This window comes from Puma concolor, chromosome F2 (assembly GCF_028749965.1).
Source record: "Puma concolor isolate L17-30 chromosome F2, mPumCon1.1.hap2, whole genome shotgun sequence".
NCBI classification, from domain to species: Eukaryota; Metazoa; Chordata; class Mammalia; order Carnivora; family Felidae; genus Puma; species Puma concolor.
Window position 1 is genome coordinate 75760040 of NC_141684.1, and position 215564 is coordinate 75975603.

General features: G+C 46.1%; 1 protein-coding gene and 4 long non-coding RNA genes across 13 annotated transcripts; 1 reads left to right on the plus strand and 4 right to left on the minus strand.

Annotated features, from left to right (window-relative positions):
* Nucleotides 1-19823: 19823 nt before the first annotated feature.
* Nucleotides 19824-27030, minus strand: LOC147572119 (uncharacterized). The gene is made up of 2 exons (XR_015246500.1): nt 21488-27030; nt 19824-20083 (listed from the first exon to the last, which is right to left on the minus strand). It is a non-coding gene; the product is annotated as an uncharacterized LOC147572119 (long non-coding RNA).
* Nucleotides 27031-33043: 6013 nt separating this feature from the next.
* LYN (LYN proto-oncogene, Src family tyrosine kinase) lies at nt 33044-161338 on the minus strand. Of its 9 annotated transcripts, none has more exons than XM_086695153.1 (13): nt 161098-161338; nt 102145-102281; nt 98662-98707; nt 96824-96929; nt 94849-94947; nt 94367-94470; nt 93681-93830; nt 92685-92837; nt 78929-79111; nt 76304-76380; nt 47822-47975; nt 44820-44951; nt 33044-34537 (listed from the first exon to the last, which is right to left on the minus strand). In XM_086695153.1, the coding sequence occupies exons 2-13, from the start codon at nt 102274-102276 to the stop codon at nt 34335-34337; spliced, it is 1539 nt and encodes a 512-aa protein (XP_086551279.1). In that variant the 5' UTR covers nt 102277-102281; nt 161098-161338; the 3' UTR covers nt 33044-34334. The 9 variants fall into 9 exon arrangements, with proteins under 9 accessions (XP_086551279.1, XP_086551280.1, XP_086551285.1 ...); XM_086695154.1 differs by having other exon boundaries at nt 102208-102281; nt 161098-161337; XM_086695159.1 differs by lacking the exon at nt 161098-161338 and adding an exon at nt 141628-141819.
* A 441-nt stretch (nt 161339-161779) lies between these two features.
* On the plus strand, nt 161780-166636 carry LOC147572120 (uncharacterized). The gene is made up of 2 exons (XR_015246606.1): nt 161780-163277; nt 163519-166636. It is a non-coding gene; the product is annotated as an uncharacterized LOC147572120 (long non-coding RNA).
* Nucleotides 166637-181612: 14976 nt separating this feature from the next.
* LOC147572121 (uncharacterized) lies at nt 181613-183628 on the minus strand. The gene is made up of 2 exons (XR_015246593.1): nt 183371-183628; nt 181613-182690 (listed from the first exon to the last, which is right to left on the minus strand). It is a non-coding gene; the product is annotated as an uncharacterized LOC147572121 (long non-coding RNA).
* Nucleotides 183629-183785: 157 nt separating this feature from the next.
* LOC147572122 (uncharacterized) lies at nt 183786-188297 on the minus strand. The gene is made up of 3 exons (XR_015246621.1): nt 187477-188297; nt 185269-185413; nt 183786-184088 (listed from the first exon to the last, which is right to left on the minus strand). It is a non-coding gene; the product is annotated as an uncharacterized LOC147572122 (long non-coding RNA).
* Nucleotides 188298-215564: the final 27267 nt, after the last annotated feature.

Below are 215564 nucleotides of genomic sequence, written 5' to 3' on the forward strand. Positions count from 1 at the left end.
GGTTTTTTCCATATGTGCTAAAATTATCCTTCAGATATTTAAATCGGGTCACGTAATTTTTTCTGTGTAAACTGCTCCAATAGAGACATCGAGTTCCTGCTTGAGATGTACAGAACTAGGAAAAGAGCCACTCCCAAACTTAGAGCAGTAAGAAAGAAAAAAACCCCTCAAATGCGTGACTTTTACTGAACTCATCAGGCTGCTGAGGTCTTAAGGCAACCAGATGGTGATCTAAGGCGACACAGGCGTTTTCTGGGAGAGGCCAGAGGCAAACATCTGTTTGTCTGGGGCAGATGCAGCTGCTAAGAGGAACCAGACACTTTTCATCCTAATTTCTACGTTTCCGAAATCTCTGCATGAGGGAATTACATTCTGAACAGTAATTTTACAGACAACTAAAGTAGAGTCCTTTAACTTCGAAATATTTTCTTCTACCCATTTGCAATGAAAGGTTTCTAAAATGTGCTGTACTTCGCCCCGCTTTATTGGACCGAGTACATATACCAGATACTGGGCTTTGGTAGGCTACACGATCTAGAACAGGTGCTGTACCGCGCTAGAAGGCTATCCTGTCCTCCAGGACGTCGTACCGTGAGAGGCCCTTGAGTGCATTTAAAGAGATCATCCTCCGGGCGCCAGAGTGGCTCAGTTAAGCGTCCAACTCTTGAGTTTGGCTCAGGTCATGAGCTCATGGTTCGTGGAGCCCCGCATCGGGCTCCATGCTGACAGTGAAGAGACTGCTTGGGACTCTCTCTCCTCCCTCTCTGCCCCTACCCTGCTCTCTCTCCCTCTCTCAAGGTCAATAAACTAAACTAAATAAATACATATAGACATACATTAATAAATAATCCTCTAGCTGTTCTTCTGTTCCTTCAGGAAAGCCCTTCAAGGCTGTCCTTCCCAGTGGCACAACACCTAGAGGAAAACCTTCTAGAGCAAGACAGAAGTCCCATTACCTTAGCTCTCAGATGAAAGGTACCAGTAGACCAAGTAGGAGTGGACTGGACTGGAAGCCGTCTAGGTCCCTGGTCAGACTTGTACCCTTATGACTGTGCTCACCCGCCCTCCAGGGTTTTGAGAGCATATCTGAGGAGCAATACACCCACTAAACTCAAGAGGGTGTGCGAGCTTATCCAAATCTGGTGATGATGCTTTCCTAGAATTCTGTGTGGTGTGGTACCACGAGTTCTTTCTTAACAAAGAGCTCTTTGCTTCGGATCTTTGGATCACCAGAAATCTGTGAATGGTCTCCGGTGAATTCACCTTGAAATCATAGATGAAATTCTGTATAGGCTTATGCCTGACTTGTCTGGGAAGGAGTTCCAATATTTTCATCAGATTCTCAGAGGCAATGAAATAGGCTGAGATGTTACCCCTCTAACTCTGAAGAAAAAGAAGCGATGAAGTGAGTTACGTTGGTCTTTTACACAGGCTCAGTCTGGGCTGAGCATCAGGTGTAAATACAAGGGCAAGGTTATCTCTATTGGATCAGCGTCTGACGCATATGTAAGTGTATATCACACTCGAGTTACAATGCTTCCCACAAGGGGCCCCCGGATGGCTCAGTCGGTTAAGTGTCTGACTTTAGTTCAGGTCAAGATCTCACAGCTTGTGAGGTCGAGCACCGTGTCGGGCTCTGTGCTGACAGCTCGGAGCCTGGAGCCTGATTTGGATTCTGTGTCTCCCTCTCTCTCTGCCCCTCCCCTGCTCACACTCTGTCTCTTTCTCTCTCTCAAGAATAAATAAACATTAAAAGAAATTTAAAAAGATACTGTTCCCCACACAATGTCCTACACCTTTCCTTTCTTCACTAATATATCAGGACATCATTTTAGGCATCTTATTTTTGTTTATGGAACCGTGCTAATCTTTTTCATGATCACGTGGGATTCTTATGTATGGCTACACCACAATTTATTTATCTAGCACCCCACTGATAGATACCTAGATTTTTTTTATTGTAGTTTTGTTGTTGTTGTAAACCAATGAAACACTGCATATCTTTGTACATATGGCTTTGCACAATGTATGGCGGTGCCTTTTTGCTCGTGCCCTTCAGACACAGGGCATTATTAATATCTTTTGGGCATTTTCCAGAATGATAGGTGAAACTAGGTGTTGTACTTTGCTTTTTATGTATTCCCTTAAAGATTTCCATATATTCATGGAGCATTTGTATTTATTTTTCCATAAAGTGTGTGTTTACATTTGCCCCAATAAATATATCTTTACGGTGTTACCTGTTATAAAAGTGAGAAGCCCAGAGTGACATGGGCTACAGCCCCCATTTCTCAGTGGATACGAAATTTGATCCTACTCTAGAACAAATTACTCATGCATCTATTTTCTTTTTTTCAATTTGTTTTTGCAGGATCTGTTATGGTAGCTAGAAATCTGCTAGAAAAGTCAATTGCCAAAAAAGTAATGATACACTGATGCACTGAGTGAAGATATATTAATATCCAAAGTAATATTTCAGGAAATACCAGGAACAGAACAAATTAGTAATAAAAACTTCTTTTTTGTAATATTCATTTATTCTTGAGAGAGAGCGAGCACTCAAGCCTGAGCAAGGGAGGGGCAGAGAGAGAGAGAAGGGGACACAGAATCCGAAGCAGGCTCCAGGCCTGACTCGGGGCTCGAACTCCCGAACTGTGAGATCATGACCTGAGCCAAAGTCAGGCGCTTAACCACCCGGGTGCCCCAGGAATACAAATTTCTATAACATGACTTCAACTTAAGTATGAACTGACTTAAGGAAATGTTCATAGTAATTACCATATTTCTGTGGGGTTTTTAAAAGGTAAATAATGCTTTTCTTAATGTCTATTTATTTATTTTGAGAGAGAGTGTGTGAGCAGGGAAGGGGCAGAGAGAGAGAGAGAGAGAGAGAGAGAGAGAGAGAGAATCCCAAGCAGGCTCCACACTGTCAGTCCAGAGCCCAACTCGGGGCTTGATCTCACAAACGTGAGATCGTGACTTGAGCCCAAGTCAAGCGTCAGAGGCTTAACTGAGCCTCCCAGGCGCCCCTAAGGTAAAGAATGCTTGGCTGCAACTACAGCTCTCACTATTACCCACAGAAGAATAATTTTATGTCCTATAGGGAAAAGTTGTAAAACTTTAAAAGGGTTGTGATTTCTAAACGCAAACTTTGAAGTTTTCTTCTTGAAGTCATCTCCCTGCAAGTTTTTGGCAGTTGCACAACTTTTAATATTTTACTGGATTCTTTGAGTGTATATTAAGAATGCGGTTCCATATGAAGAAGAAAGCTGAGCTCTGTGATGAAGGCAATGCTTAGTAGATCAGATGTTTTTCTGTAAATTTCAATATGGTTTTGATAAAATCATGGTTCCAAGTCAGTGAGTATTTGTTTTATTATTTGCACAGCTGAGAGCTAAATGTTTTGCCCAACTCACTTGGATTTGCCAAGGACCCATTAGCAATGTGAAATATAAGTAAGAATGTATTATATTGAGGGCCCGGAGGTGGGGTCTGGAGGTACTAAGGAGGAGGCAGAAAACAGGTGAAGGAGTGTTCTAGGCAGAAGGTCCAGCTCATAAGTGAGAAAGAGCATGGCATGTGAAAGGGGCTGGGAGAAATTGGGTGTGGATGAAATATCTAGCCTGGGATTCACGTGAGGAGACGGAGAGTGCTGGAGAGGTAAGACAGATCAGGTCATGCAGAGGATTTATTCTATGCTAAGGACTGTAGACTTTATCCTCAGAGAAAGAAGAGGACATTAGAGGGTTCTGGTCAGAAGAGTAAGATGATGAGATACAGTACTAAAAAAGGATTGGAGGGGAGGGAGAAGCCTGAAGGCTGGAAGACCAATTCAAGAGCCCAGACAAGACACAACTGCAATGTTAACTAAAATAGCGGGAATTGGAATGGAGAGATGCTATCACTGTGAGAAGTTTTCAGAAGGTAGAATCCACCATATTTGTAAACAGGTTGAATAGGAGGAAGAAGGTGTCTTGAGCACCTGATGCGGTGTCCTGAACATTGGAGAGCTGAGAGAGCATTTACAAAGAACACTAGGGAAGGTTTGGAGGGCTGGATTGACCTATTAGAAGTGACCATGTGACATCCACGTGCAGATACTTGATAGATAGCTGGGTAAAATGGATCAGAAGACCTCTTTCTCAGGATAGAACTCTGGAGTGGAGATCAGATATGGGAACCTCAGCACGAAGATAATTGCAGTCAGAGAGATTGAGGAGATCGCCCAGGGAGCATGTGTCTAGTGAGACAAGGTGGGCTGGATGGAACCTGAAGAATACAAATCCTGGTCAAGAAAACCAAGGGACTGTGGAATGAGGGAAGCCAAGGAAAACATTGCAAGAATGAGAGCGATGTCAACTGGGTCAAACAAGATGAGTCCATTAGATTTAGTAAAAACTTCCACAACTATCACTTCAAACAGCTGGTGGAGATGTGAGGGAGATTGTGAGAGGCTGGGGAGTGAGAGGAGGGTGAGAGAATGGAGGCAGTGAGCACAGATGAATCTTCTGGAGAGTTGGGCTGTAACAGAGATAAGAGAGACAGGGCTAGAGGCCAGCTGTGTGTGGTTGAGTGGACGTGGTGTTCTTCAGATGAACTTAAGGTGAGTTTAAAGGCTGATGGGAAGAGAAGCAAGAGTTGAACCCATGGGAGAAGGGGGTGGCAAGAGAAAGAGAAAGTGGTGAAGGATGACATCATGGGAGAAGGAGATGGGAGGGTGAGGTTCATGAGAAGGTTGGGGGGATGGAGTCCAGAGACAGGTAGAGGGATTAACTTGAAGAGGAGGAGGGACACCTTATGCTTTTCCGTTTTATATAGAAGGAAAACGGTAAGGACAAGACCTATTGGGAGGTAAGTTTGTTTAGTGCCTGAAGTTCAATCATTGCTCATCCATCGATTCCTAGTGTCTCTGTGAATGGAAGAGTCATGAGCACATGAGTAAGGAGTGAACTGTGGAGTCCAAGACTTGAAGAGAATGAGCAAAGTGTGAAAAAGCTTAAGGGAGACCAGGAGAGAGATAGAGCCAACCAGAAAACAGGAGGATTTGGGGGTGGTAAGACTGATTTTATAATGGCACCAATCCAAGCCATTTTATTACTTTTTCTGTAGTTCGTGATCAAGATTTAGAAATGGGGAAAGCAAATGGCTGTGTTGATCTGGGACTGGGCTTTTCCGGATCACGACAATGGTGGTAGTGGAGAATATAAAAAATATTCCCAATAGCAAAAACACCCCAATAACTCCATTAAAAGGTAACCTAAGAACTTGAATAGATGTTTTTCCAAAGAATACATATAAATACTGAGCAGGTATATGAAAAGATGCTCAACATCACTAGTCATCTGGGAAATGCAAATTAAAACAACAATAAGATACCATCTCACATCTGTTAGGATGGCCGTGATCCAAAAAATCAAACAGTGTTCATGAGGATGTGCACTGTTGGTGGGAATGTATGCAGGCACCCCCACCCTGGAAAACTGTATGGAAGTCTTGCAAAAAATTAAAAGTAGAGCTACCATCTAATCCAAAAATCCCACTCCGGATATTTATCCAAAAGAATTGAAGTCAGGATCTCAAACAGATATTGGCACTTACATGTTCATTGTAGCACTATTTATAATAGCCAAAATGTGGAAACATCCTGAGTTTTCTTGATGACAGACAAATGGATTTTTTAAAATACAGTATATACACACACCGGAATGTTATTCAGCCTTTAAGAAGGAAACCCTGGGGCACCTGGGTGGCTCAGTCAGTTAAGCACCATTCAGCTCAGGTCATGATCTCACGGTTCATGAGTTCGAGCCCCACATCGGGTTCTGTGCTGACAGCTCAGAGCCTGGAGCCTGCTTCGGATTCTGTGTCTCCCTCTCTCTCTGCCCCTCCCCTACTCGCACTCTGTCTGTCTCTCATTCAAAGATAAACATTAAAAAAAAAAAAAGAAAGAAATCCTGGAGTATGTGACGACATAGATGAATCTCGAGGGTATTGCGCTCAGTGAAGTAAACCAGTCACAGAAGGACAAATACTGCATGATTTCACTTATCTTACACACACTTGCTAACAGATACATGAAAAAGCGGCCAACCGTATTAATCATCAGGTAAACGTAAATCAAAACTACAACGAGACATCACCTCACACCTGTCAGAATGGCTAACATCAAAACCACAAGAAACAACAGGTGCTGGCGAGGATGTGGAGAAAAAGGAACCCTCGTGCACTGTGGGTGCGAATGCAAACTGGGGCTGTCACCGTGGAAACAGTGGGGACGTTCTTCAAAAAGTTAAAAAGAGAACTACTTTATGATCCAGCTCTTCCACTACGGTGTATTTACCCCCCAAAATACAAGAACGCGAATCCACAGGGAAACATGTTACCCCTATGTTTATAGAAGTATTATTTACAATAGCCAAGATATGGAAACAGCCCACTGACGAATGGACGAAGAAGATGGGGTGTGTATATATACACACACACAAGGGAATATTATTCAGACATAAAAAAGAATGAAATCTTGTCATTTGCAAGGACATGGATGGAGCTAGAGAGTATAATGCTAAGCGAAGTAAGTCTGTCAGAGGAAGACAAAATACCATATGATTTCACTCAGATGTGGAATTTAAGGAACAAAACAAACAAGCAAAGGAAAAAAGAGAGAAAGAGAGAAACCCAGAAACAGACTCTTAACTGTAGAGAATAATCTCATGGTTACCAGAGGGGAGGGGGTAGGGCATGCGTGAAACAGGTGATGGGGATTAAGGGGGGGGCACTTGCTGTGATGAGCGCCAGGTGATATATGGAAATATTGAATCATTATGTTATACACCTGCAACTAATATAATACTGTATGCTAACTGGAATTAAAATAAAACTTAGGGAAATGCAAATCAAAACCACATAAGTTATCACCTCACATCTGTTAGAATCCAGGCTGTTATAAAAAAGGCAAGAAATAAGCAAGTGAAACCAAAAACCAAACCCACAGATACAGAGAACAGATTGGTGGTTACCAGACGTGGGGGTGGGGGATGGGCAAAGTGGATGAAGGTGGTCAAAAGGCACAGACGTCCAGTTATAAACTAAATAAACCCTGTGGATGTAATGTACAGTATTGTGACTGTAGTTAAAATACTGTATTGTATATCTGAAAGTTGCTAAGAGGGTAGATCTCGAAAGTTCTCATCACAAGAAAAAAAATTCATAACTATGTATAATGATGGATGTTAACTAAACTTGCTGTGATTGGTTTGCATGCAATCGATACGTATATTGAATAATTGTACACCTGAAACTAATATAACATTATATGTTAATTATATCTCAATTAAAAAAATACTTTCGGAATAAGATCAACAAATTCAATGAAACCTTACACTTCATCTATAGAAAGACTTTTAAAACCTGCCTTCATAAATCATATAATTCTTTTTTACATATGAAAAGGTACCTATAAAGCCACAAACATCCCATGTGGAGAAATAATGAAAATTCTGGGGCGCCTGTGCGGCTCAGTCAAACTTCGACTCAGGTCATGATCTCACCAGTCCCGAATTTGAGCCCCACATCCAGCTCTGTGCTGACAGCTCAGAGCCCAGAGCCTGTTTCGGATTCTGTGTCTCTCTCTCACCCTCTGCCCCTCCTCCATTCGTGCTCTCTCTCAAAAATAAATAAACATTAAAAAAAAAAGAAAAATTATGTTAGAAGGATAAATGGACTTTCGTATTTATAGAGGTGACAAAGGAAATAAAATCTGAGGAATAAAATGGTTTAAAATGGAAAAGCTATTGACTCCACTTAGCAAAGAAAATAGTCCTCTGACCCTTCTTCCTCCCCTGAGACCCTGGCCAGTTCTCCCTAAACACCAGTCCCTCACCACCACCCACCCCATCAGTCTCGGCGGCCAGACACACAAACATACCCACTTCTCCTCTGTGGGATGCAAGGTCTCAACTAGAATTCAACTAGGAATGAGAAGGGTAGCCCCTCTAGAATTTACTTTCATCCATGACTAAGATGTACCACTAAGGGGAAACGAGAACTCCATAAATTTCATCCAAAGCCAAAGAGCTGATGCCAGAGAAAAATGATTTTGATTTTGATGTTTTTAAATGTTTATTCGTTTTTTGAGGGAGAGAGAGAGAGAGAGAGAGCACCTTGCTTGTACCTTTCCTCTAGCAACGAGGACTTATAAAGCATGTCCTCTGTGCCAGGCAAGGATGGATAGGCATGACCATGAGGACCTTGTATGTAGGAAAGGAGATAGACACCGCATCACGGGAAAGGCGTGACAGCCTGGTAACTGATGCATCAGAAATGAAACATACTTTTACTGACACTTGATAACACTCCTAGGCCAATGGCAAATTCAGTCTGGTCCTGAGTTCTTTGTGTATCTCCCACACCTCCTACCACCGATTGACTTCAGTTGATTGTAGCTTCCCTGAGAAGGTGTCTTACTTCGTCTAGAGTCTAGATCCATGGCAGTAATTGATACACCATCTTTTTCATTCAGATGAATTTCAATTTGAATAGAAGGGACAGAAAGTCCTGTTCGTCTCTAATCCACATCCCTCTGTCATCTCCAATGGCCTGGAAGACATTCACCTTCTCCTAGCGGGAGAATCAGTAGAAGTTGGCCATTTGCAGGGGTCCTGAGTAGTCTCAACCCCCAACTATTTCCCTATCTAAATTTGAAAAGCCAGTATCAAAATCTATACCGGAAACTGTTTTCCCCAGGCCCCCAAATCTTCAAGGTCCTTAAAGTAGGAACAAGAAGCAAAACATAAAACAGAGCAAACAAACTGGATAATTACACTAGAGACAGGACATAACCTATTTAAATTCCATAGTGTTGACATTAACCAAAATAAGAGGATTATAAAAAAGAGCTAAAATAGCCAAACTCATGGGAGCAAAGAATTGTGGTTGCTAGGGACTGGGGGCGGGGGGGGGGGGGGGAGGTGGTGGGAAAATAAGGAGTTGCTTTCAATGCGTATAAAATTTCAGTTATGCAAGGTAAATAAGTTCTAAATATCTACCGTACAACATTGAGCCTATTGATAACAATACTGGGTTGAGCACTTTACTTTTTAAATTTTATTTATTTTTGAGGAAGGGAGAGAGAGTGAACAGGGCAAGAGTAGAGAGAGAAGGAGAGAGAAAAAGAGAGAGAGAGAGAGAGAGAATCTCAAAGAGGCTCCACGCTGATCCCACAAACCATGAGATCACGACCTGAGCCGAAACCAAGAGTCGGATGCTCAACCAACGCTCAAGCGACTGAGCCACCAAGGTGCCCTTGTTGTACATTTTAAAATCTGTTAAGAGGGGCGCCTGGGTGGCGCAGTCGGTTAAGCGTTCGACTTCAGCCAGGTCACGATCTCCCGGTCCGGGAGTTCGAGCCCCGCGTCAGGCTCTGGGCTGATGGCTCAGAGCCTGGAGCCTGTTTCCGATTCTGTGTCTCCCTCTCTCTCTGCCCCTCCCCCGTTCATGCTCTGTCTCTCTCTGTCCCAAAAATAAATAAACGTTGAAAAAAAAATTTCATAAAATCTGTTAAGAAGGAAGATCTCAATGTTAAGTGCTTTCACTATAATTAAAAAAAAAAAAAATGCCAAGTGCTAGAAGATGAAATCCATGAATGATAGGGAAGATGTGCAACAGAAGATTCTGATAATTACATTCTGGCAGAATGAAGGAAAGTCAAAGTATACGTTGGCAATCTCACAGCAGCATTCAAGTTACACACACACACACACACACACACACACACACAATATGGAGCTGGAAAGAGCACAGGACTTGGTATCAGAAGATGTTCGTTCCAATTCTTCCCTCTTGTTTGGCCTTGAACAAGCAATATGACCTCTCTGGGGTTCAGATGCCTTCTGTATAAAGCCTTAGACTAAATGATCTCAGAAGTCCCCTTCAGCTTTGAAATTCTAGAATTCTGGGATTATATTGAAGGAAAATAGTTTTTCTATGATTCTACATGGATGTGATGCTAATTTCCAGCTGTGGTTATAAACCATAACTAATAGGAATGATACACTCCATAATCACAAGAGGACTTTCTGTTGTTTTAATTCAGACTAGTGATCTGAGAATATTGGCATAACAAGTTTGGAGAAATGTTAGGATTTTTATTTTAAAGTGGCTACAGCAAAGGGTCTAGTAACATTCAATGAAACAAACTTTTTGTTAGAAAGGAGTTCTAGTAAATAATAGATGCTAACTTATTTTTTGCTGAGCAAATGTCCTCAGCACTGAAAATCCAAGGAGATACCAAACTATGGACATAATGAAGAGTCACAGTGAAGAGAAAAAAGGAGTTACTTTAGTTTAATCACCTGGCCTTTACTGTCTTTTATGATAGGACTTTGGCTATTCATAAGATTGCCCTTATATAACATGGTTTGTCTGGGACACTCCTGGTTTAGGTCTTTGCTTTCCATGTAATTAATGACATTTCTCCCTTTTACCTCAGTTCTTATTACCAGATAAAACATATCTAACTTCTAAATAACACCCAAAAACTGTTTTTGACGTGTGCCAAAAGATGAGGCAAAGCAAGCATCAGAACCAGACTCAGAAATGACGAAGATATTGGAATTATCGGAAAGGTAATTAAAAAGAACTATGATGAATATGTTAAATGTTGTAACGGAAAAAGTAGATAAGGTGCATGAACAGACGGGTAATGTACACAGAGAGAAACGCTAAAGAAAAGTCAAGAGAAAGGCCAGAAGTCAAAAGCACAGTCACATAAATAATGTCTTTGATGGGCTCATCAGGGGACCAGACAGAGCTGAGGGGAGAATCAGTGACCTTGCAGGTAAGTCAATAGAAATTTCTCAAACTGAAATTCAAAGAGGAAAGAAAAAAAGGGAATGAAAAAAAAAAAAAAAGTGGAACATCTAAGAGCTATGGGGAAATTATAAACAGTATAACATACGCATAATTGGAACGTCAGAGATAAAACAGAAGGGAGAATGGAACGTCTGATGCATAGACACCAAACCACAAATCCAAGAATTTCATAAGATGCCATGTCAGTTAAACACCAAGAAATCTACAGCGAGGCTTATCATATTCACACTGCAAAAAACCAAAAACAAAGAGAAACCTGAAAGACATCAGAGTGAGGATAAACATTTTGCCTCTAGAAGAATCAGGGTAAGAATTACAGCCGACTTCTCCTCAGAAACCTTGCAAGCAAGAAGAGAGTAGAGGGAAATCTTGAGCGTGTTGAAGACTGAAGATGAAATTGCCAAAATTCTAGATAGAGCAAAATTAGCCTTCGGACATGAAGGAGAGATACAGACTTTCAAAGGCAAACAAAAACTGAGTGAACTCATTGCCCACAGACCCACCCCGGAAGGTTAGAGGAAAGTCTTCAGGCAGAAGGAAAATGATGTAAGTCAGAAACTCAGATCTACAGGGGCGCCTGGGTGGCGCAGTCAGTTAAGCGTCCGACTTCAGCCAGGTCACGATCTCACGGTCCGTGAGTTCGAGCCCCGCGTCAGCCTCTGGGCTGATGGCTCAGAGCCTGGAGCCTGTTTCCGATTCTGTGTCTCCCTCTCTCTCTGCCCCTCCCCCATTCATGCTCTGTCTCTCTCTGTCCCAAAAAAAAATAAATAAACGTTGAAAAAAAAAAATTTAAAAAAAAAAATAAAAAAAAAAAAAGAAACTCAGATCTACAAAAGAAAGGAAGAAAATTAGAAAAGGTATAAATAAAGGTAAATAAGTTCTTTACTTTTTCTTATATTTTAAATGTTTATTTATTATTTACTTTGAAAGGGGGGGAGTGCAAGCAAGAAAGGGGCAGAGAGAGAGAGAGAGAGAGAGAGAGAGGATCCCAAGCAGGTTTCACACACCATCAGCACAGAGCCCTACATGCTACTCAGTCTCACAAACTGTGAGGTCATGACCTGAGCCAAAATCCAGAGTTGGATGCTTAACAAATGGAGCCATCCAGGCTCCCCTATTTTTTCTTATTTTAACTGCTCTAAAGGAGAACTGTTTAAAGGAATTAGAACAGCAATGTGACAGTTGTTGCATATGGACAAGCAAGCTGCATGCCAGCAATGTCACAGGGATGGACGACGGACTTGGAATATTCTAGTCTAAGGTATCTGCACTCTACATGAGGCAGTATAGTATTATTTGAAGGTGGGCTTAGGGTATTTATAAGGTATGTGCAAACTCTAGGGCAACCACTTAATTTTTTTTAAAGAGGTATAAATGATAGGAGAGAGATAACATGGGATCAAATAAAATGCTGAATTAAAACTAGAGAAGGTGGAAAGGGGGGTGGGGAGAGAAACAAAGTACAAATGCAGCAAACAGAAAATATTTCCAAAAATGGGAGATTTTTTTTTATCCAGCGCTATTGACAGTCAGTTTAAATGGGACTGGTCTAAACATGCCAGTTAAAAAAACCAGAGATTGTCAGATTGAATTTTTAAAAAAGATCCAGGGGTGCCTGGGTGGGTTCAAGCCCTGCGTCGGGCTCTGTGCTGACAGCTCAGAGCCTGGAGCCTGCTTCAGATTCTGTGTCTCCTTCTCTCCCTCCACCCCTCCCCAGCTTGTTCTCTCTCTCTCTCTCAAAAATAAATAAACATTAAAAAAAAAAAAAGAGGGGCGTCTGGGTGGCTCAGTTTGTTAAGCGTCTGACTTCAGCCCAGGTCATGATCTCACAGCTTGTGAGTTCGAGCCCCGCATTGGGCTCTGTGCTGACAGCTCAGAGCCTGGAGCCTCTTCAGATTCTGTGTCTTTCTCTCTCTCTGCCCCTCCCTCACTCATACTCTGTCTCTCTCTCTCTGTCTCTCTCAAATATAAATAAACATTAAATAAAAGAAAGGATCCAACTCAGTTTAAAAATTAAGATGCAGGGTATTAACCATGTTTCTAGCTTCAGTAAACTCTGTGTTTTAACATCTGCTCTACACATATGGGCTTGACATGTCTTTTTCTAGGCAACCCAATAATACACCTTAGTCACCTTTCCTTGCCTTCCTGCCTCCCTCATTGCTCTCCCCCAAGTGGGGTATGCTTTTTAAATGTTTTAACGTTTATTTATTTTTGAGACAGAATGCAAGTGGGGGAGAGGCGGAGAGAGAGGGAGACAGAGAATCCCAAGCAGGCTCCAGGCTCCGAGGTGTCAGCACAGGGCCCGACGCGGGGCTCGAACTCACCTGGACCCGTAAGATCATGACCCGAGCCAAAGTTGGATGTTCAACCGACTGAGCCACCCAGGTGCCCCAGAGTGTACTTTTTAAATGCAAGCTAATCAATCCAGAGTCCACACTCCCAACCACCTCTTTCATCTGACTCACACTGAGTTGTTATCCCCTTGCTCTAACTGCCCCTGTGCCCCAGAGCTCAGTGAAATAATTCAAACTAGCCAATCGTAAGCCCGCTTGTCCTTTCTTGCCATTTCCGCCCTGAAGAAAGCGCAACAAAGGCCCTGGCCAACAGTTTCCCTGTCTCTCTGCCTCTTGACTGACCAGGGTGCTTCCCCGTGTGGCCCCCTGTGGTATGGCGTGTCCCCTCCTCTGAGGAACTGTGAGTAATAAACTATCTTTTTAATGGGAACCGCCTTCTCCTGATTATTGGCCTTACCATATCTCAGGTTTTCTACCAATACATCCTACTTTGAAACACTCAGACACATGAAAAGTAAAAAGATCAAGAAAAACATATCACGCTGACACTAATTTTTGAAAAAAAAACCTGGAGTGACCGTATCAACTTTAGACAAATCGGAGCTACCTTGAGATAACGATGACGTTTCCCTCGGCCTCAGCACAAGTACCACGGTCGTGGTGAGATCTCTGTAATCCCTCGTAATTAAAATAAAGCCCTTTGTAAGTTAAGGTTCCCGTCCACCAGCAAAAGGCATGAGGCTGAAAAAGATAATGTTCTGCACTTGGGTCTGATGTATGTGCCGCACATAGAAGCATTAAAGGCGGATCCGCTTCAGATTCTGTGTCTCCCTCTCTTTCTGCCCCTCCCCTGCTCACGCCCTGTCTCTCTTTCTCAAAAATAAATAAACATTTTTTAAAAAATTTAAGATCCCTTTTCTTTTCATTCCCACATCAGCTTCTTCCTTCTCAAAAAAATGTTTCGAATTTGTTTTTTTCTTTTACATGAGAACATGAATCCGAAGCACTTAACATGGAACCTGATATATATCCAGTGGGTGGGCAGGGAGCGTTGACTCGCATTGCCCTTCCCTAGGGGAGATTCAAACAGACAGACAGACAGACAAACACACACCTCTTTGCTTCCTGGCTTTATTGATGCCTTCTTGGAAGAAGGTGCATCTGTAAGAATCTGCAAAATCTGATTTTACCAAGGGGCCCTTCTGTCTCCTTTTTAGGCCTTCGTGTAGTTTCTCACCCCCGCCCACCAGGTTGAAGCCATCTCAGCTCAGGGGTGTTTTGCTCTTTTTTGAGGACGCGGACAGGAGCCCTGAGTATGGAGTCTGTCACTGGCCGAGTCTGACAACGTGTTCTCCTTCAGGTGAGGTCACTTGCTTCTCCTCAGTTCCCAATGACCCCCTCATAGGCTTAGTCCTAAGGAAAAATTTTCCTCCCCCTCTCTTGGCCCAGGATAAGTCTTTTAAAAAGTGCACTATTTGAAGAAAATGTAAGTTCATATGGGATTTGGGGGAAAACCAACAAACCAAATTTGTGGGATGGGATTTTATTCCCTACCCACCCCACCCCCCACACCAGGATCTAACCTTATCATGGCTTTCAGTTCCTCTTCCCACCACTGAGAGACACTTGTGTGAGGATTCTTCTTTCTCTCCTCATGGCTGGCTAGAAAGGGAGACCTCTGAAAGGCAGAGTGAAGAGTCGTCCATGTTATGCTATGATAGTCCTGGAAAAATCTTCTAGTTGCTTCCTTCTGAAGAATATGTAAGACCCCCATCTACTGTCTGGTGCCCGGTAAGGGTCCACTACTGACTTTGCAAGATGGTCAGCAAGATGCAATGCATTTATTGCAAGATGGCTGCAAAAGCCACACAGGTGGAATTGCCAGAACCCCGGTGACTACTGAGGGCAACAGGGACCCAGGAAGGGACAGGTTAGCCCACACGGTAATTCATCTTCTAAAAACAAAGCAAAAAGTCTTTATGCCATATGATTCCATTTATATGAGTCTTTAGAAAAGGAGAAATCATGGTGACAGAAGGTGGACCAGCAGTTGCCTGGGGCAGGGGTGGGCACAGAGGTGCAAAGGAACACGAGGGAACTTTCTGAGATGCTAGAAATATTCCACATCTTGACTGTGGTAGTGGTTAGATGACAGGATAGGCATGCCAAAGCTCATTGAGTTGTACATTTAAAATTACACTGCGAGGGGCGCCTGGGTGGCTCAGTCGGTTAAGCATCCAACTTCGGCTCAGGTCATGATCTTGCGGTCCGTGAGTTCGAGCCCCGCGTCGGGCTCTGTGCTGACCGCTCAGAGCCTGGAGCCTGTTTCAGATTCCGTGTCTCCCTCTCTCTTTGACCCTCCCCCGTTCATGGTCTGTCTCTCTGTCTCAAAAATAAATAAATGTTAAAACAAATTAAAAAATAAATAAATAAAATAAAATTACACTGCAACAAGGAGCTAATTAAAAAAACAGTGTAAGACACCCTCACTTAAAATGAGTGGGAGAGCCAAGGGTGCAAACTAAACCAGCGCCCCCCCTCCCCCGCCCATTCCTTTCCTCCCCACATCTCCTGCAGATCTCCATTGGAGGTCCACGGTCTGGAGGTCCTGGTCATTGACCAAAGAGAAGGAGCCCCACTGAGTAGTACAGATTGCCTTGCTTATTTCCTCTCTTTCTCACTTTCCTTGAACCTCCAGGGGTGCTGTGGAGGATGACACCAGAACCTTGTAATAAAGAAATAAATCCGGAATCATATTCAAATCTCTTCTCCTCCTAACTGGGCCTTCTGAGAACCAAGGGGAATCATACCAAACCCCCAGATTCCATTTCCTCATGTCCATCTCAACTGAGGTGCTATGGCATACCTTGTTCTTTGCCATTTTGCTGGGACTGGACCACATGGTGTCTTACCCTGTCACTTCCTGGCCTGTTGTAGGGAGTGGTGCCATTAGACCGGCCCACAGGACCCTCTTCCCCCTCTATGCCCACCTTGTTTCTTTAAGAATGTCTCTTCAGTTCTTCAGGAGGTTCCAGAACTCACAGCATAATATATGTCTACGTGTTTTTATTAATCCCAGGGACTCAGGATTGGGCTGAAATTTGTTAGAGACAATTTAAATCTTTGCACATTTTAATTGCAACTTTGAAGAGATTCCTGAGGGAGATTTTTTTTTTTTTTTTTTTTTTTTTTTTACTTTTACTCAAAAATTTAATGAAATAACCCCTTGGTCATTAATCTGCCCGGGCAGTTGGTGGGGAATGTGTTCACACCTGCAGTGACGTATCCACCAGCCTTCATCCGATTATAAATCTCTGTGACCTCAGCCCCCCTGGGAATGTCACTAAACGTCATTAAAATGTTTTAAATCCACTCAACCCTTAAGGGATATCTTTATAATTACAGTTATGCATAAAATTTTGCTAAGGCTTTTCTGAAGTCGCTATACAACACACGCCAAAATGGCGAGGAGATTCATTGAAACTGAAACCCTACTGCATTCAATCGACAAGGAAATGCATTTATTGCCTACAACTTTTATCTAGTTTTAAACCAACTTATAACCGTTATGAAAAGATTTTTCTCAAAGAAAATTCGACTAGATCCACCAGCCCTTTTGATACTGGGGGAGAGGGGAGGTGGTTATCCATTGAAACCTCACTCTCTCAGGAGAACTTGAAGGGAGGGCAGGAGCTTATTGGGGATTCGATCTGTTGAGTCAGCTTATGGACACTAGAGGACCAGGGACCACCATGGGTGGACTTTGTGACTTCTTATTTCATAGTGTCTATTTCTCTGGGATAAAATCTTAAAGTGGGAAGGGCTTATATTCATCTTTCGAGAGAGCAAGAAAGTGAGAGCTGAAGAGAATCCTGTTTCGGAGGACAAAAAACTCCAAAGGATAGGTCCGGTGGTGACCACCATTCCAGAGGAAAGGATCCTTGGGACTCCCGGCAAAGAAGAAAGGAGAGTATAGGGAGCTGTCATGGCTCTGCTCCAACAGGAGTAGAAAGTGTCATGGCCTTCAGGCTACTGGTTGCTCCATGGGAGAGAAGGGAAGTCATATTTCACTTGGAATATGCCTAGTGGAGTCCCAGCATTTAGTTAGTTTGTTAGTTAGCTCTTCCTTATTCATCCTTCTGAAATGGTTTGCTGCCATTCTCCAAAAGTCATTATTATTTAGCACTTACTATATAGAGAACTTCCCACCAAAGATGTTTTTCTTAATCACATTCCGTGAGAGCCATGTTAGCTTAGCAGGGAATAGGGCCCCGGATGATACGAGAAAGAAACAAAGATTTGGGGACATCAGCATTAACGGCAAGTATGCCACACAAGTAAATGACTTAATTCTGAAGGGGAAGAGCCTAATGTCATTTCGATCCTGAGTCATGAATATGATACCATCCGTTGAACACTTCGGCCATTACAACCATCGAACTATCTCACATCAGATAGCATTAAATCTTTTTTTTTTTTTTTTTTAAGTCAAGTTAGCTAACATACAGTGCAGTCTTGGCTTCGGGAATAGATTCCCATGATTCATCACTTACATACAACACCCAGTGCTCATCCCAGCAAGTGCCCTCCTCAATGCCCATCATCCATTTTCCCCACCCCCATCCACCCTTAACTACAGTTTGTTCTCCGTATTTAAGAGTCTCTATGGTTTGCCTCCCCCTCTGTATCTTATTTTTTCCTTCCCTTCCCCTATGGTTATTTGTTAAGTTTCTCAAATTCCACGTATGAGTGAAATCATATATCTGTCTTTCTCTGACTGACTTATTTCGCTTAGCATAATACTCTCCAGTTCCATCCATGTTGTTGCAAATGGCAAGATTTCGTTTTTTTTTTCATTTCCAAGTAATATTCCATTGTGTATATATACCATATCTTCTTTATCTATTCATCAGTTGATGGACATTGGGCTCTTTCCATACTTCAGCTACTTTCGATAATGCTGCTATAAACATTGGGGTGCATGTGACCCTTCAAATCAGCACTCCTGTATCCTTTGGATAAATCCCTAGTAGTGCCATTGCTGGGTTGTAGGGTAATTCTATTTTTAATTTTTTGAGGAACCTCCACACTGTTTTCCAGAGCAGCTGCACCAGTTTGCATTCCCACCAACAGTGCAAGAGGGTTCTCCTTTCTCCACATCCTCGCCAATATCTGTCTGAGTTGTTAATTTTAGCCACTCTGACCAGTGTGAGGTGGTATCTCAGTGTGGTTTTGGTTTATATTTTCCTGACGATGATCGATGTTGAGCATCTTTTCATGTGTCTGTTGGCTATCTGGATGTCTTCTTTGGAAAAGTATCTGTTCATGTCTTCTGCCCATTTCTTCAAGGGATTGTTTGTTTTTCGGGTGTTGGGTTTGGTAAGTTCTTTATAGATTTTTGATACTAACTCTTTATCCAATATGTCATTTGCAAATACCTTCTCCCATTCTGTTGGTTGTCTTTTAGTTTTGTTGATTGTTTCCTTTGCAGTGCAGAAGCTTTTTATCTTGATGTGGTCCCAATAGTTCATTTTTGCTTTTATTTCCTTGCCTTTGGAGACATATCGAGTAAGAAGTTGCTGTGGCTGAGGTCAAAGAGGTTGCTGCCTGTTTTCTCCTCTAGGATTTTGATGGTTTTCTCTCACATTTAGGTCCGTCATCCATTTTGAGTTTATTTTTGTGTCTGGTGTAAGAGAGTGGTCCAGGTTCATTCTTCTGCATGTTGCTGTCCAGTTTTCCCAGCACCATTTGCTAAAGAGACTGTCTTTATTCCATTGGATACTCTCTCCTGCTTTGTTGAAGATTAATTGGCCACATATTTGTGGCTCCTAATTTTTTTTAAGATTTTCTTTTTAAGGAATCTCTACACCCAACGTGGGGCTCGAACTCACAACCCGGAGATCAAGAGTCACACACTCCACTGACTGAGCCAGCCAGGCGCCCCATGCCCAGCATTTATTACCTGTAAGAATCCTTAATGTCATTTTCTGAGATATAAAGAATAAAATCCTTTTCTAGTGCTTGTTCTGTGTCAGACACTGTGGTAAACGTCTCCACACATATTAGCTCATTTACTCCTGAATCTAGAAGCAGATAGCATTATCCTCAGTTTACAGATGATGTTTAAGTAATGAAATCCAGTAACAACAACTGTCACATTTGCCTTCCGTGGACAACAGTGGAGAGTCCACAGAGGCTGCGGTCTCTGCAGGTGAGCCCTCTACCTCTACTGCGCACGCCCCACGGGCTTGCTCCCACGACCCATCCTGATGGGGCAGCTCTCCTGGCTCTTTAATGGCGCCCCTCTGCTGAATATCTGTCTTCCTCACCCAAGGACCCACTAATTTTCATGAGACGTATCAGCACAGCAAAGGCTCTTCCTTCCCAGCACCACTAGATTCCAACCCTCTCCTCATAAAGTCCTGGCCAGTGTTTTGTTTTGTTTTCTATTTTTGTTGGAGTTGGTGGCGGACAATGGTTCCTCCCCATGGTGCTTTGTCCCTGGGAAAGCTTTCTCTCTTGCCTCCCTGCCTCCTTGCCTCATTGCCCCATCTCTCCAAGGACCAGTGCGAAGAGACCTTAAGATGCTTGAAAGCCCTAAATCTGCGAAAGCCATCCCAGGACAGAACATTTATGATACAGACTTAGAAAGAAATGTACCACGTCCCAAGATTTTATTAGACTGAAAGCAGTAATCCCAATATTTTCTTTGTAATGTCCTAGATTTTGAGAAGGAGAAAGCAAAACCTTCAGAATCAGTGCCATAAAATGCAAGTCTGTCTGTCTTTGGTCATCAAAAACCCAGGCTCTTCTTCTTCTGGATCCTGGAGGTTCACGAAGGTGTTTTCTTGTAACACAGGCTAGTTTTTGTCCGTGCTGAACATTTGCTGAAGCTCATCTTTGGTCTGCTTCTTCAGCTCAGGAAGGAAAGACATGATAGTTCTGGTAAGTTCAAGTGAAAAGGAAAATCTTTCCAATGGACTTGACGTAATTATGCCCAGTACATGTTGGGAGGAGGAAGACCCTAGCCCATTGTCCTGGGGACCTCTCCAGCCTTGCGCCTGACCGCTCTGTGCAGGTCACCTGTTTCTTGTGCGCACACCTTCTACAGAAGTTCCCCCATTGTTTAGAGCCTCTGTCTAGAGCCTCATGGGCAGAGGATTACAAATTGCTGCTTCCTGTTTCTGAAGATCTCTAGCATGGATCAGCGCCATTGTTGGATCACTGTGGACTCTGTCCCAAACTCTAATTTTCTGCTCCAGTGTCATCACTTCCTTGGACACCTCCACTTTCTGTTTGTTTCTATCACTAGAAGAAGTATTTGGCTTTCTCTGTCTGTAATGGGAAAAGCCAACTCTGTTTTATTTCATAAATATCCCTATTGATAAGAGGTGACCCGAGGGAACAACAAAGCAAGGCTGAGCTGGAAATGCTAGACAGTGGAAAGGCACCAGGCTTGCGCCTCTTTGCAGCTATGATTCCGGGTTAGAGATGCACAGGGCGGGCGTTTCATGACTATGGGAAGAGAGACACCTGTTTCCAGGTAAGAAGGGGTGACCATATCCATGCTTATTGTCAGAGTCAGTTTTGTCCAAATTCTTTCCCTGTGGTTTATTACCACCCAGGTCTCTTGGGACTAAACCCTTTAGGAGAAAACACTCTCTACTTCTTTGTTATGTGTTTTACATGTCATACATTTTCTGTTTTTCTTGATGTCATTGGTTGGTTGGTTGGTTTTGTTGCTGGATAATTTTATTTATTTATTTATTTATTTATTTATTTATTTATTTTTTTAAGTTTTATTTATTTTTGAGACAGAGAGAGACAGAGCATGAATGGGGGAGGGTCAGAGAGAGGGAGACACAGAATCTGAAACAGGCTCCAGGCTCCGAGCTCTCAGCACAGAGCCGGACGCGGGGCTCGAACTCACGGACCGCGAGATCGTGACCTGAGCCGAAGTCGGCCGCTCAACCGACTGAGCCACCCAGGCGCCCCAATAGCTGGATAATTTTAATATGGCCAGGGAAAATACATCAACCAATAAAATGGGGCAAATTGTCTGTAGTCACATCATAACTCAGATCATCATCATTTAAGTGGGACAACAATTTGTTTGCTTTCAGGAAAACGTCTAAGCCCCAAATCTAAGAGAAGTTTTACAGTGTTTTGAAAAAACAAAGCAAAACACTGGAATAAATTACAACCTGGCTAAGTCGTTATCAGTGCCATTAAGCTCTACTAACTGAATGTTAATAAAATCTGAAAAACAAAGCCCCAAACCCATCTTACCTGAGAGGTGACTTCTTAATACACGGACATACCTCTTAAATCAAGGCATCATGGGAATGATTCCTTTCAGGGCCTATCTTAATATGTCTGTGTGGTCAAAAAAGAATAAGAAGTGTCATTCAAATTAATAACGGGAGTGTTTCTCCCCCCACTATTCTGTATGCCAAGCACCGAAGAAATTGGGGGTGGGGAGTCAATTTTTGCCATTTATATTCTAGGCAAACTACCTCTTTGGTTATTTGCAATTGGAAGGTGCTGGTTTTTCAGCCATGTTTCTTTTTGTGACACATTTTGAAAAATCATTCAGGTTCAAGAGCAATATATATTAACTAATCATTTGAGTTTTTTCACTTGAGATATTTAAGACTTTAATTAAAGGAGTCCATTCTCCCCCCCTTTTACCGTTTCTTCTTAATAAAGATATAACTTTATGAACAACAATCTCATATTAAAATAGGCATGAACTCATTAAGCAAGGGCACTTTATGTATGTGCTGGACTGAAGTTAACACAATAGTAACTTGTCACAGCTTTGCAGTTTTCTGGAACGGACAGCTGGAATTCAGATCTGCTGTTTTATAAGGAGTAAGTTATTTTATACGTTTTGAACAGTGACCACATTATTACAAATTTTCACGAGTTTGTATTTCTGACAAAATCTCTTTCATACACATTATTTTTGGACTGAATTTTTGAAAACAGACACAGGCATTTTACAAACAGATTCAAGGCTGAAGTTGTAAATGCAGCCAGGTTATTTCAACTTGATGACTCTGGTTGTTTGAGATTATGAGCGCTTTCTGGGGATGTAGGGTGGAGATACATGTCCATTTCATTGTTCTTTTCAGCTTTGAAAGAGGACTTAAGGTAATGTACAGCAGCCCATAGAGAGGGAACCAGAACCACCACTGGGTCATTTATGTGACTGAACACAAGATGGCGCTGTCCCCTGAAGGAATTGACTGGAATGCTAAGGTTTTTGTTTTTGTTTTTTTTTTTTTTTTTTTTTAAGCCTATTGTCAAGGGTTGGTTTGTTATTTTCCAAAAGTCAGATAAAAATATTCCCTTTACTTTTTGTTCTTAATGAGGTTTTAACTTTATGAATAAGCATCTACACTTGAAACAAACGTGGACTTCTTGAAGAATGTAACTCTAAGTAAGATGTTAGGTAAAGGTAGATGACTGGATGGTAACTCTTTCCGGCTTCATGGTACCCAGAGCAGACTCATGGAACTTGTTTACCTTTCCGTGACTGTTGTTAACAAACTTTATTTTTAGAACAGTTTTAGATCTACAGAAAAATTCCACAGATCGTACAGCAAGTTCCCATATACCTTGCATCCAGTTTTGCCTATTATGGTACAATTGTCACAACTAATGAATCGATGTTGATACGTTATTATTAATAATAATGTATCATTATTAATGATACATTATGATTAACTAAAGTCCACACTTTATCCAGATTTCCTTAGTTTTTACCTAATGTCCCTTTTCTGTTCCAGGATCCCATCTAGGACACCACATTAGATTTAGTCCTCATGTCTCCTTTGGCTCCCCTTGGCTGTGACAGTTTCTTCATTTTTGATGACCTTGAAGGTCTTGAATGTTGCTGATTGGCTGTCTTATAAGATGCCGCTGCATTAGAATGTGTCTGATGTTTCCTAATGATTAGACTGGGGTTATAGATTTGGGAGAGGAAGATTACAGACGTAAAAGTGCCATTTTATCACATCAAGGGTACATATTGTCAATGTGACCAATCACTGTTGGTAATGTAGACTTTTATCACCTAGCTGGGGCAATGTTTGTCAGGTTTCTTCACTCACATTACCTTATCCCTCCCTTCCCATGCCGTCCTCTTTGGAAGGAAGTCTCTATGCACAGCGGACATTTAAGGGTTGGGCTGTTATGCTTTACCTCGTTGAAGGCAAAATATCTACATAAATTATTTGGAATTCCTCTGCATGGAAACATTTTCTCTTCTCCTCCACTTACTTATTTGTTGAATTATTTATTTATACCCGTGTGGACTCATGAATTTTTATTTTACACTCTGAGTCATAATCCAATACTACTTTACTTATTTGGTTACTCAAATCCTTCCAGCTTTGGCCCTTGGGAGCTCTTTCAAATGGCTCTTGTGTCCCTCTGACATATCACCATCGCTGTGGGTTGTTTCTTTTAAGCAACTTGTTTGCTTTCTAATAGATTTTGTTTGATCTACAAATAGTATTTAGCTCCATTATTCTGTGGGCATTTCTCCTTTCCATTACTAAAATAATAGACAATAATGAAAATTGGAAGATAGATAAAAGTAGGGGAAAAAAGCACAATTCAGTCTTTATGACTTGAGTGTGTACTCTTGAAGTGCCTTCTTTTTTCTTTTTCCTTGCTTTGCAAACTTTTCAACGTTTCTTTTTTAAAAAAATGGGTCTAGTCATTCTTTGTAAGTAATTTGATATGTGGGTTATTTCTATTTAACTATACATTATAAACATTTTCCTGTCTCATTTATATATATAGAATATATATTTAATTTTATATAAATGTATATATAAATAAAATATATATTAGATATAAAATATTAAATATATTAGTTATAATATATATTACATATAAAATATTAATTATTTTATATATATATATATCACTTAAAATGTTTTACATAAGGAGCACCTGGGTGGCTCAGTCGGTTGAGGGTCCAACTCTTGATTTCTGCTCAGGTCATGATCTCCCCGTTCACAAGTTCAAGCCCCAAATCGGGCTCTGTGCGGACAGTGTAGACCCTGCTTGAGATTCTCTCTCTGCCTCTGCCCCGCTCACGCGTACTCTCTCTCTCTCCTTCTCTCTCTGCCTCTGCCCTGCTGATGCGTGCTCTCTCTTTCTCTCTCCTCTCAAAATAAATAATACAAAAAACTTTAAAGAGAATGTTTTACATAATCAATTAACCTTTCCTGTTTTAATTTGATTAAAATTAGCCCATAAATATCCTCAGTGTATTGCATAATTCTGGATGCATAGCAGGTCTTTAACACATAAGGACTGAATAAATTAGCTATTTAGAAAGTTTCAATATTTTGGAATTATAAATAGTGATGAAATGAATGTGTTTGAATCTACAAGTTACTTAAGTATTTTTACATATCTAAGATTTCTAGAAGTTGAGCTGAGTCCAACAATAGCATGGATGTTTTTGAAGCTCTTTTTTTTTTTTTTTTTTAATTTTTAATGTTTATTTATTCTTGAGAGGGAGAGAGACACAGAGCATGAGTCGGGGAGGGGCAGAGAGAGAAGGAGACTCAGAATCAGAAGCAGGCTCCAGGCTCCGAGCTGTCAGCACAGAGCCCGACGCAGGGCTCGAACTCATGGACCGTGAGATCATGACCTGAGCTGAAGTCGGACGCTCGACTGACTGAGCCACCCAGGCGCCCTGATGTTTTTGAAGCTCTTAATTCATGATCAGATTTTATGAAATTGGGCAAATCGTATGAGGCTAACCCACTGAAAGAAAGGGAAAAATATTGTCCAGACTGTGCGAGGAGGCAAGAAGTCAATGGTTGAGCCTCTCAACAAAATGTGTGCTGACTGATGAGACACAAGACTTATTGGAGACATGCTGTCTAGTTCAGAGCCTGGGGGCTGCCCTTACAAGCACACATTCTTACTGCTTTGCTGAAACTCGGGGAAGTTGTGTGACCCGTTCGATTCTGTTCAAGAAAAGACAGGAGGAGAAGAATACACATCCTGGGCAGCACTGGCCACATAACCCTCTCAAGCGCTCTCATAAGTGGGCAGAACAGTGAGAATTCACATCTCTCCCTAAGATCTCCGCTTAATTACACTCCTGTACTATCCACAAGGTTCGTTAAAAAGGTAGCACAGTAGCGCGAAAACCCCAGAAAACCCCAGAAGCCAGACTCCTGCATTTGATAGGAGGTAATATATTGAGGATTGAAAAGAGATTTCCTGCTGCCAGTTTTAAAAAGGTTTTAAACTATTTTTCTCTCGCAGGAGAAGAGTTCAGTCCTTGTTTTTTTTGCATTACTTGGTCTAGCAGCACAGGGCTTTTTTTTGTGGGGTTGCATCTTCCGAACATTCAGGCTTTAAACCTCACACACGTTGTTGAATGTTGGTTTGGGGAGGTGTGTCCAGTGGGGACTCCCCATTTTCAAAATCCGCCCTGTGAGGAGTGTGACACATTCTCACCTCTTCCTCTGCCTCAGGTTTACGTCTTCTCCTCTCAGAGAACCCTATTTTCCACTCCAGAGCATTCTCCTAGATGCTGGTGCATAGCTGAATTCACTCCTGAAAGGGATTCTCTGTCACACTCCGGCTAGGTCAAGGAGGAAAGTCCTTATCTCTTTTATCTACTCTCTGGAGTTGAAGGTTTTAATCTGATTCTTAACGTTTTTCGTTCTCTCTTTCTCTTCATTTCCTACCACAGCCCGAGCAGTTATCTGCAATATGGTTTGGGTATTTTTAAAGCTGTTGACCGATGGGAAGCGGCTGTTGAGAGAACTAATGATCACAGAAATGACTAGGGGTGTGTGTGTGTGTGCACGTGTGTGTGTGTGCACGGTCGTGATGGTGTGCGTGTCTAGGTATCTTTTTTTTAACGTTCATTCATTTTTGAGAGAGAAATGGGGGGGGGTGGGCAGACGATCCGAAGCGGGACTCAGGCTCATCACGACCTGAGCCAAAGTCAGATGCTTCACCCACTGAGCCACCCAGGAGCCCTCTAGGTCTCCTTCAATATGAAATACACCCCAGCGAGGGCAATACCCACGACCACGCCTAGCACACGGCAGGCAATCGATAAATATTAGTTGATTGATAAACAGCTGGTAGTTTACTGTTATACATCCCCCCCACCCCAGTCGAGATCAATTCACTTCTCTTTCTCATCCACGAGTTCTGGTTTCTTTGGGGATCAAAGTCCTTTTAAACATCGTTAACAACGAAACACCCCAATCTCTGAGGATTCTGGCAAGAGAGAATAGGAAAGCATTCTGTCTCTGAAATACTTTGATGTCTAAAAAAAAAAAAAAAGGCTCGGCACACTTCCCTATCCCTTGGAATAATGATGCGGCGGAAGACGTTGGCGACTGATGATAACCACGCCTGCGTGTGTGCACGTGCCTGTGCCCAGGATGGTGGCCGCAAACACGCCACCATCGTGTCTCTCTGTCTCTCTCTTAGGATGTTTCGCCATCCTAAGAGTCAGAGATCGCTCTGGTCTGCGTCTGGGTCAGAACTCTCCATCCAGTCGTGATTCTCCCTCTGGCGCTCTTAGGAAGCCGAAGGGGGGGGGGGGGCTCATTGGGCAGGTTCAGCAAGGTCTGACTGTCCCCCCCCCTCCCCAGGGTCAATCAATTCCTAGAGACAGCGAATGACCCCCCTGGGAGCATGCATTTCACATGGGACCCAAAGCCCACACCCCACCACCTAACCTTTGCTCCCACACTGGGACCACTATCCCCCAGGCCCAGGTAACTGTCAGCTAGATCGCCCCAGGCCCCAGAGCCGGCTGATGTCATCCTGACATTATCCCAGAGCCAGTCCTAAACCTGCTGGCCCCGCCTTGCCTGCAGAAACCACCAGAAAGCTGTGGCCCTGTTTTCCCCTCCCACCCCCCCACCCCCAGCACTTCCTGGCATGGCCTGGAGCTCTCTCTTCTCGGGGGAACTTCTTGTTTTCAATGGCTGTTGTCTCCTCCTCTGTTGGCCTCGCTCCACTTGAGTACGCTGAGTTCAAAACCCACACTTGGAAACATACTGCTGAGGCCTCCGGAGCCTGGATGGCACCCCACGTTAGCTCTCCCAACTTCCTGCCTCAGCACACACTTTGTCTTGTTGGCCGGCCTCGCTTTCCTCTCCCTCCCTATCCCTGCTTTCCACGAATTTCTCTTTTATTGGCCACTCCTGTAATTTCCCTAGGCTGCTGCATTAATGGGCCAGGGCCGAGGTAACAAAGAGCCACAACCGGGGTGGTTTCGACAGCAGAAATTTAATCGCGCGCAGTTCTGGAGGCCCAGAAGTCGGAGATCAAGTTGTTGGCGGGTTTGTTGTTGTTCCAAGAGCTTGAGGGAAGGATCTGCTCCAGGCCTCTCTCCTGGGCTTGCCCACAGTCTTCTTCTCCCTGGGGCTCCTGACATAGTCTTCGGTCTATGCGCGTTCTCTCTCTTCCCAGGATGTTCTTTCTATAAGGGCACCCGTTATATAGGGTTAGGGACCTGCTGGTGCAGTCCCTCTTGGCTTAACCAATTATATCTGTAACAACCCCATTTCCAAATAAGGTCACATGCTGAGGTCCCCGAGGTTAGCATTTCAGCATACCATTTTAGGAGAACACAATTCCTTTTTCTTTTTTTTTTTTTTTTTTTTTTAATTTTTTAACGTTTATTTATTTTTGAGACAGAGACAGAGCATGAACAGGGGAGGGTCAGAGAGAGGGAGACACAGAATCCGAAACAGGCTCCAGGCTCCGAGCTGTCAGCACAGAGCCCGACGCGGGGCTCGAACTCACGGACCGCGAGATCGTGACCTGAGCCGAAGTCGGATGCTTAACCGACTGAGCCACCCAGGCGCCCCGAGAACACAATTCCACCCTAACAGTTCCCAACGCCAAAATCCAGTTCCCTAGTTGCATTTATCAGGGTTATAATTTGAATACTGAAAGCAGATCTCACCGATGGGGGAGGATGTTAAAAAAAAAAAAAAAGGCCACACAAACAGATCTCTGCACCCCATTCCACATCTGGAGAAAGCCAGTCTCAGGGTGTCAGGCAAGGCCCTGAGATGGTCTGCATCCACAGTGTCTCCCAAAGCATGCCAGTCACAGTTTGGGCGCTTATTTTCCCCCCGCTGGGGCTGCCCTAACAGCCTCCTCATCGGTTTTCCTGTCCATCCGTCCCTCACACTGCTCACTGGTTGGATTTCATCATGTGATTTTCTGACATTGTGTTTTAATTTCTTTTTCATATTTATTTATTTTTAATTTTTAAAAAATTTTTAATGTTTTATTTATTTTTGACAGAGAGACAGCATGAGCGGGGGAGGGTCAGAGAGAGAGGGAGACACAGACTCCGAAGCAGGCTCCAGGCTCCGAGCTGGCAGCACAGAGCCCGACGCGGGGCTCGAACCCACAAACCGCGAGATCAGGACCTGAGCCGAAGTCGGACACCCAACCGACCGAGCCACCCAGGCATCCCTTGATTTCACGCTTTCATTTCACAAACTCATTGGCTCAACTGTGTGCCTGGTTCCTAATGAACTATTACATGATTTATTCCTCATAACAACCCAGGGAGGGGAGGACCACTCTTACCCCTATTTTGTAGCTGAGCACGGTAAGTAGAGCCGGGGTAGAAAGCCAGGCAACAGCGTGGCTCCTCTGTCCAAGGGCCACCACCTCTATGCTGAACCGCCTCGCCTGAGGCCCCCTCGAATGTGTAGGGCCACCACCCGCGTGCTCTAAGAAAGTTCCTTCTCCTCATCCAGGAGCCCATATTTTCTCTACGAGGTGGCTCATCCTAGTTGACTGGGTTCCCCAGCTGCTGAGCACCTGTACGTCCAGTGGGTCTCAAAGGGTGGTCCAGACTCAGGAATATCGGCTGCTGTTCTTGGGTCCCTCCCCAGACCCCCACCCCAGAACTAGGAACTCAGGGTCGGGGGCAGTGATCTGTTATAATGAATCTTTTCTTTTGTCTTTAAATTTATTCATTTATTATTTTTTTTAAATTATTTTTAATGTTTATTTTTAAGAGGGAGAGACAGGGCACAAGCGGGGGGAGGGGGGCAGAGAGAGAGACACACACAGAATCTGAAACAGGCTCCAGGCTCTGAGCTGTCAGCACAGAGCCCGACGCGGGGCTTGAACTCACAGACCGCGAGATCATGCCCTGAGCCAAAGTCGGACGCTTAACCAACAGAGCCACCCCGGCGCCCTAAATTTATTTTTGAGAGAGACAGAGACAGTGGTGAAGTGGAGGAGGGGCAGAGAGAGAGAGAGAGGGAGAGGGAGACAGAGAATCCCAAGCAGGCTCCACGCTGCCAGCGCACAGCCCGACGCAGGACTCGAACCCACAACGCCACGAGATCATGACCTGAGATGAAGCCAGGAGTCAGATGCTTCACCAACGGAGCCACCCAGGCGCCCCAGTTTTAAAAAAATTCCGGGTGATTTGGACGCAATCTCGAGTTTGAGTAGCAGGGCCCTCCTTCTACCGGGCTGGGGGGCTCTGCCCTTTGGTGTTTCCCACGCTACTCTGCCCCTGCCTCTTGCCTGCTGCGTCCTTTCTCGGAAGCTTCTCTCTGCAGAGTCTCCCGTCCGCCTGCCAGCGCCCCCGTCTCCCTGCAAAGCCAGTCCCGGATGCCACTTTTTTTTTTTTTATTTTTTTTTTATTTTTAAATTTTTTTTTTTTCAACGTTTATTTATTTTTGGGACAGAGAGAGACAGAGCATGAACGGGGGAGGAGCAGAGAGAGAGGGAGACACAGAATCGGAAACAGGCTCCAGGCTCTGAGCCATCAGCCCAGAGCCTGATGCGGGGCTCGAACTCCCGGACCGCGAGATCGTGACCTGAGCCGAAGTCGGACGCTCAACCGACTGCGCCACCCAGGCGCCCCCCGGATGCCACTTCTTTACGAAGACTTTTGTCTTCATCTCCACGCCTGTTCCTGTAACCAGCTTCGCCATCTCTCCTCGGAATGATCTTCACATTTTCCACCTCTTTTTTCCCACATGATAGGTTTCTGGCATTACCTGTAGCATCCCTGTACTTGGCTCCTTAAAGCAAGGAATTTGAGACTCACCGTCCATGTCCCTAAGGCGTCTGCTCCATTTCCTGTCCTCAGGGAAGTGTTCGGTAAAGCACCGCATTGAATGACTACTGTTAGCCCACCAAGCACCCTATTTAAAGCGAAGTGCAAGGCCAAAAAAGAGATTAGGAGTGTGCTGAGCCACTTATAAAACGTCTTACAAAGTAGGATTCAAAATGAATTCTCTGACAGAGCAGACGTTTTTTAAATGATTCCATTTATCTCCTTTACGTCAAAACGTCTGTGGTGTGGCTCTCCCCGACTGCCCAAAGACTTCCACACTTGACATGCTCCCAATTCTTTCTCACGTACCCCATAGCCCACATCCAAATGACTTTTCCAGAGCCGTTCAGATTTGAGAATTCACCATCGAGCGTTCAGAATTGAATGTAGTGCTTCCACATGGTCTGAATTGCACGTTAGGAAAGAACGTCTTTGTTTTTTTTTATCATCTTTTTTTTTTTTTTAATGTGTACTTATTTTTGAGAGACAGAGAAACAGAGCATGAGTGGGGGAGGAGCAGAGAGAGAGGGAGACACAGAATTCAAAGCAGGATCCGGGCTCCGAGCTGTCAGCACAGTGCCTGACACGGGTCTCGAACTCATGAACCATGAGATCATGGCCTGAGCTGAAGTCAGATGCTTAATTGACTGAGCCACCCAGGCACCCCTCAACTGTCTTTTTAAAAAGGTGTGAGTAGTGAGTTGAGCTCTCGTCTGACCTCTCTTCTCAAGTTAAAATTACTCAGAAATTTTCCCTCATACCTGCGCAGACTCCAATGAAGCAATTTGTAAGTGATTCCTTTGCGCGCCTGGAATGCTCAAATGAGTCCTGCTGTAAAAGCCTTTCACTTATCTCACAAGGAAACAACATGATGTGAAGCCAGTCTATTCCTCCGGTGGCCTTCAATGCACCTGAGTTTTCAGCCGTTAAATAGCGATAGCACGGGCCATACCTTCAAGGGTTGCGGCGTGAGTTACAGGTAATTTTTGCAACGTGCCCAAGTACAAAAGAGAGCGCCGAGCCACTGGCGGGTGTATAGTTATCTCTGTAGGTTTATAACCGCCGTTTCCATCAGGAAGAATGGCAAGGCTCATGGTCACTTAATCTGCTAAGAAAACAAAGATCCTGGGAGGAAAGATGGGTGGTGAGATCTCATCTGAGAATACAAGGAACTAATGGGCTGTGGAGGTGGCAATAACATTCATAGAGGCCAGGGAGCTCAGCTATGGGATGAACAATTGTTTTAATTCAATCAAGCGTACCCCGATGCTGGTGTTTCAGTACTGCGCGCCTTTCAGCAGCTACTGCCCCAATGTAGTTTGTATTTGAGCAAAGGAAAAGATACAAGGAAAGCCATCACCAGAGGCTAAATTGGAAATGTGTTTGTATTTACATTTCAGTGCCCTTGAGCTATCCCACTGCCTGAGTAAATAAATATGGTGCTTCCTTTTGTTGGCCTCTTTTACACACTCTTGGGACAGGAATCCAGGCTTCCGCAGTATATTATCTTCCCTAGGAGGCCTGGGCAGTATGCTTTTCCAGGGAGGTTCCGACAGAATCCCGGGAGGCATCTTGGAGGGGCTATAGAGTGTCCCTTCTACTGAGGACACCAGGGTCAAGCCTATGAGTTTTACTCTGGATTCAGTGAGCTTCGTGGCCATAAAAGAGGAAAAAGGCACATTTTCCCTCTTCCTTCCTCCTGTATTCCTCTGTCGTCCCTGGGGGCATCTGAGGAAAGTGCAGGCTGGCCTTCCTTTGAGCAATTAACTTTGCCTTATGGACCAAAGCAAGGGAGGGACTCTCAAGCCTGGGTAAACCAGATATCTACCGGGGAAGCCTCTCAAGCACAGTGACTTACAGCCCTCCTGCGGAACAACAATGGCGGGACCTGAGGCCATGCTCCTTTTCAAGTCCCCAGTAATGAGCTGGGATGTGATGATGTAAGGCATTCTGGTCCACGCCCCCGCCCCCCCCCCAAGATGATACAAAGATGCCCAGGCCCTCATTTTGCCTGCCGGTCATGAGGCAGCTGGAATCCTACTGACAAGGGGAGAGACCCATGCTGTCCACGGGGTATGATGTGACGGGAGCACATCCTGCAACTGAGTGACGAGGCCCCAGGTGATGGAGGAAAAGATCACATGCTTGATTGGGAGGGACAAGTGGACCGTAAAATGGCGAAAGGAAGCAGAATTGAGAAAAGAAAAACTGGGCGAAGATAAACTTACTAATTTTCTAGACGTTTCTTTCTGCTTTAGGGGTTCTTTACACTTGCTCTCCATAGAACATGCTGGGTCATACGTGTGATTTCTGAAATGAAATGTGAACAGGTGGGTGAATCAAGTGATCAGCTGTGCAGACGTTCTATGGTGATAATACTCTCCCTCCGTGAGTATGGCATTTGTGAATCAAGAACTTTAGAATATTTTAAAAAGGACGTTTAAAAACGATTGCACAGGAAAGGAGAATATTTTATCCCTTCCCCTAGGTACCCAACACCTAGGCGACACACACAAAATGAAATTCTAATGGTGCCTGCTAAGCCTATTTGAAAACAAATCCTATTTGGCCCCCATAAAGGGAGGGCCAGACTGTCACGTCCCAGTTCTCCAATCTGGAGACGCTCAAAGGAATGGAGGTAGACCTTGTCCAAGCTTTTTAAACGATGTAACTGTATGGAATCGCCTCTCATTTTCCCCCAACTGGTACTCATTTCTACGTTGATGATAGCTGGAAATGTTGGACACAAGGAAAAAGCTTGAGATGTTACTGGGCCAGGTGTATTCAAATAGAATCAAGAAAACAGCAATATTAGGTATATACACAACAGCATAAGTGAAACACGATGTGATGTAGCATTTTCTATTCGAAGCTCACAGTAGAACAACTTAGTAAACAAGACCTCTCGTCTCCCTTGCTGCAGGAGCTCATTTGAGCCCTTCAGTCACTTCCGTTCCTTTCGTATCCTCGTATAAATAGTCCCACCCACACCTTACACAATTTAGAAAAGATGGATGAATCACAAAAATAGACCCAAATATGGCGTTTTTACTTTCTCGAGTACAACGAAAATGAACATTCCATCGTTAAAATAACGTTCAAATCATTGGAAGCAATAAAGAGAATTCTTATGTCTTAGAAGGCCTTTTATAAGGCTCTGCAGAGATTAGAATCTTATTGTTTGACCCAAAGTACATGGTCAAAAAAGTCTCTCAGATAGGAAACTGGGGAATTGAAAAGCTGGGCCGTTCAAAATATTCCTTCTGAGGGTACAGCAGTTCCTTTGGTTCTTCTCTCTTTCCTGGGAGGTCTGGGCCAGCCCTGGCCGTCGGTGGGGTCTGTGTGGCGACACACGACATCTGTGCACACTCACAAACCACACACACTCCTATAGGAAACAGAACAGGAGAGCACGCTTCGTGTCTGGGAGTTCCCAGCCGTCTCCGTGGAAGGAAAATCTTTAACAGCCTCAGACTTTAAGGGCAGGGGAAATCACTGCAATCTGGGAGAGACCATTTTAACCTTCTGACTTCAGCTGCAAAATGTAACAATCGGATTAGTAATTTTTTTTTTCTTTTTTTTCTTTTTTTTCTTTTTAACAGATAAGCCAAGGCAGAGAGAAAATGCAAACGAGGGTCGTGATCTGCGTCTGGTTACTTCGCTTTTTAGGAATGAGTTTCACTCTGCTACTGTTTGAGATTCACTGAGAGGGCCTCTGCGCCCATGAGTCCCACATCGAGTTGTAAACAAGAGGCCGAGGTGGGTGCCCGTTGGACGGAACAGGTGGCTTCTTCTCCGAAGGCAGACGTCGGTCTAGCGAAGCAAGGTTGCCGGCTGGGTGCGGTCCGCGCGGCTGCCGGTGGGCATCAGCCGATGAGAAAGAGAATACTTGCCCATGTCGAGAGTGTTCTTCCTGAGTAACTTGGCCTCGCTTTCAGGAAGCAGGGCCGGTAGATGATCCTAGCATATGAAAGACTAGCACAACCAGCGACGGTCATGTTTTCCTCTCGAATGAGGCAGCCGTCCCAGCCGATGGCCACGAGCCTCCCTGGGCGTCAAGGCTGCTGCTGATACTGCCCTTCCGTGGCCGTGTAGAAATCATCCAGGACACTCTGTAAGTAATCAAACGTCGGCCTCTCTTCTGCCTTTTCTTTCCAGCACATTTTCATGATGTCATAGAGCTCGTCGGGGCAGTTCTCCATGCGGGGCATCCGGTAGCCCTGCGACAGGGCGGTCATCACGTCGGCATTAGTTCGCCCTAAAGCAAAAGAAATGTACCATTTAGCAACCTGACCGAGGGTCGAGCACTGGAGTGGTCTTTCCGCTCCCGGCATCCTACATCCACTCTTGAAGCGAACTGTAGACGCTGTCATGGACTGAACTGTGTCCCCCACCCCGGCCCCCAAATAAATTCACACGTTAAAGTCCTAGCCCTCCATCTCAGAACGTGACCATGGGGCAGAGATACGGCTTTGAGAGAGGTAATCAAGTTAAAATGAAGCCTTGAGGGTATGCTCTCACCCAATCTGACTGATGTTCCTTATAAGAGGAGATTAGGACCCAGAGACACGAGGGACGTGTGGGCACCGAGGAAATGCCACGCGAAGACACAGCGAGAACATGGCCCTCTCCAGGCCAACGAGGAGCCTCAGGAAAAGCCCAGCCTGGCAGCATCTTGTCGCAGACTTCCGGCCACCAAAACCGTGAGAAAATTCCTTTCTGTGGTTTGAGCTATTTAGGCTGCGGTACTTCGTTACAGCAGCCCTTGCAAATGGATAGGGAGGCTAAGGAGGGTTCGGTAAGCAACTAAATAACGCATAACTTTTACTACGAAGGGGATCAAGACGGCATTCGGTTTGCCAGAGTGAAAACGGGCAAACGAGAGAAGCAGAAGACAGAGCAGGTTCTTTGAATGGCAAAAGGATAATGGACTTGACTGGCCTTAAATGATCTAGCCAAACCCAATTCTAACCCTCAATCTCCATTTCTTTTGCGGTATTTTTTCCAACTTCTACCTGTAATACACATACCAAAAAAAATCATCCTCGTGTACGTTATCTCGTACCAACGTAGTTTTTTCAAATCAGCTTTTCAACATAGGTTTACTAAAGGAAGTCAAAATCCTTAAATCAGCCAGTCCAGTGGATTATGTCCCAATCATGAAATTGTCCCCTAAAAAGACTTCAGTGCAGAGCTCACACTGACTCTAGAATGTGTATGTTCTTAACGTCCAGTGAGGGGAGTGTTCGTCGTGTGAAGGGTGGCCTTTCATGTGGGCAACTGTCCATCTTTGACCCTGAGAACAGCTTTAAGGAAGAAAAAAGAACATTTCCCTCCGTGTTTGAAATGGGGTATCTACATCTGTATGTTTTGCCGACTGTGTGGATACCTTACCGTGTAGGGAAAAAGCTGAGTCATGCAGAATGTTTCCACGTAGCATCTGATACCCGGCATACGAGGAGTTCCATTCATTACAACAATTTCCTTTCCATTAGCCATAGGTCTTACCAGGGGCGGTCACTGAGAAGGTTCTAAGAGATAGCTAGAAGTGAAAGGTCTTTGACCAGATTTGAAACAGAGCGTTCTTGTGAATTTATTCTCTGATCAGTGTTTCTCAAATTGTGGGTCACTACATACATTTGATTTGAGATCAACAAATTGACCTTTTTTTTTTTTTTTTTTTAGGGAGCTACCAGTTTTTAAAAATACATTATAACAGAATAAAATAGAAAAGATCAGAATGCCCGGCACGTAGTAAAAGTTAGTGCGATTTTGTGAAAACTTTTGTTTTGTTTGTGGAGCGGACTTTCTGTTTATTTCTTACCGTGGGGCATGATCGGCGACCTTTGAACTCCTCTGCCCTGAACTAACCTTTCTTTTTCTAAGGACACAATGGCTGAAGGCCCTGCATGGATTTTAAACCCTTGAAAGAAGACATCATTATTTCAGTCTTGGAAAAGTCCTTGTCTTTGAAATGGAAAGATCCAAGCCAACCTTATAATAGTTAGGATCTCCTGAAAGTTGTTTATTTACACGGTGAATTAATTTTGCTCAAGTCTTTTGAAACACTAGCTTCAGATATTTGTGTAACAGGAATGTTCTAATGGAAAGACTTCAACTTATTCTCATTGCTTGAAGCCAAGGGACCGATGTGCAACACTCTATTCATTTGGGGTTCCAGTCTCCATAAATTATGTGACTTCAGCATTGCTCTGGCTCTTGTAACTAGCCAAGCTCACTTGGATAAATTTCAGTTGAAATCTCTGTATTTGCTTCTACTTGGGCATTGGGTGAGGCTCTGCGATCCTGGCAGGAGGATTACACCCAGGATGATAGAAAACGGCAGCTGGACCAGCAAACTTCTTAGGAATACGTTTTTCACTTTTTTTAAAGTTTATTTATTAAAAACATTTTTTTAACATTTATTTTTGAGAGACAAAGTGAGACAGAGCATAAGTGGGGGAGGGGCAGAGAGAGAAGGAGACACGGAATCTGAAGCAGGCTCCAGGCTCTGAGATGTCAGCACAGAGCCACTCACGGACCACAAGATCAAGACCTGAGCGGAAGTCGGACGCTTAACCGACTGAGCCACCCAGGCGCCCCTTATTTATTTATTTTGAGAGAGGGAGAAAGTGCAAGTCAGGGAGGGGCAGAGAGACAGAATCCTAAGCAGGCTCCATGCTGTCAGCACAGAGCCCGATGCGGGTCTCAAACCCACGAACCATGAGATCAAGACTTGAGCCAAAGTCGGACACTTAACCGACTGGCCACCCAGGCGTCCCCTCTCTTCTGCTTTCCGCCTGGAGAAACCCTAGCTGAATAAACGGTCAGAACGTGCCCACAGAAGAGATGATTTTCTAGCCCGCGCCCGCTTGGCTCACTGCAGAGTTTTCTTTCCTCATTCTCCTCTGTTTTCCTAAACTCTGAAGAACTCTCCATGATGCACATAAAGGCCAGGTGTGCTCCATCCTGCCTGAGGGAACTTGACTTGATAAGAGGACCAGAGAGAAATCTGAGTGCCCACGTAAATCAAGAAGCACAACGAGGCTATCGAATGACGAGTCTTAGGGAAGAAAGGGAGGGGGGGCAGGGAGACTTCAACCAGACCGCAAGGTTAAACCTGATACTTGGTCCTTGCTCTGTTGTGTGAGGTTAAAGAAAGCAAACACCCATTGGCTGGTGACGGAAAAGCTAGCACTAGGCTCTGAGAGACGCAGAGATGATTAAGACAGAGTCTGGTCCTCAAAGGGCACGCAGCCCAGCGGGGAGGATGCCCTCAAGGAGAGGGAGGTGGGTGGGGAGCAGGAAGTGAAATCCGGAGTGGGTAGGAATTAGCAGAGACTGAAAGTTGGTGAAGGAGCACAGGGAGGAGAAAAACGCAGCGCAGCCGAGAACAGAAAAGGAATGGAGAGTTAGCAACTCTCTCCCCTCTGAATGGGAGTCCAGCAGGCCCCAGAGACCATGAGTCTTTTTTTTTTTTTTAATTTTTTTTTTCAACGTTTTTTATTTATTTTTGGGACAGAGAGAGACAGAGCATGAACAGGGGAGGGGCAGAGAGAGAGGGAGACACAGAATCGGAAACAGGCTCCAGGCTCCGAGCCATCAGCCCAGAGCCTGACGCGGGGCTTGAACTCACGGACCGCGAGATCGTGACCTGGCTGAAGTCGGACGCTTAACCGACTGCGCCACCCAGGCGCCCCGAGACCATGAGTCTTTAGAGACAAGGGGCCCTCTGTGCGTGTGAGCGAGGGAGTAGCAGCTGCTATGGGACCACAGCCTCCCACCCCCTAATACTTCCAAAAGGGCAGGTTTTTTTCTCTTTCTTTTGAGCACCGTCTGTGACCAAGGTGAGTATTCACAGCAGATGAATTCCCTGAATCCAATTCACACGCTGGACGTGTCTGGTAAGAAACAGCCAGGAAAGCGCCTGGGTGGGGCCGTCGGTTAATCATCCGACATCAGCTCGGGTCACGATCTCACGGTTTGTGAGTTCGATTCCCCGCGCTGGGCTCCGTGCAGGCAGCTCGGAGCCTGGAGCCTGCTTCAGGTTCTGTGTCTCCCTCTGCCCTTCCCCCCCCCCCCCCCCACTCACACTGTCTCTCTCTCTCTCACCAAAATAAACAAACATTCAAAAAAGAAACAGCCAGGAAAGACATGATGCTTCAGGAAACTTTGTCATTTTCAAACTTCCTTTTTCTTTGTAAGAGCAAAGCAAAACAAAACCCCAACCACAAAGATCCCCTCTATTTTCTTCAGAAAATTCATATATGAATATGACTGCAGTTTGCTTTTAGGATAGGGAAGTAAGGATCTTTTGCCCCACCTCCTCCCCCTCCCCCGTTTAATGTATCCTAAAACACAAGGAGAACAAGAAATAGAGACTTGAGCTCTGCATTTGGTGAAACCGGGAGACACTTGTCACCCGGAGGCAGATGTGGTCTGAGCCAGGAGCAGGCACGTGGAACAGAAGCACCTGGGCGAGAGGATCACCACCAACAGGCAGGATGTGTCCTCCCGGCACACCCTGGGGACTCCCACACGGAGTCACCGCACACTCAACAGAAGGGTGACGTTGGTGGCCGCAGACAGACTGCACCCGGAGCCTGCCTGGCAGGTGGCCCACGTTGGCGCTGGAGAGACTGAAGGCGACAAGCCCACGCTCGGGAACGCCAGCCCCCGTGGAGGTGGGGGTAAAGTGCAGGCTGAAGGACTCAGGAGGAAGGCTGAGGGTGGGAAGACGGGACCCTCCCGACATACACCACAACCGGAACGGACCCTGAGGACACAAGCCAGACGCAAAAGGGCAAATGCCGTATGATTCCATTTATCGGAGGTACCTGGACTTGCCAAATTCAGAGACGGAAAGTAAAACAGAGGCTGCCCGGGGCTGGAGGGCAGGGGGCTGGGGACTTACTACAGCTTAGGTCCGGGGTGATGAAAAAGTTGTGGAAATGCAGGGTAGTGATGGACACACGACAAGGTGAGCGTACTCACTGCTACCGAACTGTGCACTTGAACATGGTTACCGTGGCAACCATGGTTACCGTGGTTACTCTGTGTATATCTCACGACAATAACAAAAAAATACAACCACAAACAACCACAGAAGACGCTGAGGCCCCCTCCCCAGAGCACCTCCAGAGTGCTGACAGCCAGGCTGGTCCCCCACAGGCAGGACCTGGAGATTCTCTTCTGAAGAAACTAAATGTTCCCAGAGAACACACCTGAGGACACTGTCCCGGAAGGGTGCTGACTGGTGAGCCTGGACCACCGCAGACCTTCGTTCCCGTAAGACTCCTCATCAAAGGAAGGGTGGGCAGATAAAGCCTTCGAGCAGTACCAAAGGGCAGGATGACAGAAGCCACGAACAGACATGAGCCTCAACCTCCCCGTACGTGATCCAGCAAGAGAACAGAAAGTGGGGAGGAGGAGTTTCGAGGAAGCTACCTATGAAGATTTCCCAGAATTTACGGCCGCAAGTTTCCAAGTAGAAAGGACAGACAGTTACTCAGAGTAACATGATGACCAATGACATTTCAGGGAGATAGAAAGATCCTGAGTTCTCCCATGGAAAAAGAAGGGGATTCGGGACACGGGATGGGATTCGGAAGCCATCTGCTGTGGCTAAGCCACTTAGGAAGGCAGATTCGGCGGAGGAATCTGTTTAACATTCTAGGTGAAAGGTTTGCTGTACAAGCATTTACAACATAAGCAAATTCGATAACGGTACTTACTTAGTGGTTTAATTTTATTTAGGTCGCGAGTCTCTCAAGAAAAAGCCCCATTCGGGAAGAGTCCTAAGTATGAAGTACAAGCAGAGTATCACCTCTGAAGCCTCAAATTTTCATGACCGTGATAAGCTGTCTTTAGTCATTCAGTGCTCACGCATCAATGGGAACAAGAGAATGCTTGACAAAAACCATTTCTCGCCGCTCTGAGCCCAGGGGGGCTAAGAACTTTAAAACACAGCAGAAAATTGTTGAAATGGACTCACAGTAATTGAAAACAAAGGATTTGGGGGATCTGCCCAAAATAGGATTAACAGGTACAAAAGCCTGTTTGTAAAAGGCGTGTTAAGAAAAAGACCTTTCCAGAAGTTCGTGCCTCCTCAATGTATCTATTTCAACACAGAGAACTGAAATGGGAAATGACACTCCTACCATCTACCCTATACTTAGTATGTGACTACTAGCATTTTGATTTTACTGATCAAAATGGATTTGTACCTTTTATTCTCTTATTCCCAGAAGTTTGTTCTATGTGGGTGATAACCAGTTTTGGAACCCAGTCAACATGTGTTTTGGTACACCTTTAATTGTATCTGCGTGAATATTTCTAGAATGTCTCTGTTCAGTTCAGCAGAGATTGATAACAATGGTTCCTATGGGGGCAAGGGGGCAAGGGGGGTTGTACGGCTGGAGGTTAGGGATGAAAGGCACACAGAACTGCCACCATATACTTCCCCGTAGGTCTTGAATTTAGAACCATGTGACCATATTCCTACTTAATGGTAAGTAAAATGGGGAACATTGTTACTTAAGAAAGACTAGTATGAGTATAGTATTTTGAATTCTGAGCAACAAATATTAAAAAAAAAAATTTATGTTTATTTATTTTTGAGACACAGAGAGAGAGAGAGAGAGAGAGAGACAGACAGAGACAAGCAGGGGAGGGGAAGAGACAGAGAAGGAGACACAGAATCCGAAGCAGGCTCCAGGCTCCGAGCTGTCAGCACAGAGCCTGACGCGGGGCTCGAACTTACAAACCATGAGATCGTGACCTGAGCCGAAGTCGGATGCTCAACCCACTGAGCCACCCGGGTGCCCCTCTGAGCAACAAATATTACAATGACTAAAATTCGTGAAAGTAAATGTCTTTGAGGAGCATGAGGCCAGGGAGGCAATTTTTCATTAGAAGTCTCTCCATACCACCTGGTTCTTTGATGAACATATATTACTTGAGCGAGAATTGAAATATTTAATAAAGACGTAATTTTTTAAAAATTAGAAACATCAGAAGTTTATCAAGAAGAAAATTAATATAACCTATCATTTTACTGCCCAAGGATAGTAACATTTTGGTATATTTCACCTTCTGGTCTTTTATTTATTATTATTTTGTTTATTAATGTTTATTTTCGAGGGACAGAGTGTGAGTCGGGGAGGGGCAGAAAGTGAGGGAGACAGAATCTGAATCAGCCTCCAGGCTCCGAGCTGTCAGCACAGAGCCCGACACGGGGCTTGAACTCACGAACCGCGAGATCATGACCTGAGCCAAAGTTGGACGCTTAACTGACTGAGCCGCCCAGGCGCCCTGTCTTTGATTTCTTTTAAAATACATGTTCAGGGGCGCCTGGGTGGCGCAGTCGGTTAAGCGTCCGACTTCAGCCAGGTCACCATCTCGCGGTCCGTGGGTTCCAGCCCCGCGTCGGGCTCTGGGCTGATGGCTCAGAGCCTGGAGCCTGTTTCCGATTCTGTGTCTCCCTCTCTCTCTGCCCCTCCCCCGTTCATGCTCTGTATCTCTCTGTCCCAAAAATAAATAAATGTTGAAAAAAAAATAAATAAAAAAAAATAAAATAGATGTTCACTTTATATCTGACTTCCTTATCTCCTTTTTGTTCCCTCCCTTTCTCTTATTCCCATTAATTTTACAAACCACTTTTAAAAAAGTGGTTTCTAAACCACTAAAAAAAAAAAAAGCATCTCCAGCACTCTTCCAGGTAGAGAAAATATGCCCAGATAACTCAATTATCAGTGGGGTCTCTCTCCCACAAGAAGTTTTATAGCAGTGATGGATATGGCCTGTGTTGGCAATATTCACCAATTTCCATGTTACCTGTGAATCAAGTCCTCTGATATTTAAGTAAATAGGATTGTTCAATTCTGCTCACATGTCCTAATGCTGGAAGCTCTCATCTTCTACAACCCTCACGACTGGAACACCTCACCAATCCAGAGTTCCTGACAGTATCTCACATCCCCCGTCTTTACAGGGGACAAGCTATCTGGGGGACAAGCTATCTGGGGAACAGAGCAATCAGTGCTTTCTGGTTGGTCTTACTGTATCCCCCCCCCCCCACCATTTTTCTACTGCTTTACTTTTCTTTTCCTTTTTTTTTTTTTTAACATTTTTAATGACTTTCTTCCCCTAAATATTTTTAAATCCTGGGCATTGAGCACAGTGAATGAGAACAAGGTATTCTTGGGGTTCAGGCCTGGGGTTCAGAAGCAGCTCTGCAAGGGGCTAGTGATTCAGTTCTGGGCCCGAGTCTCCTCTGAGCCTCACAGGCATCGCCTGTATGTCGCTGTGGAGCATATCCTACGTATCACATATCATTTTATGAAGTCAAATGTTTATCTGATCAGATTCAGATTATACACGTAATTTACAGTCTCTCTGTATAGATACAGATCCAGATGATAGATACAGATATGTAATGTCAGATATCAGGATTGATCCAGAAATATTTTCCTTGGGCACCTAGGTGGCTCAGTTGGTCAAGCAAAAGACTCTTGGTTTCAGCTCAGGTCACGACCTCGCGGTTTCATGAGTTCGAGCCCCACGTTGGGCTCTGCACTGGCATCATGCAGCCCGCTTGGGATTCTCTCTCCCTCTCTGCTCCTCCACACTCACACTGTCTCTCTCAAAATAAATAAATAAAAAAAAACATTTTCCCCATTTTATAGTAGTGTTTTCATTCACTTCGGCATCTAGAGCGGGGTTGGCAGTCAGAATATGAAACGTTGGTACAAGCAGGATTTCATGGGACGGTCAGCCCACCGCCTGAGGCTCTCCCCTCCCTGGTCCCCTGGTCCCTGATTCTCCATGGCTCATCCCAAAACCGCACTGAGGGTGGTCAGGAGCACGAAGGCCACGTTGCTACTCTGTCCACAAGTTTTTCTCATCCATAGCACGGTGTCTGTCTAGACGTTAAATGGCACGTCATTCGTTCATTCATTCATCCGGCAAGCACTCACTGAGACCCAAACCACGGGGCCTCAGGAAGTCATACAATGGCTGTTTCCCCTGTGGGTCACCGGGCCCTCCAGACAGCCCTGTGGCTCCCTCCTCAAATTGCTGAGTCCCTGCTGCCACCAGGATCACAGTAGACAACCAGCTACCCTCCTCCCCTACTCACTGATCTTTAAGCTACTCCATAGTCCACTGCGCCCTCTGACAGTCCGTCGCCCAGTTGACTGTTACCAGTCCCTTCCTGCTAGGATATCAGCTCTCAAAGGCACAGGAGCTGTGACTGCGGCGTCCAGGCACCTCGAGGTGCCCGGCGCCCTCAGGTATTTTTTTGAATGAGGGAACGATTGAAACATTAAAGATTTAACTGTAATTTCATCGTATCATCGATTTTGCAAAAAGCCGAACATTAACAAAAATGCGGAGGCTTTGGGAGAAATCCTTCTTCCTGCACATTCAGGCATGGATCCTGGGAAAAAAGGGCGGGCCAGCACAGTCTGGCTCCAAGGGCTTCGGGTGTTAGGAATCTAGAGACACTGAATGGATGGCCTCACATTCAGTAAGTTACAGACTGGGAAGATCTTTCACCGAGAAGCAGAGGTGGTCCCTTCCTGAAGAGGCAGAGACTCCAAAGTACTTTATACAATATAATCTGTTTCAAAACTAGCCAAAAAGCATTGTAAATCCTCACTGTTGTGTCTGTTTCCTCCTCTGACAGGTGCACTGCCAAGGAAGGGCACCTGTGTCCAAAACGTCCTCGTAACAGCAACGCCTATGAGGGTGCCAGGCGCCTTCCAGGCATTAAGTGGTGGAATTAATTAGAAAAACAAAGGGAAGGGGCGCCTGGGGTTAAGCGTCAGTTAAGTGTCAGGCTCAGATCATGATCTTGTGCGCATCGGGCTCTGTGCTGACAGCTCAGAGTTCAGAGCCTGCTTCGGATTCTGTGTCTCCTTCTCTCTCTGCCCCTCCCCTGCTCCCACTCCGTCTCTGTCTCTTAAAAAATGAAATAAAATGTTAAAAAAAATTTTTTTTTAAAAGGGAATACAGGGGCGCCTGGGTGGCGCAGTCGGTTAAGCGTCCGACTTCAGCCAGGTCACGATCTCGCGGTCCGCGAGTTCGAGCCCCGCGTCGGGCTCTGGGCTGATGGCTCGGAGCCTGGAGCCTGTTTCCGATTCTGTGTCTCCCTCTCTCTCTGCCCCTCCCCCGTTCATGCTCTGTCTCTCTCTGTCCCAAAAATAAATAAACGTTGGGAAAAAAAAAATAAAAAAAAATAAAAATAAAAGGGAATACACATTCAATCAAAAAATGAAATAAAATGTTAAAAAATTTTTTTGAAAAAGGGAATACACATTCAATCAATACACATTCAATACACATCAACCAATAAGAAGGCAGGAAAGTGTCTAAGCCTATTTTAGAGCACTTTCCACTAAAGATAGTCACAGTCAAGTTCTAGCACAAAGGGCTTATTCTTAACTTTTGGGATGGGCTTGTTTTTTTATGCCTCCTGCCCTTTGGCTTTTTTTTCTTCATGGGTACTACTCGAATGAAAATAGGTAAGCAGACGATACCTGGGTAGGGAATTTTCCCGTAGGTGACGATTTCGTACAGGAGAATTCCAAAGGACCACACATCAGACTTAATCGTGAAACATCCAAAGTTGATCGCTTCTGGAGCCGTCCACTTGATGGGGAATTTGGCACCTAAGGGAGAAGACATGTGTCACTTGGGCCTCTGAGCTGACACGAAAAAAGTCCTGGGCATGTGGCCTTCATACTTTCCTTCTCTGGGGGAAGATTTTAATCATTTCTTTTGAATGGAGAGTGCCTCCATACAGTACAAAACAGAGACAGTAGAAAACATCATACTGAAAATAGTCGCCTCCCTCCCCTGTGTCCCTTTTGGGCATTCCCCTTGTGAGAAACAAAGTTCCTTGTGTGCCCTCCCAGGGACATCATGACGGGCCCACCTGAAACAAAAGAACATGACACGGAATGTATAGGCATTTATTCTTCGCTCACATATTCGTCCCTCGACACCGGTCTCCAAAGCATACATCCTCAGTGTTCAGATGGTCACCGGACCCATTCTATGTTTGTATGGAATATAAATAATCCCTTGACGCGCACATTCTGGAGGGCAATCTCTGTAAACCCACACCAGCGGGAATTTTAGATACGACTCCAAATGTTCAGGTCTCCTGCCTTCATTTGCTCGGAGCAAACATTACTACTTGCGGGAACTGAGTAGCATAATGATCTGCCCAGAGGGAAGCAGTAAGGACACCAGGATTCGGGAATTTCTTGAAGTATCAGACCCAAGTTGGAAATCCGAACTAGAACAGTAAGGACAGGAGACGGCCCTGTAGAACAGCTAGGTCCTGCACGCAGGGTACTCACTCTAGCATGTTCTGGCGATTAACCCCACAGGGCTGGGCAGCAGCAGGGGGGGGTCGGGGGGGTGGGTGGGGGAGGGGCAGGGTGTCTTGAGGTGGGTGGGGGGAGGTCAGTCCTGCCCAGCGCGCCCTGCTTTGAATCCCAGGTCTGCTGTTTCCAACTTGGTGTGACCCTGGCAAGTCACTTAACTGTCTTTAGGCCTTCTGGGCACCTGTATCTCTCCGTCTCGACCCTGAGGAGACGGAACCTCCCCAAGGTTGGTGCCAGAGTCAACTGGGTTGATCTGCGTGCTTGGCACAGGCTAAACATTCCCGTTGCCCTGAAATGGCCACTATTTAATTCTAGAACCCAAGCTCTCTGAGCTAAGCCACCTGTCTCACACGAGAACAGTTAGTTATTTTTGTGAGACACCAGTCTCGTCATATCCAACAAAACCAGTGGAATATATTCCGGCTGGTGTAGGTCGAGGCTACCCCTCCTGGGTTCGATTCTTGGCTCTCCCACTTACTATGAGGCCTTAGCAGCTGCCGAATGTCCCCGTGGCCTGACCTAGAAGGTGGGAAGGGTGATGATAGGACAACAACGTGGCCTATTCGCCTTTTCGCTGCCTTTTCGCTGAGGACAAGTTATTACCCAACCTCAGGGGGGAGCCGCCTGAACCATGATGGGCACAAGAGACGCTAAACAGATCAAAGCGGTGTTTCCAATGCACCTTTTTTTTTTTTTTTTTTTAACATTTTTTAACATTTATTCATTTTTGAGAGACAGAGAGCACAAGTAAAGGAGGGGCAGAGAGAAAGGGAGACACAGACTCTTAGCTGGCAGCACAGAGCCCGGTGCGGGGCTCGAACTCACAAACCGGGGAGACCACGACCCGAGCTGAAGTCGGACACTTAACCGACTGAGCCCCCCAGGCGCCCCTCAATGCGCCTTTATAAATCCAGTAGACGTCTTCCAGAAACGGCACGCGTGTGTTTCCAGGAAAATAAGCCTTGTTTAATCATTTTTGGGAATGTCAAGAGAGTGCTTGGCTCTACAAAGATATGCACGCAACTTTCGTGAGTGAGACCTTCAGGATCCTCAGACCTTAAGCAACACGGAAAGGCGAGCACAGCCCCAGACAGAGAGAGCCATGAGCCAGCTTACTCTGTGCGTTTTAGTATGTGTAGAAGAACATGGAACGTGGTTAAATAAAAGGGGTGTGTTTTTGTAGCATTACATTTACTTCTCCGTGTGCCATACTTGCCAAGTTTTGATTCGCAATCGAAAGGCCAGAATAGAGGATACAGAATTATCGTTACAAATGTTTTCTCCACAGTTAGGAACAGTGTGCTTCGTTGTTTGGGCAAAAAGCTTTAACATACAATTAGCAACAAAGTCTAATCTTTGTTTGCCAAGTCTCTCTTTGTTTTCCTTTGCTTAATTGAAATACAGATGACGGGGCGCCTGGGTGGCGCAGTCGGTTAAGCGTCTGACTTCAGCCAGGTCACGATCTCGCGGTCCGTGGGTTCGAGCCCCGCGTCGGGCTCTGGGCTGATGGCTCGGAGCCTGGAGCCTGTTTCCGATTCTGTGTCTCCCTCTCTCTCTGCCCCTCCCCCGTTCATGCTCTGTCTCTCTCTGTCCCAAAAATAAATAAACGTTGAAAAAAAAATTAAAAAAAAAAATGGAATACAGATGACAACATTTATAAACTTTACACACAGTGTGTGGAGTTAATCAGGAGAGTAATTTTTTAAAAACGATTATTAGAATAGACCCACAAACAGCAACTACGGTACATTGTGAACATTTTACCAAAGGAGTTCTTTTCTTCTTTTTAAAATTTTTTTTAAGGTTTATTCATTTTTGGGGGGAGAGAGAGAGAGACAGACAGACACAGAGGGCGAGTGGGGGGAGGGGCAGAGAGACACACACAGAATCCGAAGCAGCTCCAGGCTCTGAGCTGTCAGCACAGAGCCCGACGTGGGGCTTGAACCCACAGATCGCGAGATCATGACCTGAGCCAAAGTCGGACGCTTAACCAACTGAGCCATCCAGGAGCCCCAGGAGTTCTTTTTTTAAAATGATGACTATTGTAATTGCTTTGTAAAAGAAAAAAGAGAGAGAGAGAAAGGGAGAGAGAGAGAAACGAAATAAAACGAAACAGCAAGACAGCTGAAGCGGTGAGGACAACATACCTTCCCTTGCTGTGTACTCATTGTCCTCGATCACGCGAGCGAGCCCAAAATCCGCAATTTTGCACATGAGTGACTCAGAGACCAGAACGTTCGCTGCTCGTAGATCTCGGTGAATGTAGTTCTTCCTCTCGATGTATGCCATTCCCTCTGCAATCTGCAAACAGAAAAGGGCTCTCATTTTCCGTTGAGGGTAACCTATCACAGAGGACCATCAGGAAAACCAAAAAGACTTACGAGTTCCTGAAACCCTTTCCCGTCTATTATTCTGAGCTTTCAAAAATTTGAAAACAGTGGGTAGGCGGGCGCCTGAGAGGCTCAGTCAGTTAAGAGTCCGACTCCTGGTTTCGACTCGGGCCATGATCTCACTGCGTTGGGCTCTGTGCTGACAGGACAGAGCCTGCTTGGGATTCTCTCTGTCTCTCTCTCTGCCCCTCCCCTGCTCACTCTCTTTGTCTCTCAAATAAACAAATAAATACAGTGGATAAATTACAACTGCTATTTTGAGTCCTTTCTAAAAGAGCTGCCCCCACCCCAAATCTCCAATGAGAGTTGAAAAGGGCCATAAGGCAAGCTGAGGGCCAAGCACAAGCTAGCACAACCCCTCCACCCGACCACCACCCCCCCACCCCCACACACACTCCGGTGGGACGCGTGTGATATTTCTCAGGCACTCCTGGCTGCCCAAGAACAAAGGAAAGGACAGAAAACAAATGGTTAAACTGATCACGTCTCCATCAGTTTATAGATATCTCATCAACAGCCTAATCTCCAGGAAATGATTATGCTTTGCTAAATGGAGAAACAACCTTAGCTGACAACAGCTAGGCCTCCAGTCACCTGTCAATCCTCTTTAGCATACGGAAATCACTTTGAGAAGCCTTGACTTTACCTCCCCCAACCCCACAGTATATAAGCAGTCATTCCACGCAACCCCAGGGTTGAGGTTCTGTCCTCACGCTTTAATAAAATCACCTTTTTGCACCAAAGGTGTCTTCAAGAATTCTTTCTTGGCCATAAGCTCCAAACCCCGCCATCACCCCAAAACCCCATCAACAGTGATCACATCTCAACCAGATTTTTGTCATAGCTATGTGTGTTGACGTTCCCTAATGTGTGGGGAATCTTTTTTAAGACCCCCACTAAATTGCACGGAGCTACACGGATGTCATGAGCCCCGTGCTTCAAATGAGAAAACAGAGCTGGAGAAAGGGCCATGCTCACACAAGGAAATTATCAGGGTATTAAGAACAGGATGTCCTTGGTCAGCAAGATCCTTGCTGTCAGGTTCATCAGCAGCCCACAGGGCCGGTTCTCCAAGCTCTCCCCGCACTGTCGATGACCACAGAGCTTCACCCTGACAATAAAGCACGCTAGCAGGAAAGAAGCAAAGATTTAAACAAAACTGTAGTAAAGCCAGGGAGGTGAAACTACTACTCGCGGAACTCAGTTTTTAAGGAAATCCAAATGAGATGTTTAGGGAAAAACATTACCAAATTATGAAGATAAGGATCTGGAAGGAAGGAGGGAAGGAAGGAAGGAGGGAAGGAAGGAAGGGAGGAAGGAAGGAAGGAGGGAGGGAGGGAGGGAAGGAGGGAACTGTATCTGGTGAGCAGTTAGAGAGAAAGTTCTAATTAGGATCGCGTCACATAGGAATGAATGTATTCTTCTGGATTCTATCTTGAAATCCAAGAGTCTCAGCTCGGAGGGCCTGACTTTCACCCCTCATCCACTCGGTTCAAACCCCCTTTCAGCAAGGCCAAGCCGCTTTGCCAAGGTGTTGTTCCTTGTTACCGGCTGTGCTTCTCCTGGACCCTCTCCTGGAATGCCTTTCCTCCCCTTCCCTCAACTCCTCTGCGATGCGTTCTCGTCACTCTCTGCCCACCGTCAAGGGTCACCTTGTACAAAACCACGTGCTGGTACCGATTAGAGCTCGGTCTTTATTTTTACGCTGTTTAATGTGTTTATCGTGTCAGGCCCGCCAGACAGTAAACACCTCCAGGGCCGAAGCCACACCCTGTACCTTTTCTGCTTTCACTTCTATCTCCTGGAACCTTCCTTCACCAAACCTCTTCTCAGAGCTTTTTACAAGCAAGAGCGGTGCGTGTGGCCCTTGACTAGGCAGGTGGCGTGAAAGACCCAGCCTACGTGAACCCCTACCTGGTGAAGTTGGAGTCAGGTCCCTGCTTGGCCAGCCCTCACTTCCGTGAGGGCCCAGGTGACCTCATCCCTCGACAGAAACGCTTTAGTCCTCTGTGTGAGTCCGGCCGGGTCACTCCCTGCTCAAAGCCAGCCTCAGGCCAATGTCTGAACTCTGTAACCCCGCCACTGAGGCCCCGTGTGACCGGCCCCTGCTCGGCCCTCCGGCCTCCTCACCACGAGCAGCTCCTGTCCCGTATCCTGGTTCCCCAGCTGCCTCTGCTGGGCACATTCACTCTGGTCTCTTTGGCCTGGCCAACTCATTCTGAGGGCCTCAGTGGGGAAGTCACTGCCTCTAAGAAGCCTTACCCAGCTCTCCTCGGGGAATGCTGTGGATCCAGGGCTCTCTGCTCCTCACCTGTTTACCTACGAGCCCTGCGGGAATATAAATCAGGGCAGGCGTAGGGTGTGCCCGTTTCTGTTCCTGGGCCCTTATGTAACATTCCAGTAACTATACGTAAACCGGTCAGGAAGCCCAGCAGCCAAAGTTGGCTACAATCTCAACCTGGGCCTGCACCGCAGTTGGCCAGAGCACTCAGGAAGCAGATGACCCACACAGATGTGCACTGGTGGCGTGGACAGAGCTTCTAGAACATGGCACCAAGTATCCACACCTCTCTGGCTCTTGGGGACAGATTTTGATGACCCATATGTTATTAAAAAAAAAAAAAAAAAAGGCAATAATTATCCTTGCCCTTGGAACTTTAACGAGGCTGAAAGGAAATTTCTTTCCCAGAATCATACCACAGGTTAATGTGATGGTCTGGAAGTCAATTTAATTTCCCTTGTGTACGTTTAGCGGTTAAAATGAAAGCTTAACCCCTATGCTAGTATTTCTTTTTTTTTTTTTTTAAATTTTTTTTTCAACGTTTATTTATTTTGGGGACAGAGAGAGACAGAGCATGAACGGGGAAGGGGCAGAGAAAGGGAGACACAGAATGGGAAGCAGGCTCCAGGCTCTGAGCCATCAGCCCAGAGCCCGACGCGGGGCTCGAACTCACGGAGCGCGAGATCGTGACCTGGCTGAGGTCGGACGCTTAACCGACTGCGCCACCCAGGCGCCCCGCTAGTATTTCTTTAAAAATGGTTTTCTTAATATTTATTTATGTTTGAGAGAGAGAGAGAACATGCATGAGTAGGGGAGGGGCAGAGAGAGGGGGGACAGAAGATCTGAAGCAGGCTCTGAGCGGACAGCAGTGAGCCCGACGTGGGGCTCGATCCCACGAACTGGGGGATCATGACGTGAGCCGAAACCAAGAGTCGGGCGCTTAAGCGACTGAGCCACCCAGGCACCCTTGACTTGACCTTTATGTTTTAAATCAGATGAAGAGATTCTCTCATCATCCCGGACCACGGCAGTTTCACAACGCCAGGCCCAGGGATGTACAAACACGAGAGGACCTCAATTCTGCAAACCACCTGCTGAGGCTAAAGCAGCAATTAAATAGGTCTCTTCTGTCCGTGTGCCAATTCCTGACTCTGTATTAGAGAGTCTGGGTGTGAAGCTACTGGGGAAATTTGAACTACAAAGCACCTCCATCATCTAAAATGAGAACAGTCAGTAAAAAGTAACGTTGGCCATGTTTTCGTGCTCCTGGTTTTAAGCGAACTGATTTAGGTTTGGGTGTGTTTTGCATTTCTCATGCTCTTCAGCTCAAATAGCATGACAAACGTACATTTCTTGGTTCCTCTTTCTGTACCTTCAGTGGAAATATATGAGGGTGACATTTCTGCCTTTGGGGTGTGTGTGTGTGCACACGCGTGTTGTTCACTGCTGTCCTGAGAGGGCAGTGAGGAATTATTAACTAAGATGGTGACCCCCTGGGATCCCAGCCTGGGCCAGTAGCCCAAATGGGCTCTGGTGAAATTCCAGGCATCTAGTACCTGGTGAAAGTTCTAGGCACGGGGGCGACATTAAACATGCTGTTTCCTGAGTTAAAGGGCAGGTGTTAAATAAGCAGGCTTTAGGTCTCATGCAATGCAAGTTTTTCCGAGAGGCCATTTGAATGTGCTGTTAGAAGAAAAGACATTGGTCATCAGGGGTCTGCCAATCAGCTTTCAAACATGGGGGAAGTCAAGGGGCTAAAAATAGGTGTGCAACCAGAGAAAGAAGGGGTTATCAAATGTTCTAACCCCAAACACACTGGCCTATTTTTGCTGCTGGTGTGAAATAGAAAGTGTCCTCCCTCCCAACCCGTGTACCCTCCCTGGCCCACGACAAATCAGAAGGCGCCATGTCTTCCAAGGGCAGGTGACCTGGTGGGTGGGTGAGCTGGATTGGGGGGGTGGGTTTCCGATCCTCACCCAGCATCTCAGAGGGTCCTCTCGGGCACACTCGATGGGGCGTTGCGGTCCGTGGGTGTCTACGTTCTGGTACATCCACGTCTACAGATGTGGTTTTACAGACACACACACGTACACACACAAATACAACACAAGCGCAGGGCGAGTGTTCAGAACTCTTAACAGCCTCTGCTCCCTCTGCCCATCATTTTCTACTGCAAACAAACACATACACACTCACGTATGCAAAGTGGGGACGGAACACAAAATCTAGAGTCCTATTTACTTTGCAAATACATTTTTCCCCCCCAGGGTACAAGGTCGGAAATCACACCAAACTTTTCAGAAGCATTTGAGCTGAGTTCACTCGTTTTTAAATTCCTGCTCCAACAGTAACATTTAGGTAGAGAAAGTCTGTGTGTTCCTCTTCCCCAAAGGAAGCGTAAACATGGCAGGCAGCTCAGCAGACCCTCTCCACACACCCCTGCCTGGGCCGCTCTGAGGAAGGCCACACGGGTCCTGCCCTTTTCAGTGACCCGTGGCTTCCATCATCAAATACATTTATGGAGACGCGAGTTGCCAGTGACCGACTCGCGGCTCTCAGTACAGTTCCGCTTGGGGCAGAAAATACCTAATGACTACAGGCTTTGGGTCAGTATCAGAGGCTTATCTCATGTGGACTACAACTCTGGAGGGGGAAAAAAAAAATCTCAATTATGTTCTTACATACCAAAGCAGAGCTCAAATAAACCTTGCAAGTGACCTTCCTTGCTAGCAACTGACTACAGAGGTCACGCATCTTTTCCTGTTTTTCTTAGAAGCCCCATCAGCAACCAGCGTCCCAGCATCCCACACAGGACTCACGCCCCCCTCTCCCCCGCCCGCCTTCCAGTAGGCTCCCTCCGGTTCACAGGCTCTGAGCCTTCAGTAGCCTTCCCAGGCCTGTGCTCTGTGGATGGTCTGCTGGGCACACACACTGGGCTGCTTTCACCAGAGAATCGGAGTGATGCTTTGGACAGATAACAAAAGGCTCGTGTGGATGGCCTTGCTCTGAAGTCTTGCTCCGGTGTTCTGTTGGTCCTAATTACTATCACTTTCCTGAGAAATTGGCAAGGAACAAGCTATCTGGCTTAGTGAGTCATTTTTTATTTTAATGAGGAAGAAGCCTGCATTTGAATCGGATGACGGAGGGAACAAAGGAATGGAAGGAGCCTAATTGAGGGACTCAGCGTGATCTCTCAAGCAAAGCTAAAATCTGCCCCAGGAAGTTCCAGCCTAAATGAGAAACTGGAACTGAAAATACAACCTGTCTCAGAATTGGCTGGTTGGAAAACATTTGTCATCTAGACCAGCAACGAGAGAAATTAAACAAGCAAAGTGCCAAAAGGCAGGAGAGAATAAAAAAATCTGGTTTCCTTATGCTTTACCTGTCCTATTAGGCATCGGTAACTTCATTCTTTAGATAGGCATTTCCTTCCTACACTTGGGAAAAAGAGGATTCCAATCACTAATTACTTTCAAATGCCCTAGGGGGCTCGTGAAATAATGATGGGGATAGGATTAATAGGCTGGAATGGAACAAATGAGGAACAACTGAGTAAAACCTAGGGTCTGTGTGAAGGGTCCTTGTAACAGGAAGCCTCTAGAGTCCATCCCAACTGACCTAAAGACCATTTAATGACATAAAGACAACAGGGAGCTTTCAAACAGAAAGCTTAAGTGAGAACACATCCCCTCTGTAGTCCAAATGTGGCAGCACGTGTCTTACAGCACTGGATGGTTTTATAGAAACACTCCTCTATAAATATTCATTGATCTTTCTACACTGGATTCCTACAGTCTTTAATGTGTAGTTTGGATGGAGGGAGCACGGAGCTCACCCCCCGCTGGGTTTTGGGTCAAAACTTCCTAGAAATTTTGTTTTAGCTTTATTTGGTTATTATAACGTTCTTCTTTATTCTTCCCTGTCAAGCAAAACTGCTAAGAAATAGTGAAGTCTTTTCCTTTGATAATGATGGTGGGGACGGTGACGATTATAGCTACACGCTGCTTACTCTGCCCAGGCATCTGGCGAAGCATTTATTATACTCCTTAAAACAAGCCCACGAGGCGGGCGATATTCGTGGTAAGGATGAGGAAGCGGAGTCTTGGAGAAGGTCATTTTTTCCTGGATAAACTTGGGTTTTAATCCAAGTCTGGCTGGTCCCACCACCTGCGCTCTGAACCCTTCATCCAGACTGGCATCTTCCTTTACCAAGAGGTACACGTAGTGGAATGCTCACAAGCAGGTAAAAGGAGGGAAAAGAGAGAGAGAGAGAGGAAAAAAACCCAAAACTAGATAACTTAAAAAGTGGCCAAGTTAAAGTTTTCAGTCTGTCCGACTACCGTCAGAGCTCTCAGATGAGGGCAGTTTGGCACATGCGAACTTGGGGCTCATAAGTTTCCTGTGACCGGTCAAAATTTAATCAAACCGACATCAAACTTTCCATGGAGACAGTTTCGTTGAATAATCATACTCAAATCAGCAAGTTTCCATGAAGGAGACTCACCTTCTTTAGCGAAAAAGGAAGACAAATCTGTCAACTAATTCCCATAGAGGTTTTCTTGAGAGAACTTTAATTAGACTACTTCACGCCCATCAGGATGGCTATTGTAAAGACCAACAAAGAGACACCAAAGAAAAACAGAAAGTAACAAGTGTCGGTGAGGATATGGAGACATCTGGAACCCTTGTGCACTGCTGGTGGGAATGCAGAATGCTACAACCATATAAGGAAGACAGAACAGGTATTCCTAAAAACATTACCACACAAAATGGAATTATCCTGGGATCCATCGATTCCGCTTCTGGGTACATACGCCCCAAATTAAAAGCAGATATTTATACAATATCTGACGGATATCTGTACACCCCTATTCACAGCGGCATTATTCACGACAGTCAAATGGTGGAAGCAACCTAAGAGTCCACTGATGAGTGAATGGATAAGCAGAACGTGATCTATACATACGACAGAATATTTAGCCTTAAAGAGGAGTGAAATTTTGACACCTGCTACAACATGGATGAGCCTCGAGGACATTAGGTGAAGTGAACTAAGCCAGGCACGAAAGGGCAAATGCTGTATGGTTCCACTCATGTCACGGACTTCACGTAGTCAAATTCGTAGACACAAAGGAAAATGGTGGTTGCAAGAGGCCAGTGGGAGGGGGAACGGGGAGTTGTTTGATGGGTATAGTGTTTTATTTTTGCAAGGTGAGGGGCGCCTGGGTGGCTCAGTCGGTGAAGTGACCGATTTCAGCTCAGGTCATGATCTCGCACTTTGTGAGTTCGAGCCCCGTGTCGGGTTCTGGGCTGCCGGCTCAGAGCCTGGAGCCTGCTTCGGATTCTGCGTCTCCTTCTCTCTCTGCCCCTCCCCCACTTGTGCTCTGTCTCTATCAAAAATAAATAAACCTAAAAAAAAATTTTTTTTTCTTTTTTTTTAATTTTTGCAAGGTGAAAAAAGTTCTGGAGATGGACGGTGGTAATGATTGCACGGCCCTGCCACTGAGCTGCGCACTTAAAAATGGTAGATTTTCTGTTCTGTTTATTTCACACGCCCCTCCCCCACAGCTATAGTGGAAGCCTCGCACCGTCGGGAAGCAGGACCTGAGCCCAGCAAAGGCTTTCTGCCGCAGGGAGCCCAGCACAGCACTTGTCACCCACCCACCTGTGGGTGCAGCTTGCTGATCAAGGTGCAGCTTCCCGGTGGCTCACCAGGCAGGACCGAACCAAACTGGGAAGCAGGGAAAGCTCCTCCCGAATCACTTCTTCGCCTGGGGCAGCTCCTCCATCCGGCCTCTCATAAACCCTGGCGACGACCCACCTAGGGCCTGGCGGGAAAGAGATTACCGACGCTGCCTCGGGACACAGTTGGGACCCTTGCGACTCTGCGTCCCAAACTTTAGAAGGGCTCAGCTGGAGTTTAGACAAGATGGGGCTGGGATTCTCCTCAAAGCCTCCAGTTTCCCACTTGGCAAAATGGGGCTAAAATCAGTAACAACCTGGTAAAGTCCAGAGGAGATTAAGAGAACAGAAGGACGTTCAGCTCAAGATGACGACTCTCGTCACTGCTACGCTCCTCCTCCTGCTGCTGCTGTTAATAACAGAAAAGACCAAAATCCAGATGTGGCTCCTAACGGTGACATGACAGACAGCGGAGCGGATTCCGTGGAGCCCAGGGACAGTGGCAGGAAGCTGCGGCACAGGGCGGAGTGTGGTCCCCGGCACGCCGGCTGGCAGCTCGCAGCTCTCGGCTTTGGCCGACTGGACGCGAGCGGCCTTGGCAGGGGCTAAACTTGAAGACGCTGCCTCTGCTCGCGGTGGGCAGCGAGCTCCCTCCCACCAGCTGCCCGAGACGGTAAAGGGATGGTCCGCCAACGACGCCCCCACCCCTGCCGCGAAAGAGACTGGCCAGTTCTGCACACTCAGGACAAGGTGGTGAATCAATGACACTGGGGATCAGAAAGCTCCTTTGCTTACCGTCCCCTCTTCCGTCGTCATCAGTTTCGTCGGTACTACTGTGCCGTAAACGAGCTACCCCCTGATCTGTGGCTAATGAGCCCTGCTCCTGCTTATCGCTTTGAAAAGCAAGCAGATTTTGAGAAGGAAGCAAATGGTTCACAACTTATCCCGCCGCAGTGGGAGGAAGTGAGAAAAGAACCCGATGGGTCTTGTTTCTGAGCTCGAATACCGATTTCCTCCGAGGTGGGATGTGAACCAACCCAGACGGTCCCCCCGCCCTGACACCTCAAACTGAGAAACAATTCACTCTATTCATTGCCACTGGGTCTTACGTGTAAGTGAGGAATCAATAAATTCTATTCCTGAAGCCAATATTACACTCTACGGTAACTAACTAGTATTTAGATTTTTTTTTTTTTTTTAATGTTTATTTAGTTTTGAGAGAGAGAGAGAGAGAGACAGAGTGCAAGCCGGGAAGGGGTAGAGAGAGAGGACACAGAATCCGAAGCAGGCTCCAGGCTCTGAGACGTCAGCACAAAGCCCAACATGGGGCTCGAACCCACGGACTGCGAGATCATGACCGGAGCCGAAGTCGGATGCTCAAAAGACTGAGCCACCCGGGCGCCCCAACTAGAATTTAAATAAAAACTTGACACAAACCAAAAAAGCCAAATTTTGCTCAGTGAAAACAAGCTGAGTGTCAAGAGACATAAAAAACATTTATATTCTGATCTTGTTATCTGGCTAGTGGGCAGGCGATGGGCAGGGGTTCCGTGGTAAGGAAACAAAATGAGTAAAGGTTTGTCCCCAGAAATGTTTTGTATTGTTATTTATATTAGGGAAGAATTGGAGGTTCTTCATATCAGAATGTTAAGGAAATCATCGTATAATCATAGGAACAGAATATTATGTTGTAAAGGCACATACATGTTTTTTTTTTAATTTTTTTCAACGTTTATTTATTTTTGGGACAGAGAGAGACAGAGCATGAACGGGGGAGGGGCAGAGAGAGAGGGAGACACCGAATCGGAAGCAGGCTCCAGGCTCCGAGCCATCAGCTCAGAGCCTGATGCGGGGCTCGAAATCACTGACCGTGAGATCGTGACCTGAGCTGAAGTCGGACATTCAACCAACTGAGCCACCCAGGCGCCCCAGCACATACATGTTTATAACGTGATATTTATTTTTAATAAAAGGAAAAATTATTGGAAAATATATTGGAAAAATATTGAAAAAATATTCAGTCCAATACATACAAAACACAGAATTTATAGTACAAATCTAATGCATAATTAGAAATAATTAAAATGGATGGTGAGGAGCTAATAGAAAAAATGAGCAGAAGGTTTAAAGAGTTCGCAGAAAAATATACTGCAAAGAATAAATATGAAAAAGGTGCTTGACCTCATCTATGTTAAATAAACATAAATTACAATAATGAATGCTAAATCTGATCTATCCGACTGGATTGGAGAATGCTAACAATACCAAGTTTGGGCAAGGAGATGAGACAAAAGATACTCTCATTTTTCGGAAAGACTTTCAGGAGTAACTATCAAAATTTTAAATGTACACACACTTTTGGTAGATCTACAACCTACAATTAATTTCATTTTTTTAAATGTTTTATTTATTTTTGAGAGAGAGAGAGATGCAGAGAGAGATCGAGAGAGAGAGAGAGAGAGAGAGAGAGAGAGGGAGAGAGAGGGAGGGAGGGAGAGAGGGGGAGAGAGAGGGAGAGAGAGAGGATTAGAAGGTGGGTTCTGTGCTGACAGCCTGCTTGGGATTCTCCCTCTCCCTCTCTTTCTGCCTCTCCCCTACTCACGCTCTCTCTCAGAATAAATAAGCTTAAACAAAGAATGAGGGGGATCATTCTACACTGATACAAAAATAGCCAAGATACATCAAGCTACGGAGTTGCAGCATATTGTACATATCATGCATTTCCGTGGGGACCGGGAGGAATGACCATAACCAATGCTGGTAACTGGAATGATGCATTAGAATTGCTAAAATTGGGACCGAGGAATCGGGGTATAAGGTTTTTAGTTTCTAAGCTAGAGTATACTTTACTTTGACTTTTCTTCTTTTTAAACCCATTATCAATGCAATGCTTAAAAAAATATCATTAAACAAATAAAACTGAAATGTAGCATAAGAACACACGAGAAAGCTTATAACAGGAAAATGGCATCTGAATGCTATGTTTTCATTTGTTTTCAATATTTCTATCAGAAACGTGCACTGACTTTTTCTTAATGATTATTTATTTTGAGACAGAGAGAACAGGGGAGGAAGAGAGAGAGAGAATCCCAAGCAGACTCCAAGCTGTCAGCACAGACCCTGACGTGGGGCTCAAACTCATGAACCGTGAGATCATGACCTGAGTTGAAATCAAGAGCCGAGGGGCGCCTGGGTGGCGCAGTCGGTTAAGCGTCCGACTTCAGCCAGGTCACGATCTCGCGGTCCGTGAGTTCGAGCCCCGCGTCAGGCTCTGGGCTGATGGCTCGGAGCCTGGAGCCTGTTTCCGATTCTGTGTCTCCCTCTCTCTCTGCCCCTCCCCTGTTCATGCTCTGTCTCTCTCTGTCCCAAAAATAAATAAACGTTGAAAAAAAAAATTAAAAAAAAAAAAAAGAAATCAAGAGCCGAAAGCTTAACCGACTGAGCCGCCCAGGTGCTCCTGCACTGACTTCTACTAAGCAAAACAACCTCTGTTAAAAAAAAAAAAAAAAAAAAAAGATCTGATATGGATCACATTTTCCAAGAATTTCCCAGAGCATGAATACCTGTTTTGTGCTACGTCCGCTTTGAAAGACTTCTAGGATTACTCACTAGGTACGTATTCACACTTACACAATCATATCAATACGTAGGTATGCCCCAAGTTAACAGAAAGCAGCTAGGAATGTACTGGGGGGTCCGGTCACTTGTAGCTTCACGAGGATGCCACCCCCAGAGGACACTCTTCGTCCACTACAAGAATGGAGATCACTGTCATTCTGAGGCGGGGTTTCCCACTTACAGGCCAGTCTGCCCGCTAGGAGCCTGGTCCTGTTCTGGGCGGGTGGCAACGAAACAGCGTCCCTGCCCTGTGGGATTTACTTCCTAATGGGGCAGACAGAAAAGAGCACATCGGCAAACAGACGTCCCCTGTTGTGGGACAGCTAAGCACGGAAGAAAACACAGAGGCGCGCGTGCTGTGTTTCAACTCCAACGCCGCACTTTAAAGAACTTGAGTTTGGCTGGGTTGGCAAAGCCTGGGCTGTGGCTCCGGAACTAATCCCCGACTTCTCTTTCCTGGGACCAACTGAAAGCAGCCTGTGATGAGATCTGATAAACTCCAAATATACCTGAGACAGAGGCGCTGTAATCATTGTATTTACATTTCTCTTTTTATTTCTTTTTTATTTTTATTATTTATTTTTCTTTTTTCAATATATGAAATTTATTGTCAAATTGGTTTCCATGCAACACCCAGTGCTCATCCCAAAAGGTGCCCTCCTCAATACCCATCACCCGCCCTCCCCTCCCTCCCACCCCTTATCAACCCTCAGTTTGTTCTCAGTTTTTAAGAGTCTCTTACACTTTGGCTCTCTCCCACTCTAACCTCTTTTTTTTTTTTTTGCCTTCCCCTCCCCCATGGGTTTCTGTTAAGTTTCTCAGGATCCACATAAGAGTGAAACCATATGGTATCTGTCTTTCTCTGTATGGCTTATTTCACTTAGCATCACACTCTCCAGTTCCATCCACGTTGCTACATTTCAACCCTTTTGAAATAAGCTTCCAAAGTGGCCTGTGTTTATTAACGGAGCCAGTGAAGGTCTGCTCTCCGCGATGGCTTCTGTCTCTTTTCCTTTTCCTAAGGATATGGGAGGAGTGGGGAACCGGAAAGGCGGAATCTTAGGAGAAAGCTGTCAAGTATTTGGTTAACGGGGGGGGGGGGGGGGGGGGGGGGGGGGGGGGAATCTTCTGTGCCTCACAACTGGAGAAAATAGTTACTGGTCTTCACAAACGTAAAATGGGAAGAGAAATAAAATCCTCCCTGTTGGCCACAGCTTTGCAACGAGGAAAAGAAACAGTGCACTTGACCCTTGAACACAGACTCAGACTGCATGGGTCACTTTTACGTGGGTTGTTTTGTTTTTTTGTCAATAAATACAGTATACTACTGTCAATGTATTCTTATGATTCTTAAATTTTTTTGTTTATTTTTGAGACAGGGTGTGAGTGGGGGAGGGGCAGAGAGAGAGGGAGACACAGAATCCGAAGCAGGCTCCAGGCTCTGAGCCATGAGCACAGAGCCCGACGCGGGGCTCGAACCCACCAACCATGAGATCATGCCCTGAGCCGAAGTCAGACGCTCAACCGACCGGGCCACCCAGGCGCCCCGCTCCTTATGATTTTAATAACTGGTTTCTCTTTAGCTTATTTTACTGTCATACAGGGTGTAATATGTGTAATATACAAAATACGTATTAATTGACTTTATGTTATCAGGAAGTCTTCCATACAGTAGTTACCTCCAGGGGGGAGTCAAAAGTTATATACAGATTTTCAAGTGCGTGTGGGGTCAGGGCCCCTAACTCCTGTGTTGTCCAAGGGGCAACTGTACTTTAGAAGGCGTAAGACCTAGAAAAATGATCACTCACTCAGTTCAGCAAATTCTCCGTGGCAGTGCTTTCCAGAACTCATCAGAGCCCCCAAGACACCTGCTGATCGTCCTGAGCTCTGCTCCTTAATTACTGATATCCAAGAGAAGGACCCAAAAATCTACAGATTTTAAACAAGGGCTCAAGGTGAGTCTTAATGATAAGGCAAGTGCATGAAACCCTGTAACATACCCTGACTTCCATACAAATAAAAGAATCAAACAGTTAGGAAAAGATGAAACTTCTCAAAGATAACCCACAACAAGACTAGCACTGCAGGCAGATAAATAGCCACTCTGGGGCCTTTTGCTCTTATTCTGAGTGAGGCAAAGCGTAACCAGAGGTCAAGGGGAGGAGGGCGTTGGTCTGATTCATGTTTCCAAAGCAGCGCTCGGGCTACGGTGTTACAAACAAGCGCTGAAGGCAGACAAGCCTAATTAGGCAGCTACTGAGTAATTTGGTTGGAGAGAGAGCGTTGGACTTGGGTTAGAGTGACGGCGGTGGGGGAGTGAGGAACGGGAGTCTGTTTTAGAGGCAGAATCACCCGATTTGCGGAAGGACTGGACACACGGTGTAAGAGAAGGAGGGTCAATAACGACTTCAGGGGTTGGGGCCTGACCACTAGAAGGATGGAGATCCCACCACCCGAAGGGGAGGAAGCTATGGGTGGGTGGGCAGGCTCTGGAGGGGGAAGGACAGGAGCTCAGTTCGGGAATTGTTGAGTTTGACATACCCGATGCACAGCCACGGGGAGATGCTGAGTAAGCCGTTAGCTCAGGGAGGCAGATCAAGCTAGGGACATACACTTCAGAGGGGTCACAGTACAGACAGCTGTGCTGGGTCAGATAGCGTCCCCCCCTCAGAGACATGACCACCTGGACCCTCGGGATGTGACTTATTTGGAAATGGAGTCCTTGCAGTTTTAATTAGTTGAGGATCTCGCTAGGGAGGCATATCCTGAATCCAACGACCAGTGTCTTTATAAGGGGGGTGGCAGAGGGGATTTGAGACACAGATGCGGAGGAGAAGGCCTGTGAAGGAGGAGACAGAGTGGAGCACTGTGGCCACAAACTAGGGAGCACTAGGAGGTGGGACAGGCAAGGAAGTGTTCTCCCCTAGAGCCTACAGAGGGGACACAGCCAGGCCGACATCTTTGTGCAGGACTTCTGGCCCCCGGAACTGTGAGAGAATAAATCCCTGTTGTTTTAGGCCACCCAGGGGGTAGGAATTTGTTATGGCACCTCTAGGAAAGTAATACCACACTTTCAATGGAACCACTTGGGAGGTCAATATGGGGAAAGAAAGAGGAGGTCCAAGGACTGAGCTCTGGGCCCCTCCGATGTTTACATTTTGGGAGATGAGGAAGAAATGGCCAGTGAGAATGGCATCCCAGCATGTCTGGGAGCAGCGAGGGACCGGCTGCTCCAACCACTGCTGCTGGGCCACCAGAGAAGGGGCAGAGGGACGACGCCCTTGGACTCAGTGTGGTGGGGACCATCCAAGGCTTGCCAGGACACGTGTTTGGTCGAATGGTGCCGAGTTCGAGAGCAAGAGGAAAGGAGCTGGGAAAAATGAGGCTAGTCCTGCCAGGGCTTTTGATCTTACAAAACAAGAGAGGAGAAACATGGAGGTGGGGGTAGCTGGAGAGAGACATGGAAGAAAGGGAGACCTTTATTCTAATTCCTTTGAGAATGGCAGAGAAATGAGGGGAAAACGCCAAGGCCGAATTTCTAGAACAATGTCTTGAAAAAGCAAGAGGGGATGGGACCTGGGGAATGATGCAGGAGGGATGGAGTAGAATGGGGGGCTTTCTGCGATGGCGAAAGAGACAGCAAGGAAATCCACTGAGAGACAGAAGGGGAAGGAGGAGTTAGGTTCGGGGGCAGAGGAGAAGGTGAGAGTCAGCTGTCTGGGAGCGTGAGGAGAAGTTCTAGGCAGCTCCGTACTGGCCTTGAATTGCAAGTGGGAAGAGCCACCGTGTTGACTTACTTGGATGTAAATTAAAAATTAAAAAAAGAGGGGCGCCTGGGTGGCGCAGTCGGTTAAGCGTCCGATTCAGCCAGGTCACGATCTCGCGGTCCGCGAGTTCGAGCCCCGCGTCAGGCTCTGGGCTGATGGCTCAGAGCCTGGAGCCTGTTTCCGATTCTGTGTCTCCCTCTCTCTCTGCCCCTCCTCCCCCCCCCGTTCATGCTCTGTCTCTCTCTGTCCCAAAAATAAAAAAAAAATAAAAAACGTCGAAAATAAATAAATTAAAAAATTTTTTTTAGAAATATAAGCAACAGGTTGGGGCGCCTGGGTGGCGCAGTCGGTTAAGCGTCCGACTTCAGCCAGGTCACGATCTCGCGGTCCGTGAGTTCGATCCCCGCGTCGGGCTCTGGGCTGATGGCTTGGAGCCTGGAGCCTATTTCCGATTCTGTGTCTCCCTCTCTCTCTGCCCCTCCCCCGTTCATGCTCTGTCTCTCTCTGTCCCAAAAATAAATAAACGTTGAAAAAAAAATTAAAAAAAAAAAAAATTAAAAAAAGAAAACAGTGCCAAGAGCCAGTGTGTCACATCCGTGCCGGTGGCAGCAGGAGGAGACGGGGGGGGCAAAACAAGTAAAGAGTTGGACTTAAGGCACGTGTGACCAACGGAGAGGCACAAGGGAGTCTTGCAGAGGCCTGGTGGGGACAGAAGAGACACACGAGGTGGGGGCGAGGGAGGCGTGGCAACAGGCAGCGGGTTCCATGGGCGGGAAGTGGCGGGAAGGGGTACAGTTGTTGGAGGCGGGAGTGGGCCAGGCACATGGGGGGCCAGAGGGCCGGATGGGACTTGCGCAGGGGTGGAGCCATGGGTCATCCCCAGGGAATGTGGGGCAGTGGAGAAGAGAGGACAGAGTCCTAGAAGAGGAAAACTCAAGAGGCAGGGAGGCCTGAGTCTGAAGGTCTACCTGCTTGGGTCCCTACGAACAAGGGCAGGGTCTCCTGGGGCTGGAGGGAGAAAGTGTGAACCCGAGCCGAAGTGTGGCAGTGACAAGCGTCCAGGGATCCGGGGACGACTACACGGAGGGCGGTGGACCTCAAAGCTGGAGGTCCTGGCGGGGGAGGTGGGGGGGGTGGGGCGGTCAGGGAGAAGGAAGGTATGGATCTTCTGTGGGTAAAAGGTAGGAATATCATCTTCGTAGTCAGTTCTGTAACCTCGTGCGTTGCCCAATTATGTTCTACACATGAGAGGAGATGTGGATAAAATAATTAACAAGACCTGGAAATCCTGACGTTTAAAAAAATTTCTTTTAATTTATTTTTGAGAAAGAGAGAGAGAGAGAGAGGGAATGGGAGAGGGTCAGAGAGAGGGAGACACAGAATCTGAAGCAGGCTCTAGGCTCCGAGCTGTCAGCACAGAGCCCGACACGGGGCTCGAACTCACGGAGTGTGAGATCATGACCTAAGCAGAAGTCAGATGTTTATTAACCCACTTAGCCACCCGGGTGCCCCATTTTTAAGTTTATTTATTTTTGACAGACAGAGAGCGTGAGCAGGGGAGGGGCAGAGAGAGAGAGGGAGAGAGAGAATCCCAAGCAGGCTCTGCACTGTCAGCATGGAGCCTGATGCCGGGATTGAACTCACAAACCAGGAGGCTGTGACCTGAGCTGAAACCAAGAGTCTGACGCTTAACTGACTGAGCCACCCAGGCGCCCCGGAAATCCCGACATTCGAAGAAGAATCAGCCAGCCACACGGCCACTTGAATTCCAGCATCCCTTGCCCCTGCCTGCTGGTGCAGGTGAGGCTACAGGGCTCTCCCAGAATCAGAAAAAGGCCATGCAAGGATCTGAATGACACAGTGGGAGGAAAAACTTGCTTGTATTCCCCTCTCCCCAAATTAAATGCATCCACCACTGGCTTCGGTGTTAAACGTTTCACTTAGAATTTCTCGTTCCTCCTGGTGTTCTTGATTCCACAGAGAATGAGAAACAAAGCAGCTCTTTGTCTTTGCATAAAGGCCCAGATACTTGTATCTACTTCCTCCTTCTTCTCTCCCTTGTGTTTAGTTCAACAAAGTAAGTTTTGTGCAGGAAAGTAAACACACTTGGAGGAAGAGGAAGAATAAATGTATCAGGAAAATACTTTATGGCTAAATACACCTGAATAGTGACCCAGCACACATTAAAAGACACATTCTTCTAAACATTCTTTCAGAGCTGCGTGAAGCAGAGAACAAAGAATTTATTGTTTAAAAATTTTTAATGTTTATTTTTGAGAGAGAGAGAGAGAGAGAGAGAGAGGGAGGGAGAGAACGCGTGAGCAGGGAAGGGGCAGAGAGGGAGAGGGAGACACAGAATCCGAAGCAGGCTCCAGGCTCCGAGCTGTCAGCACAGAGCCTGACGCGGGGCTAGAACTGTGATCTCACGAGCTGTGAGATCGTGACCCAAGCCTAAGTCAGCTGCTTAATGGACTGAGCCCCCCAGGTGCCCCCGAAATTTATTGTTTTAAACTGACTATAGACAGTCCCCACTTTGGTCAGTAGAGTCATTCAACAAATATTATTGAGCACATCCTATTTACGTGGCATTGTGCTGAGAGCCGGGGATAAAAGGTAGACAAGAATTTACCAAAACGTTCAAACTGCAGTAAATGTTATGAAAGAAAGGAACAGGAGGCCAAGACAGAGAAGAATGGAGTGAGTGGGGGCTTGGGGTGGGATTGTTTTAGGAGGGATGCTTGGGGAAGGTGTCCTTGAGCAGGAGGTGGGGTAAGGCACGGTGCAGAAGGGGTGGGTTCCAGGAGTGGGCTTGGGAGAGGCACTAAGATAGGAAGGAGCCGGTGGGGGGGGGGGGGAGGGGCGGCAGATTTTACAAATGTGGTGGGAATGCACTGAAGGAGCTAAGCGGGGATGCGCAATCATCCTATTGGTGAGATAACCTCGAGCGGTCAACTTCACCGAGGCAGAGAATCAGAAGGTGGTTGCCAGGGGCTGGGGAGAGAAGGCAGTGAGGGGTTAGTGTTCAATGGGTGGGCACTTTCAGCGTGAGAAGATGAGAAGGTTCTGGAGATGGACGCCGGGAACAGTCGCATAACAGCGCGAAGGTACGTCAGGCATGAACTGCACACTTAAAAAGGATTCAGAAGGCGGGCGCCTGGGTGGCTCAGTCGGTTAAGCATCCGACTTCGGCTCAGGTCATGATCACGCGGTTCATGAGTTCGAGCCCCACGTCGGGCTCTGTGCTGACAGTGCGGAGCCTGCTTTGGATCCTCGGTCTCCCTCTCTCTCTGCCCCTCCCCGCCTCGCTCACATGCATGCTCTCTCTCTTTCAAAAATAAATAAGCATTAAAAAAAATTTCTAATGGCAAAAATTTTATGATTCGTATATTTGACCACAATAAAAAAAAAATGTACAAACACATTTATCCAATTGGCTCTGCCTACTCTGTGCAGCTTGGGAAGAGGAAGCCAAAGAAATAGGAGAGAGAGAGACCTTGAGAACAGGATTGCCAGGTAAAACACAAAGAGAATGCTGCTGCTAAAACATTATTCCTCGTTGGGGCGCCTGGGTGGCCCAGTCGGTTAAGCCTCCGACTTCGGCTCAGGTCCTGATCTCGCGGTTTGTGGGTTCGAGCCCCGCGTCGGGCTCTGTGCTGCCAGCTCAGAGCCTGGAGCCTGCTTCGGATTCTGTGTCTCCCTCTCTCTCTGCCCCTCCCCTGCTTGTGCTCTGTCTCTCTCAAAAATAAGTAAACATTTACAAAAATAAAAATGGTATTTTATAGAAAAAAACCAATATGAACTTGCTTTTGAAAATGAGGACCATGGGGCGCCTGGGTGGCGCAGTCGGTTAAGCGTCCGACTTCAGCCAGGTCACGATCTCGCGGTCCGGGAGTTCGAGCCCCGCGTCAGGCTCTGGGCTGATGGCTCAGAGCCTGGAGCCTGTTTCCGATTCTGTGTCTCCCTCTCTCTCTGCCCCTCCCCCGTTCATGCTCTGTCCCTTCTGTCCCAAAAATAAATAAACGTTGAAAAAAAAAATTTTAAAAAAGAAAATGAGGACCAAATAATTGCATTTAAGTTATGATAGGAATAAGCTGTTTCCAGGGTGTGGGCTGGGGAACGGCGGGGGAGGACCGACAGGGAAGACGAGGTGGTGAAGACAAGCCAGCCGGGTTTAGAGACTTAGCTGTGCCAACGGAGGAAAGGATCCGAGGAGCTGGGAACAGGGGAGGTGAGCCAGGGACAGAGAGGGGCAACGAGGCCAGGCATGTGGCTTCTGCCTAAACCACCACGCTGACAGGGTCTAGCCGAGTTCTCCGAGGACTTCCTTGTTTAAAAATCCCAATGGCCAAATCCCCCCTCCTCCTTACAGGGCTGTCTCCCAGATGGGTGCTCCTGGTGTCCCCAGGCTGGCCTCCATCCTTGTCCCTCTCAGCCCTTTCCCTGGGGCTCTGCCCCGGGCTGTCCTCCGCGCCCCCGCACAGGTGCTCTCTGGGAAGTCAATCAAAGTCCCATTGAAAGTCATCAGATCGGCCAGCCTCCCAGGACACTTCTTGAGCTCCCCTGGCTGCGGGGACAGCAAGCGCCTCGAGGGCACGCGTGGGTGCGTGTGCAGGCACAAATACTACTGTAGTAAATACAAACGGCACCCACTGACACCCAAGGGCCAAGCAAAACGGAAAGGGTAGACCTGTACCTCCTGCGCGAACTTTTGCTGAGTATAAACGTTTTTTGTCTTTCTCAAATACGTCTTTTCAGTCACCCACCAAACAGTTACCTGTCCCTTCTCTATAACTCGAGAGTGGGCGATACTCCTAGGCAGGCTCTCTCAGCTCTGTGTCCCCGTCCCATTCTTTCCACACATCCTATGTGCACCCCCCCACCCCCCCCCCCCCCCCCCCCCCCCCGCCGCCGTGTCCTTATGCACCAAATTCTCTCAAAGACTCCTTCCTAGATCCGGCCCCTTTCAGGCTAGCAGGGCTAACCCTGGCTCTTCGGGTCACCTCCTCCAGGCAGCCTACCTTTTCCTGAGACCTCGCCCACTGGTCTGACAGCAGCCTGCGGCGCCCGTCCCAGAACGGCCTCGCCATATTCCTATTTGCACCCCTGCTGTGCGGTGCCCTCCACTGCTGTTACTTCTCTGCCAGGCTGCTCTCTGTACATGTTTGTGGCCGAAGAAGAGGGAGGTTTCCCAAGGGGGTGGCGGGAACACGGGGAGCCTAAGCCAAGGGCATCAGACAAAGACCGACTGGAATGCGCACTCTGCTGCTCCCTTCCCCACTTCTTGTTTTTTTTGTTTTTTAATTTTTTTTTCAACGTTTATTTATTTTTGGGACAGAGAGAGACAGAGCATGAACGGGGGAGGGGCAGAGAGAGAGGGAGACACAGAATCGGAAGCAGGCTTCAGTCTCCGAGCCATCAGCCCAGAGCCCGACGCGGGGCTTGAACTCCCGGACCGCGAGATCGTGACCTGGTTGAAGTCGGACGCTTAACCGACTGCGCCACCCAGGTGCCCCTCCCGTCTCCACTTCTGAATTGTGGGCAGCCGCTCACAAACTGTGTCCACCTCTAAACGGCTTCAATTTAATGCTGGCCTTGCACTCCATGAGGAGTCCCTAGACAGGGAATTATCCCGTGGCTTACACTAGCACTGACCAGAAATTGCCGCCCCTGGACAAAATAATACCGAGATACGAGGCAGATCTGGCAGGCAGACCAGAGGCGCAGCTTCCTCCCCTTTACATGAGCTTAAAGCCTCTTCCTGCTGCTACAAAGTTTTCCCATCAAAATTAAAACAAGAGTAACAGCTAGTTCATGGCCCCTCTGCTTCAATATGCTAAACATCCCTGCCCGCCCCCCACCAAAGCGGGGAAAAAGAGTTCCCATTTGACACCATTTTTAAATGACAGTTTCCCATTCTTCAGACGGAAGAACTTTTTCAGACGGAAACTGCGTAGGGTCCAGTTTTGCAATTCTGACAGTCACTCTGGTTTCACATGTCCATTCTGTAAGTTTTCACAGCCAAAGTTCAAGTCTCGGGCCCAAAGCTCACTATGCAAAACAGATACGTTCATATTCCTTTCTTTAGAGCAAGGTCAAACTCCTGTATCAGTGTCCTCCGAATACGCGCAAAATCATTACTTAGGCTTTCAGGTGATGATTCACATAGATATTCTCGGTAGATTTTCTTAGTCAGTCGTGGAATTTTAGCGCTGGGGCATCAGGATGCAGGAAACCTAATCTGTGCCTCTCACCGCAGATGAGGGCCCGGCCTGTGAAAGGATTTTCCCCAGGCAGGGCCAGGTTTCCCAGCCCTCGGCTCCATGCCTTCTCTGTTGGCATCACCAAGAGTGCCATCTGCAAAATGAGTGATGTTTCTCGTATTCTGGACAAAGAGTTAACCACCACCTCTAGATTTTATGCTGGGATTTACAGTCCAAACCCTGGCTCCTTAGTTTTTCATTTGGAGAGAAAGGGTGGGTGGGGGGGAGCAAATGAGGGGCAGAGAGAGAGTGAGAGGGAGAGAGAGACCAGGGCTACTTAGTAATAATGCACACTGAGTCACTACCACGCCCCATCAGCCAGCACAGCCTGCGGCACGGAATCAAGGATTGGCAACACGGGGCCTCGATCTAGAATTGTGCGTGAGAAGTGAGACCAAATGTGGGGTGGAGAGGGGATCTGGCCTCAGGGATGCAGTGCAAACCACGTCTGTGACCCGCGGTCTCCCCTTGCCGCTGAATCTGATTCAACACGTCCACTGGAATCCTTCCTCCAGTCTGAGTAAATGAAACGTGATGACACTATCCATCGAGGGTTGATTAATGACGGTTTGGAAAACAGAGGAGTTGTTTCATTCCCTTGCGCTGGGGGAAGGGGAGGGAAGGCTGGCCGTGAGTGGCGGAATGAGAGCCTAACTTATCTTGCAGGCTCTTTACGAAGAGGTAGAGCGAGGAGACACGTTACCTGACGGTATAGACAGACACGGTAGAAACTTCAGAAACTCCCCTCCAGGCACCGCAGACCTCATTTACCACCAAGAGACTGGTGGGTCCCGGGTGATTGCTACGGATTCCCAGTCTATGCCTTGTTTTCTCAGGCAGCAGATCCTATGATGAGGGGGAACTCAAAAAAGCTCTGATGGCAAAAGGCCTTCCCACTCAAAAAGGTTGAGAAGGACACGGACAGATTGCCTGCCTTCCTTAGTCTACCAATTTCCAATATAAAACGCAGCTTAAGCGTAACATAGAGGGCAAAATATATTTAAGCACAATCACTATGTGATAAAACTGTAATCTCTGATAATAGAGATTGCGGGGGCGGGGAAAGAAAGCCAGGTATCATTAATTCTGATAAGCAATACCCATCCAGTGGGTAGAGTATTGGCACAGTGTGGGGTACAAAACAATCCTAGGGCAACTCTGATCTTGGCGTCCGAGCGTGAGATGGTGCAGAGGAAAGAGCAAGTTATCTAGAGTCAGAAGACCCAGGACGGAGTCCAGCATTTCCAGCCACTGGCTCTGTAACCTTAGACAAAGCCAAGGTCACCTCCGCATTTGTGACATGTGGTAACTACCGATAAAAATGCCTTCAAGATAGCTGGGCTCAAATCAGATAATGGACATAGAGGTGCTTTATCAAATGGAAGGCAGTTAAAGAAATGTTACTTGTGGCCATTATTGGAGTCCAAGCCTTGACTTTTCTATTTTTATTGCACAACTGTCCATTTCAGTTTTCCTAACTTCTGTACTTCAGTGATGTTGCCACCAAAGAACTAGGAATGCTTTGGTTCACCTGACCTGAATTACAAGATGATCTCTGACCTCCATCTTGCAACTGTGAATCTCCTGCTTCTCCCCCCTCCCCACTCCTTTGTACAAGTCTTCGATTCCATTTCCGCCTCCGTTGCAGGGAATCCCCACAGATTTCAACCCCCTGGCTTTTCAAGTTCATTTTTCTTCTCTTCCAGCAGGCAAAAGGCTGGAAGGGAATTATGCAGTCTCTCTGCCCTGAAAGTATCCAGCTTCCTCTGCAAAGGGGGGATTTTCTGATTTTAGCACAGAGCGTACAACATCGCTTCCTTTCCTACAAGAAAAACACTGCTGCAGCTGCCTTCGTTGAGATTTCTTCCTCTCCACTAAATGCAGAGGAAGGCCAGTGAGCTAAGAGATGGGTTGCACAAGGTGAATTACACTTGGGCTCGCAAGAGCTTTTTAGGACTCATCCTGAGACAGGAAGTGATGACATCAGCTCTCACATGAACCGAGAGGATATCATGTGCACTCACCCACTTCCTGTCTCGACTGGCCGAAGGGGAGGTTGCCTAGGGGAAAGTAGAGCTTGGGGAAGTAGGTCGCGGGGAGAGGGAAGAAGAGGCTGAGAAGAGGCTGTGAGAAAAGTCCCAGTGTTGCCCCTTACCCCCGCTCCCTCTTCCCTCTGGGGCTGAGATGAAGCAACTGCTTTATTTCTACTCTCAGTCCCTCACTGCGAAAACCAGCTGAATTTTACTGCGTCCTCTTGTGCTCTTTGATGCTATGATAATGCTAATATGAGAAAGTACAAACTACAGCCTGCTAGTTGTTGAGAGTCCACATGCCAAATGGACTTCCATGATTCTCCTAAAGGCAAGTGGAGGAAGGCACGGAAAGGATCGATTATTAGGTACGGGCACCAAGTGTCCTCTGTCACCTTGGGCCATCGTATTTATTACTCTCATCCATTATGGAGAGGCAGCAGAGTTAACTGGTTGCACACGATGGAGAGGAAAAGGAGGAAAACTTCAGAGATGACTTCTTGTATAAAGAGATCACTTCAGACCGGTCACAAAGGGAATTGACGGTGGTCAATTGGTGCATTGACCAATTGGATGGGAAAAGGTTGGATGGTGATTGGGCGGGGGCTCAACAGAGAGCCGATTTCAGACTGAGACCGAGGTGTGCAGGCCCCCACTGCTTGTTGCCAAGGTTCAGGCCCTTTTCTCACGTTATTGATATCATAACAAGAAAAGTCACAAGCAAACGAAGCCGATAATAATCAAAGGTGGGGCAACATATGGTCTGGGAGGTCCACCTTGAGAGAAGGACTGGGGAAGAGTGTGGGTGAGGTATGCACCATGAACAAAGATGAACTTGAACTACTGGCACCTCATGAAGATAAAAAGCTCCTGCGCTGCAAAGGAAACAATCAACAAAACTCAAAGGCAACCGACGGAATGGGAAAAGATACTTGCAGATGACATATCAGACAAAGGGCTAGTATCCAAAATCTATAAAGAACTCACCAAACTCCACACCCGAAAAACAAATAATCCAGTGAAGAAATGGGCAGAAGACATGAATAGGCACTTCTCTAAAGAAGGCATCCGGATGGCCAACAGGCACATGAAAAGATGCTCAATGTCACTCCTCATCAGGGAAATACAAATCCACTCAGATATCACCTCACGCCAGTCAGAGTGGCCAAAATGAACAAATCAGGAGACTACAGATGCTGGCGAGGATGTGGAGAAACGGGAACCCACTTGCACTGTTGGTGAGAATGCAAACTGGTGCAGTCACTCTGGAAAACAGTGTGGAGGTTCCTCAAAAAATTAAAAATAGATCTACCCTATGACCCAGCAATAGCACTGCTAGGAATTTATCCAAGGGATCCAGGAGTGCTGATGCATAGGGGCACTTGTACCCCAATGTTTATAGCAGCACTCTCAACAATAGCCAAATCATGGAAAGAGCCTAAATGTCCATCAACTGACGAATGGATAAAGAAGTCGCGGTTTATATGCACAATGGAATACTACGTGGCAATGAGAAAGAATGAAATATGGCTCTTTGTAGCAACATGGATGGAACTGGAGAGTGTTATGCTAAGTGAAATAAGCCATACAGAGAAAGACAGATACCATATGTTTTCCTTATGTGGACCCTGAGAAACTTAACAGAAGTCCATGGGGGAGGGGAAGGGGAAAAAAAAAAAGTTAGAGAGGGAGGGAGCCAAACCATAAGAAACTCTTAAAAACTGAGAACAAACTGAGGGTTGATGAGGGGTGGGGGGAGGGGAAAGTGGGTGATGGGCATCGAGGAGGGCATCTGTTGGGATGAGCACTGGGTGTTGTATGGAAACCAGTTTGACAATAAATTTCATATTAAAAATAAATAAATAGAATAAAATAAAGTAAAATAAAACTCAGAGAACTTAAAAAAAAAAAAGATGAACTCAAAATGAAATTGTATTTGGTGAATGAATTTTGTGCTGAACCACATGCTTTGCGACAACCCCAGGCGCTGCTGACCCGCTGACTCTCCCACTGACACTTAACTCCCCAGGCACTTAAATTAGATGTCCCACCAGTTCTACCCAGTGGTCACGGCTGGGAAAGAAACTCTGGGCTGGGGAACAAGAGCTCATCCAGCAGGAGCTGGATTTGCAAAACTCCTTTGGTGGTGGCTTCGATTATCCCAGGCCCCTCCTCTCATGGGGGGTGGGGTGAGGGGCAGGGGGAAGGGCTCAGCCCTATCCCAGTTGACCGAGGAGTCAACTGAAGCCACCTGGAACCTACGATTTGAAAGTCATGGTCAGTGCCAGGCTCTGAGATAATCTTCCTTGCAAACTTCAAAGCTTTAGAAAGTACCTTTCTCCCCCAACTCATTTGTAAGCTAGAAAAACATACCTTTTTTAGTAATAGTAGTAATTTACCAAGTTAAAGAATAGGTACAGAGACCCTGAGTCTCTTAAAGCTTTAACTACGTCAAGATAAAGTTTTATAAGGTAAGCCAAGTAAAATCAAATAAAAAATACTCATGTGATGGGGCGCCTGGGTGGCTCCGTTGGCTAGGTGTCCGACTTCAGCTCAGGTCATGATCTCACAGTTCGTGAGTTCGTGCCCCTCATCAGGCTCTGTGTTGACAGCTCAGAGCCGGGAGCCTGCTTCGGATTCTGTGTCTCCCTCTCTCTCTGCCCCTCCCCTGCTCACGCTTTGTCTCTCAAAAATAAATAAACATAAAAAAAATACTCATGTGACAAAATAAAGTCCTTCTCCAGGTACAGTACACACCCTGACGTGCGTAATTTCTCTATAACTGTAGACCCTATATTACCCCATAGAACTGTAGGCACAGATCAGACCCTCAGTTGCACTTGAACTATAACCGCTCAGGCCTCCAGGCCAAATGTCCCACTTCTCCATATCCCTGTCAGCAACCTTCCCCCTCTGAGAAGCAGGTGCAACAAACCTTCACTACACTCAAGTGTCTCTCATCCACTGGGGATGCCTAAATCACTGCCTCCTTTATCTACGTCAAGTATGACACAAGTACATCAACTTCTGCTTTCTCATTTTCTGCCTCCCTATCTACCTAGCATCTAGAGCCGCGTCCATCCAAGTGATCTTTCCTCTTACTGCAGAACAGTGGTTTTCAAACTGTGATCCTGGAACCCTTGCAGTCCCACCGAGCCTCTCACAGGGCCCAGCGTGCAGAGCTTGAGCGAAGGGTTAAAAAGTCAGGGCTGCTGGACTCTTTCCCTCCCCCAGCTCTACCACAGCGATCTTGCTTCTTTCCACCTTAGACACTGGGGTTCCAGATCACCTTTGAATGTCCTACTCAGGTAAGAAATCTACTAAGGCTGTCAAGTTCAGGGAGAGGAGATGGGGCCCGAGCATGAGGACTTCGTCACGCACCTCTACTGGAATGATGGGGACTGTCATCCCCAAGGTGACCTCAGCTTCCCCCAACAGGCTGCGATGTGCCTGTATCCACGCCAGTCTGTGGTGAGATTAGACCCCCAACAACATCACCTTAAAGTAGGAATTAGCATTCCCATTTGACGGGCCGATACACCAACCCAAAGAGGCAAAGGACTTCCTGGGTGGTTATGGCTATTGAGTCCCGACACACACGAGCCTTCGGATGTTGAACCCCAGCTCTGCCCACAATCTTCTACTGCAGAATACGTATTCTGACGCTCTCTTACTTGGAGTACTTCACCTGCACACTCATTCCTTTGATATCATCCTCCCCAGAAGGCCTTATATCAACTTCCCGACTTAAAGAGGGTCGGAGGGAAGAAACCGGAGTGAGAAACGAAGATCAAGAAGGCCACCCTTACCTGAAACTTCTAGAAACCTCCTGTGCTACTTCAGGCTTTATGGCACGTGGCCTTCCCAACATGAACTACCCACGGCCAGGATTTAGAAACAAAACAAGCCAAGTATGTAACGTGCCGACCAGACACAATCAAACTATTAAAAGTCAGCAGCTGGCATCATCCGGACGTGCGTTTCCTGGACACATCGGGCATACTGCTGGGTTTCGGGTGACGTCCCTCTGCCCTTAAATGCCCTTCAGGAAACGTGTGCTTCCAAACTAAACATATTTGCCACTTCTAGGCTAGTACTAGAAATATTACGAATGAGTATTTCTTAGAATCCTAAAGACACAGCCAACAAGAAGGACGAGACGGGGGGGAGATAAGGAGCTCCCTCTGCACGAATACTAAGGACTTCGAAGTTTCCGTACCTTAGGTTAGTACCTGAAATACCACCATGCATCACTTAGAATGCGCTGTGCTTATGTCGCGTGGGACTGCATTTCCAAAACGCAGAACAAAGTGACCACTTCAGCTGTGTTTTTCTATAGCTGGTGCAGAAGTGAACAGAAGTATAAGGGGCTGACTTGTTTTAGGGCACACGACACCCCAGCCAGAGCTCGACACACGCACAAATGCCTTCAGTGTGAAACACGCATTACTGTCTTCAGGGAAGCGTGCCCTGGAAGGTCTTTTTCTCAGAACTGCTCCTGGGAAGCATTCAAGGAAAATGCCTTCTCCCGGGAACATCGCGACTCTGATGCAAGGCGGTCTGCGTGAATTTACAGACACCCTGGGTTTTTAATACCTCACCTGAGCAGAGAAGTCAATGAGCTTTGGAAGCAGGACTTTGCCCCCTTCGTCACTCTTCAGGAAATCCAGCAGACTGCCTGTTGATAGAGAGGAACAAGTCGGGGTAGTTCAAACACACAAGACCAACATCCGAACACAAGTCAAACAATCATTCCTATTAGCGGGGGAACCCATGGAATGACGGCCTTGACAATGCTGTATGGCCACTGTGCCTTTTTCTTGAAGTTGGTCATACCCAGTCCCCTCTAAGCTGCTCCCTTTGACCTGATGGGAAATGTAGTGTGTGGTCCAGGTAAGAAAGGCCGATGGGGGACATGGTTTTTCTGGCTCCGGGTGACCGAGAGCACGCATCTCAGAGCACTTTGCACCTGGCACCACGATACACTTAGTGCAGCTGCCGAATCCTCAGAGCTTCTCGGGGACGGGCGTCAGCAAGTCCTCATGGCCGACCTGCCTGCGGCAGGCACTGGCTGGGCTCACTCCTATCTGTGTCCAGCAAAAGCACAGAGCTCAGCACAAGCTACAGATGCTCACGAGTGTCTGATGAACATACCGTGCTCTGTACCTAAAAGAAAGTTTGTCGATAACCTCCCCCCCAACCCCCGCCCGGCTTCCTATGGCATCATCTCTAAAACAAGACCTGCGTTCTCCCCTAGAACTTGAAGTGTCAGCCTCAGGCAAGTTGCTTACCTGTAACGTCTTAGTCCCTGTACAGCGGGCACAGCCTACCAGCTATTATCAGGGTCCTCGTAAGGACAGATTTAAAGCACGTGCCATGGTGCCTGGTGGGTAGTAAGCGCTCAATAAATGTTCTGCTGCCTCATCCACAGCATAGAACAATGGTACTTAGCCCTCAGATTGCTAAGAAGACCAGGCGAGATCACCCGGGGAAGGCAGCAAGGACAATCTGGTATACAGTAAGTACTCAATAAAGGCTAAGCATCGCTATGTGGATAAACTCCTGTTTACAGTTACGATCCCAGATGCTACCGGCTGATTAATTCATTTTTTTTTATTTTTTATTTTTTTATTTTTGGGACAGAGAGAGACAGAGCATGAACGGGGGAGGGGCAGAGAGAGAGGGAGACACAGAATCGGAAACAGGCTCCAGGCTCTGAGCCATCAGCCCAGAGCCCGATGCGGGGCTCGAACTCACGGACCGTGAGATCGTGACCTGGCTGAAGTCGGACGCTTAACCGACTGCGCCACCCAGGCGCCCCAGTTCAACACGTATTTACTGAACTCCTACAAAGTGTCTGATCCTGAGCCTGGTTTCTGGGTGACAGCAACCTAAGCCATAGGGACAAGGTATTTGGTTTTCGTTTCTAAACAATATCCTTTTTTGGAAGGACTCAGAGTGAGTAATATTCTTTTTTAACATTTTTTTTTTTAATTTTTGGGAGAGCAAGATGGAGCACGAGAGTGGGGGAGGGGCAGAGAGAGAGTGGGGGACACAGAACTCAAAGCAGGCTCCAGGCTCTGAGCTGTCAACACAGAGCCCGACACGGTGCTCGAACTCATGGACTGTGAGATCATGACCTGAGCCAAAGTCGGACACTTAACCGACTGAGTCACCCGGGTGCCCCAGACTGACTAATATTCTGAAATATTTATATATATTAAATAAGCAAATATAACGTTCATCTTTCTATTCAGCTACGACATTACACTATAGTCTCCATCAAGCATGAGATGATTGTTAATTCTCTATTATGTATGTTTCTTTCTTTTCTTCCTTCGTTCCTTCTGAAGATTTTTAAAGAACCATTTGGCAGTTTGTTAGTATCTCTAACTGAACAGAGGAAGGATGATAACTCAAACCCTGTTATCTGAAGGTAACATCAGTGGGAGAAAACGTGGTTGCTGGAAACCTCTTCGTTCAGTGATTCTGATACATAGGAATTTAACTTCCAACAGTTTAAAAAATGTTAACATTTTTGAAACTTAAAAAAATTTATTTCAATGTTTATTTATTTTTGAGAGACAGACAGATAGAGTACGAGTAGGGGAGGGGCAGAGAGAGAGAGAGAGAGAGAGAGAGAGAGAGACAGACAGACAGACACAGAAGCCGAAGCAGGCTCCAGGCTCTGAGTTGTCAGCACAGAGCCCAGTGTGCGGCTCGAACTCACGAACTGTTGAGATCGTGACCTGAACAAAAGTCTGACACTTAACCAACTAAGCCACCCAGGTGCCCCAAAATGTGAGCATTTTAAAGTGACACCCTGAACATTAAAAAATGCTAAAGAGGAAAATGACTCGTTTTAGCATTTTAAGAATTCCCGTTTTAAATATATAACAAAAATACTCCTATTTGAAATAGATTTTTTTTTTGACAAATATTTATTAGGGGCCTACGACGTATTGCGTGCTATTCTTGTGGCTAATATGTATATGAAGACAAATGCAGAGAAGATAGACTATGTATTATTTCTATAATTCAGGTAATATTTATAACATGTCTCATGAGGTGGTTTGTGAACATGCTCTGCTTTCCCACATTTTCTCATTTTTCCGTGGTGAGCCTGCTGTCTTAGAATTAAAACTGAACATTCTTTGAGCATTTAAGCGTTTTGCTTTGGGAGCGTCAAGCCTCTTAAAAGCACGGGGTCGGGGGGACGTGCTCACCCTTGGCCATGTATTCAGTGATGATGTAGATAGGCTCCTCTCTGGTGACCACGGCATACAGCCTCACCAGCTTGTCATGCTGAAGGGTCTTCATGAGGTTGGCCTCCTCCAGGAATGCTTGCACAGACATGGTGCCTGGTTTCAGGGTTTTTACAGCCACTTTGGTACTGTTGTTATAGTAACCTAGAAAGCAAGCAGAAGGGAGGGCAAGCTTTGTGACTTCAGCTTTATAGATCAAACTGAAAACCAAAAACTTTATGCAGAGTTCAAAGGAAATTTCGTCCTAGGTCGAAAAAACTTACACAAAACTCTCTACAGGGTTCACACGAGGGAAGGTTGAGTCAAGGGTGTGTGAGAATGTGACACTTCTGTCTACCATCTTTACCAAAGAAATCTAAAATCGTCCCCAAAACCAAAAAGTTTTCATAAAGCATTATTTAAAAAAACAACAAAAAAAACCCCTCTATATGCGGGGCACCTGGGTGGCTCAGTTGGCTAAGTGTCCAACTTTTGATTTAGGCTCGGGTCACGATCTCACAGTTTTTCTTGCAGGATCGAGCCCCGCATGGGGCTCCGTGCTGAGCATGGTTATTCACCCATAAACAAGAATGAAATCTTCCCATTTGCAAGGACATGGGTGAAGCCAGGAGAGTATACAACTAAGTGGAATAAGCCAGAAAAAGACAAATGCCATATGATCTCACTCATATGTGGAATTTAAGAAACAAAACAAATGAGCACGGGAGAAAACAGAGAAAGAGACAAACCAAGAAATAGACTCTTTACTATAGAGAATAAACTGGTAGTTACCAAAGGGGAAGGGATTGCGGGATGGGTGACATAGGCAGTAGGGATTAAAGAGCACACTTACCATGGTAAAACAATTGTTTTGATTAAAATGTTAAAAAATTTAATATGGAGATCGTTACAAATTTGTTTCAAGGTTTATACATAGGTTTTCAGTGACACAAATGTATTTAATGAATGCAGAAAAGTCGTAGGATACAAAGTTGATATACATAAATCTGTTGTATTTCTATACACTAATCATGAAGTAGCAGAAAGAGAAATTAGGAAAACAATCCCATTTACGATTGTATCAAAAAGAATAAATATCTGGAATAAATTTAACCAAGGAGGCAAAAGATCTGTACCCTGAAAACTATGAAACGCTGATGGAAGAAACTGAAGACGACACGAACGAATGGAAAGATACACCAGGGTCATGGATTAGAAGAATTAATGTTGTTAAAATGTTCCCACTGTGCAAAGGAATCCACAGATTCAACGCAATCCCAATCAAATGCCAACAGCATTTTTTACAGAACTAGAACAAATAATCCTAAAATCCATATGGAACCACAAAAGACCCTGAATAGCCAAAGCAATTTTGAGAAAGAACAAAGCTGAAGGCATCGCAATCCCAGATTTCAAGGTACAGTACAAGGTTACAGTAATCAAAACCGTATGATGTTGGCACAAAAACAGACACACAGATCAATAGAATAGAAGAGAAAGCCCATAAATAAACGCATACTTACATGGTCAATTAATCTATGATAAAGTAGGCAAGAATATACGATGGGGACAAGATAGTTTTTACGATAAATGGGGTTAAGAACATTGGACAGTTACATGCAAAAGAATGAAACTGGACCACTTTCTTATACCATTAACAAAAAAAAGCCCTTCAAATAGATTGAAGACTTAAATATAAGACCTGAAACTATAAAATTCCTAAAAGAAAACAGAGGCAGTCATCTCGTGGACATCAGTCTTCACAACATCTTTATGAATAGGTCTCCTCAGGCAAGGAAAACAAAAGCAAAACTAAACTACGGGGGCCACACGAAAATAAACCGCTTGCGCACAGCAAAGGACACCAACAAAATGAGAAAACAGCCTACCGAATGGGAGGGGAGATTGACAAATGACACATCTCATAAGGGGTTAGTACCCAAATATATAAGGAACTTCTACAACTCAACACCAGAAAAACCAAATAATCTGATTAAAAATGGGCAGGGGACCTGAACAGACACTTTTCCAAAAAAGACTTACAGATGGTCAACAAATGTATGAAAAGATGTTCAACATCACTAATCATCGGGGAAATGCAAATCAAAGCCCCCAATGAGACCTCACCTCACACCTGTCAGAATGGATGGTACCAAGAAGACATGAAATAACGAGCATTGGTAACGACGAGGAGGAAAAGGAGCCCTCATGCACTGTTGGTAGGAATGCAAACTGGTACAGCCCCTGTGGAAAACAGTATGGAGTTTCCTAAAACAAACTGAAAATTGAAACACCATGTGATTCAGTCATTCCGCTTTTGGGTATTTACCCAGTGAAAATGAAAACGTTAATTCTAAAAGATATATGCAACCCTATGTTTATTGCAGCATTACTTACAACAGCTAAGACATGGAAGCAACCTGAGTGCCCATCAGTAGATGAGTGGATAAAGAAGTGATACACACACACCCGATGCAATTTACTCAGCCATAAAAAAGAATGAGATCTTGCCGTTGGTAATAACACAGATGGGCCTAGAGGGCATTGTGCTAAGGAAGTCAGACAGAGAAAGATAAATACCATAGGATTTCACTTATCTGTGGAATCTAAAAAAAACAAAAAACAAAACAAAAAAACAAAAAACAAAATCAAAAACCAACGTAAAATAAATGAACAAACAAAAAAAAAACCAAAAACAGACTCAACAGAGAACAAACTGGTGGTTGCCGGAGGGGAAGGGGTGCGGGGATGGGTGTTAATAGGTGAAGGGGATGAAGAAGTACAAACTTTCTGTTACAAAGTGAATAAGTCACAGACATGAGAAGTACAGCATAGGGACTCTCGTCAATAATACTGCAATTATGTTACTGTGGTGAACAGTGAGTGATGTACAGAATGGTCAGATCACTATGTTGTACCTCCGAGAGTAGTGTAACATTGTGTGCCAAACTTCAATAATAAATGCAAAAAACAAACTAGATAAAATGCAAAAAAGGTTTCTATATAGATCCTCAGTGACATGACTGTATCAGTGGCAAAACAGAGCAAGAAAATACACTCTCTTTGACACCGACAAAGGACTGGTGTCCAGAATATACAAAGAATTCCTACAAATCAATAAGAAAAATAGAAAAATAGCCAGAGGCTTGAATGGGCATTTTGAAAAGAAGTCGTCCAAATGGCTGCCAAACGTGTAAAAAAGAACTCAGTCTTATTAGTAATCAGAGAAATGCAAATAAAGCTATAGGAAGAAGCCACCACCCAGCTTGACAAAAATCACAAAGCCTGACAACTTGAGTGTTGGTGAGCACATGACCATGATAGAGAGATTGGGGCAGCTCCCCAAGGCCTTCTGTGCTCTTTTCTGAGCATCAGTGAAATCGAGCCGTGAAGCTTGTCTTTAATAATATTCCCAGGGGCCCATGAAGGATGTTGACAGACCAGCCTCCTTTCAAGTGCAATCATTTGAGTGTCGGCCACACCCCTCACCTCCCCACAGGCTGTGCTGACCTGTGGCCCACCTCCTTCTAGATACAATTCTGTTGATCAGGAAATGGCGTACTGAGAACTCTTGTATATATGACTGGGACAAGCACTTTGGAAACAAAGTTGGCAGTGTTTGGTAGAGTTGAAGATCCATACTCCCGTGATGCAGCAAAGTGACTCCTGGCCACCCTAGAAAAACTCATGGACCCTTGATCCACTACAAAAAGGTTCCCAGCAGAATTGTCATTCATAGTTGCTGAAAACTGGGAACACATCCAGCTTCATCAATAAATAGCGAAATCAGGGGCGCCCGGGTGGCCCAGTCAGTTGAGCATCCAACTTCGGCTCAGGTCACGGTCTCGCGGTTCATGAGTTCGAGCCCCGTATGTTTCACTGCTGTCAGCCAGAGCCTGCCTCGGATCCTCTATCCCACACACTCTGCCTCTCCCCCACTCTCTCTCTTTCTCTGCTCCTCCCCTGCTCACTCACCCTCGCTAACATTTAAAAGTAAATGGTGAAATTAATAGCTAAACTTCTCTACACCTTGAGTACAACACGATGCGCTATAGCGATGAAGGTAAATGAACTGTAGCCACACCCAAAAATATGGATGAAATCTCACAACTATAATGTGGAACAGAAGAGGCAAGACGTAAGAAAACGGTAGTTTTTTGGGGGCGCCTGGGTGGCTCAGTTGGTTAAGCGTCTGACTTGGGCTCAGGTCATGATCTCACAGTTCGTGGGTTCGAGCCCCGCGTCGGGCTCTCTGCTGACAGCTCAGAGCCTGGAGCCTGTTTCGGATTCTGTGTCTCCCTCTTTCTCTGCCCCTCCCCTGCTCACACCCTGTCTCTCTCTCTCAAAAATGAATAAACATTTTTTAAAAATTAAAAAAAAAGTAAAAGGGTAGTTTTTGGTATGACTCATTAACATAAAGTTTAAAAACAGGCAAAACTACTATATTCTGGAGGATGCTCACCCCCATGTGCATAAGTAACAGAAGAATAAAGAAAAGGAAATTATCACAAAAGCCAGAATGGCAGCTGCCTTTGGGGGACGGTGAGGTTGTGGTTGGTAAAGGGTAAGTGGGGGCTGCTGGGTGCTGGTAAGTTTCCACCATGTGGTCTCAGCGGCCACCGCACCAGTTTTCATTTTATAATTATTTGTGATATTGAACATTTGTGTTGTATACACTTTTCAGTCCGCCGGTTAGCTCACCCAGCAATAAAAGTGAAAGAAACAAACCCGCTCTCTCTCTGTCATCCAACAATGGAACTCACTGAGCCTTTTTACATAAATAAAATTATGGGTAAAGGATGAAGAAAAAAAATGCTTTCCAAGGGCAGGGGAAAAAGTTGTCAGGAAACAGCACAGCTGCTAAAGATATTAAAATTGCTGATAAGGAGGTTGAGATGAACGGTAAATAAAACAGTTCCATCAAGCACAGCTCAAGATTGCAGCAGCTTCCAAACTCACTGGTGTCTTGGGGCGGTGGTATTTAAACAAGAGGGCAGGTCTCCGACTTGCCCTAAAGGCATGATTTGTATTCGGCACTAAGGATCAGACTGTACTTTGCCGAGATATTCTCCCGTAGGGTACAGGTTCAATTAACCTAGTCATGGAGATTTGGGTCGGCATTACAGATAGACGATGATTTTTTTTTTTAAAAAATCATTTGAGGGGGCGCCTGGGTGGCTCAGTCCGTTGAGCATGTGACTCTTGATTTTGGCTCAGGTCACGATCTCATGATTCAGGAGATCGAGCCCTGTGCCAGGCTCTGTGCTGGCAGGTGTGGAGCCTGCCCGGGATTCTCTCGCTCTGTCACTCGCTGCCCCTCCCCAACTCGCATGCGTGCCCCCTCTCTCTCTTTCTCAAAATAAATAAATGAACATTAAAAAAAAAATCACTTGAAAGTGAAGAATTTCTTGAAGAGTGCCATTTTGGCACAGTTAAAGAAAGCTCGTGTGACACTTTGAGACAGCTCCACTTCCGGGTGTGACTAATTTGCTAAAAAAGCTCCTTAAGTACCGCAAAATGGAAGCTGGTTTTCACAAGAGATGCATGTGGTTGGTGTTGGCTGGTGATTAAATTTCAATGCAACTGGCTCAAAAATGTATCAGGCAACATTCAATGGAAAACAAGTTCCCTTTCTTCTACAAAGTCTCTTCGCAGATCGAGTGGCAACAGGAAACATCATCTTTGGCTTCACTGAGCAGTCAGTTCCCCTGGAATCCAACAATCCACGGGGGAAAACGTGTCACCAAGCCAGATGTCAAGAGGATCACACGAACGAGAGGAAACAGCTTGAGGGAGAAACTCCTTTCTTTTAGCCCCACCCTCCCCTCCCCTAAAGCAGGTCACTTCCTAGTATTTGTTCGTGCGTTGCAGACCAGAAAAATCTGGACCGTAAAATGTGACTGGTAGTCTATGAATGTCACAAAAATATGATTTTATTTGGTTGCCAGTGATACAATTTTTAATTTGTTCTACTTTTGCTATCAATGGGAAAAACTAGTCGGCTCATCTCTTGAGATCCAAAATCCCAAAAGAGAAATAAACTAAACTCAGGCAGCTCTAAATTGCAGACCTTGATTTTTACACCAACCCTTGGACAGATGGAAGGAGACACAGATACACCCAGGGGGGGGGGGGGCATCCTTTGACCTCTGATCCATAACATAGTGTCACCAATCATTTATTCTTTTGGTCTGATTCCCAGTATTCCTCTGCTAAATGCATTCAGCACACATTACTTCAATAGCAAAGGAAGTGCTCCCTTGACAGCCAAACTCATAGAACCGTATCTGCAAAAGATCCCAGATCAAAATTTCTATTTTGCTCTTTTCTCTTTTTTTCCTTCTTTCTTTCCCTTCCTTCCCCACTTCCCTTCCTTCTTTCTCTTCCCTTCCTTCCTTTAATACAAGACTAGAGGAGAAAAGCATGATTAAAAAACAACTATCAACGTCAATATCCTGGCAAGGATATCATACTGTAGTTTTGCAAGATGTTACCACTGGGGGAAACTAGGTCAAGGTTACATGGGATCTCTTTGTACTATTTATGTATAGTACGTGTGTGTGTGTGTGTGTGTGTGTGTGTGTGTGTGTGTGTGTATGTGTGTGTGTGTATATATATATGTATATATATGTATATGTATATATATATATATATATACACACACACGAATATTGAAAGAGAATTCATATGCCATACCATTCACCTATTTAAAGCATACAATTCATTGGTTTTTATATATTCAGAATTGTGGGCCCAGCAGCACAATCAAATACTGGGACGTTTTCATCACCCCCAAAAGAAACCCCATAGCCATTGACCGTCACGTCCCCATCCTCCTGGCCCCGCCACTAAGGCGGCCACCCATCTACTCGGAGTGATAGATTTGCCTATCCACAACACAAATGGGATCACTTAACACGTGGTCCTTTGTGTCTGGCTTCTGTCATTTAACACAGTGTTTTCAAGGGTCACTCACATGGTAGCATGTGTCAGCTACTTTATTCCTTTTTATTGCTGAATAATATCCTATTGGACAGAAACAGCACATTTTATGTATCCATTGCATGGATGGACATGTGGGTTGTTTACGGTCTTTAGCTATTATGAATAATGCTCTTACAAACATTCATCTAGAAGTGTTTGCACAGATATGTTTTAATTTGTGTATTATTTCTTACAGCTGCAGGTGAATCTATAATCATCGCAAAATCTAAAGTTTTTTTAATGTTTATTTATTTTGAGAGAGAGAGCACACATGAGCAGAGGAGGGGCAGAGAGAGAGGGAGAGAATCCCAAGCGGGCTCTGTGCTGCCAGCAGGGCTCGAACCCATGAACTGTGAGATCATGACCTGAGTCAAAAATCAAGAGTCAGAAGCTCAACTGAATGAGTCACCCAGGCGTCCCTCAAAATAAAAAGTTTAATTAAGAAATCCAGGAATGGGGGCGCCTGGGTGGCTCAGCTGGTTAAACATCCAACTTCAGCTCAGGTCCTCATCTCACAGTACCTGAGTTTGAGACCCGTGTCGGGCTCCGTGCTGACACAGCTCAGAGCCCGGAGCCTGCTCTGGATTCTGTGCCTCCCTCTCTCTCTGCCCCTCCCCTGCTCGTGCTCTCTTTCTCTCTCAGAAATAATAAATGAATAAACTTAAAACACACACACACACACACACACACACACCTAGGAACAACGGGGCGCCTGGATCAGTCAGCTAAGCGACCAACTTTGGCCCAGGTCGTGATCTCGTGGTTTGAGCTTGATCTCCCTCTGCACAGCTCAGAGCCTGGAGCCTGCTTCGGATTCTGTGTCTCCCTCTCTCTCTCTCTGCCCCTTCCCTGCTCACGCTCTGTCTCTCGGTCTCTCAAAAGTAAACAAAACAGGGGTGCCTGGGTGGCTCAGTGGGTTGAGCGGCCGACTTCGGCTCAGGTCATGATCTCACGGTCTGTGAGTTCAAGCCCTGCGTCGGGCTCTGTGCTGACAGCTCGGAGCCTGGAGCCTGTTTCGGATTCTGTGTCTCCCTCTCTCTGACCCTCCCCCGTTCATGCTCTGTCTCTCTCTGTCTCAAAAATAAACGTTAAAAAAAAATTAAAAAAAAGTAAACAAAACACACATAAAATTATTAGCAACTCTATTTAAACGATGAATTTTTCACAAGGCTTTTACCCCCTTTCAAAGAGTTTAAGTCAAAAGTAACACTTTGTATTTCTCAACGCCCCACTCTCCTCTCTTCTAAACTTCAGTTTCTCCCACCACCCGGGCACATGCTAGAATACGTTCTCTAAAGTCAGTGTGAATATTTAGCACGTGGCCAGTGGACCCCCATGAACAGGGAAGGGTGAGAAATGGGCAGGAAGCTTTAGTGTATCTAGAATTGCAGCGCAGCAGAGGTTTTCCGCATCTCAGAAGGACCAATGTGCCTGAGCTCCAGGTGACAATTTCAGCATAGCTTCGGGCCGCTCAGGGCAACACTGGGCCGTGAGCAGGTCTACTCGGCCAGGTGCGCCCCCCCTCCGCTGCTACCTCGCCCTTGACTTCCCACTAGCACAGCCCCTTGTCAATTTCAAATGGCACTTGTGATCGCCACCGTCGCGGAGCTGGCGCAGTGGTTACCGTTCTACTGAAACATTATTTTATTTTTGAGAGAGACAGAGGCGGAGCGTGAGCGGGGGAGGGGCAGAGAGAGAGAGGGAGACACAGAATCCGAAGCGGGCTCCGGGCTGTCGGCACAGAGCCCCACACGGGGCTCGAACCCACAGACCGCGAGATCGTGACCTGAGCTGAAGTCGGCCGCTTTACCCGACTGAGCCACCGAGGCGCCCCAACGCTCAAGACGGTTTTAAGAAGATACAAGAGGACTATCATAAGGTCTTCCCCTCCAAGCGATAGCTTCGCAGACTAGCAGACCTCACTCTTATCTCTTGGGGGCAAATGGCGTGTACTTTGATCCCTTCCTCTTGGCTTCACAGCTGAACACGAGGAGGTCGGAACCAAATGCCACACTGTCCCTTCACACGCGGGGTTACTGTTTCAGAGCAGATGAGTACTCGCCGCTTAAGCTCCCTCTGCTTTTCCCCTCAAGTATGCAATTCCTTTGCCAAAAAATATTCACGGGACAGTCGAACTGGATTATTTACAGTTTGAATTTCTGATTGGAAGTGGGGGAAAATCCACTAAAATATAGCTTCCCGTGGCCATAGTCAAATACAGATAAGAAAAGTAGAGGGCACAGAACCATATTCTATAGGAAGCATGTCAGGTATATAATCTCATGCTTCATTTCAGCAACTGAGAAGACAGTTGTTTGCCCATTTTACTGATGAGGAAACCGAGGAGATCAAATTAATTTCTAAATAGCTCATTAGCAAGCGAGTCCAGGCCTCTGGGATGCCAGAGTGCCTGGCTTCTTCGCTACGTTGAATGACTTTGGGCAAGTTGCTTATCTGAGTCTAGAGTCCTTGCTTATCCAACGGCGACAATAATTCCGATCTCGCAGACTTATTGTAACAAGAGATAATCGAACACGTGCCCAGAGGGGGCCAGTGGACACCATGTCACTCGGACATTCCTTCCTCTCCTCCGTCCTTCTGCCTCCTTGTGCTCACTTCAATCATCTCCTGCCCATTCAGAGTCATAGTAAATACAGGGAGGAAAGAGCGTTCAGATGGCCAGGGGGGAGAAGGCAGGTCCCTGGGTCCCTAGGGAGCCAGCGGCGTTGGAAAAGTCACATTTGCGAGAGTGTGGAGGAGGGCAGGGACAGCTTCCTTTTAGAGAAGCTATGGCTTCTGAAACGGAAGAGAATTGAAAACGAGAAGATAATGCTGGAACCATTTGGGGAAAGCTCTTTTGGAGCAGAAGATATTTACATGATCTTAATCTCCTCACAGATTATTCATTAATTACGAAAGGGAATTGAAAACTAATATTTACAATGGAGATATCTGGTGCACTTCATCAAAACCAAACAGACCATCAGCAATGATGGAATCAACTAATATCCTGTGCCTCCTGGTAGATGCCCTGAGGACACAGCATCGCTTAGTACTTGGATACTATTTACGCACGAAGGCATCGTGGGAGCCAAATCATGAAACCATCCAAATGAGGGACAGTCTACAAAACAAATGACCCAGGTTCTATAAAATGTCAGTGTCAAAACGGATGAAGGGCCAAGGGACTGTTCCAGATCAAAGGATAGCGAAGACATGTCAACTAAATGCAAATATATAATCCTAGGGAGCTCAAGGCCATTACTGGGACCAGCTAGAGAAATCCTGGACTCTATGAGATAATCATATGCATCAGTGTTAGATTTCCTGAACGTGGCCAACGTATCATGTCAGATCACAGCCCTGCTCTCAGGAGACACATGTTTTAGTATTTAGGAATGCAAAGTCATCATATCTGCAACTCACTCACAAGTGGTTCAACAACAACAACGAAAATAAAACGTGTATGTATATGTGTGTGTATCTATAAAAAAAGATCAAGCAAACACAGCAAACTACTAACTAGTAAACTCAGGTGAAGGGTTTGCAATGTTTCTTGTACTATTCCTGCCCCTATTCTGTGCCTATTAAGAAATAAATACAAATACCTCAGGGGAATAAAGTAGGTGGCTTTTTTTTTTTTTAATGAGCAGATAACAGTTTGATGATTCCTTAAAAAGTTAGTAATGGAATTGCCACATGGCCCAGCAGTTTCACTCCTAAAAGAATGTATGTACCCAAGAGAAATGAGACCATTGGTCTATACAATCTGTACATGAATGTTCATAGCAGCATTATTCACAATAGCCAAAATGTAGAAACAACCCGAATATCCATCAACAGATACACAGATAAACAAATCGTGCTATATCCATACAATAGAATTGGGCGCCTGGGTGGCCCAGTCGGTTAAGTGTCCGACTCTCGATTTTGGCTCAGGTCACAATCTCACTGTTCGTGAAATCAAGCCCCATGTGTCGCACTCTGCTCTGTCAGCTTGGGATTCTCTGTCTCCCTCTCTTTCTGCCCCTCCTCCGCCCGCACACAAGCACATACTCTCTCTCAAAATAAACAGACTTTCAAAAAAGCGAGAATACTGGGGTGATTGGGTAGCTTAGTCAGTTAAGTGCTTGACATCAGCTCAGGTCACGATCTCACAATTGGTGAGTTTGAGCCCCAGGTCAGGCTCTGTGCTCACAGCTCAGAGCCTGGGACCTGCTTCGGATTCATTGTCTTCCTCTCTCTGCCCCTCCCCTGCTCATGCGCTCTCTCTCTCTCTCTCTCTCTTTCTCAAAAGCAAACATTAAAAAAAAAAATTTTTTTTTTAAAAGAGGGATTATTATTCACCCATAAAAAGGATAAAATTCTGACAAATGCTATAACGTGGCTGAACCTTGAGGGCATTATGTTAAGTGATGGAAGCCAGTCACAAAAGGGCAAATACTGTACGATTCCACTTCCATGAGGTACCTAGACTAATCAGATTCATAGAGACAGAGTAGAATGGTGGTCGCAAGTGTCTGGGGGCAGGAGAAATGGGGATTGACTACTAATGGGTACAGTGCTTCCTTTTAGGGTGGTGAAAATATTTTGGAACTCGATAGAGGAGGTGGTTGCACATCGATGTGAATGTAGTAAATGTCACTGAACATTGTTCACTTTAAGATGATTGACTTTATGTTACATAGATTTTTACCTCCATAAAAAAGAGAAGAGCAGAAGAGAAAGGGGGAATTTGATATTATGACTTCAGCCACAGAGTAGGAGTAAGAAGAGGCCACATCTGCAGCCAACACTCACACCCAGGAATCTGATGACTGGGATGGAAATGGCATGTCCAATATGAACTACTGACTGGTTCTGAAATATGACAACCAAGATGGAGAATTATAATTTACCCAAATTCCATAGTATGTTCACAGACTTCCAGTGCAGTAAGAATTCATCATATGCTGGGTCAGTGTCTACTATATTTATTAATTGTTTTTCACTTTTTAAAATTTATTTTTGATTTTAATTTACATCCAAATTAGTTAGCATACAGTGCAACAATGGTTTCAGGAGTAGATTCCTTAATGCCCCTTCCCCATTTAGCCCATCCCCCCTTCCACAACCCCTCCTGTAACCCTCTGCTTGTTCTCCATATTTAAGAGTCTCTTCTGTTTTGTCCCCCTCCCTGTTTTTACATCATTTTCGCTTCCCTTCCCTTACGTTCACCTATTCTGTGTCTTAAAGTCCTCATATGAGTGAAGTCATATGGTATTTGTCTTTCTCTAATTTCACGTAGCATAATACCCTCCAGTTCCATCCACGACGTTGCAACGTCTGCCATATTTAAAACATGCTTCAACTAAAGCAGCACCAGCAGGATTTCGTAGGCAATACTCTGATCCCAGGGGCCAAGATTTTAGAGGAGAAACCTCTCCCCCTCACAGACCCCTGGGTGGGCAAGTGAAATGTCTATAGAGCTACAGCAGGCTGAAAGAGTCTCTAGTTTCTGCCCGGCTGGGACTGCACAGTATTAAAAGCTGCTACCCTCTTTTCTCTCTAGAAATCATAGCTGCTTTCACTCACATAAAGCTGGCACAGAAAAAGTGACCCAATAAGATGTGTACGACCTCACATGTTATGCTTAACAAGAGTAACTGCATTTTCAGTTAGAACCTTGAGGGGAACATGAACTTTTTTAAAAAAAAAGGTCTTAAAAATTCTATCACAAAAGAGAAAGCAATTCACATTCCATGTAAACACTTTAGAGAAGACAGGCAGGGGTGGGGGAAAAATCCCCTGGAGAAGCCACTGCTATAATTTTGGTGTACTTCTTGTCAGCCTGAGAAGGCAGGAGTTAACGGTAAGGAATGATTCATTAATGGTGGCGCTTTGAACATCTTTAGAAACTTCCTTGGTGAGAAACTGAAGTAAGTGTGATGTGTCCTATTACGGCCACTAGTAAGGATGATCCTAACCCTGAAGGTAATTTTTCCTGTCCTGTACTTAAGACATGTGTCCTGAGAATCCAGTCATGAGAGAATCATGAACAAGTAGAACAATCAGGAGAATGACCCACTGCCCTCTTCCTTACGAAGGTTTATTCCAAAATTTTTGTCAATGTTTAGTTTTGAGAGACAGAGCACTAGCGGGGGAGGGGCAGAGAGAGAGGCAGACACAGCATCCGAAGCAGGCTCCAGGCTCTGAGCCATCAGCACAGAGCCTGATGCGGGGCTCGAACTCGTGAACTGCGGGATCATGACCTGAGCCGAAGTCGGACACCTAACCGACTGAGCCACCCAAGTGCCCTTAAACATTTATTCTAAAAGAGAGTTACTGAGGTGGGGGTGGGTGGGAGTGAAATAGACAAAAGGGAGTAGGAGGTACAAACCTCCAGTTATGACTATTGTAATAATGCCGTATGGCGACAGGTGGTTGACTAAACTTCTCATGGTGGGCAGAGCAAAACACAGAGAATTGCTGAATCGCTTATTTTCGTGCACCAGAAACGAATACAATGTTGACTGTCAACCGTAATTCAACTAAAATTTAAAAATATATATTAAACATTTTTTAAAAAAGAAGAGAGAGAATTACAAGGAAGAGAGTCGAAACAGATTTGCAGGCCCGTTCTTGTTGCCAGGTGGGCAGAGCCAAACAAAAGCGAGTATGCTTCCGGCGCGGTTTAGTGTTTGGCTGAGAAAACGCGTCAAAATTAGCTTGGGCCCTTATTTCCCTGGTCGCCTCCCCCAGAGGCGCAACTCACCCATCCAGACTTCCCCGAACTGCCCGGCACCGAGCCTTTTCACCAACTTGATGGACTCCCGTGGGATCTCCCAGGCGTCTTTGTCCCATGGCTTCTGCGGTTTGGGACTAATACACGCCTTCTCCAGTCTTCTGCACAAGCCATCTGACTGCTCTGATTTGAAAGAACACAAATTCAAAGAGGTTAAGCAACGTCCCACTTTGTATCTCACCGGCATCTAAGAAGAAATTTCGACTGCTAGCGCGATCGCTTTCGGACTGACGTAGTCTACGGACCTAAAATGTCGTGCGGGTATCTTTTGTGTCCTCGTGACTTTTGAAATTCTTACATGAGAGACCATTTGAAACGCGCCTTGACTTTATCGATTGGTATGGTTTGCAAACCTCCCGTGTATGTTGCCTCAGAGTGGGTCGCAGAAAGAAACAGTACCCACGGCCGCACGCCACAACCGACTTCAATCACACAGGGAATGAACCCGGAGGCCGCCCATGGGTTTGGCTTAACAGGGCTGAGAACCAGCACTGGAGACAGAGGACCCCTGACTTGCCACTTCTAAATATTTTCTTGTCATTGTCCTTTGTTTTCCTTCACCCAGCATGCGCATTACCTTATTACCTTTACCACATATACACATGTGTCTACAAAGACATGTATCTGTGAATCTGCATTCCGATTCCAAATATTTAAAGATGTGTTGTAAAAATATGCACTACGTGGAAAAAAACATTCATTTTGCTCTTCACCATTCTGGGACATTAAAACTGTGATACGGCATGGACAAGGTGGGAAGGGCCAGGATGATTATTCACTAGGATCAAATATGATTTTAAATGCGGATTTAATTATAGATGAATTTAGAATCAATTATAGAGTATGATCCTCCAACTTCTTCCAAGAGATGTACGATGTAGAAGAATTTTAGTGTAAAAAAGTGTCTGAAACCCTGCATCTCATAATCATCTGTTTTGCCTTGTCTGACCGTCGGCTTTTACTTACTTTGGTAATGCTTAATCATGTCACTGATACAAGGGAAAGTGATTCGTGGAGAGATGTAATAACCCCCATTGTCCAGACTTCTAATTTTGTAGTGCTTAATAACATCACCATGCACAGGGTCATAATCTCTGACAGAAAGAGAGAAGCTTCCTGTGAGGGAAAAACACAAGTAAAGATCATGCTTATATTTTAGAAGATCTGCCTTATGCAACACTATAGTACGCATTTTGCCATAAAATATGCAAAATGTAAATTAAGTATGGATAGAGTGCATAATTTTTAAAGTCCTATAAACAAGTCCGCTTGACACGAGGCTAGTATTTTATTTGCTATGAAACCTACCAACACGCCCTTTTCCTTCCTCGCAATAGGTTTTTACGATTTCGCTGAATTGAAAAGTTACTTTGATTTTCTTTCTCTGAAGATTTCAAGATTTACTCTAAATAATAACGTAAGAGGCCCAGCAAACATAAAGTGTGGTAAGAAATGGCCATAATTGGGCTGCTTCCTATGTTACTTTTCGTAGTAAAACTAATCATTTGAGTCATTTGTTACCAAACTATAAAACTTTCACTACCAGAACATAATATATCTTTCTTTAAAAAAAAAAAATAAGAATTCCAGACTAGTTTCTAAGAATGATCTGTTCAGTAGTGATTTATTGGAGGATTTAAACCACTTCCTACCTTTTAATGTTTCACTTTCTCTGATAAGAAAAGCCCCAGCACTGTTCCCGGGCGCAAGAAGCTGCCTTTCAGCATCTTTCCTGGTTATGTCCTTGAAAAACCACCTGAGAAGACATTGTGACATTTCATGGGTATTATGCTCCAGGGAAGGAAAAAGAAGCAATCGGGGGCGGGGGGGGGGGGGGGGGGGGCTGGGTGGCTCAGTCGGTTAAGCGTCTGACTCTCGATTTCAGCTCAGGTCACGGTCTCGCGAGTTTGTGAGTTCAAGCCCCGCATCGGGCTCCTTGCACTGACCATGGGGAGCCTGCTTGGAATTCCCTCTCTCTCCCTCTCTCTCTCTTTCTCTGCCCCTCCTGCACATGCTCTCTCTCTCAAAATAAAGTTAAAAACTTAAAAAAAAAAAAAAGAAAAAGATAAGGAATAAACATGATGGCCAATGTAACAAACAAATCACCCAAGATGACAACGTGTAAAGGACTCACTCTTCCGTTTCCAAGGTGTTGACTTTGGCTACGTAGTTGCTGGGGATGAAACCTTCTCTCTTCGTTGAAAGGGATTTAGCTTTCCACCATTCTCCATGTCTGGAATGGAAACACATCGAGAAGTGTTCGTGTCCAATGAGTCAAGAACTGCACTTGTCTTAAGGTGTTTGTTTTGGGGGGCGAGGGAGAGTGAGATGATCCCTGGAACCCCAGAATCCAGTGGGAAATTCACTCATTTTGCTGAAATACAAATATGTTTCGAGATGAAGGCAGGGGCAAACAGTCTCGCAACTGGGTCACCGTGCTCAGTGCTGTGCAAACAAGAGTTGGTAGAAATGGCTCCCATCGGGCAGAAGCAACATTTGCGGCTTCCACCCGGGACATCTGAGAAATGCTTTAGGACCCTTACAGAGGGGGAGTCAAGGGACTAATGAACCATAGTTCCTAGGTTATAAACTCCTTTGTTAAAATATGGAAATGCTAATTTCCATAGACAGATGCCGTGGAAAGAAAGAAATAGAAAACCATAAAATAGGGGCGCCCGGGTGGCTCAGTTCATTGAGCGTCTGACTTTGTTCGACTCAGGTCATGATCTTGCCGTGCGTGGGTTTGAGCCCCACGTCGGGCTCCACGCTGGCAGTGTGGAGCCTGCTCGAGATTCTGTCTCTTTCCCTTTCTCTGCCCCTCCACCTCCTCTTCTCTCTCAAAATAAGATATATATTCTCTCTCAAAAATATATATATTCAGGGCACCTAGGTGGCTTAGTGGGTTAAGCATCCGACTTCGGCTCAGGTCATGATCCCACAGTACGTGGGTTCCAGCCCCGCATTGGGCTCTGTGCTGACAGCTCGGAGCCTGGAGCTGCTTCGGATTCTGTGTCTCCCTCTCTCTCTGCCCCTCCCCTGCTTGCACTCTGTCTCTCTCAAAAATAAATAAACAGTTAAAAAAAAAAAAAAAAAAAAAGGAAAGGAAAACCATAAAATAAATGATCCCAAGCAGGCAGCCTCGTCCCCATGTTCTTGGCCTCCGCACGGAGGCAAGGAGGAGGCTGGGGCCAGGGAAGGAGGCAGAATGGATGGGTCCCCACGAGCCTCAACTATGATCGGCTTCCAATTCCCGCACGCAGTCGGGCTCCGTGCCCACAAGACGTGAACGACAACCACAGTGACACCGCGCTGCTGCCTGTGGGACGCCCGTGCCGTATTTACACGCACGTTAATTCTCACATCACCCCCAAGACCGAGGTACCGCCATTCCCATTTCGTAAGTGAAGAAACCAAGAGCTGACGCGGCCTGTCGAGATCACACAGTCGTCACGAGGCAGAGCCGGGATTGCAACCGGTAAGTGACAGCTGCTCTTAACCACTTAGCCCATTGTACTTACTACGGGGTCTCCCTCCTCCAACGTGGTTGGTGGGCCAAGGGGACAACGTATGCCAGATCAGCGGGAAATACCTAGCAAATCCGTATCCTCAGTTCCGAGCCCCTGGGGTCTGAGTCACGGGTCTGTGAGTCAGCACAGAGAGGTCAAGGACATGATGATGCCTAAGTGTCTTCCCACGAGGGCTACAACTGCTGAGCAGGGGCGTTTCCAAAACGCTGCTTCAACAGTGTCCTTAGAACTCAAACCAAGCTGGACCCATAAACCCAGTCTGGATTTGGGCAACATCACTAAACAAACATGGCATTAGAATAACGTGCCAGTTCCACGCAGACCCAAACTTGTTAAGGTGACACAGATGGATAAAGAAAGAAACCAGCGTCTGGATTCAAAGGGACACCTGGAGAGTGTTCACAGCCACACATAAGAGGAAAGTTCCTGTGGCCTTCCTCCTTCCATTCCCAAAGCCCTGCTGGCGAGCAAGGAGGCGGGAAGCCAAATGAGGGGTCGGGCCTCGGTGGCCTAAGGGACACTCCTTAGTGTCCTAAGGGACACTAAGGGCCTAAGGGACACAGCGTGCGAGGGCGTACTCACTCCTCCAGGACTTTCATCTTCTCTCCTTTCTTGAACGACAGGTCGTCTGGATGGATGCCATCGTAGGGGTACAAGGCTACCACAATGTCTCCTTGCTCCTCAGGATCTAAAACCGAAGACCGGGAAGGAAGACATTCAAGAATCAATCAGTGGAAACATTCTAGTGAGTCCCTGTCAGGCACAAAGGAGTCCTGCCCAGGGGGACGCACAGCCCACATGCTCTACGGTAAGCAACGTATTATACGCACCGGATACATTATCGGTCATCGCCAATCGTACAGGCCCGCGACTATAATTAATTCCAACTCTGTACTTAAGAAATTATTCAGCCGCGTTCATGGCGGCATGACGCACAAAAACTAAAAGGAGGAAACAATCCAAACGTTCAGTGACAAACGAATGGATAAACAAAATGTGGTGAGTGCGTACCACACAATATCACTCAGCCTTAAAACGGAGGACAATTCTGGGGCGCCCGCGTGGCTCAGGTGGTTGTGTCTGACTCTTGATTTCAGCTCAGGTCACGACCTCAAGGTTCGTGAGTTTGAGCCCCGCGTCGGGTTCTGTGCTGACAGTGTGGGGCCTGCTTGGGATTCCCTCTCTCATCCCCTCTCTCTCTCTGGCCCTCCTCCCCCTCCCCCACTCTCTCCCTCAAAATGAAACACTTTTTTTATTTTTTTATTTTTTATTTTTTTTAAATTTTTTTTTCAACGTTTATTTATTTTTGGGACAGAGAGACACAGAGCATGAACGGGGGAGGGGCAGAGAGAGAGGGAGACACAGAATCGGAAACAGGCTCCAGGCTCTGAGCCATCAGCCCAGAGCCCGACGCGGGGCTCGAACTCACGGACCGTGAGATCGTGACCTGGCTGAAGTCGGAGGCTTAACTGACTGCGCCACCCAGGCGCCCCGAAACGCTTTTTTTAATGGAAGAAAATTCTGACACAAGCTACAGCATGGATGAACCCTGAAGGCGTCATGAGAAGTGAACGAAGTCACACACGAAAGGACAAACACTTTACGATCCCATTTATTTGGGGTACCTGGAGTAGTCAGATTCAGAGGGACAGAAAGTAGAATGGGGGCTGTCGGGGGCAGAGGGGAGTAGGGGAAGGGAGCTAGTGTGTAATCTGGACAGAGTTTCAGTTTGGGGAGACGAAGAAGTTCTGGACACAGATGGTGGTGACGGCTGCACAATAATGTGAACGTACTTATTTCCACTAAACTGTATGGTTAAAAATGGCCACCGTGAGGGGCGCCTGGGTGGCTCAGTCGGTTGAGCGTCCGACTTCAGCCAGGTCACGATCTCGCGGTCCGTGAGTTCGAGCCCCGCGTCGGGCTCTGGGCTGATGGCTCGGAGCCTGGAGTCTGTTTCCGATTCTGTGTCTCCCTCTCTCTCTGCCCCTCCCCCGTTCATGCTCTGTCTCTCTCTGTCTCAAAAATAAATAAACTTAAAAAAAATTAAAAAAAAAAATGGCCACCGTGAGGGGCGCCTGGGTGGCTCAGTCGGTTAAGCGTCCGACTTCAGCTCAGGTCACCATCTCGCGGTCTGTGAGTTCGAGCCCCGCATCAGGCTCTGGGCTGATGGCTCAGAGCCTGGAGCCTGCTTCTGATTCTGTGTCTCCCTCTTTCTCTGCCCCTCCCCCGTCCATGCTCTGTCTCTGTCTCAAAAATAAACAAAAAATGTTAAAAAAAAAAACATTTAAAAAAAATGGCCACCGTGATAACTTTTATGTTGCGTGTGTTTTTCTACACAGAAACATAAAAACACTCAAGCTGACTACCTTGCAGAGCCTGCAACAGTGAAGAAAAGAAGCCATGTTGCTATGAAGACGTACCTTTGGTTTGAAACCTCTGTCCTGGTAAAAGCTGAGATTCTGGAACCTAGGAGAGAACATTTGTTAGGAAGAGGATTCTGAGGTTTAGCTTTTCTTTCTCCCGCGTTCACGTTGTACGTTCTCTCGTTTTTCTGACGGTAGCACGTGAGGTTTAGGACTTGCAATTTAGTAAGGCGGAGGGAAGAGGAGAACAGAGAAAAACTTCTGCATAGCTGCGTCCTGACATACACAGCTCGGTGGAAGGACTCTCCCCTCACAGTCTCTCCATCTCTCCAGCTCTCACAGTCTCTCCATCTCTCCACAGACTCTCCATCACGGTCACTTGCCTGCGATGGCAGGAAGCGACCAGGGCTCGAAGCAGGGGCTGCTAGATGCTAACCCGATCATCATTCTCCCTCTTATTTGGTAACAGGACCCTAATACTGTGTGCGATGGCAATTTGCCCAGCCAAGTGGCTATGCTTCTGACTCTCTGACATTCTATGCAGATGGGGGCGGGGGGGGGGGGGGGAAGGAGGTCTGTAAGCAAACTGGTTGCGGGGGTGCTTTGGGCCGGCTCCCCCTCTCCCTTGCGCTCTTTCTGCCTAGAAACAGGTGGAGGCTGGAGTCTCAGCTTGGAAATCAGACACCAGGGAGAGCAGAGCAGAAGACGGTGGGGCGGGGGTGGGGGGGGGGTAGGTAGCCGGGGTCCCTGCTGGCTTTGTGGGATTGCCACTCTGGCCAGGACTGCTGATCTCCGCGTTTCCTAGACCCGCAAATCATGCCACTTTTCTCTTTGATTAAAGTGACTTAATGGAATGGGACTGAAACGGCGTGCACTGAAATTTAAATTTCTGACGAAAGCTAGCCCATAAAATCTCCAATTAGGAGGTTGGGGGCGGGCTGTAGAGGAGAGAGGACACAGTAGATTTCCTGGTAGCAGAAAATCATGGGTCCATATTATCCTTGAAGACTTAATTTTAAGAAATTCTCGACTGATTTTTTAATCACTGGATTTGCATAATATGACGCATGATCAATTATAAATGATGTAGAGGAAATAATTACAAGATGAGAGACTAAATCACTTTGAAAGCAGCAAGCTGATTTTCAAGTATCAAGGAGTCCTTAATTTACAAAGGTTTCAGCAGCCTTTTCCTAAGAGCAAAACACATATACGGTGCAGTCGCCTTAACTCTTTCTCTTTAAAGGGTCTCTTCCTCGGGCTGTTGTTGAATTCCATCACTTCTGCCTGTCTCATCACGGCTCCAAGCTAAGAGCCTTGTGAGACAAAGGCATCTGTGACCACAGAAGGCACAGACTAAAATGCAGAATCCATGACAGAGGTGCAAGGTTGCAACCATTTTTTTTTTACTACTTCTGCTTTCCAACTCAACGTTTCACCTGCTTTACATTAAGTAAGAGGCAACATGGTAAGTTCATACTATTTGCCTTTGTGCTTTCTGAATAAAGGGCATCTTCGATCATCGGTTCAGAAGAAAACTTGGGTTTAAAGCGTGAAAAATGCATTGCATGTGATACCAGAAAAAGCCAGATTCTTTCTCTGAGATCTTCCCCCCCCCGCCCCTATTTTCTCCCTCTTTTTTTTTTTTTTAATTTTTTTACTTTTTAAAATTTACATCCAGGGGTGCCTGGGTGGCGCAGTCGGTTAAGCGTCTGACTTCAGCCAGGTCACGATCTCGCGCTCCGTGAGTTCGAGCCCCGCGTCGGGCTCTGGGCTGATGGCTCAGAGCCTGGAGCCTGTTTCTGATTCTGTGTCTCCCTCTCTCTCTGCCCCTCCCCCGTTCATGCTCTGTCTCTCTCTCTGTCCCAAAAATAAAAAATAAACGTTAAAAAAAAAAAAATTAAAAAAAAAATTAAAAAAATAAAAAAATAAAATAAAATAAAATTTACATCCAAATTAGTTAGCATATAGTGTCTCTGAGATCTTTTAAGTCTCTAATAAGAAAACTACTTGTGACTCCCAATTCTCTCAATCGTTTTATTTCCTATTAATCATGTTTATATAATACAATTCTACATCTATGCTTGCTTATGTAATATTTTTAAATATAGTTACATGTATTTATAACGACGAAATTATTAAAGCCATATCCTTATACACTTTGAGTTTCTATATAAGCGTAACGTTCACTTCTCTGTCTAGAATCATGTGCGGTAATTAATAGCGATAATATATTCACTCTTTATCTCCATTTATTTTTACGGAGGCCAACAGTGACGTCTCAATTTCAATAGTGGCAGGAGATTTTGACATACGTAACAATATGTAACTTTGCCTTGGCAACAATAACAGACTTCTGTAATGCCAAGGCGTTATATTTAAAACAGGTCAGACTAGGGGCGCCTGGGTGGCGCAGTCGGTTAAGCGTCCGACTTCAGCCAGGTCACGATCTCGCGGTCCGGGAGTTCGAGCCCCGCGTCGGGCTCTGGGCTGATGGCTCAGAGCCTGGAGCCTGTTTCCGATTCTGTGTCTCCCTCTCTCTCTCTGCCCCTCCCCCGTTCATGCTCTGTCTCTCTCTGTCCCAAAAATAAATAAACGTTGAAAAAAAAAAAAATTAAAAAAAAAAAAAACAAAAAACAGGTCAGACTAGAGCCGCTATGGAAGTTCTTAATAAAGGCATTGGGGCTAATAAACTGCTTCCGGCTTAAATGCTTAGAAATTCCATTATATAGACAGATAGAGCAACAGGTATAGGTATCTATATGTATATCTATAGACCTATCTACCTACCTATACATATCTATATGTAGATGGAAAGGACAGTAGGCCTGAAATAAAGTTCATTTCAAGCACTAACTACCCAAAGCTCTGTTCCTCTTTTCCATCAAGTCAGATAGAGTATTAGGTCCTCCTTTGCCCAGCATTTCCCAACTGCATCGAATAGCATGTCACTCATGCTATCATCACAGATATAAAGATATCCGTGCAAGGTCAGGGGGCAGAATTAGTTGTGTGTTTTTTTTAAATCTTTTAATTCTCTACAAAAAGTCCTGACAGCTTCAGAATCGGCACTGTTTGGAATTAACTGAAGAATGACAAGATGTGGGATAAAATATGACACGCCGAAGGGCCTATTCGCACTTCTTCTAGCTTCTGGCTTGCATCCAGAATTTCCTTCTGCTTCCAGACCCCTGCACTAATCTCACTATCTACCCTAAGTCATACAGGTCCAGAGAGATGGGCAGATTCATCTTTATGTATAAAGAGCTGGTCTTTGCACCAGTTTCATGAAAAGTGATTTTCTTTTCACAGGAGAAGGTGACCAACGGCCCCTTTTTTTCGGACAGGAAGGAGCCTGGTTATCTCTAAAATGTTTACAAACTCTTTAAAGGATTAAGTTACAAGGCATATCGAATGTTGTTGGAGGCCCAAGTAACGGGTTTGATTTTCTGCACGCACAGGTTACGGATTCGGCGTTTAAATTACGCAGCCATGCTTTGATCCTGCTGTGGGAACGCTCCCCTGAGACTATCTACTTACTGGCCTTTGCTGTTTATTGGACGTTGGATCTCTCACATAAATAGTTCGGTCAGTATTACGTACTGGTTGAGGCTTCAAATCTACTCCATCGCCATTCAGATTGTCTTTCCTTTTTGATTTTATACATCCCATATTTCCTGTTGGAATATAAAAGCAATGACAGGGTTTTACCATTCTAGAACTGGCGTCAAGCTCCCAAACATCTCCATTAACAGAGGCTAAAAAGAGTATATTTTTATGCTTTATTATAGATAATGAACTCAAATGTGCTTCACATACCCATTTGCTGGTTCATTCATTCATTCAACAGCTATTGCTCGAGCAGCATTTTTACGTCAGCAAGACATCATCCCCGCTCTAGAGACGCTTGTATTCTTGCGGCGGGGACGTGTGAATCAAAGCTACAGTACAACAGGACGAGTCCATGACAGAGGATGCAACTAACTAGGACCTAGGGAAGGGCACCTAACTCAGGCAGGTGGAGAAAGAGGGAGTCAGCGGGAAACATCCTGAAGGAAATGCTCCGTGAGTCAGAATGGGGGCCACACGGCAAAGCCACACGGCAAAGTCAGTAAAGGGATTCCAGGAAGAAAGAACTTCAATGCAAACTACTGACCCCGAGACAACATGGCCCCTTTGGGGAACTAGTTCATCTCACCCCTTCGGGGAAGAGGCTCAAGCTGATCCCTTCAGAAAACTAGTTCTACAATGAGAAAGCTTTTCGCCAAGGAGCAGGGAGGGAAGGCCACGGGCTGGGATGGAAAGGGAGGCACACCTTGGGTGCAACGTCGGGGAGTTGTTGGGCTTACTTTGTCATTTCACAAGGACATAACGTGCAAGGCAAAGTCAGGGGCTTGGGGCCTCAAAGGCAACCATGAAGAAGACCTAGAAGGCAGAGAGCCTGGTGGCAACTGAATGTGGCTTCGGGCCTGGGAAAATGGCGGGGGGCCTTCACCAAGACCGGAAATGCAAGAGGAGAGATGATGCCTGGAGGAACATCCAAATGATCAGGTCCAGTAGGCTTCCCAGGAAGACAGGTGAGTGTGGAAACCAGGCGAGACGGCAGAGCTAGAGGCATGAATGATGGCATCAGCAAGGCATGACTGCGTACTACTTTGGAGGAAGAACCACAGACAGAAGGGGTTGTGCCTGACCAGAGCACGAGGACATAACCAAGCTTCCGAATGCTGAACTCTTCCACTCGTTCATCTGGTTAATACTGGGATATATAGAGCACCACACAAAGCACTCTGGGGACTAAAGAGAGGATTCTGAAAACTATAATCAGAGACACATTCTGCCTACAGCATAGCCTCATGGTCCGATCTATACACTAAAAACAACCTGTTATGAGCTCTGTCAGAAGGCCCCATAGGGCAGTGGGTCCCAAACCTAAACGAACACCAGGATCATCAAACTCAAGAGACCAGATTCCCGGGACACGCTCCAGGAAATTCCACTGGGGCCAGTGGAGGAGGGTACCCAGCGGGGGAGGAGGGTGCATCTGTGGAATTCGGAAGCACTGCCATTTTGGGGACCACTGCCTACAACAGCAGAGGAGGGGGAGATGATTCAGAGCTGGGGGGAGAGGTGCTGGGAATCGGGAAATAACTCCCAGAGGAAGAACTGTTCCAAGAAGTCTCAAGGTCTCTGGATTATCACCCACAGGGCACGTGGCCACAGCTGATCTCTGCACCTTGTCCCGCAGGCTCCCAGTTGGCCCGCACCCCCTCAACTTGTTTATCATCGCACTAGTGAGATATGAAGCCTCTAAAGGCTCAGTCACACCTCTTTCTGAAACTAGCAAGCACAGTTCCCAAAATAAAGGGGAAGCAAGTATTTCTTTGATTCAAAACAGCACCCCCCTTTTTTTTATATGCTCAAGTTTCTGAAATGGAGAAGGGTTTTCAAGTGGATCTGTAAATAAGCGAGATGGGTTTTAGGGTAAACAGGCAAGTTCTTTTTTCACCAGTCCCAACCCCCACCCCCTCCAAAATGCTGTTTGCACTGATCGTCCGTTAAAACAAGGGAATGTGGTCCTGGAGAAGGCCTCTCAGCACCCACCGCCGAGCACACGGGCAACACCAAGGGGAGGCCCTGGAGGGTCCCCCCAACCCCCTCGCCCAGCTCCCCCCTCGCAAAGACCGCACCCCTCCCCAACCCTCCGGGCTGCAGGTGCTCCTGAGACCCGGCTGGCTGCCCCACTCCAGCAGGTGCTCTGTATCTTGGTGTCTGTTTCTCCCTCTGTGTGTGTGTGTGTGTGTGTGTGTGTGTGTGTGTGTGTGTGTCTCTCTCTCCCTCTTTCCCTCTCAATGTCTCTCTGCCTCTGCATCTCTGTCTTTCTCTCTCTCCCACCGCCTCCAGAGCTAACCCCAATGCTACCTGCCCAGCCTGGTCGTCACTAAGGACCCTGTTGAAAAGATCCCCCGTCTACCCATTCCACTGCTCAGGCTTTACACTCTTCTCTTTTCTAATTGTGACCGACATCCCATTACATATTGATTAACTTGTGGTCAGCGCCCACCAGACTCGATGCTGCTGGGGAAGCTCCCAGCCTGTTTCTTCCCAGCAGTATTCCCAGCGGCTACGCAGTGCCTGTGCGGGGCAGGTGCTCAGGGAACACGCCCCCGAGAATGACCGGGTGGGGCGGCTCTGGCTGTGTACACGCTCATCATCCCGACCCTCTTGCAAAAGGTGAACAAGAGAAAGGAGAGGAAACCCACCTCCGTCGGTTTCAGAGGCAGATATCTCTAGAACTGACTTGTAATTTGCAAGAAATACAGAGGTCAGAGGAACGAAATGATCAGGCAAGTCCGCAGTAAGGTCCAACTCCATGTCTGGACACACTGAAGAGTGCACAGGGTAGGGGGGTGGGGACGAGGCGGTTACACATTAAAAGACTAGAGACACATAACCTTGCGTGGATCCTGGATGGGGGTGGGGACAGAGGAGGACACAGGATGGGATAACCGGGGAAATCTGAATGTGTCTGAACATGATGTTAGGGAACTGCTAGGTTTCCTGGGTGATGAGATAATAGCTCTCTGATCGTGCGGCATGGGGCCGAGTCTTAGGAGACGCATACAGGTGTGCAGGGGAGGGTGGCTCATGGTGTCACAAGTTACAACGCTTTGCCCAGTACAAAGACAAGGGGGGGCGGGGAGGCAAATACGGCAAAACGTTCAAAAATCAGAGAACCCAGGTGAGGACGTTCTTTCATTTTTTTTTTTTTTCCTGTGGCTTTGTTAGATTCAAAATTAAAAGTTAGAGGAGGGGGAGAAAATAAGAGGATGTTATGAACAACTTTATGAAAAAGAAGTCATACAAAATGTTAGAAACCCCGGCAGAGAGAGAGAGAGAGAGAGAGACAGACTCGGCGGGAACAAGGAGAGAGAAGACAGCTGGTGTGGAGTGGGGGCGTCTGGGAGCCAGACCTCTCCAGGGTCTGGACAAAGAGGCGATGACGACTGCCCATGGGCAGTGGCCCTATGAAGGAAGAGGGAAGGATGGAAACAGAAAGCAGGTGGATGTGTAAACAGTGGCAACGGTTCACAGATGATCATCTCTTCATGTTCATTTCATAATTTCCCCTCCCCCCCGTCACCATGGATAACTGATAACACACAAGGGCTGTTGATGACAACAATTACAACACTGCTCCCCGTGGGGTTACCGTCCTCGGTGGCTCAGGCTGAGCTGGCCTCTGCCGACAGGGAGTTCTAGTTCATCACCGTCCAGCGAGAAAGCTCAGAGAGCTGCTTGTGGGGACACGGGGATGAACTCAGACCTGGTCCTGCAATTCCTCATGCTGTGGGAAGGTTCCGGAAAAGTAGAAAATCCAACGTACCCCCAACAAAAACTAAGGTGGTTACACGTTTGCAAGTGATAGGAGCTACACTCTACCATGATGCACACTTCAGCATTTATTTCATTTATTTTTATCTGAGAGAGGCAGAACGGGAGGGGGGGAGGGGAGGAGAGAGAGAGAGAGAATGAGATTGAGAATCCCAAGCAGTCTCTGCACTCAGTGTGGAGCCCGATGCAGGGCTGGGTCCCACAACCCTGGGATCATGACCTGAGCTAAAAGCAAGTGTCAGGTGTTCAACCGACTGAGCCACCCAGGCGCCCCCACACTCTAGAATTTTTTTTTAAAATATTTATAATTTTTTGAGCATCCCATGGACTCCCTGAAGAAACCCTATGACGCAGGTATTACTGACCCCACTTTACAGAAGAGCACACTGAGGCCCAGAGAGGCGGTTATGACCAGTCCAAAGCCACGGCACTGCTGAACCCTAGCGCTGGGCCTCGCACACAGGCTTAGCTGAAAATCCAGACAATGGTGGCTTTGAAACTTGTGTCTTACCTACTTCGGTAATGGTGCCGAAGGAAGAGATCATTTTTACAGCCTGCTTCTCTTGCAGAAGGACTTGAAATGCTTTTCCCAAAACAGACAATGAGGAGTTTAATAAAACGAAAGCAGAAGAGCCAAGCCAAGGAAAAGAGGAAAATGGGGATGTGGTAACACGGCGGGCACCAGATTTGCTATCACAGGTTTCCTGGCAGGAAGAACAGGGGTGCAGGGCGAGTGACCGCGCTTTCACGATGGCAAGAGGAAGTAGAGCGCCCCCCCCCCCCCCCAGGAGGGCAAGGCCCCCCCCACAGATGCTAAGGTTTCTTAGATTAACTTTATGTAAAGTGCTATGGATGATGTAGTTCGCAAGGCCTTCAATGTTTTAGCAGTAAGTGAAGACGCATTTCACACGTGGGGATTTTCGGTCAATAATGATAAAGACTGAGGGGCCCCCCGGGGTGGCTCATTGGTCGGGCGTCCAACTTCAGCTCAGGTCATGATCTCACAGTTGGTGAGCTCGAGCCCCGCGTCGGGCTCTGTGCTCACAGCTCAGAGCCTGCTTCGGATCCTCTGTCTACCTGTCTCCCCGCCCCCACTCCCTCTTTCAAAAATAAACATCAAAAAAAAAAAATCATGACAATAACCAAGATTTGACATGCAAATACAGCCATGGGATCTTTATCACATCAGCTGGACTACATGGTCTAAAACAGACACGAACACCTGGGCAACTACTTGCTCACAAAGGGTCATCTGCAACACGCCCAGGAAACGGAGGTGGTTAACTTTTCTTTCCAGAAATTTCTTTCACTGGAACAAATGTCCTTTCGGGTGGCTTATCCTCCTTTAAGGGCCTTAAATACAAACATCCTTTGGGGTGGCTTATCCTCAGTTAAGGGCCTTAGAATACTAAAATCGTTTTTAAGAAAAGATTTAAGAAAAGACTAAGTATGAGCCTTCATTTACTACCCTGCTGCCTCTGGTCAGATCAAATAATGCCTTACCGTTATCCATGCACTTGCTAAAAAAGCAACCGTCCGCTTGGAATTCTACTTCCGGGGACGGATTTCTTTTTCTCCCCCTCCAGCTTTACTGAAATATAATTGACATAGGACATGGTGTAATTTAAGGCAAACGATGTTAATGATTTTGTACACCGTGTATTGTGAAATGATTCCCACAATAAGGTTAGTTAACACCTCAATCACTTCACGGGGTTGTCAGGGGTTATTTTCATGGTAAGAACTTTAGAGGAACTGTTCTTGAGATACACAAGGTTGTTCACGTGAACGTTATGTATATCATATAGAGAGACAATCTATATGTCAGTAGCGGAGAGTTCACTAAGTTGGGATAAACTGACATATTCTGAGAATAGAAGGAGTTAAAAAGAGAGATTTGTAGAATTCGGGCATTCTTGACCATCAGTCATTACTGATTGAAAAAACACACAGAGACATAGGGACACACACATATCCATATGGAAGCATCTCCATCTATCCACAGAAAAAGAAGACAGACCCATCACCATGTTGGTTAGGTTCTGAAGTCCATTGTAAGGGGCAAGATCCTATACAGAAATTTTCTCTTCAACATTCCTAAAGAGGACACCACAACTTATAAGATATTTTGGAGTGAGGACTGTAGCGTTGGATTGCTGAGCTCAAATCCTGGGTCCATCAATTATTAGCTGTGTGATCTTGGGCGAGTTGCCAAACCTCTCTGTGCCTCAGGATCCTTCTGAAAACTGGAGATAATCTTACCTGGCTCATTGCATTGTTATGATCCTCAAATGAATGAAGTCAGTCAATGTTTGTAAAGTGCTTACAAGTATGCTGAAAACGGCACACTGAAAGAGCTATAGACGTGTTGGTTAAACACATAGATAAATGCGATCTAAACGCTAGTTTCCCTCCAGCGCAGCAAGGGAAACACTGTCGCCGATGAGAAACAGAAGCACAGCCTCTACCCCACCCCGAAGAGGGAACGGTAGGAGCCCATCGCCACCTCACCCTCGGGGTGGCACCCAGGCCACCTGGCCCATCCAAATGGCCATTTTCTTCCTTACTCCGTCCCTCCCCTCTGTGGGGTGGGTGCCTTCCATGCCGGGTCAACTCTGCCGTATGCTTGGGTATGGCATGATGAGCAGAATGTGAGTGCATATGCATTACCCTGTGATTAAAGACGGGGAGAGAAGCTGGGAAGTGGAAGAGGTTCCTGAGTTTGCCTTTAACATGCATTTTGGGTAATATCTTGGCCTCTGTCACAGATCTCCCAAGTTTAAAAGGTACTACGGTGGCGCCTGGGTGGCTCAGTCGGCGAAGCATCCGACTTCAGCTCAGGTCATGATCCTGAGGTTCGTGAGTTCAAGCCCTGCTCCGGACTCTGGACTCTCTTCCTCTCTCTCTCTGCCCCTCGCTCACTCATGCTCTCTCAAAAATAAATAACATTTTAAAAATATATAAAAAAGTAAAGGTATTACACCCCATATATTATATTTCAACCTATATTTTTCAAGTCCGTACAAATCACTTCCCTGACTGCTACATAATAGTTTTGAAATCACTCATTTCTCATATTATCAGAGCCTAAAGATATATCCAGTAGGAAACTGGAAGCTATTTCCCCCTATGTAATCTGAATCCGTATTTTAACAGCAAGTTAAAATCCTAGATCTTAAAATTTAAAAACAAGGTTACTAGAATTTAACCCCCCAGAACCTGCATTTCCAGCCTTTATAAAATGCTACAAAGAAACTGTGTTGGTATCCCATTTTGTTTTTATTATGCTTTGCAAATTTTCTGTCTTCACTCCATCAGCCAAAAAGAAAGTAAATTGTCTTTTTTTTTTTTTTTTTTTTTAAACTCACCACTACTTCTCCCAACCGACTGCTCTAATTTGCATGGAGTTTTCCCAGCAACAAGCCAATTACTCATCCAAAGGCTCATCAGGAGCTCCAGAACCTTCTTCCGGTTACCGACCTCCTGTCTAACCTTGCAATATCCAGCGTCATTCTGGAGTTACCAGACATGTGTATGTGGGAGGAGCAGCGAAGAATATGCAATTACCTACTTTGTGCCCAGCATTGCCCCGATGAAGAAAGCAAAGCCCAGAGGTGAACCTGTGTGAGGTTATCAAAGGTCTTAGGTACAAACGGAACTTGGTCCATCGGCTTCAAAGCCACACTTCTTGACCCACCCAAGGCTTTGCTGCCTCCCCATACTGTGAGTTTCATCTCTGAATTAGTGAGCTTAGAAAAACAAGAAAAAGGAAGCCCCAACGACATAGGGAGAATAATCCCCCCCAAAAGTGACCTTCAACATTTAATAAAAAAGAAGGGGGGAGTCTGGGTGGCTCAGTCCGTTAAGCACGGCTCAAGTCATGACCTCACGGTTCACGAGTGGGAGCCCCCCATTGGGCTCTGCGGTGACAGCACAGAGCCTGCTTTGGGATTCTCTCTCTCTCTCTCTCTCTCCTGCTCGTGCTCTCTAGCTCTCAAAAATAGATAAACGTTAAAAAAAACAAAAAACCCCCCAAACAGTGATCTTGAACTTCCAAAGTAGGCTGGGTTTGGTTCAAGGGTCATTCCCAGGAATTTATCCCTAAATAACATCTTCCATGCCTCGTGCTTACATTCCAGAACCAGTTATTTAACTCAAGCCTTGCTTTGTCTGCCCAAATAGAAGCCTTCTTGACACCCTTTGATTGTTTTCCTTCTTAGTGTACTTTCAAGAATGAGACTCCAGAGATGTTTTCAGAGAGGCAAGGTCGATGGAGGGGCTCCAACAACCTATCAGAGAGAAAGTGTCTCAGTGGTAGCCTCAGGACAACAGAGGAGGAGAAAGCTCCAGAACTAAACTCCATAATCAACTCCATCAGTTCCTACTTAAGTAGTTTTCTTTTGCCAACGTTCCTAAATTCCTTTCGAGAAAGATAGAATTGAAAAAGATGTAGCCAGACTCTCTTAGACAACTAAGATTTCTCTCTTCTGTAGGCCATGGTAATCATTTTCAAATGTTCTCGGTATTTTCCCCTGGATGAAATCGCCCAGAAAGCCATACTGACACAGTTAGTAAGCTGATAACCAGGGCCACCCGGGTCCAGACCCTGGTTTCGACCAGCCTCGAATACGAGGTCCTGAAGGTTGAGGGGCAATTAAGTCAATGTCGTTTTGGTATTGGGTAGTCCTGGCTCCTAGGTTTCCTCTGGGTTCCATAATCTAAGCAAATCCTTGACAACGCGGGTCACAGGACTGCTCTATGGTGTGGGTGTCACCTCTGGTTTGTGACTAAAGGTGGGATCCCCGTAGAAGGGAGTGGGGTGCTTTACAAAAAGTACTTCTTGAGTCATAAAATGTGACAGAGAGCCTGAAGGAGCACTAGAAGAGTAAGAATGGGATAGAACCCCCATTCTAAATAAAAGGGGGCCACGCCCACCCACTTTTATTATTAAGGGCCAATTGGGAAAGGGGGGTGGGGCGGGAAGTTGCTTTAAGTACATTTAGTAGTTGTAGGTCTACACCTCCAGATCCAACCTGGGGGAGACTGTACATCTAACAGAGGGTCTGTCTCTCTTTTTGCTTACAGGATGAGGCACAACGGAAGGCTATCTGGAGGCTCCCCTCACTCAGAAGCCTTTTGAAGGGACAGGGGCTCTGGGAGATCCCGCCGTGATCCGTTCGCTCTGGAGGGTCTGTTCGGGTTAACGCTCCACACAGTCAGCAGTGAGCCCATCATATGGCAGCAGACACACAAAGGACGTGGAGAGAACCCGTGGCTTTCTTACCTCCCCAAGTAGCACAACAGAAACCCTGTACCTACGTAGGTACCACCTAAGAAGGGAGGAGGAGAAACCCGAAGAGCAAAACTCCCATCTTAAAGAGGTGGCGACATGATGGAAAAAAGACTAAGCTGGGAAAACTTCAAACCCCGTTGGCAAACTTAAGGCTGTTTGCTGACCTGCTGTTATTCAGGGGGATGAGGAGCGAGGGTTGAAGACCGTGAAGCCTTCTTTCCTCTGTTTTTGCACAGCCGAGGTGCAGTGTGGCCATGCTGCAAGCTTGCTACCCACAGGAGGCAGGGGCATTCTGGAATGCATTCGTGATGATGGTTTTAGAACCTTGAGAAGCTACTAGAAACCACCGAACTGTGTGTCTTAAAAGGGTGAATTTAGGGGCGCCTGGGTGGCACAGTCGGTTAAGCGTCCAACTTCAGCTCAGGTCACGATCTCGCGGTCCGTGAGTTCGAGCCCCACGTCGGGCTCTGGGCTGATGGCTCGGAGCCTGGAGCCTGCTTCTGATTCTGTGTCTGCCTCTCTCTCTGCCCCTCCCCCGTTCATGCTCTGTCTCTCTCTGTCTCAAAAATAAATAAACGTTAAAAAAAATTTTTTTTAAATAAATAAATAAATAAAAGGGTGAATTTATGGCATGTGAATTGTGTCGATAACGAATTAATTTCAAAATATGCTTCCTCGACCCCCCCAAGAGATGGATATAGGGCAGTATGGCTGGCTTCCCCTTTGTGCCATTTTATGTTTTTGTGATCGAAATCTGAGACATTTTAATTTACCTTATGTTTGCCAATGTCTCCATCTGGTTTGAAAGCTTGTTTTTATTATATGCTGTAGGACGCAGAGCAGCAGGGAGATCCAGGTATTATGCAGTTAGCTACAACGTAAATGTGTAGCATAAACAACAGGAAGCCCATCCTGAAATATTCTGAAATAACGATGCATAAAAAGAGCAAGTCGGCTGCGTTTATCAGAACCTTAATAAACCAAAACAGTTTTAGTCGCCGCATTTATCAGAGTGAGTCCAGAAAAGATCATGAAAGAATTAGGTGAGGGTTCAAATACCTGAACATTTGGAATCTGGAGAAGTTCAAGGGTAATTTGACTCTGGCGGGAAGACCGCAGAAGATAATGACAGGTACAGGAAACTAGGAACTGGGAAGCAGAGTTGCTGGGTCCAGCCTTGACAGTCCTGTAATTACGGACAAAACCACTTTTCTTCTCTGGGCTCTAATTTCTTCACCATAAAATGAAACCATGTGGCTTGGCATGAGAGTCAATGATACTATTTTTAACTTGACAATACATATTAAGGTCTTTTAAAATGTGTGCGCTTCTTGGGGTGCCTGGGTGGCTCAGTCAGTTAAGTGTCCTACTTCAGCTCGGGTCATGATCTCGCGGTTCGTGAGTTCAAGCCCTGTGTCAGGCTCTGTGCCGACAGCTCAGAGCCTGGAGCCTGCTTCGCATTCTGTCTCTGTTTCTCGGCCCCTCCCCTGCTCGTGCACTCTCTAATATAAATAAACACACACACAAAAATGTGGGCACTTCTTAACATTCCATTCAGCAATACATTGTTTCTAAGAAAATAACTGATCACTTACACAAAGCTCTGTAGAAAAGGATATTTTCTTTATAAAGAAAGGGGACTGTGTGTAAATACCACACGATCAGAAATACACTCGAAATACAAAACTATAGGTCACTCTCAAAGTTTATTACACCTATAGCCAGTTCTCTGAAAAATTACAAAATGATCAATTTACCAACATTTGTATATTTTAACTAGGTTTATGTAATTTTATACTAGAGGGATGGTTTTAACAGCTTAAGTTTACAACTGTGTATTATTAGTTGAAGTGGTTTTAATAGCTTAAGGGTATAACAATTGTTATTGAATGTAATTGTTTTAAAAGCTTTTGAAAGTTCCTATGATGCCTTTTAAGGAAAGTTCTATTTTTAAAAACAGGATTGTTTTTAAACAGTTCTATTTTTAAAAACAGGATCTTCTTAGGACTATATTAATATTAGTTGGTAATAAGTAGGTAATAAGTGGTTTAATTTTTTTTTAAAGAGTGGGGGAGGGGCAGAGGAAGAGAGAAAATCCCAAGCAGGTTCCATGCTCAGTGCAGAGCCCGATGCTGGACTCGATCCCACAACTCTGGGATCATGACCTGAGCCAAAATCAAGAGTTGGGCGCTTCACCAGTTATATATATTCTATATATATTCAAATATATATGTAATATGTAATATGTAATATGTAATATGGTGGGCTTTATTACAGCATGCACAAAAATAAACTCAAAATGGATTAAAGACCTAAATGTAAGACTTGAAACCTACAAACTTCCAAAAGAAAACAAAGGCAATCAACTCTTGGACATCAGCCTTAGCAATAGTTTTCTGTCTTTCCAGGCAAGGGAAACAAAAGCAAAAATAAACAATTGAAACTACAAAAAACTAAAAAGTTTTTGCACAGTGAAAGAGATCATCAATAAAATGAAAAGGCAGGGCACCTGGGTCACTCAGTCGGTAGAGCGCCCGACTTCGGCTCAGGTCATGATCTCAGAGTTCGTGAGTTCGAGCCCCACACGTTGGGCTCCGTGCTGACAGCTCAGAACCTGGAGCCTGTTTTAGATTCTGTGTCTCCCTCTCTCTCTGCCCCTCCCCTGTTTGTGCACTCACTCTCTCTCTCAAAATTAATATTAAAAACAGTTTTTTTTAGTAAAATGAAAAGGCAACTTATTGCATGGGAAAGGTATTTGCAAATGATATATCCAATGAGGGGTTAATATCCAATATGAAGAATATGAACATAAATATATTAATATAAAGAACTCCTACAACTCAAACAGTCTGATCAAAAAATGGGCTGGGGCTCTGAATAGACATTTTTCCAAAGACATCCAGATGGCCAACAGACACATGAAAAGATGCTCAACATCACTCATCATCAGGGAAATGCAAATCAAAACCCCAATGAGACACAACCTTATACCAGTCAGAATGGCTAAAATAAAAAAAGACAAGAAAAGCAAGTGCTGGCAAGGATGTGGAAAAATAGGAACCCCGTGCAGTGTGGGTGGGAATGTAAGTTTGTGACAGCCACTATGAAGAACAGTATGGGGTTTCCTCCAAAAAATCAAAACCGGCGATAACCTATAATCCAGCAATTCCACTTCTGGATATTTACCTGCAGAAAATGAAAACACTAACTCAAAACTTTATACACACCCCTATGTTTATTGCATCATTATTTATAATAGCTAAGATATGGAAGCAACCTATGTGTCCGTCAGTTGATGAATGGATAAAGAAGTGGTACACACACACACACACACACACACACACACACACACACACACAGGACTATTACTTACCCATAAAAAAAGAGTAAGATCTTGCCATTCACAATGGCATAGATGGACCTAACAGGTATTATGTTAAGTGAAATAAGTCAGAGAAAGACAAATATCTCACAATTTCACTTATACCTGGAATCTAAAAACCAAAGCAAATGAACGAACAGATACAGATTCATAAATACGGAAAAGTGGTCGTTATCAGAGGAGGCGGGGCTGGGGGTATAGGCAAAACAGGTGAAGACGAAGAGATACGAAATTCCAAGTATCAAGTAAATAAGTCACAGGGATGAAACGTACAGCATAGAAATATAACAAACAAGAGAAGCTGGACCCATGGCTTAAGATCTTTGAAACGCTGATAATCTGTCAAAGTTAAGAACTTGGAGAGGTTGCAGCTAAAGCTGTGGTCTTTGCTAAGAATTTAAACGGAAATAAATTGTCAATCATGGATATGCTGACTACACCTAAGGAAAACCGTTCAACATCCAGGAGATGCACCTAAGCGGGCATCTATGGCATGATACAAAATTCAGCTTCCTTCAGCTCTCTTGGGCTTAGAGAAACAGACACCTACCAGCCAGGTGTCTCAAGAGGTGACAAGGACTCAGACCCCTATGTGAACACAAGAGGCAATTGATACCCCCATGGCCCCTTCTCTCGGACTCCTAGCAAAGTTGGAAGGTCTCAGGTAAGGGAGTTGGCGGTGGAAGAAAGAGGCTGTGCAAAGGTCCTGTGACTGGAATGAGGTGAGGGGTAGGAGAGAAGCTGGTATGGCTGGAGTGAGGCAAGCAAGGGTCTGAGTGGTAAGAGGCAAGGCCGAGGGCCTGACCGTCTTATGATAAGTGTGCAGCGGACGACAAATACACAAGCGATGGGTGGCATCCCTCTGCATCAGTGTGCGTTAAGAAGCCTCGCTTACACAGCTGATCCTGATTTGCATAAGTCTTAGTTGAGCAATTTCACACAGAGGAAGACAAGAGGAGATTGTTGAAACGATGGGGTTTTTTTTGGTTTTGTTTCTCTGAACGATAAAAGGGAACACAATGAAAACAAGATGAGTTCACGGAAACTTATGGATCAGAGAAGCTTACGTATCAAACGTGTCATTTAAATGACCAGAAGAGGAAGGCAGAGTATGAATTCTGTACGTACAGCCAACCAAGAAGTGTAATCAACTTCAGCTCTGCGTCTAGCCTCAGATTTCTGTGATCAAGAATTCTGCCACATAGATTTGGAAATGCAGAAAATCATTGTGTTCATATTCCATCTTAACAACTAAAGCAGCTTTACATGCGTGCAGGCAACATAATACAAACTACTAGGAAATAAGAAAAAAAAAAAAAAAAAAAGGTGAAACCGAGCCCAAGGCAGCTGAAGGAAGCTGAGTGTTACAGCTTGCCGTAAGTTTCTGTGCAATTGTTAGATGTAGGCTGCAAATCGACAAAAAGTGTAGGTTTTCTTGGGGCTGAAGCCAAGAGGAGGAAGAGAGGCCTCAGATATAAATAAATCGGCTGCTCTACAACAGAATTTCTCAACCTCAGCACTACTGACATTTGGAACCAAAAGAATTTTTTGTTCTGGGGGGCTGTCCTGCACAGTGTCGGGTAGTTAGCGGCACCCTTGGCCTCTACCCAAGAAGAGAGTGACACCCTTCTCCCCCAACCTCCTCGTGAGTCGTGATAACCAAAAATGCCTCCAGACACTGCCGAATGTCCCTTGATGAAGGCTATGTGGCAGGAAATCAGATGTTTTAATTACTGGCAATGACCTTATGTACTGAGATTTTCTGCTACACGTTGGGGTAAAACAATATGCTTTGTTAGTCAACGGTGAAAATCAGGTTTAATGTCCCACTATAAAGTTTAAGGGACATGGCCAGAAATTTTGTCCAATAGATGTCTGGACATCTGCCTATACACACAGGGACAGACACAGACCCACAAAGACACACACAGAGATCCGGTGTTTGTTGGAATCGTTCCAGAAACTTTTTATGAGAAGATCATCACCCTGACTCTACACTTCTATATAGACTAGTCATGGGGCGCCTGGGTGGTTCAGTCAGTTAAGCATCCGACTTCGGCTCATGGTTTGTGAGTTCGAGCCCCACATTGGGCCCTGTGCTGTCAGAGTGAAGCCTGCTTGAGAACCTCTCTCTCTCTCTCTCTGTCTCTGCTCCTTCCCACCCTTTCCTCTCTCTCAAAAATAAACAAACATTAAAAATAAACAAATCAATAAAACTAGTCTCACGAGATAAAACTAGAAGAAACAGTAAGAATCATCTATTCTAACTACCCCCCTCTTATGAAAACGTATTTTATTTTCACTGAAGTTAACACAAAAACTCATTTAAAACTTCACTGTGGAAGAAATGGGCAGAAAACATGAATAGACACTTCTCTAAAGAAGACATCCGGATGGCCAACAGGCACATGAAAAGATGCTCAACGTCGCTCCTTATCAGGGAAATACAAATCGAAACCACACTCAGATATCACCTCACGCCAGTCAGAGTGGCCAAGATGAACAAATCAGGAGACTATAGATGCTGGCGAGGATGTGGAGAAACGGGAACCCTCTTGCACTGTTGGTGGGAATGCAAATTGGTACAGCCACTCTGGAAAACAGTGTGGAGGTTCCTCAAAAAATTAAAAATAGACCTACCCTATGACCCAGCAATAGTACTGCTAGGAATTTACCCAAGGAATACAGGAGTACGGATGCATAGGGGCACTTGTACCCCAATGTTTATAGCAGCACTCTCAACTATAGTCAAATTATGGAAAGAGCCTAAATGTCCGTCAACTGACGAATGGATAAAGAAGTTGCGGTTTATATGCACAATGGAATACTACGTGGCAATGAGAAAGAACGAAATATGGCCCTTTGTAGCAACGTGGATGGAACTGGAGAGTGTGATGCTAAGTGAAATAAGCCATACAGAGAAAGACAGATACCATATGTTTTCACTCTTATGTGGATCCTGAGAAACTTAACAGAAACCCATGGGGGAGGGGAAGGAAAAAAAAAAAAGAGGTTAGAGTGGGAGAGAGCCAAAGCCTAAGAGACTCTTAAAAACTGAGAACAAACTGAGGGTTGATGGGGGGTGGGAGGGAGGGGAGGGTGGGTGATGGGTATTGAGGAGGGCACCTGTTCACTTCATTGTGAACAGAATAGAGAGCCCAGAAACAGACCTACTGAAATATGGTGAACTGACCTTTGACAGAGGAGTCTGTGAAATTAATTCAATGGAGAAATCACAGTCTTTCCAACAAATGGTGGTGAACAGTTGGACACCCACACGAGAAAAAACATTAATCTAGACCCAGACCTTACATCATTTACAAAAATTAGCTCAAAATGGATAAGCAGAACTAAATGTAAAATGCTTTAAAAGTGTACAAAAGATCTGAACAGGCACCACTGAAGAAGATAATCATGGTAAAGAAGCATATGGGAAGATGCTAAACACCATACATCAGGAAGGAATTGCAGATTAATGCAACAGTGATATATATCACCACACGCCTAGAAGAATGGCCAAAATCCAAAACACCGACAACACCAAATGCTGGTGAAGATACGAAGGAACGGGAACGCTCATTCGTGGCTGGGGGAATGTAAAATGGTGCAGCCACTTCGGAATACAGTTTGTGGCAGTGTCTTGCCAAACTAAATTTTCTCTTGACAAATGATGCAGTAACCGGACTTCCTAGCATTTACCCGAATGAATTGAAAACTTAAGTTCGCACAAACCCTGCACGCGGATGTTTACAGCAGCTTTATTCGTAACTGCCCAAGCTTGGAAGCAGCCAAGACGTATTGCAGCAGGTGAATGTATCAACAAAGGAAGGTACATCCAGACAAAAAATATTCTTCATAAATAAAAAGAGGTGGGCCATCGAACCATAAAAAGACACGGAGAAAACTTCGATGCATATTGCTAAATGAAAGAAACAAATATGAAAAGGCTGCATACCGCATGATTGCAACTATATGACCTTCTGGAAAAGGCAAAACAGCACTGTTCCCTGGAAACAGTAAGAAGATCCGTGCTCACCAGGGGGAGTTCAGGGGGAGGAAGAAAGAGGCGGAACACTGGGGATTTTTAGGGCAGTACTATTCTATTCGAAGATGCGATGGTGGGTGGATGCATGACATATGTTGGTCAAAACCCATAGGATGTACAAAACAAAGAGTGAACCCTAATAAAAACTGGACTTTCATTGATAATAGTGTACCAATCTTGGCTCATCAGTTGTAACAAATGTACAAGGTAATCCAAGATGTTAACAATTTGGGAAAACTGGGGGGTGCCATATGGGAAACTCTCTGAACTTTCCACTCAATAAACCACTCTGTAAACCTAAAACTGCCCTAAAAGGAATGTATTAATTTTTTAAACTATATTATGACAGAAGATACCAATCCATATACTTTTGAGTCCATATTTCAGAAAACAGATCTTCAATTTTGAAAAGATGATTGCCTTGGGGCGCCTGGGTAGCTCAGTCGGTTGAGCGTCCGACTTCAGCTCAGGTCACAATTTCGCGGTTCGTGGGTTCGAGCCCCGCGTCGGGCTCTGGACTGATGGCTCGGAGCCTGGAGCCTACTTCCGATTCTGTGTCTCCCTCTCTCTCTGCCCCTCCCCTGTTCATGCTCTGTCTCTCTCTGTCCCAAAAATAAATTTTAAAAAAGTTAAAAAAAAAAACCTTAAAAAAAAAAAAAAGAAAAGATGATTGCCTTAAAATAGTTCTGCTGGGAAAATCTGCACACATCCACCTACTACGTATGCTCCTCAACACCCCAAAATTTCCAATTATCAAGGGCAGGCTCTTACCTGCTCTACCTTATTATGGCGTAAAATACAGTAGAATTTCATTAAACCTTCTCAGCTGAATTCCTAAGCTTCTACAGTGTTAGCGTGGGAAATAACTGGTAAGAGACAGGAGATCCATTAATGTTTAATAATAAAGCCGTGAATCCTAGCAATATGCTTATAGCCCTTTATGATAAAGGAGAAGTAAAACTGCATTAGGCTTGTAAAAATGACAAGACAAAACACATCTGATAATATAGCCCTGAGTTTATACATATGTATCTGCAGAGTGAACAGGATTTTATCAGCAATAGTAATCCCACAGAACCACTGTCAACCGATAGTTAAATAAGTAAAAATAGGAGGAGTGGCAGGTACGTAAGAGATGTGGTCCATTTAAGGGACTGTTATAGAGAAAATGGTTGGATCTGGTAAGTGAAACCGGATTGGGGGGGGGGGTGTTAGGAAGGGGGGGTAGGAGTCTGCTCTTTTATGTTAAAGCTTTTAGCTGTTTTGGTTTTTAAATTGTGTACAAGTCTCCCCCTTGATGGCGATGAAGAATTTTTTTTAAGGATGGCTAAAAGAATTGTGTACCTAAATTAAAAAAAAAAAAACACAAAACTGTTTATGGGGTGCCTGGGCAGCTCAGTTAGTTAAGCATCTGACTCTTGATTTTGGCTCAGGTCATGATCTCACGGTTCATGGGATGGAGTCCCGCGTCAAGCTCTGTGCTGACAGTGCGGAGCCTGCTTGAGATTCTCTCCTTCTCCCGCTCTCTCAAAATAAGTAAATAAACTAAAAAAACAAAACAAAACAACTTTATAATGTAACATTAAAAAAAAAAAGCAAGGTAAGTTTCACATACATTATGATTACATATGTAGAAAAAGTTTGGAAAGAAATATTAAAATCAAATGAAATCAAAATTGAAACAAAAACACCTCATGCTTCTATGGCGGGTCAGAGCTTTTCCTGGTCTTTCTCCCTTGCCGACATGTGTACAGAAAGCTACCGTGTTGGACTCTGATAAAAATACGCCTGTAAAATTAGAAATCAAACATGGCGAGCTATGTATTTATGCTAGTCCCCTCTACCCACAGCGGCCTTTTGGACTTTCCCATTATCTGGGAGACAAGGGACACCCATATGATGTTCAGTCCTACTACAATGCCTTGAGGTCAGCCAGCCTCGGTGTCCTCGGATAGGGAATGGGGTGATACAGGCACTCATCCTGGTGTGGTTGTGGGGGACTTTAAATGTATTCAAGAGAGCTGCAGGCACGGAAAGCCCGTCTTCCCCACGGGCTGGCACCCAGGTGAGCTTGTGGTCAATAAAGTATGATGGTTAAAAGCCAGGCAATGAGTCTACCCCAGACGACCAAAGGTCACAGGGCCACAATTTTAAACACAAAAGACGTGAGGAAGAAGAAGAACTGGAAACCATTCTTTGGACTAAGCTTGAAGATAAAACAGCGACTTAGCAAGTGTGGTGGAAGATACTAGAAGCAGACGGGAGAGAGTAAACTTTAAACTCACTCCAGGAGTCTAAAAGTGAAAAAGAGGAAATGAGGCCACGGCTGGGTCCTAAGTTACTTTCTTAAAATGGGTATGGCCAAGGGGCGCCTGGGTGGCGCAGTCGGTTAAGCGTCCGACTTCAGCCAGGTCACCATCTCGCGGTCCGTGAGTTCGAGCCCCGCGTCAGGCTCTGGGCTGATGGCTCGGAGCCTGGAGCCTGTTTCCGATTCTGTGTCTCCCTCTCTCTCTGCCCCTCCCCCGTTCATGCTCTGTCTCTCTCTGTCCCAAAAATAAATAAACGTTGAAAAAAAAAAAATGGGTATGGCCAAAAAGGGTCACGAGATGCAGGAAGAGAAAAAGGGACGGGAGGCAGAGAGCAGACCTGTGGTCACGGTTCCCAAACTGTGTGCCAAGGCACCCAGGGTGCCACTGCAAACTCGAGGCGGGCCTGGGGATATTTCAAATTTTCGAGGGAAACACCATGACATCTATTGGACGCTGTGAGAACCAGTAGCTCAAGGTAGCTCAGGTTCAACATTAGGTTGCACTGTATTCCTTTCAGCAATTTCGAATCTGTGTGAAACAGGGTTTTCTGTGGTTGCTGTGATAAAAAGGAAGGATCGCAGGGAACAGAAACGCGAAGGTAAACATGGAACAGAAAGTAAGGCCGGTGGTGTCCAATCCAACTCCAAAAGTCGAGAGGCTGCATGACACAGGTACACACATCCCACTAGGGTACATCGTGTTCATTTAGGAATAACATCAGGGCGCCTGGGTGGCTCAGTCGGTGAAGCATCCGGCTTCAGCTCAGGTCATGATCTCGCAGTTTGCGAGTTCTCTGCTGTCAGCACGGAGCCTGCTTTGGAACCTCTGCTTCCCTCTCGCTGCCCCTCCCCGGGTCGCGTGCACACACACACTCTGTCTCCCCAAAATAAATACACGTTAAGAAAACACTTTAAAGAAGAATAACGTAAAAATAGTATGTTTTACTTTCAACGTTTGTGTGCTAGTTTTTCAAACGGTGCTAAGGTGTTATAATAAATACGTATTAAGTTGTTTGGACCTAGCAACCTAAACACAGATGGAACTCTTTTGTGTGTCTTCTGCTCTAGGATTGACCATGTAAAAATTACTGACACACTCAGGGTCAGTAATCTTTAACATGTGAGCAGGTTAGGACAGAGCAGGTGGGTGCTGCGAGCCTGAGCAGTGAGACAGAGAGACAGGCGAGGGTGGGGCCACCAGCCAGGTGCACCTGGGGCGAGGACGGGGGGGGGGGGCGCGCAAGGTCTCCTGGCACCGAGAACCCCCCACCTTCAACTTCACATTGCCTACCCTGCTGTAAGGAGAACCCACCCATTCTCAGTAGGAATACGCTAGAGGACGTCCTGATTCGTTTTAGAAAAATCTCAAATCATGGAGACAGCATGACAGGCATATTCTGTTGAATTTCCATTTTTCTTCATGGAAATGCCTTTTGCTCACCGTCCTATTCACCTGGGCTCAGGACCCCCGTCACCTTTGCGACCTGCGTGTCACGCTTGACTCAGTAGAAACAACGCTCCGTCGAGCCCCGTCCCTTCCGCAAGATAACTGTGGCTGGCTTCGAAGCTCAGAAAAAGGCATGGACTGGACGAATAGTGGATCGCGGTGGTTTTTCCCACATTAGTCTCCTGTGTCATGAAACCCTACATGATGTTAATCACTAATATCGCAGCATTTTAGGGATAACTAATCTGGGTTGTGGCAGGTGCCTCCTCGCTAGTCCTTCGGCAGCAGCCTTTCCCCTGCTCTTTGCTCATCTCTGTGAATCATCTGATCACTGTGTCCGTCGAGATTCCAAGTTCTTCAGGCCACCTTCCGTTACTTCACTGGTCCAGTGAGTTAATACCTATTCGCAGAGCCCAGTTTCACAGTGACGATCTGCGGCCATTCATCCCTGCCCTGCCCACTTCCCTGTTTACATTTCTCCATAGGAATATGGGAAGCATTCAGATTACAGGACCCATGTCACCATCTGTCGCGCTCTCCTCCCGGGGAGAGCAGGGATTTTTGTTACTTCTATACACAGCTGTAGGGCCAGAGCCGAGAACAAATCTAACTCACACCCAATCTTGCCTGCTCCCCTCAGGTCACATCCTTCTCTACCTCCCATTTCTTCTCTCTGTAATCAATTTGGAATGTAGGCACAAGCCCCGCGACGTCTCCATCTCATGCCGGTAACAAAACTCTTAAATTGCCTACCTGTGAACGTGTACATAGCCTCCTCGACTAGACTATCAACTCCTTGAGGGCAGACACGGTCTCTTCTACCTTTTCGTAGACCACCTTGCACCTGCCACCCAAACACACACAGAACCCTCCCCAGCTGCCAAGTCAGCAATAAAACACCATCTACCGAGTTAAAGTTGAATTTGGAAATTCCAAGGACTGTGTTTTGCAGTCAGACGTAATTCTACAAGTAGACTTCATTACTTTGTGTTTTTTAAATTTTTTTATGTTTTATTTTTACGAGAGAGAGAGAGAGAGGCACGAAGCGTGAGGAGGAGAGGGGCGGAGAGGGAGACACAGCATCCGAAGCAGGCTCCAGGCTCCGGGCTGTCAGAGCCCGACGCGGGGCTCGAACCCACGGACCGCGAGATCAAGACCTGAGCCGAAGTCGGACGCTCAACCGACTGGGCCACCCAGGCGCCCCTCCACCTCAATTCTTACCCCCCGCCCCCCGCATTTGCTTTATTAAAAGCTAAGTGGCCCAGACTGCAGACCCTTCCCTGCCTCACAGTGGGCTCCCTCATCGAATCTGCGGATTCGTTTTCCCGTATCGGTGGTACACGCTCACATATCTGGCAGGAAAAGCAGTTCTGTGCTTGCAGACATTTTTTTCACCTGGCTTTGACATTTCTCTGATTTTGTCCCCAAGTGAGTAAAAAAAAAAAAAAAAGAAGAAGAAGAAGAAGAAGAAGAACTCTGCTTCTCGGCTTCAAGATGTGTTAGATTGAAGGAAAAGGAGAGAAAGGCGCAGAGAGGGTAGGCACGAAACACAGCCACTCAGGTCCTCTGTGTCCCGGGAGCTCACAGAATCACAAAGCTGCCTCTGGCCAGTTTCTCTGCCTCGGGAGCCTTGCTTTCCAAACCTACCTCTCAGCCGAAGTGTGTTCAGTTCCTTATCCCAGCCGGCGCGCTCTGTCTCCACCACCCCTTGGCCTCTTGGATGCCTCCCCAGCCAGCCTCATGCTGGGCAGGAGAGGGACTCATGGCAGACACATTAGGGTTTTCAAGCTCCCCCAGGAGGAGGAAGTTACTTGTTCCCACGGGCCTGGGTTTTTCTTTCTGTGGGTGTGTTTTCTCTTTCTGAAACCAGGAAACTAAATTTGCCTAATGGTTAAACCCAAAAGGATTACAGATTCTTTCTTCAAGAACCCTTGGGAGGCCTGTTGTCCAATCCTCTGTGTTAAAAGCACGGCCGTTTCCAAGTCACCCAGGCAGAGGGGATGCTTTCTGGACTCTTCAGTGAAGCCTACTCTACTCGGTTATTTTTAGAAGAAGTACCATATCAACAGACCATTCAGATTTAGGCTTCCCATTTTCCTCACCAAACACTACACAATATCTCAACTCCCTAAAAAAGACAAATTTCAAAATTCCATTCCCCACCCCCACCCCACCATTTCTGTCTCCTCTTTGAACAAAACCACTTTTCGGTTCAGGCTCTCACACACTTGCATTCTTCACATTTCCGTTAATTAGCCTTGAACGCCCAGCAAGTTCTGCTTTTCTTGCAATAATTGAGATCCTCTTTCTCGCCCAGCATTTTTACTACAAAACGTGTTCTCCCTTGGCAACGGATCCCAACGTTCAATGGCCTTCCCGTCAGGCATGTCGCCGTTGGCTGCTCTAACCTCCAGACAGGTGGGGTCCCCTCCCCGCAGCCCCTGCGTGTCCCACACGGGAACATGGGTCTCAGAGAGGCCACTCAGCGTCTTTGCCTTCTCGGCCTGATGGCTGTGTTTGCCAAAGAACTCTGGGTGCAGGCTGAGTTTGAATCCCAAGCCACTGGACCTTGGGAGGGTATCTAACCCCTCAGTCTCAGTCAATTGGTTGGGAAAATGAGGCTATTGCCCCCTATCTGGAGGTGAGGCCGCTGTAAGGGTGAAGGGAGGTAACACACCCAGAGAAGGGAGCTGAGCCAGCACGGTCTGGGAGGGCTCTTGGTAATTTTACTTCCCTCTGGTTACCTACAAGTGCCTTACGATTACTTAATGTATCCTTTCTAGATTTCTCCTTTTTTTTTTTTAATGCTTATTTATATATTTTTGAGAGAGAAACCGAGAGAGAGAGAGAGAGAACAGGGGAAGGGCAGAAAGAGAGGGAAGAGAACGAATCCCAAGCAGGCTCCAGATGGTCAGTACAGAGCCCGACATGGGGCTCGAACTCACAAACCGGGATTTCATGACCTGACCCAGATCAAGAAGCAGACACTTAACCGACTGAGCCACCCAGGCGCCCCTCGATTTCTCATTCTTAATTCTTTTAAACATATTTTCAGCTGCCGTGCTCCAAACAGTACACTCTGTATTTGTTCTATCAACGTGTAAGACCACGATCCTTAACCTTGTCTGTGCCTCGGGACAACGTGGGGGCTTTTAAAAGTAATGCACGTGTCCGGGCTCTACCCCCGACCCGCTGTGTCAGAATCTCCGGGGGTTAGGCCTTGGGCATCATCTTAAAAATCTCCAGACTGGGGCGCCTGGGTGGCGCAGTCGGTTAAGCGTCCGACTTCAGCCAGGTCACGATCTCGCGGTCCGTGAGTTCGAGCCCCGTGTCGGGCTCTGGGCTGATGGCTCAGAGCCTGGAGCCTGTTTCCGATTCTGTGTCTCCCTCTCTCTCTGCCCCTCCCCCGTTCATGCTCTCTCTCTGTCCCAAAAATAAATAAATGTTGAAAAAAAAATTAAAAAAAAAAAAAAAATCTCCAGAGGCCGGGGCGCCTAGGTGGCGCAGTCGGTTAAGCGTCCGGCTTCAGCCAGGTCATGATCTCGCGGTCCGGGAGTTCGAGCCCCGCATCAGGCTCTGGGCTCATGGCTCAGAGCCTGGAGCCTGTTCCCGATTCTGTGTCTCCCTCTCTCTCTGCCCCTCCCCCATTCATGCTCTGTCTCTCTCTGTCCCCAAAAAATAAATAAACGTTGAAAAAAAAAAAAAATCTCCAGAGGCCAACAAGTCAATGTGAAGCTCAGGACGGGACGACTGGTCAGCAAGGCCCGTGCGGACAGACGCCGCTCTAGGGGAGGCCAGCCTCGCGGAGGCAGAGTGGCGAGGGCACAGGGCTGAGGCGACAGCAGCAGATCGGAGGCCACCCAGGTCCCTTCCCACCACGGCTTTGCTTGCTCAGCTCTTCCTCCAGTTCTGGGCAATTCTGGGCAATGCTTCAGCCTCCCTCCAATAATTCCCCATTTCTGCTGAAGCCAGCAGGAGGAGGCTTCCCTGGCAACCCAACCAACTTCTACGAAGGCAACAAGCTCTTTAGTCTAACTCAGTCTTATTTATGCAATCGTCTTTTGACCAATAGGGAACTTCAAAGCAAGACAGTTGGGGGAACCCGGGACAGTCTCTACCACCGAGACTCCCAAATATGCTCCCTGATGTTCCCTGGCCCCACACCCTCTCCTCGCTTGTAAGACAAACCTCTCTCACAGCTCAAGTTCTGGGCACCCGTGAATCCAGGGTCCTTTTCATTTGGTGGACACATTATCGGAGCGACGCTGGAGGCGTAAATATTCTAAGACACGGCCATCTCCGAGGACCTGAGTATGTGACGCCTTTGTGTCAACGGAGGATGGTGACTCTCTGGGGGCGTATTTCGAGAACTCTTTTCCTTTCCTCCTTTCTTTAGTTCATGTCACCAGCTCATTCGCACCAGCTTCTCCTTTCTCACTCCCTCAACTTCACAAGTTTGACAAAATATTATTGGTGTCGCCAGCAGGTCAAAACTTTTAAATTTTTTTTGATGTTTATTATTTTTGAGAGAAAGAGAGACAGAAAGTGAGCAGGGGAGGGGCAGAGAGGGAGGGAGACACTGAATCCGAAGCAGGCTCCAGGCTCCGAGCCGTCAGCACAGAGCCCGAGGCGGGGCTCGAACCCACGAACTGTGAGATCATGACCTGGGACGAAGTCGATGGCTTAACCGACTGAGCCACCCAGGTATCCCATACACTTTTATTTAAATCTTTTTTTTTTTTTATTTTTTTTTAACGTTTATTTATTTTTGAGACAGAGAGAGACAGAGCATGAACGGGGGAGGGGCAGAGAGAGAGGGAGACACAGAATCGGAAGCAGGCTCCAGGCTCTGAGCCATCAGCCCAGAGCCTGACGCGGGGCTCGAACTCACGGACTGCGAGATCGTGACCTGGCTGAAGTCGGACGCTTAACCGACTGAGCCACCCAGGCGTCCCCCCATACACTTTTAAAGAGCACTTTCAAAACAATAACTCTCCCTGACGTCAACCATCACCCCAAATTAAATTTTTAACTTTTATCTCTGATAATTTTTCACACACACACACACACACACACACACTGCCTGAGGCAGCATTTAATTTTCCTGCACAGTCTCAACAGCAGTGTCACTATGCCGACATTTCTAGGATAGCGACAGACAGAGGTCAGTCGGTACTCTTCTCTCAGGGGTGGAACATTGTGAAATTCAGTACATGATGAGGGATTTATATCTTCCTTAACATCTGGTGCCCAGGAATCAAAGACAGGATACCCATCTAGAACAACTGGTCCAGGGTAACACTCCACACCAGTGCCCCGTGATATAAATGTACGTCTCCACTGCTCTGTGATCTACATTATGTCCACACCCTTCCAGAGTGGAATTAGGTTTGGAAAGCACCCGACGTAACCTGACAATGTCCAGAAGAAGTAGAAAGCCTAGCGCAAGAAGCACTATTTTTAAATGAGGAAATAGGACCGTTTAACAGTGTACAATGGGAAACACAACCTCATTGGTTCCAGTTTACTGATGTTAAAAGCACTGTGATGTTTAACACACCCAACATTTCTCTCCAATATTTTCCCTTTCTGCCCTCAAAAAACAAGGTAAGAATTTATTTTTAAAATTTTTTTAATGTTTAGTTTTGAGAGAGAGACACAGAGAGCAAGCAGGGGAGGGGCAGAGAGAGAGAGACACAGAATCGGAAGCAGGCTCCAGGCTCCCAGCACAGAGCCCGACGTGGGGCTCGAACTCACGAACCGTGAGATCATGACCTGAGCCGAAGTCGGACACTTAACTGAGTCACCCAGGCACCCCCAGAAGTGTTTCTTTAAAACCACGACTCCTTTAGCCAACGATCAACTTGATAAATTTTTTTCTCTCAAGACCTGGGTAACAAATGGGATGATCACAGAAATAATTCACCAAGAAATGGAATTACCAAATTAATTTACTGAAAGTTTTGTTTCATGAACCTAAAATATCATCGATTTTTATATCATTACTTTATGTGCTGTTAAAAAAGAAAAACAGAATGGCTACCCTGCAAATTATTAAGATGTCATTAAGTGTGATTTCAGAGGTATTAGAATGTAAAAATGTGCTTGCCTTAGAGCTTGTGAAATACAGTAAATACATGCTTATTGGACATCCATTTGTTTTAGAAATCATCATCTAGGTTCTGTTTTATTTTTAAATGTCTTTTTTTGTTTGACAGTGCTGCTTCCTATTCCTTTTAGGTAGAGAGAATTTAGTTATTAAAGTGAATTTCAATAGACTTAAATGGCAGGTCTGTTTTTCCCCCCCCCATTTAATGGTGAAAGTGAGTAGTATTTCAAAAGCCTGGCCCACGGTTTATGCAGGGTAGTTGTATTATTGTCATCTCTAATCCCTGCTGACCTCGTTTTCCCATCTAACCATTGCCCTGATCCTGGGTGGCTCAGTCGGCGGAGCATCCGACTTCGGCTCAGGTCACGATCTCGCGGTCTGTGGGTTCGAGCCCCGCGTCGGGCTCTGCGCGGACGGCTCGGAGTCTGGAGCCTGCTTCCGATTCTGTGTCTCCCTCTGTTTCTGCCCCTGACCTGCTCACGCTCTGTCTCTCGCTCTTTCTCAAGAATAAATTTAAAAATATTTTTTAAAAAAATGAAACACTGCCCTGATGCTATCTGATAAAACCGTCACCTCTCTAACACTTACTATGTACCTGGTACTGAGCCAAGGACTCTACATGGATTGTTTCATTCAGTCCTTAGAACAAGCCTTCAGATGCTATTATTAACCCCATTTAACAGACGAGAAAGTTGAGGCTTAGAGAGGGAACGTGACTTTTCTGAGGTGCCGGAAGCAGTAAGCAGTCGAGTCAGAGCTGAGACACGTGCTGGTAGGTGAGCACCATTTGCTCCCCAGGACGTACTGCGAGAAACCTCCCAAGAGTCCACACTTCAGACTACACGCTGAAAGAGGGAAGGGAAGACCACCGGGCTCCGTCCCTCGGCCCGGGATGGCTGCAGACTGGGAATGTGATGCGGCCTCTGGAGGCCGACCGCTAACGGCTTTTTCCGTGGCCGGAGTGAGCTGTTGGAACAGAGAAACTGGACCCCAGGGCGGCGACTGGAAATCCGCAGGAGCGCAAGGGAAGGGTGACAGAAAACGCCTGTGACGTGAACGCGCAGCAACGGTCTCAAACATCCCTTTGAGAAGTGTTTACAAGGCCCCTCTTGATGCTTCACAGAGGAGCACAGAATCAAAGCGTTTGAGCTGGAGAGGACTTAAAAGGTTATCTAGACCAGCAAGCTCAGCATCTCCTGAGATCGATAAGAAATGCAGATGCTCAGGCCCCAGCCCAGACCTTCGGAATCATACTTTGTGCCCGCGGGGGGTGAAGGCACAACCCGGGTTTGCGCAAACCCTCCAGGAGATTCTCGTGCCTGCTAAAGTTCCAGAACCACTGACCAGCCCTGACCAGTCCAACGTCCTTATCTGACAAGGACTGTGATGCCCTCGGTCCGGCCACACGGACCCAGCAAAGCGAACGAAGAGAACCGCAGCCCTCAGGGTCTTAGTCTAGAACCTCAACCGTTTCAGTGGTTGGTTCTCCGTTGACAGTGGTATCGATTTTCAAAGAACTTGGATGTGATAAAATATCGTGAAACAAACTATAGTTCCTATCACGGAACCTGGATATCGGAGGCAGAGGATATCTGGTGTGACAGGGCGTAAGTTCACAACAGGTGGGGCGAAGACCAAGGAGTTATAGCACCCAGCTCTCGAATGCCGGAGACTAGTCAGCCCCGCACACCCTGACAGAAACTAAAGAAGACACATTTTCAAAAAGAAGAACAGATCACAGATAAGGCTTTAAGCCAGAGGACGGCCTCAGTCATCAAGCTGTGGTTCATAGAAGTCTCATAAAATGTAATGTTTTCATCTAATTAACAAACCCATTTGTACTCTCCCAGTCTAATCGGACGTTATTAGATCATCCCGATTCAAAGCAGGTGAAACCCCAGGCGCACACACAGAGGGCGAAGAGCCCATTTCAAGTTTAGCTGGTCCTGGATCCCCCTGGAAACAACTCCATGAGCATCGTTCACCTTTTCTGAGTTTGTCTGAAGCTGGGCTCCACAGTTACCAACAAGATGAAAAGGGCGGGGGGGGGGGGGGGGCAGTGAACAGAATAGCAACTTCCTGGCTCCTTCTTACTTTACCCAGCAGGTCAGTCTCCTGTATTTTGTTCTGGAACAGTGTATCCTCATGTCTGGAAGGGGAGACGGAGGCAGGTGGGAAGGAGGTACAGGGAACACGACCGCCACGGTGACCCTGTTGTCCGCATGACCACCGAACTTCCCGGCCACTGAGGCCTCGGAGAAAGGTCCCTGGGTTTGGGCTGCTCCCCAGAGCGCATGCACATGGCCGGAAGGGCAGTGGTGCCCCCCCATCCCAGGGCCTGGCCGGGGCCGCCGACGGGGGCCTGGTCCACCCGTGTGGTCAGACCCTCCCTGAGCTCCAAAGGAACCGCCCACCTCTCACCTCGGAATCGGAACATCCTCTCCTTGGCCTTTTCACCCTCCCCCGAAAGTGTGGGGTCATCTCAGCATAATTCACGTGAGATACAGAAAATGCTCACGGAGGCAGCGGGGTGGGGGGCCCATTCCCCCCAGAATGCGTGCCTAAACCCCTCTGACCTACTTCAGGACCCCACTATACCTCGGAGCCGTGCTGAAAACTCTCTCTCTCCCCTTTCTCTCGCTGTCCAGTCCCAGTCTCCCCAACACTCCCCCTCTCCCCCTCCCCCCAGTTCACCACGGCCCTCTGCTCCCCATGCCACTCGCGGCTGGCCTGGGTGTCTTTCCAAAAAGAAAGATTCTTTCTCCCCCCTGCTTCCTCCATCCTCGGAGCCTGGCAGGTAGCTTCCTGGTTTTGTAGGCCGCACACCTTGTTCCCACCCGTCCTGCAGGCCAGCCATGCGGGAACCCAGTACCCCGCAGCCTTCCATCCCTCCCCGAACACCCCGCTCAGCAAGCGGGGCTCCTTCTCGTTTCGAATAACCCCTCGCAAACACCGTGTCCTGCGGATAGAGCCGGCCTGAACCTGCAGCCAGGAGTGCACATCCCTCCTCCCGGGCCCCCACCCGTTTCAGCACACGGCACCCCCTTCGGTTTATTCCGCGGGGTACCAGCAGCACCCGAGACGCAGCCACGACCACGAGAAGACACCCCACGAATCCGCTGAGCCACACAAGTAACGAGACCATTTGCGCGCAATCATCTCTCCTCCAGCCTCTCAAAAGGCTCCTTCACTCGGCGCCTGGGTGGCTCAGTCGGTCTAAGCGTCTGACTTCGGCTCAGGTCATGATCTCACGGTCTGCGGGTTCGAGCCCCGCGTCGGGCTCTCGGCTGACAGCTCGGAGCCTGGAGCCCGATTCTGTGTCTCCTTCTCTCTGCCCCTTCCCCCCCCTCCCCACTCTCTCAAAAAATAAACATTAAAAGAAATTTTTTTTTTTTTAAATGGATTCTTGGGTCCTGCGCTTGACAGACCCTTGAACTGGAATCCATATGGGGGTTGAGGGCATTTGTAGCGAACAACACAGGTAATTCTTCTGCTGATTTGACTCAGGTGATACTTTGTCCTCTACTAAAATGTCAGTTCCTTTGGGAAGAGAATGCCCTAGTAAACTTTACTAACTGCTTATACTATAATGTTAATTTTAGCTGAAATTCCTTCCTGAAAGATTTAAGTAGAAAGGGGACAGGGCACCTGGGTGGCTCAGTCAGTTAAGTGTCTGATTTCTCAGGTCAGGATCCCAGCGTTCAGGGGTCTGAGCCCCATGTCAGCCTCTGTGCTGACAGCTCAGAGCCTGGAGTCTGCTTCGGGATTCTGTGTCTCACTGTCTTTCTCTGACCCTTCCCCACTCGCTCTCTCTCTCTCTCTCTCTCTCTCAAAAGTAAACAAACATTAAAAACATTTTTTTTTTTTAAATTTTGAAGAAAGGGTGGGGGAAAAAAGTCATGGAATACATCCAATTTTGATTTGAAATGTTCTCTGGATAGGAGGACATTTTACATCCAATCCCCCTCTAATCAAAATGCTTATCTGCTAAAGTGGCTTATACTGCATAAGAATAAAGTCAAGGCTAAGGAAACTTTAACAATGGCCACTTTAAGAAGAAATTATAGGGGCGCCTGGGTGGCTCAGTTGGTTAAGCGTCCAACTCTTGGTTTCGGCTCAGGTCATGATCTCATGGTTCATGGGTTCAAGCCCCACGTCGGGCTCTGTGCTGACGGCATAGAGCCTGCTTGTGATTCTGTCTCCCTCTCTCTCTGCCCCTCCCCTGCGCTCTCTCTCTCTCTCTCTCTCTCTCTCTCTCTCTCAAAATTAAACATAAAAAAAAAGAAATTATAATACCTGTAGTTCTTTTTTTGAAAAAGGACATTTTTATCAGAAAATTCAGTATTGCAAGGTGCTTATAAACTCTTGCCTTTTTACTCAAAAGGAAAGAATTTATTTGGGCTAACATTTCAGAAAACACTTAAGTGGAGCCACAGTAGGTAGGGTCTGGTCGTAATGCTGGATTTTAGAAGTGCTGTAATTCAGACAGACATCTTGAGCCTGGTTTATTTGGTGCACAGCTCCATGGCAAAAATCATTTTGTTTCAATATGCCTATCAGTGTCTCCTTAAAGAAGCACACAGAACTCTGTTACACAATGAAACAAATATTCTTTAGGTTCCTAGGAAGTGCGTTTATTTTTCCCATTTTAAGCGTTCACCACATCATACCCTTACACACACACGTGCCCACTCCGGCCATCTCCATCTCAGAAAAGAGCCCTGTCGGCTGTTGAAGTTGCAAATTGAGAAGTCCGCCTGACTCCTCTTTTTCCCATTCCCCGAACCCAACTCAGCAGCGAAGTCCTTCAGTCAACATGCACAAGCCATCCTCAGTCTGACCCTCCTCGTCTCTACCACCGGGGCCGTGTACGCGGGTGTCCCAACCGCCAGATAAAATACAAGACACCCAGTTACGTTGGAATTTCACAGGCACAGTGAGTCAGTTTGGTATAAGTAGATCCCAAATATGGCATGGGACATACTTATGCTAAAAAAGGATTCATTGCTAACCTTTCGGTTTAATCTGGCATCCTGTATTTTTATTTGTTAAATCTGCCAACCTGTCTGCTTTCCCTACACAGTCCAATCCTTTCTTTATTTTTTAAATCTTTATTTATTCTTGAGAGAGGTCAGACAGGGTGTGAGCAGGGGAGGAGCAGAGAGAGAGGAAGACACAGAATCCGAAGCAGGGTCCAGGCTCTGAGCTGTCGGCACAGAGCCCGACGCGGGGCTCAAACTCACGAACTGTGAGATCACGACCTGAGCTGAAGTCGGACACTCACCCGACTGAGCCACCCAGGCGCCCCCTGAGTCTTTTATCTATTAATTAAAATACTCCCACAGCTTTCTTCAGAATTTAGAATTAAAGCTAAGTTCTTTACCAAAGCCTTGAGGGTCCTCGATCAGAGAAGGTGGGAGAGGTTGGAGAGGGCTCTCTGCTTGCCTCTCCAACCTCTCACCCTTTGGCTTCAGCCAGAGGAGATGTCCTTCTTCCCTGCAGACACTCAAGCTCATCCCCACCTCAGGGCCTTTGCACTTGCCCTCCCCTCTCACATCCTCTCCCTCTCCTTGTCTTCCACATCATTCAGATCACAGCTCAAAGACACGCCCCCTCCCCAGCCAATGTGCTGGGGAGTACGCAACCCAACATGCCCTGTCACGTTACTCAGTCTTACCTTCCTCAGGGCCCTTCATCCCGCCTGAAAGCACTCAGTATATTGCCTTTTTTGTCCCGACTAGCAATGCACGCGCCATTAGAGCAGAGCCCTGTGTCTTCTGTTCACTGTCTCCAGAGCACCTAGACCTGAACCTGGCATTCAACGGCCTCCCTTTATACCTGCTGATGATGAAGTCAATGAGTTTCCCATCTGTAAAATGAAATCCCCCTTCACGTCCGCAGGTTCAGCTTCTGCAGGAGTAGGAGGACATCCCTACGCAGCCTTTCCGGCACCAAACGCAGACTTTGTCCCCGTCAGGCAGCGACTACACATTTTCACCTTTTGCACGACAGTGCTGCCCGCTTCTCCAAGGTCAGAGGCATCAGGAGTGGTGTCTTAGCCCGAGGCGACAGTGGATGCGGTGACTGGAGTGTTTCGCTGTATTTTAGAACCTGTAATTTAAAAATTTAGTAAAGGGGCGCCTGGGTGGCTCAGTCGGTTGAGCGTCCGACTTCGACTCAGGTCACGATCTCGCGGTCCGTGAGTTCGAGCCCCGTGTCGGGCTCTGGGCTGACGGCTCGGAGCCTGGAGCCTGCAGCCTGCTTCGGATTCTGTGTCTCCCTCTCTCTCTGCCCCTCCCCTGTTCATGCTCTGTCTCTCTCTGTCTCAAAAATAAATAAATGTTAAAAAAAAATTAATCTAGAAGTTGCTGTGAAGGTATTTAAAAAAATAAAAATAAAAAATAAAAGTTTAGTAAAAAGCCCAAAGGCCAAAGTGTTGATATGAACGCTATAAAGAGCAGAAATGTCAGAAGCCTAATCCAACTGCAAGAAGATGAAAATCACAAGATAGGCTGACAGCCAGGACCCTGAAGCCTTAAGCCACACACTTCTTTCTGATGTCAGCTGGTAGCCTTATTGTGAAGAAAGTGCATAAAATTAGAGACCGAGGATAAAATGCTGAATATATATTGAAAATTAGGTCTAATCTGGAAAGTACAATTAGAAACGGTACAAGTTGTTTAGCTGTCTGGGAATGGAAACCCTTATCACATATAAGCCTATTTTTGGCTTTCGGGCTCAGAAGAGGAAGAAGGGGCTGGCCGCCTGTGGACCATCGGTGGCACAGCCCTAAAGCAACGTGTCCAGGTCCTTCCGCAGCAGCAGATGGCAATCCCTCTCGTTCTTTTATACCCCTCCTTATTCCTGGGAAACCGTGAAGTTTCCGGAGAAGACAAGCCCCAAGTGTCAGTTTCAACTCTTGCGAGCTGCTAGGAGAATAAAATATTTTCAGTGGTCGCCCAGGCTCTTTTGTGCTGTTCAGATAGAGGATTGGGAGGCAGGACAGGAAACCACAGGGCACAGGGGGAAGGGAAGTGCCGAAGTCATGGTGTTGGGTGTGGGGGTCCGTAAGCGGACTCCAGCAGGAAGCAAGAGGGGAGATGAAACACACACGTTAAGTAGAAGCAAATCATTGAGGAAGTCACACGAATGCTCCCCATTTCAAGATTCTGAATTCTCACAGTTCCTTTAACCATCCTACAGAGGCAGTTGTGAAAAGTACAGGCTCGTAATTTAAGAAAAGCACGGAGGGGGCACCTGGGTGGCTCAGTCGGTTAAGCGCCCAACGCTTCGTTTCTGCTGAAGGTCATGATCTCACGGTTCCCGAGTGTGTGCCCCGCGTCCGGCTCTGAGCTGACCGTGTGGAGCCCGCTTGGGATTCTCTCTCCCTCTCTTTGCCTCTCCCCTGCTCGTACTGTCATGGTCTTTCTCAAATAAAATAGAGAAGAGAAGAGAGGAGAAGAGAGGAGAAGAGAGGAAGAACAGAAGAAGAAAAGAGCAGAAGAAGAAAAGAAAAGAACAGAAAAGCAAAGCGTGGAAATGTACCAAGCCAAGTTCTGACATTGGGACCGTGTGGCACACTTCCACGAAAGCCTCACTTACGTGGATGTCAGGGGAAAGAGGATAAGCAAGATACTCTCTGCCCTCAGGAATTCAGAGAACAGCGGGAGAAACAGGTAAATCAGTGCTAATACTGGTAAGACACGACAGGTACAACAGAGGTATGTTCAACACACTTCGGGGCCACAGGGCCAAGAAGTGTCAGGGTTGGCTTCACCTATGCACAAGGTATTAACCTCAGTTATTGCTTAATGGGACTTTACCATATGATATTGTCTTTAGTTTTTTCTTTTCTTTTTTTTTTTTAATTTTAGAGACCGAGAGCATGGGGGTGGTGGGGCAAAGGGAGACAGAACCCCAAGCAGGTGCCACACTCAGCATGGAGCCCAACATGGGGCTCAATCCCATGACCCTGGGATCATGACCTGAGCTGAAATTAAGAGTCAGATGCTCCTACTAGGTATTTATCCAAAGGATACAGGTGTTCTGTTCCAAAGGGGCCCATGCACCCCAATGTATACAGCAGCACTATCAACAATAACCATGAGAATGGAAAGAGCCCAAATTTCCATCGACGGATAAGTGGATAAAGAAGATATTGTGTATACCCCCGCACACTGGAATATTACTCAGCAATCAAAAAGAATGAAGTCTTGCCATTTGCAACAAGGTGGATGGAAACTAGTCAGTGAGAGAAAGACAACTATACTAGAACGTCACTCGTAAGAGAAATTTAAGATAAAAACAGACGACCAGAAGGGAAGGGAAGCAAAAGTAAGACAAAACCAGGGAGGGGGACAAAACATCAGAGGCTCTTCAATACAGGGACCAAACTGAGGGCTGCTGGAAGGGTTGTGGGTGGGGGGATGGGCTAAATGGGCACGGGGCATTAGGGAGGACATTTGCTGGGATGAGCACTGGGTGTTACACACAGGGGATGAATCACTGGATTCTACTCCTAAAATCATCATTGCAGTAGGTGCTAATTTGGATGTAAATTTAAAAATAAATATAATATTAAAAAAGTCAGATGCTCAACTGACTGAGCCACCCAGGCGCCCCTCGTTTGCTTTTCTCATTGAAGATAGATGATGATGATGGTTGTGGCACAGGATGAATGTACTTAATGCCACAGTATACTTCAAGATGGCTAAGATGGTAAATGTCATGTATATTTTACCACGATAAAAAAAAAAAAAAACACGAGAAATTTTCCTTATCCACCAAAACCAGTATGGATATACAATGAAACACACAGATCTTAAAGGCTGTAGGAGATCGATTTTGATGTATGTCCACAGCCACATACCCACCTTCCAAAACAAGATACAAAACGTCCCTATCACCTCAGACCGTCCCCTTGTGTCCCTAAGTCACACCTTCCCTCTGATCGCCGTTCTTGAACTTCATGCACATGAAGTCACTCAATCTGGATTTCTTTCTGATGTATTTCCCTTAATACGTTTGTGAGATTCAACCAGGTCTTGCCTATATCAGTATACCCCCCCCTTTTTTGGGGGGTCTGAGTCGTGTCCCATTTTATGAATCCACCACCCAGATTTATTGAACCACTCTTCTGATAACAGGTATTCGAGGCATTTCCAGGGTTTGGGGTTTTTTTTTATATATATTATGAAACAAGTGCTACCTACATACTTGCACAGGTCATTTTGTGGACACATGCTCTCACTCCTCATCTGTGAACACCTAGGAGTAGAAGTGCTGGGTTGTGAGGCACACGTGTGTTGAATTTTACAAGAAAACGTCAAAGGGTGTCCTGGGGTAGCTGTCCCGTTTTGTACTGCAGTCTCCCCGCATCCTAGCCAGCATTTTGGTATTATCAGTCTTTTTTTTTTTTTTTTAACTTAAATAAAATTAAAAAAAAATGTTTTATTTTTGAAAGAGAGAGACAGCATGAGCAGGGGAGGGGCAGAGAGAGAGGGAGACCCAGAGTCCGAAGCAGGCTCCAGGCTCCGAGCTGTCAGCACAGAGCCCGACGCGGGGCTCGAACTCACGAACCACGAGCCGAAGTCGGACGCTCAACCGACTGAGCCGCCCAGGCACCCCTATCAGTCTTTTTTTTTTTTTTTTATAACCGTGGCTCACCACACTATGGATGCTGCACGGGGTTATTGCTTTCGCCACGGCTCTTCTGCTTCTCTCTCGGGCAGGAGGTTCACACCCGGCTCAGTTGGAGATTGAATGGGGTTCCTTTCATTCTTTTCTTTTTCCACAGAGCACTTTCACGGACCCTTTCAAAACCAGTCCTGACAAGGAGTTCTAACAGCTGAGCAGAAGAGCAGCTCCGAGATGGGGTAACGTGCCCCGAGTTCACCGGGTGGAGATCCCCACCCCCGGCCCTCTGACGAGACAGATTCCCATTTGTGAGCATCCCAGTCAACCTGCTGCCTGTCAAGGGAGAAAAAGAAACCCCAGCAAATGAGGGGTTCTGATGGAACTGTGCTACACCACGGTTTCCCAGACACAGTCCTTCCTCACTCATGGGCCACTGTGACAGCAGTCAAGAGCAGCGGGCAACCCGCAGGACAGCGGGGCGCGTGTCCCGGGGAAAGGGGAGTGAGCCCCTGGCTCGTGGGAGACCTCCCCCCCCACACCTGAGCCTGAAGTCCCCGAGTCACAGAAGCTCTGTGGAGCCCACACACCTAAAAACACAGCCAAAACAACGCTGTTGTAGTGACTGAGGCTGGCCCAGCAGGTGCTCTGTCCCCGTCCCACTCCAGAGGCTTCTAAGTGTGTCGGGGAGACGGCAGGACAAGCACTCTGACCCCGCAAACTGTCCACTGTCCTCACGGGTGCCCACTCTAGTTGCTTTCCTCGAAGGGGGAGGAGAGGTAGCTCCACCGGGCCTGTCTCCACCCGCCAGCACACTTGACATTCGGCTGGAACGTGACCGGAGAGTAACGGGACCACCTTAACTCACTGATGGAACATTTGCTTACAACGGCCCAAACGTTCCACGATGGCTACAGCTGGTGAAATGGGTCTCAACCTGACACACAAGCAGAATCTCAAGGAGACCCCTAAGAAGTACTGACCCTGGGTCCCCCGCTAGTCCCGCTTACTTGATCGGGGTGCAGCCTGGCATGGGAAGGCTTGCGTGCTCTCCAGTGATTCCCATGAGAAGTCAGCGTTGAGTACGATTACAAAAACCCTACGCTGCAACCTTACCTGCTTTTGAAAAAGAAATGGCACCATCCAGTCTTGTTAGGAACCTCATCAAATACCGGGCTCCATGTCAGAAGTGAAATCATAGCGATGGAAATGCCATGGATCGTTCAACTCCAGGGGCCCCGCTGGTTGACTACAACGGTCACAGTTCCAAGCAGCATCGGGATTCCATGCCCTTATTCAGGAGTGGGGACTGGGATGTATCCACTGCCAACCTAACCCCACTCCTGAACTCAAAACGAAAAACAATGCTCGGGAGAAAAATTAAAGCTCTAAGGGATAAACAGAGCCCCTAATGGCAACATACCCGCAGTGGAACTGGCTTTCATAGCATACTTTTGCTTCTGTGAACTTTATTTTTGTTCCATAAACCTGAGAGCTGAGGTGCCTGGGTGGCTTAGTCGGCTAAGCGTCCGACTTTTGGTTTAGACTCAGGTCATGATCTCACGGCTCACGGGATCAAGTCCCGCTCTGGGCTCCGTGCTAAGGGTGCTCTTCGCACGGAGCCTGCTTGGGATTCTCTGTCCCTCTCTCACTCATGCTCTCTTTCTCAAAATAAATAACTCAACTTAAAACCAAACAAAAACAAACCTGATAGCCAAAAATAGAAAGTTATTAAAGTTCTGAATTTGGTTATATTGTAGCCATAAAGAAAATGGTAGTATTTACAAAGTATCAGCTTTGGGGTGTATCTTATGAAAAACAGAACTCACTTCTACTTTTCTCAGATTTATCTATTGTAAAACTGTGGCTATCATTTTCCTTTATTTCAAGACTCATGCTAGCTCATTGTTTATAATCAACTCTCAGGGAACAAGTATTTTTATGAGTGATAAAACAATGTCACTTCATGTTTAAAGCCTCAAAATGTATATAAAGTTATCATAAAACCTTCTAAATTCTACATAAACAAACAATAGGCTAATCATAAATAGACAGAAGTCACTTTCAAATGGGAGGGTCTCCTTACACCACAGTGGACTCATATTCAACTATCACCACGGAAATTAAAAGAAGCTTCCCAAGAAATAATCTCCTGCTCTTGACACTTACAACAGCAGAAGGTTCCCAACCTGTCCATTTCCTGAAACACTGGCCGTCAAAACCAGAAGTTCAGCTCATCATTGTCCCCTTAAGTTTACTTCATCATCGTTAACTTTGTCCCACAAGCCCTGTGTACAGAAACCTTGTGATTCTCAGTGTTCCCCACTAGCTCACTTGGTTCTTTTGAAGACTTGAAAGAAATACCTCAAGGTAGGGCTCTCCTCTCCTGTTTGCTCTAATGCGAAGGCCCTTCCCCTTCATATCAATACATTTATTTTATTTTATTTTATTTATTTATTTTTTTAAAGTTATTTATTTATCTTTGAGACGGAGAGAGACAGAGCATGAACAGGGGAGGGGCAGAGAGAGAGGGAGACACAGAATCGGAAACAGGCTCCAGGCTCTGAGCCGTCAGCACAGAGCCCAACGCGGGGCTCGAACTCACGGACTGTAAGATCATGACCTGAGCCGAAGTCGGAAGCCCAACCGACCGAGCCACCCAGGCGCCCCAAGACATTTTTTTAAATGCATCTGATATATGATCACTGACTCCCGTCTGGCTCCTGCCGGGTGTCTGTCTAGTAACGAATCCGTCACTGCCCTGGGTAGGCCATTAACCCAAATCAAGGTGCCAGTGCCTGTTTTGACTTCGGCTCCTCTCATCTGTTTGGTTGAGCCCCAAGAACCAGATAAGGACTTAGCACACGCTATTCAGTGGGTGCTCTCTCCTAGCTGCCTCCAGCTCAGGTTCAGGATGAAGCAGTGGTTTTGTGGCCCGAAGGTTCTCGCAGGCCCAGCAACGACTCCAAACTGTCCGCCGACGGAGTTTATTTCAGCATATGCCCTGTGCCCCTTCGGAATCGGCATGAAAAATATTGACCCAAGACTCCCGGGGCAACACTTGCATCCCTACAGAAAGCAAGCGTGACACAGCACCTCTGCCCGACCCCAAGACTGCAGCGACCACGTTTGGGGACTATTCGTCCAGGGAAATCACCAGGGGTGGTTCTGGTCAGGCCACAAAGTATACCAAGGGATCCTGCAGGAGCCCAAGAATGGGCACAAGGGCTGGCGGTGAAAGGAGACCGCTCCTTTTCTGTTAAAGTCAACGTCAAAACACTCCCACTTGCTCTGACTTCGTCTAGACGGATTTGGGTTTTACTCAAAGAATCACCTGACAACGCCAGTAACGAAAGAGAATACGGGGATTCTGATACACCATCCTTCGTAAACGAAAAGCTGAAGTCTTACCTATCGCTCTTTTAACGTCTTTTCAGAGAGCTGTCATTCAGAAATGGAAAAGGCGGGGCGCCTGGGTGGCGCAGTCGGTTAAGCGTCCGACTTCAGCCAGGTCACGATCTCGCGGTCCGTGAGTTCGAGCCCCGCGTCGGGCTCTGGGCTGATGGCTCGGAGCCTGGAGCCTGTTTCCGATTCTGTGTCTCCCTCTCTCTCTGCCCCTCCCCCGTTCATGCTCTGTCTCTCTCTGTCCCAAAAATAAATAAACGTTGAAAAAAAAAAATTAAAAAAAAAAAAAAAAAAAAGAAATGGAAAAGGCCATTTATAAACCATACGGGAGACACTCGGTCACGGACTGTCCGAGTGCTGAGCAAAGACACTGGCCGTAGAGCGGCCTCCCAGGGAACTCGCTGGGGGACACTGCCTCCCAGGGAATAAAGTGGCTCCGCCCAGGCACAACTTTTCGAACCGCAAGGCTCTGTAACAGCATTGTAAGGTCAAGCGTTAGCGAGTATTCGATACTGAAGAGTTCCTGCTTTATGGGAAGAAAAATGCAAGCTGCATAAGTAATTAGCAAAAGAAAAATGGGAGATACATTCTGAAGAAAAGGCTTAATCCAATCAAGAGTCAGTCTTCACTATAAAACAAATTCTTTGCTCTGCTTTAGCGGAAGAGGAAAATTATTCTTTCCCGGCAAAGGGTGACAACTGTAATAGATTAAACTCAGTTACCAGCTGAAGTTAATGCGGATAAATTCAACTGGCTTAATCCTGATCATGCTTTAAACTCCTGACGTGATGTTTAAAGTTTCAGTACAATTTCAATGAATTTATTCGCTCTTCACCTTTTCAAGCTCTGACCATGGTAAAAAAAAAAAAAGAAAAGAAAAAAAAATCACACCAAATTGGAAAAATTGGGGGTGTTCTCTTGCTCTGACCGGTTTTTAGCATCTGGGGTTCTGTCTTCGGCAAGACAGAGCGGTTAGACATCAGATTCACTGAACGGCGGAGCTGAGCTTGACCCAGGTTCAAGTTCCAGCGCCCACCCCCTCCCCCCGCCCCCCCACAGAGCTACCTGACACTGTGGTTAGTCTGCACAAATGGGATGGTAACTGTACCAATTTCAAAAGGCTCTTGTGAAGGTTAAATGAATAAAAACTTAGTGAGTGTTAATGACGCACCGTATGTGCTCAAAAAAACATTCGCTGCGTCATTTTAATTATCAGTCTCTCAGGAGCGACCACATCCCTGGGTTTCCATGTAAGTAAGCGTATAAAGTCAACCTCATAAACTAAAGTCAAGGACATCACCTTCCACATAGTATAGTAGTGACTTTTTTTTTTTTTAATAAAAATAAGCTTTCAAGGTTAAATACAGGCATACCTCATTTTATTGTACTTGGCTTTTTCCAACTGCATTTGCTGATTTCATGTCTCTGTCACATTTATTATCATTATATTGTTACAGTGACCTGTGATCAGGGATTATGACTCACTGAGAACTCAGATGATGGTTAGCATTTTTTAGCAGTAAGGTATTTTTTCATTAAGCTATGTACATTTTTTTTAAGACACAATCCTTTTGCACGCTTAATAGACTACAGTATAATATAAACATAACTTTTATATGCACTGGAAAACTAACAAATTCATCCGACTTGCTTGACTGCAACATGCACTTTATTGCAGTGGTCTGGAACCGAACTTAACCATCTCTCCAAGGTATGCCTGCAAAACACACACACCAGCCTGGGGGTCAGGCTGGCTCAGGTTCCATTTACTTAGTAGCTAAGGGAGCATTTATTATCTCTGAGCCTTGGCTTCCTTATCAATAACAGAAATATTAGCAGCACACCTCGTAAAGAATTGGCGAGGGGCACCTGGGTGGCTCAGTCGGTTAAGCATGCGACTTCGGCTCAGGTCACGATCTCGCGGTCCGTGAGTTCGAGCCCCGCGTCGGGCTCTGTGCGGACAGCTCAGAGCCTGGAGCCTGTTTCAGATTCTGTGTCTCCCTCTCTCTCTGACCCTCCCCCGTTCATGCTGTCTCTCCCTGTCTCAAAAATAAATAAACGTTAAAAAAATTTTTTTTAAAAAGATAAAAAAAAAAAAAGAATTGGTGATCTAACACAGGACACACATTCAATAAAATTGCTATTTCTATTGTATTTTCTGTGAAAGGTAAAGATTGCTCAAGACGGGAATAAAAACGAGTGCTAACTGTGCTGGCATGATTATAAAACTCGGGCAGCTGAGAAAGAAGCTTGCTTCCCCTTCGGCACCACGGCTAATCACTCCCAGCTCCTTTTTCTCTTTGGTTCTGACACATCGGTCTTTTGTCTAAGAAAATTGAGAGTCGGATTCCGTGTCTCATCATTAGCTAGCATTTAGTAAGACTGTCTGGATTTGAGGACCAAGAGCCAGAAAGTCCTTTTAGCCCCCTGCAGAGGCGAAACAACGCATGGAAAACTTAAGTCATCCTGGTGTGGGTTTCTCCTTTGTCCATCGTTCATCCAAACATTCTTTCCCTCTTGGCAATACACTGTGCTTCTAAGCTTTCACAAACATTTCATAACGCAGTGCTGGCTCAAATCCAAGCATGCATCTAGACTCAGAGTACCATGGCCTTTGCAAAATCTTTTCAGTAATTTCCATACAGTTGCACAGAATAAGCTCCCTGAAGACTGAGGGCCAAAAATGATTACTTTACCAAAAGAAAAGCAAATATTAAATATTTGTTAAGACTCTATTATGTTCTGAATAGATCCACATAAATTGGCACAGCTAAATTTCCAAAGACCTTCTATAATTAATCGCCACACAACAGATGGCCACATGGAAATGACCAGAAGTCAAGTGCCTTGCCCACGATCATACCTCCAACAGTGAGAATTTATACCTGCAAATGTGGAGCCAGGTCACATGACCGGGACCTCCGTCCACTGTCCCTACATGACATTACCCCTCACAAAGAGAATGACACAGAAGCACTGGCTCCAGTGATCACACGCTTGATTCTTGGGAGAGTCCGTGAGAAGCTATGGTCACGTCCATTCTCTAGGTGGGGGAGCGGGGGCTCCCAGAGATCACCTCCCCACAAAGTAAACTTTGCAGTTAAGGGCACTTGCAGGATAGGACAGGACAAAATGCCCAGGTTACCCTCAGAATTTAAAGCTCAGCTTTCCAGGATTCCCCTCCAGCGTGAATAACACAGCCCTTTACAATCTTGGAGGATTCTCTTGGAGAGGACCTTTATTTAAGTAGCAGCCCTAAAGGAGAAAAACTATTTTGAGTATAAAAGACACAGCAAAGGTTCCCCCCCATGCACCCTGCCGACAATATGAAGCTTTATGGAAATTGCATTATAAATTACCCCTTGAAATCCTGCAAAGTTTAATTAATAAAACTGGAAACAGTTCAGTCTGGGAAACATCAAAAGCCACACACAACATACCATTAAAAACAGTTGCCTGGAATCTATACAAAAGAGAAAACGGACTAGTGGGTGCCCAGGGCAAGCGGGGTTTGGGGGGGCTTGGGGGAAATGGAGAGGGACGGCTCATGGGTACAGGATTTCTTTTTGTTGTGAACAAAACGTTCTCAGGTTGACTGCAGTAACGGTTGCTCAATTCTGTGAACATACTAAAAACCACTGAATTGCATACTTTAAATGGGTAAATTATATGGTGTGTGAATTCTACCTCAGGAGGGCCACGCTGTAAAAAAGGCCACATACAGGAGGATTCTATTTATATTACATCCTGGAAAAGGCCTAACTATAGCGACCGAGAACAGATCAGCGCTTGCCAGACGCTGGGGGTGACAGAACCATTCTGTATCCTTATTATGGTGATGGCCAAGGGAATCCATACATTTTTTCAATCATAGAATTGCATAGAAAATTTTAAAAGTCTGCTAAAAAAAAAGGACAAAAAAACTCCAGTCGTTTCTTAACATCAAACCTACTTTCACTTAAATCTTTGTTCATTTAACTTTGTTAAATTTTTCAAAACAAAAATACTTACTAATCTTAAAAAATTGTTCCGATGACTTAGAGTGCCGTATCCCCCTACTGAAGGGATTTTGAAATATTCTGGAGCACATCTGAAGGATCAGCGTTTTTTTTGTTTTTTTTTGTTTTTTTGTCAGAGGGGGGATATCCAAGGCAGAAAAGGCAATTTTAAGAGGAGGGCGGGGTTCGGGATTATTGCTACAACTCAGGGGTCCCATGCAGTCAAGCCCCTCGTAAATGCCACAAGTGAACTTGGAGGTCTGCTTAGCATCTGTAAAGCTCGTTCTCGACCTCAAGGTGTTTTTAAGGTAGTCAGACTTCGAGCATCCTGTAACCCATTATTAGGAGGAGAAAAAGTATCTTTTAAGATACAACAGAGAAGACTCAACGTTCATTAGCCTCAAATCTGGATTCGTTTATGTGGCATGGTAAGAATCACATGAATCAAAGCCAGAGCAGTAACGTGTGCACCTCATCTCCCTGTTGGAGGGGGAAAGACCAAGGTTGCTCTAAGCTCAGAGGGCTTGAGGGGGGCAGAGTCTGGATGGAACCCACTCTCTGGCCGGGCCACAGTAGTCTATCCAGGCACTCAGGTGAGGGAGCCTGAGGGTGGGCCTCGACCAAATTAGGCAAGATTTTTATTCCCTCCCTTTTTATCTATAAAACTTTTTTTTTTTTTTAACTGCTTTACCTCTCATGCTTAAGGACTGCCTAACAATAAAAGAAAATGTTTTCCCTTTGCCTCCTACCTGAAGGGGAAGAAAAGGCTAGAGGGACCGAAATTTGACCCCAAACGGCACCCACAGGCCTGTGGCGAGTTAGATTTCTCTGAGGACTTTCAGGTATATTACCTCATTTAACCCTTGCAGCAATGGGATGGAATGTGAAGTAAACCTGTCATTGCTGACTTAGGTGTGAGGAAAATGAGGCCTGACGAGTTTAAGGAACTTCCTCTCATGCCCTACACCTACAACGGGACAGACGTGGATTAGAACCCAATTTTTTTATTTTTTTATTTTTATTTAAAAAAAATTTTTTTTTTTTTTTAATCTTCAACTCAGGAACACACTTCTTCAGCAAAAACACGGTCCTGCTGTGGTCAGGCTCCTGGGCCTAGCCCCCCTCCCCGTCCTCCACTTCCAGGATTCATTCCTTCTTACGTCACCAACAGACATAAGTGGTGGAAACTCTCAGACACTTTGGTCAGGGGCCAGGGGGCTGCAGGTGGTTATGCCATGGGCTCCCCCTGCCCTCCTGGCCTGTGGTTCTCCGGGGCCTTGACCCACACCACAACCCGCGCCCTTTCTCGTAGGAAGGCCGCGCCTCCACACTCCCTGCCTGTGTGTGCCCTTCCTACTTCTACTAGAGACTCATACTCCTCATTCGACTTTTTAAAAATATTTTAGGGGCGCCTGGGTGGCGCAGTCAGTTAAGCGTCCGACTTCAGCCAGGTCACGATCTCGCGAGGTCTCGCGTGATCTCGTGTGAGTTCGAGCCCCGCGTCGGGCTCTGGGCTGATGGCTCGGAGCCTGGAGCCTGTTTCCGATTCTGTGTCTCCCTCTCTCTCTGCCCCTCCCCCGTTCGTGCTCTGTCTCTCTCTGTCCCAAAAAAATAAATAAACGTTGAAAAAAAAAATTAAAAAAAAAAGAAAAATAAAAATATTTTCACTTCCCGAGTCCACATGGAACAATTCTGCCATTTAGAGCAAGTGGATGTAGCTGCGGGTCACATGCACACATACTCACGAGGACGGAGTATCCCAGAAATGTTTTCTGAATGATGAATAAATGAAGCATTACTTCATGGATTAATAAATTCCACAGGTCAAATAATGGTGCGGTCTCCTCTCCGACAAAAATAAAGTGTCAGAACGACGTGAGGCAGGACGGTGACTAATAAGGGTACCGTGTTCCTTCGCATCAGAAAAATGGGTCCTAGTTTCCTGAGGCGCTTCCCAACCGAATTCCCAAAACCAGTTAGTACTTCCAGATGTCTACGCACAGACTGGCTTCGGGTCACGTGGCCGGATGTGCGATTACTTTTGGGCCACTGGAAACCACCTTCCCAAGCCCACGTTTTTATATCTGCCTTGACACATTCACTTGGCTGTGCAGAGATGGGGAGAAAAGCGAGACGAACGAATGGAGGAAGAAAAAGGTATTTAAATTTTTTTTTTTTAACGTTTATTTATTTTTTTGGGGGGACAGAGAGAGACAGAGCATGAACGGGGGAGGGGCAGAGAGAGAGGGAGACACAGAATCAGAAACAGGCTCCAGGCTCTGAGCCATCAGCCCAGAGCCCGACGCGGGGCTCGAACTCACGGACCGCGAGATCGTGACCTGGCTGAAGTCGGACACTTAACCGACTGCGCCACCCAGGCGCCCCAAGAAAAAGGTATTTAAATAAGGCTCGGATCAAACTCCCAGGTGAGAATTTTAGCAACGGAACAACCAGGGTATAACACAGGGCAAGGACCTGCTCGGGATCGAACCGCAGTCATTAGGCAGAGGCGGGGAGCTGGCCAGGGCCTGCCAGGCCCAGAGCTCAGCAAGCTGCTCATCTGCCAAACAAAAGGCTTTGTGCTGCTCTTCAGTTTCTTACACCTTATTGCCGACAAGCCGACGCTGGAAACTAACTTAAAACTGGGAGCAGGACGACAGATGCCTTTGAGGGAAGAGAGTATTGTCAGGGGGGCACACGGGGAAGCAGAGGGTCCGGATCTGCTTCTTGAGCTGGGGGTGGTCACAGGAGGCTTTGCTTTAAGCCACTTGCTGCGTGTATGTTCCACTTCAATCGAAAGAAAAAGCCCCCTGATGCGCTGGGAAAACTTTCTTAAAAGCTCCCCTTCGAGGGGCACCGGGGTGGCTCAGTCGGTTAAGTGTCCGACTTCAGCTTGGGTCATGATCTCACCGTTTGTGGGTTCGAACCCCATATCCGGCTCTGTGCTGACCGCTCAGAGCCTGGAGCCTGCCTCCGACTCTGTCTCCCTCTCTCTCTGCCCCTCCCCGGCTTGCGCTCTCTCTCAAAAATAAATAAACATTAAAAAAAATTAAAATAAATAAAAGCTCCCCTTCGAGCCTAGGAGGAAAACACCATCGGAAATGTGCTTTCCTATGATTTGGAATCAGTGAGTACACAGCTAGAAAGAACAGAGTTATCAAGAGTCGGGTAGTCCAACCTGTTCGGTTTTTTTTCTTCAATGTTTATTTTTGAGAGACGGGGGACAGGAGGGGCAGAGAGAGAGGGGCAGAGAGAGAGGGGCACAGAGGATCCGAAGTGAGCTCTGTGCTGACAGCAGAGAGCCTGATGTGGGTGTCGAACTCACAAATCCTGAGGTCATGACCTGGGCCAAAGTCGAACGCTCAATGGACTGAGTCACCCAGGCGCCCCTGGTCCAACCTGTTCTAAAGGGTCCCGTGAGAGAATCACTTCGAGTGTGTTTACAAACTTCTGGGAATGGAGAAGGCCCACTTTGCACCCCAGCCATATCCCCTTCAGGCCTCCAATCGTGCCTCCTCCTTACCCTCCAATCTAGCCTCTGCCTTTGTACAATTCTCCACTCATGCGCGCACACACACACACACACACACACACACACACAGCCGTGTCCACATCTTGTCAGCCATCAGTCCACATGGCTCTATGTTAAATGACACAGAGTTGAAGACCCTGCCCCCTCCCTTCCAAAAAAGTCAACACCAGCCAACGTGGTGGGCAAATCTCAGAATAAGGAGAATTTATCAAGAAAAATCAATGAAATATCCTCTCCACCACCCTCATCTAATTTGTATACATTTCTGTTTATCTAGCAACTTTTCTAAAATCATTTTATTTTATTCTGAGAGAGAGAGAGAGAATGCAAGAGGGGGAGAGGGAGAAAATCTTTAATTTTTTTTAATATTTATTTTTGAGAACGAGACAGAGCGTGAGCAGGGGAGGGGCAGAGAGAGAGAGGGAGACACAGAATCCGAAGCAGGCTCCAGGCTCTGAGCTGTCAGCACAGAGCCTGATGTGGGGCTCGAACCCACCAGCCAGGAGATCCTGACCCGAGCCGAAGTCGGACTCCTCTGACTGAGCCACCCGGGTGCCCTTTGATGTTTTGAGTTTATAATGGTGCTAAAGTAATATGCATTCAGTCCTTGGCATCGTGAATTTTTATCATTCCCCGGACTAGCCACAGACAGCACGACACTCTCCTGTGAGGCCGGGCAGTGGCAGTGACTCCCAGGGAACTACGCGATCACAAGGGTCAACAACCACCACGCCACCACCATTCTGTCCCCACACAACCATTCTGCTTTCCACTTGCAGTACGTATTCAGTACATTACAGGAGATCTTCAACACCTTATTAGTACACAAAACAGTCTTTGTGTTCGTTGATGTTGGCTAATGTGACTGGCCTGAGCACATTTAAGGGAAGCTAGGCTCAGCTAGGATGTTCAATAGGTTAGGTAGATAAAGCGCATGGGTTTATTCGCATGTAACCCTATCATGAGTCAAGGAAGATCTGTAGCTATCCTCTCATGACTATTTCTCTTAACATACTGGTCTCTCAAGGTTCATCCATGTTTGAGCACGTGTCAGAATTTTCTTCCTTTTTAAGGCTGAATAATATTCCATTGTATGTACACACATTTAGTTTGTCCGTGCATCTGCCGACGGACGCCTGGGTTCCTTACGCCCCTCAGCTCTTGTGAATAATCCTGCTATGAACGTGGGCGCACAAATATTTCTTTTGAGACCCCGCTTTCGATTTTGGGGGGTACACACCTAGAAATAGAAGTACTGGATTGTACGGTCATTCTAGGTTTAACGTTTTGAGGAACAGCCATCCTGGACCAATTCACGTTCCGACCAGCAGCATCCAAGAGTTCCAATTTTTCCACATCCTTGCCAACACTTGTTATTTTCTGGGGTTTTTGTTGTTTCTTTTTTAGTTTGCTAGAGAGAGAGAGCTAGCACATGCAGGCAATTGCATGAGTTGGGGGGGCACGAGGGAGGGGGGCACGAGGGAGGGGGGCACGAGGGAGAAACCAAAAATATTGGTTTCTGGGCACTGATTAAGGTGCTCAGGGATCTCCTGAGCAAGAAGGTTACTGTTCCATCCATGACCTTGGCACATTAATTTGTCAGCCTTGTGGTCCGTGAACCACCCAGAGAGAACAGAGTACCATAAGCTCTTCCAGGGCAGGAACCTCATGCTACCAATGTTTGCTTCCCCCAAAGCACCCACTACAATGCCCAACACACAACAGTCAATACATATACGTCTTAAAAATAAATTGTGGTTATGGAAGTCCAGTAATCACTACTAATCCCACACCAGTCTGTGTGACTACACACACACACACACACACACACACACACACACACACACACAAACCACATACTGTACACATCACAAATTAGCAAATTAGTAATCAAGATAACTTATATTTTCCTTCTAATTTCTTGACTCTCACGAGTTCCCCCCCCCCCGCCTTTATTCCTCATTCATCTCTCACTTCTCTTCTCCCTCTCCACTCCTTTTCTATTCATGTTAGGACCACCCATGGGACATTACCTCCCTTTACTGACTACCGTCCAACCCCAAGTATGCCCATTTATGAACCAATCACTGGCAAGAGTAGGAGCCTCTGACCAGTCAGGGCCACCCTATCGATGGGGATGGGGAAAACTGCTGAACCTTCAGTGGAGAAGATGAATCCTGAAATAATCTGGGTTCTGTTTTGAAGAGAGGTGGGGTAATGGTGCTGGGTGGGCAGGCAATCAATCATGTCCCTACACGTCCCCGATGGACAGCCACAGCCTCAAAATTTGTCAAAACAGTGCCAGAAGGCAGAGTTAGCAGCAGTAGGCAGAAGTTACCAAAATGAAACATTGTAGCATGATAGAAAAATCTGTCTCCTCTCCAGAGCTGTCCAAAAATGAAATGGGTCACTTTGAGCACCCTCTCACAGTGTTCTCACAATGTGGCCTCCATTACCTGCAGTAGGATAACCTGGCAGGAGACTAACATTTGAGACCCAGGATTCACGGGAAGGTGACTACCTCCCTGCTAAGGGCCATGTGTAAGACACTACCAGAATCTCTTCCTTTTACAAGATTCTAGGATACAAATGTTCAATACCAAGGTACATAGGTGACGTCAAGAGCCCGAGGGTTGACACTTGACATGCGAAGGGTTATGTTATGTGTTAAGTTGGATTGCACGGCCTCATCTCTCTTGAAGACTTCTAACTATGGCATCAATGTAACGCCGGGGTCATTCACTAGAGTGCTCAGAATGGTTTCTTCTACTAGACTCTTGAAAGGTTATCCACTCGTAAAGGAATTGAAGGAAACTTACAATGAAATCCTCATTCAGTGGTCGTATTAATTCAGTTAAAACCTTAACAATAACTGAGGGCCGGAAAGTAAGACACCCAGGCAGTTATGACATTTAACCGGTTAACATTTCCTTTCTATATCCATTTTAATCCATTAAAATTGAAACCATTCAAAAAGGCAATGTGCTCCCGTGTCCAGAGAGACAACAACCAGGGTCTTGTCCAGAGAGACAAAAAAGGGGCGCCTGGGTGGCTCAGTCGGTTGGGCATCCGACTTTGGCTCAGGTCACGATCTCGCGGTCCGTGAGTTCGAGCCCCGCGTCGGGCCCTGGGCTGGTGGCTCAGAGCCTGGAGCCTGTTTCCGATTCTGTGTCTCCCTCTCTCTCTGCCCCTCCCCCGTTCATGCTCTGTCTCTCTCTGTCCCAAAAATAAATAAACGTTGAAAAAAAAAAAATTAAAAAAAAAAAAACAGAGAGACAAAAAAAACAACTTACGGTACTCATTTGATTATATGCATGACCCTGCATTCCACGTTAGAATTTCATCTGAAGCCAGACAGACTGGGTGCCTGCTACCATATTCGTCTGTCCCCCTCTAGACCACGAAGCCTCTCATGTAAGGGTGCAGTCCATCCCAGAGGACCCCTGGCCTCTCTGGAATCCCCAGGCTCATTTGCCTGTCTCCGTAAAGCCCTTATCTAGAGAATTCCTTCTACTCCTTCTACAGCCAGCTCCAGCGTCTCTTCCTATCACCGGGAGCCCTCTCCTTCCGGTTGCAGAGCGCCGTGGGTATGCATCTAGCATGGCACGGGTCACACTCTGAACACCACATCTGTGTCCTCACGCTCCCCTACAAAGGGCATCCTTGAATGCCAAGACCATCCCGCTAACCCTGGTAGCCCCTGGGCTTACCGTAGTTCTGGGAACCTCGTAGGCAGATCCGAAGTTCAGTCAAGACTCCAGCACGTGGCAAACTGCTGGGCAGGATGGTTTGTGACTGATCCCCCATTAGACTCTGAACTCTCATTGGATTGTGACAGTATTTAAATTTTTGCTCAGCATGTGTTTGTTGAAGGAAGGAAGGAAGGAAGGAAGGAAGGAAGGAAGGAAGGAAGGGTTCCTCCCCTCTAAGAAAGAATCACCTAGTCCATTATAAAAAGAGCTCCCTTTTATTTGGTGCCTGCTGTGTACCAGAAACAACATTAGGAGATAGGAGGTTGGCTCTGTTAATCACCACCACAAACCTGGTATTACTAAATGGTGAGGATAAGTAACTTACCTAAAGTCATAAGCAGGGGAACCGAGATAGGAACTCAGATCCGTTTAACTTGAAACCTGCTGTCTTTTTACCATTTACATTATCTCCCCTCAAATTTAAAGGTAAGAATCTCTCAAAAGCATTGAAAACAAGAGATATTCAATATGTGGTATCGGATTATGCAAGGTAGTTGCCAGCATCATTGGCAAATTATGCCATTTTAGCCAAATATTGCCATTCCTAGTTATGGAAGGGATTTTTTTTTTTTTTATAATATTTTTGAGAGAGAGAGAGAGAGCACGCGTGCCAGAGCACGGGTTGGGGTGGGGCAGAGAGAGAGGGAGACACAGAATCCAAAGCAGGCTCCAGGCTCCGAGGCATCAGCACAGAGCCCGATGCGGGGCTTGAACTCACAGACCGTGAGATCATGACCCGAGCCGAAGTCAGAGGCTCAACCTACCGAGCCACCCAGGCACTCCTGGTAATGCTTTTACTATCTTATAGATCATAAAAGGGATCCCAACACCAAGCTGCTGCTTTATAATACATTCTCTCTTTTTTTTTTTTTTTTTTTTTTTTTGTAAGTAGGCTTCTCATCCAGTGCACAGCCCAACATGGGGCTTGAACTCATGACCCAGAGCCCAAGACCTGAGCGGAGATAAAGAGTCAGACACCCAACTGACTGAGTCACCCAGGCACCCCAACAGATTTGCCTTTTAAATCAAATGGAAAATACTCATAATGCCACAGAAACTTAGACCTCAACTCCAAATTAATTGCTCATTTCTTCAGTAGTGTTGCTATCATTAAGAATATTTAGATAGGAGTTTGGACAGGATGACCACTCAGGCCAGCGATCAAGTACCGACCTGCTAGTGACTACAAGGTCAAGGCTTCTGATGTTACACAAGACAGCAATAAATGTTACTTTTCAGCCCCAAATTAATCTCTGTGGAGGTGCCTGTTAGCCCCTGGGTTAATGATCCACCTCTTCCGAGCAGCTAATGAGTATTCACTATCTCTTCATCATTTGGCAACTCCATTTTACAGCCAAGAGTCTAGGCAAGAAGTTGGTCGTGAAGGAAGAAAATGGCTTCCCGCTAAAAGGCTCTAGCGATTCTCCTTTTACACAGTAAAATCCAACATTTGGTGTTCTGGGCAATGGCCCTCCAGGCTTATCCCCACTCCACTAGAACGAGTTCTTGGATCTTTGAATGATTCCTGCACAGCTGACTCAAACATTTGTTACGCTCCATGCTAAATATGACTAAATAGAAGAAAGAGACCCTCCTTTAAGAAAATATTATATCTACTTACAAGACGCAGAGCCCATGAGTTCCTCCAGGGGCAAGTCTGCTCACGATTAGATCACACAAGCTCCACTGTGGCCGCTTTTGCCCCAACGTTTCCTGATGGCTCTTCCCTTTCCCCTGCACTCACACTGGCTTCACGTCACTGCTCATTACAATGGTGTTTTAAAGTCAAATAAGTGATTCTTGGGGCGCCTGGGTCGCTCAGTTGGTTGAGCGTCCGACTTCGGCTCAGGTCACGATCTCACAGTCTGTGGGTTCGAGCCCCATGTCGGGCTCTGTGCGGACAGCTCGGAGCCTGGAGCCTGCTTCGGATTCTGTGTCTCCCTCTCTCTCTGTCCCTCCCCTGCCCTCTCTCTCTCATGCTCTCTCAAAAGAAACAAACATTAAATTTAAAAAAAAAAATGTTTATCAAATAAGTGATTCTTAAAAAAAAAATGTACCAAGGCAATAAAATTGCTATAACCCAGAAATAATCACTATCAAAACTTTAGTACAAAAAGTATCGATGTGCATAGCTTACAGATTAGGTGTCTCACCAATGCATATATTTCAGAAATACTATCATATATTACCCACACATTTGTGTTCAACTTATCTTTTTTTTTTCTTTTTTAAATTCTAGTATAGTTAACATACAACGTTATATTAGTTTCAGGTGGACAGTGTGGGATTGTGACCTGAGCTGAAATCGAGAGCCAGAAGCCCAACCAACTGGGCCACCCAGGCGCCCCAACTGAATACTATTTTTAGAAAGATCTACGGTGTTCCATTGTATGGATTTATCTTAATTTGTATTTGCTTAATAAGCCTCCCTATCAGACTGGAGCTTCTTGGAATCTCTGGGCTCCCCCAAATGTTTTAAACTCTAATGGATCTCACGACGCTGTTCTCGAAAGGATGGCCCTGGGTCACACTGCCCGGTGATCTAGATCTAGAAGGAAAAACTCTCACCAAATTCATTTCTTTTTCTTTCTTCTTCTTCTTCTTCTTCTTCTTCTTCTTCTTCTTTTTTTTTTTTTTTTGCATACACATAGACATGCATTCAGGCACAAGGTGAAACCTGTTTCTTGATGTGGGTTATGGTCAAAGAAATATGAAAGTCACATGAAAGTCACCGCCCTATCCCAAAAAATTAACAAGAGGCTAGAGTTTAAGTAATTTTAAAAATAGGACTGAACCACTATAGTTAGCTTAAGAAATTATTATATTGCCTGAACATTAAAAGATTTCAGAACACCTAGTTAGATTTTCAGAATGATTTCCATGATGGTGACCATCAAAACGTACATCTTTCTGTTGCTGAAGACTCAAACATGGCCACCATGGGTTTTGCCACAGAAGGCTCTCCAGTGATGACTACGTTTGTTCTCCCCCTTCCCCCCCCTCCCCTGCCCCCTCTCAGGGGCAAACTGAAAATGAACAGAGCAGAAGGTGGTAGAAAGAACCCTGAGGAAGAAAAAGCAGTGTTGAGTGGTAAGGAAGGTGGGGCTGCAGGCAAATGACTGGGTCTGGGGCCTTCCAAGCAGGAGGAAGTATCACTTCCTTGCCGGCCCCCTCCCTCGGGCCTCCCGTCAGGCCGCTGGCTACAGTTCTGCCCTCTGTGACACAGCTTCCCCGTGGAAAGCAGAAGTGGTCCTCCCTCTCCAGAGGGTCTCTCTGAGACGAGCTTCTCTGTTCCCCTCACCCCCGTGGGGGTTAACATTAACAGGAAGAGGCACCCAGAAGGCCCAAAGGCCAAGAAGACATCATTACATGAGCTGAGGCACCCAGAAGGCCCAAAGGCCAAGAAGACATCATTACTTGAGCTGAGGCACCCAGAAGGCCCAAAGGCCAAGAAGACATCATTACTTGAGCTGAGGCACCCAGAAGGCCCAAAGGCCAAGAAGACATCATTACTTGAGTTGGAGGTAGAATAAATGCAAACCCATCTCTCCGGTTTCCCCAGCACTGAAAAGTGGGCCCAAGGAAGTCCTGACAGCTCTCCCATGCCCCACAACTGATGCTGTACCCACAGACAGAGGAAGAAGGACTAGAGAGGCACGTTGGCAAAGAGCTTTCAGATGGCACGGCTTGGGATCAACAGAGTCAGTGTAGATGCTCAGAGAAAGATGGGAGTGTGGGCAGACCCAGCATTAGCAGACTTGCCTGAGGTGTGAACTGTAAAAAGCAGATGAGATAGACTTAAAGGCACTCTGAGCTACATGAATGGAGACTTCTGCCCAGGGTTCTCCAGCTCACCGGGAGCAGAGCCCAGACCAGTAAGAAATACCTACATTGATGGATTCTATAAAGGTCTCACCATTCATATAATTTTACGGGACATCATTTGTATAAGTCAGCGTTATGAAAAATGAACAGTTACCATGACATGAGCCAATAAACTCTTGCCATAAATGCTCATCTCTTATCACATCAACTCATGGTTCATGGACCTGGTAAGAGGGTGAACAGAGAGCTGAAGAGGGGGGCCAGAGAAGGGAGACTGGGAATATGTGAGGGTTAATAAAGACAGTCAAACAACCAAACTTTGGAAGAGTTCTATACAAATGAAAGCCATTTCCAGATGGTCAATAGAACTTTCAAGAACTACTTTTGCGGCAAATAAGGAATGCTGACAGCTTATTCAGTACTAAGGGAAAGTGAAGCACAGAACAAGATTGAGGAAAAAGTCCAAGAATGAACAAAGGCTACATCAACGGCCCCTGTAACTTGTTAGCATGGATGTACCTTTTAAAAAATTTTTTTAATGTTTATTTTTGAGAGAGAGGGAACGCAGGGAGGGGCAGAGAGAGACAGAGGGGGAGACAGAGAATCTGAAGCAGGTTCTGCATTGACAGCAAAAAGCCCGATGTGGGGTTTGAACTCAGGAAGCAAGAGATCATGACCTGAGCCAAAGTCAATTGCTTAACCAACTGAGTCACCCAGGTGCCCATGGATGCACCTTTTAAACACAACATCCCAAATCGTTATTTGAACTTTCTCTTCTAAATTACAAGACAGCCTAACCAGCTAACTTAAGCCAAGGATATCCAAAAGAGGGTCTAAATCTTTAAACCGGGCTGTTTCAAAAATTCTAATTCCTCAACTGGCAGACTCCTATGCTATTTTCTATACTTGGGCTTCTCCCCTAAATGGGAACTTACTCAAAATAAATTTCAGAAATGATGATAGAGTGAACTCAACATTTCACAACTTAAGTATCAGGAAACCGGGCAACTGTAAGAAATCTTTCAATATTTCTGACTGGGGAAAAAAAAAAAAAAAAAGACTTCCTCTTACATATTTGTCCTCTTCTGTTACCAATCTTTAAAGATAACAGGCAATGTGTACCCTCTTGTAAGAGTGTTGGCTTTGAAGGGTACCTTGCTCATAGCAGGTGCTCAGTAAAGGGCAGTGTATGTTTTAACGAGCATCTTCTGGGCCCTATCTCCCTACTTTATATTTTCACCTCAAATGATGCTCCTACTGTTATAACCACCACACAAGGAGGCCTGTAAGGTTCACGGGAGGCATTTCTAGCAGAGGCTGGAGGCAATCCTCGGGCAAAGTATTACCTGAGCACTTCTGTATTAACCAATAAGCCCTAATAGCCCCCAAGGCAGTCACTAGAGTTGCTTGGGCAACAGCCGATGTAGGAGTCACCTTGGCAGTGATCAGATCTCCCCCCTCCCTGAGCAGGAAGCAGTGCTAAAAGGCACAGAAACGCATCTCCCGGAACATGCCTTAAGTGCCCTGCTTGATGATGCAATCGCCAAGAGATAGAAGAAAATTACCTTGTGGTTCCCCTTTTTGAAAATGTTTATTAAGTGATTTCTTTCCCGTAGTTGAGTACCTACTACAGGGCAAAGGCAGAAAAGTGCGGAACGCTCTGAATATGGAGCCAGAAAACATACCTACTCTGCCCAACAGTGCTACTTTGCCACCTGCAACCTTGGGCAGGACACCAAACCCCTTTGTTTTGTACCTGTCCCTGCCCACCCTGGGGTCCATGAGAGGTTCAGATGAAATTATAACTCAGGAAGGCTTCTGGCTCCGGGATCAGTGCTTCCCAGGAATCGCTCCTAACAAGCGAAAGGGATGAGCACCTTCATCGCGATGGGTCATCGATCGACGTCCCAACTAATGACTATCCATGCTTGAGGACATGGAGGTCATGGAGATCAGCAGTGTGAGCTGTGACAACGTTTCACACCGCAGCCTCAGACACCTTGTGTTCTTATTTACGCAGATGCAAATTATACTACCCATAAGCAAACCCATGCTAATGTTGTTGAATCACAACTCTGTGTATTCATTTGAACCAAATGGCGTCTCCGATGTTTCGAATACAAGTGAAATGGACCTAAGGGGCTTGGACACTCCTCGATTCACAAAATGGCTGGACCACTTTTCTGCTAAAAAAGCCCCTAGGGGTTGGGAGGATATGGCAAGGTCTCCATATACGTGGGCAACATCGAGTGGGTCGTTTTTGATTGGGCAAACGACCTTTAATCCAAATCAAGCCCTTGCTCCCAGTGATACAGCTGAGTAACGGGTCCTGCAGAGAGACTGACCCTGGGAGAACTGGACAGTCAAAAAAAAGTCCCTCAAATCCCCGTTTCAGAAACCAGGACGGAGGGCCAGCGGGCTTCAAGTGCCTTACGAACCAGCCCCGTTCCTTGACCTTGCGCGGAGCCAAACTCGAAGCCAAACTTCACCCTTTCTTCCAAGTAATCTCGACTCTGCGACAGGCACTGGGGCTAGCATTTTGGACAAGACAGAGCTGTTTTCACAGAGCCTTCATTGCAGTGGTGAATACAGACACACACACATACACACACACACGGACAAATCATGATATAATGCCAGTTACTGCTATGAAGGAAACGTTGGCCGAACAAACGGACAAGTCATTAACCCAACTTATCCCAAATCACAGCTCTGGTAGATAATGGCAGAGGCCCAAACTTAGGTTTTCCAGTTCCTGTTTTCTCTTCCCTTACCGGGGCCAGCCTCTACCCTTCACTCAGGAAGAGGGTTACCCCACTCTGCCTCCAAAGAGGCCCAGTCACCAAAAGCCGCCTGTGATCAAATTAAATGTCTTCAAGCCTTAAGACATTTAGCTCCTTACCTCCAAACGAAAACCGGGGACTAACTGAATCCCACCCTTTTTCCAGCAGACTTTACTTCATTTAGGAAGGGCTCCTCGGGACTTACTAAATTCCTATACTTCTGTTCCCCCCTGCACGGCTGTGGCTTTTACCTGTGCAGGGACAACAGGCCGGCCCTCCTAAACCCTACAAGTGCCTGTAGGGGCGGTCAACAAATCAAAAGTCAAACATCTTTACTGGCTAGCGCTTAGGGTGAGTGAGACTCCCGGGCACTAGCTGTGCAGACAGCTAATCTCCGGTGTATTTATTAAGCACGTTTACTAGGAGGGGCAGGTGGCTAAATCGGACCATGTAGTCTTAGGTTTAAAATCAACAAATTGCAAAGAACCAGGGAACCCTGTTTTGATAGAGTTACTGTATTTGCGAAAAATAACAGCGCCATTTACGGAATGCCTGTGTGTGTACTTGGGGCTTTGCATGCAATACACAGCTCAGAAAGTAAATATGTTCTCCCAGAGATGAAAAAACCCACGCAGGTAATTTCAGTAATAGGCCCAAGCTGACACTCGGCGAGGCAACTGCAAGGCCCGAATTCAACTCGGGTTTCTGGCAAAGAAGTTGGGTGGGTTTGGGATAATACACACACACACACACACACACACACACACACACACACGAATGGAGACACAACCGCACGACCACGTCAGCTATTAGACAGGAACATCGCAAACGCACAGCTTGGAGAAGATGCCACAGTCGGCCAAGATAACGCAGGAAAGCGGGAACTGACGCTTACACCCTTCCCCCCAAGGCGAAGGAAAGGCAACCCCTGAATTCTTAAAATAACTCTCGCTTCCTCTCCGCCGGCGGAGGCACGGGACTGCTCCTCGGCAGGCGGGGAGGCGCCGGGCTCGGCGGGAGGGTGCCTACCGATTCTGCCGCAGCCCCCCCCCCACCCCACCCCGACGTCACGCTCGCGAGGAGCCTGGCAGAGGGCCCGGGCCGAGCCCCATCCCTCACCTCGGGGGGCCCCGGCGCGGCCGGATTTTGCAGCCCTAGGAGTCCCCGCCGGGATCCCCGCCGCGCGCCGGCTCCGCGCGGCGAGGGGCTTCCCCGAGGCGCACCGAGAGTGGCCCGGGCGGGGACGGCAGCCAGCGCTCGGGTCGGCACCGGAGGGACCCGCCGCGCGCCTGCCCTCGCACCCGCACCTCCCACCGCGCCCCTGCGCGCCGCAGCCGAGAGGACACCTGCGGAGCCGCCCGCCCCCGCGACCGCGCTCCCCCAGGGCCCGGCCACCCACAGGCTGGAGGCATCCGCGCTGCCAGGAGGCGGCGCGCGCCCCCGGCCGCCGCGGCCCGCGCCGAACCCCCCAGCCCCCGGCCCCCCGGCCCGCCCGGCGCCCGGGACTCCGGCCTGGGACACAGCCGCGGTCCCCACCCCTCCACCCCCGCCCCGCGCCCACCCCCCGGCTAGCTCCGGGGACTCACCAGCTCCGGGTGAAAGTTGCTGGGCGGCGGCGGCGCTCCACGGTGACTCGAGTTCAGAGCGGGGGGCGCGACGGGGCGGCCCCGCGGGGCCGGCGCAGGGCGGGCTGCGGGCTCGGGGCCCGGGGTGGCGCGGCCGCCCCGCCTGCCGCGGGCTGGAGGCTGCAGCGCGTCGGGCCCGGAGGCGCCACGGCAGGGGAGCGAGCGGCCGGCGGCCCGGAGCGGCGGGAGAGGAACTGGCTGTCGCTGGGCTCGGCCGAGAGGTCCCAGCTACTTCCTGGTGCTCGGATTTGCATACTGCGCCGGGAGGGCGGGGAAGTGACCGTTTGGCCTCTGCCCAAGGCTTGGGTCTTCGGCGTGGCCGTCGCGCGAGCTTTGAAGGCAGAGAAACTTGGAGTCGCAGCGTGCCGCTCGGGGGAGTGGAGCCGCTGGGGCCCCACATGCTCCTGTCGACGCGGACGGAAGGCTCTTCCAGGGAGCCCGGCCACGGAGCCTCGGTCGGCCCCCTCGGCTTCTCTTCCAAGCCACTCCCGAAGGTGTCAGGAGGTGGGGTGCCCCTGGCCGCAGAGGGGGCGCGCCCTGAGCCCCAGCATCCGGAGTTCTCCAGAGAGAGGCTGACATGTGCCGAGTTGACGTGCAGAGTCTCACGGAGTTCTTAATGTTCCCAACAGAGTAAGCCCCTGAAGGGTGCCCACGGGGATGTTCAGGGGGCTGAGCGGGGGCGGAGGGTGGAAGCGGAGTGGAATGGCCTGGCGAATTACCCGGTTCCTCAAAACTTGGACTTCCTTCCCGGAAAACGGAGATAAAGGTGCCTGGGAGGATGCAGTGCTCGCGCAAAGGGCTCCTGCTGTGCCCTAGCGCGCCGTGATGGTCGCGGCTATTCTCTCATTCCGGCTCTCTCCGCCTCCCCGCATGCGGCACGGTGCTCGGCACACAGCGAGGGCATAATCGTGGTTTGTTGAAAGAATGAGCCCGCCTTCAAGCCCGTGTCCCAACTCAGTAAATGCCGCAAGTCCGAGATAGTCGTCCCAGCCGTGGCGGAGGCCCAGGTCGAAGCGAGATTCCCCGGGATCCCAGCATTACGCCACGCTGTGGAATTCACCAGGAAATAAATAGCGGCCTGTAGGAGATTTACTCTTGGTATTTATAATAGCGACCAAGTGGGGCCTCTCAGGTGCCAGGCATCGGGCTATGCACTTCTGACCCACTACCCTTCTCTTTTCCCCCCTGTAATTCTTCTTTTAATCTTTTTTTTTTTTTTAAATCAAAGTACAGTTGACCCACAATGTTACATTAGTTTCAGGTGCACAACATAGTGATTCAACAAGTCTATATGGCAATGCTGTGCTCACCACAGGTGGAGCTACCATTGATCGGCACCATTCGAGGCTGTTACAGTACCCTTGACCCCATTGCCTACGCTGTGCCTTTCGCCCCCAGGACTGACTTATTCTGTCACTGGAAGTCTGTGAGCTCCCACTCACGTCACCTCTTTTGCTATCTCCCTACCCCCGTGTCCTCTGGCCACCGTCAGTTTGTCCTCTTTATTTATGGGTCTGTTCCTGCTTTGTTGGTTCATTTGCTTTGTTGTTTAGATTCCACATATAAGTGAGATCATACGGGGTTTGTCTTTCTCTGTCTGACTTCTTTCAGTTAGCATGATGCCCTCTAGATCCATCCATGTGGTCACAAAGACAAGATCTCATCTTATTTTATGGCCGAATAATGTTCCACTGTGTGTGTGTGTGTGTGTGTGTGTGTGTGTGTGTGTGTGTTTCTATTTGTAATTTTTTGAGGAACCTCCATTCTGTTTTCCACAGCAGCTACCCCAGTTTGCATTCCCACCAACAGTGCACGGGGGTTCCTTTTTCTCCACATCCTTGCCAACATTTGTTATGTCTTGTCTTTTTTAGTTTCACCATTCTGACAGGTGTGAGGTGATGTCTCATTGGGGTTTTAATTTGTATTTCCCTGAAGATTGCTGATGTGGAGCACCTTTTCATGTGTCTGTTGGCCATCTGGATGTCGTCTTTGGAATAATATCTGTTCAGGTCCCCTGCCCATTTTTTAAATCAGACCATTTTTGGTTTTTTGGTATTCAGTTGTATAAGCTCTTTATATATTTTTGAATGTTAATCCCTTATCAGCTATACCATTTGCAAATATCTTCTCCCATTCAGTAGGTTGCCTTTTCATTTTTTTTTTTTAATTTTTTTTTTCAACATTTATTTATTTTTGGGACAGAGAGAGACAGAGCATGAATGGGGGAGGGGCAGAGAGAGAGGGAGACACAGAATCGGAAACAGGCTCCAGGCTCCGAGCCATCAGCCCAGAGCCTGACGCGGGGCTCGAACTCACGGACCGCGAGATCGTGACCTGGCTGAAGTCGGACGCTTAACCGACTGCGCCACCCAGGCGCCCCAGGTTGCCTTTTCATTTTGATGATGGTTTCCTTTGCTGTGCAAAAGCTTTTTACTTTGGTGTAGTCCCAAGAGTTTATTTTGGTTTTATTTCCCTTGCCTCAGGAGACATATCTAGAAAAATGGCCTTGGTTGATGTCCAAGAGTTTACTGCCTGTGTTTTCTACTAAGAGTTTTATGGTTTCAGGTCTTACACGTGGGTCTCTAATGCGTTTTGAGTTTATTTTTGTGTATGGTGTAAGGAAAGTGGACCGTTTCATTCTTTTGCGTATAGCTGTTCATTTTCCCCAGCACAATTTATTGAAGAAACTGTCTTTTCCCCACTGTATGGTCTTACCTTCTTTATTGCGGATTTGCATACTGCGTAAGTGTGGGTTATTAAGATTCTTAAGAGGCTGGCCCCACCTGAGGCGACAGCCATTGTCCAGCCGTCAAGTAGCCACCTTAACATAATCCTATACAGCAGCCATCTATTAGTGACAACAGACTATAGACGTTTGCAATCTACTGCCTTACGCAACAAAAAAAGGTAGGATGGCCTATACCTGTGATGTTCAATAGCATGTAATCGGTTCGTTTTCCTGCCGAAGAGGAGAGGGTAGGGCACCTGTTGGAAGGTATTGAATGTGTGCGTGAAATCCGTCACGGATCCTATGGAGTAATTGATTACCTGAGACCCCATTGCCTACACCTTTCTTCAGGACGACCTGTCAAGTACACTGGCCCTAAATGAAAATTACTGTTTGATTCGTATTTTAATACTGTTACTACTATTACCCATGCATCCTTGAGATCCTGGCAAAAGGCACGTGACTGGGACGCAAAATGTTTGGTGTTGATTAATCCATCTGGCATGTCCCGTCAGTGTTTTTCGGTAAAGTGTCTTGTGGAATAAGGAACAAAGGATCACCAGGCAGGGCTGGGCTTGCACTTAGATCCTTACATACAAGCACCTTACATACAAGCACCCTGCTTAAGTTTGTCTCTTTGTTCTTATTTGTGGTGGGGGGGTGAGCGCTGGATGCGAATCTATGTTCCTTCCCATTTCTCAGGTTGCATTCATATATCCTGAATACTTCCCCACCCACCCTCGACACTTGTTTTTCCTCAAAGCCCCATGCAAGTTTCATGTCTTTGGAAAAGTTTTACTTAAAGCCCTCATTGGTATCTTTCTTTTCCAGACGTCCAGAACACTCGGTGTGCAACATTCATTTTAAAATAGACGTAGGTCCTTTTTGACATTGTTTGCCTTTGTTTCACATGGTAACTTTCTCTCCTCCACTGCTGGGAGATAGCGAACCCCTCTTTGGAAGGCACGGCTTCTTGTATTTATCTCTTTCCCACCGCACTTCTCAAAAGTTCTGTTAGGTGCTTGAGGGCTCACCTGGCTGGCTCTGTTGGGAACACACGTGACACCTGATCTCAGGGTTGTGAGTTCGAGCCCCGTGTGGGGGGTAGAGATTACTTAAAAATAAAATCTTTTTTAAAAAGTCTATTAGGTGCTTTAAAATACTTCATTAGTATTGGTTGGTTCATAATTGACGGACTGAGTTGTCTCAAGGGCAGTCTCAACAGGGAACTGAGCACACACGGCAACAATCAGAGGCAGGCTGAAAATCAACAACAACAACAACAAAAAAGAAAATCAACAAAGATCCCTCTTGGCAAGGGAAGCAGGCTTTCGAAGAAGGGGGGGGACATGCCTGGGCAGGACAAGAGGAGGAATAGTGGAAATGGCACGTCCTCAGTCTTTCCAATTCTGCACCTGCAAATTCACCCCCTCGCTAAAACTTATTTGAAACCCCCAAATCCGTGCACCCAATGCTTTCACAGCCACGCGGGGACGTGAGCGTAGCAGTGAAAAGTCTGCGTCTCCCCAGGCACCCATTCCCAGCAGAGGTCAGACAAGGTCACGCCCCGCCTTCCCGTTGCAGCTCTTGTTACTATAAACCGGGCGTTCTTTGGGGCTCCGTTTAGCGCCGTGTTTTTTTGCATTTCTGTGCTCTTTGCTGGTAATTTCACTGTTTAAAATGGCAAAGGGTAGTGCTGAAGTGCGGTCTAGCGTTCCGAGCACGAGAAGGCTGTGATGTGCCTTATGGAAGAGATATATGTGTTAGGTAGGCTTTATTCGGGCATGAGTTACGTATGGTACGGTTGGCTATGAGTTCGATGTTGGTGAGTCAACAGATGACATTAAAGAATTTGTCTTTAAACAGAAACACATAAAACAGGGTCACTTATCGGTCCGTCGACGAACGTGCAGTGGCCAGAGACTCTCGGCTGCTGAAGCCTGCCTTCCCGTCAGGAGCAGTGGTTGGGTATTAGCGGATTCATTCATCTTTAGAGACCGTGACTGCTAGAAATAATGAGAATCGATGGTGCGGAAGAACAGCCTGTCATCCGCTGGTCGGAAAATGAAATGCCTGACTTCAAGGAAATTTTCCCTCAACACCATCTACATCATGCGCCCGATCGTGGCACTTGGAGCGGGGATCGGGCATCCTCGGCACAGGCTTCCGTGTCGGCTCACCTGCCATCTGACCCCCAGCTCACCCCGCATCTGACCCCCAGCTCACCCCGCCGTCACCGTGTGGACTGTCCCAGGGTCCCTTTCACTCTTCTGGGAGCTGCCCTCCGGAGGCTCAGACTCTTGCAGACAATGCAGGGACTCGTACAGACTCTCTGCACCAGCTCCCTGCTTGGCTTTGTGGGGAGGGGCAGAGTGGAGGCTGAGACGGTCCGTCTGACCCTTGCAGACACGGCCGCAGACCGAGGCCCGTGTAGCAAACAACACAGCACAGCGGTGCCCAGCCCTGGAAGCACGTGGGAATCGCCTTACCCAGGCCCGACCCCGGTCATTACATCAAAGGGGTGGAGTGAGAGAGACTTTGAAGCTCCCCAGGTGGGGCCGAGGAGAGGCCAAGATGGGTGGGAACCACTGGGAAAAAGCTCCAACCGAGACCCTGGGAGGACACGGGACGTAGCTGCCAGACAAAAGGGTGTCTACTTACCGCCAGCGTTCCGGAACAAATGCACTAGAAGGCCTCTCCCCTGACGCACTGGGGACTGATGAATCAAAAAAGCTGTTTAAAGTGGGGAAATAATAAAAGTGATGTACATGTACCTTAAATATTTCACTTGAGGGGCGCCTGGGTGGCTCAGTCGGTTAAGCATCCGACTTCGGCTCAGGTCACGATCTTGCGGTCCGTGAGTTCAAGCCCCACGTCGGGCTCTGTGCTGACGGCTCGGAGCCTGGAGCCTGTTTCGGATTCTGTGTCTCCCTCTCTCTGACCCTCCCCTGTTCATGCTCTGTCTCTCTCTGTCTCAAAAATAAATAAACGTTAAGAAAAAAAATTTTTTTTAAATATTTCACTTGAACTTAAGGTTGAATTCACGTTCGTTCCCTGCCAATCTCTCATGTGATGCTACGGCACTTCCTCTGTGAATCCCCGGCTGGGCATTCTGTATCCTCTTTCTTCCCTAACCCACACCCATGGGCCCTCATCTCTGGTTTCTGGTTACAGCTTTGCGGAAGCAGAGGAAAGACTCCCGAAGCCATCTCTCCCCTCAGTCTCCCGCCTTCTACAGCCGCTTCACTCACACCTAAATCATTCCTAAATCAGCAGAATTATTTGCTTTTACCCTTAAAAAAATTTTTTTAATGTTTATTCATTTTTGAGAAAGAGACAGAGCATTAGTGGGGGAGGGGGAGAGAGAGAGGGAGACACAGAACCGAAGCGGGCTCCAGGCTCCCAGCTGTCAGCACAGAGCCCTAACGCGGGGCTTGAACCCACGAACCACGAGATCATGACCTGAGCCAAAGTCGGGACGCCTAACTGACTGAGCCACCCAGGTGCCCCTGCTTTTACCATTTTATCTGTGACCGTTTCCAAATATTCAGCTTAGTTTACATAGAAACAACTTTTCCACTCATTTTTTTCTAAGTTGCTACTTAATTAAATTGCTTATTTATAACGTCAGGCACACATTGACATAAAAACAACTGGAGGGGCGCCTGGGTGTCTCAGTCAGTTAAGCATCCGACTCTTGGTTTCAGCCCAGGTCATGATCTCACGGTTCGTGAGTTCGAGCCCCACATCTGGCTCTGCGCTGACAGTGTGGAGCCTGCTTGGGATTCTGTCTCTCCCTCTTTCCCTGCCCCTCCCCCGCTGGCTCTCTCTGTCTCTGTCTCTGTCTCTCTCTCTCTCAAGATAAATAAACTTAAAAAGGAAAAAAAACCTGGAAAAGTTGCAGCAAGGAGAGGACTCCCTTTGCTGGAGGGAGGACTCCCTTTGCTTTTTACAAAGGGTTTTTGTCACAACAACCAGGGAGGAACTGGGCAGGTTGTTTTATATTAAAGCCTCTTATCAGTCCTCACAACAAGCCGGCTTTATTTTCTATGTTTTATAGGTAGGAAGATAGCCTCAAAGGAGGAAGGTGACTCACCCAATTCACCTTGAGATGGCACCCGCTGGATTCAAACCCCTTCTGTCCGTCTGACCTCGCAGCCCAAGTTGTACCCTTGGATTCCAATGCCTTCCGTAAAGTCTGGGCTTCTCAGTTGGCAAAGCGCAGAAACTCCGCCGGTGTGCCCGAAAGTACACGTGGCTGAATCTGGGCCGAGTCCTTCTCAATTCTTCTGCATTACAAAGGGATAACCAAACTACCTGAATGAGAAGTTATTTAAAAACCAAGCTAGCGAATAAGGGTAATAATACCAATAACATCGTCGAGATTGGAATCCTATCAAATTTATAACAAAATACACGATGATGCACAAGACGGGGCTACATGGGAATTAGACCAAAATATAGACTGTGTGTAAAAAATAAAAGTCTCATATAGTCATATGGAGGGCTTGGGGGGGGGGGGGGTCTACAGGGCAATGTCCCGAGGTAAGAGGGAGAGTTGGTTATGACTTCATTTTTGTTTTCTCTCAGAAGGACGAGGCCCCCGGTCAGTGCCATATTCCCTCCTTCCATAGCATCTGATCTTTAGCAAGGGTATCTAGGCCCTCAAACCAAGCTGATCTCCTCACTCTGGTATCAGCCCTGCCCCCGGTTCTAATTCTAGATGTTTTTATAATATCTACGAACTCGTACTTAGTTTTTCAAAATCTCTGACTTGAAGAAAAGTTCCAAAAATAGCCACAAAGAATCGCTATCTATCCTTCAGCCAGATTCTCCAACCATTAACATGTAACCATGTTTGTGCTCTATCAATCCGCAAATTTTTCTCAACCGTTGCTCCAGAGTAAGTTACAGACACGATGCCCTTTTACCCCTAAGTTCCTCAGTGTGTATTTCCTAAAAACATTCTCTTATCAGGAAAGGAACATTGATACACTGTTAATCTGCAGACCATTCCGGGGCTCCTGGGTGGCTCAGTCGGTTAAGCGTCTGACTTGATTTCAGCTCAGGTCGTGATCTCACGGTTCATGAGTTCGAGCCCTGCATCGGGCTCTGCCCTGCATAGAGCCTGCTTGGGATTCTCTCCCTCCCCGACTCTGTCTCTGCCCCTCCCTCTGCCCCCGATCAAAATAAATAAACCTAAAAAAAAAGAAGAAGAAGAAATCTGTAGACCATTCAAATATTGACATTTGTCCCACAAATACACTTTATAGCAAAAGAAAATTCCAGATCATGCTGCATGTTGGGTTTATGTGATATTTCCTCATAATTAGATTCGGGCTGTGCATTTCGGGCAGAAGGCATCATTGATGGCAGAAGGCCCATTATCTCCTTAGTTAAGGGGGTGTCTGCCTAGTTTTTCCACTCCAGAGTCACGATTTTTCCTTTTATAATTAATCAATATCTTGTAGGGAGATAGCTTGCTCCCTACGAACTATGTAAGGAAGTTTCCTATACTTCATCAAACTTTTACCCACTAGCTTAGCGTCCCTTGATGATTCTTGCCTGAGTCAGTTATCTCTGTAATGTCTGCAGAAATGAGGTATCCTATCACTTTGGGACAGACAGAACCTTCTGAAATTGGATTGCATCAGTCGAAGGAAGTAGAGAGCCTTGGAAAAACAAGTAGCAAGGATCAAAAAAAGAAAAAAAAAAAGAAGCATAAAACCACTTAATTTTCAGAGCAGCTTCATGATGTAGTTTGTTTATAATCTCTACACCCAACGTGGGGCTTGAACTCACAACCCTGAGATCAAGAGTCCCATGCTCTTCCGACTGAGCCAGCCAGCGCCCCATGATGTAGTTTAATTGGAGAGCTTGCCTGGGGTGTTATTGGCATTAAGGCTGGAGGTTTGGATGAAGGTGGTGGCGGTGGGGAATGATGGCCAGGGGTCACCTCGTGCCCAGGACATCTTGCAGGAAAGAAGTGTTTGGAAGCAGCACCTGAGGGAGGTGCTGGGTAGGAAAGGGCTGCAAAAAAGAGTCTCCCTCCCACCCTGCCCTCGCCCCTCTCCCCCTCCCCCCTTACCTGGGACAAACCTGGCTTGCTTCTCTGGAAGTCCAGGTTGCCTGGTACAGATACTGATCTTGAAAGCTTGGTTGTGTAACGTAATTTCCCCTGGGCGATGCAGCCCCACTAGTCACCTTTAGTGTTCCCGGCAAGAAAGAAGCCATTTCACAAAGCGGGCAGGGGAGGGGGGGCCAGTCTCGATGGGCGAGCCGAGGCCAGCGACCTCACTCCCAGAACTTGGTAGCACCCCGCTCAAGCGGCTTGGGGTGCGGACGGATGAGGAGTGCCCTCGATGCCCAGTGGCCGTGCATCGGGCCGCCCCCTGCTTCCTCTAGCTTCCTTTAAGCTCTCCTCCTCTTCTGCTCCCAGAAAGCAAAGGCCACCTGCGTGGGTTTGGTGCCACCATGCCGTGAGTGTGTCCAGAAGAGGGCTCGCCCACCCCCCCACCCGGAAACCGGCTGTCCTAACAGTCGCAACCTCCCCCAGGTCCTCCCCCCACTCCCAGGACTGACATGTGGAAGAGAAGCACTTGTACACCTGCGTGTGAGTATAACGGTAAGCATCAAAAAAAAAAAAAAAAAATCAACACACACACACACACACACACACACACACACACATAAATTGGGGGCAGGGGGTGGACTTTAGCACAAATGCTTGTAGACACCAGGGAATGAATAAAGAAAAACGAAAACTCATACGAACCCTTTCAGGCTACAAAAATTTTCCATAAAACGTTATTTGTGCGTGAATTACCGCAAAGCAGGATTTCTCAAACTGTTAAATATGAATAGGTGTCACATGGAAAAAGTTTTCATGGTTAAATTGCTTTGGGGATCTTGAGATGAACCTGGTCCCAGAGGCTCCAGGTAGCACAGCGATGTTGCTGTGGGTCTTTTAGGAAGGGGCCCGTGTGCGCGTGTGTGTGTGTGTGTGTGTGTGTGTGTGTGTGCCCAACTCACGGGCCCAGGGGACGCGCGTGCGGAGAAACGCACTCGGGACCAGTTGTCACAACACAGCTGCTCGTATTCATGGGGAGCCCTCACTGCCGCCTGGTGCTAACAGGACGTCGTGTCTGAGGCCCCTGGGACCGTGCCGCTACCTCGTCTGCTGTCAAAGACGTGACAGCAAAATAGTTTAAATCGTGAGCACGAACGAGGTGCCCATGGGTGTTTGCACTCCTTTCCCAGTATGCAAACAAACCCGAACTGCTTCTCAGAGCTCTGTGACACTCCGTGTTGACAGAACTGTCCCTCAGAGCCTTTCATGGTGAACTGGCCCTCTGGGGTCTGGTGAATGCCATCACCTCTCATGGACTAGCGGCAAGACGGCATGACATGCTGGATACGGTTCCCCCAGAAAACCCGCTGTCGTGCGGAGACCTAGCCCGAGGAGGGTGTTCGTGCAACGCTGATAACAATTTTACATTCCGGTTACATCCTTTATCTGCACTGACCAACGTTGTGTCGTTTTCATGTACGTAAGTATGTATGTATGTAGTTTGGTGACCATCTTGGAAATTGTTCCTTGGTCTATGCTGCCTGCGGATGAATTTAGCTTCAAAGGCTGCTTCTGCTTTTCACCCTGGTGGGAGGCATCAGCTAACCACCCCCCCCTTCCCCCCCCACCCCCCCCCCAAGTTCTCTGTAGAGCCAGCCTGATAGCCTGGTCTGGCTATTACCACTTCTTGGGCGCGAATGGCCACCACTGCTCGGCCAAGTATTCCATGGGGAGCTACAGATTCTAATTATGTACAAAGAGGTGTTGGTACGATTCCTTGACTTGTCTCCAGGCTAGTGATATCTCTCTAGTGCTCAGCTAAAGTGTTAGGGGGGACCTCCACGGCCTTGTTGTGGTCATTTTCCGTCACTCACCCCCACCTCCAGAAATGTCCAGAAAATGCAGAATATTCCTTACAGGCCACTCCGTAAAATCTCAACCGCCCTCTTAAAGGTAGAGTTCATTCCAGGGTAGGTTTATGATTTTTTTTTCTTCTGACTTTGGGTATGTCTTTTGGTTGATCTGAATAGTTTGTGTGTGTGTGTGTGTGTGTGTGTGTGTGTGTGCGTGTGTGTGTTCCTCCAAAGTCCTGTTTATTTTGATTCGCTGTTGTTAAGCTCTGAGAATACCACTATCCTAAAAATACACTGTCCTATGAAGTTCTTACTTAGGGAGTCTTCAGATCTGACTGTAGAGCAGATTCAAAGTTATAAGAGAAAAAATTCACATGAATTAAGTTGGAATTTTAGAGTATATGTATTTGTCTTACCACCCAGTGGGAGAGCTTTGGTTCAAGGCTGTGATGTTGAACTTGAACTGCTCATTGACGTGACCCCAGGGTATCAGAAGAGGTCCTTTGTGATGATCGGGTACGCGATACTTAACGTGATCCTGTTTGCTTATCTACAAAGTGAGTCACATCTAGCTCACACGAGGTCCTGTGAAGGCGGTCAAGTGACTCAGTTTTCCTCGTCTAGGGTTATGGTGATGGGATGAGGTGGGGGAAGAGGTGGAAAGAAGGACAAGAAGGCCAACTCATACTTTAAAGACACAAGAGGTTGAGAATATTTTTATGCGGCTTAGTTCACGCTGACATATAACTTCACATCTTTTTGGGGTTGTTTTGTTTTTGTTTTTCACACATTCCCCTTCCGGCCATCTTCACCTGGCCAATTTTTACCCATCTTTCAAGGTCCAGTTCAAATGCTACCTCATCAAAGAGTTGCGAAAACTTCTTTAGATTCGTTGCCTCTGTTCAGCCCTTAAAATCCTATGAAACTTCACCTCTAGCTCTTCTTGACTTGTCGCTTTATACCTTTCTTCTTTTTCTTTGTTTTTAAGAATTTATTAAATTCTATTTCTATTCTATTTCTATTCTATTCTAGTATTAAATTCTATTAAATTATTAAATTTATTAAATTCTTTTTTTTTTTTTTAAATTTTTTTTTTCCACGTTTTTATTTATTTATGGGACAGACAGAGACAGAGCATGAACGGGGGAGGGGCAGAGAGAGAGGGAGACACAGAATCGGAAACAGGCTCCAGGCTCCGAGCCATCAGCCCAGAGCCCGACGCGGGGCTCGAACTCACGGACCGCGAGATCGTGACCTGGCTGAAGTCGGACGCTTAACCGACTGCGCCACCCAGGCGCCCCATAAATTTATTAAATTCTTAAAAACTTATTTTTATTTTTGAGAGAGAGACAGAACACATCTGGGGGAGGGGCAGAGAGAGAGAGAGAGAGAGAGAGAGAGAGACCCAGAATCCGAAGCAGGCTGCAGGCTCCGAGCCGTCAGCCCAGAGCCCTACTCGGGGCTCGAACTCACAAAGCGTGAGATCACGAGCTGAGCCGAAGTCGGATGCTCGACTGACTGAGCCACCCAGGGCCCCCCGTACCTTTCTTCTAATATAAGTATTAACTTGCAGATAACCAAGTTAAGAGAGGTCATTGGGGGGGGTGGAGAGCAATTCAATAGGACTCTGTCCTTATAAAGAAAAGGAGAACGTGGGGCGCCTGGGTGGCGCAGTCGGTTAAGCGTCCGACTTCAGCCAGGTCACGGTCTCGCGGTCCGTGAGTTTGAGCCCCGCGTCGGGCTCTGGGCTGATGGCTCGGAGCCTGGAGCCTGTTTCCGATTCTGTGTCTCCCTCTCTCTCTGCCCCTTCCCCGTTCATGCTCTGTCTCTCTCTGTCCCAGAAATAAATAAACGTTGAAAAAAAATTTTTTTAAAAAATAAAAAATAAAATAAAAAAAAAAAAGAAAAGGAGAACGTGAACCCGGATGACCATGCCGGCACACCAGGAGAATGCCGCGTAAGACAGCAGTGCAGGTATGAGTCAAGGAATGAGAAATGTCACGAGGAAACCCGCAGACGTTAGGAGAGGGGCATATACCACAGATCCTTCCCCGGAGCCTCGGCAGGAATCAACTCTGCCAACACCTTGATCTTGGACTTCTGGCCTCCAGAACTGCGAGACGGCAGATTTCTGTGGTTCGAACCACCCATTCGTGGTCCTTTGTGGCAACAGCCCTCGCAAAGTAGCGGATGGTTCTTGAGCGGGGCAAGTCCCTTAGACACATCACGTACACAGTTTTCTCAGTAATGTTTGAGACCCCTGCTGTTTCCTCCAGCTTACGTTTGATGGGAACGCTGTCACAGGCCAGTAAAAGCAGTTTTCCAAGGTCACACGATCACTCCACCCCTGCTGAAACATGGAGGTAAGATCTGACTTTGGGTTTAGCTGACCAAGCCTATGGCCTTCCCACTGCACCCTACTGCCTGTTCCCATCCCTCCCCACCCCCCTGCCCCCTTTCTGGAGTCCTCGGTAGCTTTAATGCCAAGATTTGACCCTCTGATAGCAATGAGCACCTATGTAGGGCTCGCTACACATGGCTAAAGCACACACTTTCGGACCTCTTGTATTGCACAAAGTGGGACTGCAGACATATTCGGGCTCAGCCCTAATATTTGTGGGACCGCTTCTGAGCGGCCCAAATACTATGTGTCTAATATATCTAGTCTATATACATCAAGTGATACATAAAACATGATCTAGCCTCTTACCTTGTAAAATAAACCTTTGTATTAATTCCGATTCTTCAGAGAAACAGAATCAATATGAGAGAGAGGTTTACTTTAGCAAATCGGCTCATGTAATTATGGAGGTCAGCAAGTCCAAAATCTGCAGGGCTGGCCAGCAGACTGGACGCCAGGAAAGAGTAGAGTTGACGTTGCAGCTCAAGTTCAAATGCAGTCTGGGGGCAGAATTCCTCCTTTCTCAGGGGACCACAGTCTTTTTTTTTATTTTAATGTTTATTTGTGAGAGAGAGATACAGACAGACAGAGTGTGAGCAGGGAGAGGGGCAGAGAGAGAGGGAGACACAGAATCCGAAGCGGGCTCCGGGCTCCGAGGTGTCAGCACGGAGCCCGATGCGGGGCTCGAACTCACAAACCGTGAGATCACGACCGGAGCCGAAGTCGGCTGCTTAACCCACTGAGCCACCCAGGTGCCCCTCAGGGGGACACAGTCTGTGCTGTTAAGGCCTTTAAGTGCTTGAGCGAGGCCCATCCGCCTGATCATCTGCTTTACTCAAAGTCCTCCGATTTAGATTTTAGTCTCGTCTGAAAGATGCCTTCACAGCAAACTCCACAGTGAAGTCTGACCAGATGTCCGGGTACCTGGCCCAGCCGAGCTGGCGCACAAAACTAACCACCACCGTCTTGGAAGGACTCGGGAAGGTGGAATTCTCAGACCCCGGGGAAGTGTGCGTCAGAGCGACGCGATACCAGGACCGCTGATGGCTGGCCGAAGGCCCTTCCTTGTGCTGCCACTCACCCCTTCTCTTCTCACCTCTGCCCCTCACTCTGAGCAGCCTCGCACGCAGGAGTGCGGCCTTCCTAACCCGCACATCGAAATGCCATCTGCGGCTCTGCAGACGGCTGTCTCTTGGCCTAGGGAGACGTGAGCTGCCATGCTGTGTTCCCTGGGGGAGGAGACCTGAGCGTCCGATGTGCCCAGAAACACCTAGGCGGGGACTTTGTGGTTTGTCGTACCGGGAACATAGGTGGAGGGGGGCTCCAGGAGGGCGGGAACTCACAGACTCTTCTCTGGAAGGGCATGGCGTGCCAGGGGCAGGGTCTCCACCTCATGGGGAGCGAGACCAGACTCTTCTCGCCTGCATCCAAGGAACGGGTATAGTTTCTTAGGCTCGGTGTGAGAACCTGAGATTCAGAGAGCTTCTGTGAGATGCCTCAGGGACTCAACTCATCTAACACATGGCGGGCTCTACCGGCTGCACATCCTAACTCCCAGCCAGTACGATGGCCACTGTTCCACTCAGCATTGCACTCTAGACATCGGGCTTAGTTTCATCCCAGATGCATTGCTTGAGAGATCGCTGTAAGCCGTCCTCAGGTGTATGTTATGAAACCATCTTGTAGCTAAATGTGTATCGAGGGAGTGAGTCTTTCTAACATTCCCATGACCACTGCTCTTGAATAAAATACTAGGTTGAACCCTATGAAACTGCCATTTTTACAGGTCCAAAAAATGGTTAACTATTGGCAATTTTACATGGTTCAACGTGTTACAAAAGTATTAATATCCTTAGTCATCCTTAATATCTTTATCACAAACATGGACTAGTCTTTCGATAAACTCCGTGAAGATAAAACAAAACACAGAAACAACCTCTTGATGCAATTAAAGACTGGAATTACTACCTAACTTCTCTGGGAGCTTGGTGAATGCAAAAATAATGGAACCAGTGGGGTCAGGCACACAGAAACACAAGTTCTTCCTTAAACTCTCTTCTCCTTACTCTGGTCTTTGTGGGTTTTGGAAGGTGGTTGGGACCACACAGATGGGTTTCGTTTAAGTGGTTGGAATGCTTGAACTGGAAAGAAACAAAGAGTAAGATAGTAGTCACGATAATATGGTGGTAAGAGAAACATAATATTTTACAAGTGGTTTTAGAAGGCGTTGGTTCATTCAACCTCTGTAAGAAGTCTTTTGAGGTACAGAGGGTAGGCGTGATTTCTACCTCTGCTTTTCAACATGGGGGAAGGTAAGTAACGATTACGGAGTACTAGGCATTGGTCGAGGTACATTGCATGTATTATGTCACACAGAGAAATGAAAAGACTTGCTCAAGGCCACATAACTAGCTAATGGGAGGCTGGGACTCAACCCAGGTCTTTGGATCCAGAACCAGGGTGCATTCCACTGTCTCCATGATCTCCACCGGTCTGCAGTGATGACCCACCTCATCTGTGCATTCCCTGCCTCGAATGCAGACGGGGCTGACAACATTGTGTTCTACAGGCTGATCCAGGAGGACCCCGAGCTTCCTTAGGTTGAGGACGGGGTCTTCCACACCTTTCTATCCCTGTGCCCAGCACAATGCCAGACACATACAGCTCAATGAATATTTGCGAGATGAATGCGTTCTCCAGTGCACTAAAAATCAATTGTATAAAAATAATCGTATGCTTTTATGCATCCATAAAGCTTAAGTTCTCTGGGATTTAAGCTGGTGATAAAAATAAGCTTTCTTTGATAGAAAGAACATCGCATAGGAATTATGAGAGCTCTGTTTCAGCTCTGGCTTCACCATTTATTAGCTGTGAAACCTTGGTTTCCTCACTTTTGGGCTTAGAGGCTGGTCCGCGTGGCATCCGTAGGAACTTTCAGGTTTCAGAGTCTCTGCTTTTGATGGTAAGACATACTAGGAGGACTTTTATTGCCTGTTCAGGGCGTTTGACCTGAGAAAATAATTCACTGTGACCTGGGAAATTATGTGACCAGTATAAAGCGATATTTTTGCTTAGACCAATTGGAAGCAGATTTTGATTTCAAGAAGGAAAATCCTTTGAGGGGGATCTGCATACAAAAGAGGTGGTGAGTAGCTTGTATTAAGGAGATTAAACCTTCAACTATTATGGAGGCTTATAAACCAGTCCAACTAGATGCTCCTGTTAAATGGAAACAAAGAAATCCTTCCGGTGACCAGAAAACTAAAGCTGAATCTTCTAAAATTCCTTTACATATGAGTGTTTTGTGATCTGAACTTGAAAGTTTAGAACAGTGCTCAAGTACAGGGCTGTTTAGGGCGCATTCCCGAGAGAACGCAGATGGCTGTAAGAAATCATCTTTAATGTGTACTTATTCATCTCTGTCAGTACCTGGATTTCGGACCTAAGAGAAGGGGGCTCTAAAGAAATGGGCTCAGGACATGACTGCGAACCACTCAGGCTGGAATAATCAAACACGTTAGGCTACAGACAGATGGAGAAAAAAATTCAAATTTAGGACAGTTTATTAAATGAGGTTGAAGAGACCATAACTGTATCCATGTGTACACGTGTGTGCATGACATATGTGCGGCATGAGTCTGGAAACGGGAATGAGAATTGGGCCCTCCTGCCCCCGAGAAGGCTCCGATGGAAGCATCCGGAAGATTCAGCAGGCCTGAAGTCCAAGACGCTCGTTGGCAGAACTCCTCTGTCAAGAAGTGGGACATTCAAAGATGTGATGAGATTTCTGAAAAGTGGATGCTATTTCCAGCTTCTCAATCAGTTTCTGTATCTCACACGCTTCGCATTGCACTAACCAGGGAACAAGGGCCTCGCTAACGTGAACGACGCTGAACCGGTTAAATGAACTAGCTGTAGGATTAATGATGGAGTGGACGTGAGAGCTGTAACCGTTATTGAGTCAGAGCACCAGGGAAGGTCAGGAAAGGGAATCCAGTAGCTGCCTTCCAACGGCCAGGAGTGTGCACCAGGCTTCATGTCCTTTTGTTTTTGTTTTTGATATAATTTATCGTCAAATTGGCTAACCTACAGTATATACAGTGTGCTCTTGGTTTTGGGGGTAGATTCCCGTGATTCATCACTTACGTACAACACCCAGTGCTCATCCCAGCAAGTGCCCTCCTCACCCATGTTCCCCTCTCCCTCCTGCTTTTTTTTTAAGTTTTTATTTATTTATTTTGACAAAGCGAGAGAACAGGAGGGGTAGAGGAGCAGAGAGAGAGAGAGAGGGAGAGAACGAGAATCCTAAGCAGGCTCCACACTGTGAGTGCAGAGCCCGACGTGAGGTTCGAACTCATGAACGGCGAGATCATGACCTGAGCTGAAATCAAGAGTCGGACGCCTAACGGACTGAGCCCCCCAGGTCCCCCCCCACATGCGTATTTTTGTTTCACCTCATGATAAGAAAGTTGGGCGACAGAAAAGAGAAACCTTGTCTGATCTCAAACTAGTAACTTGATGGTTCCAGGATGGAACACAGGCTTTTTGACCTACCAATTATCTCGTTTTCATCGTGTGCCGAGCAGGACACTTGCTGGATGCTGCTTTATTTACTTCTCACAACAAGGATTTGCTGTTGATGTTGTTAATCCCTAAGTTGCAGATGAGGAAAGTAAGGCTCAGAGAGGCTAGGTCACTTTCCCAGTATCACACAGCCAGTAACTGGCAGAAAGAATAATTATCAAAGTCGTGCATTACTTTTGTACATGTATGTTAATATCTACAGTTAGATGTTTGATTAAGTTTAACTCATTGCGTGATCGTCTTTGGGGTTAGACGGGTGATTATAACTTTTTGGTGTGAAATACCATGCTTCAGATATTTGAGGACGTTTGTGGAAACCAAATACGACTCAATCAATTAATGTTTATTACGTGCTATTCTCGCTAAAGAAACCACAGAGTTTGTTCTGTAAGTAAAACCTAAATAGTGATTCATCAACTTCTCAATTGTTCACCCTTTTGATACATATTAGCTGACTTTCTGTGCTATTCTGGTGATTATTTTCATTGGTGGCTCGTCATCTGTTGTCTACCGGATCTGATGATCCTGTCACCATTCCGTCAGGAAGGTTATGTAAAAACCAAAGTCGATGCGGGAACTCTGTATAAAGCAGCATGTTGCTGAAACAAAATGAAGTGTCCTTCCCCTTTCAGAGAAGTCCCTTATTTCCCAATAAAAACAAACAACAATAGCACATGGCAAGAGTGGAAGTGAGAGTGGAAAAAGTACAAATGAGTAAAAAATGAATAGAGAAGGGATTTGTGCTCTAAAAGAAAAATCTGTCTTGCGGAGATGTTATCAAACATGATCGGCCTTCAACAGTACCTTTACAATTCTTTCTTTCTTTTTTGTTTTTTCCTTTACAATTCTTTCTTTTTGTACACAGCTGCAGCTAGACTTATAACATGTTTTAGTATTTGGTTACAGTGTGATTGCCTTTGGGTCTCATGCAGGGCCAGAAGGAGGAGGAGGAGGAGGAGGAGGAGAAAGAGAAGGAGAAGAAGAAGGAGAAGAAGAAGGGGGAAAGAAAAGAAAAGAAAAGAAAAGAAAAGAAAAGAAAAGAAGAGAAAAGAAAAGTAGAAGAAAAGAGAAAAACTTAGATGCATTGGAAAAACTGCATGGTGCCTACAGGATGTCCTGTCACATTTATCTGGTTAGACAGATGCGTGACTCACTATAAAACTTGACACATCGGAAATGGTTTTATTGTGCCCAGTACTTCTCTCCTCGTAAATATTAACACATAGGTTGGAGGATACCAAGGTGTATTTGTCCTAATAGAAAAGTATCCACTCTAGTTCTTTTCAAGGCGGAAGAAATTGAATCTCAGACATGTAGATGGGGAGAGCCCAGAACATGTAAGCAGCACCAGGCCAAGCCTTCTATCTGCACTCTCAAAAGCTCCAGAAGTTCTGCTTCCGTAAGTTGTTGGTAATAAATGGTCCGAGGACAGTATCCCTGGATGGAATCTCTGTGTTTTACCATTGTTTTGCAAAGCTGGGATAGCACGCGCTCAACTAAAATACTTAAGTATTCTAAAATTGCAAAAATTCAGGGGCCCCAGGGTGGCTCAGTCAGTTGAGCGACCAACTCCGGCTCAGGTCATGATCTCACAGCTCATGGGTTCGAGCCCCGTGTCGGGCTCTGGGCCGACAGCTCAGAGCCCGGAGCCTGTTTCGGATTCTGTGTCTCCCTCTCTCTCTGCCCCTCCCCTGCTCACACCCTCTCTCTCTCTCTCTCAAAATAAAAAAGAAAAAATTTTTTTTAATTGCAAAAATTCACTGGTAATCGAATATGAAGTAGAACAAAGGCCATGTTTTCAATTCCATAATCTTTTAAAAAGCAAAACAAAATGAGGGCACACAAAGGTGTCTTCTGAGTGCAGTTCTTGACATGGTCTTAGTTAGGTTGCCTCAAATGTCTCCTCAGCACGAAAACTTCTTGACTGGATGACCTGAAATGATCTTTCTCCTCTCCGTATATATGTATTGCCAAATAACATCATTAAAAAAAAAATTAACGCAGAGAGAAAATTTCCCTTGGTCCCATTATTGGAAATACAAAATGGTAACACGTGACCCTAGCTTCTTCCGCTTTCATCCGTGTTCTGACAGTGGCCGGGCGCGTGTGCATGTGCGGGCAGGTCTGTGTGTGTACGGGGAGCGTGTGTTCAGGGGTGTGTGTGCGTGGGAACGGTATTGGCACGTGTGTAAGGGTGTGTGCACGCAGGGGAGCGTGTGCATCAGGGTAGGTGCACCGATGGGTGTTCAGGGTGTAATTATGTGTATAGACATTTGTGTGTGTAGATGAGTGTGTGTGCTCAGGGCTGTGGGGGGCGGGGTAAGGGCACGTATGTAGGAGCACGATGTGAGGATGTTCGTGTGTGTTTGTGCAGGAACGCGGGTATGCAGGCGTTCTGTGTATGGGGTGTTAGATGCACATGTATAGCTTTGCATGCATGCAGACATATGCACGTGTGTGTGTGTGTGTGCGTGTGCCTGTGAAGTGTCATGTCCGGGGAAGAAATTTTGAGACGTGGGTCAGCCACGAGGATCTGTAGGAAGTGTGGAAGAACAGAGGGGCTCGCTCCCACGACCCGGCGATTGTGCCCTGAGCCGAAATCAAGAGTCAGACCCTCAACGGGCTGAGCCACCCAGGCGCGCCCCAAGCTCGGGAACCTCCGGACTCGCTAAACTTCGGGTTTTGGTGTTTTAAAATGAGCAGACCGCGACTTCAGTGGGGTCTCACCGAGCCCCAGCCTGTCAAGGATGTAGCGTAGCTCGGCTCGTGGGAAATTCTCCCCGGACGGTCTCAAAGGAGAAGGAGAAGCGGGAGAAGAGGAAGAAGAAATTTCAGGGAAATGCAAGGAATGCTTTATTTTGATACCGAAAGAGGAACTACTCTGCGTTTGACCTTGCAGACTCTTTTCTGCTGTGTCTAATTCAGAGTCCGGGGACGAGTGCCTTTGGACGGCGTGGAGGAGAGCTTAGTGGACAGCTCAGCTCTGAGCTGCTGATGGAAGGGAAGAGAACAAGGCCGGGGGTGGGGGCAGGGGGGCGAGTTCAGTGAACTTTCATGCACACGGGAAGGTGCCCGCTGGCCACCCTGGGGGAGTGTGTCCCTCAGACCGCTTCTTACTGCGGTGGCCAGGGAGGCACGACTCCCCGGGATTTAGGGGGACGCAGAGCCGTGTCTGAGGACGGGATGCCCGTCCGGGGTGCGCAATGGAACCAAAGGAAAAGCGTGATGCTCTGTGTAATCTACCTTCTTCATATAAAGATACGGTTTATCTAAAGAAAACGGGTCGCAGTTCCCCTAATTTTTGACTTCCGCTCTTCTGCACCAATTCCTTAACCCTGTCACCAAGGCCCATCGCCAGAAATGATAAAGCTTGCCATCTATCGCTCTTTCTCTATTGCCCCTTTTCTCGATTCTTCTCTCGGGCTGGCGGGTACCGTTGCGGGGGCTTTTGGCCACACTCTCTCTCTCTCTCTCTCTCTCTCTCTGATTCCCACAAGTATTCGGCACGAAGTTGTTTATTGTTGAGTGTTCTCCAGGCACTAGGCGCCCTGACGGGGGCAATTCTTCCATTTCACGGCAGAGGAGAGGGCATGCCAGCAAGATCGGGAGTCTTGCCCCAAACAGCCCAGCTCTGCGGCCTGAGCCCGGGCACTGCACACTCCTCCTCGCTGAGCTGGTGCAGCCGAACCTGATGCAGAGAGAAGCTTTGTGCCAACCCCTCGAGGCAAAAAGAAACTACGGTCAAATCATGCCCTTGTGTTACGTAGCATAAAATGCACGCTCACGGATACTAGTTTGTAAAAAAACTAAGATGGAAATAAGTAAAGGAGAAGTCTGTCTGCATTCAAAGCCAGTTGAGATGTAAAGAAAAAAAGAAGAAAAAAGTGGACCTTTTGGCTTCATGTGGAACTGATGATCCTGTAAAACAAAGAATGAAATTCATCAGAAATCGAAATTTCTTGATATTGTTTTTGCTTAGCATGAGGGTCAATCTTTAAAAATGCCTTTTTAACCAATTAAATTCTCAAAGGACATTTTTTTTTAGGACATTACAAGTAAAGTTAAAATGAGAAACTGAGTGTAACTACAGATATTAGGGAGAAGAGAGTCCCCACGGGCTATCGAAAGGCCTAGAAGGGAAGGACGTCCTTCTTTGCCGTGAGCAGACTGGCTCATCCCAATTTAGACAGAGCCTGTCCACTGAAGAGGGGAACTATGAATTTTGCTTGTTTGTTTCTTTTTAAAAGTCTTCATTACTGGGGCGTCTGGGTGGCTCCATTGGTTGAGTACCCAACTCTTGATTTCAGCTCAGGTCGTGATCCCGGGACCATGGGATCGAGCCCTGCCTCAGGCTTGGAGCCCGCCTAAAATTTTCTCTCTGTCTTCCTCTGCCCCTCTTTCCTGCTCACTTGCTCTCTCTCTCTCTTAACAAATAAAAATAAAATAAAAATCGTCATTACTGTTTGTTGTGTTGATGCTTGAGTTCTCTAGATTTAGAACGTGTAGACCTTTGCCAAAAAGCATGCTGATTTTTCTGGTAAATTAACTATTATAGGCTGAATTGTACCCCCCTCCCTCTCAGATTCAACCCTTAGTACCTCAGAGTGTGACCGTATTTGGAGATACGGTCTTCAAAGACGTATTTAAGTGAAAATGAAGGCAGATGTGTGGGCCCTCATCTGATGTGACAGGTGTCTTTTCAAGAAGAGGAGATCAGGACACAGACATGCACAGAGGGAAGTCCGTGGGAGGACACAGGAGAAGGCGACCATCTTTTGTCCAAGGAGAGAGACCTTGGGAGAAACCAACCGTGCTGACACCTTGATCTCAGACTTCCAGCCTCTACAACTGTGAGAAAATAGCTGCTGTAGAAACCACCCAGTCTGTGGCATTTTGTTATGGTAGCCCTAGCGTACTAATAAATCAACCAACCAAGGAACAACAACAACAACAACAACAAAAACCTTCTCAGGACCCCAAACCTATTGGCATCACCCACCCTACCCTATCCTTCTCCAAAGACAGAATCGTATGTTAGAGAGATAGAGACAGAGAAATAAATGTGAACAAAATGTGTGTGTGTGTGTGTGTGTGCACAGATGTGTACATGTGCATATGGGTACATACCGATGCTTCCTCCTTCTGCTCCCCAAGAAGGCCAGGAGCAGCAACACCCCCATGGAAATGAACACATCCAGTGCCTGGGGCTTGACTTCTCAATACAATCATCCTCTCAAAAGATACAGGACTCCGGGGAGAAACGGTCAATTCTGGAGCTGGGGCAAGGAAAGTACAAGAAGAGGCTGGAACATCTCACTAAGAAAGAAAGCAAGGAAGTACTTTAAAAAGTCCGAGGGCACGTCAGAAGGAAATTGAGGTCACTTTTTATTGTTTTTATTTAAAAAAAATTTTTTTTAACGTTTATTTATTTTTGAGACAGAGAGAGACAGAGCATGAATGGGGGAGGGTCAGAGAGAGAGGGAGACACAGAATCCGAAACAGGCTCCAGGCTCTGCGCGGTCAGCGCAGAGCCCGAGGCGGGGCTCAAACTCCCGGACAGCGAGATCATGACCTGAGCCGAAGTCGGCCGCCCGACCAACTGAGCCACCCAGGCGCCCCTGAGGTCACTTTTTAAAAGCACACACTTGTCAGGGGCTCCTGGGTGGCTCGGTCGGTTAAGCGTCCGACTTCGGCTCAGGTTGATCTCACGGTTTGTGAGTTCGAGCCCCGCGTCAGGCTCTGTGCTGACAGCTCAGGGCCTGGAGACTGCTTCCCTCTCTCTGCCCCTCCTCTGCTTACACACTCTCTCTCTCTCTCTCAAAAATAAACAAACATTAATAAAAGTTTTTTTAAAAAGCACACACTTGTTAACTTTGGGTCAATCTGAATATAAAATAATGAGAGTAACAAATTATAATGGGCTAAAGGAAGAAGTTGTGGTAATATGTAAATTGGACGTATGATGAGGAACAGGATATTTCTATAGTTTCAAAGTTTTTCCTCCGCGAAAAGGTTATAAATTATAACGGGAAGAAGGGTAACCGTTTAGTGGAAAAGCCTGGCAGACACAATTTCATCAAGTGACCAAAGTAAGGAAGCGAACTGATATCGTGACCCGAAGGCACACGCTGAGGACACAGCGTCTCTTCTGTGGCATTTCATCAAAGACGCAGCACTTGAGCCTAATCGTGCAAAGAAGCATCAGAAAGGCCCGATCGAGGGACTTCCTGCAAAATAACTGGCCTGTAATCTCAATAAGTGTCGAGGTCCTGAAGGTCAAGGAAAGGCCAAGGAACCGTTCCGGCCTACACGATGCTAAAGAAGACTGACAGCTACGCATGATGTCTGATTCTGGTCTGGATCCTTTGGCTCTAGAGGACATTATTGGGATAACTGGCAAAACTGAAAAGGTGTCTGAAGACTGGATGGCAGTAACGTATCAGTGTTAATTTCTAAAATTTAAGAGTTGGTTTGTAGTTATGTAGGAAGTACGCACGAAGTAGTCGCAGATGACCGTGGTTTAACAGGTTTTGTTAGCATTTAGGTACGGGAACGAGAGACCGCCGTCGAAGATCTATCTAGTTGGTAATAGTCTCCGGGAGCCATGGCACCCCACACAGGCCCACAAGGGGAAGCAGTGTCTGTAAGGAAGCAGAGGGAGTGAAGGGAAAATGTAGACCAGAGCTTTTACTCTCGCTTCCATGGGAAGAACAGGCGAGGCAGGGCGAGTGGGCGTGGGATTGGCTGTTTTGAACTATCAGTAGGCTCTTGGGCAGAGAAGCTGTCCTTCTTGTCTGGTACCTGCTTTGGGGTGATCAGGTGTTTGGTGTAGATCATGGGTGCGGACTCTGGCTTGGTCGCTTTGCATTGAAAAGCATGCTCGATGCGGGTTGTTCGTTATCTTTAGGAACGGGCTACCCTGCTAGGGGTGGCCCCTCCAGGGGCAGCAAGACCCCAGCTGTCAGAGCATCAGAATACAGAAAATAAGAGACATGGTTATCAGAGTTGGGACGACAGATCGGCAACTTCACATTAAGCGATGGAAGAAAAATGTCTTCATCTTGTACCTGCGACTTTCCTATAAGTTTATGATGATTTTGAAATTAAAAAACAAAAGAGAATGATTTGCAGGCGTGTCTACCTTCACTGCACTGAACTTCTGGATGGCAAAAGGGATGCCTTATATTTGCTTTGCATTCCCAAAGGGCCCAGAACGCTCCAGCACATAGTGGGCGTGAAACAAGAGTCAACGTATTAATGAGTGAAACAAAAAAGGTCTTGCTGTTTTCCCTTTGTGTCGTTACCTCCTCTGATACTTCCCATTAAAGAATCTGTCCTCTTGGGGCCCCCGGGGTGGCTCAGCGGCTTGGGTATCTGACTCCCAATTTCCACTGGGTTTGGTTCATGGTCTCACGATTTCGTGAGTTCGAGTCCCGTGTGGGCTCTGTGCTGACAGCACAGAGCCTGCTTGACATTCTTCCTCTTTCTCTGCCCCTCTGCCACTCACACTCTGTCTCTCTCAAAATAAATAAACAAACTAAAAAAAAAAAAAAAAAAAAAGAATTTGTCCTCTCCATTTATGTGGAGCGCAGTTTGATGTTGCACATTGTGTGTTTTTCCGAAATCAAAGTCTGCTGCTTTTTCCAGATTCTCAAGCAAGTATGAGATGTCCAGTGTGAAAGTCATAACTTTGTTACGCCCTCCTTCTTCTTGTGCTGCTCGACAATTACTTAGACCCTAAAAAGGACAAAATCAGAGTTATTTTTACAGGTACTGACAACAGGCTTCCATTATATTCCATACTGGACGAGTGGCCATATTTCCTCAAATGGGAGGTAGGGCTTGGCAAACAGAAAAATTTAAATTAGAACTTTCTGGAAAATCTGGTCATTGTATTTACATGAGATGGAGAAAAGTTTCTGGCATGAGTTATAGAACAGTGACTGTGGGGAGGGGAGTTGAGGGAAAGGGATGCCGTGATGTGCCAGGTTTGAGACTGAGAGAAGGTGATTGGGGGAGGGGCAGCCATCTTCCCTTTGCACTGACGTACCCTCTGCTGGTCCTGAGGATGGCCATGGGCTCGGGGAGAATGGGGGGAAGGAGGAAGAGACCCTCCAAGATGCTGAGAAGGAAAAGGAAAGGAAGTCCTGTGGTTGTGGAGCCCCCTGATTGGGACCCCACTCCCCGGTCTATTATTGTTTAAAGATGGTGATGGGTTGGGACATATTAGTCAGAGGCCACCAGAGCTGATAGGGTAGCATCGTGCCACCTCAAGAGACACTAGGGATTACAGAAACCAATGAACAGAGTGTCCTTGTATGTGGGGTGAGGGATATGAATAGACGATGTTCTCACTGTAGATACATTCGTGGGAGATAAAACCATAAAGAGATGTGCAGGAAGTCAAAGAGTTTGGGGGTGTGTGATTATTCAAAGGTGACACCAGATTGGGATTATTCAATAGGCAGACAATGTAGGTGCACAGAGCACTAGCAAAAGAGGGGCAGGGTCAAGAAGGATAGGAAAAAGGGGGGGTGAGAGGGAGGAAAGATACAAGGAACGGAGAGAAGAAAGAAAGGAATGGAGGGAGAGAGGGAGAAAGGGAGAAAGGGAGAAATTACCCCAAATTTGACCATAGAGAAATCTAGAAAGAAGCTGTTTTGTTTCAGCATACATGTATTTTTGTATCGTATGGCTTACTTACCCATCGCTGTTGCTTTGCAAGACATATGAAGCACACGCTGAACTTTCCGGGGCGAGGGACGTGTTGGAGACGAGAGCAGGTGAATGCCAGAGCCCGTCAGGGCCTGGCCAGTGATGGCCGAGATCAGACGTCCCCCTGCTCTGGCCTGCTGAGGCCCAGTCTCTGTTTACGAAGACAACTCTGGCCTTTCAAGCATTGAAAACAAAACTTCACGCTTGGGATAAAGGTTTGAGAAGATCTGCAGGCTTCGCTTTTCCTCTGGGAAATTACAGTTACTCGCTGTGTGTTGTAATTCTTGCCCCGTTAGCCTTGAACCAGCCTTCCCAGGGCACGTCTGCTCGCACACTGTTAACACGAGAGACACGCTTGTTCGGGAAAGGCCACAGTCCTCTGGTACCAAAAATAGACAGCAAAGCAACACGTTTCCCAGTTTCCAAGATACGGGGACAACGGAGGCCTGGCAGAGGCCCAGCAGACACCCCAGCAGCCCTCAGCCCCTTCCCTCGGAGTGTCCGTGATTCCTGGAGCTCGGAGCCCTTCCCTTGCGGTCAGCACGGGGGGGTTCGGCGACCTCTGGCACGTCCACGGCCGTGCTCGAGTTCTGCCTCATTGGCTGCCTTCGCCACGTATGACCAACTGAAGCTTCCCCCTGAACCTTAACAGATGGTCTGCTCTGTGTCGTGCTCCCGAAATAACACTTCTGGCCACTCGGAAAAGAGATGGCCAGTTATCAGGAGCCATCTGCAGTTGGGTGTTGTCGTCTATTTCCTCAGACGTCAGCCACCAGGAACTGCCCCCAGAGTGTGCTGCATTATCAGCGGCTGGTATAAATCCTACAGCCCTTTCCGATAACTCTACCGTTTCCATAAATCTATAGCTGTCTTTATACCAGGCCTCTAAATTTGAATGAAAAGTGAGAGCATTTAATCTGTTCATCAAATTTTTTGGCATAAATAGAGCTGACCTCGGGAATGTTCTTGGGGTCCAGTTAGTTGTTCAGCCCCACGTAGATGTGTCCCCAGATCTTGTTATCTCTCTTTCATCCCTTACCGGGTATATCGTAACCCCTAAAAGGTAGGGAAAGTCTTATCCTACGGGTAAGTCATGGTAAGAGGATTATTCTTTATGGGCTTCGAAAGGATGTGTGTGAAGTCAGTGTTCTTCTTTTGTAGGCACCAGAGGAATATGAATTAGATAGAAATCTAGATAAGATTAAAACCAAGCTACCCGGCTGGTCGGGTCAGCATTTCCTTCCCGGAGCTCTGTGGTGCTGGGCAGGCCACAGCCTCCATCTGGCAAAAAAAAAAAAAAAAAAAATTAAAAAAATAAAGGTTATTCATGAGCTCTGTGAACCTTCCATGTAGATACGGCCAGATACATAGACCGTCTCAGGAAGGTGGGGCTCTTACCAGTTTCGCAATAAACGCTCGTCCTGGATGTTGCATTTTCTTTGGGAAAGACCTGAGATGGATGAGGGGTTATGATGAGGGGGATCTATAATTCTCATGGTAGGGACTGAGATTATTGGATGGTGAAGCTGGCTCTAAGGGGCAGATACAATCCTCCTGGTTATCGGAGAGGGTCCTACCCCATCAGGACGGTCCGTTTGGTTGGCTGTGGATGAGGTGACTGTCCCAGACCGAAGAGCAGAATCGAATGGGAGGAATATGGGAAGTGAGAGACACAGAGAACTTTTGTCCGGACTGTTGTAAGGAACTAAGCAAGTCCCCTGGAGAAGGCTCCCCGCAAGGCAGGAGGTAAGGCCGTTATTTGAGAAGCAACATCCCGTGGAAACAAAATGGTGGCCACAGGTATCAGCGTTCATGTTCTAATAGCCACCTTAAAGAAGGCAAAAAGAAGGTGGACTTCATTTTAACCATATGTTTTATTTATCTCCCAACATCCAAAATCCTATCGTTAAGCACGCGATTGATATAAAAAATACTAATATGTTTCGGATTCTTTTTTGGAACTGTTGGAAATCAGGTGTGTGTTTTCCACTTAGAGCTCTTACCGCCCACATGTCTAGTTGTCCTTGGTCGCGTGCACCCTGGACGGTGAGGCGCTACAGACTTGCAAAGAGCTGAGGCAGTGACTCCTGGGACCCTGAGCTTGTCCTCTGGAAGCGGAGGGTATATTATGACTACTATCTGAAACCCGTTTTTTGTTTGTTTGTTTGTTTGTTTGTTGGGACCGTGACTGTAGTTATTCTCTATGTGGCTCCTTCCTTGGTGGTCTCTCCCCTTTGCTTGATAAATGCCAGGCACATGTTATACTAAGTGGAATTCTGAAAACTCATGTGCTAGAGTCCCTGGTGGGAATACTTAGGATAACGTAAAGAGAAGTCAAGAGGAGTGGCTTTGGGCTGGGGACCACGGGTGAGGAGGGAATCCCAGAGAGAGACATCACGCTGTTCCTGTCCATTCGGAGTTCTTCCAGCGTTTTCTGTAGCTGTGGCCAGGGTGGCGACAGACCCAGTGCCTTTCTAGGGCTCAGCTAAGTGGGGTCCGGAAATATATGAAGGTGGAGGGAAGAGAGAATGAAATGAACGGCAACGGATAGAAGATACAGGTACGACAACGTCAAGCTGTGGTTGGTAACTCGAAGGCTGTGGCAGCCACAGGCTGGGACCGCCCTCCATGTGGCACCAATGAGAGCGTGTCGGAAAAACTTTGGGAAGCAAAGAGAATAGATCGATAATGACAGTAGAAGATCCCCCTCCGGGGCCAGTGCAGGGGGTAGCCCTGTGGCCTTTTATCTACCGTTCAGCCTGAGTGGATCCGGGGTGACCTGGAAATTCAAACACAGGATTGTCATTACCAGTAATGGTACCAATCAGTTGGTGTTGGGCAAAACTTTTGACGTTCTTCTGTAATCAAAAATAGCATCATAGGCAATTTGATGTATGAAAACAAAACAATGGGGGCACCTGGGTGGCTCAGTTGGTTAAGCATCTGACTTTGGCTCAGGTCTGATCTCACCATTTGTGGGTTCGAGCCCCGTCTTGGGCTCTGTGCTGACAGCTCAGAGCCCAGAGCCTGCTTCAGGTTCTGTGTCTCCCTCTCTCTCTTCCCCTGCCCCGCTCACTCTCGCCCTCTCTCTCAAAAATAAATAAACATTGAAAAAACTTAAAAACCAAAACAAAATAATGACAAAATATAATCTGTTGAGAAAGAAAATCTTTCCCATCCGGACTTTATTGCAGCCAGGTATTTGAAAACACCTTGGGAACCGTGTGAACGGTCATTTAAAGTGCTTCCTGGGAGGGGGCATTAGGATTAGAGGGCTTCTTAGCAAACCAGCAATTTGGAGCTGAGGCTGCTTGCTGAGAAATTCCACTCCAGCAAAGAGTCCCCCCACCCCACCTCCTTGGGCTGCTGTTAGGTAAGGCGTGCATTCCTGAGAAGCCTGGGGTGGGGGGCAGGGGGATGCAGGTTCCGATTCCCACGACTCCCATGATTCCCATGACATGCCCTGTCCTTTGCGAGAAGGTGCCCTGGGTGTGCCCAGTTCTCTCCCGTCCTGAGTTCACATTCCCGGGGAACAGCAGAGCCTTGTTGGGGGGGGAGGGGGGGTCACAATGGGGAGTTTGCAGGGATACCGTGATACCCCATTGGACTTTCCCTTTGAAATCCTTCTAAGGTCTGAGTCTGAAAATGAATCAGAGAGATCGCGTGGGGGGTGGAGGGACACAGAGAAGGTATTCAGAAACCCACATTTGTCTTCGCTGGCCTCCACCCTCTCCCTGGATGCCTGAGTGGCAGTTGGAGCCACTGTCTCTCCCCCAAACCACCACCCTGCCCTTACTATCTCTCCACGGCTGCCCTGGATTCCTCTCCACTCAGCCTGACGCTGTGAGATTAACACAACAAACTGTGCCACTACCCCTTCCTTAAAGTGCATTTCTGCATATTTCGGACATGTGTGCAAAGTTTACTGAACTGTCCAGACTTCCACGCCTCTCTGTGCAGAATATTCTGCAGGCAGATCATGGAGACAGACCCTGAATGGGAAGGCAGGGGGTGCCTTTTTTTTTTTTTTTTTACAACCCCCCTTCCCTTCTCCCTCTCACGTCACACGGATACCGTGCTCAGACCTCCTTCATTCCGCAGCCTTTCACGAGACCGACTTGGTTGGAGGTGCTGGGCCTGTGGGCTCGCTCTACCTGGAGGGGAGCCAGCTCTTCAGCAAAATAAGGTCTCCCCGAATTACAGGGTTCAAGGTGCATATTCGTGAAGGTAGACATTAGGCCCCTGTGCTGCCCCGTTACAGATGCGCGCAGACGGCCGCGCAACATGCTTTTAGCGTGTGACTCTAGGTTAGGAAAATAAATGATGGGAGCGGAGTGGAGGCCTTTAGCTAGAAGCTGAAAAACAGTTTGGGACTTTTATTTTTAGGAGGCTGGCAAGGCACTTAATATCAGACCCTGGAGACCGAAGCTGGAAATCGGAAAGGCAACTTGACCGATAACCTCGATGGCTTCGTCCAACAAAAAGGACAAGACTGCGGGAGGGGCAATGGACGTGATATTCTTTATGAGCATCTGGCCCTCCTTGAGCTGCCTGTCTGTTCACTGCTTTTATTTTGCATCCCCCACGAACGGGGAGGGAGTGTGGCCTTGGGCGGCTCTGAGGTCTGGCTCATTCCACGACCTGGGGCAGAGATCCGATTTTTTTTTTTTTTTAATTTTTTAACGTTCCTTTATTTTTGAGAGACAGAGCATGAGCAGGGGAGGGGCAGAGAGAGAGAGGGAGACACAGAATCCACAGTAGGTTCCAGGCTCTGAGCTGTCAGCACAGAGCCTGACGCGGGGCTCGAACCCATGAACCGCGAGATCACGACCTGAGCCCAAGTCGGACGCTCAACCGGTGCAGCCACCCAGGCGCCCCGGAGAGATCTAGTTTTCATTCAGTTTCCCAAATAGTTCACTCATTTTTGGAGGAAAACCAACATCTCCTCCGTCAGTATATCCATCCTTCCCTGATTCACGCGTTTGGCAACGATTAGCGGTCTGTTTACTGAGTTTGCGACTCCAGGGGCAGGCAGGCTGGAATCCTCATGGGAGGGCTGGGCAGACCCAGAAGGGCCAGGGGCCTCGGGGCCCTGCGGCCTCCCCAGAGACAGAGCACCCTGAAATCCGGTGACACCTCCTGCCTGGAGTGACTTCTCAGGTCCGCAGAGAGCTCGCCAGCTGTCAGCCAGCTGGTCACCCAGGAGGAAGCCCCGGGAATGGAGAAGTGAGAAGTTTCGGCATCGTAACTAAGGGCACGGCTCCTCTGACCGTGGCCGGAAAACCACGAATGGAAAAAGAAAAACTGCCCCGAGAAACATTTGAGAACCTGCAGGGAGCGCACAGTGCTGGGGCTTGATTTCCTCCCCCGAATTATAACAAGCGACCCGTCGCTTTTCTTTGTCACTGCAGAGCCTCTCCCCTGCCCCTCGGAGATTCCAGATCTGACAACGGGCCTGGTTGAGAAGGGCAAGGCTTCCAGGTCGTCTCAAGTTCGGTTTCCGGGAGCGTCTCGGTGACTTTAGTGACTGCAGTTTAGCCAAGGACAGGAGTGGGACCCCTCCCCTGTGTCCCCGAGCCCGGTCGCGTTTCCAGGCCGACCCCTCTGGTTCTGTGCGACCTTCCGAGTTCTGTGATGGCTCTGAGCTCTCTTTCCTCCATCTGCAAAGTCTAGCCAATGGTGGCACTCCTGTCCCAGGCCCTTGTGAAGAATATATGACATTAGGTCCAAGAAGATCATTTGGTAAAGCCTTAAGGCATTGTTTCAATCTTTGGTTAACTAGTAACCAACAGAATCACTCATGGAGAGATGTCAGTGTCTAACCCCAAACTAACTTTCCCCCTCTCTTTTCTCACTTCTTCTTTTTCATAGAAGTGACACATTTTGTGATTAGATTAAGCCAGTAAACATCTAGGGAGTTCTACAAGGACACTGAGCTATACAGGTTTGGTTTGAAATGCTCCCAAGAACCTTACCATCTAGTGGGGACGAAACACATACACATATTAGAAGTTTTAAGAGGTACTCACATCACATTACATAAAAATGTATAAAACATAAAGAATATTAAAGTCATATTAAAAACTCCCTAATGCACAATTAATTACTGTATTAGTTTGCTAGCTAGGGCTGTCATAGCCAAGTACTGCACAGGGTGGCTTTTAGGGAACAGAAATTAATTTTCTCACGGGGCTAGAGGCTAGGAGTCCACGATCAAGGTCTTGGCAGTTTCTTCTGAGGTCTCTCTTCCCTGGCTTAGAGTTGGCCTTCTTCTCCCTGTGTCTTCACTTACTCTGTCATCTGTGCGTATCTGTGCCCTAATCTTTGCACAGAGGGACAATAGTCATTTTGGATTAGGGCCCACCCTAATGACCCCATTTTTACTTAATTACCTCTTAAAAGACCCTATGTCCAAATGCAGTCATGGTCTGAGGTGCTGAGGACTTGTAGTTCAATATAAGACTTGTGGGGACATGGTTTGACTTTATAACAATAACCAAGTAAACGGTGTAGACTAAGGATCCAGATGCTACTGGGGGAGTCTTGGTGAGTCACAAATGCACTTCCTACAGCGAGCTCAGATCCAAACATACAAATCCTTCTGTGCTTCTCTTGGTGATAGGCTGCCTGCAAATTAGTGCTACTTAAATGAATTGCCATCTTCTAGTTAAATAAGTTCCGTAAAATTCCTAACAGTTTTATCTCTATAGGATGTTGTCCCACATATTCAAATCAAGGGAGCAAGTTCAAACAGTCATTTGAATAAATGACTTTGCTTGTGAAAAGCAGTAACTAAGTTTATTGCAATTTAATTATTTTTCTCTCTCCCCTCACTCCCTCCCCTTATTCCTTTGGAATGGGGATGGTCCACAGGCACGAAGACTTGAGTATACGCAGGCCATAGTTATGATGGAGGCAGGTAGTCAATACCGACATGGGGCAGGAGATATTTTGGGGAAACTCGGTGGTGCAGAGTCGCTATATAGATGAGGTGACCCTGAAACTGGGGACCTGAACGTACCCGTATATCAGTAGATTCAGTTTCATCGGATTGTCACATGGCTGCACAGAACCTCTTGGTTGAATTTTACATAGTATTTCTACAATAGTTCTGCATAGTTCCGAATTGCATTTTTCTACATGTATGTACCACAATCTGTTTAAAAAATTCAGTTCTTTTTTTTTTTTAAATCTATGTCTACACTGTTTTCAACTCTTTACTCAAAAGAGGACTGCAGGGAACGTCTACATGATGAGTTTTATTTGCATTTAAATTCATACTCTTCTGTAGCCAGACTTTTTTTAGTATAGCAAAGTGTTATGCTCTCGGGACCTCTGCTTCTGCTGGTTAGTCATCAGGGTTCTACTCAGTGACTGAGGTGGGGTGGCTATTACACCCTTTTCTCCACACACACACACATACACACACACACACACACTCTTCACTGACTGGTTTCTTCTGTAGGGGGACCCACGGCAGAAGGAAGGAACGACCAAGTCAGAGGCAAATTCAACTCTGGAGTCTGGAGCACTTGAGTAAGCCCCGGGAGACTGGTAAAGGAAAACCTTTGAAACTCTAGGTAGCCTTGAATCCAGTCAACAATAAGGGCAGTCTTGCTACAGAAATAAAAGAGAGAGTTAAGGGAATTATTTCAACAGCTGCTAAAATCTTGAATAATGTAGCCACATCCCCTAATTTCATTCTCTACAGTATCCATTTCAGCTTAAAGCCTAGTCTAGGACAATTGTTTGTTTTTTTCTTTTTGGATAGGTATGTCAGAGACAAGCATGGAATAGAGAGTGCATATTTGGCACCTGATTTACAGAATAAAGATAAATACAATAAATTGTAGAATAAAGAATAAAGATAAATACAATAAATATAAATATAAAGAATAAAGATAAATACAATAAAGATAAATACAATAAATTAAATACAATACTTTTTGACATGGTTTTCCCCTTTGTTTGAGTCAATTCCTAAATGTTAACAGATTAAACCCTGAAATTAATTTTTAGCTTCTAGCACTACTAGAAAATCAGAACTTGTCATGTGAAAAGGTAAGTATTTCTGGTTATTGATTCCTTTATTTTTTTTAAGCTAAAATATAATGGGAACTTCCCAGCTACTAGTGGAGCTCTGTCCTTGGAGCACAAAAAGTTGTCATAAGCAATGTGTAAACGAATGGGCCGTGTTCCAATAAAACTTTATTTATAGACAGTGAAATCTGAATTTCATTTCATTTTCACTTGCCATGAAATAAAGTACTTTTCTCCTTAAAAAAAAAAAAACAAAACTCTTTATGAATGTAAAAACCATCCTTCTCTGACAAGCCTTACAAAAAAGGTGGTGGTCCACATTCGGCCTGTGGGCCACGGTTTGCCGAGCCCTGACCTAGAAGAATGGAGGAATTTCAAATATTCAACCACTGTCTTTTGATTAGTTACAGGAAGTTGAAGGAGGATTGGTGTGTGATAAGTAAGATAAGGTGTGCCAGCCAGGGAGTGAAGCTTTCTTGCTGTAAGTATTTCTAGAGACTGGCGATAGCCCTAGCAAGTCCAGAACTGTTGTGTCCCTCCCAGGTTGTACTGTCTCCTGCATGCTGGCTTTCAACAAGGGCCACAACATGTTTTGAATGAAAAAACACCTGCTTACGATGCTAACCAGACTCAAAGGCAGAAAGCATAGCAAATGAAATCTTTCCATCCAAGCAGGCTTTTCCGGTAGTGAAACTAAAAAAGCAGCAGCACATACTGGTGAATCTGTTTTCACATTTGTAGTTGAGGGCATGACATGGTGACCCCACCTGGGAACGCGCTTCTACTCTGAGTGGCTATGCAGTAGAAGCTACCAGACCTCCCAAACAGGGAAGCTGTCTCCAGAAGGTTTCCTGTAATGGACCCATAACTGCCTTTAACCTTGAATCCCTCTTTTAAAAAATGGGATTCTAAATCCCACGTTTAAGAGTTGCTTAGGAAGTAACAGAAATAATAACCTGTATTTTCTTAGTGCTTTCACAATCCTACAGCATCATTTTCATCAACACCCCATAAATAGTTCTATGTTTTGAGACCACATGGTTTCTGGAACAGTGGTAAGTGTGCTAAACCCTACAACACCCATGAGAGACTCTCAAGCAAAGGAGCTTCAGCAAGACCCTGGGCTGTCAACACAGGAATGAATGACCCTAAGACCATTAACCACTCGATTTTACCATCTCTTCACTTATCCTCCTGATTATTTTGTGGACCGGGAATTGTTATTTCCATTTTGAGGAGCAAAGAGTCGGAGACACTGAATCACTTGCCCAAACTGGATCAAATCGCCATCTTATGACCTCAAGCCCAATACCTACGTTTCTTTACGATTAAAACAATATGATCAGGAAGGTGAGGGTTCGGGGTTTAAAAATGAGAAGACAAAAAACCCTAACATTCATGCTTCTAAGTTTACTCGTTTGCAAGAAGAAGAAAATTTAAATGTACAAACCTTAAGAAGGCAGTTTTTATGTAACAAAAATAAAAGTCTCTCATCGGGGGGCTTGGATGGTTCAGTCGTTGAGCGTCTGGCTCTTGATTTCGGCTCAGGTCATGATCCCAGGGTCGTGGGATCGAGCCCCACATCGGGCTCTGTGATGAGCGTGGAGCCTGCTTGAGATTATTTTTCTCTCTCTTTCTCTCCCTCTGTCCTCTCCCTCTCTCACTCTCTCTCTAAAAATTTTCTTACTAACATTCCGGCAAACATTTTTGTTAAATTGAGCTATAACCGATGTATAACATGGCATCCGTTTTAGGTGTACAACATGATGATTTGATAGATGTACACATTGTGGTTACAATGAGCTGCATCACCACACAGATACAATCCTTTTTTCTTGTGATGAAACTTTTAAGATCTACTCTCTTAGCACCTTTTTCCTTTAGTTATTTTGTTCTTTTTCAAAATTGAGAAATGATTAATATAACATATTACATTAGTTTCAGGTGAATAACATGATATTTGTAAAAATGGGTTTTTTTAAATGTTTATTTATTTTTGAGAGAGAGAAAGAGAGAGAGACAGTATGTGAGCAGGGGAGGGTCAGAGACAGAGGGAGACACAGAACTGGAAGCGGGCTCCAGGCTCCGAGCTGTCGGCATCGAGCCCGACGCGGGGCTCGAACCCACAGACCGCTAGATCTTGACCTGAGCCGAAGTCAGACGCTCAACCGACTGAGCCACCCAGGTGCCCCCACGGTTTGATATTTGTATATATTGTACAACCATCACCACGTTAAGTCTATTCACGTGTCACCACTGTTACAAACCTTTTTTCTTGTGATGAAAACCGTCAAGGTTTACTCACCAATTTTCAAATATGCAATATGCTATTGTTAATTATAGTCAACATGCTGTACATTAGTATATCTCTAGGACTTATTTATCTTACCACTGGAAGGTTGCACCTTTGGCCACCTCCACCCATTTTGCCCACCCCCTGTCTCTGGCACAGTTTTCTGCATCTATGAGTTTATTTTTAGATTGCACACACAAATGAGCTCATACGGTTTTGTCTTTCTCTAATTTCACTTAGCATAATGCCCTCAAGGTATATGCATATTGGCAAAAATAGCAGGATTTCCTTCTAGGATATATCTCACATTTGTCTGTTGATGGACACTTTGATTGTTTGCATATCTTGGTTACTGTGAATAACACTGCAATGAACATGAGGGTGCAGATATCTTTTTGATATAGTGATCTAGTTTCCTTCAGATAAATACCCAGAAGTAGAATTGCTGGATCATATGTTAGTTTTATTCCAACATTTCTGAGGAACGTCCATATCATTTCCCAGAGTGGTTGCACCAATTTACATTTCCACCAATGGTGCCCAAGTGTTCCCTTTACTCCAAATCCTCACCAACACTTGTTATTTCTGGACTCTTTGATAATAACCATGCTAACAGGTGGGAGGTGATATCTCATTGTGGGTTTTAATTTGCATTTCCCTGATGATTAGTGATGGTGACATAGTTTCATGTCCCTGCCGGCCATTGGACGTCTTTGGAATAATGTCTGTTCAGATTGTCTGCCCACTTTTTAATTGGAGTTTTTGAGTTGTAGGAGTTCTTTATATATTTGGATATTAACCACTTACCAGACATATGGTTTGCAAATATTTTCTCCCATTCTGCAGGCTGCCTTTCCATTTTGTTGGTTTCCCTTGCTGTGCAGAAGCTTTTTCGTTTGTTGTAGTCCCACTTATTTTTGATTTTGATCTGAGATCCAAAAAGTCATTGCCAAGACCTGTCAAGGAGCTTACCCCTATAAGTTTGCATCTGGTTTTATGTTTTCAGGCCTTATGTTTAAGTCTTTAATCCATTTTGAGTTGATTTTTGTGTATGGCATAAGAAAGTGGCCCAGTTTCATTTTTTTTTTTTTTTTTGCATGTGGTTATCAAGGTTTCCCAATCAAGCTTTCCCATTGATTGAAAAGACTGCCCTTCTCCCATTACATATTTTTGGCTCCTTTGTCATAAGTTAATTGGCCACATATGTGTGGGTTTATTTCTGGGCTCTTACACTGTTCCATTAATCTAGGTATCTGTTTTTATGACAATACCATACAGTTTTGACTACTATGGCTTTGTAATATAGTTTGAAATCACCGACTATGATGCCTCCAGCTTTGTTCTTCGTTTTCAAGATTTCTTTGGCTATCCAGGGTCTTTTGTGGTTCCATAAAAATTTTAGGATTATTTGTTCTATTTCTGTGAAAAATTCCATTGAAATCTTGATAGGGATTGCATCCAATCTGTACATTGTTTTGAAAAACATGGACATTTTAACAGTATTAATTCTTCCAATCCATGAGTATAGGTATCTTTCCATTTTTTTTGTGTCTTCATTTTCTTTCATCAAGGTCTTATAGTTGTCAGTGTACAGGTGTTTTACCTCCTTGCTTAATTTATTCCTAGGTATTTTATTCTTTTTGGTGCAATGATAAATAAAAGTGTTTTCTTGGTTTCTCTTTCTGATAGTTCGTTATTGGTGTATAGAAATCCAACTGTTTTTGCATATTGGTTTTTTATCTTGCAACTTTACTGAATTTATCAGTTCTAACAGGTTTTTGATAGAGTCTTTGGGGTTTTCTATATACGATACCATGATATCTGCAAATAGAGACAGTTTCATTTCTCCCTTTCTGACTCGGAGGCCTCTTATTTCTTCTTCTTGTCTAATTGCTCTGCCTGGATTACCAGTACTATGTTGAATAAAAGTGTCAACACTGGGTGTCCTTGTGTCCTTGATCTTACAGGAAAATCTTTCAGTTTTTCACTGTTGCATATGATGTTACCTGTGGACTTGTCATATATGGCCTTTATTATGTGGAGCTACGCTCCTTGTATATCTGGTTTGTTGAGAGGTTTTTTTCATGACAACCATCTTTGATTCCTAATTTTTCCTTAAGAGCAATGATGAATACTAGTCTTTACTATAAGCCAGACACACAGAGCACTTTACAAAGTCATGTACATGAACTTATGTAATCTTCATGACCATTCTATGAAATAGGTGTCATTATTACCTCTGTTTTTCAGATGGAGAAACCAAGGCACAGAGAAAGAGGGTCCATTTCTAGACTCATCTCTGTATCCTTATAGGTTTGGGGCATAGAGGGACCTCTGGTTTGGTAAGTCTCATTTGGGCAAAAGAGTACGAGAATTCTGGAGACGGTACCTGGGTTCGAATCCCAGCTACCTCATTTACTAGTTGTGTGAACTTGAACAAGTAACTTAGTCTTCCAGTACTTTAATTTTTTGATCTGCAAAATGAGCAAAATACCATCTCATAGAGTTCTTTTTTGTTTGTTTGTTTTTTAGAAGATTTTTTTTTTTTTAATTTTAGAGAGAGAGCCAAGGAGGGGCAGAGAGATAGAGGGAGGGGGGAGAGAATCTTTAGCAGGCTCTGCGCTCAATGCAAGCCCGAGGCAAAGCTCAATACCACAACCCTGAGATCATGACTTGAGCCGAAATCAAGAGTCAGACGCTTAACCGACTAAGCCACCCAGGCGCCCCTCTTGTGGAGTTCTTGTTATGTATTAATGAGTTAATATACACCGAGGTTTTAGAGCAGTCTCTGCCCATGGTGAGCACTGCATTCTTTCGTTGACCACAGAAGAGGTTGGCTCTGTGGAGCTGTTTCCCAGCCCTGATGATAACTTGTGCTGATGTCATCCATTTTCTCGAGTCTGCTCCCTGTAATGATGGAGGGCTGGGCTGTCAGATAGCTAATGAGGAAGTGAGGTAGATAAAGTTACATGAAAAATTATAATTATGTAAGTTACGGAATAAGTACTACATATTGATATATACACAATTATGTAATAAATATTACATATTGGTGTATACTATATATATATATATTTTTTTTTCATTTCTTATTGTGGTAAAATATACATAAAACTTACCATTTAAAATGTGCAGTTCATTACATTCAAATTGTTGTGCAATCAACACCACTGCCCATCTCCAGAACGTTTTCATCATCTCCATCATAAATACTGCACCCATTAAACAATAACTCTCCATTCCTCCCTTCCCCTAGCCCCTACTGACCACCATTCTACTTCCTGTCTCTATGAATTTGACTGTTCAGGAGTGGAATCGTACAGTATTTTGTATTTAGATGGAGAGATCGAGCACCAAGAACTGTGTATATGAGTTAGACATGATCCATATGCTACACTTCCATTTGTTTCCTTTCTTCTTTTTCTTCCTCTTCTTCATTTTGAAAATAAACCATCTGGTGCACCTGAGTGGTTCCGTGGATTGAGCATCTGACTCTCGATTTTGGCTCAGGTCATGATCTCACAGTTTGTGAGTGTGAGCCCCGTGTTGGGCTCCATGCTAACCGTGCAAACCCTGCTTGGGATTTTCTCTTTCTCTCTGCCCCTCCCCCCCTTCTCGTGTGCATGCACACTCTCTCTGTCAAAAATAAATAACTAAACCAACATTTATGGGGTGCCTCGGTGGCTCAGTCAGGTAAGGGTCCAAGTCTTGGTTTCAACTCAGGTCATGATCTCACAGTTTCATGGGTTCAAGCCCCGTGTTGGGCTCTGTGACAGTGCAGAGCCTGCTAGGGACTCTCTCTGTCCCTCTCTCTCTGCCCCTTCGCCACTTGAGCTGTTTCTGTCTCTCTCAAATAAATAAATTAAAAAACCTTTAGAAATAAATAAATATTTAAAAGAATAAAAATAAATAAAAATAAACCATCTTTCTTTGCTTTTTCATGTGGAAAGAAAGGTCTCCCAAACCTGGGGAGGAGGCACATAGACTTTAGGGCAGGAAATAGTGGCAGAGGAGAAGGACGAGCCTCATGAGAGAGGAAGAACAGGAAATCATTAAGACATAAAAAGTATCCCTATAAAAAGAGTAGTAACTTTCATACTTTAGAGTCTGACCTTCCTGCTGATCGAGGTGACTTACACCATGTGTCCACTTCCGATCCAATTGCTGTGACAGGACAGATGTGACTATACTGATTTGTGTTGGCTATTCTCGGAACCACCCTTAGAGTAGAGGTTAGGGTCCAGATACCCAAATTCTGTGGCAGGGAAATTCGGGATCCTTTAGGAATGACTGGTAGGTTGGTAACCATGAATAATATCCTCTGTGATAGTGCATGGCTTAGTAACACAAGGTAACGTGGATTATACTTCATAAGGCAATTCAGGGAATATTAAGTCAGGGCTTAAATTAAGATACCCCAAGTTCAACTTACCCTTTTCGGATTCAAGTGCTGACTCGAGAGCCTTGCTCCCTATGATGTGACTCTGATAATTGAGTATTGGATCTGGTTTTAAAAGACTCGCATTATGGCTCCTGTTCTCAATAACAAATCTGCTCTTAGAACCATGGTCTGGGCCCTGAGCTCTAGAGACACCACATATCACCAACGCCAAAAGGCACACAGCAGACATCCACTGGTACTCTTGGCCTGCGCTCTGCAATGGTAGGTAGGGGCAGGCCATGGATTCATTGAAACTCTCTCTTGATCTCTGCTCATGAGCAAGACAGGGATGATCACAGCTGCCAAACATCATCCTGGGACATCAGGCAGACCAACAAAGGTAGCCAGCTATTTGGAAGGACATGCTGATCTATGAAAGTATTACACACAGGTCTGATTTGCTACAACATACAGTTGTTGCTATATTCTCTGGAAGGATATGGATTGCTTTATAGGTTTTGTTTTCTTCCAAGTGCCTGAATATTTAGTTTGGATCACAGAGTTTTTGAATGATTTATGGCTCACTAATGTGGGTGAGAGAGAGGCATTTTAAAAAACTTGTCGGGGGGTACCTGAGTGGCTCAGTTGTTTAAGCATCCGACTTCAGTTCAGGTCATGATGTCCCAGTTCGTGAGTTCGAGCCCCACGTCGGGCTCTGTGCCAACACCTCAGAGTCTGGAGCTTGCTTCAGATTCTGTCTCCCTTGCTCTTTGTCCCTCCCCTGCTTGCACTCTGTCTCTCGCTCTCTCTCAAAAAGAAATAAACATCAAAAATTTTTTTTAAAAAACCAACTCATCACACTGCAGCCTTCCAAATTCAAAAACTAAAAAAATTTGAAAAAGGATTAAACTTAAAAAGTTTAATGTCAATTTTATAATCATTTAAAAAGCAGTAAATAATAGGAGTGCCTGGATGGCTCAGTCAGTTAAGCGCCTGACTCGATTTCTGCTCAGATCATGATCTCATGGTTTTGTGGGTTCGGGCCCCATGTTGGGTTTTGTGCTGACAGCGTGGAGCCTGCTTTGGATTCTCTCTCTCTCTCTCTCTCTCTCTCTCTCTCTCTGCCCCTCCCCCACTTGTGCTGTCTTTGTCTCTCTCAAAATAAATGAACTTGAAAAAAAGCAGTAAATAATACAATTTGATCTTTAAAACTCTCCTTTTATATACAACAGTAAAAAGTTGGACAGAACTAGGCTAGAAAGAAAACTCAAAATTGGCACTTTAATATCTGAAATACCTCTAATGTCTACTTAATATACAAAATTGGCACATGGGGATGCAAAAATCTCTAATTATTTATTATTGTTTTCATCTATAGAACAGGAAAAGTGAGTTTACCACTGAGAGTCTTGCTGGGTATGAGTTTTTCAGATATGGTGAAAATGTTTATGTAAAGACCTCCCTGGTCAAGATATTTGGGGCATATGTAGTATTTTGTAATGCTGGCTGGGAGGTGCCTTTCTCGTAGGCAGAAAGGAGAAGTCAGTGGATTTGTGAGCATGAGTAGAGACAGGAAGTGTCCATCAGTACTTGGGGCAGAAGTCAGAGATTCGAGAATTGTAGGTGCTCTTGATTTTGAAACTAACTGATCATGTGATTACGGGTCAATCTCAATTTCTATAAATGGAAAGATCAGATGATGCTACAAATCCTTGCCATATATTGAATGAAGTAACTTGTAAGAAGAACGATTTGCCATCTTCCTACGAAAGTCAAAGGACAACGACAACCTAACTATTCCAGCTAAGGACACGGAAGGCTGTGAATTAATAAAGGGTTTTGGGGCAGCCTGGGTGGCTCAGCCACTTAAGCATCCAACTCTTGGTTTCGGTTCAGGTCATGATCTCGTGGTTTTGTGGGTTTGGGCCCCGTGGAGGGCTCCATGCTGACAGTGCGGAGCCTGCTTGGGATTCTCTGTCTCCCTCGCTCTCTGCCCCTCCCCCACTCATGCTGTCTCTGTCTCTCTCAAAATAAATAAGTGAACTTAAAAAAAAATACAAAATAAATAAAGCGCTCTTTACATTTTAGCAGCAGTTCTCAGCTCAATGCTTCAACTCAAAGAAGTGGTCCAGACTCTGCCGAAGGACAGTGTGAGGGGTCTGCAGGTGCTCAGGGCAGATAGTCACAGGAACTCAGGGAAGGGACTGGTCCACACGGGGTGGCAAGAGGGGACTGGGAGGTGAGAGAGTGGCACAGTCTCTGATCTCAGAGAGCCAGGCTGAATTGGATTTAGTCAGATGACCACGCTGTGTTGGGGAAATGTCCTAGCTGAGGGAAGGGCTTTGCAGAAGCTGGAACTGAACAGTAGGGTCCAGGCTGGATGGTGGGATGAGTGGAGAGGGCGTGGTGTGACTGGGAGAGAAGCAGAAGTGGGCTGGGCTGGCGGCTAGGCCGTGGGAAGGCGTTTGAGCATTGTTATGGGGGCCACATGAGGGAGGGTTCAGGGATGATACTCAGGGTTTTCTTTTGGGCACAGAGAAGGATGGAATAGCCACCGAAGAGTTTCAAGTTGGGAGAGATACAACCAGATTTGGAATTTAGAGAGCTTTGCTTGCTGCAGAGTTAGAAGACAGACGGATGGGGGAACACCCTTGGAGTCAGAAACAACAGTTAGGAGGCCCCGGTAGAAATTGATGCTAGAGATGATGGTGGCCTAGACTAGGATACCATCAGTGAGAATCAGTAGGGAGGAGATGATTCACCAATTATGTAGAAATTTGAGATTCTTGCTTATAAGTTATGAATAAGAAGTCAAAACTTTTTTGGTCAACCAAGTGGCTGTAGTAACCTTCATGGCTTGGTTACTGTGTTAGTATCTACTGCCATGTAATTAATTATCCCCAAACTCAGCAGGTTAAAACCATATACATGTTTACCTTATCGTTTCCATGGGTCAGGAGTCCGAGTGTAGCTTAGCTGACTGTCTCTGATTCAAGGTGCCTCCTGAGACTGCATTGCAGGTGAGCCATTGGCTATGGCTGTGGTCTCATCTGAAGGCTCTGCTGGGAAGGGATGTGCTTCTAAGCTCACTCATGTACTTGGTGGCAGGCCTCAGTGGCTTGCCACAAGGGCCTCTCAACAGGGCAGCTGGTTTCTCTCAGGGTGAGAAAACTCCAAGAGTGAAAAACAGTGCCCAAATGGAAGCTACAGTCTTTTCGTAACCTAATCTTAGAATCGGATTCTTTCACTTCTGCCAAATTCTATTTGTTTGTCCCCTCCACACTAAAGGGGACGGGACTTACACAAGGCAGGGATCACTGGGAGGCCGTCTTAGAGGCTGCTTCCTAGTTAGCAACTGTACATTAAAGACATCTTCAGGTTGTCCATCGGTAAAGATTTTAGAAGTTACTATTGCAGGGTCACCCGGGTGGCTCATTCGGTTGAGCGCCCGACTCTTGATTTTGGCTCAGGTCATGATCTCACAGTTTGGGAGATTGAGCCCCATGTTGGGCTCTGCGCTGACAGCATGGAAGGAGCCTGCTTGGGTTTCTGTCTCTCCCTTTCTCTCTCTCAAAATGGATAAATTAAAAAAAAAAAATTTTTTTAATGTTTTTTATTTATTTTTGAGACAGAGAGAGACAGAGCATGAACGGGGGAGGGGCAGAGAGAGAGGGAGACACAGAATCGGAAGCAGGCTCCAGGCTCTGAGCCATCAGCCCAGAGCCCGATGCGGGGCTTGAACTCACGGACCATGAGATCGTGACCCGAGCCGAAGTTGGACGCTTAACCGACTGAGCCACCCCGGCACCCCTGGATAAATAAATTTTTAAAACAGAAGGCACTACAAAATTCCAAGGAGAAGTAATTATGAAGGCGCATGCCAGATTTTAATGTCTCACTATTGGTGTTACTAAGAAGCACTAATAATTATCTGATGACAGGGCAGAAATCTAACTCTCGTACCCTCCCCTGCAGCTTTTTATCCATCTTGCCTATGTCTCTTTACGTGCTACACTGTTTGCCTGTTTTATTTTCACATGCCACGGTATAAAATCTCAAGACAGATGGTGCCTCAACATATAGTTATCTGGTAAAATGCACCTAGAAACCATTTCTCTCTAGAGAGAACCCTGGTAACAAATGGTGAGACTGTCACTGGAATCTGAGGAGAAAGTTTAAAATATTAAAAACTCTTTTGGTACCATTCAGTTTTGGGGAAGTGAGCCGTGCCATTATCACTTCAAACTGTGGTTTACATTTTTCTCCAGGAGAAGGGCTGGGGCCATTCCAGGGAACACTGTTTTTTCTAGCATGGGTATTAATTTTGTGGGCATAAATAAATTCATGCTGTGAGTCCACGTGGTGGGGCACAGAGACAAGAAGAAACAGCCCATGTGCGCCGCGATCGCAAAGGGTAGAACTTGAAATACCTTTACAGCCCACTCTCAGTTCTCCAGAGTTTGTCCTGAGGTTAAGCCAGAACAGAGCAGGACAACCTAGATGCGTTGGCCCCTGCGAGGCTGAGCAGACAGGAATCCCAGGCTCCACTCTGACCAATGGAGAGGGGTAGCAAGACCTAAGATGGGGGCCTCAAAGTGCACTATTTGGTGTTGGAGAACATTGGAGAGATTCCTTTGAGCTATACACATTTTGAAAAAGCGGATTTATGTGTTTTCATGGTCTTAATAGTCACAATGTAAACAGCCAGTCTTCTTTAGGGAATATTTGGGTTGTTTTCAAATTTTTCCCTATATGTCATGAATATCTTCATGGATATAACGAATATCTTCATGGATGTAATGAATATCTTCATGGATATATGCCTATTTTTCCCCTCGCTCAAGGATTTCCGCAGGGCAGATCCTCAGGAGTCAGATAAATGACAGAGGGAGTATATCCAGACTGGACTGAGGGCTAAAGATGAAGAGGTCAGGATGGACCAAGACCATGTCTAGAGGCAACATGGAAACAAGCAACCGTGAGGCCAGTCCAACCGTGTGGAAGGCCCAGGAGGGGCAGCAGAATCCAGGGATAAGCTGGTAGGCCCCGGGGCCACAAGACAAGAAACTGCGTATTTGGAACTAAAGGTACCTGATGGAACTTAAATCCTCAAGTCATAGCCACAGGCTTGGGTTGGCAGCGAGTGTTAAAGAACTCTGGGCCATCTCAGATCCCATTCCGTTGCTTTTCCAAAAGGCGATAATGAACAGCTAGTGAATGAGTGAATTATTTATCGTAACGAGCTATCATTGAATGCTACTACTTTTAAATTGCTAACTGAAGAGATATAACCTGGTATTTAAGGATTGTTTCAACTGGTATTGTGAACTCTCAAAGTCTACTTTGGGAGTGCCTGGCATACTTATTTGTTTAATGAGTGATTAGGGAAAAGTATATTTCTTGTGTTTGTATGCTATTTGCATTTCCTCACGGGAAATTAACATTTAGATGCATTTTTTTTTCTATTTATTTACTAGAAATGTCATTTAAAGAAAATGAATTTGAATAAAGGGAGCACATGTCTTAAAGAAAGTAAAAACACTTCTCCCGTCCCTCGTTGTGGGGCAGGCTAAGAAGGGATTCCCCAGAATGGCAAATTCCCCAGAGTTCTTGTGGAGTCTGAGTCCTTCATCAATGCCCAGAGCGAGGCCGTCAGGCCTACAACAATTAAAGCAAACTCATCCAAGATCCATAGCTAGTCTAGGCTCAGACACTAGTCACTGTAACAGTTACAACAAAAACCTTCAGCATACAGGTTTACTATTTGTAATCTCAGCTTATTATTGCCGATTATTTCAAGGGTTAAAAAAATCATGACTATACTTCATTTGAGATAATGATTAATTAGTCCTTAATTTAGGACTTCCTAAGCTTTTATTTGAAATACTGCAAAAGAATCTCACCTTTCCAGTTGGAAGGAGGAAGGCTTGTGCAGTATTTCATCCTGGGTTATAAAATGCAAATCTGGTAATTTTTTCCAGCTTCAATGACTATGTCTCCCTATCAGCTAAGGATGAAATCTGAATTCCTAAGCATTTGAGATTTCATTACAAGATACCAAAGCCTCAGAATGAAAGTGTTCTTTTTTGTTCTCCAGAAATTTAGATCTGCACTATCTGAACGGAAGCCATCAGTGACCAGCCCCCTGTAGGTACCGAATACATGAAGTGTAGCTGGTACCAATGAGATGTACTGTAAGTTTAAAATACTTACAGTATTTTAACCAGGGGGTGCCTGTGTGGCTCATTCAGTTGAGCGACCAACTCTCGATTTTGGCTCAGGTCATGATCCCAGGGTCATGGGATCGAGCCTTTTGTGGGACTAGGTGCTGAGTGTGGAGTCTGCTTGGGATTCTTTCTCTCTCTCTCTCCCTCTGCCCCTCTCTCCTTCTCATGATCTCTCTCTCTCTCTAAATTAAAATTTAAAAAACCACACTGGATACTGAAAATTTAGTAAGAGAAAGTAAAATATCTTATTAATATGGATTTATATCATTTACATGTTAAAACAATATTTTCAAAATTAGTTTCACCTGTTGTTTATTTCTACCTTTAAATGTGGCTACTAGAGAATGTAAAATTACGTTTGTTGCTTATATTTCTTTTTTTTTTTAATTTTTTTTTCAACGTTTATTTATTTTTTTTGGGACAGAGAGAGACAGAGCACGAACGGGGGAGGGGCAGAGAGAGAGGGAGACACAGAATCAGAAACAGGCTCCAGGCTCTGAGCCATCAGCCCAGAGCCTGACGCGGGGCTCGAACTCACGGACCGCGAGATCGTGACCTGGCTGAAGTCGGACGCTTAACCGACTGCGCCACCCAGGCGCCCCAACCTGTTGCTTATATTTCTAAAAAAAATTTTTTTAATTTATTTATTTTCGACGTTTTTTATTTTTTTTTTTATTTTTGGGACAGAGAGAGACAGAGCATGAACGGGGGAGGGGCAGAGAGAGAGGGAGACAGAGAATCGGAAACAGGCTCCAGGCTCTGAGCCATCAGCCCAGAGCCTGACGCGGGGCTCGAACTCACGGACCGTGAGATCGTGACCTGACTGAAGTCGGACGCTTAACCGACTGTGCCACCCAGGCACCCCTAATTTATTTATTTTCGAAAGACAGAGAGAGAGAGAGAGAGAGAGAGCGAGCGAGCACTGGTGGGGGAGGGGAAGAGAGAGAAGGAGACACAGAATCCGAAGCAGGCTCCAGGCTCCGAGCTGTCAGCACAGAGCCCAATGCGGGGCTTGAACCCACAAACTGTGAGATCATGACCTGAGCTGAAGCCGGACACTTAACCAACTGAGCCACCCAGGTACCCCTTCTCCTATTACGTTTCCATTGGACAGTGTTGATCTGGAGGATTCCCATTAATACTCTTCAGGATTTCCAAGAGGTGTCTTGCTTAATTACAGAATGCCTTCCCCACTCAAAGCTGGAGAAGTAACCCACTCCGCTCTTGCAGAAAGGAGAGTTTTATCCTACAAGGTCTCCAGGAACAGAATGTCTCCCAGGAAGAGTAAGGAATTGCCCACCGGGCTGACACTAACTTGCGTCTCTCATCCGAGCTCTATCTACCTCCTAAACCTCTCTCAGATCTGCCTCTGCCTTTGGTCCTCAGTGCCACACACACATCACTGATGTGGACGAGCGCCTCCTTCCACGCCTCTTGCTTCCCGGGCAGGCTAATTCCTGAGTCCGAGAGATCCCTCCAAGGGAAATCTTCAGCTGCGGTCTGTGGCCCCACAGCGATCAGGGGTGGAATTCAGGCAGTGTGTGAATGTGCGTGGCAAACAGAAAACGAAACAAGCTCGTAGCAGTACCTGTGCTCTGCCACCAATGGACATTTACACGGTTTCATGGAACATTCTAGTTGTTGCACCTTCCTTGAAACACCATTTACAGAGCTCACTACTTGGCAGCAGCTAGCAAACCCTCCAGTAGATTTTATTTAATGTGTTGATTTAAAAAAGCTAGCCCTCGGGGCGCCCGGGTGGCTCAGTGGGTTAAGCGTCCGACTCCGGCTCAGGTCGTGATCTCGCGGTTTGTGAGTTGGAGCCCTGCGTCGGGCTCTGGGCTGGCAGCTCAGAGACCGGAGCCTGCTTCGGATTCTGTGTCTCCCTCTTTCTGCCCCTCCCCCGCTTGTTTTCTCTCTCTCTCTCTCTCTCTCTCTCTCAAAAATAATGAACACTAAAAAAAGAATTTAAAAAAGCCAGCACTGTGTTCAGGTTGCAGGCACAGGACTCTTCAGCTTCACCAGGAGTTTGACATTTACTGATGTCTAAGCAGATGGCATGCTTTTGCCTTTGTGCCTTCTAAATGCTGTTTCCTTTCTTGGAATGTTTTGTCCCAAGTTGTTAACCTGGAAAAATCCTACTCCTGTATCTCCTCCTGTGATAATTTACCATGATGTTCAAAGGGCAGCCTTTTCATGGTACACTGGACGCTGTGTCTTGCTTCTTGGTTCCTTGAGGGGACGATGTGGGTCTTTATCTTCTTTACCATTCACCATCCATTCCACTGTTTCTCAAAGCGTGGTATCTAGCATTGTTTTAGGTAGTTAAATGGATGAACATCCTTTCTATTATTATATTAGTATACAAATACTAAAAGGGATAGTGAGTTTTCATTTTTGGCCGTATTTGAAATTGCTTTTCAAATACATTTTTTTTTTTTTTAACATTTATTTACTTTTGAGAGACAGAGAGGGACAGAGCATGAGCTGGGGAGGGGAAGAGAGAGAGGTGGGGACACAGGCTCCAGGCTCTGAGCCGTCAGCACAGAGCCCGATGCGGGGCTCGAACTCACAGACCACGAGATCAGGACCTGAGCCGAAGTCAGACGCTTAACCGACTGAGCCACCCAGGGGCCCCTCAAATACATTTTAAGTTTTAAAAATTAGCTGAGTTAAAAAAAACTGCCGCTACACATTGACAACAGGTGTGGTGACATTATGAGGGTAACACACAACTGCCTGAGGTCTGGGAAGCACTGGCCTGGCCGACGTCTTTCCTCTGCCTGGTTGGGCCGTGATCCGGGGTACATGAGGACTTGGGGAGCACTTCCTGTTGTCTCTTACACCCCTCTGCTATGGCCTCCAGAATTGTCAGGCAGCCTGAGATAATAACATTTGGAAAATGAGTGAGCTGTCCACAAAAAATCTTTTATGCTAGTTTTTCAATCATTTTATGACAGAAACCATTTAAAAAAAGTCAATGAAAGGAAATATCGGAAGTTAATGTACTAACTTTATATCAATAGACCAAAATCTAAGTGAAGATACTTTTTCTCCTCTTTAAATTTTATTTAAATCTAAGTTAGTTAACATATGGTGTTAAAATGGTTTCAGGAGTAGAATTTAGTGATTCATCACTTACATTAAAAACCCAGCACTCGGGGCGCCTGGGTGGCTCAGTCGGTTAGGCGGCCGACTTCGGCTCAGGTCACGATCTCGCGGTCCGTGAGTTCGAGCCCCGCATCAGGCTCTGGGCTGATGGCTCAGAGCCTGGAGCCTGTTTCCGATTCTGTGTCTCCCTCTCTCTCTGCCCCTCCCCCGTTCATGCTCTGTCTCTCTCTGTCTCAAAAATAAATAAACGTTAAAAAAAAAAAAACAAAAAACAAAAACCCAGCACTCATCCCAACAAGTGCCCTCAATGCCCATCACCCATTTTCCCCACCTCGCCAACCCTCCCCGCCACCCCCCCCCCGTTTGTTCTCTGTATTTAAGAGTCTCTTATGGTTTGCCTCCCTCTCTGTTTTCATCTTATTTTTCCTCCCCTTCCCCTATGTTCGTCAATTTTGTTCCTTAAATACCACAAATGTTGAAATCATTTGATATATCTTTTCTTGACTTATTTCGCTTAGCATAATGCATTCTAGTTCCATCCGCATTGTTGCAAATGGCAAGATTTCATTCTTTTTGATCACTAGTATTCCATTGTAAATATACCACATCTTTTTTAATGAATGGATATTTCTGAAAAAATTATAAATTATTAAACTCACGAAAGTATTAAAAAATGGAAGAAAAATATGATTTTAAAAAATGAAAGTATCTTGCTTAAAAAAGTATCAGGCTTAGTTTTCCTGGACTTCTAACCAAGGGTTCAATGAACCAATAATGCTAATGTTACTTAGGATACAGGAAAAAAAAAAAAAAAAAAAAAAGAAAGCATTCCCAAAGCATTCTGCCAGCCTAGTCTAATTCTGATACCCAAACCAGGCAAAATGCACAAAAACCAAATATAAACAAAGTAAACTTACCAAGTGAAATCCAGCAGTGAACTAAAACAATACATTATGATAAAGTAGGATTTAATGATATATGCCCATATTCTTGAATAATTTGACATTTTAAGAGTATTTTAGCACTTTATTAAATAAGAGCAAAAAAAAAAAAAACCTCTAGGATACAGTAGTATCTTTAATTCTAAGGCAAGCTCTAACATCGAATAGAAATGCTTCTAAGCTTTCACTGCAAAATAAAAAGCAAGAAGCAAGTGCCATTATCATAACATTCCTGGCAATCCTAACCAATACAATAGGAAAAGAATAAAGATTAAAAGGCACACATATTGGCAAAGAGAAACTCTTATGAGGGTGTCATGACTGCCGATTTAGAAAATCAAAGTGAATCAGCTGAAACGCTGGAACTGTTCAAAAGAGTTCAGTGAAGTGACTGGATGTAAGAAAGTACGAGCGGTTACATGCAAACAATAGTGTAAGAACAAGAAAGATCCTATTCAAAATCAAACCATAAGTGTGAAATACCAAGCAATAAACTTGGCAAAAGTACCAAGATTTATATGAGTATAAAGGCTTTACGGAAAGACACAGATCAGAAAGGGACATTTTAAGTCTTTGGATAGAAAGATTCAATGTTGTGACATCACTCTGTCTAAACTGAAAACTGTAAATCCTAATGGGGATTTAAAAATAGAACTGACAAAGGCGCCTGGGTGGCTCGGTCGGTTGAGCGGCCGACTTCGGCTCAGGTCATGATCTCACGGTTTGTGAGTCTGAGCCCCGCGTCGGGCTCTGTGCTGACAGCTCGGAGCCTGGAGCCTGGAGCCTGCTTTGGACTCCGTGTCTCCCTCTCTCTCTGCCCCTCCTCCTCTCATGCTGTGTCTCTCTGTCAAAAATAAACAAACATTAAAAAAAAAAATGAAAAAATTTTAAGTTCACCTAAAAAAGTAAAAATGCTCAGGAAGAGCTGAGAAAAATTTGAAGGACTAATGATGAGGGATTTGCAATTATTAGCACATACAATGAGAACTACAGTAATCAAAAACGCGGTACAGGAATGGACAAGTGACCGATGGGACAAAAAGAATTCCGGACGTAGAATTACACACACACACACACACACACACACACACACACACACACACACACAAACACACACAGAATTCCAAATTAAAGGACAAAGTTTAGTTCATTTAATAGAAAATGGTGTAGTAACTAGCTAGTATTCATTTGGTGAAAAGATTAGATGCCTAACAGCTCACGCACTTGCATAACAAATATATATGAAAAACTGTTCATCCCTCACTAGTTATCGGGACATGCAAATTAAAATAACTTTGATCAGTCTGGTAACAATAAGAATTGAAAACATGCAACGTTCTGGACAGTCGGGAAGAGTGGCCCTTTTCGTGCATAGTTGGTGAGAATACACATTTTTGAAGGGCAACTTAACATGACATACTGAATACAAAAATTAGCAGGACTTTTAACCTAAGTTTCAGTTCTAGGACCCTACCCTACTTAGAAATCCACACTGCAGTAGCGTCTGCAATTGCAAAAGCTAGGAACAACCGAAATGTTCATAGTAGGGTAATGGTTAAAGACTGTCTCAGATCTGTACTATGGGACTGTTTAAAAGTGACAGCACAGGGGCACCTCGGTGGCTCAGTCGGTTAAATGTTTGACTTCGGCTCAGGTCATGATCTCACGGTTCAGGAGTTCAAGCCCCGTGTCGCACTCTGTGCTGACAGCTCAGAGCCTGGAGCCTGCTTTGTTTGGATTCTGTGTCTCCCTCTCTCTGTCCCTCCCCGCTCTCACTCTGTCTGTCTCTCTCGCAAAAATAAATATAAAAAAGAAAAAATGATAGCGCAAATGTTTACGTATTAAAATGGAGAAACTTGTACGGCTTATTAAACTCAAAACAAAATCAAATGTCAAAATATTATCCTATTATGTTCCATCCCACTGTGTGTGGACAGCTCTGGGAAATGTCTCGAAGTACAACATACTAAGGTGCTGCCCACCATTGCCTTTGGGAAGGGGAATGGAAATGTGGGAGACAAGGTGGAGACAAAGCGCGCCAGGCAGGAGGCGAGGGTAGGGGGTGTCCCTTTTTGAGTTGTTCACTTTGTACTCAGATTGAAAATACATCCTTTTTTTTTTATAAAAGCAACTTTGAAGAAGTCTTGTAATTTAACAAGAAGAAAAAGAGAGTTGGACTAGAACAAGGGCTGCTAGCCTCATTTCTGTTTTATCGGAAGCAACTCTAGAAGCTTTACTTTTATCTGTTTTCCATATTTGGCCTTTTGGTAAGATTTTATTTGAACACAGGAGCTGCACGATAAAGTTCTTTTGAACACTACCAATAGTCTACAAACGAGTCTATGTCATGTCTGCGTGTGATTAGTGGAGAGTATTTTAATCTCGGCTAGGCTTCCCATTCTACTCGTACGTATGTTCAGAAAGATAAATTAGTTTTAATGTTAACAATATATAAATAAGAAAACGTACTGTGGAAAAAAGATACACATGAAAGGTTAAGGGACACAAACTAGAAAACACTTGGTGATTTCGGAAATCTGCTTTTACTCCTCTAACTCCTACCTCAGTGGCTGAGTACAGTCATGTTCGAGTTCTAGAGGCCCCGCGGTTATGACCAAGGGTGCCATTATTTAAAAAACGATGGCAGACTTACGATACATATACTGATGTTCTGTGATGAGGAAGTATAAAAACAAAGAATGTTGACAGATTTTGATGTCGCGAATCAATAAACAATTCATCCTTTGTGACCAGCTATATTGCCACAGGACAACTGGGAACACATTGGAAGTTTCAAGAGACAAAAATTAGCATTGCGTCTCCATTCCCTGACAAAGTTGTTTTATTTAACAGTTATTCTCCCGGTACTTACTGGAAATTCCAGTTTATTTCAATTCCCCTAGCTCCATCCCAGCCAAAGCCATGTTTTGTCTAATGTTTAACATGTCCACATTATTAAAAGATAAAGGTCCCAGATCCCTGACAGAGTCCTACGGTCCTATCTTTTTACCTACTTGTTAAAATGACTAAACGCAGTTTTTATTTATTTTTTAAATTTTTAAAAAATGTTTTATTTTTGAAAGA

Coding starts and splice junctions, on each gene's coding strand:
- LYN (XM_086695155.1), bottom strand. CDS start 104,979: ATGGAGTTGGACCTTACTGCGGACTTGCCTGATCATTTCGTTCCTCTG. Junction 94,471..94,848: donor AACACCTTGGAAACGGAAGA/GTGAGTCCTTTA, acceptor ATGTCTTCTCAG/GTGGTTTTTCAAGGACATAA. Junction 44,952..47,821: donor TGAGTACACAGCAAGGGAAG/GTATGTTGTCCT, acceptor CTTCTCCCTTAG/GTGCCAAATTCCCCATCAAG.